General features: G+C 36.9%; 3 protein-coding genes across 6 annotated transcripts; 2 read left to right on the top strand and 1 right to left on the bottom strand.

Moving 5' to 3' along the window:
* Nucleotides 1–6,002: 6,002 nt before the first annotated feature.
* LOC149788024 (alpha-L-fucosidase-like) lies at nt 6,003–35,347 on the bottom strand. Its single transcript, XM_089974296.1, has 8 exons — nt 34,956–35,347; nt 29,595–29,701; nt 24,493–24,623; nt 23,605–23,738; nt 22,537–22,634; nt 18,733–18,865; nt 12,359–12,529; nt 6,003–9,644 (listed from the first exon to the last, which is right to left on the bottom strand). Exons 1-8 carry the CDS (start codon nt 35,300–35,302, stop codon nt 9,389–9,391), a joined length of 1,377 nt encoding a protein of 458 aa, XP_089830422.1. The 5' UTR covers nt 35,303–35,347; the 3' UTR covers nt 6,003–9,388.
* A 9,664-nt stretch (nt 35,348–45,011) lies between these two features.
* Nucleotides 45,012–178,011, top strand: LOC149788025 (protein SSUH2 homolog). Of its 4 annotated transcripts, none has more exons than XM_089974298.1 (13): nt 45,012–45,140; nt 109,001–109,233; nt 121,185–121,355; nt 123,469–123,538; nt 127,854–127,983; nt 128,379–128,439; nt 136,373–136,497; nt 142,550–142,612; nt 144,418–144,521; nt 146,802–146,894; nt 149,562–149,664; nt 158,612–158,716; nt 167,538–175,971. In XM_089974298.1, the coding sequence occupies exons 1-13, from the start codon at nt 45,130–45,132 to the stop codon at nt 167,682–167,684; spliced, it is 1,416 nt and encodes a 471-aa protein (XP_089830424.1). In that variant the 5' UTR covers nt 45,012–45,129; the 3' UTR covers nt 167,685–175,971. The 4 variants fall into 4 exon arrangements, with proteins under 4 accessions (XP_089830424.1, XP_089830426.1, XP_089830423.1 ...); XM_089974300.1 differs by lacking the exons at nt 45,012–45,140; nt 167,538–175,971 and adding exons at nt 103,654–103,746; nt 177,100–178,011; XM_089974297.1 differs by lacking the exon at nt 45,012–45,140 and adding an exon at nt 103,654–103,746.
* Nucleotides 178,012–252,248: 74,237 nt separating this feature from the next.
* On the top strand, nt 252,249–259,859 carry LOC149788026 (brevican core protein-like). Its single transcript, XM_089974302.1, has 4 exons — nt 252,249–252,461; nt 254,303–254,387; nt 255,794–256,057; nt 257,917–259,859. The coding sequence occupies exons 1-4, from the start codon at nt 252,342–252,344 to the stop codon at nt 258,321–258,323; spliced, it is 876 nt and encodes a 291-aa protein (XP_089830428.1). The 5' UTR covers nt 252,249–252,341; the 3' UTR covers nt 258,324–259,859.
* Nucleotides 259,860–288,358: the final 28,499 nt, after the last annotated feature.

The following is a 288,358-nucleotide window of genomic DNA, read 5'->3' on the forward strand; positions in this document are numbered from 1 at the left end:
CAAATGTACAGACATTTATGACCATAATAATGTTGACGATTCTTTATTACAAAGTGTCGATGAAATTAATAAGAAATCCTCATTGAATGTTTAAAAATAAATAAAAAAACATCAATATATCTGTGTAAGTTGTTATAAATTTAGACTGTTTTGAGACACTGCATTGTAACTTAAATCCTAAAAAGAGAAAGTTTAATGATTATTTAAACATAGGATGCAAACTGAACGGATTTAAAATAAGCAGAATCTTGAAAATAATTTTAGTTTTGCATAATCATTTTCTAAGCTGCCTTTTTATCAAGTACAGGTCTTTGCATGTAAACTATTCAATAACACTGCACTATATAGTAATTAATTTTTTTTTTAAAGTTACACAAATACTAGTTCCACACACCCATTTGAATTAGAAAAATACCAGTTATACCATATACCTATTTTGAGTTAGAAAAATACCAGTACCACATACCCATTTAAATTACATAAGTACCAAAAAGGTAACTTTAGTAAAAATGCAGCAAAGAACAACCTACCAGTAATTATTGAGCCAAACAACAAACCGCTTCATGTATTCTTTGTCAGTCCTCATCATTAATGTTTGTATATTGTGTTTCTCCATTTCTTAAGAATTGTTCATCCATAATATTTTCAAATATTGAAGCTCTGTATTGCTTGTTGGATAATCTACTTTCATTCTGTGAATAGGTTTCATTTTGCTATCAATAGTTTACGTATAGAAGTATTATGTAAATTCTTTGTAAATACATGAAGAACCCAAATAAATATTTAAAACATGTAAAAGAGTGTGTCTGTCTTTATTTTCAGGCAGTGTACCAATTGTTGACAAATATTGCACCAATGTTCAATCTAATATAAGGACAAAGTATGTTAAAACTTTCATTGGCAGTGAGAGTAATTCTTTTTGGCATGTTCTCTTACCCCTATTTAGGGTCAACTGCACGCAGAAAATTATGGCTTTGGTTAATAATTTTTCATTGCCTTATGTTTCCTAAACTCTTTGATGGATATTCTTCATACTTAAGATACATTAATATGAAGCTAAGGCAATTCTTTCAGTGCCATGTATGTTCACTCCTTTGACATTAAGGTCAAGGTTACAGTGAAAACTTGTGCAAAGCTTTTTAGCAAAGTTTTTTCATTTGCTTTACATTTCATAAATCCCTTGATGGGATGAAAGCATTATAAAGACAGCTCATTTGGTAACTTACATGCTTGACTCTTTGACCTTGGGTTCAAGGTCACAGTTTAAAAAATGATGGTTTAGTCATGAATTTGTATTTGTGCTACATTAATACATTGATGGATTTGTTTTTCATATCTCAGATGAATTATTATGAAGCTAAAATTATTAGTGACATGCAAACTTGACCATGGGATCAATGTCACAGAAAATTTTGGTTAAGATTGTTTCATTTGCTTATATTTCATTACCCCCTTGTTTTTTCAGTATTTGTTGGTTGTGGAAAGTATATAATTGTTTCCTTAAAAAGATCATTGCTCATTGGATCTTCAAATTTGGGTTTTTAGTTGCCATGAAATCTATGTAAAATCATACCAAGTGAAAAATAGTAAATGCACATGAGTCCAAAGTAGCATGAACTATATAAATGATACACCATGAACTATCCCTCAGTGTATAAAGATGAAACAAGAGGCTCAAGTGGGTCTAATATTCGTGACATGGCACATTCACATGTAGAGATGACACTTATCAAATTCATCTAAGAGTTTGATGATATAAACTTGTATACAAAGTTGGATAAAACTGTGGTCAGAAATACGGCATGCTGAATAGTAAAAAACGACCAGATGACAAAATGGATCATTAATATGGTCGGATGTCACTCGTAATGAAACATTTCAGAGAGCTTGATGATATAAGCTTATATAATAAGTTGGGCAGATGTCACTCGTAATTAAACATTTCTGAGAGCATTATGATATAAGCTTACGTGCCAAGTTTAACACAAATCTTGATGGAAATAGTTTCTCGAGTGGTAATAAACTCAATCAGGCGCACAATATCTCTTTAATATGCATTCATCAAACTAGTCTGAGGTCTTTAAGCTTATATAACAAGTGTTTGGTCAGAAAAATATGGCCTTCCTGCATAGTAACAAGCTCAATCAGATGCAAGATCACATCTTTGATATAGTCATGCCCGTCACCCATTGATGATCTCGTCCAAGATTCTGAAAATATAAACCTATATTATACCAAGTTTGATCAAATTCTGTTAAAAGTGCAACTTTCAAAGTGGTGATGAGCTCAGTAGTCATTTCAATGACTCATCATAAGGTGCATTGATGATTTACATCATTAAACTCATCTAAAATCTTGATGACCAGAGTTCCTATGCCATGTTTGATGGATGCTGTGCCATATTATAAGCTCACTTAGTTTTCTGTCAGGTGAGGAACTAGAACCATGACAAAACAATTTGGCAGAAGGATAATTTAAAGATAGGATCTAAAAACTGGGTGGTTTCACTTGCATAAGATAAAAGCCAAGCCTAGCTATTGAAACAATGAGGTATGTAATTGATCAGTTAGGTACCTATTCAAAAGTCTGTTTACCTTCACATGCAGTGAGATAAAGACTTTCACAAGTTAGACTTTCAATAAGAGATGAAGACAACAAGGCCTGTATGCTGGTGTTTCTTTGATGCTGGGGATAAATTGTACACAACAAAGTAATTAGAGGAAGAAAAACAAGACTCAGTGATCTACTTTCCCCTAAGACAGGTGCACAATAATACAAAGAACATGCTGAGCAATTTCTATCTTAACCCCATGTTTGCAGCTCAAGACCTGCATGAAAAGAAAATAACTTTTACCCTGATTTAAACTGTAAATTAAAAGAGTCCCACAAGAGGGGTGATGCTCTATTGGGTGCTAAGAATTTTCAGGATTTCAAGATCAGACCATTTCTTTTTAACTGTTGAGTGTTGAAAATATCTCTGATATTCTTCAGCTTTGACAAAATTTTAAAATTTACTGCTTTGATGGACATTTTGGATGTCTGATTGGCACCATTTTCATTTAGGTCCAACCAGATAAAATCAGAAGTCTTTTAGTGAAAATTCGTGTCAATATGACATTCCATTTAGGGGAGTAATGACAGCAAGATTTTCAAGATAGCCTTATTGGCACCATTTTCCTTCAGGACCAACTAGGTACCATACAAACTTTGTCTTTGTAAAACCTATGTGGATGTAATCATCCATTTGGAAGAGCTAAATTCACATTATTTTCAAGATGGCCATATAAAGGTCAATTTGCATCATTTTCATGCGTTCACCGGTTATTATGTACTTTTGAGAGAGTGGCGTATGTAGGGTGAAGCTGTTTGCATTTAAAACATGCACAATGGAGAGAATGGTGGCATACCTCTATGCTACATTAATGTAATGTGGATGATATTTCTTTGGATATTGTACTTTTGGAAATTGTACATCATTTAAGTACACTGCTAACTAAAATGACTGTTCCATTGTGCTAAAAAATCAGCCTGAATTAGTCTAAAGTACACTATCCATAGCAGCTTTTAAAATAGGGAAAATGAATTTTGCCAGACTAGACAATACCAGCTTCTGCAAGTGCAATGAATGAATTACCAAATATATAAAATGTAAATATACAATTTACCTCTTAAGTTCAGGAAGTGAAAATGACCAAGTGGAGCTGGCATGTTTTTGAAAGGTGTACATCTGGAGTAAGGCCAAGCTATATACTCTATAACCCATATTACACCCATCAATCATACACCAAAATAAAGGAAATTAAACATTCTTTGAATTATACCTAAGATATACAAGGTCTTTTTTAAATAGCCAGTATAACCAGTGAGGAAAGCTGGGGAAATTCTTTTTCTTTAAAATCCTAACACTATGCAAAATGCGAAACTGTAGAGGCCACCTTATGAACAAGACACCATAAAAATCCAGTGTCAATGTGACTTTCCATTTAATTAGAGTATTGGCCATAATGGATGTCAGATCATTACCATTATAATTTAGGACCAACAAAACGTTATAAGAACTCCAAGTTCATAAGAGGAGTAATAACAAAATTTTGAAGATGCCTGCCATGATGTCCATATTGAATATCAGATGCGCACCATATCCATTCATACCCAACTTGACATGATAAGAAGTCTTCTGATTAAATGTTGATATGACAATCCATCACGTGGAGGTGAAAGTGGCACAAGTTTCATTTAGGATCAACCAGACATCATTAGTAGTCATCTGGTGGAAACCCCATGTCAATATGACTTTGTTCAGGAGAAGTGATAACAAGATGTTTAAGATGACTACTGTTGCAACCATACTGGACATCAAATTAGTTGTTTTCAATTAGGATCAACTAGACATCATAAGAAGTTTTTCAATGAAAACCCCATGTTGAGGAGGAAGTAGCAATAACAAGTTTTTCAAGAAGTCCACTCTATTGCCAATACTAACTGTCTAAGCAGCATCATTTTCATTAGAACTAGACAACGTAAATAGTCTTTCAGTGAAAATTCCATTTTGATAAGACCATCCATTTAGGAGTAGCAATAACATAATGTTCACAATGGCTGCCATGGTGTCTATAATGGATGTCAGATCAGCACTATTTTCATTTAGAACCAACTAGACATCATATTAAGTCTTTTAGAGAAAATTCCATATTGATATCACCATCCATTCAAGAACAGTGATAACATTTTCAAAATGGCTGCTATGGTGTCGATACTGGATGTTGGATCAGCACAGTTTTCAATTAGGACTAGCTAGTTATGAAGTCTTTTAGTGAAACCCCATGTTGATATGATCATTCATTCAATAGGAGTATCATTAACACAATTTTCAATTAGGACTAGCTAGTTATGAAGTCTTTTAGTGAAACCCCATGTTGATACGATCATTCATTCAATAGGAGTATCAATAACACAGTTTTCAAGAATCCTGTGACAGCAATACTATGTCCAGGTGGCACCATTTTCACTAGACCATGGGATGAATCTGTGTGTAAAATTTAATCATAATCCTCTAAACAGTTGGGGTTAGTGATAACAAACTTGTGCGGATGGACAAATGACAGATGCAAAGCCATCCCAGAAGTTCTTCTGGTCTATGACTAATAGAACTAATAAATTAGTCTGGGAAAACATTAGGTCACAGTTGTAAAAACCTGTACCCTGTGTGTGCTAGAATGATGTAAACATCATGACCAAGTTCAATAAAGAAAGCAAACCAGTAAAACTAAATTCCCACATGGGGGGGGATGTGTAATCAACCAAGTCATTAATGTGATAAAACTAGGTCACTGGCCAACTGTCACTTGGTTAGGTTTAATACGATGTATTGAACACTATGACCAAGTTTCATGAACCCTGGAGATTTTCTTGGAGGACAAACCTTTTACACTGGGCCTACACATAAAAATAACAATAGAAGTATGAGAAAGGTAGGATACTCTGTTAAACCTACATTCCCCCAAGGAGGTTCTTAATTATGCATGGAACATACTGATTACATTCCATATGGAAAACATGCCTACAGCTGAAAATTGGCATTAAGATAAACTTCTACACTGTTTCACCTGGAAACAATATTAATTTACAATATGAAAAGTTGGAAACTGTGACTTATATTACCCCACAATGGTTTAGAATCATACAAAAGACACCTTGAACAAGTTTCAAGAACATACAATACCTACAGTTGGAGATCATCCTGGAAAACAAGACTGGTATGCTTGGGTTAACTTTTAATTACAGAGTAATTTTTTAAAAGAGTAGGTCAGTGACCTTACTTCTGCAGAGTGGTTCAAACAGATGTAATGGAATACCCTAAGTAACACTGAAGTAAGTTGGCACCAGTGGCAGCAAAGATAAAAAACATTTTATAATATAAACCTGACTTTAAACAATATTTTGGCACTGCATAAGCTCTCCAGTGCTTTGAACAGGTGAGGTAAAAAGAATGGAGAAAAAGACACGATAAAGAATTTTTTATTACATAATTTTAGTTAGTTATACAAAGTTAAATAATAGTGTTTAATTTATGATTCTGACATCTTCACCAAATAAACTCTCATCATCATTAAAAATTCTAATGATATAAACAAATTACAAAATTTACACCTAAAATTATTATTAATTACCAAGAGCACTTGATTGGAATGTTTCAATAATTTAGTGATGTACATGGCTTGAGTATACCTGATGCACAAGGCTGTGTATACATGTATCACAGATTAATTCAGTTTTTTGCATTATTTAATATACATTTAATTGGAACAGTTCACTATTGCACACAAACCTATTTATTGGATTTAAAATGTGCATGCATGTTAAGGCTTAAATGGCACATCAGCACATTTTGGCTATAAAGTATGGAGTAAGTTTAGGTACAAGTATACAAAACAAAGATAAGCCTTAAACACAGTCCAAGATTCTAAATAAACTGCACTCTTGCAAAAAGTCCAAGACCTCAACTGTAGCATCATCATCGGATACATCCCATGGCAAAAAAGGTTGCCAACCTTAGTAACCTCTTTTGACGCACAGATGGATGCATTGGTATTATCCTACATCTCCAAGCCTATAGGAGATGGACTAAGAACTATCACCCTTTATGATTGACACTGCTTGAAACAAAAGGTTTTCCACTTAATGATTTGAATTTTTTTCTTTAGGGGATGAATAGAGTACAAATGTTTGTACAGAATCATAACAGAATATTAGAAATCAAATGAAATTGTACTTTCTATAGGATTTAACAATTTGCTCTTTTTAAAAAAAGCCTTGTCTGCACATAATTCAAAGCTATCTCGAAATAAAACATACTGGAGAAGCAATAACGAGCATCTAAAAATCAAAACATTAAGAAATCACTAAGCTAATTCAAACGGAGAACAAAGGGAGAAGATAGTGATCTTCTTCACTAATCACAAGACAATATTAAATGTTCTTGCATTTACCAGGTATTTCAACAATGTAGTTATTTAACTTTTCCAGGTATTTCACCAATGTAGTTATTTAACTTTATCAGGTATTTCACCAATGTAGTTATTTAACTTTACCAGGTATTTCACCAATGTAGTTATTTAACTTTACCAGGTATTTCACCAATGTAGTTATTTAACTACATATTTATTATTGCTATTAAATCATTAAATCAATATAATTGCTGCTATTGTAAATAGCAAAAAAGGCAATTTCTTTTTTCTCCATGACCATAACATAATAGTAGGGGGCCCTGGTTGACCGAGTGGTCTAAAGCGCTTTCTGTTACGGATCACTGCTGTCTCCTCTGTCTGCATGGGTTTGAGTCCTGGGATCGGCCAATGTGGGTATGTAAGAAAGCTTGCCAGTAGCTTCTCGAGGGTTGGTAGTTCTTTCCAGATTCTTCCTCCACCATCGATACTAGCTGCTATACTAGCCTATCTTGTGCTGAAAATGGCATTAAACCCTAAAACAGTAGTAGTATGGACTGACACGCAAAAACGACAGAAACTGTCATGGCTATATAAATCAAAATGGTTGAGTATTTGAAAAATATCCAACACTTCTGTGTGCAAAAACAGTTATAGGATTGATATATTACCTGTAAATTTCCCCAAAATGTTACATACTGCAACTTTTACATTCAGAGTAACAAAATCCAAGAAATAATGCATGATGCAAACAATGCTTACAAGAACAACTGGTAATCCAACAGGAGATCTTGCTTTTCAAGATAAAAAGCAGTGATCACAGGTCTTCAAAACATTTTTTTTATACTGAACTCTTGATAACTGGGTCCTTACATATGAAATGTTCGTTATATTTGTGTAGGGACACATTACAGTAAGTGAAGAAAGTATGTAACAATAATTAAGAAAACAAATCGGTAAATCACCCAAATGAGTCTGAACAAGGCTATAAATGAACATTCAACTGTATTTACTGTGTTGCTCTTTCCCTCTCAAGGATAATCATTGACTCACAGAAATTTTTAACTTAGTATATGATGCCTCGGTCATTTATTTCCCTGTTACCATTTCACAAACACAAACAAACATCCCAAGGTAGATTACCATACACGAAAGATGAACTCTATTACTATTTGTACGATAACATCTCCGATCTGGCATTGTACATTATGATTAGCATTACAAAGGACAGTGATTTCATGAGAATCAGTTTTACTGAGATAAAATACAAACTGTAATCTCGAAAAATAAAAGTTATATTTTCCCATCTACTTAAGATTCTTAAGTAGGTAAAGTCAATCTTTTTTTTAACAGACCATTAAAATTTTAAAAACATTTGCCTACTGGTGATCAATTTAAAAAGAAAAATTTAACAATCTGATAAAAAAATCTTGTTGGGGCTTTATGTGCTCACACATTCTTAGAAAGAAAGAAAAAAATTATAAAGCTTTTTTCTCTATGTTTAACAATCAAACCTCTTTTACCTGTAAAGTTCTGTTTCATTAAAAATCTTTATACTTACCCAACAGTTCAATAAAGCAGATTTACCTTGAGATGTTATAAAGTACATTCATGTACACAGGCATGCAAACACATCTGAGCAATGTGCAAATGCACTAGACTAAAAGTTATGACACAAAACAGAAAGGAAGAATGCAACTGTTCTCAACAATCTTTTATGGAGTTCATGTCTGCTTTTTTTAATATCCTGATTAAAAGGCATAAAATAATCTACCCAGCTTCAAATAGCTAAAACAATTGGTAGCAGATTATTGCTTCATATTAATGAGTGTAAATTTTAGTTATTTTGTATCAAAATGAGGATACAACATGACAGCGTGACCGTCAGCTTAACTTGCAACTTTTAAATAGAAATGAAATATGTCATATTTCAACATATAACTGTACTAGTTAATTAAAGTATTGAGTATACTGTATACCTAAAGCTTCAACCAGTCAACGTACAGTATAATAATAAGAAAAAGAAGTATTTGGTAGAAAGTTGATTAAATTCTTATTTACAAAAACATTTTTCCAATATCTTCTCATCTTTCTAAAAGGTCAAATAGCTTATTTTATCAAAAACCAGATATGATTGTAATATGCATAACATTCTGTTGCCTCAAGATCAAAGGAGAAACATTATTAACTGATATTTAATATTATTTTTAGTTCTTATTCATGCCACAATTCTGACCCCATGTTTTTCAAACAACACAATTTACACACATCCAACAAATACTACAAAAAGCTATTATACTATTTGATCAAATCAGTATGCATAAAATCTTACAACGATAAAATGTTAGGGTTTTACATTTTTTTTAAAATTGCAAACATAGGGACAAATTTATCCATGATTATTTTGCATAGAACTGGGCTCTCCAAGCCAATATTAAACAATTTTAATTGGCCAGGCCTTCTAACTGAAAGACCCATGCGTATTTGCTGGGGTTAATGTTTGGGTTGATTGGGTTCAGATAGATGATCATCCCGGCAGTTCCTGTTGATATGTAGCTGAACTTCCCAGGAAATCCAAGCATCGTAACAACAGTGGATACAGTTGTCATGGGAGCTCCAAGCTGCACCAGATCTCCTGTAGGCCAATTCAGTAAAATGGCATAGACTAAAGTTCCTGAATCTCCCTCTTTCATTGTGTACCTGTAATTATTTGAAGAAAAAAAGTCTCAATACTGCTCTTCTGCTCTCTTTTACGACTACGATTCTTAAGTATTAAAAAAGACGCCCATTATAAAATAGTCTACCAGGTGACTCTTGAGTGATATTATTCTTAATTTCAGCTTGATAAAATGTATTATTTATAGAAAACTAGATATCATGTAATAGGAAATTCAATGTTCCAATGCAGGCCCAAAAAATGTCTAAGTTTAAGGTCTTCCTAAAGACAGCAAAATCTGCAATATTTATGTAAACAAATTTTTTTATCAATGTTATGCAGATATCCATATAAACAATCCCATAAAATGTTGCACAGGTCAACACCTTTTGAATAACTGCTAAAAAAAAAGGTTTCATTAAAAGTTCCAAAAAGTGACAAAGACTTAAAAAAAATATAACCTGATTTGTATATGTAAAACATCACCACTAAACATCCTAAAAGTGCAAGTCCAAAATCTTGAAAAACATTGAAAATATTTGAAAAGTTGTTGTAATGACATAAAAATTTAATCATGTGATGAAAATAAGCATGCAAACATGCATACTAATTTCATTTGTCTAACATGGATTTTGACAATGCTAACAATATTTCATTAAAAAAATCCAAAAAAAAAGGAAAAAAAGAAAGCTAAAAACTGATTACTGCTGTAATGTTTTTGGTAGACAAATCTGCATACCAAAACAAAAGATTTTAGGTCCAACAATGTAAAAAATTGGCAAAATTTAAAAATTGTTATAATGGCATACAATTTAATCAGGTCATACATACAATCATTTGTCTACCTCAACTGGTCTTTGCTTAATCATGCTACCAAGATTTTCATCAAAAAAGGTTAAGATTCATAGAATTTATAATAATAAAAAAAACTATTGTATTGGCCCGAAAAACTAATCAGGTTATCAAGATACAAATACTAGAATATATGCAAAAATTTCATGAGTCAAGTCTAAGTGATCATGTGGTGTTTGCTTAACTGTGTAAACAAGATCTTCATTTAGAAGAAGCCTGAATCTTTAGTCTTCTGTTGCTTTCCATACAATAGAGCATTGAAGATAAATGAATGAAAATGGGTCTACTGTATATACTTATTGAACATATTGCCTGAAGGAATGTGGAGGCAGTCCTTCCTGTCTGCTGTTGGGTCTAGTCATCCCTAGTTCCAGATTAGTTTTATGTTTTTTGTAATTCATCATAGGGAATGGTTCTTGTTGATTCATTTGTTCAACTGATTCATGTATCTTGTAGGTGAAAAGTCTGAACACTTTAACCAACATGACCACAATATAAACTTTATTCAATTTTAAATAATATAAATTATCCAGTCTGACCTAGAACTCTCTAGTAGCATCATGCAACAGAAAGATAGATAACTTTATTGGATGCATCAATTAACATACTTTTCATCTGGTACGGATAAACATTGCTGTTTAAATTGTAGTCTAAGCATTTTTATTTTAATTTCAACCATATATACATGCTTATAATTCAGTCCAATTGCAAATAACACATACCCCGAACTGCCCTTGCTTAATGCAATTGGACCCATCTTATAAGTGAGTATATATGTTATTTGGGGTTCAATCTTGAATCCCTTCAAATGATAATGCATATCAAGTTTCATCCCTAAATTTCAAATGGCTAAAACATTACATAATAGAAAGAAAAGGATGACAAAAAAACACAAATATATTGACCTGCTTTTAACCAGTGACATGATGAAAAAAGTTCATCGAATGATCTCAAATAGTTTAATAAGTTTGAACAATCTACCAGAAATTCAGTCTCTAAGCAAGCTCAGTCAATCAAATACAAGATTACCTTATAAATAAATGCCGATCTTCCTTGCAATCAAACTCTTCTGATGTCTTCATGATAGAAGACCATTTAATATGTTTAATCAAAATTGAATCAGAAATAACACTAGTACGTTAACAAGTGCTGCCAATCAGATGTAAAATCAGACCAAAAATAGTAAAAAGAATGCTACAAAAAGTCCAGCCAATCTGATGCATGACCACATCATTATTATGCATGGATCTTGCTCATTTTCCAACATGTCAGATCTTGATGACGTAAGCCTATATTCCAAGTTTGATCAAAATCAGACCAGACGTCTGGTATCCAGACTGGTAACAAACTCGACCAATCAGATGTAAGATCACCTGAATAACATGCACAAATCTCACCCATTGCAGTCAACTGAAGTCATCTGAAATCCTAATGATAAAAACCTGCATTCCAAGTTTGATCAAAATCAGATTAGTGACATGCATTTGTTGACATATGGAAGCAGGGCCTTTAATGATGTGAATACCATATGTACTCACTTATGAGTCCATCTGCAAACTGTACAGACCCAGATCTACGCTGCACAAAATGTGCCAGCAGATCTAGGTCTGTGCAGTTTGTTAGGAGTAATCAGTAGAAAAACAAAGACCAAAAAGATCTGCAGGTGCATTAAGCTTTGGCAGATCAGGATCTTTGATGTCTGCAGTCTGACTTGACTTATAAGCAAGTATATATGGTACCCCAACCACATGTTCAAAAACATATTTACTCAGCGGACCTAATTTTTGTAAAGACAGATTTTGCAAGAAAATCAAAGACAGATTTTCATCATTCAACAGATTATTATTTATGCAAGCCTGAAAATTAATATTCTCAAGGCCTCATTCAAACAAGAGCTATGGCCTACCAGACATCAGGGTTGAGGGTGTCATTCTGGTACTTCCACGGTCTGGTACCATAAATTCCATCTCCATTGACGGCCATCCAGTCTCCCATTGCTTTCAATCTCTCCTGGTAAATTGGATCAATAGTTCCATCGTGACGAGGTCCAACATTCATCAACATGTTACCTCCACAACTGACAAAAAATGAAGCAACTTAAAAGTCTTACCAAGTTTAATATTGTAAAGTTAGCCTAAAATTGTAAAAATTGAAAAATTTGTCTGTGACAATTAATCTAGCGATTTAATGTTGATTTGCTGCAAACTGCCCAGTTTTGCCAGGGATATAAAACAGTTGTTGACAATGAAATACCAAGGGTCCTTTGTTTCTATCTGAAATGCAAGCCATGGTTCATCTATATTTAGGTTAAACAAATGTTCAGCCTCCTACTGTGGGGCCCTGAGTGGCCGAGTGGTCTAATGCGCTCACAGTTACGGATCACTGCCATCTCACATCTGTCTACATGGGTTCGAGTCTTGGAATTGGCCAATGTGGGTATGTGAGAAAGCTTGCAAGTAGCTTCTCGTGGGTCAGCGGTTCTTTCCAGGTTTCTTCCTCCACCATTTATACTTGGCCGCCACGTATAGTCTATCTTGTGCTGAAAAAATGGTGTTAAACCCTACAACAACAATCAGCCTCCTACTGACCTATCGATAAAAGTCAATCAAATTCTCCTTCTTGGTGATCCCAGCGAACTGCTTACCAAGCAGACTGCCAGTCATCTGACACAATCACTTCTATTTTATTTTTTTTACTTCTTGTTGATTTTATTCTTACATCTGAGTAGTTTGTCTACATAACATGTACAGATTCATCTAGACAGCTTTTACATTTTTGTTTTCCAGGTGCAGTTAAATATTTTAGCTGTATTCAGCTGAAGTATGCATATTTTCAGAAATGTTTCATTTGAAATAATTTGATAAGTTAATGTGGTACAGTTTTAAGAGATCATTTTGGTTTTCCAATTACTAGCTGCATGTTATTTAGGCTCATTTTTACTTGTAACAGAGTTCTGCTAGTGCATTTTAATTCACCTATTGTTGAGGGAATACAAACTACATGGTGACTGTGCAAGACCATGGAAGACAGTGTCACAGTCTAAACGGTAAAATCAAAACTGATGACTTATCATTTAGGATGGTGAATGTTTTAGACTATGGAAGACAGTGTCAGTCTAACTAGTCAAATTAAAATTGATCATTTATCAATATGGATGGTAGGTGTCTAAGACTGGAAAATAGTATCAGTCTGACTGGTCAAATCAAAATTGATGGCTTATCATTCAGTATGGTGAATGTTTTATACTATGGTGTGTGTGTGTGTGTGTGTGTGTGTGTGTGATTGGGATTTTTAATGTAGCTTTAACAATTTTTCAGTCAGATCACTATGATGTCTGTAGTTTGGCAGTTTATAGTGCTATCTAGCACTAGGGCATCATGCCGCATGACATCTTGCCCAGTCACATTATCCTGACACCAGGCCAACCAGTCCTAACACTAACCTCTTAATGCTGAACGCCAAGCGAGGGAGCTGTTAGTAGCATTTTTCTAAGTCTTTGGTATAACTCAGTGGGGGATCGAACCCACGACCTTTTGCATTCCAGGTGGACACTCTAACCACTAGGCCACTGGAGCGGTCATTTTATACTATGGAACATAGTGTCACAGTCTAACTGGTCAAATTAAAACTGACCATTTGTCAATTAGGATGGTGCATGTTTATGACTATGGAAGAATGTGTCACAGTGCAATTGGTCAAATTAAAACTGATGACTGATGAATTAGGATCATGAATGTTTAAAACTATAGAAGATAGTATAACAGTGTAACTTGGTCATATTAAAACTGATGACTTATCAACTGAGAGTGTTTATGTTACGATGCTTTATCAGGAGCTGATTCTATCTTAGTAGAACAAAATCTTACATTTCCTTCTTTGAGTCATATATACATGAAACTATAATAGTAAGGGTTCAGCTTCATTATTCATTTAACCGTTTATTAAAACAAAAACGATTGCTTTCTGAAAATATGAACATGACATCTGTTTAAACAAAGAGCAAATTTATGGTATTTATCCTATTATCATTTGCTAAGAGAGGCAACTCTAGTACAAATAATTATCAGCTCATGATCTCTTGACAGTTTCCCATGTAATGGCCTTGACATCTGAGCTAGGGACTTGGTTACTGTGTGATAAAGAGTGAGAACATGGGAAAAGTTTCATCAATACTTCTGGCCAGGTTAAAAAGTGACCAACCTGGATAAGGAAATATACCATGACTTAGATGTCACCTTGATCTAGAGCAGAGAGTATGACTTAAAATGTGGGATGCTCTCTTGTGAAGATGAATAAAAAGCAAGAGTGTCATTAAAATATATTCACAAGTTTGAAAGTTATACCCATACATGGATAGTCAGGATAGTCAGGGATCATCCTGGGCTTTGCCAATATCACATATTGCTATTTTTTTCCTTATTGGAGACATATATACCATCTAGTGATTTTTTTCCCAACAACCATTTTGGCTGTTTATATTATACATACAATCATGGATCTGGAGTGGAGATATTCAAAGGGACCATGAAAGGAAGCCACAAACTTGGATATACAATGCAATGGAATCAATCTGTTACATAAGCAAATCCTTTGTTTGTATTGACAAACCCATCTTTACAGTGCATTGTTACATCATAATCCGCTTATGTTGACATCTGGCCTGAGTACTATATGCTGTGAAACACTAAGTCATGCTACCGGACTATACCTAAAATTGACCAACATCTGAAGATGCGAACAGAAACAGCTACAAGTAATTGAATGACTGCTAATCCTTATGTTGTTTCTTTAAATGTATCAATAAAATAGTTTTGCTGAAGCTTCTGAGAAAACTGATTATTTTTTAAGTACTGACTGTTGTGTATAAATACAAAGCAAATGTAAAAAAAATCTAAATCAGAATTATATACTGTCAACAGTGCAGCTTTATCATGGGTAAGCGAAAGTTTATTGTTGCGTGTTCATCGTCTCATCCTAAGAGTAAGTTAACAAATTTAACAACATTTGGATTTAGTGCAAATTCATCAGACAACATAGTCATTGAACCTGATGTTATACCTGACAGTCCATCATCATTTACATGTAGTGATGGTAGAAATGCTTCAAGTGCAACACCACATCATGATGAACGGGTCAAAAATTCCCGAACATTTCTCGACAGCTGGAAATCTGGGCATCTGTGGCTGAGATACGATACATAGTTAAAGCAGATGTTCTGCGATATATGTATCAAGGTACAAGTCTTCAATTCATTTATAACTAGGCTGTGATATTTTGAAGGAGTGTGTCACCAAACACAAATCCAGTCAGGGTAAGTAATATATGTTAAGTTTGCTCATTGATCTTTTACTTCTGCCATCAGTCCCATGTTATGACTCCAGGGACTTAAACTACGCAATAAGAAATAGCAAAACAAACAAGTTTAGCATAATTGAAAATAATTCATTTCTCAAAATACAGGAGTGAAAGAATTAAATTAACTTACAGTATGGTGAATGAATTCCTACTTACTAAAAGTCCTTTCAATTCCAATAGTTCCAAGAAATCCAAATATGTTGCAAACGAAGACTGCCCCTTTGTGTTGAAGTTTCAAATGTACAGAAAGATTCCCAAAGAATTCAAATAGTTGTTGAATAAATTTAGTTAATACCATACAGTTATTCTAGCATGTCATGCAAAAAATAAATCTTTTCAAAAACCAAGTTGGGAGATTGAATCCGAAAACACGCAGATTGGGACCTACCATTGGGAGTTTTTTGCTGCATATTTAAGTGTCATTTTCACTAAATATTCACCAATTTTTCAGGTCGAATACACGTGAAATTATCAAAGGACATGCTGTTTCTCTCTGTGGAGAATGTTATTCCCCCTCCCCCCAATGTGCCTCCATTTCATATTCTGGTCAGCTGTGTCCAAACTGTACAATAGCTAAACGTTAGACTCAAGCCTCTTCGACATACTTCAAAGAAACCACCTGTTCTACAGCGAGTGAAAACACTAGCAATTGATTGACAAATAAACAATGCCCTTTTTTGTTATAACTAACAATGCCTAAAAAATGGGTGTGAATTTATGTTAACATTTCAAATGTGGTCTCAAGCACCCATACATGTGATAACTATTTCCCACATTTTATATCCCACCTTATTTCCTAATTGTTAACTCATATATGCATATAATACTGCTTACTAAATAACATATTTATTCCAAATGAGTGGGGGGGGCCACATATGCTCTGTGATATGTTCCTTCATTCCTTGTTTTAATTTAATGATGGTAATTAATGCTTATATATATGGTACATTGATGCCATGAAAGTTTCATTGATGAGAATGGAGATCCTAGTTTGCTTGTCAAGAAAAAAATCTACAGCATTCAGTGATCATTCTTGGGATTTAGGAAGCAATTCACTACAAGCAAAGCATGTAAATTGTGGCAAAAATAAATTTCTGAACTCCTGGTTGATGGAGATGTACTTTGTGATGCAAAGACCATGGAAGTAGTGCAAAACAGTCATGTAATGATTTATTTTGTAATATTATGGCTGTATTGCTTGTTGCCAGTAAAGTAATAACTATCCCACCTTTTTCAATTTCACTGCCCATTACATTAATAGACTTGGAAAAATATTCACTACTTGTTCTGGCAACATTTTAAAATTGGCGACAAAATATTGAGGTTAGCGAATTTTTTGGTGATAACTTTTTAAAAGCCAGGACCATCCCTGGATAGTGGTTGTTGTTGTTGTAGGGTTTAAGGCCATTTTTTAGGACAAGATAGGCTATACATGGCAGCCAGTATTAATGGCGGAGGAAGGACCTGGGGAAACCCTGGAAAAAACCACTGACCCACGAGAAGCTACTGGCAAACTTTCTCACATACCCACATTGGCTGAACCCAAGACTTGAACCCACGGAGACATAGGTGAGATGGCAGTGATCCGTAACAGTGAGTGCTTCAGACCACTCAGCCACTTGGAGCCACGACATGGATAGAGGTCATGGATTTAAACTTTCCCTTCTTGTGACCTTGACCTTGAGGCAGGTAGTGTGGCAACAATATGTGATGCACTTTCTAATCATGATACAGAACTGGTTAAATGTTCATTAAATAGCATAAGTGGTTCAAAAGTTATACTCCAAACAAGTGCTGTTCCCTTGCAGTGAACTTCACCTCAAGTCATATGGCATGGCTATGGTATGTGACACACTGTCCTTACATGATACATAACTGATTGATGGTTCATAAAATAAATAAAAGTTTCAAAGTAAGACTCTAGAAAAGGATACATTTTCTACTGGTGTGACCTTGACATTGATGTATAGGAGATGGCTATGGTATGTGACACACCATCTAGTCATGTTATATAATTGGGTAAAGTTTCATTAAAATATAATAAGTGATTAAAAAGTACTATACACAAGTATATAAGTCACATAACTGCAATTTTTCTTGCTGTAACCTTTACCTTAATGCATGGGGGATGTCTATGGAATGTGACATACCATCTAGTCATAATATATACTTTGTTTGAAATTTCATTACAATAACTTCAGTAGTTCAAAAGTTATAGTTTGGAAAAGGATACAAGTCACAGAATTACATTCTCCACTGATGGGTCATTGACCTTGAAGCAAGGAATATAACTATATCAAGGATACAAGTCACAGAATTACATTTTCCACTGATGTGTCATTGACCTTGGAGCTTTATCAAATCATGTATTATATTTCTGACCAAAGCTTCATGAATATCTCTCCAACAAAACTGTAGGTTTGACAAAAAAAAATATAATGGCCACATAGACATAAAAATGGAAATATATAATGACACATGGATGAATAGACAACACTATAACAAATCCAAATTAAAAACAAGACTATACAAAATCATATGCACTTACCTGAGAACTGGCAAATGGTCTATCTATAGCACTAAAGTGAACAATATATATGAAAACACTGTGATGTAATGAATCTTAAGAACTGTCATTGTGAGCAACTTTGAAAAACAAAATCTCTATAAAAAAATTAAATGCACCAGGTTGTTGATCACATGATTGGATTTGAAGATCTATATGGAGATTGCAATGTTTTACCACTCTACTAGCACACTGTAAGTAAAACTCAATTTGTAACATTGCATTACATCAGTTTTATACCTTTATTGATACAAAAGCTAATAGCACTGGTCCATGAATATGTACTGGTGCAAGTGCCAAAGATATATATACATGTCAAGTTCATGCTGATTTATGCATCCAATGCAATCATTACATACCTGACTGTTTTAACAAAAGTGTCTATGAGATCTTCCATGGTGAGATAGTCAACCAGTTTTGCATTGCGTCTGTATCCCCAGGAATATTTGTCTATTGTCATGGCATTCTCCCACTTGTGAGCCACCAAATGACCTTAATTCAAGAAAAGAAATTAACCAAATTTCATTCTATGTGAATAAACTTTATGTACAGCTTTCATTAACTGACTGATTACAATTTAGGAAACATATACTATTTTCTTATCATAATTTAAATGTGACAGTAAAGTGATTGTATCAATTTCTGCATGGAAAAGGTCTTTTAGGGTATTCTCATAAAAAAGCACTCTTTATGTGCCTGTTATTCTACAATACAGAATAGCTACTGCACAATAAAATCATCTGCATTCACATTTATGACCTATAAATGTATGTGAAAAGTTTGATAAAGTAAATTGTTACTTTTAAAAGTAAATAAAGCATTTCTATCAGTAAATGTAATTTTCTTGACTCCCTACAAATATTAGATTTATGTTTATAGCAAATAAAGAAGTCCCTTGTAAGGACTAGACTGAATCAGAACAAGACTTGCAACTGAAGTAAAAAAATTCTAAAGGACAAGAAACAAATGAAGATCAGCATATAAAGTTTGGTAATATCTCAAAATATGGTTACACAGTATAGAAACCCTTTTATTCACAAAACATAATGCATATAGTTGCTTATAAATTAAATCTAACTTCAGACTACATAGACCAAGATCTGCCACTGCATAATGTTCTGACAGATCTGGATAAATTCAGTTTGCTAAGTTTAATCAGTAGAATAAACAACATAGATCCTGAGAAGTTGGTGCATAATACAATGACAGATCAGCGTCCATGTTGTTTGTAGGACTAATTGGTAGAACAAAGAACACAGATCCTGATTGCTAGATCAGGTCAAGTTGTCAGCATTAAAAACATCTGGATCATTACAAAATGTGAAGTGTCAGGTCGTGATCTGGATTTTCTGCTGCTGACAACAAGAGAAGATCTATCAACCAGAATCAAATTACTCTGATAATGATATATTTCTTACATACCAATTTTCAGTTTTTAACAACAAAAAGCCCTTAATGTAATTGAAAAACAAAAGAAGCTGCTTAACATGTCAAACTTTTCAGTTTAGCGTCCACCTCAGATGTGGGTTTGTACCTCGGCTGAATCATATCAAAGACTGAAAAAAATTAGACTAACAGCTGCCTCACTATGCGCTCAGCATTAAGAGGTTAGTGTTAGGACTGGTTGAACTGGTGTCAGGATAATATGAATGGGCGGTACATGATGCCACATGTCAGAGGCATGATGCCCCAGTGCTAGACATCACTATAAACTGCCACAATGCAGACATCAGAGCAATATGACTGAAAAATTGTTGAAGCTACATTTAAAATCCAAATGACACACACACACATACAACTGAACAAGCGTGAACAACTATGCTGTACCCTTACTTGATGTGCAAAAGGAAATTAATAACATTCTCTGTAACCAAATATGTATTACCAAGTTTCAACAATTTGTCCATTCCTATTTTGTAAATAACTGGCAAATATAATGCTGTAATTCCTATGCAAAGTCCCTATCAGAGCCCTTTACACAGCTTTTAACCTGACCTCAGAGAAACTTTCAGTTCATTCACCTGCTGAAAACTTCCATGATGCAAAATTTGAGAACTGCAGAATAACTGTAAATCACAGGTATGGGTCTTCTGCATCTACATGAATAAGAGTTCATGTTATTTTTAGTTATCATAGACAAAATGACTGACTGTTGTTTCACATGCCTCATTCAAAACCTGTGATATTCATGCACCCATCAGCTGATCAGTAGGCAATGATTTAGGATGAAGTTCATACTAACAAGGGTGATTTATGGTCTATTTACAATACACCCTTCTGGCATTTCATCCGTACACACAGCTTACCTTCCACTCCAGTGGTAACTGAGATACTGATGGGGTTTGGTGCCAATCCATGTATCTTGGGGAGATCACTCTGCCCAAAAATCAACTAGGTGGAAGGACAACTTTTATCTTTTTTTAAGCTAAAAATATCATCTGGGAGGGCTAGATGTGCAAGGTAGTAATAGTTATCCTAATGTATTATGATTGGGTAACATATTTAAAGAAGAAACATAGTCCTAGTCCCATTTTAGAGGATGGTGATACAAAATTAAAACATGAGAGTATCGTTTTCCAACTTCTTGGAAAATGATGGTATAATTATGACTCTTTTTTTAGCAAAAAAATTGTAACATATGTTATATTTTTGTTTCTTGTGAGTTTAAAAGTCATGCTGGACAATAAATGCAACTGTTGATCTATGACAAATAACTAACTTCCTAAATAATCAAGGCCTTCTATGATGCTACTGTATACAAATTTCAACCAACTTATCACATTTACTTTTTTTCAATCTGTATTGCCAGTATACAGTATTAGTTACTCTCAAAGACAGCATTAACTTCCATCTGAAAAAATACTCCTATATAAAACTTTTGTAACTGACCATAGAGAAATGGATGTAATTCTTGGAATGGCACTCTCTGAAGACTACCATAACAAATCTGTCATTGATCCTATGTTTAACAATATTATAAATAGCTTAACAATATTATAATATTTACATTCAAAATCAAGAAATAAAGTCAAAAAGATACAAAACATTAAACATCAAAATTAACAGTATGTAGTGACATGTACAAGGCTCTTAACAGAATGAGGCTTGCTCTCATCCAAACTTTCAATGCACTGTAATTATAACGCACAAGTCCTGTACATACGAAGAATGATGTTCTTTCAAGTGCTGATGGACGTATGCTGGCCTGCTATTCACTTCTATTGAAATACTGACATTTATTAAAGTAATACTTGAAAGCAGCTAATTTATCTAACAGACATTTTTAATCAGTCAGAAATCTGCAACTTTTTTATGTCAACAAAACTTAACTTGTCCTCTATAAGCTTCATAGAAATTCTTACTAACCAAACAAAAACTTTCAGACAGGGACATGAGGCTATGGCATTTGGTTCGACCTGATTTAATATAATTTCAGTCTTGACATCAAGCTATGTGATTTTCTCTGCCAAGAATTAATGTAAATTTATGTGCCAATATGTGCAAATGCATTTAAGTGAAACTGCTAATTTGGAAGTACAAGTATAAAGATTAGTGTGGTAATCCATAACAATTAATGTGTGGAGTACTTGTTCATTTATTTGTTTTCATGCACATGATCAAGAGACATCAACTAACAATTCATCTAATGCCATATTGTTCAGAAAAGTAGGCATACAGTAATTTCACACTGGATTAATTCAAGAATAATGTACATGTTTATTGCCAGCAATTTGTATCAAAAGTGAAGAAAACACAGACAGAATATAATATCACTTAAATTTTTTTGCAGTTTTCAGAAAAAGAACCGCTTCATCAGATTTAACGAAAATGTTAAACACTGTATGTAGACAATTGGGCAAATCGACGATGTCCATTATGCAGCTATGTAACCGTTGCTTTATACGAAATCATGCAAAAAATATTTTCATTTGTAATGTCATGTTTTCGTAGCAATAAAACAAATTTTTGATGGCATTCTGTTTTTAAAAAAGCAAGGTATTTCCTCCAATATAAAATAACGTATCCAAGGTGAGTAAATCTTGCTGGAATAAAAATCCAATGGGTTGAAGGATCATAACAGCCTCATTTCACAGACTAAGATATGTATAGTCTGTGTTAAACATTGATCTACACATAAGGATACACTTATGTAACTAGTATACCTGGATTGAAGCGATCTCCACATGTGTAAAACCCTCCATGAGCACACCCCACATTTTTGCCCCATCTGTCATTGACGACTACAGTATCCTTGACAGGGCTGAAAATAATTAAAAAAAACAGTAAGAAAATTCATTAGTTAAATCACAGTGCAACAAGGCCTGAACAATTTTTTCAAGTTCTTTAATGAAGTTAGTAATATTCATTTTGAGACCTTGTATTGGGCAACTGTTGATGATCAGTGTAAATATCTCACTGGATATTATCCTAGTTACATGATATCATCTCATACGATATCAGTAAGTGACTTTATAACAAATAATACTCAGCCAACAACCTGTAAATATCATAGCAATAAACTGAACAAAAACAAACATCTGCTTCTTTCAACAAGATAAACAAATCCTTCAATTTATTTTCATTGCTTGTGAATGCAAGCAAATGAAAAATGTTGAATAGTTTTTAATATTTTACTTCCTTATGTTTGCAAAATTGTTGATTTCACTCATTGAATAAATTTCATATGCAATAAACACTTGAGCCAACTCTGCATGAACATACAGCTTATTCAACTGATTTCATAAATTTCATATGCAATAAACACTTGAGCCAACTCTGCATGAACATACAGCTTATTCAACTGATTTCATAAATTTCATATAAAATGATCAGCCAACTCTGCATGAACATACAGCTTATTCAACTGATTTCATAAATTTCATATAAAATGATCAGCCAACTCTGCATGAACATACAGCATATTCAACTGATTTCATAAATTTCATATAAAATGATCAGCCAACTCTGCATGAACATACAGCTTATTCAACTGATTTCATAAATTTCATATAAAATGATCAGCCAACTCTGCATGAACATACAGCTTATTCAACTGATTTCATAAATTTCATATAAAATGATCAGCCAACTCTGCATGAACATACAGCATATTCAACTGATTTCATAAATTTCATATAAAATGATCAGCCAACTCTGCATGAACATACAGCTTATTCAACTGATTTCATAAATTTCATATAAAATGACCAATACTATAACTAATCGGTTACCTATCATTGTAAAGCCAAGCCAGAAAGTCCTTGGATTTCCAATAATCATCCATGGCTTCCCAGTCTCCATCGGACCATACCACATCCGGTTTGTAATTGTTGACAATTTCATACAGTTCAGGAAGGGTTTTATCCTATAAAACAATTACATTGTTATTTACTTTTATGTCCATGTAACTATCTCTTTGTATATCCGTCTGTCTGTTTTTGTCAATCAGTGTCTATCTGTCTGTTTGAAGATCTATTTACCTATCTTAATGTCTGTACATCTATCTATATGTCTCTCTGTCTATGTATCTATCATGAAATCTACTGAACATGACCCTAAAGGGTTTGAAGATACTATCCTTTTCAAACCAAACTTCAAAAGCTAAGAGGGGAAACATGCAAGTCAACTTCATAAAATGGGTAATAAATGATTTCCTTTATGGGAGAGATATCCTTAAGTGGAGACATCTGTTTAAACACCATTCTCTCTCTTTTGTAAAGCTTAATATTTTAGCATTATAAAAGTTATTTCTGACCAAACATTTTCATGAATTAATGAAGAACTTAATTTATTACCTTACATTATTAAAGTCTTGACCATTAGAAAATATTCTCAGATTTTGTTTCCATGCACATTGTCAAAAAACTGTTCTTTCTTTCATTCTTTCTTTTAGCTTATGGATTACCTTTGTGCTTCATAGATCTTTTAATGATTGCCTATTGGTCAGTTTTTGTAATGCTTGCCTATTGGTCACTTTTTGTAATGCTTGCCTAATGGTCAGTTTGTTTATGCATCTCTTTGTTTCTTAGCAGCATGATTAATTTGAAAGAAAAACTATGTTCCATGTTAACACTAACTTTTCTACAAAATACTGTGTTTTCAGATCAAAATGTGCTTACGTTGACAAAGTCCTGTGTGGAGAAATTGTTGCTTTTGTCGTTCAGGTACAGTGGGTGGAACCACTCAAACATGGAATGGTACAGGCCAAAGTGAATATTGGTCTTGCTGCGAATAGACTGGGCAAGTTCACCTGGAAAAGCATTCAATGGAATTAACAAAGACTGTTAATGAAGGCACACTACTTTCTTAAACTAAGGTGACAGCTATCGAAAAGGCAATGTGATCATACATACTGATCTTATTTGTTAACCGAGCTGATAATTTTACACAAATTTAAGCTATTTAAATATGTTGTTGTTGTGGGGTTTAACGCCATTTTTCAGCACATGATAGGCTATGCATGGCGGCAAGTATTAATGGTGCAGGAAGAACCCGGGAAGAATCACTGACCCACGAGAAGCTACTGGCAAGCTTTCTCACATACCCACATTGGCCAAATCCTAGACTTGAACCCACACAGACAGAGGTGAGATGGCAGTGATCCATAACGGAGAGTGCTTTAGACCACTCGGATACTCGGGACCCCATTTAAATATGACAGTGAATTAATTTGATTTATTAATCTATACCATTCCATCATTGCAAATGTACATGTAAACCATAGTCCACATCAATAGCTTATCTAGTAAATTCAAGTGCAGATGGGTATTCTGACACCATGTTCAGTATGATATTTTTCCCAAAGAATGTTTTGTATACATGTATACATGTAGTTGAGAAACAAACTTATATTTGGTGGTTCAATGTCATACATTAATTTGTATGACATCTGCCATCTTTTTTAAGAGGCAGTCTTTATACTGAAGGCACTTCCAGTTTTCACTGTCAATATGTGCAAACATAGTTACCCAATAAAAAATAGTTTACTAACGAGTTTTTACAGTGGAAATATTTCTGCTTAACATGTCCACTGTTGTCTGTTACTCAAGACTTTCAGTGATTGGACAGATATTTGTAATTGAAAATGGAATATAGTGACTTGGCATGCTTGAATCACAATATTTTAGTTGTGGTAGTTAGCAATTACTGTGTCCTAAATCTCTATTAGAAATATGCAGTTTTGGCAGTTGGGTCACATGGTGTAGTGCAACGAAAAGATATAATAGGGTGTCAATCACGCCAGTGTGATTTCTTTCGACCAGCATAGGATTTGTTTCATAGCAAAATGAAAACAAAAATCAACTTCTGGGTTCCCATTCAAGCTCAAATAATAAAACTTATTTCAATACATATGTATGACTCATACATATGTATACTCATTTCATTTTACAAAAATGGTCATTAAATTCATGTGGGAATTTTATGTATTTGAAGTTTTATATTATTTTATACCTATGTGATTGGCTCATGATCACTACTGTTATTTATTGCAAGTTGCTGAGACTGTTGGTGCCAAAATAAGAGAACATGTAAATACTGTTACATTCATTAACTTACGACTCGAATAAATAATTTTTCTCCTCATTTAAGAGTTTAAGTTTTGTGACATATAAGTAGTTAATGCAACAATGCTGACTGCCACCAGTAGTAAGGCAATACATGTGTCTCACCATGCTTATGCAAGCCAGGCAATATTGAAACAATCCTGACTACCTGTCAACTTATATTCTTATAAAGTGCATTTGCACATATTATTAATGTTGGGGATAATTTATAATCTCCTTATATTGTTTACATTCCCTTCATGTTGGAAAGTTGTATCTCTGTTTCTAAAGCAAATAACAGTAACTGTGGGAACAGTTTTCAATATATAACTCTTGTATAAAAGAAATGTAATTTTATACAATATGTAAATCATTTAAAAATGATTTGTTTAAATATTCATCACCTGGGAAAAGGTTTTCAAAGCCCAGTGTGTACATGACAGGATTGTAAACTGTTATCACTTACCTTCTATTTTGAGAGAGAAATAGGTAATTGTATCCATTTTTCTCCAGTATTAAGGTAATACTCACGAAAGTTCATAATTTTATGCCACCAGTGTGATGAAACTGTTCATCATCAATGTTGAATCTTTGTATAATTAATTGTAAAATAACTGCTATTTTTTTTTGTTTAAAATGGGGCGCCATTTTTACTACTGTGTGTATTGGGCACTTGGCTTTCCACCAGGAGGCATGCAGGTTAATTTTTCTGAATTCTTCTATATTTAGTAATATTCATGAAAACTTTGCCATGAATTTCCCAAGTGTGTTCCCAAATCCTATAAATAGGGGTGAGATCTGCCGTTTTGGCAGTTGTGGATCTAATGGACTCTAGTAAAGGTCTCAAGACCAAGCAAACTGAACAAAAGTCTCTTTTCATCTCAACTGATAATTTCAAGTATTACTCACTGGAGTCTGACATTTTATCAATAAAGTACGATGAAATCTCTGACAACACTAAATCACCGTATCAGTATTATATATACACAAGTGCAAGCATGACCCCAACTCTCCGCTCGATTCCACTCTTCTCATGCATATTTTATCACATCAAAATTGCAAGAAGACTGAAAAACTACACATTTCCATTCAAAAGACAGTAATGTACCAACGCATAACTCTCTGATGACCATCGCCTGAATCCAGTCTGGCAAATTAGATGAACTATTACAATTTTGGTACAAATCCTTATATCACTAGCATGAGCAAGGTATTAAACAGTAAAACCTGTTTCTCTTCTCTTACCTTCTTCACTGTCGTCATCATTATTAATGATGGTAAGTCTCTAGTAAACAATATTGTCTTCACAATTGTTTCTTCTTTCTCATCGTCATACAAGATAAATGTATCATTCACGATCCTTTTTTCTTCTTCACTACCACCATGTTTTTCACCTCAGCATCATCAATGGCATAATTATCAGGTAAAGTACCATTTGTATCTCTCTAACGTCAGTATTACCATAAATGCTAAATTTAAGTAGTTTTTTTATTTGTCATCCACCTTTGCTCTCTCTTGCTTTCTCTCATCATCAGTAAATCATAGAAGAATCATTTTGTTCCCTCTCATTTCATCATTAACTGTAATGTATCGTATCATGTATTAATTTTCTGTCACAACTATTTTCTCTCTCTCTCACACACACACATATCACCATCATCATCAATGGTTAATCAGTGGTATAAAGCATCAGCTTTTCTCCTTTGCAACTGTTTTTTTCTCTCTCTATCATTATCATCATAATAAATAGTACATCTCTTATACAAGTAAAAAATTTTCTTCTTCACTATTATTTTCTGTTATGAAAAAACCTCAGTACAAACAACAGATGATCTTCCCAGGTGGCAACTTCTAGAAAGTCGATCAAACATTTTTAAATCTACTGGGTCCAGCATCCGTCTACGCTTAATATTTGAAGTGTGATGATGTCATCAACCGTTATTTCTACTATTCGAATTTTAACTACATAATTATTTCTATTCTGGAAATTTGTATTAAATTATCATATGATACAATCTGAAATAAACAAGCAAGTTAAACATTTTATCTCGTGAAATTACTTTCATGATGTTATTCAGCCTGTGGTAGAACGGGCTACTTCCACCTGATGGAGTCGTGTAGAAAGGATTTATAACCATAACCAATGGTGAAAATAAGGGTTAATTCGCCACATTGGATTCATGCGATGGTCTTCTGAAAGTTGTGTTGGTACATTACTGTCTTCTGAATGTAGTTTTTCAGTCTTCTTGTGATTATGAAGTGATAAAAGATGCATGAGAAAAGTTGAATTGAGCAGAGAGTTGGGTTAACTTATAGTACAAATAAAGTGATTTCGTGTTGTCAGAGATTTCATTGTACTTTATTGATAAAACGTCAGACTCCTGTGCATCAATACAATAGCAAGGTAGACTAGTCACTACCGATACATTAAATTTAGTACTCATAATGACTATAATGTTTCTCTTAAGTTGTTTCAACGTTTATTTCCTAGTTATATCAGATAAAAGTTCTCAGAGAAGGATTTAACTGATGACACTGTCACAGTGTCGTCATCAACACTGCCGTCTGCTATCCATTGGAAATTTAGTATTCTGATCAGGATTATCAAATTTCCTACTCAATTACATGTATCATTTTGAAATCACAAATTTCCATCCATTCTGTAGTGGTTGCGTCATTTAGATGTCAAAATAATACATCTGACACAATGACATACTTTCTTGCTACAAAATGACAAAGATTGTCGCATTCAACCCACACGACACACTATTAACATCTGGTTCCAGACTGTGCCTCTAACATATTTACCATCTAGACTGTAAAACAAACCCGGATCTGGATCCAAACCTTGATTAGATGCACAAAATCATTCAGTATGTCATATGAACAAATTTTGAGAACTATTAACTTATTTTTCTCTGCAAGATTAGTTTGGAAATTGGGATTATCTAAGTCAGAGATTATGTGACTTAGGACCAACTGAACATTTATGCTGATTTTCACATGCAATGTACCACTGAAACTATTGTTGTCATTTCAACATGCTTTATCAAACATCTGTTCTGCATATATGCAAATATTATATTTCACTATTTTGAGCACTAAATTTTGTGAGAAAACACATACATGTACAAGCCTGGAAGTCATAAAATAAACTGTGTTGACTATTTATATTTGACTGTTTTGTTTTCTGCCTTTATCATCTAAATAAGAACTTTTATGGTGAACACACCTTTTCTTGACACTACAAAACATAGGAGAGATCTAGTAACTGAAAAAGGCATGCGCTGTCCATCTATTCCATTTTATTTGACCTTGACACATTACAATATGACTTGGACCCAAGTACAAAGTGAATACCATAGATACAAGACAAATCCAAATGCAAACATAGACCCTGATCTGCTGTTGCATAATGCACTGGCAGATCAGGGTCTGTGTTGTATGTTCTACTGATTACTCCCAGCAAACTGCATAGAGCCAGATCTGCCAACACACTATGCAATTGCAGATCTGTGTCTAAAGTTTTCAGGTGGACTATATTCATAAATAAGCATATATGGTACATGATTCCTTGTACGAGACAAAAATTGATATTTTAAACTTTTTTCCTGGTTCAAATTTTATTAATCTAAATCACAATTCTGAACATAAAATGCCAGTGGATTGTGTCTTACCAACAATGTCCCTTTTTGGTCCTACATCCATTGAGTTCCAGTTGAAGGAGTATTTTGATGGCCAATTGGTATAGCCCTCATGATGCTTGCTGACAAACACAATGTATCTGTAAGAAAAAAGCACTTTACTCAAAATGTTTCTGTGTGATTTGGATTTTTAACGTAGCTCTAATAATTTTTCAGTTATATCACTACAATGTCTGCAGTGTGGCAGTTTATAGTGATGTCTAGCGGTGGGGCATCATGCCACAGACATGTAGCATGATGTCACTCACATTCACATTATCCTGATACCAGGCCAACCAGTCCTAACAATAACCTCTTAATGCTGAGCGCCATGCAAGGCAGCTGTTAGTACCATTTTTATAACTCTTTTATATGATTATAGGCCAGGGATCGAACCCACGACCTCCCGCATCCGAGGCAGATGCTCTAACCACTAGGCCACCGGAGTGGTACTCAAACTGATTTGGCACTTAATAATCTAGTTGTATTGCTGTGACAAAAAACACCAAACCATCAACATGATTCAGTCATGCATAAAAAAACCCATATAAACCATCATTTATTTTGTGTGCCTAACACCAGGATTTAAATGTTTGACATGTCTAACACTACAGGATTTTGAAGTCTGATGTGTCTAACATGACAGGGTTTAGAAGTGTGATGCATCTGACACAAATGGGTTCATGTTATGTGCTATTTTTTACCTCTTGAGTTCTATGTCTTATTCTTGGTGCAATAATTTTGTAAAGACTAGTGGTCAAATCTGTTACTATATGAGTGCAACAAATTTAACAAAACATATGGTAGCCCAGCAGGCTATGAAGTCAAGAACAACTTGGTAGCCCAGCTTAAATGGAGTAGCCAAGAGAAGGCATTTGAATATGAAACCGTAAGCTTCAAGGCTATCCTTTATTAAGATTATGAGTTATTAAGAATTGTTCTCTTTTTATGAAATAACTGTTACAGCAATGTTGTCAACAGATGCAACACAAGTTAAACTATCAAGCAGTCTCCCCTTGGGCTATCTGAATTTATGTTTCAAACATACTTAACTGCCTCTATTATAGCAAAAGGGGGCTATTAAACTCTGCCCCAACTCCTGATACTGCTGAGTCAGCATTCTGCTATAGCCAACACTAAAATAGTGTGAAGATCAGTGTCTGATATACTATCTGAGGGCATCCAGATAACTGAAATCCATTCAATAGGTATTCACACTGTAAGCCATATACACTCACTTATAAGAGGAATCTAACTGCAAACTGCACATACCCAGATCTGCCGATGCATAACGCGCTGGCAGATTTGGGTCTGTGCAATTTTTAAGGAGTAATCATTAGAGCAAATTGCAGAGACCCAGATCTGCAAGCACATTATGCTACAGGATGTTTGTTGTTTGACTTGACTTATAGGCAATTATATACGGTACATGTCCATCAAACACAGTAGTGGCCTAACAATTTGTATATGCCATGGGAATAACTGTCTTTACCAGTGTTGTGATATTATGACTGGATCATGCATTGTTTATTCAAAGTAAATTGCTACTGGCTGAGGCCAAGTGTTCTGTACACAAGATTTATAAATCTCAGTTCTGTCTATTTGTTCTTCTGCTAAATGATATTGTCTAACAGGCTCCTATAGCTAAGTTAAAATATAAAACAATCAAGTAGAATTTATAAGGAAACAAAAAATCAAATTCTAGTTTCCATTATTATTGTATGCAAGACAATGTATAATTTTGCTTTGAGACTTCCTCATTCTTCTTCTGTATTTCTGCTGGAATTGGTTCATTTAATTTTGAACAAAGTTTCAATCTGCCTTACTGTAAAGGCTGATCTGTCTTAGGTTTTTCGTCATGGTTTCCATATGTCTTATTGCAAGGTTCATCTATCGAGAGTTTTGGTTATGCTTTCCTGGACTGATTTTCATTTCATAATGGACAAAATCATGGTCACTGTTACCTAAAAATGGGTGAGACTTTTTACAATGTTCTACTGACTTAGAAAAAATCAAAAGTATTTTTCTCCCTTGTGGGTTCTTTTATCACCTGCTATAAACTTAAGTCATTACTGAGTTCAATGAACTTTCAAAGTCTAATTTATTTATGTTTGATTTTGCAGCTTTCTGTGATCCCTGCCTTTTCTCAGTCAATATGGGGCAGATTATGTCTCCAAGGAGTCAAATATGAAGGAACCTCTGAAAGAGATTCAGGATTACCTGCCAAACTCATGGGGTCATTATCCTTACTTTAAAGAATAATCTGAGGAGCATTGGGTTTTAAACTTGGTATAACCATTTTTGGCCTGATTCTAAATCAGTAGCAAGGTCGGACAAAGGTTGGCAGGAAAGTCAGACCATTGTGGGAGTTTGAATTTCTAAGAAACTGCCACTTTTAATTGTATTATCTTCTGGGGACAACTAAATCCATAATATAAATGGCAACTAGCATTTTTAGCCTAAGCACATTTTCTTGGTAATCTGGTAAATTACTGTGATTGCCACTAAATTTAATTTTATTGCCACATGTATAATTAAATTATTAACTTCATTTATCAATAAATGACATAAAAAATTAAAGACATAATCGACATCTGAATTTTTATATTTAGGTCACTCTGGCTGTCGACAAATAATGATTTGTCCTGTATATTTTGTAAAGTGTTCTTGTCAAATCTTTGTATCATGCACAAAGTAGGTATTACTCATGACTCCAAAATTACTGCTAATTTTAAATGTTTACAAAATCCTTTGCTCATACAAAACCCTTGGTAAAAAATGTCATTACTGTAATGATTTTTATTTAGCCATGATTCAGTTATATCCATAACATATGGTTTGCTTTGCTGTGGGATACTTCAATACAGTTGTTCTTATCCAAAACTGGGTGACAACTGACAGTAAAAATCTTGAACCTTTTCCTTTACATTGTTTAAGTGTGCATCGTAAGCTTAATATATATGGTAGATGCCAATCTCTGCAATTCCAGAATTAAGGCTGAGGGGCATACAGATGAGGCATAGGCCAGGGAATGGACAGAAAGACTGGCATTTTGTTTGATGAGGAGAGCTCTGTTAACGCTATAGCACTGCCATAAACTGTTAAATGCGCAATTATGGTTGGGAAATGTTCGTTTGATCTCTCTATCTCACCAGTCAATGGTTTTTCCAGCAGGAGTGCAATTTACTGGACCAACAATGCATACAATAAATTGTCTATTTCCAGCCAGACTCAAGGTAACTCGGGTGATCCAGATATACAGGAAACAATCCATCCTTATATCATCCTGTCAGAGTTCTACCAACTATATGAATCTATCTATATCTTGCACCTATACCATTCTACTTTCAGATGCCAAACTTAACCAGAAGACTTATGCTTATCCCTAGACATCTGATAGATTTAAGAAATGTTTATCTCACGAACTCCTCCTCCAGAGACTGGCAGCATATAGACTTTCAGATTCGGTAGTAAACACTATGGCTGATTACCTCTCAAACAGAACACTGTATCAAAATATGAAACTTCCTATATAATGGGTAAATATCTAGAAAGAGGTACTCCTGGGATCCATTCTTCTTAATATATTTTTATATCTTTTTCATAAATGATTCTAATCTATACAACTATGCCAATGACAACACACTTGCTTACTCTCACCATGGCTTTAATATTATGAAATCTGCTCTGGAAACAGGGTACACAGTTTTGATTCAGTGGTTTAGACAATGAAATGAAAAGCTATTGCACTTGGGAAAATAGCTAACAAACAGCTTAAGCCTTTTTCCTCCAGCAAGACATATTTTATGAAGACTCAGCAAAAGTACCAAAAGTCAACTGGACTTTACACTAAACAATAATCAACAAATCACTGATATCCATATTTAAAAAAAGCATCTAAATAATTAAATGTGCTCAAATTGAAAAAGAACCTCACAAATGGAAGACAACTGGCTGTGTACTATTCTTTCATCATGGCAAACTTACACTACTGTCCCCAAACCTGGCATTTGAACAGTCTCACAAATAGGAACAAACTTGAAAAATGCCATGAAAGAGCTCTGAGATTTGTCTTTAACGATTTCAATAAAATTTTGTCTAAGCTCTTGGATTTGCTAATGTTCTGAGCTCTCTGTCTAAAGGATGACCATGGCACCTGAAGTTTAAATATGGACTGTCCAACTTACTTAAATAGGTAATTAAATGGAAAAAACTTCCTCTTTTAGATACATAAACACAGTGGAGATTCCAAACCAGTCTATACATTCTGCATAGTCTTGCCCATCTCCTTGTTATATTACATTTAAAATTTTGTATAATGGAAAAATGGTATCTAAGTGTGCAATGGTCTGCCATTATGCATGCATCCTTTAACACAGCATGTACTTGTTGAGTAGAATCTATTTAATTGATTCTATGCATTGCGTTTTTACCATAAATACTCGCTTTTAAGACAAGTAAAACTGTAAACAAATATCTGAACTGCTACAGCATAATGTGCCTGCAGATCAGGGCCTACGTTGTTCTACTGATTACTCCTAACACACTGTACAGACCCAGCTCTACGAGTGCATTATGTAATGGCAGATCTGGGTCTGTGCAGTTTGCAGTTGGACTCATAAGCAAATATATACAGCAAATAGAAATTATACACTGGGAAGGATGGTATATCTTGTGTGTGTATTACACCACCATTACACATTTTAACACTGCATGAAATTTTGTTGCAGAATTTACTCATAAACATTATTTTTTCTGCATTGTATTGTTAAAAATAGAAATCATAAATTGGGATGTGTGGATTTTTCATCATCGAAATGTAATTTTTATAACTATTTTTTTAAAATATGGATGTTCCAGTTCCATTGTTTTATGTATGTCTGTATGTATATCCAATTGCTTAAGTTAACTGTTATAAGCAGCAAAGGCAAAAACAAGTTACAACTTCCTCAGTTTTTATCATAGGGGCTTGTATTATTTTACATATTGGTACCATATGATTTATGGCCAAGCTATTTGCCCTCTGTCATACACGGTAACTTGAAAAGACTATCTTCACGGTCGCCATGTTCCTCATCTGGAAGAATACTCGTCTTAGCCATATATATTCTGCAGCGTTTTGTGTACATTCGTACAGTAAATCTGAGTAAAAGAATACTTTCTTAATTCAAGATTTTTTTAAAAAAAAGCATGCACTAAATCGGCCACCAAACTAGTAGCGGTAGTGCTGGCTATGTGCTATGTTTGACTGAGTAGTCCTTCCAAAGGGACACGGCGGTCGAGCGAATACACTTCGATGATTGATCGGTAACTTAGGAGCGATACGAGACCCTGTGGGTTTTATTTTTGTATTACCTGGCACCAGAGGAATTAAACATGTTTGCCCATTCATCAGAATTGTAGAACTCGGCCGTGAACATAGGTGCAAAATCAGCATATGTGAAGTCAGGTCGATAATTGTCTTGCATAAACTGTTGCACACCTGGTAATTTCGCTCCCTGCCAGTCCCACCAAAACCATTCTGACGAAAAACTGGGCACTGAAAACACCCCCCAGTGGATAAAGATGCCTAATTTTGATTCGTCATACCAAGCCGGTAAGGGCCTTTTATCAAGGGAATCCCAGTCTGGAGTATACTGTGCCCAGGTATCGCGGACAAAAATTCCCAGAAGGAAGAAAAGTTTCAACGCTAGCGAAGCCATTGCCGGGTACTTGGTTGCCCACTCATGTGACTACTCTGTGTCACATGACTTATATTCGGAACTTTGTAGTTTTACATTGAACAGGGTTGTGTAACTGATTTTGAATAAGTGCGTCAGAAGTTACGTCCCTTCCCAAATGATATAAAGCAATAGACCTATTTCAATCCAGTGTGATCACTAAGATTTTGAGGAAATTATTTATTTTCAGTTTTAAGTTAAAGTAACATACTCAGATGATGGATTTGTGCTAATACGATTAATATTTATAGGAGTAGTATAGTGGGGCTGTTTAGGGACAATGGAAATTCCGGTCAAAAAGGTCGTGGACACATTAGGGACAAGGTTTTTCAGACCCCACTGAGCACGATTAGGGACAATGGGAATTTAACATGGAGAATACTGGAGCTGTTTAGGGACAAGGGAAAGTGATGTTATTGCATAGGGACAATAGGAATGAAACAGGTAAGGTGACGTCACGGTACTGAAGATTGGTAACAATGTAGCAAGAGGCTGGCCTCAATCAGACCAACGAACGGGGAGAAAAAACCTAAAACACTTAGCGGGACATAAACATATATAACCCATACAAAATACAACACACAGACACAGATGGATGAACAATAATCTATCGCACAAACAATTATACAACTGACTAAAAAATAATTTAGGCAAAAAAGCAATTCTTTTCGATGCATTTGAGTGGTCCTGAAAAGGGCCTTGGTGTTTTGTTAACATCATTCCGTTAACAGAGGGCATCGCACTGGTCTTCTCCTCAAACTTCTTCTGTCTTCTGGACCGTAGATGAGAACTCCCTTCGAACAGCCTTGTTTCTCCACATAAATTCTTCTTTTCCAAATGCTCGTATCGGTGATCCTGATAATTGTCCATGATGATCTGACATACATGGGTAAGTCCGTACGGAACAGCATTGACGATACGAGAGTAGATGATTCTACGTTTGTCCAAATCTTGTGAAGAGAACAGGTGAAGGGAATGCAGTGAACTGTGGTTATTTTGAGTGGAAAGCGGATCGAAACGGACTGAGTTTATTCACCAATACTTAAACGCGTTACATAATTCATTCACAGTGTGGAGTCTGTCTTCCAATCCGAAGAGAGCTGACTGTGACGTCACATTCCCTCTATAGATGCGGTAGCATCTTTGCGTTTCCTCTTAAAATGGGATCCTAATGACCCCAAAGTCCTCCCTAAGAAAAAAAGTCACTACTACTAAAAGCCAAACGAACCCCAAAGAAGAACAAGAACAAAGGTGTCATGATCAGAAAAAGAAAAGCCGACAGAAAAAGAAAAGTCCACAGGAAAGACCCAAGAAAACAGCTACTACCCACAAGAGAGGTACTTCGACCAGGACGCATTCTTATATTCGCAAATCACGACTTACATCGACGGTGACTGCGTATCCAGTAGCCTCAGGTTCTTCCACTTATCCGTTGTTGGTGATGCCTGCCAAACCCAATTTAACACCCGTTCTTCCTCATTTGATGAAACAACGGATACCCACGTCTCCAAGAATTTCTCCTTCAGCGGAGACACCCTCCTCCTCTTTACCTGTAGTATCAGCTGATCACATTGTACCAGCCCCCAAAATCAAAGTCCAAGAGAGATCGGGCATGTTACAAAGTTTACTGGATTTGTCCAAGCAAGAACTGTCCCGATTTAGTCTGTTGCGAACCCATCCACGACGCGTGATGCCTGTCATCAAGTTGATACGACGTAAAGGCAATCAGTGGCGACGCATCCAGTATAGAAAAGACCTGAGGCAAAAATGGGAATCAGTGTTTTTGTGCTTCTGAACATCCAAAGATGTCACCCCCCCAGAAGCCATCCCTCCTCTAACCCCAAAGGAAAATAAAGGAAAGGACTTCCTCCACGTTTAGTCAAACATAAGGACATGTCCGTCCTGTCCAAAGGTTATCCACCCACGCGAAATAAACTCGATCAAACAGCCTCCAAAGACGTCATCGATATCGTGTACGAATGTTGTTTGAACGTCTTGAAAGGCACGATACCTTTGTCTAAACACCAGAAAAAATGCTTAGCCAATTTTCGTCACATTCTTCGCCAAATGGAAAAAAAAACATACCCATTCGTCACAAAAAAAGATGTTGGTACAACGCGGGGGAATGTTGCCATTGTTATTAGGACCATTGCTGAAAGTAGTATTGGGAACAATGCTGGGAGGACTTATGGGAGCAATATAATAAGGGCCGAAAAGATAAAAGGGACCTCTGGAATCCCAAAATCTTAGACCTGACCACTGAAATCAAATGGAAGGACGACAACTGGCTTTAGTGCCTTACAAGCGATGGATGGAATAACATCATTGGCAAGAACAACCGACCCGGCATTTGCCTCCCAATCTTCATCTGACCGAGATGTCCCAGTTACAACACGAATATTGCAGACGTTGATGATCGCTGAGATTTGTCCGAAACAGAAAAATCGCAAAAGTACGGTCAGCTATTGCAACGACTACAATCCTTTCACCAGAAAGCTTTAGACGAAACAGCTCTGTCCACTCTGAAAGATTTTAAGAAACTGATAAAAAGCCCATCACCACCACCACCACCTCCAGAGGTCAAGACAGATGCAGCGCCACGAATGCATGAGGAAGGAGAGGTACGAGAAATCTTTCAAACACCATCAGCAGCTCCCATTCCTAGTAGGATTTCAGCGTCCTTGTTGACTCCTTCACCCACACCCCAACGAGAAGAACTGAAAGCTCGGGTTAAAAAGATGATGTTCACTCCTCCTTCGACAGAAGTGAAAAAGAAAGAAGCGAAATCAGAAGTGAAAAAAGAAAAGAAGACCAAAGCCATTCCATTATCACCTCCATTGCCACCACTACCTTCGACTTCTACTCCCGTGGCACATCGGACACGTAAAGCCGTTTCCAAACCACCATCTTGCTCCATCCAAAGTATTATCAGCGAAGAGTGGGTGACTTATTAAAAAAAATGAAAAGGTGTTAGCCAGCATTTACTACGATCCAACCCATCCTGAAGATTACGGAAAAGTCTCCGTTTACCTCAAGTGCAACAATGGTTACAAGAACATGCCACGTACACTTCAAACAAACACATTCAACAAAAATTTCCAGAAGTTGCACCCGAGTGGAGAACATCGATCATCAACGGCAAGCCGATTTAGCCGATGTCTCTCATCTGGCCACCTACAATCGTGGCCACAAATATAATTTACGTCATCGACGTCTTTTCTAAATTTGCCTGGTTCGTGCCATTGAGATCCAAATCGAGCATTGAATTAATGCAAGCCTTCCAACTGGTGTTGAAACAAAGTGGTCGTCATTCTCTTCGATGGAAAACCGACAAAGGCACCGAAATTCTGAACCAAGCTTTCCAAAAAGAATTAAAGAAACGTGATATTCATTTGTTGACCACCGAGAATCCCGAAACCAAAGCCAACATCGTGGAACGTTTTCAACGTACCCTGAAAGAACGCAAATGGACATATTTAAAGCATCGCCACACTCTCAAGTATATCGACGTCTTACAACCAATCTTACCATCGAAGCATCGGACGTGCCCCCAAAGAAGTGATTCCTGATAACGAATTGACCGTTTTTGAGCGCCTGTTTGGTACAGTGGCTGTCCCCAATAAAAGTTGAGTGTTGGCAGCAGAGACTGGGTGCGCATTGCAAAAACCAAATGCACTTTCGACAAAGGTTACTTTACCCGACTGGACTACCGAATTGTTTCGTGTCACTCGACGAGTGCGTTTTCGTCATCCTGTCGTCTGTAAATTGGAAGACATGAACGGGGAAGTGTTAAAAGGAACGTTTAACTTGCCCGAGTTACAAAGTATAACCAAAAAATAAGACGAAGTGTACGAAATTGAAAACATTCTCGAACGAAGAACCCGTAAAGTGGGAAAACGATGTGTCAAAGAAGTCAAAGTACGTTTGAAAGGAAATCCTCACAGTTTTGATTCTTGGATCGACGCTTCGCAAGTCATCGACATTAAAAATAAGTAACCGTCATACCCTTTCACACATCCCCAGCTACCGCTTCCAACGCAGTGACCACTCCTTCGCTGAGTTCTTCTCTGCAAGATTTACAAAAGCAACCCTTGTGGGCGTGGTGTGGAGAACATGTACCTAAAACGCAAATCGTCTTTTTCTGCCAAATCTTTGTGGTGTATTGTGTCATCGGTGTAGCTGTTGCCAATTTGAGTTTGCAACAAGGTAACAAACAATTGTGGACCATTTTACTAAGCAGTTGCATAGAATACGTTCTTCCCAATCCTTCCCTGAAATAATCTTCGAACGGGAACAACGAGAGCCATGTGCCCAACGCCAGTCACCACTCCAACAGCAACAAGATTTTGGGCGGAGACACATTTTTGACTTCGAATGACCCCTCAAACAGTAGCAGAACTCTGGAATTGTGAACAACAATAACCAATTTTACTTGACGTTACAGAGTGACAGTGCCATGGATGTGTTTCCAAACAATAATTTGTGTTGTTACACGGACAAATTACCTCAGGCCATCCAGTTAGATCACGAAGCTCTTTGGGAAGTCGCTTTGGTGGAAATTATTCACCCTACACAAGTCCTAAATGTCCTTGAAACTAAAAACACTTTTGAGGTCCAAGTTCTGGACGAAACAATGCAACAAGCCGTGATATCCACTAAACAACATCAAACATTCACTACAAATCTAGCAGTAGTCGGCAGTAAATCCTACATTGTACATCTATGAGTTTAAAATTAACCCCGGCTAGTATTTTAGCGGTCAACATCTGGTGGACGCGATTGCTAACAGATTCAATGCAGCATTTGACAAAGACCTGCTCAAAAGTGAAAAATTCTGTCACTATCGAGTACCATGAAGTGGCTCGTCGCCTACTGAGGAAATATGAAAGTGAGGAAAAAGTGATAGGTAGATTTTGCCCTGAATTGTATGACATTTTGGGTGGAGACCTCAATATGGTCACGGATAAGACTACCGAAAAGATGACCATACCAGCCATTGCCAAGAACCTGGAATTTGAAAAATATTTTCGTTCCCTGGTAGAAATGAACCAAGTACTGAATTTGATCTTTGTGTACTCATATGTGTTGGAGTACAACGTGGTGGAACACACCTCCGTACCGTTACTGCGTGTCATTCCTTTCAAAGTGGATTCTGCCACGAAAGCTGACGAGAAAGGTGGAAACACCTATCACATTCACCGCGAATGTGTAAATCCTCATTATTTGCCCGTCAGTAATTCGTATTTTCACACTGTCATCATTGCTATGAAAGGAGATTTGGGACAAAATACTCCATACACAAAGGGAAAGTCACGGTGAAACTCCATTTTCGAAAAAAGATTCTCTAACGACTCGTAAGTCACGTATTCAGTGTACCGAGACGTCGATTGACAGCGAGGACATGGTTTAGGAGATATGTTAAAATCGGCCTTTCGTTCGGTGGCCCCGTTGTTGAAACCGATGGTGACATAAGGATTGCACGCCTTAAAAGATGTTGCATTGACACACGGTAAAGAATTTCTCCAAAATGTCATCAGCGACAAACAAACCCCTAAAGAATAATTTATTGAGAGCAGGCATATAAATGCCCTGGACGCAGACGAGTCGGGCATTCCTGCTTCCCTGACACCACAGCAAGGACAAAGCAGAAAGAGACGACGAAGAAAACACCCCTTGAAAAGCCTTCATACTCATAAAGCTAGAAAGACTAAGAAAAGACTTAGACGTTTTTGATTATTAAACCATAGATACAAAAAAGTGATGCACCGAGAGTCTTGCGCCTGTTCCAAGTCGGAACTGGATCTGTTTGTCATGCCACCCACTATGATGACGATGCAAGGATACCAATGGGTCGAATTTCATCCCGTCTCCTCTTTGACGGATTCGACTCCCATCGAGTTTGAAATCAAAGGACAGCCCGAAGATTACATGGATCTGAACAGCAGTTACTTGCATTTGAAAGTCAGAGTGATCGAAACGACAGACAATACTAATCCAGAGGACGACGATAAAGTATCCCCATTAATAATGTCATGCATTCCTTGTTCAGCGAAGTGGATTTATACTTGAATAACAAACTAGTCATCAGCAGCATGGATACTTACCCTTACCGAGCGTACATGGAAAATCTCTCGACGTGCGGAATAGAAGCCAAGAACACCCATCTAGATGCCTGCGTGCTATAGAAACCTGACATAAATAATATAAATGGTTCAAATAAGGGATTCGTCGCCCGTCGAAGCAAAGTCATACCACAGAACCGCAGTTTAGAAATGATGGATCGTTTGCATTTGGACATATGGTTGAAAGAGAATTATTTGCTTAACGGTGTGGATGTCCGCCTGAGATTGAATCTCAGCAGTACCGCTTCCTTTGATAACTGTTGACGCTACCAAATACAAAAACATTATACAAGAAGCTCGACTCTACGTACGACGCAAGGGTTACCTAAACTGGGAAGGACATCAGTCACACTTTGAGCAGAACGACCGCCGGGTATCCAATACGACGCGTCGAAGTGAAAACTTTCACCATTTTCAGGAATCAGCCATCCATGATCGAAGAACATCTGTTCCAAGGACAGTTACCCAAACGTTTATTCCTTGGCATCGTCGAGAATGAAGCCTTCAACGGAGTCCCCAATAAAAATCCTTTAAACTTTCAACACTTCAACGTGTTCAAGATCGAAGTCAGTCTTGATAGCAGACCTTGTGTACCAGACCCTTCAAACCTAAGTTTAAAGAGAAAAATTATTTGAGATCGTACTTGTCCCTGTACAAAGCCACATGACAGTTAGGGACCACCACCAGTCACGGCATTTCGTACGAGGATTATGCAGGAGGCTACGTGTTGTGGGCTTTTGATTTCACTCGAGACCAAGGCAGCGATGAGGAACATTTCCACCCTATAAAATCCGGACAGATTCGTGTGGAACTTCAGTTTGCAGACGAGCTGAAAACGACAGTGAACGTCATCCTGTATGCCGAAATCGACAACACCATAGAAATCAACAGTTTAAGAGATGTCATTCTAGACTATTATTAGCTATGGAAGACTGTAATCCCCCTTTGAATAATGGATAATTTTGAGAAATGCAATGAGAGGATACTGTGAAAGTCGAACCCAAAGACAAAGACGAAGAGGACATAGTGATGAAGTCCAGATGGCCAGAACAAAACAACATTTAGTCTTCTGTTTTGCCAAACACCTGGCAGAAACAAATTACGGAATTGATCAAGAAAGATTGCTATGGATGTCAAAACGATCATCCCAGTCAAATTCAACACGATACATTTCTGATGCTGAGTCAAGAAGAAAAATGTGACGAGTATCTGGACGAAGCTTGGAGTCTCATTTCGGAAGAAGCCGTGTTGCATCAGTGGTATAAAGACTTGCATGATCATTCCTCTCCTCCACTGATGACTCTAAAGATCCATCACATCGAAGCTCTCTTGGCTCAGAGTGCAGAGACGAAACGAAGAAACGGTTACCTGTCAGAGATTTTCAAGCAAAACTACAGATTGATGACTTATTATTACCTGTGAAAATAAAAAACAAGAAAACAACACAAAAATGGATACATTTGAACTTTATTACCTTTTGAACCACAGTTCGTACACGACTTCTTGAAATCCTGTCGTGTGTGGTAAATATGAACTTCCTCATCGCAAACATTAGGACCATCAAGCTTATGTCATCAACACGGACGACTGTCAAAACATTGGCGGTTTTACACTTAGCAACGATAATGACACAATCACCGTCCCAGAAGCCGTTTCATTCTTCATGAACCGCCACGGAAGTCGCGGTGATAATCGTGAGCATCGCTGATTGTAGAGCTGTTACCGCTAACCTCTCACGTGAAAGCCTTTCAACAAGCCTCGTGACTATGTTTGCAACCTAGGACACCATTAGGTGCGAGAGCTAAACGTCAACTCACGGCATACAGTAGTTTCAGCCACTCTAACAATTGTTTGCTTTCACAATAAAAATTCACGTAGCTTCAACAAAAACAGCACACAAACACACACACACAATCACTGGCGCCCCCTGCCAATCATGATATCGAGAACGGAGTAATGTAGCAGCTCGCAAAACAAGTTGACATTGAAAGGAAATGCACCCCACCCCCACCCCCCACTGAAAGAGTATCTGCACGTGGTTGACGCATACTGGTTCATAAAGGGATGAAACGGGTATGCAAAGAAAGACGCATTCTTTCATTGCCATCGACGAAATAGCAAAGAACGAGTTAATTGCCTGCGGTAGGGCCGAAGCCCACTCAAAGCTCTTAAAACAACTAGCTACGGATAGGAATGACGGGTAAATTGTATGACGTCTACCAAAATCGTGGGTGTGATAGCTGCGGGGGGAAAAAAAGGCAGCTTTCTGACCCTCAGCCCATCCCCATCACGCCTTCTTCGTACGAACTATTTTTCTTAACGGACAAATGCGACGCCAAAGGGTCCTATTTTTGCGCCTGCTTTTTGAACACGTTTGAAAGAACCTTACCTATTTTTACAAGTTATCGCCCTTATTCGATATAGCCTGCATGCGTGCAATTGAAGGCTGTGAACAATCAAAATTGTTGTAACATTTTCGTTTGGATGAGCTGCGTATTTGCCAAATCCAACTAAAAGCAAACCAGCCGAAACGAAAATTGTTCAAGGTACAAAGGCATCAATAAGACAACAGCATATAGTTAGCAAATCGTCCTAAAATAACATCTCAAAATAAATGTCGACAAAGATTAGTAGTATGATAGGAAAATGTCATCTGCTGGCCCATATTTGTCGCTCCGGAAGGTAGTCCTCATTCATTTCCGTTTTCTTACAGGTGGTGTGGTGGTTGTCATCTTGACTGATCACATAGGCCTACGTGTTTGAATTTAACACTTATGATGTTCTTAGAGCGAAACCAACCTATAAAATCGAGAGTAATTCAAGCTATATACACCATCACGTGTTTCAGTTGATTAAACTTCCAAGGGTGCAACGAAATACAAGGAATTATGTAGGTAATTCAAACAAGATTGTAGTTATCTCCAGAAGGGGAAGGTCATGTAATTGCTTGTGTGTATGTATGTACCCAGTTTCGAATCTAGACCAAAGTAAATCGACTTTCATTTCACGGAACGAATGAAATATGAGTTAAATAGAGAAAATAGACACATCGACTTTTTACTTTGCTGCCTTTTGGAGGAAAGTCAGGGCCCTGTTGAAATTATGGACTACCCCACCCACCCAATACTTAACCTAATCCGGCCCTGACACAAGGACGTCGGGGGGGGGGGGGGCAGGGGGTATTTGCATTTGCTGTACCTATATACGAAAATTAACAAACTGGTCAAGTTTTCCCCACCCCCGAAAAAAGTTGATTTCTGACGTCCCTGCCCTGACACGGACATAGGTAAGATTCGTCTATAATACACTCAGTTGATATGTACAGTATATACTCGCGTGTAAGTCATGTCCGGCTGCAAGCAGCAAATGACTTGATTATGCGATTGCAGATACGAGTCAATGCAGCCGGATGCATTATGCGGGCATATACGGTATATAAACTGCTGCTGTAAAGGCATTTAAACTCTTGACAAAAAGAAAACTATTCAGGCGTTATTTTTTAAGATCAGATTATTTCTGTTTAAATCGACATTTTGCTACCGGTTTGTCACCGTTGTTCTTCGGTCCAACTGACTTTTTCGAATCATTACGCTAAAGTGAACTTCATGGTCAGTTACCGCCATTAACAAAGAAACACTGAGTTGCATTAGCGCTGACATTCCATTACATGCAAAGAGTACCACAGAAATGAGTTTCAAGTAAGTATATTGTTAATTATATTATGTATATTATGGGGCAATATACAACCTGTGTGTTACCTTGTATAAGTACTCTCTTAGTTGGGAGTTAGCAACATTAAAAGAGGTGTAACATACATGTCAGTATGTTTAAACCGGGGGGCGGGGGGAGGGGGGCGGATCATGGAACTATTCCGGAATAAATTTCAAATCCTTCGTAAGCCTATGCTGTAAATTTTCGTTGTATACTGTCCCTTGTACGGTAAACAGCGTAGACTGACGCACGGTAGGAATCGGATGACTTTTCAACCTTCCTTATTTGTTCCACCCACCCCATCTATCTACATTGATGAACTCCATGGACACTGCTGCCTGCAACCAAGTGGCAATGATTGTATGCTAGTTCTTTGTTTCATTCACTTGACGTACGGTTTCGCCTACCCCTTCCTCAAATATCACCTTAGACACGCCCCATTATACATATCACGACTGTACGACTGCTGTGTTCCAACAAATCACAAAACTACAAGTGTTGGTAGTATATTTTCTTGTACTAGGTTCATGCGAACAGCATAATTGAGTTTCCGCTCATTCGTCAAATAGAGATAGTTTCATATTTTGCTTAGTGAAATAACTATTTGCCGAATAAGAACATCTAGGCAGAGACAAAGGACTAATCCCATCCCTTCCGGAGAAAGAAGGATTAGTTTTACCATACTAGCGGATGGAATATTTTCTTGCGGCAATTCGTATTGATTATGAAGTTGACCAGACACACCCCTATTGTGAGTAATGACCTAGTTACCTCCTATCTTGTTTTATACAGCTGCAAATACTGACCTCTACACATGTATACACGATGTGTCATGCCGGGCAACCTTTTCTTTTCAATATTAAGCCCTTTAGGGTGAACCCTTAGAAAACAACAACAACAGCAACTATTACTGCTCGCGAGCGTTGTCTTTTTTCAACAAATTAAATTTAATTATTATGAAAAAGATCAGCCTCTCAATGCCTATAGTCATGTTCAGCATTCACATCGTTTTCCTTAGCGCGAGAAATAATGCTACTGTGCGAAACCACAGGGGCTCGTATCGTTGCTTACAATTTAAATGTCAGTCATACGTATAGTATTAAATAATAATATTATTGTATACTACATGTATGACTGACAGTTAAAATGTAAGCAACGATAAAATCCCCTATATCCGAAAACTCGTTTTTGCTTAGCACACCGACACGAGGTTTTCATGCTTTCTTTAAGTCTGTGTTATGGCTCTTGGTCTTAAGCTATGTAGCAAAAAGAAAGCGAAACCAACAAATTTAGTATAACAAACAACTATTTTCATTCCCTAGAATACAAAGTCAAAATTCAAAAGATACGTTATTATGAATTAGATCACACATAATCCTAAATGTCCTATCACAAATTGAAAAGTATAGAATAATCCGAACGAATTCCGATGGTCTTGAGTGTCACGATGTATCACAAGGCTTTTACCCTGAATGTCTTTAACGATTTTTCAATAATCCCAAAACAATTCAGAGTACCGTAGTAATTGCAATGAATGATTATATATATATATATATATATATATATATATATATATATATATATATATATATATATATATATATATATATATATATATATGTGTGTGTGTGTGTGTGTGTGTGTGTGTGTGTGTGTCTTGACCTAAGACACAGTAGAATGTCTTGGAATTCCCTAGAAGTGAGTAATTTATTTATGCTCGGAAAGTTCCATCAAATTGTTTCTAGAATATTCTGAACTCAAGTAGTTACGTCAACTTCTCATTTACAACTTGTAATCATAGACAAAAGTCAGCTATGTAAACATGTTTACAAATGACCATTAGCTTAAAGTACAATCTACAGTCAGGGACTAATGTTAAGCACACAATATAGATATACATAACACTGACTTTGCAACGTTTGAAATCGCTATGGCGTTTGCACTTCTCCGTTTCTAGTATTTGACTGCCATGTTGGTACCAAAATAAACTGTATTCGTAATGATCTGCCAAATCCGACCCCTCATTTGACTGTGTAAGATCTTCGCCAAACGAGAATCTGGTAAACGAAACCCTTTTCCTTTTAATCTTTTCCACAAATTTGGAAAGGTGATTTGACTATGCGATGAGATGATCAGATGTAATATTCAAGTATCATGAGGAGACGATGTTATGTTTTGCATACACATGGACAGTTGTTGTTACATTCGGGTTCAAAGGACACACAAACACCAAGTAAGGGTCCTACAACTTTATGTAAAATAAAGCTAAAATCTTAAAAATAAACTAGAAAAACCAGAGTTCATTACAGTACCAAGCCCAGCTAAAAACTGCTTGCAATATCACTCTGCTCTTGTTTTAGTAAGGGTTAGACACATGGCATTCTAATTAAATTAACATTTGTACCTTATCCAGGCTCAGATAGCCATGGGAAGATAAACAACAGCACTGAACCTGTTGACAGTCTCTGGTATCAAATATCCAGAATGCTGGGAATAATGTTCTGCTGTCACTACTAACAATTAGATTCTGCTAGAATATGATACAGGCACTTATAACAGTTGTATTGCTTGATCGAGACGCACATCTTGCACTGGCGTCTGTTTACAAAGGGATGTTGAATGATTGTAGAAAGTAAGTGCAGAAAAAATTAGTGAGAAATGTGTTTGTAGTTTCGCTTCTGTAATGTTTGACTGAATCACTTTCTGTTGGTAACATAGATCACTTGATCAGCCTTCACTGACTAATGCTTCACAATTCCGTTGTTTGTTAGTAGTGAACTGGAAATGCGTTCTCTCAACTTTCGTTAGACCTCAGATAACTTTCAAACTCCATCTCTGACCAAACAAGAAAACATTTATAGTTCTTACCTATTATACACTACGGTTATAGACACACACACACACACACACACACACACACACATATATATATATATATATATATATATATATATATATATATATATATATATATATATATATATACATATATATATAAACATTGCATAAAGCAAATTGATATACCAACAGTATTGGTATATCAAATTATGATCTGCCAGTAGTATATGGGGTCACCCTAGCGTCAAGTGGACTTGCCATGCAAAAACAGTCGATTCACTCTGGCGTCAAGGGGAATTTAACATGGGAAATTTTAACATGGATGGAACTGTAGAGCGTCAAGGGGAATTGAACATGGAAATTGAACAGGACCGGTACTTTAACGTCAATGGGACTTTAACGTTAAAATATGGGGTTTGCACTTTGTCGTAAATGGAAATTGAACATGGGAATGTCACCTGGATGTCAATGGGAATTGAACTTTGGGTGACGTCATGAGGTTTATAGGGTCAAAACATTTTATAGGGATTTTAATGTATTTGTAAGGACAAAGGGTAGATAGGGACAAACATACAAATACACATTTAAACACACAGAAAAGACGACAGAAATGTTCTAAAACAAACCTCACAGAGAGAATAATGGCTCAAAAAAGAAAAGTCTATTGTATGGGTTCAAAACATTTATTCAAGTATATACATGGGCTCTCTGGCCTGTGCTTTGGTCTAAGCACTATCCATTTAATACATAAACATTTCTACATCAAACAAACCTATTTACTAGTTATTTAGTTCTTGGCTCTAGTAAACCTGTTTACATTTAATGTTCATTTATAAGAAAAAGCTAACACTAAACAAGTAACATGCAATCAAATAGGACAAAGTTCATGTTTCTCTCTCTCTATTCGTCTCACACGTTGTTAAAAATCTGGTCAGCTAGCACTTGTGTCCCAGCGTAGATATTTCCCATCACTTAATCCGTTTCATTCATAAATCGGCTGTTATATCCATCGTGCTAGGTACACTTATCAGTAAGCAGATCAAGTGCAGTCATCGTCTTCTTCCCATGGAGGTACAATGTATACCATATGAATGGTTACTTTTCCTTCGTTGATGTCAAATTTTCCTCTCATCGACTGCACGTCTTCAATAGCCCTAAAAAGTTTGGACGAAGTTATTTCTGCAGGTGTGCTAAATCCGAGACATACAGGTGAGTTCAAACTGTCGCGATACATATATAGGCTCAAACGACCTCGATCTTTGACTTGGCAATGACATTTGAGTTCCTCTAACAGTGAGTCAAGTAGGTCCGTAATAAAACCTGCTACTTCCTCGGCTGAAATGTCAGACGCGAAGTCTCTAAATTTCACCGTGTAGGTGTAAGTTGTCGTTCTAAATTTTCTTGAGGTCGCTGTCTGAGTCATTTGGATGCTAAAATACTCCTGTAGGTCTACTGAATCCTTTCCCTTCTTGGACGCACTTTGCTGTGACGGTATGGTAGTGAAAGAGGTCAGTGATGTTTGTTCCTTCTCATTTTTCATCTGCGTAGAGTGATTCATCTTTCTCGTTGCTTGTCCTCGCAATGAAGTGTCGTTCTTGGAAGTCGTCCCTTTTTATACTGGGTGATATCAGTATGTCCATAAGGTAAAGTTTTGTGGTCTGGAAGTTTCACTAGCTGCACGTAGTTTGTCATGGCGTTAGTACATAAATAACTAAGATGTGTTACTGCATTGGTGATGTGATAGTGAGGCAAAAAATCACACCCGAGTTTCTCGTTGGACTTGAGTCTTACGCTCTATACTTGCTGTTTGAAGGGATTCATTTTTTCTCAATTGGTCTTAGTAGCGACAATGAACTGTTGGTCTTGGACGTTGTCCTTTTTTATATGCTGACCAATATTGATGTGACCGTACGGCAAAGTAAAGTGGTTGGGAAGTCGCACTCGCTTCTGGTACACGATTTGATAGACTTTTTCCAAGGGTCGACTGACGATGTGGTGAGTGGGTAAACGTACAATCTTGTTCGGCTGGTAGGTGGTCACTTTAAAGTTTGCATCCTCTCCAGACTGCAGTGCTTCTTTCAATACGCCAAAGTTGACCACACGACTGGTACGATAATTCAGAGTCAATCCTTTCACTTTACACTCTGTGTGCACTTCTCCTTGTGGGTCCCGGTATTCGTAGCCGTAATTTTTAGGACCGCCACTCGCGAAACTTAGAATCTTGTCGTCAGGATGTTCGTCTGTCCAGGCTCCTAAACGGTCTCCTTCGATGTTAGGGTGTTGCTGACCCGGTCGATCGATGTAGATGCAACTGTCCGTGTCAAAGTACAGGACGCGATCCCCTAACAGTTCTAAAGCTTCGTACAATTTTAAGCGAGCATGAGCTGTCACGTAAGCCGCAATGATGACATTTCCAAAAGGGTCGTCTTGTACAAAGTCCAGATCTTCTTCGTAATTGACCAAGATTAAATTCTCTCGAACGACGTCCACGTGTTTCATGTATTTGGTTTTGCCGTGAATCATCTGGAAGTAGCGGGAAGGTTCTGTCAAATATTCCGTCTTGGGTAAACACGGTCGTTGTGCCATTTTACCCCACAAGCAATTTAACATCACTTTGGCAAACGATCGCCTGCCTTCGTTTTTCTCGATGTGGTCTAAAGTGATGCCTTCTTGTTCCCGGTATTTCTCTTTGAATTTTATTTGGTCTTCGGGAGTGTGACACCAGGAAGGATAGCCGCTGGCTTCTTGCTTCAGTTTCAAAAAGGCATCCACGTAGTCTGCGAAAATGCCTTTCTGAGTAGGGTCACCCTTGTGGTATTGTTGTGTCTTGGGAAAGTGGCAAATTTCGTACACTTCTAACAGTTGGTATCCCATGTCCATAGCTTTGAACAATTCTACGCTGACCCAGGTTCCCGTCAAGGCCCGTTCTTCCTGGGTGTGCTGACAAGGCTGATCTTGGTTGCACGTTTCGGCACAAGTACGGCACAAGGGAAACATCAGTTTGCCTTGACAATGGTGAGGTAAGACGGGATGGTATAGGTTCGTGGGAGGCAAAACTTTGCACTTGATCAAGCCTTCGTATTGTCGAATGTTTTTCAGGTCGATGTGTTCCGTCAGCAATGGCGGGTGCCCTGTAGGAAAGTGACAATATCTGCACACGTAGGGATACAGCGAACACACATCCAAGTATTTGATTTCTTCTCCTTTCTCTTCGTCGGCTTGGTACAGCAAACAGGTGGCATTGGTCCTTCCTCCGTACAAACTATCCCTCGGGTTCAGGGGGTCCATCAGCTTGTAACTTTCCACGACACGTTTAAACTCGATTTTCAAACGGTGATCGTATTCGTGTTCCCACATTTCCACCACTTGGTATCCTTGCTGTTCTAACTTCAAGCGTCGCTGACAAGTGTCCTGGTACAGGTCTTCCATGGTCCGTTGTAAAAACTGATTTTTAGTGTCACGGTCAGGGTAACAGACGGGACATCCGTGAAATAAGCAACCGTTAAACTCATACACGATCTTGGGATTTTTTAAGTCCCAGCCATCGACCGAATACGTTCCGATGGTCCTTTCGCCTCCTCCGTTGCGGGCATGCTGAATCCATTTGCCTTCCTTGTCGCACAAGTAATGTAACCAGCGTAGGGCTTTGACCGAGTATTGACGCTTGACATAGTTGGTCGTTTGAGGACTGATGACAGCCACGGTCTTTTGAGGCATGAATCGTTGGCGGTACACTAAGGAACACGCTTTGGCAATGGTGCAAGCTTCTTTCAAAGGATCGACCCCTCCGTGTTCCATGAACAGTTCTCAAAATTTTCCACAGCAGCGTCGTAAAATGTCCACGTCGGAACGACAATACTTTAACATTTCTTCCTGAAAGTCGAAGGGGTCAGAGGCATGAGCCTGGTACCAAGCGTAGAAATCTTCTCGTTGTTCGGTACGCATGTTGTCGGGGTCGTAATAGTGAGCCTCAGGCAAATGGGGTAGAACGGCATGTTGATTGGCTTCCGTATTGAAAAAGTGTGGAAAGTACCCTTTAGCCATTTCTGTCATTCCAAACGTTTTAGGCATTCGACTCAAAGGCATGGCCAAGTAACTTATCGAATCTTTAAACTGCACTTGTCCCACTTGCATGAAAATGATTTTGGCTCCGTTCAAAGTGACTTTAGGACGTTCGGTGCCATGTTCCGTATAGTACCTCAAAAGAAACTGTCCATCGTATCCGGAGAAATTGTGAGCCATCACTGTGGCATGGCGATGACAATCTCGGTAACGTTCGATGTCCTCTTTGCTCCATGTCTTGTCGATGGGGTCTAAGACCCATTTGGCAAAATCGTCTAGCGTCTTTGGTCCTAGAAAGATTTATTCACGCCCTCCAGGATTTTTGCTGCAGTGAGGGCAATAACTGAAGATAGGTTCTTGAATGCACTTCTCGCACGCTCGATGAGCCACGCAGAAATTAGGAATGTGAATGCCAGTCTCTTGCATGCATTCGAAATCGAAAAAGATGAAATTGCCTTTCTTCTTGTGACCGTCCTCTTTCTCTGGTGGGGGTTGGTATTTTTGCACGTAACATTGGTGTTCCAAGTCCACGATGTGGTGACAAATGTGACATTTTTTCTTTCCTGAACATACGTGTGCCTTGACACTATTGGTACGTATGCCTTGTCCACACGCGGGGCACAATCTCAGCAGTTGACAAGCGCATTTCTTCTGTGAACCTTGCGTCTTCAAATGTTGTTGGTAACAGGTAGGGCTGACAAACGTGCGCAGACAAGTTGAACAAGGCACTGGTTCTTCGCTCAGACAGGGTTGAGAGGCCAAACATCCTGAGCATTTCCATCCACAATGTTTGTGTTCCTCTCGATTATTATAACCATAGTCACATTTCTCACAATAATAAACATATCCCAGGAATCCAGTTATACTGGTAATGGTATCGAAATGTTCATCGTGATGATAAAGGTGAATGTATTTTCCGTCCTTAAAATGTTGGCCTCGAAACAACAGAGGCCCGCGCATTTCTTGAGGGTGCACTTTCAAGGTGTAGCATGGAGCTAGGGCATCTTGCAATTTTTGCATCTCAGGAATGCCACAGGGTGTGTCTTTGGACAGTCCGGCTTGTTGTAACAGGAGTTCTGCTTCATTTCGTTGTTTGGCTCGGTCGGATTGTTGAATAGTTTTCCAGGTTCTTTTCCATTCTACCGTGTCGTTCTTGTTGGCATAGGTTCGTCCCACCACGATGGCACGGGCTAAACACATCTGGTCATGAGGGTTGTTAATTCGGACGAGACTTGTTTTGGTGTTGCGATGGTCGTCCACCAATAAGACCTTTTTGCGTCCTGTCCCTTGAGGAAGAGAGACGTGAGCCATTTTCAGTGTGGCTTTACCATCGGTGATGTCAAACTTGTCATTGGATTGTTGCACCTGTTGTATCTTGTCCATGACTTTGGAAGGGGTCAGTTCTGCGGGTCTGCTAAACTCGATCCAAACAGGGGATTTCAAGCTGTCGTGTTGTATGGATAGTGTCAAGCGATCGTCTTCTTTGGGTTGACATTGTCGCTTGAGTGTGGTGAGCAAAGAATCCCACATCTCGGTGATGAACCCTTCTGCTTTCTCCAACGGTACGTCGGACTTGAAATCTTTAAACTTCACCGTATAGGTGTAAGCCGTGGTTCTAAATTTTCTAGAGGAGCGCTTTTCCGTCTCTCGAATGTGATAGTACTTTTCAGGGTTGACTGGTGAACTTTGGTTTGGAGTAGACTCTCTCTGTCTGGTCGCAGACGTGGAAGGTGTTGGTTCAGGTTCGCTCATGTCTTCTATTTGAGCGAACACTTCTTTTCGTGTGTGAGGCGATACGTCACTTCGCTGCCTCTTACGTTCTTCTTCTCTCTCACTGAAATCGTGCGATCGTTTCATCTCGATTGCTGATTCAGAAATGATTTAACCAAGTTCATTCTTTCCATATATACCCTCTCTACCTCTCGTTGTGACAATGACTTGGTATATTTCACAAGGCAAGTGAAAGCCAAGCATATAGGAACCCAACGACAGCGTTGCGTCTTAAACACCTCATGCATCTTGACGACCCTTCGATTCAAACCCTACCACGAAAGAAAATAGTTGCAAGAAAAATAAAACAGACAGTTGGTGTCTTCAAGAGAGCTAGAGACGGCACTGTGTCGCTGGGACACGTACGTACGTACTCCAGAAAACTACGCTACTCGACAACGTGAGTGTGCTTGTCAAAATGTTTGAATAAGATTAAAAATGTTTGTCAGTTTCAAAACGCGAACCAGTACTGTGGCCGTTTAATATTTGATGTGGCAAGAAGAAATGGTACAATACGCAACAAAGGGTTTGTACGTTTACACTCCAATCTGTCTGTACTGCAATGGTAACAGCGCTCTTGCGTTGGCATTATTTTGCCACACTACCTTTTAAATAAAACAATGCATCACTCATCATAAACGATTTCATTGGCTATACTTATTTTCTTACCGCTTTCGCTTCGAATTGACTTCAGTACCTTTTCGCACAGCGACAAGATCGGACGTGTTTTTTTATTCTGCGTCTGGTCGCTACACTACTTGCCCTGAATTTACAACCAAACAATGTGTTACACATTGTAATTGACTTCATTGGCTAACCGATATTTTACACTTCTGTCTCTGTTGATGTGAGTGTGCTTGTCAAAATGTTTGAGTAAGATTAAAAATGTTTGTTAGTTTCAAAACGCGAACCAGTACTGTGGCCGTTTAATATTTGATGTGGCAAGAAGAAATGGTACAATACGCAACAAAGGGTTTGTATGTTTACACTCCAATCTGTCTGTACTGCAATGGTAACAGCGCTCTTGCGTTGGCATTATTTTGCCACACTACCTTAAAAAAAAACCCCAATGCATCACTCATCATAAACGATTTCATTGGCTAAACTTATTTTCTTACCGCTTTCGCTTCGAATTGACTTCAGTACCTTTTTGCACAGCGACAAGATCGGAAGTGTTTTTTTTTTTATTCTGCGGCTGGTCGCTACACTACTGTCAACAAGCCCTGAATTTACAACCAAACAATGTGTTACACATTGTAAGTGACTTCATTGGCTAACCGATATTTTACAATTCTGTCTCTATTGATGTGAGTGTGCTTGTCGAAATGTTTGAGTAAGATTAAAAATGTTTGTCAGTTTCAAAACGCGAACCAGTACTGTGGCCGTTTAATATTTGACGTGGCAAGAGAAATGGTACAATACGCAACAAAGGGTGTGTACGTTTACACTCCAATCTGTCTGCACTGCAATGGTAATAGCGCTCTTGCGTTGGCATTATTTTGCCACACTACCTTTAATAAAACCCCAATGCATCACTCATCATAAACGATTTCATTGGCTATACTTATTTTCTTACCGCTTTCGCTTCGAATTGACTTCAGTACCTTTTCGCACAGCGACAAGATCGGACGTGTATTTTTATTCTGCGGCTGGTCGCTACTCTACTTGCCCTGAATTTACAATCAAACAATGTGTTACACATTGTAAGTGACTTCATTGGTCAGTCGATATTTTCCACCGCCTTAGCTTCAAATTGGTTTCACTTGTTATTCGCACCGTGAGATGATCAGACACGTTTTTCTGTACCTGACCATTAGTCACTTCACAAACAATAAAACTAAAACACAAATGATCACGCCATGAGCGGCTCATGGAAATTATGTTAGTCATGTTACGAAATATAGCACGACTTGTTTGGATGTACTTTTCTGTGGTCACTCTTTAATTACATGCGTCTTCAGTTCACTCTTGTGATATTTTTTGTAAAGGGCGTATTTTTTCTATGGATGTGATTGTGTTATGTTCTATATGTTCTTTTATGTTTTCAGTGATTTTACTTTATATCTATATTTTAATTTAGATGTATAGACTATGTAGTCTGAAATAAAGAATTCTTATCTTATCTTATGTAATGGAATGAGTGTTTCTTTGAAACTTTCATAAGGAAAATGTGCCATAAAAACAAACGTACGTGTCGTCATATTTTTAAAGTAGGAATACATGATCTCTCTCTCTCTCTCTCTCTCATTGTAGTTTTGATTTATACCCTAATGGAATATGTTCCCGTTTGAAGATACCTCTCCAAAATTGTGATCAGTAGTCACCATAATTACGTGAACTGTTCGTCATGTCAATTGTGATCAGTAGTCACTATAATTACGTGAACTGTTCGTCGTGTCATTTTTTTCAAAAGTTTACACTCTAAAAAATTGTAGAACGATTTTTTTTCTTCCATCAGTAAATCTTTGTATGAAATAAAAGCTTGCGTTTGCACAATTCTGGTATCTTAACTTTATCCGGTTTTGGAACTGCAATATGTCACGCATTTTTTTTCTTTTAACGTTAGATTTACAGTTTTTCAAAAAAAAGACAATCACACGGCTTTTTTAAGAATGAAACAAATGACATTGCACTGTATAACCCTGCCTATGGTTAACTCTGAATTCTAAAGTCAAAACATGGGTTCAGGAAAAAATGTAACAATGTTCGTCCTATATTCTCACAGTTTACACTGGAGGAAGATAACGGACAGATAATATCAACAGCAGAATCGATATAAACTTTGAACACAGAGTCAGAGAGTACAATCCAAACTACAGTGACAAGTGCAGGGGAAACACAAAGTAGTACAATTACATCAGAGGGGGGTGGGGAAACCAGTGCCCCTCCTAAAGACTGTTCACAAACAAGTCTATAACACAAAAATCAATAATAATTTGTAAAAGAATAGAATAATTTAGAACAATAAAAAAAAAAGGAAAAAAAAGCGACACCCTGGGAAGAGACAAGAATGGAAGGAAAAAACTTACAGTTCTTGTCTATAAATACAAATGGTATAAATAGGGAAAAAATCTTTAAATTCCCTAAAGATCTAAACTATGATGTATTGTTAATACAAGAGACGCATAACGGTTTTAAAGACAATATAAAAATAATAATGGAAAGTTACCTAAATGGAATCTTATTAATTAATGATTACGAACACACAGATGTTAAAGGAGGGGTGGCAGTTTTAATCAAAAATAAAAAAGGTTTGACATGGGAAAGAATAGAAGTAGATAAGGTTTTTAACGGTAGGATGATACATATTACAATAGAGGATGTGCACATAATTAATATATACATGCCAGCAAATAGGGAACATAAAAAATTATTCTTAGAGAATTTAAATAAATATATAGAGAAATATGCAACAGGAAATATAATTATAGGGGGCGATTTTAACTGGGTGGGAGAAAATATAGATAGGGAGGGAGATCTAGCACCAAACGACATTAGGATCAAACCGGATATGGACTTTTTTTATCAAAAAATATAAATTAACAGATGTGTACCGAGTACAGAACTTATTAAGGAAAGAATATACTTATAATTATAAAATGAATAAAGGAAGACGCTTAGACAAATTTTACTGTAACAACTATGATGAAAATGTATACAAAGAAACGAATATCACAGATTTTAAAATATCCGATCATAAACTTATTAATATGACTGTAATTTTTAAAAATAGAATAAAATGGGGGCATGGAAGATGGATGATAAATAATTCAATTTTAAAAGATACAGATTTTATACAAACGGTAAAGAAAGAGATAGAAGATTTTAAGAATAGGGAATATGTTGATATAATATTAGAATGGGAAAAACTTAAAGTCAAACTAAAAAAACTAGCGATTGAACACTGTAATTTAAAAAATAGGAAACTGAAAACAGAAAGGAAAGCGATCAGATACCAACTACAAAAAACAAATGCTAAGGATATAGAGACCAATTTAAAAAACAGATTGGAAGAAATAAATAAAATAGAAAGTAGGGGTAGAGAAATTAGGGCAGGGAAATTTACGGGGATATATAAAAAAGCAGAGGGATTATATAAAAGAGAAGAGAAAAGAATGGGGGGAGATAAATTTATGGAGAAGGTCAAAATCAACACAACAACAACAACAACAATAATGGAAAAACAGGAAGTTATGGATCATATTAAAAACTATTATGCAACACTGTATACGTCTCAAAAAATATCAGAGAATGAAATTGATGATTACTTACAAGATATACCATGTGAAAAAATTAATGATAATTTTAAACAAATATGTGATGATTTTATATCACAAGAAGAAATTTTAGACAGTATAAATACAATGAATAAGGGAAAATCTCCAGGGGGAGATGGACTCTCTGCGGAATTCTATATGACATTTTGCGGAGAGCTGTTGCCCATTCTTGAATGGTTATATAACAATATATTTTTAAGAAATAATGAAATGTCGGAAACGATGAAAGAAGGGGTCATCATTTTAATATATAAAGGCAAAGGGGATAGGGAAGAACTAAAAAATTGGAGGCCCATCTCCCTCCTTAATACGGATTACAAAATATTAAGTAGAATCCTAAGCAATAGGCTAAAAAAGGGGATAGGTGGAATAATAAATGTAAACCAAACGTGTGGGCCCAAAAATAGGGACATACAAAATAACATATTAAGTATAACTGCAATTTTAGAACATGTACAAAATAAGGGACAGAAAGTTGCTATGGTACTTTTTGATCAAGAAAAAGCCTTTGATAGAATAGAGCATAACTATATACAGAAAGTCCTGGAAAAATTTGGCTTCGGAGAACCTTTCCGGAAATGGACAAAAATTTTATATAATAACATAACTTCAAGAGTTCAAAATAACGGAGCCATGACAGAACAATTTGACATTAAAAGATCGGTGCGGCAAGGATGCCCACTATCAATGCTATTATACGTGATAGCAATTGAAATGCTCAGTATCAGTGTAAAACTAAATAAAGGAATTAAAGGTATAAATGTTCCAAATATCAAAGAGGAAGTGAAAATGTTACAACATGCAGATGATTGCACTAACTTTTTAGAGGACCCGAAATCCTTTGAGAACCTTATAAAGGAATATGAAAAATTTGGAAGAGCATCGGGGTCAAAAATAAATCATGATAAAACAGAAATTTTAGAGATAGGCAACTGGCGCGGTAGGCTTTCCAGCATACCAGCCCATATGTTTAAAGATACTGTTAAAGCACTTGGTGTGTACTTTGGCAAAAATGAAGAAAAGGAAAACTGTAAAAAAATGGAATGTGAGATAAAAAGAAATATCGATATCTGGGCACTTATGCCGTTATGTTTAATGGAACGGGCACAGGTGGCCAAAACATATATGTATACAAACTTGAATTATATTATGAAGTCTACTAACATAAGTAACATAATTTTAAATAATATAGATAAACGCATAATTAAATATATATGGGATTTTAAATTACATTATGTTATAAAAGAAACATTATACAAGGCGAAAGAATCAGGGGGAATAGGGTTACCAAGCCCCATAATTTTAAAAGTTACCAATATTTTAAATAGATTTAAACGACTGAGTGACGAACCTAAATTACCATGGGAGGGGATATATATATATTGGTTTGGTTTCGTTTTGCGGAACAGGGAGGGAATATATAAAAATAACAAATTAATGAAACTTTTAGAAACACCTAGAAGATATAAGAGTATAAGAGATCTATTAATGAAATATAGGGACACAAAAGAATTTTGGGACCAGGACGAAAAACTCTCATATAAATGGATTCGGAATGACATAACCAAAAATATACAAAGTAAAGTTGAACGTGAAAATTTATATGTGAACTGGAAAAAGGCATGGGGGCACTGGTCACAATTAGGATCTTTAAAAATACAAAGCCTCGCCTTCAAATACATGCATGATGCGTGGTTGACGGGAGAGGTTGCAGCGAGACGGTACATGGTCGGAGTACCGCCTAAATGTCCGCTGTGTAAAATAGGAATGTACAATAAAAAACACGTAATGTTATATTGTAAGGAAACAGAAGTTGATAGGAAAAAAATAATTGATGAAATTAACTTAAAGAGTAAATTTAAACCACAATGTATATTATATCTTGATGGTGATTTGAGCAAAGCAACTTTATATAAAATTTCAAGTTTTATTGTTAATAATATTAAGAAATGTGGCCCAATCAAATTTTAACCTAGGGAATACCTCAAGAGGGAAAGTACAGATAATGATGCCATGGGGCTATGTCACATGGCGCTACGCGAAGTGAACAGGCCCGTGGCAGAATCTGGAAAGGAACCCCTCTTGAAAAAATAAATTTTAACTGAATTTCTATCTCTTCTATCACTAACAGCAACAAAAGATCTATGTGAATTGAAATTGGATTTTAAACTTAAATTTAAATTTAAAACTAATCTAAAATTTAAAAAAAGGAAATGTATAAAATCAGAATTTTGGTTTGCAACTCAAATCAATATTAGGGAAAAATTTTTTTTTTTTGTTTTTTTTTTTTTTTGTTTGTTTGTTTGTTTGTTTCTCTCTCTACGATTGAACCAATTTTGAGATATTTCTAATTAAAAGATAGACCTGTTCCATGGGAGAGAAGCATAATAATTAAAAAAAATGTGAACCCTTCATGGAGCTCAGCCTAATCTTATTAAGAAAGGTGATTTAACACATACATAAGAATCAGTAAGATTCAAAAAAATAAGGGGATATCACCGTTCTTCAAAATTCAAAACGTATAAAAAGAATTTCCGTTGTATATGAATACGGAATATAATAGGAAAACTTATGCACTACAAGAATTTGATCCAACAAGCTATCCCAACAAAAACACATTATAGCATACATAACCCATAGCACAAACATATAACAAACATGGGATGTAGGAGACCCTAGCAAGGTCACAGAGAAAACGAAAAAGAGGAAGTTTAACCGAGAGGAAAATCTAAATCACTCTCGGAGATACTCCTCTATAGATACACTAGGGATTGAATAAATACCCTAACTCCTAAATTCACGTTACAAAAACGATGAAATAATACATTACAACATATCTGGGGAATACAAAAACACATAAATAATTTATGTAATTAGGAAAGGGGCGGGGGGCATCTGTCTGGTGCCCCAAAAAAAAAAAAAAAAAAAATGAAGTCAATTCGAAGCGAAAGCGGTAAGAAAATAAGTATAGCCAATGAAATCGTTTATGATGAGTGATGCATTGGGGTTTTATTAAATAAAGGTAGTGTGGCAAAATAATGCCAACGCAAGAGCGCTATTACCATTGCAGTGCAGACAGATTGGAGTGTAAACGTACAAACCCTTTGTTGCGTATTGTACCATTTCTTCTTGCCACGTCAAATATTAAACGGCCACAGTACTGGTTCGCGTTTTGAAACTGACAAACATTTTTAATCTTACTCAAACATTTCGACAAGCACACTCACATCAATAGAGACAGAATTGTAAAATATCGGTTAGCCAATGAAGTCACTTACAATGTGTAATACATTGTTTGGTTGTAAACTCAGGGCTTGTTGACAGTAGTGTAGCGACCAGTCGCAGAATAAAAAAAAAACACGTCCGATCTTGTCGCTGTGCAAAAAGGTACTGAAGTCAATTCGAAGCGAAAGCGGTAAGAAAATAAGTTTAGCCAATGAAATCGTTTATGATGAGTGATGCATTGGGGGTTTTTTTTAAGGTAGTGTGGCAAAATAATGCCAACGCAAGAGCGCTGTTACCATTGCAGTACAGACAGATTGGAGTGTAAACGTACAAACCCTTTGTTGCGTATTGTACCATTTCTTCTTGCCACATCAAATATTAAACGGCCACAGTACTGGTTCGCGTTTTGAAACTAACAAACATTTTTAATCTTACTCAAACATTTTGACAAGCACACTCACATCAACAGAGACAGAAGTGTAAAATATCGGTTAGCCAATGAAGTCAATTACAATGTGTAACACATTGTTTGGTTGTAAATTCAGGGCAAGTAATGTAGCGACCAGACGCAGAATAAAAAAACACGTCCGATCTTGTCGCTGTGCGAAAAGGTACTGAAGTCAATTCGAAGCGAAAGCGGTAAGAAAATAAGTATAGCCAATGAAATCGTTTATGATGAGTGATGCATTGTTCTGTTTAAAAGGTAGTGTGGCAAAATAATGCCAACGCAAGAGCGCTGTTACCATTGCAGTACAGACAGATTGGAGTGTAAACGTACAAACCCTTTGTTGCGTATTGTACCATTTCTTCTTGCCACATCAAATATTAAACGGCCACAGTACTGGTTCGCGTTTTGAAACTGACAAACATTTTTAATCTTATTCAAACATTTTGACAAGCACACTCACGTTGTCGAGTAGCGTAGTTTTCTGGAGTACGTACGTACGTGTCCCAGCGACACAGTGCCGTCTCTAGCTCTCTTGAAGACACCAACTGTCTGTTTTATTTTTCTTGCAACTATTTTCTTTCGTGGTAGGGTTTGAATCGAAGGGTCGTCAAGATGCATGAGGTGTTTAAGACGCAACGCTGTCGTTGGGTTCCTATATGCTTGGCTTTCACTTGCCTTGTGAAATATACCAAGTCATTGTCACAACGAGAGGTAGAGAGGGTATATATGGAAAGAATGAACTTGGTTAAATCATTTCTGAATCAGCAATCGAGATGAAACGATCGCACGATTTCAGTGAGAGAGAAGAAGAACGTAAGAGGCAGCGAAGTGACGTATCGCCTCACACACGAAAAGAAGTGTTCGCTCAAATAGAAGACATGAGCGAACCTGAACCAACACCTTCCACGTCTGCGACCAGACAGAGAGAGTCTACTCCAAACCAAAGTTCACCAGTCAACCCTGAAAAGTACTATCACATTCGAGAGACGGAAAAGCGCTCCTCTAGAAAATTTAGAACCACGGCTTACACCTACACGGTAAAGTTTAAAGATTTCAAGTCCGACGTACCGTTGGAGAAAGCAGAAGGGTTCATCACCGAGATGTGGGATTCTTTGCTCACCACACTCAAGCGACAATGTCAACCCAAAGAAGACGATCGCTTGACACTATCCATACAACACGACAGCTTGAAATCCCCTGTTTGGATCGAGTTTAGTAGACCCGCAGAACTGACCCCTTCCAAAGTCATGGACAAGATACAACAGGTGCAACAATCCAATGACAAGTTTGACATCACCGATGGTAAAGCCACACTGAAAATGGCTCACGTCTCTTTTCCTCAAGGGACAGGACGCAAAAAGGTCTTATTGGTGGACGACCTTCGCAACACCAAAACAAATTAACAACCCTCATGACCAGATGTGTTTAGCCCGTGCCATCGTGGTGGGACGAACCTATGCCAACAAGAACGACACAGTAGAATGGAAAAGAACCTGGAAAACTATTCAACAATCCGACCGAGCCAAACAACGAAATGAAGCAGAACTCCTGTTACAACAAGCCGGACTGTCCAAAGACACACCCTGTGACATTCCTGAGATGCAAAAATTGCAAGATGCCCTAGCTCCACGCTACACCTTGAAAGTGCACCCTCAAGAAATGCGCGGGCCTCTGTTGTTTCGAGGCCAACATTTTAAGGACGGAAAATACATTCACCTTTATCATCACGATGAACATTTCGATACCATTACCAGTATAACTGGATTCCTGGGATATGTTTATTATTGTGAGAAATGTGACTATGGTTATAATAATCGAGAGGAACACAAACATTGTGGATGGAAATGCTCAGGATGTTTGGCCTCTCAACCCTGTCTGAGCGAAGAACCAGTGCCTTGTTCAACTTGTCTGCGCACGTTTGTCAGCCCTACCTGTTACCAACAACATTTGAAGACGCAAGGTTCACAGAAGAAATGCGCTTGTCAACTGCTGAGATTGTGCCCCGCGTGTGGACAAGGCATACGTACCAATAGTGTCAAGGCACACGTATGTTCAGGAAAGAAAAAATGTCACATTTGTCACCACATCGTGGACTTGGAACACCAATGTTACGTGCAAAAATACCAACCCCCACCAGAGAAAGAGGACGGTCACAAGAAGAAAGGCAATTTCATCTTTTTCGATTTCGAATGCATGCAAGAGACTGGCATTCACATTCCTAATTTCTGCGTGGCTCATCGAGCGTGCGAGAAGTGTATTCAAGAACCTATCTTCAGTTATTGCCCTCACTGCAGCAAAAATCCTGGAGGGCGTGAATAAATCTTTCTAGGACCAAAGACGCTAGACGATTTTGCCAAATGGGTCTTAGACCCCATCGAAAAGACATGGAGCAAAGAGGACATCGAACGTTACCGAGATTGTCATCGCCATGCCACAGTGATGGCTCACAATTTCTCCGGATACGATGGACAGTTTCTTTTGAGGTACTATACGGAACATGGCACCGAACGTCCGAAAGTCACTTTGAACGGAGCCAAAATCATTTTCATGCAAGTGGGACAAGTGCAGTTTAAAGATTCGATAAGTTACTTGGCCATGCCTTTGAGTCGAATGCCTAAAACGTTTGGAATGACAGAAATGGCTAAAGGGTACTTTCCACACTTTTTCAATACGGAAGCCAATCAACATGCCGTTCTACCCCATTTGCCTGAGGCTCACTATTACGACCCCGACAACATGCGTACCGAACAACGAGAAGATTTCTACGCTTGGTACCAGGCTCATGCCTCTGACCCCTTCGACTTTCAGGAAGAAATGTTAAAGTATTGTCGTTCCGACGTGGACATTTTACGACGTTGCTGTGGAAAATTTCGAGAACTGTTCATGGAACACGGAGGGGTCGATCCTTTGAAAGAAGCTTGCACCATTGCCAAAGCGTGTTCCTTAGTGTACCGCCAACGATTCATGCCTCAAAAGACCGTGGCTGTCATCAGTCCTCAAACGACCAACTATGTCAAGCGTCAATACTCGGTCAAAGCCCTACGCTGGTTACATTACTTGTGCGACAAGGAAGGCAAATGGATTCAGCATGCCCGCAACGGAGGAGGCGAAAGGACCATCGGAACGTATTCGGTCGATGGCTGGGACTTAAAAAACCCCAAGATCGTGTATGAGTTTAACGGTTGCTTATTTCACGGATGTCCCGTCTGTTACCCTGACCGTGACACTAAAAATCAGTTTTTACAACGGACCATGGAAGACCTGTACCAGGACACTTGTCAGCGACGCTTGAAGTTAGAACAGCAAGGATACCAAGTGGTGGAAATGTGGGAACACGAATACGATCACCGTTTGAAAATCGAGTTTAAACGTGTCGTGGAAAGTTACAAGCTGATGGACCCCCTGAACCCGAGGGATAGTTTGTACGGAGGAAGGACCAATGCCACCTGTTTGCTGTACCAAGCCGACGAAGAGAAAGGAGAAGAAATCAAATACTTGGATGTGTGTTCGCTGTATCCCTACGTGTGAAAATATTGTCACTTTCCTACAGGGCACCCGCCATTGCTGACGGAACACATCGACCTGAAAAACATTCGACAATACGAAGGCTTGATCAAGTGCAAAGTTTTGCCTCCCACGAACCTATACCATCCCGTCTTACCTCACCATTGTCAAGGCAAACTGATGTTTCCCTTGTGCCGTACTTGTGCCGAAACGTGCAACCAAGATCAGCCTTGTCAGCACACCCAGGAAGAACGGGCCTTGACGGGAACCTGGGTCAGCGTAGAATTGTTCAAAGCTATGGACATGGGATACCAACTGTTAGAAGTGTACGAAATTTGCCACTTTCCCAAGACACAACAATACCACAAGGGTGACCCTACTCAGAAAGGCATTTTCGCAGACTACGTGGATGCCTTTTTGAAACTGAAGCAAGAAGCCAGCGGCTATCCTTCCTGGTGTCACACTCCCGAAGACCAAATAAAATTCAAAGAGAAATACCGGGAACAAGAAGGCATCACTTTAGACCACATCGAGAAAAACGAAGGCAGGCGATCGTTTGCCAAAGTGATGTTAAATTGCTTGTGGGGTAAAATGGCACAACGACCGTGTTTACCCAAGACGGAATATTTGACAGAACCTTCCCGCTACTTCCAGATGATTCACGACAAAACCAAATGCATGAAACACGTGGACGTCGTTCGAGAGAATTTAATCTTGGTCAATTACGAAGACGATCTGGACTTTGTACAAGACGACCCTTTTGGAAATGTCATCATTGCGGCTTACGTGACAGCTCATGCTCGCTTAAAATTGTACGAAGCTTTAGAACTGTTAGGGGATCGCGTCCTGTACTTTGACACAGACAGTTGCATCTACATCGATCGACCGGGTCAGCAACACTCTAACATCGAAGGAGACCGTTTAGGAGCCTGGACAGACGAACATCCTGACGACAAGATTCTAAGTTTCGCGAGTGGCGGTCCAAAAAATTACGGCTACGAATACCGGGACCCACAAGGAGAAGTGCACACAGAGTGTAAAGTGAAAGGATTGACTCTGAATTATCGTACCAGTCGTGTGGTCAACTTTGGCGTATTGAAAGAAGCATTGCAGTCTGGAGAGGATGCAAACTTTAAAGTGACCACCTACCAGCCGAACAAGATTGTACGTTTACCCACTCACCACATCGTCAGTCGACCCTTGGAAAAAGTCTATCAAATCGTGTACCAGAAGCGAGTGCGACTTCCCAACCACTTTACTTTGCCGTACGGTCACATCAATATTGGTCAGCATATAAAAAAGGACAACGTCCAAGACCAACAGTTCATTGTCACTACTAAGACCAATTGAGAAAAAATGAATCCCTTCAAACAGCAAGTATAGAGCGTAAGACTCAAGTCCAACGAGAAACTCGGGTGTGATTCTTTGCCTCACTATCACATCACCAATGCAGTAACACATCTTAGTTATTTATGTACTAACGCCATGACAAACTACGTGCAGCTAGTGAAACTTCCAGACCACAAAACTTTACCTTATGGACATACTGATATCACCCAGTATAAAAAGGGACGACTTCCAAGAACGACACTTCATTGCGAGGACAAGCAACGAGAAAGATGAATCACTCTACGCAGATGAAAAATGAGAAGGAACAAACATCACTGACCTCTTTCACTACCATACCGTCACAGCAAAGTGCGTCCAAGAAGGGAAAGGATTCAGTAGACCTACAGGAGTATTTTAGCATCCAAATGACTCAGACAGCGACCTCAAGAAAATTTAGAACGACAACTTACACCTACACGGTGAAATTTAGAGACTTCGCGTCTGACATTTCAGCCGAGGAAGTAGCAGGTTTCATTACAGACCTACTTGACTCACTGTTAGAGGAACTCAAATGTCATTGCCAAGTCAAAGATCGAGGTCGTTTGAGCCTATATATGTATCGCGACAGTTTGAACTTACCTGTATGTCTCGGATTTAGCACACCTGCAGAAATAAATTCGTCCAAACTTTTTAGGGCTATTGAAGACGTGCAGTCGATGAGAGGAAAATTTGACATCAACGAAGGAAAAGTAACCATTCATATGGTATACATTGTACCTCCATGGGAAGAAGACGATGACTGCACTTGATCTGCTTACTGATAAGTGTACCTAGCACGATGGATATAACAGCCGATTTATGAATGAAACGGATTAAGTGATGGGAAATATCTACGCTGGGACACAAGTGCTAGCTGACCAGATTTTTAACAACGTGTGAGACGAATAGAGAGAGAGAGAAACATGAACTTTGTCCTATTTGATTGCATGTTACTTGTTTAGTGTTAGCTTTTTCTTATAAATGAACATTAAATGTAAACAGGTTTACTAGAGCCAAGAACTAAATAACTAGTAAATAGGTTTGTTTGATGTAGAAATGTTTATGTATTAAATGGATAGTGCTTAGACCAAAGCACAGGCCAGAGAGCCCATGTATATACCTGAATAAATGTTTTGAACCCATACAATAGACTTTTCTTTTTTGAGCCATTATTCTCTCTGTGAGGCTTGTTTTAGAACATTTCTGTCGTCTTTTCTGTGTGTTTAAATGTGTATTTGTATGTTTGTCCCTATCTACCCTTTGTCCTTACAAATACATTAAAATCCCTATAAAATGTTTTGACCCTATAAACCTCATGACGTCACCCAAAGTTCAATTCCCATTGACATCCAGGTGACATTCCCATGTTCAATTTCCATTTACGACAAAGTGCAAACCCCATATTTTAACGTTAAAGTCCCATTGACGTTAAAGTACCGGTCCTGTTCAATTTCAATGTTCAATTCCCCTTGACGCTCTACAGTTCCATCCATGTTAAAATTTCCCATGTTAAATTCCCCTTGACGCCAGAGTGAATCGACTGTTTTTGCATGGTAAGTCCACTTGACGCTAGGGTGACCCCATATACTACTTCTGGCCATTGAGCAATAATACGAATATATAAACATTCGGATAAGCATTCTTTCAACTGCAGGGCTATAAATCAATGATGAATTTTCACTCATTAATCATTTATGACGTATGAAAATAACGATAAAAAGTATTTAATCCCCGTTTTCAAAATGAATTTAATATAGTACACAATTTCATCGTAGTCCTTTCTCTTTTTTTTCCCTTTACTCTCTCTCCCATATCATGCACAAGGGGAAACGTATGCATAAATATGGAGTGAGAGAGAAAAACAATTTGGGTTGGATTGAAACTTTAAAACTAAACTTGCGCCTTGTAACCTACAAGAATATGGCTCGTCGTAACTGTATGTTTACATATTTGTTGGGATCTATCTACTGTGTTCATAATATCAGTGATACATTTGTTGTAATAGCTTGTCTACACTATAAGTTAAATTTTTCGGTTACGAGGCACACATACTGTAACGTATTTAATGCTTTATTGTTGTTGTTGTTTCTTAAACCTATTATAATGTTCTAAAAATCGATTATTATTAATTTAATATGAAAATGTCCAAACGACGCCTCTCTCTCTCTCTCTATCTGGACCATCGTTGCAAAAAACGGGCGAAAATACAAAGTAGAATAATGACTTATATTAACTATAAATATATTTAAATATTTTAGTTACATCTTGTTGGTTCGTCATTTCGCTTAGTTTATATTCCACGTTAATTTCCATGTGTCAGTACGTGCATGTAAAGCGACCAGTGTGTACGAGAAGCTAACGTGTTTGTAGGGCTCTACTTTTTTCATAAAAACAATATTTCCTGTTTAAATCTTAAGCGTGTCTTATATGGATTTAATCAATGTGAATAAAAATAGAAACTTAAAAAATAAACAATCAGCTTATCAATTTGCAAATGTGATTGTGAACAACATGGAAAGGCATAGAACTACATTTTGTAGTGGACACACACTGCCAATCTGATGTTCAATATGGCCGTCACTACAGCCATCTTTAAAATGATGTTATCGCTACTCCGTCTGAACAGTGTATTTTGATATGGGTCTATGTTTTGTGTGGTTTTTTATTTATCAGAAGACGTCTTATGATGTCTGGGTGGTCTTAAATTAACATGCTGCCACTCACATATCCGATATGATTTCCACTGCTGTCATATTGAGAATCTTGTTATCGCAGGTCTTCCTGAATGAATGTTCGTAGTATCAACATGGTTTTTTTTTTTAATGAAGGACATTATGCTGCCTAGATGGTCCTAAATGAAAATTGTGCCAATCTGACCTCAAATATGGCCACCCTAACGACCATCTCAACAATGTTATTACCGCTTCTTCTTCCAAACGACTAGCCATATCGACATTGTGCTTTCACCAGAAGATTTTTTATGACGTCTGATTGGTCCTGAATAGAGATGGTGCGCATCTGATATCAAATATGGCCACCATGGCAACCATTCTGTAATTCTCCTCCTGAAGGAATAGTCTTATCAGCATGGTTTTGTTTACCAGAAGACGTCTTATAATGTCATGTTAGTTCTAAATTAAAATGGCACTGATCTAATATGGCTACCTTAGAGGCCATCTTGAAAACCTTGTTTATACTACTCCTGTTAAATGGAAGGTAATTTTGACATGGGGTTTTATCAAAGAGTTCTGAAGATGTCTAGTTGGTCTTAAATGGTGCACTGTGTTACTGCCCTGATCGAATAATTAATAACATAAAATATGATATTTTTGGGTGGAATAACAGAGATCTGAGCATAGGTTAGACTAGAGCAACACCAGCCTCCGTTTATAAAATATAACAAGATATTCAAATACATAAACAAAATTCAATTGGACATGACATTTGAATGATACACGTTCTCTTAGAAATAAAATTGCAAACTTTATGCGCAATGCAATTAACCGTTCTAATGTACCAATAAAATAAATTTTAGCATAGTATGGAGTGAATGATCGAACTCGGCATGTCAGCACAACCTGGTTGCTTCCCGTCTTTTTCAAATCGCTGTTTGTGACAGGTCAGCGTTGCCGTATTTCTTTTATTTTCCTTCCTTCTCTCTCTCTCTCTCTCTCTCTCTCTCGCCGGGTCACCAACTGTAACTTGGCTGTAGTCTGCACTCTTCCTTCCCACTGTGTAGCACATATATGGAGCTTTTTTCCCCCGTCAGGTAAACATAATACGCAACCTAAATATTTGTCAGGTTTTTCTTCTGATGGAATCAACAATATTCCCACACTTGTTATGTCAGATATCGTCTTATCGTAATTCAACAGACAACGAGTAACGGGTTAGTTCGGAACTGATATTCAACCGTCAGTTCGCAACTGATACGCAACCCTATTTACCATAGAATTAATGTCTCTCTAGCGGCCATTCGAATTCCTAACTGGGACCATGATATAGCTAGACCTTTTAGATAAACTATTACGTCCCATGTGGGTTTGTAAACTACTAGCCGATTTATGTCTGTCCATAAAGGCCGATTTTCCTCGGTTAAACGAATTCACAGCTTAATTACACATATAAATGAATAGACTTCACGTTTTGTCTAAACTACATTGCTTTGCTAACTAGCGATTTATTGACATAAATCTAGTAAAATCAATTCTTAGCATCTGTGATGCATATTATTTAAGACAGATAAATTAGTTCTCACAATTCTTACCAGAGTAATGCATGAAATTCCTACAATACATGATTCATATTACATCTGATCGAGGTAATTCGAATAAATTTATATAAAGTCGAACAAATTAATATAACATTAGTAGTGAATAGGGATAGTATAGCGTCAATGGGACTTATCATTAAAAACACCCTTGGGAACATATAGCGTCAAGGGAAATTTAACATGGAGAAAAATCGTGGGAACATATAGCGTCAAGGGAAATTAACATGGAGAAAAATCGTGGGAACATATAGCGTCAAGGGGATTTGAACATGGGAATAGGGGACTGTATAGCGTCAAAGGAATTTAAACAGGGTGGGACTGTATAGCGTCAAGGGAAATGGAACATGGGATTTTTTTAAAAATTTTTTTTAAAAAGGGGTAGGCAATGGAAAGGCTATCTCTTTTCGAGAAATATGGCTGGCCCTGAAAAGGGCCTTTGGATTTTCTTCTTCTGCTTCTAATTTCTTCTTTTCCTCCACCAACTTCTTATTTTCTCACCTACACTCTTTTTCTTCTTTTTTTTCTCCTCCTCTTCTTTCTTCTCTTCCTCCTCTTCTTCTTTCTTCCTCTTCTCATTTTCTTCTTCTTTTTCAATTTTTTCATTCCATGCTCTCATCCTTGTCCTTTCCTCTTCATCCTCCTTCTCCTCCTTTATTTCCTTCATCACACCACTTATCATATCCTTTGCTTTTCTTAAATTATTAATTTCCATTTTTACTCTATGCGGACTATAAGAATAGTGATCTTCAACTAGTCGTACGAGCATTTGTTCTATCATTCCCAAATTGTCAAGGACGTCTTGCAATGATTGAAATTTATCCAGGTGGTTTGAAGCCATCTTCTATGAAGAATGGTTTGAACGACGAATACTGTGGGTTCTTATACTTAAAGCGCGAACGTGAAGGAAAACATCCCCCTAAAAACATAAAATGGATCTTACCTAGATCATGACCCAACAACGCGCGAACGTGAAGGAAAACATCCCCCTACTTTTTCATTTCATATAATATAACCCAAACTATACTCTCCACATACGCTAAGAAACCCATAATCTACTATTCACACAAACATACCTGAGCTCTTACAAACACCCAAACACACAAACACATACCCTCACATCTTTTAAAAAGAGTTAGTGTTTATATTCACACTACTCTACCTACACACATTGGCAAATCGATCGTTATTTCTTTTCTAGAGTATTGGGTAGCCCTGAAAAGGGCTGTTTTGTTTGGAACTTCATGGACACCTGGTTAATGGTGGCACCTTCCAGGCCTGGCACCACATACACATCTTATCCCCCAGTTACTTTTTACCTTTTGGGGGGAGAGAGCAGAGGCAGGATATGTCGTTTCAGAATCCCAATTTTCGCTCTCTGGGATTCTGAAATTTTTTCTTCTCTCCTTTTCCTCCTCCTCTTCTTTGTATCTTCTCTCCTCCTCTTTGTATCTTCTTTCCTTTTCTTCTTTATATCTTCTCTGCTCCTCTTCTTTGTTTCTTCTTTCCTCCTCTCTTATCCTTCCCTCCTCGACAATGGCTTCCGCGGCCAGTTCATTTAATATGCGCCTGGCATATTCCAGATGCACATGAAGTTCCAACAGTTTCTCCAGTCTCGTGTTCATTTTTGGTGTTGATCAATCAACAAGGGTAGCTAGACTGCCCAGCGAGTTTCAATTTATAGTGAAAGCGCGGACGTGATAGAAAACATCCCCTAATAACATAAAATTGATCTTACCTAGATCGTGACCCAAAAAAAAAACAGCAACGCGCGGACCTAAAAGAAACACTCACTCACTTTTTATGCTACCCATCACTATTTTAAAATGTTTTATAAATCACTCCAATAGACTATCCACATACGCAAAGCAATCCAATCTAACTCCAAATATACACCTCAAACAGCCAAAAAAACAAACATCATTTTAATCTACTATCCACACCAACCTACTTGATCACTTACAAACACACAAACACACAATCCTATACACAAACACCACCCTCACATTTTTTTGAAAAAGAGTTAGTGTTTATTTTCACACTACTCTACCTACACACATTGGCAAATTGATGGTTATTTCTTTTCTAGAGTATTGGGTAGCCCTGAAAAGGGCTGTTTTTTTTGTTTGCTATGGCATTCTTTTTTAGTTTCTAAGAATGCGATGTCCTCTGAGGATAGACTTTCTGGCGATAGGTCTGCTTCTTCGGAAAGAGAAGAAGAACTCTTTGGTGTCGATACGACAATCGACAAAGCCTCTGTCAGCTTCAGGTTGCTGCTGCTGCTGCTGCTGCTGTTGCTGCTGCTGTTGCTGCTGTCTCTGAAGTCTGTACTTCTCTGTCCATTCTTCTTTTTCCCTGTTCATTTCTTCTCTGAAGAGCTCTTCTATCAGGTCTTCAGTGATTTTTAACATTCTCACATTCTCTATTTCTTCTGGCTTCGGTATCAGACTGTGTCTGACCCTATGCAAATTCACGTAGGCTTCGTTGAGCTTAGCTAGTTTGGAGCACATCTTCGTAGGAGGATGAGTCGACAATGGATGGTTAGACTGGAAACAACCCCGGTTCTTAAAGTCAAAGCGCGGACGTGAAGGAAAACATCCCCCACACACACGGTTTTCGAGCCGCAACGTTTAGTGAGTGTCATGAGAGGGATAGTAAGAAATCAAAGAGCATCAATCCAACATTCTTCTAGCTAAACAAAAGACAAAGACATTTTTTCAAAACACAACATTTTTTATTCAAAAATCACTTAACACTAAACAACAACAACATTTCTAACATTTTTTAACAATAATCCAACACTATAACATTAAACAATTTTTTTTTCAAATCACAAACATTTTTTCTCAATAGACAATCTACTTTGAACAAGGCTGACAACGTTGTGAATGAAATTGTGATTTCCACTGTTGGAAATCATTAGGCCATTGATGGACACTACGTTTCCTAGCTTGAGACAAAAGATAAGCATAATGGTCACAAAACCATCGATCTACTTTCACATCGTTTCTAGCAGAAGAACGAGGATCAAAATGAGTCACTAAATGTTCTAAGGAATAGCCCAGGCTGCGATGATGCAGAAAATACACACAGTACTGTCCACACACCAAAGAATCTGTGCCTTGTAATTTCACATTATTGAATCGGGTGGTTTGAGCATTTCTTCTCATAAAGTCGATGATATCGTCTTCCAAAGGGGGCAATCCGTACGAATCGAAATATTCCACACATCCTTCTTGAGGAAAGTAGACGGCTACCCAGTGGGTTCCTGGGAGATGACTGTCGTCCGTGTTGATCACGTAAGCTTGATGGTCTTTAGGTTTGCGATGAGGGAGTTTATCTTTAGCACAGACGACAGGATTCCAAGAAGCCGTATACGAACTGTGGTTCAAAAGGTAATAAAGTTCCCAGGTATCCATTGATTTGTGTGTGTTTTTTTCTTCTTCACAGGTAATAATAAGTCGTCAATTCGATCCTGACTTTTTGCTTGAAAATGTCTGACGAATAAACGGTTATTCGTTCTGTTTCCTCACTCTGATTCAGGAGAGCTTCGATACGATGGATTTCTTGAGTGGTTAATGGTGGACAAGAATGTTCACGCAAGTCTTTATACCACTGGTGCAACACGTCTTTGTTCGAGATGAGACTCCAAGCTTCGTCCAGATACTCGTCCAATTTTTCTTCTTGACTTAACATCAGGCATTTATCGTGTTGAATTTGACTGGGATGATCGTTTTGACATCCATAGCAATTTTTCTTGATCAATTCCGTCATTTTGTCGACCAAGTGTTTGGCAAAACAGGAGACTAAATGGGCTTGTTGTTCTGGCCATCTCGACTTCATCATGATATCTTCTTCGTCTTTATCTTGAGATTCTTCTCCTTCCACGGTCTCCTCACATTCCATGTCCAAAGTTTCTCCAGTAGGTAAAGAGGGATAACAGTCTTCCATGGCTTTTAGTAATCTAGAATGACTTCTCTCAAACTGTTGATTTCTATGGTATTATCAAATTCTGCATACAGGATGACGTTCACTGTCTCTGGCAGAGGATTTGCAAACTGAAATGTCCCTCGTCGCTGCCTTGGTCTGGAGTGAAATCGAAAGCCCACAAAGCATAGCCTCCTGCGTAATCTTCGTACGTAATGCCGTGACTGGTGTTGGTTCTTAACTGACCGGTGGCTTCGTACAGGGACAAGTACGATCTCAAGTAATTCATCTTCTTGTCACTAAAGTCAGGTTCGAAAGGTCGGGTACACAAGGTCTTGCCATCGCGACTGACTTCGATTTTCTTCACGTTGAAGTGTTGAAAGTTGAAAGGATTTTTTTTGAAGGCTCCGTTGAAGGCTTCATTCTCGACCATACCAAGGATTAAACGTTTGGGTAACTGTCCTTGAAACAGATGATCTTCGATCATGGAATGATGGTTAGCGGGAATGGTGAACGTTTTCACTTCCACACGTCGTATGGGATACTTGGCGGTCGTTCTGCTCAACGTTTGACTGATGTCGTTACCTACTTTGGGTAACACTTCCACGCGTCGTACGTAGAGTTTGGCCTCTTCGATTTTGCTTTTAGGAGCCTTAGAAGCCTCAGCCAACAAATGGAAAGCGGTACTGCTGCGATTCAGTCTCAAGCGGACATTGACCCCGTTCAGCAAATATTTCTCTTGCAACCACATGTCCAAATGCAAACGATCCATCAGTTCTAAACTCTTCTTGTCTAAGATTTTGATTTCTCTTTGCTCAAAGCCGTTATTGGTTCCATCTACAAGGTCGAACTTGCCCGCTTCGTCAGGTTCCCACAGCACACAGGCATTGAGATGAGTATCCTTGGCATCTATTCCGTACGTCAAGAGATTTTCCAGGTAGGCACGGTAAGGGTAAGTATCCATGCTGCTGCTGACCAGTTTGTTATTCAAGTACAAGTCCACTGAGCTGAACAAGGAATGCATGAAATTGTTGACGGGAGCTATATTCTCAGTGTCATCTATTCCACCATCATCCTTATCTAGAACTTTGACTTTTAAGTACAAATAACTGCTATTCAGATCGATGTAATCTTCGGGCTGTCCTTTGATTTCAAACTCAATGGGAGCGGAATCGGTCAATGAGGAGACGGGGTGAAATTCCACCCACTGGGATTCTTGCATCGTCATCATGGTGGGGGGCATGGCAAACAGATCCAGTTCCGTTTTGGAACAAGCGCAAGACTCTCGGTGCATCATTTTGTTCTGTTCTTTCTCAATAATCGAAAACGTCTAAGTCTCGAACGGTTCTTCTTTTCTTGGCCTTTCTCGCTTGAAGTCTGGTGAAAGGGTGTTTTCTTCGTCGTCTCTTTCTGCCTTGTCCTTGCTGAATGCCTGACTCGGTAGCGTGCAGGGCATTTATAGGTGTGTCTCGTCGGCCCAAAATGTCTTTGCCCGTTTGCAGCAAGACATTTTTGCCTGCCCTCATGAAGGCTTCTTTAGGGTTTTGTTTGTCGATGATGACATTTTGGAGAAATTCTTTGCCTTGCGTCAGTGCCGCATCTTTCAAGGCGTGCAATCCGCGTGTCACCATCGGTTTCAACACTTGGGCCACCGAACGAAAGGCCGATTTTAACATGTCTTCTAAACCGTGTCCTCGCTGTCGAGCAACCCCTCGGTACACTGGATACATGACTTACTTACGAGTCGTGAGAGAACCGTTTTCGAAAATGGAGTTTCACCGTGACTTTTCCTTTGGTGAATGGAATATTTTGTCCCAAATCTCCTTTTATAGTAATGTTGACCGTGTCCAAATACGACTTGCTGACAGGCAAATAGTGAGGATGGACAAATTCGCGGTGGACGTGGTAAGTGTTTCCACCTTCCTCGTCAGCGTTCGCGGCAGAATCCACTTTGAAAGGAATGACACGCAGTAACGGTACGGAGGTGTGTCCCACCACGTTGTACTCCACCACATCGGAATACACGAACATCAAATTCAGTCCTTGATTCAGTTCTACTGGGGTACGAAATAACTTGCTAAAAGACTCGTTGTCGTAAACGATGGGTAATTCGTTGTTATTGAGTATGATCGTTCTCATGTTCATGTCTCCGCCCAACATGTCATACAATTCAGGACAAAATAAAATGGACATGATTTTACTCCGCTCAAATTTCATCGAGAAGCGACGAGCTACTTTGTGGTACTCCATGGTGACACTTTTGGTGTTGATATGCTCCAAAGCTTTCCCAAACACGCCATTAAACTTGGCAGCTATGGTGTTGACCAAATGTTGACCACTGAAATAATAGCCTGGGAGAATGGACAAGTGGTAGGTCCACCTTTGAGTTTTCTCATTATAGGTTTTATTGTCATATATGGCTCTTTTATTCAATTCCTGTTGCAATTGCTCGTCATGAACTTCCACATGAAAAAAATTTTTATTGGGAAGGACATTGAGGACTGGGGTCGGGTGAATCATTTCTACTAAAGCCACTTCCCAATGGGCTTCGTGATCTAAGGGGATGGCCTGAGGTAATTTGGCCGTGTAACAGCACAACGTGTTGTTGGGAAACACCTCCATGGAACTGTCACTGGGTAAGGTTAAGTAAAATTGGTTTTGGTGACTCATAATTCCAGAGTTCTGTGGCTGTCCGAGGGGATATTACTGGACGTCAGAGGCGTGTCTCCGCCCAAAATGGGGTTCTGGTTGTGGTTGTTGTTGGAGTGGTGACTGACACTGGCACTGGACACAAGGTTCCCGTTGGAAGAGAATTTCAGGGAGGGATTGGGAAGCAGGTAACCGATGCAACTGCTCAATAAAATGGTCCACAATTGTTTGTCTCCTTGTTGCAAACTCAAATTGGCAATGGCTGCCCCGATGACACAATACACCACGAAGATTTGGCAGAAAAAGACGATTTGCGTTTTAGGCACACGTTCTCCACACCACACCCACAAGGGTTGTTTTTGTAAATCTTGCACAGAAGAACTAGGTGAAGAAGGAGTGGTCGACGTAGCTGCGTCTGATGTGTGAAAGGGCATGATGGTCACTTCTTCTTTTTATAGTCGATGACTTGCGAAGCGTCGATCCAAGAATCGAAACTGGGTGGATATCCTTTCCAACGTACTTTGACTTCTTTGACACGTCGTTTGCCCACTTTACGGGTTCTGCGTTCGAGAATGCTTTCGATGTCGTACACGTCGTCTTCTTTTTTGGTGACACGTTGTAACTCGGGCAAATAAAACGTTCCTTTGAGTACTTCTCCGTTCATGTCTTCCAATTTATAGACGGTAGGATGACGGCCATGCACTCGTCCAGTAACGCGAAACAGTTCGGTCGTCCAGTTAGGTAAGTAACCTTTGTCGAAAGTGCGTTTGGTTTTGCCAATGCGCACCCAATCTCCTACGGCCAACTCTCCACTTTTCTTGGGGACAGCCCTCGTCGGGGACGTACCGAACAGGCGCTCAAACACCAGCACTTCGTTGTCGGGAGTCACGTCTTGCGGGGCACGTCCGATGCTTCGATGGTAAGATTGGTTGTACGCTTGCACCAGGTGCGGTAAGATGTCGATGTACTTCAGAGTGTGGTGATGCGTAAAATATTTCCACATGCGTTCTTTCAAAGTGCGTTGAAAATGTTCCACGATGCTGGCTTTGGTTTCGGGATTCTCGGTGGTAAAAAAATGAATGTCACGTTTCTTTAATTCTTTTTGGAAAGCTTGGTTCAGAAATTCGGTGCCTTTGTCCGTTTGCCATCGAAGAGGGTGACGACCGCTTTGTTTCAACACCCGTTGCAGGGCTCGCACTAACTCGCTGCTCGATTTGGAAGTCAAGGGCACGACCCAGGCAAATTTGGAAAAGACGTCGATGACACAAAACAAATATTTGTAGCCACGATTGTAGCTGGCCAAATGAGAGACATCGGCTAAATCGGCTTGCCATTGATGATCGATGCCTTCCACTCGGGTGCGACTTCTGGCAAACTTGCGTCGAATGGGTTTGTGTAAAGTGTAGGTAGCTTGTTCTTGTAACCATCGTTGCACTTGAGGTAAACGGAGACTTTTCAGTCGAGTTTTGGCAGCACGATACAATTTTTGAACTCCTGCGTAACCTGCAGGATGCGAGGGATCGTAGTAAATGCTGGCTAAGACTTTTTCCATTTTTTTGTGTTGGTTGGTGTGTTAATAAGGCACCCACTCTTGGAAGAGGCTACTCTTTTTCTCTTGGGGTATTTTCTTGGATTGCAAGGCTTTGCGTGTGCGGCCAGCAATAGGTGTCGAAGAGGAGAAGGATGTTTGAGCGGGGGATATCGGTTCTTGTTTCACTTCTGCCTTCACTTCTGTCTTCACTTTCTTTTTCTCTTGTGATGAAGAAGGGGTGGCCATCATCTTTTTAATCCATCCAATTCTGGAGGTAGGTGGTGTTGTTAACTTGCGTACTTTTTCTGGTGGAGTTTGAAACCCTTCTTCTTCTTCTTCTTTTCCTTTTTCTGTCTTGACCACTGGTACCGGTACTGGTACTGGTGATGGTGTTGGACTTTTCATCAAGGTCTTAAAATCTTTCAAAGTGGGTAGAGCTGTTTCGTCTAAAGCTTTCTGGTGAAAGAGTTGCAGTCGTTGCAAGAGTTGACCGTACTTTTGCGATTTTTCTGTTTCGGACAAATCTTGGCGATTCATCAAGGACTGCAATTCGTGTTGTAACTGGGACATCTCGCTCAAATTGGGATTGGGAGGTAAATGCGGGGTGCGTTGTTCTTGCCACCGATGGTATTCCATCCATCGTTTGTAAGGCACTAAAGCTAGTTTTCGTCCTTCCATGGGGTTGTCAGGGGTCGATTCTGAGATCTTGGGAATTCCGAAGGCCTTTTTATCTTGCTCCCACCAGTCCTCCCAACATGGTTCCCAAGACTCCTTTCAGTATGGGGCCTAACAAGAGAGGTAAAATGCCTCCACGTTGGACCAACATCTTCTTTTTTTGACGAATGGGAATTTTCTTTTGAACCATTTTCCGAAGAACGTGACGATGTTTGCCTAAGCATTGTTTTTGATGTTTGGACAAAGGGATCGTGCCTTTCAAAACGTTCAAACAACATTCGCACACGGTATCGATGACCTCTTTGGAGGCCGTTTGAATGAGTTTTTTTCGTAGGGGTGGAGAAGCTTTGGACAGGACAGATAACAGGTCCCCATGTTTGGCTAAACGTGGTGGGAGTCCTTTCCTTTTCTTTCCTTGGGGTTTTCTGGAGGGTGACATCTTTGAGTCTTTAGGAGCACCTAAAAACACTGATACCCTACTCGGTCACAGGCCTTTTTTATACTGGAACACGTCGCCACTGATTGTCTTTACGGCGTATTAGTTTGAGGACAGGCATGACACGTCGTGCAGGGGTACGTAACGGACTAAATCGAGCCAGTTCTTGCTTGGACAAATCCAGTAAACTTTGCAACATGCCCGATCTTTCATGGACTTTGATTTTGGGAGAAGGTACTTTGTGAGCAGCAGCCACTGCCGCTAAATTGGAAGGTCCTGCCACTGGGGAAGTTCTTTTGGGGGTCATCAACGGAGAAGTTCTTGGTGTGATCAACGTCTCCAAGTTCTCTTCAGTTCCTGGTGACATCAACGGAGAAGTGGACAAACGTGAGGCTGCCGGAGACGCAGTCACCGCTGTGGCAGGTCGTGGTTTGCGAGTGTAAGGTTGCGTCCTGGCCGAAGTGCCTCTCTTGCGACTAGTTTTCTTCTGTGGACTTTTCTTTTTCTGGGGACTTTTTCTCTGTTTCTTTTTCTGGGGGCTTTTTTTCTTTTTCCGGGGTGGTGTTTGGTAAGAGGAGGGTCCTGCCACTGGAGAAGTTATTCTTCTTGGGGACCTGGTCTTTTTCTTTTTCTTCTTGGGGCTTCGTTGGACTTTTGTCTTGGGGATAACTTTGGGGGCATTAGGATCCCATCTTAAGAGTGAGCGAATGATGACCCCTCCTAGAGTACCGCTCCCTCCAGGTTTCAAAATGATTTGTTTTTTGGTTTGAGTGTCGATGCGGGGATCGGCCAGTTGGACCAAAACGACTTTGTTTCGATCGAAAAAGCGTTGGGTTTAATGAGGAATCTGAATGATTCCTTGGAGTATTTTACGTGCCGTCACCGTGAACCATCGTAAGACTTCTTTGAGACTAGCTTCTAAGACACGAGCTCGTGTTTGTGGATTTTTTTCTCGACTGATGCCATACAAGGCACGAATCAATTTGACGGGAAGATGCGACTGAAGGGACGTCATGTTCACACTGTGTGAGACAGACGAAAAAGGGTCTGAGGTTTTTATAGATTTTTTTCATGGGGAGTGAAATGAAGTCGAGGACGGAGACGTGTACAGGACAGGTCCTCCGTCTTGGCACCAGTGGTGAAACAAGTGGGTACGAAATCGCAAATCCTCGGGAGTCGTAGGTTTCAAATCGACGAGTAAATAGGCGTGTGGCGTTTGAGTGGCATCGTCGTACGCCTGAGTCAGCGAAGGCGTTCCTAACTGTTTGGCTAAGACTTGCACTTGCGATTTATCTCGAGGGCTTTTAAACAAGACTACGTAATGCGCATTGAGACTGATGGTACGATGGGCTTTACTTTGTTGAAACAAATTTTGGGTGATGTAAACGACACTGGCATTACGGTGATGCCCTTTGCGCGTGAACCACAATTTAATTTCTTCTTCGTCTTCTCCTAACATGTCGTCGAAAATGACCAAATGGGTTAGACGGGAGTCAGAGACGATGCCATCGTCTTCTTTAGGAATGCCTTCCACAAACACGATGGAATCGCCTTGACTTTCTCGCAAGAGGCTGTACGCCGATTGCCACTCTTTGTAACACCACACGATCCGTTGAGGGGACCGATCGATCAAATGATGTTTATGTTCGATCAAACGTTTGACGAATTCGGTTTTGCCTGAACCGCTAGGTCCAGCAATGAGCATGTTAAAGGGATGGCGAAGATACAAAGCCTCCCAACTGGCACGATCTAAGTGTTCGTCGATGACTTTGACAGTAGAGGAAGAGGGAGCAGAGACAATAGAGGTAGCCATGGTGTCAGAAATGTCACTTGTGACACGAAAACAAACAAGACAAGAGTTTATATACTTTTTCAGAACACGTTTATTGAATGTTTTTTATCAAACATGAATACGAAAGACAAAAATACATAAAAGCCAAAGGCTTAAGTACAAGGATAAAAGGCACATGATAACGATGAACGTGGAATAAACACAAGTGTCTGTACAACAATCACATGTTTTGGGTAATGTTCTAACCAGTTCTATAGTAGGGGGTAAGGTCACACAAGTGTCCTCCCGAAAGGGTCTTTCAGGTCTGTCCACGACAGTCCTGTCCTGGGTGACGGGTTCTTCTGGCACCGTCACTACACGGGTTGAAAAGTAACTTTTTTCCTTGAACAACTCTCGTGCATACTGGGCCACTTCTTGGGTCCAAGCCTCAAAACCCCATTCTTTCCAGGCACGGACATCTGTCCAATGGGGATGTAAGTCACAAGCTACACACACATCGTCATACACGTCTTGGGTAGCTAAAAGTTGACGAATCTTTTTTTCCTGTTGAGGTCGAGAAGTATCCAGATGAAAACGCAAGGCTTTGAGCAAAAGGAGTTTTTCGTGACCATTTAAGGCCATTAAGGTGGTAAGTACTGATCGTAAAGAGTCCACAAAGAATCGGCTGGTAAACGAAATCCCAGAAAACAAGTCACTAAGACACACACCACTTGTCGTTCCAAATTGAATGGATACAGTTCTTGTAATAATCGATGGTAATGATCCACGGTTTGAATATGGTCATTGAGTTCCTTCCACGGAATCTGTTGGATGACATGTGACATAAACCGTGGCATGGCAGCCTGTTTTTATATTCTCTTTTTTTCGGATGCAATACACGTACTTTCTAGCCAGAGATCTTCGTTCTCCAGTAGGGAATCTAAATCTTGCATACTGTAACCGAAAAGTCAGAGTTCGTTTAGAAGTTTCCTCTTCCGCTAAGTAGATTCCACGTAACAAATGTTGGTAATCCTTTAACTTGTCTTCCTCAATGCGTTGCACTAGGTGAATCTCGAAGTAACCATAATCATGAACATGTCGATCATTAGCGACCTCAAAGTTTTGAACAATGTCTGACCATTGAAAGAATTTCTGACGAATCAGTTCTCTTATACCATTCAGGTACCAGTGGTTAAAGATCTGGTGACGTATCGGATGCAATTGTTCTTTACGTTTGACTTGTATTTTGACCAGCTCTCGGTAAATGCGTTCTCTCAACTCCACAGGCAAAGCACGAATGTTCTCTTGTAAAGTATCCATGAATAGGTCATACTAAATTCTCTTTGGTCTGACACAAGAAATGTACTGTTTGCACAAACATGGTTTTAATTCATTGTCGAATCTAAATCGTTTCACCACTAATCTACACATTACAATTCGTTCAGAAGTTTCCTCTTTCACCAAGCTGACATTGTGTTCAAGATGTTGGTAATTCGTTAACTCTTCCTCTGGAATTCGATGCAGTACGTTTACAATGTAGTAGATAGAATCGTCCATATCAAACCATTCCTTTTTATAACCAGGAGGTCGTTGATCAATGTCTGTCCAATGGAACACTTTCAACTCAATCAGTCCCTGTATAGCCTGAAGGTACCAGTGGTTCAAACACCGGTGACGTAACGGATGCAATTGTTCTTTACGTTTCACTTGTATTTTGACCAGTTCTCGATAAATGCGTTCTCTCAACTCCACAGGCAAAGCACGAATGTTCTCTTGTAAAGTATCCATGAACAGATTATTATGGTAAGAAGTTACTTCAATGTCTCGGTCCCACTAAGGGTAAGTAATGACAATTCGGTGACCATCGAGCATGTTCTACGTAGGCCGAACCTTGCGGTTCCCAGTGGTGAAGTGACACACCGCAACTGAAGCACTTGACTTTATCTCCTTCGCCCAAGTAGAAAAATCCGGCTCTGGCTATTTTTCCGGGGGTCGGTCCTCCCAGATATTTAGGCCATTTTCCTTTGAACGATTGAAGACGATTTTCAAAGTCGCAGTATTCCGACAAACGCACAGGAAACGAATATTCGTTTTTCACAGGTTCGTTTCGATGAGGGTTGGGTGACAGGAACAGGAGTTTGCTCAGGGCTGGATGACATCCGTAGGGGGTTAGACGTGAAGGTGAACATTCCCCTTTAAACCCGGTAAAATGTCTAAGAGGACGAGCGGCATCGCTTTCGCATCCCTCAGGTTTGACACGCACAGCATCACTTTCCATGACAGGGGTAGTGAGAACAAAGTTCCCATGATGCTTTACGGCATCGCTCAGGTCACAACGTACAGCATCGTACCCATCGCAAGGCTCACAATCGCACTCGTCTGCAAACTCCGTTACGCAATTACAATGGTAACCACATGGACAATCGCAGTTTCCTTCCGGACATTTTCCGTCGCAATGCATGGGTCTTATCCATCCAATATTAGTCACACTAGAGGAAGATACAACTTTTTTACAATCCCCAAACTGGAACGATGTCTTTTTCAAAGTATTCATCTTGTTCGCTCGGTCTTGGTAGTCACAATGAACTATCGATCTTAACCATAGCCCCCCTTTTTATACTAGTCGCAATGCAGTCTCCAGATTGTACATCTTTCCTTTTTTACGTTTTTTATGTCTTGTTTCGGAAGGTACCGTCTCTAAGGTACCGTCAACATTGTACCGTAGTGTAATGGGTGGAAAGGCCATAGAAAGGTAAGGGCAGTGCGGAGACCATCGAGTATGTTCCAGAATAGCTGAATCTTTATAGATACATAGATCCATTCGTAACTTCAGTCCACAAGCGAAACACTGTACCTCGTATCCCAATCCTGACTCAGGTCCCAAGTAGACAAATCCTGTTCTAGCTAAAACATGCGAAGAAGGTAATCCTTCCCTATCCGTAGGCCATTTCTGAAACGTGTCCAATCGACGGGCACAATCACAATAGTCAGGTAAGAAGACTGAAAAATGGTAGGGTTTGAACTTGGAGTTCTCATCGGGTTTCTCACTCGATTCTTGCTGTGGCGAAGTCATCTTTCTGGTGAGTGGCTATCCTCTTGCAACCAATGTTTTATACCAACGTGTCCATACGGTAAGGTGAAATGATTGGGAAGTCGAACTCGCTTCTGGTACACGATTTGATAAACTTTTTCCAAAGGTCGACTGACGATGTGGTGAGTGGGTAAACGTACAATCTTGTTCGGTTGGTAAGTGGTCACTTTAAAGTTTCCATCCTCTCCCGATTGCAAGGCTTCTTTCAATACCCCAAAGTTGACCACTCGACTGGTACGATAATTCAGAGTCAGTCCTTTCACTTTGCACGTCGTGTGCACTTCTCCTTGTTTGTCCCGGTATTCGTAGCCGTAATTTTTGGGACCGCCACTGACGAAACTTAGAATCTTGTCGTCGGGATGCTCGTCTGTCCAGGCTCCTAAACGGTCTCCTTCGATGTTAGGGTGATGTTGAATCGGGTGATGGATGTAAATGCAACTGTCCGTGTCAAAGTACAGGACGCGTTCTTCTAACAGTTCTAAAGCTTCGTACAATTTTAAGCGAGCATGGGCTGTCACGTAAGCCGCAATGATGACATTTCCAAAAGGGTCGTCTTGTACAAAGTCCAGATCTTCTTCGTAATTGACCAAGATCAAATTCTCTCGGACGACGTCCACGTGTTTCATGTATTTGGTTTTGTCGTGAATCATCTGGAAGTAGCGGGAAGGTTCTGTCAAATATTCCGTCTTGGGTAAACACGGTCGTTGTGCCATTTTACCCCACAAGCAATTTAACATCACTTTGGCAAACGATCGCCTGCCTTCGTTTTTCTCGATGTGGTCTAAAGAGATGCCTTCTAGTTCGTAGTATTTCTCTTTGAATTGTATTTGGTCTTCGGGAGTGTGACACCAGGAAGGATAGCCGCTGGCTTCTTGCTTCAGTTTCAAAAAGGCATCCACGTAGTCTGCGAAAATGCCTTTCTGCGTGGGGTCACCCTTGCGGTACTGTTGTGTCTTGGGAAAGTGGCAAATTTCGTACACTTCTAACAGTTGGTATCCCATGTCCAGAGCTTTGAACAATTCCACGCTGACCCAGGTTCCCGTCAAGGCCCGTTCTTCTTGGGTGTGCTGACAAGGTTGGTCTTGGTTGCACGTTTCGGCACAAGTACGGCACAAGGGAAACATCAGTTTGCCTTGACAATGGTGAGGTAAGACGGGATGGTATAGGTTCGTGGGAGGCAAAACTTTACACTTGATCAAGCCTTCGTATTGTCGAATGTTGACCAGGTCGATGTGTTCCGTCAGCAATTGCGGGTGCCCTACAGGAAAGCGACAATATTTGCACACGTAGGGATACAGCGAACACACATCCAAGTATTTGATTTCTTCTCCTTTCTCTTCGTCGGCTTGGTACAGCAAACAGGTGGCATTGGTCCTTCCTCCGTACAAACTATCCCTCGGGTTCAGCGGGTCCATGAACTGGTAACTTTCCACGAGGCGTTTAAACTCGGGATCGGTTTTCATACGGTGATCGTACTCGTGTTCCCACATTTCCACCACTTGGTATCCTTGCTGTTCTAACTTTAGGCGTCGCTGACAAGTGTCCTGGTACAAGTCTTCCATGGTTCGTTGTAAAAACTGATTTTTAGTGCCACGGTCAGGGTAACAGACGGGACATCCGTGAAATAAGCAACCGTTAAACTCGTACAAGATCTTGGGGTTTTCTAAGTCCCAGCCATCGACCGAATACGTTCCGATGGTCTTTTCGCCCCCTCCGTTGCGGGCATGCTGAATCCACTTGTCTTCCTTGTCGCACAAGTAATGTAACCAGCGTAGGGCTTTGACCGAGTATTGACGTTTGACATAGTGGGTCGTTTGAGGGCTGATGACAGCCACGGTGTTTTCAGGCATGAATCGTTGTCGATACACTAAGGAACACGCTTTGGCAATGGTGCAAGCTTCTTTCAAAGGATCGACCCCTCCGTGTTCCATGAACAGTTCTCGAAATTTTCCACAGCAACGCCGTAAAATGTCCACGTCGGAACGACAATACTTTAGCATTTCTTCCTGAAAGTCGAAAGGGTCCGAGGCGTGAGCCTGGTACCAAGCGTAGAAAGCTTCTCGTTGTTCGGTACGCATGTTGTCGGGGTCGTAATAGTGAGCCTCAGGCAAATGGGGTAGAACGGCGTGTTGATTGGCTTCCGTATTGAAAAAGTGTGGAAAGTACCCTTTAGCCATTTCTGTCATTCCAAACGTTTTAGGCATTCGACTCAAAGGCATGGCCAAATAGCTCATCGAATCTTTAAACTGCACTTGTCCCACTTGCATGAAAATGATTTTGGCTCCGTTCAAAGTCACTTTAGGACGCTCGGTGCCTTGTTCCGTATAGTACCTCAAAAGAAACTGTCCATCGTATCCGGAGAAATTGTGAGCCATCACCGTGGCATGACGATGACAATCTCCGTAACGTTCGATGTCCTCTTGGCTCCACGTCTTGTCGATGGGGTCTAAGACCCATTGGGCAAAATCGGCTAACGTGTTCGGTCCCCGAAAGATTTTTTCACGCCCTCCGGGAATCTTGCTGCAGTGAGGGCAATGACTGAAAATAGGTTCTTGAATGCACTTCTCGCACGCTCGATGAGCCACGCAAAAATTAGGAATGTGAATGCCGGTTTCTTGCATGCATTCGAAATCGAAAAAGATGAAATTGCCTTTCTTCTTGTGACCATCCTCTTTCTCTGGTGGGGGTTGGTATTTTTGCACGTAACATTGGTGTTCCAAGTCCACGATGTGGTGACAAATGTGACATTTTTTCTTTCCTCGACATACGTGTGCCTTGGCAGCATTGGTACATATGACTTGTTCACACGTAGGGCACAATCTCAGGAGTTGACAAGCACATTTCTTCTGTGAACCTTGCGTTTTCAGATGTTGTTGGTAACAGGTAGGGCTGACAAACGTGCGCAGACAAGTTGAACAAGGCACTGGTTCTTCGCTCAGACAGGGTGAAGAGGCCAAACATCCTGAGCATTTCAATCCACAATGCTTGTGTTGCTCTCGATTATTATAACCATGGTCACATTTCTCACAGTAATAACCGTATCCCAGGAATCCAGTTATACTGGTAATCGTATCGAAATGGTCATCGTGATGATAAACATGAATGTATTTTCCGTCCTTAAAATCTTGCCCTCGAAACAACAGAGGCCCGCGCACTTCTTGAGGGTGCACTTTCAAGGTGTATCGTGGAGCTAGGGCATCTTGCAATTTTTGCATCTCAGGAATGCCACAGGGTGTGTCTTTGGACAGGCCAGCTTGTTGCAACAGGAGTTCTGCTTCATTTCGTTGTTTGGCTCGGTCCGATTGTTGAATAGTTTTCCAGGTTCTTTTCCATTCTACCGTGTCGTTCTTGTTGGCATAGGTTCGTCCCACCACGATGGCACGGGCTAAACACATCTGGTCATGAGGATTGTGAATTTGTACAAGGCTACGCTTAATGCTGCGAAGGTCGTTCACCAATAACATATTTTTGCGTCCGGTCCCTTGAGGAGGAGAGACGTGGGTCATGTCCAATGTGGCTTTTCCATCGGTGATGTCAAACTGGTCATTAGATTGTTGCACATGTTGAATCTTGTCCATGACTTTGGAAGCGGTCAATTCTGCAGGGGTGCTAAACTCGATCCAAACAGGGGATTTCAAACCGTCGTGTTGTATGGAAAGTCTCAAGCGATCGTCTTCTTTGGGTTGACATTGTTGCTTGAGTGCAGTGAGCAAAGAATCCCACACCTCAGTGATGAACACTTCTGCTTTCTCTAACGGCACTTCAGCCTTGAAATCTTTAAACTTCACTGTGTATTTGTAAGCCGTGGTTCTAAATTTTCTAGAGGAGCACTTTTCCGTCTCTCGAATGGAATAGTACTTTTCAGGGTTGACTAAGGGTGGTGAACTTGGTTTAGAGGTTTCAAATTCTGGTTCACTCATGTCCTCTTCAAAATCACTGGCATGAATTTGTGCCAAGATTTCACCCCTGGTACGAGGCGATAGATCACGTTTCTGCCTCTTACTTTCTTCTTCTTCTTTCTTCTCAAATGAATGGGATCGTTTCATCTTGAAAGCAAAAAGTCAAATGACTCAAGTTCAAACATGAGCTACTTTATAGTCATAGCAGACCAGCGTATATAAAAGGGTGTGTGTCTTATCCTTTCACTATTCATTTCACTCTCAAGCCGAGCACAACGATGGAAGAGACTAACCAGATGGAACGTTTCGTCAGAGCTTTGCGAGGGGTCATTAGAAAATTCTCTTCAGACCAGCCTACGGACTACTCTCCTTCCTTTCGAGATAAAAGTCAAGATACTTGCTATATCTGTCAGAAGAAAGGGCATTGGTCTTCAGAGTGTCCAGACCGTCAAAAAAGAACAAAAACAGGGACTAAAAAAGACAAAAGTCAAGATACCTGTTATTATTGTAAAGAAAAAGGACATTGGTCTCCAGATTGCCCAAAAAAGAAACAAGAGGAGTCAGAAGAAAAGAAGGATTCTTCAGAAGAAGAGAGGGATTCTTCGGAAGAAGAGAGGGATTCTTCAGAGGAAGAAGAGGAAGAAAAAAGACAATTCTATTTACAAGAGGCAAAGAAACAGGAGAAGAAGAAAAGAAGAAGGGAAGAAAATGAGGAAAAGACGGTGAAGAAATTTAAAAAACAGAGAGAGTAAACAAGGAGAAAGAAGAAGTCAATGAACTTTCTATTAAAGTGTTGTGTTGTGAATTGTGAATTGGATTGTAAAAATGGAGAAAAGAATAAATGAATGATATAAGGTAAGTGTCTTTGAGTTGTGATTTCAAAATAAGAAGCTCCACTCACGCACTCATACACAGACACGTACTATAAGGGTAAAATGGGTGGGTTTTTTTTTTTTTTTTTTTTTTGAGTTATTGGCAAATTGAAATTGTATTTCTTTTCGAGAAATGTGGGTGGCCCTGAAAAGGGCCTTTTTCTTCATGGTGAAGGGGTGAGTTTAAGCAATCAACTTTAACTGCCTTATGCCTTTGCCACGGCCAAGGCCTACTTCTGGACTGCGTAATGTTGATGATGATAATGATTGGGTTGAAATCACTAAGGGTGGTACGGTAGGCTTAGTCACAGGGTTGACGTGTTTAGCTCGGGAAGGTCGTATTCTCTTTGGTCGTGATAAAGAAGTCTGATACATTTGTTTCAGACTCCTTAACTCCGCTAAAATGTCCAACAGTACCGTGACCGTTTGATTTTCACCCTCTTGTTTCTTTGCTGCTACTTCTTCTTGCTGTTGTTGCTGTTGTTTTTTTCTTACCTCTTCTTCTTGTTGCTGTTGCTGTAGGAGAAAAGCCTGTTCCGCTTCCTTTTGTCGTTGTATAAATTTCTCCAATTCTTCTTTCTGTCTCTGTCTAAAATTCTCCACTTGCAGTAATGAAGAAGGTAACGAAGGTTCCGGAACAAATTCTTGCGAGGAGAGAAAATCCACAAAATCCCAATTCACCTCTTCTGAAAGTAAGTCCGAGTTCCCTTGGGCAGTCTCCCCTGTTGGTGCAGCCCAATGGATCGTTTTCTGAGTTTCCGTCATGTTGAATCACTGTCGCATAGATTGACTGCACACAAGCGCTAGCGAATCTATATAGACCACGTGACGTCACAGACTGCTCTCTTCGGATTGGATGCGGGCTGACTGAATTTTGTAACGCGTGTTCGGATTGGTGAATGAACTCAATCCGTTTCAATCCTACCTGTACCTATAAATAAGCGCAGTTCAGTGCATTGATTCACCTGTTCTCGTCGCTTCAAGATGTGGACCACAGTTGAGTCATCCACCCTTGTGTCTTCCATGATGTTTCGGACAGACTTGCTCATGTATGTCCGATCCAAGTGGACCGTTGTCCACAGGACAAACACCAGCCTGTGGATACGTAGGATCTACGTTGAAAGACAAGGATGCCTGAAAAGAGTGCTGGTTTACGGACCAACAGTGAGACGCAGCCTAAGGACAAGAAGAAGACCAATACGGTGCCCTTTATGTTAATGAATACATTAACATAAACCCAAAGGCCCTTTTCAGGGCCAGCCATATTTCTCGAAAAGAGATAGCCTTTCCATTGCCTACCCCTTTTTAAAAAAAATTTTAAAAAAAATCCCATGTTCCATTTCCCTTGACGCTATACAGTCCCACCCTGTTTAAATTCCTTTGACGCTATACAGTCCCCTATTCCCATGTTCAAATCCCCTTGACGCTATATGTTCCCACGATTTTTCTCCATGTTAATTTCCCTTGACGCTATATGTTCCCACGATTTTTCTCCATGTTAAATTTCCCTTGACGCTATATGTTCCCAAGGGTGTTTTTAATGATAAGTCCCATTGACGCTATACTATCCCTATTCACTACTAACATTCGAGACAAATGCATGCAAACCATAAGCTTCCAAACTCACGGAAAACTTGATGTATGAATTTAAAACGAACAAATATGTCCACCACAGCAACTAACTTGAAAATCTTGTTATTGCTGAAGAATATCAGAAATAGTTTCAGCACTCAGTAGTGAAAATAAAGAAATGGTGTTGTCTTGAATTTCTGGACATGCTTTTTACCTAGTATGGTGTCAGCCCCTTCAAGGGGCTCTTGTTCTTTTAATTTGAGTTTGTGTGCACAGAAGACAGATCTTGAATTCTGAGAGTAGACTTCTTAGGTTTTTTTTAGCACTGAGTACCCATATTTCAAAGGGACTTTTTGAGATACTTTTATGTTTAGGAATAAAAAAAGAAGAAATACATGAATAGATAATCTAGCATACATTATATGAGAGAGAGAGAGAGAGAGAGAGAGAGAGACACTGCAGCTAAATAACCGCAGATTGGGGAGGGGGCTTGGCATCGTTCAGCAGGCCTAACTATACATCAAATGCATGAGTAGTTGGACAAGTCTCGGAGAATTTATTCCAATGCTATTGAATGTTATGAAAACTGTCTTCTTACTTATTTGGTGGCACGCCAGCATCAATCATCCAATAGTAAACGGCCCCGATGCCAGAACGCTTTGTGTCAGAGATAGTCAAATTCTGTTAATTAGTTTCTTTTTAAGTTAAAATTGTGCAGTTTTTTTTTTCTAGTCGTATTGGTGGATCGGCATCATTTATATCACTTTGAAAGCCCACTATGTTAAGATGATATCAGTCCACTTTGGATAACTGCTGTCGATCTGCTTTTGGAAAAAAAAAGTCGTAAAAATGTTGTTGTTATTTTTCTTCTCTTGTTAGCAACGGCTGACATATTTGACAGAGGATCGGCATCAGTTTATGTACAAGCATGGAAAGCCAGATTGCTTCGTATCGTCAGGTACTATCTAGCGGTTTTGGAGAAGTCGTTTAAATGTTTTACTAATTTTAGTAGCGCCAGCATATTCGATCGCACACCAGCATCATTTGTACACACTTAAAAAGCCTTGATTGATGCCGCAATAATTTTTAAGATTTTTTTTAAGATTGGTCAAATTATATTTAACGGTATTGGAGAAGTAGTCATTTCAGTGTTTTTTTTCTCTATTTTTATATTGGTGGCCAGATTGCTGATCATGATCATTTGTTTTGAATTTACAAGGTCTTTTCCGCGGTGTTAGAGAAGTTGTTTACATTTTTCTATTTTGTTTTAAAAATAACTATAGCCGTATTTAATCGCGGATCAACATCAGCTGTACAGATTTGAAAAACTTCTTACCAAGAAGCTTTCTGTAAAATATCGTCACATTATACTGAGTAATTAGAAGTCGTTAAAAAATTTTTGTTGTTTTTTTTTTTTTTTTTTTTTTTTTTTGTTTACTTTTAGTAACGGCGGTGATATTTGATCGCGGATCGGTATAATTTCTGTAAACCTGAACGAGTTCGAATTCTACCCGGCAGTTTTGGAAAAGTCGCACAAAGCGTTTTTCTATTTTAATAACAAATGTCGGAAATCATGGATGATGAAGGTTTAAAATGTAAGTGTGGTAGGCCGACAACGTATATTTTTGAGGAACATTGCAAAACAAAAGTGCACTAATAATATGTGAAGAAAAAAACAAGGAAGACTTGTTTTCATTTCCACGCCTTGAGGAAATGACTGAAATAACGTTTAATTTACAGCTGTCTATTGGATGATGTGATTTTCACTGAGAGCGATACCCTTGAACTTAAAGTTGTAGACAATAGAGAAAATCGATATTTTTTCCATTTTTTTTTTTGTTGACCTTATATTAATGACTTTACTAAATGTCGCAAAGAACTCACTTGTTTATACCAAGGCCAAGCTATGTTGTCCAATCATATGTCCGACTGTTACCAATTTCGTTTCTACACAATAACTCAACTTCTTCACAATCTACAGCTACCCAGCTGTGTGGACGGCTTGTACAGGGTGAAAATGTTAAAAGTCAAGGTCACTGTTATTGAAAGAAGACAAATGGTTTTCGCACAATACAATGTGTTCGACATCATAGACCATAACTCAGTTTTGCTATTGTCTTTGATTTGGATAAGAAAAGAACCTTTAGATTACAAGGTAAAAGGTCAAGATCACTGTGACTGAAAGAATGCAAACGGTTTCCTCATAAAACATACAGGCCCACATCACAAAACTTTGTGGATGGATTGCAATTGGGGTAAGGTATGACTATCGATTTCAGGATTAAAAGGTCAAAAATCAAAGTCATTTTAGCTGAAAGAAGATAAATGGTTTCTGGCAACAAATTTAAGTTCTCATCCATGTACCTTCATTAAAGTACATGGATGGAATTCACGTTTTATATGAAGGAATCATTTGATTTTCTTGACCAAAAGGTCAAAAGTCAAGGTCAATTTAGAAAGAGTTGTTGGGGTGGGGAAGAGGGTATGATAACTTAAGTACCTTGCCTAAAGTATTAGGAGGTCTTTTCGGGTTTGATTGAAGCCTACTGATTTGGGGGTCAAAGGGCGGGATCATTGTTTTTCAAAGAAAAATGGGTTTTGCGAGATAATCTTTTGTTTTTAAAGTACGTTTCTTGACCAGACTTTGTGGATAATTCACACTTAAGGTAATGAAGAAACCTATATATTTATATTGATTTCAATAACTGGAGGAGGAAGTACCAGGGAAAACCCCGGAAAGAACCACCCACCCAGGGGAAGCTACTGGCAAGCTTTCTCGCGTAGCCGCATTGGCCAAGTCCCCACGCAGATAGAGGTGAGATGGCCGTGATCCGTAGATGTACAGCATGTAAAGACAGACACGTGAACAAAGGATATGAAAATATTGCAGACTTTTAATTCTGAGAATCATTTTAATGTTTGGAACTAAATATTTTGGCATTATTATTAATACCAATAATGTGTTATTGTCTTCATCATAAAATACTGCTTTTGGCCAAAACAGTCCTTCGGATCTTTTTTAGGAACAACTGTCGGGGTTGTTTATAACTGAATACAATCCATTTTATTTACAAAAAGTATGTGCAGAAAAAAGAACTAGTTTAGTTCACCGAGTTTCATACAAAATACACTTATCCATGCCACTAAATGGATTATTAATAGATGTCAGTGGTATTTCATTTCCACTACATATATACTCAATATCAAAAGTATGCAATTTTATTTAAACTTATGAGTTATTCTTTCACACACTCTTTGCTGAATGTTGTGGTAAACGTTATTGAAAGAAATAAAGAAATGGGCCATCACTATTACCATAATTTTTAGCATTTCTTAGCAATCACTGCACCGCCCACCTGTTCTAACTCGTTCATTACCAGTAGCCCTAAACTTTCATTTCAGTATGTATGTGTGTGTGTGTGTGTGTGTGTGTGTGTGTGTGTGTGTGTGTATTGTTACATATATATGATTTAATTCATATTTATTTTATTTTAATTGTTTGTCAGTTTTAATTTTTTTATTTTATTAATTGCTGTTATAATGTAAATTTATTCACTGGAGATGATATTTATCCAGAAAATCGGTTGCCCTGAATCGTTCTTTTTGTAAACACCAGGTGTTGATCTAAATCCTGACCTTGTTTCAGAATTTATAGCAACCTTCGTAAACAAGTTCTATTTTATTTTAAAATGATTGGTTTTCGTCAGGGTCATTTTTGGTGTACGTGACATAAACACGATCACGTGATCCCCCTTTCGATTTCGCAATTCCGGTTTTTCCATTACAGCGCATTTGTTAGTTTTAATAGAGACCCGTAGAGAGAGATTTCTCGATTTTTGGCCTTTTACACTGATGTCAAGTTTTGATGTAGCCAGATTTTGAGTTATAATTTTCTTTAGATCAGTTAGATTTCAAAAGGATTAATTTTTGTTTTCCTCTGGAAATATTTTGAGGAGTGCTCACACAGAAATTTTGGAAAGACATTGCTTACAAATTTAATTTGGATTTCCAATACCGGAGTATCATTATTTGTATTTCTACAATGAACTGTAAAAAACAGCACAGTACAGACTACGTCATCGTCATCCATCTTGAATTTTCCATCAGGATTCGAACTTGAAATTATTAGAACATTTATTACTAGGACTTTTGCAATTTAATTCGTGGATTATTCTTAGATTATTTTTGGATTTGATTCTTGAAATCGTAAGTTCTTTTCTTTTTTCGTTTTTACAGAATTTATCCAGGGAAAAAAATTATTTGTTAAATTTTAAAAAAGCTTGTCGTTTTCACTCTTTCTGTGTTACTGTTTATTCGAGCCTAAACACGTAACAGTATGTATGTATGTATGTATGTATGTATGCAGGCATGCATGCATATATATATATATATATATATATATATATATATATATATATATATATATATATATACACATACATACATACATACATACACGCATGCACACATACAGAGTAGCAGTTAATTTGAAAATCTTGTTATCGCATTATGAGATTTTGTGAGTACTCGTCAGTTAAAAAGGTAGAATGGTCTTATCCTTCATTCCTGTAAATTCTTTTCGCCCAGTTGAGAGTTTTTTTCTTCGAGGGACACTTTTTAAATTCCTTGAGATCGATTACATGATCTTGTCTATATCACCATACAAAGGTGGCCTTCCAAAGCCACATCCGAATGCGGGGCATTACTCTTGCGATCTGATCTGTGTTGACAAGTTGACGCTTTTGTTGATTGTCTTGTGGCGACTGAAAATTACGAACTTGATCTGCCCGATGTTAAAATGTTTAACAATGTGTCCAAATGCTAAGTAAAGATTATTTATTTTAACAAATGGGGTTGGTTTCGATGCGTGATAGGCACAAAAAGATCATAAACAATGAATTGCACGTGTACATGTTAAAAACTTCATGCCTTATGTGTTTGAACCCAACCCCTGGTAAAAAAAAGTTTTAAGGGCTTCATCAAGGGAGATATCATTTATCTCTTAGAAATTCACGTGAAAAGTCTTCTTGAAATAACGAATATATGATACTTCGCCAGAAGATGACGAATATCGACTTTTCGACGTTATGCATGCATATATTATGTACGTGCACTTCTTTAAGAGAGCCTTTGGACCTGCCATGATTACATTTTAGAGCTTGATGGAGGGACTTTTTTGTCCGTCCCAACCTAAACAGCTTCAGCGAGTGGAAACCAAAGACGGCAACTGAAATCTTGTTTAAACCTTATGTAAACCCAGATGAATTGTTATAACCTAAATTAGTTCAAGGCAATTTTAACAAGTAAAATCTTTCAAGATCTAGTCAAAAGATTACATTTACGGGAATTTCCTAGGAAGGGTTTAAAGATTTGTAACATACACATATTGGACTTCTTTAATTTAACAGCTGATGAACACCAACAGAGACCAGAGAGAGAGAGAGAGAGAGAGAGAGAGAGTTTGTCTGACTAATCAAAATCAGGCCCAACCTTAGAGTTTGCGAGGCCCAAGGCGCCACGGCGGCAGCGAGGTCCAGTCTTTCGGGTTAATATAGTATGTTCAGTTCTTTGGCAATTGCAGCGCGGGGCGTGCAGCCGCCTTGCTGTAAGACTGGTCCTGATCACAACTGTATCAACCACATATGTGGTGAATTAGTGTATATGCATGGTGGATATGCCACTATAAATTCAGCGACCAGCTACCCTTTTGAGGAGACTTCCAAATAGTCAGTCAGCCCTTTTGAGGAGACTTCCAAAGATTGAAGACTTGCTAGATAGCTTTAGCTTGCATTTATTATTTCATCATTCTGTGTTTAAGAATTTACTTAACTGAAACACAGGGTGTTCTCCGTCACCAGGTCTTCCTTAAAAGCCCAATATGAACAATTCACTTGCAAATTTGTTTGTGCGAAAATGTTCCTTTTACAAAAATAGTCGATTGCCAGTTCTGTTGGAAGCACTAGCACTCTCCATCTTTTGTGTAAAGCATCCTACGTCGACGCGAATCTTCAAAGCCTGTCTTTGTGATGCGATACTCTTGGCCAGCCACTGCGAGTAGTACTGAGTCTATGTTCCATAACCTCAAAGACGTGACAAAATAAAAGCATGAAACGAGTCCATCAGAATGCCACCGTATGCCATGTGATTATCAGTAAGATCTAACGAAAACGCATCGGTACCTGTCCCAGATTTTAGTACCAAACTTGAAATCTGAGATCTTCCTTTGGGTTGTCTGCTTACGAAACAAACTTTTCAGTCTGAATTGGCAGGAACCTGCCCAAGTGAGACTAGTGGAGGAACAGCTATCTCAAGGTTAATGAAAACCTTAGCTCGAGCTGTACGGCTGTGACGGTACTAGGGCAGTCTTAGATTGGCTTTTTATTGTATGTGGGCTACCAGTAATGCCAGAAAAAAAAGCGGATTGCCTTGAAATAAAAAGACTATGGTTTGAAGTGAGCGTTTCCTCAAATATCTCAAGAAATAATGTTTTGGCCTGTATTAACAAATACATCATATCGGGAGGGAGGGATAATTTAATAAATAAAACTACATTTTATTGTATCAACAAAATCTGTTTACAATAAAATTATATTTGAATTCGTTGAACTTTGCAAACGCGTTTTGTCATGAATTAATGTTTATGGGTAATTTATATCCATTTATTTACCTAGCAATAGACCTCTGATAACGTAAGATTATAACGTTCCTCTTGAAACCTCTTGAGGATTTAGTGTCAACTGTTTGCTCTGTTCATTTTAAAGAATGAATATAGAGTTAGGAGATGGGCTAGATTAAACTGTTTTTGTCTCTTACATTTGTTTTCAAAGTACCATTACGGATTCCATAACCTTTTTAAATCATGTACAAGTATTAAAATTGAGATTGTATGACTGTATTTCAATCCCCATGTATGCTGAATGTTTTGTTACAAAAATAACTGTTCCTCACCAAAGCTATCTGAAATATATTCAAAAATCTCTGTTTGTAAAAGGAATATTGAATTGTTTAGTTAAACTTGGGACTGACCAATCTCCGTGCAAGGAACACACAACTAAATTAGCTTCAACGCGGTTGACACCGTCGTATACTTGGACTGTATACAACATACACTAATTATATGGCGTCCGTCAAGGTCGAGGAAAATTGCAGCTCAAAATACTACACCAATATGGACTAAGATCACAATTATTTTTCCTATATGGTCTCTACATTTGTTACTTAGTACTGAACTTTCCACTGTGTCCAATCCTAATAAATCATATATTAATCTACAATACCTTCGTAGATGAACTCACGGTTAAGTTCTTGTCATAGGTTATCAGACAATTTTTTGAGAGGCTGGACTGTAAACAAAGCACCGTACAAAGGGTGACATATTTTACTTCCAGATCAGTAAAAATGCCTCAGTACTTGCTGTCGACTGTCGCCGAAATACACATAGATAACCACGCCATAATGCTCAAATTCTAAAGAATAAACAATTACTTTTGAATCAATACCAAGAATGCCCAAATCTAACTCATGTATCAACACAAAAAATGAGAGATGGAACAAAATGCTGTAAAAATAGACCTGGACTGCATTCGGATACTGAACTAATACTATTCATAGTACCCCTACTTCGTGGACGGGGTATCAACGGAGCAACCGGGTATGATTCACATCCGGCGCTTTTTCATCCTTCTGTAAAATATTTTGATCATGTTCTTCACACATACTGAAAGAAATGAAATATGTATCCTATTTAATACCATAATTGCTGCATATCATTGTAGAAATACGTCTAAAGTATCGTCTACCTTCTTTATGATTGTTTTCTTTTTAACTGTCCGCCATATTAGTTCAACTGATAACTACTTCCGTTTTCAGCCTCGTTTTTTGTGTGCCATAAAAGGACATTGCTGCCTTCTTTGAAAACGCAAACAGATCGTATCAATATGGTATGCATTGAATAAGGTATCAAAGAATATCCAAATACGTCATAGCAAGCCTTATTTGTAAAACGAATTACTACGAGAATCTGGTGTTATCTCTCTTGGCGGGCAGGACATGGTTTATGTAAACGTTCCGATTTTAATAACTTTATCATTAGTCAAACTTACTGAAAAACAAAACTTTACTTAGGTAGTAGATTTTAACTACAATCATCTTTTTGTTTTTGAGTTTTATTTGCTCCATGTTGCGGCTACGACGTAATCTGATCTGCACTGTCCAACGTAATGGGCAGTGGAAATCTAATTTTAATTTTTGTTGTTGTTTTAGTGGGGTTTAACGCCATTTTTCAGCACACGATAGGCTATGCATGGCGGTAAGTATTAATGATGGAGGAAGAACCCGGGAAAACCCCGGGAAGAATCACCGACCCACGAGAAGCTACTGGCAAGCTTTCTCACATACCCACGTTAGCCGAATCCTAGACTCGAACCTACACAGACAGAGGTGAGATGGCAGTGATCCGTAACGGAGAGCGCTTTAGACCACTCGGCCACTCGGGGCCCCTGAAATCTAATTTTAATCAGATTGAGCTACGACATGGTAGCTAATACTGAACCAGAAGTAATAATTGTGACCCGAGTCCATACGATGAAGAGCGACGTATAGATCCGTCCCTTAATTTCTCATATCCGGACAGAACATAGCAGAGGCGTTAACTTAGCGGCGATAGTGCAGAGTGCTGTCGCCATAGGGGTCGTCCATTAATTATGTCAACAAAATGGGGGGGGGAGGGGGTTTGAAGAAGTTTGACAATTATTGACATGGGGGAGGGGGGAGTTCAAGATAAATTGACGCCAACAATATTATTTTTTTTACAATAAATTTAATAAATCAAAAAATAGGAAATTAGTCGGTGCGTTGGTATGGAACACACTCGCTCGCCCGTCAACAGCCCACCAGTTTAATCCTAAACCGGTCGAGCTCTTGCCAAGGAAGTCATGGTCTTGCATTATCATATTTTGTTTTTACTCAATGTAGATTGTAGAATGTAGACAGATTTTTAAGGGAAGCTGTTACTAAATTCAAAGACTGCACTGAGCCATAGACATCTAAATAGTATAGCTATCCATGGACTTCTATTAAATAGCATCTATGTTATATATATATATATATATATATATATATATATATATATATATATATATATATATATATATATATATATATATATATATATATATAGATGCTATATATATTGAAGTCCATGCGCTATCCATCCAAGGATGGATAACTGAGCCTAGGAAACTTGAGAGCTTGACTATTATATAGTCATCTTTAACATAATACATAAAATAAATTATGTAGCCTATACAAGCATACAACTTCTTCAACCAGATGTAGTAACCTTAATGCCTTACAAATATTGTACACTTTGATAACAGACTCTTGTTCATTTCAGGTAAATGCCCCCCCCCCCCATTTGCATGTGCTGTAAAATTACTGTAGGGGGGTCACTGAAAGTTCGACAGTTGTTGACAATGGGGGAGGGGGTGGTAAAAAAATTGCCTAAAAATTGTTGACATAATTAATGGACGTCCCCATAGATTCAAAGTATGATCAGCAGAATTGACTCAAAAGTTTCCAATGGGTACACAAATGTTGACGTCATCAGAAAGTCATCTGCCTTTTATGTCTAGTCGAGAAAGAAACATTGGATCTAATTCGACGCTCTTATGGACTATATTCGGGACTGCTTTTGTTCGCATGGCACACTGTATTGGCGGAACAATGTCGGCCCTTTCTGTCGCAAAATATTCTGATGCGAATCACCAAACTTACGTGTATTCCTAGAATTAGAGATTATTTCTCAATTTAATAGAAATGGCCGCAGTACCGGATTAAGGACTTCCACTACCCTAAGCACTGAGAATAGTATGGTGCCCCAATCCCCCCCCCCAACAAAATGTCGAACTTATAAACAAAAACAATATTAAAAGCTAAACAGGTGGGAAAATACCCGTGTTGCCATCATTCCAAATCAAAATACCTGTAGATGCAGATCGAAATGGTCATATATAATTCATTCAATTTTCTCTTCAACAATTTTAGTTTGTTTTTTTTTCTGGTGCACCTGTTGGGCTGGTGCCGTAAGCACGTGCTTAGCATGCTTAATGGGTTATCTGGGATTGAATGGCCGAGCGATTCTCCAATTGGGTTGACTATGTCAGAATTGAGCATACGGCTTAACGTATCGATATACTGATAGCGTCACAATGAAGAACGAAAATTTGTTTATTTGTATATTTTTAAACGGTTTACAAAGACACTGTAAAAATTGTAGTACTGCAAAATTTCCCAATCCTCTCCACAGGAGCTCGTATCGTTGCTTATTATATACTAAATTTTGTCTCCTTCAACTTTAAATTGTTAAAATCGTGCATTTTTCCATACCACAAAGTCATATTGCACAACACGTGTATCTAAAAATAGTATCGTGTGTTGGAAACTGCTTTGCAAACAATGTACGGTCATGTGACAGGAGCTTTAGCTTTTGGATTATGAGAGTTATTATTCGATGAACTACACAAGCTGTTTTCGTCCATTTGAAAGTAGAGATGATGCAGTGAACGATGGGAACGAGTTTCCTGAGTCACAAATAAAACTTTCAAACAAGCAAACGAACGAACGTGATATTCGAAATGTCCACAACAAACATGAGATGCAGTATTTTAAAAAAAACCTTATAACAATTTAAACAATTAGTTGGGTGATGTGTACGTAACCTTTCGCAAATAGAATGGTTCAGACCATGACCAGTGCCCTCTAGGGTCTACACAAATAGCACAGAAAAGCATTTTAAGGCCAAGGGCTATCGCATATCTATCAGAGAAGTATCATTTTACAAGTCATCAAAACACTAATTCGAGAAAGAAAATACAACTGAAGGTTTTAGTAGAAAACTAAGCACTTCAGAGCCAATAAGACAATATGACGAAGAAGTCTTATTTCCATTGGCTAAATGACCTGTTAATCATCAGATGGTTTGCAATTTTCCCAGTTTAACTTTTTTTTAAAAATACAATGTTAGGCTAGCGAAAGAAGCCATACAGATCATGTACATAACTGAGGTCCCATCCAACAAAGAGCATACATTTGACAGGGCATAAACATAGTCTTCTTTAGTGTTATTAACTATGGCAATAAATTTACTTGCATTTTTGCATCTTGAATTTCTTCAACGAGTGTATTTACTTACTTAGTTTTGCAAATCCGAATTACACGAACCATGTCATGGGTTCCAACACTTAATACACACAGCAAAACTGTACTGTAATATCGACTACATTTCCAGCAAAAATCACGTTCTCCTTGCTGCACTCAAAACGAAATGAATGCGATGCGTCTTTTTTTTTTTAAAATTAAAAATAAAAGAATTTATATCTTTCCCAAATTATGATTCAAACAATCAATTACAGAACATAAACATAGTTACAGCTGATGCCAGTACCCCTCCCCACTTCTCAAATCACATGTACATCGTATGGAATTGACCCGGCTAATAAGTGCAGTCCACCAAAAGCAGAATTGAGTTGGATCGACAGAAAAAGAAAATCCATCCAATCCAGACCAGTTAGAAAAGTTGTTTCAATTCGCATTCATTCATAATACGACTGAGAACTTTAATTTTAAGTAAACCAAAAGAAATACTTTTTTAAACTAATGATGAGCGCGCGACAAAGTTCAAAGGTCGCTGGACGGTACTATGTTGCGCATTCATATTGTTCGTCAATCTACGGTTGTGTATTTATTTTGGAATAAAGCATCAATTCAGTTACTTCGTTTCTTGTAATGTGTCCTTTTTATTATTAAGCCTAGGTGGACAAACAAAATGAGTATATAATAAAAAGGTTACTGTATTTGTATGGGAAAATATGAACTCGTTTTTTTTCTCGGACTAATACTGCAGTCTCAAGGGCGTACAGTATTATAATTATAAAAAACTCGTTCATATTTTCCCATGCAAAATGCAGTAGCCTATAATTACAATTTACCTGTCATAAATGTACTGTATACTACTACTACTACTACTACTACTAATTTTAATTATTATATATTACTTGTATCACTGATAGTTAAATTGTAAGCAATGATACGAGCCTGTCCCCCCCCCCCCCCCGACTTTTGTTACAGTATTTATTGTAGTGTTAGTTTTGTTTTGACAGCCTTTATGTTTTTCCTCGTCTTCAGATTTACACAAAAACTGCGCTACAGGCGTTGATGAATTTCACTATTATCTTGATATCGTAAATGTATATAGGAAGATAATTCAGTCCATCGCTGCAAGGCAAACCTTTAATCCGGAAGTGGGTTATCGGCACTTATGAAGTACCCAATCGTATGATAGTTTCACTTTGTACATAACTGTCACTCTGTACTGACTCAAATGGACGAAAAGAAGCCATTAAACAGAAGGTAAATATTCTTGTTTCTTTAAAGTAAGGCGTGTAGGTTATCCAACAGTTGTGCTTGTTTGATAACATAATTGGGGTGGTGTGTTTCAGAAAACTGTGCTTCCGGGTATGTTGTTAAGCTAGCTTACGATGTTCGAATGATTGCCTCCCCTCTTTATCTCTAGCTCGCTCGATTTCTGTACGGTATTTGATAATCACGTTTAATGTACTTGTGGGTGTGATATCATTAAAGACGGATGTGTCTTCGTGTGTGTAGGTGTGTGTGTCAGAGAAAACAGAAAGAGAACAACTTTTCATCATTATGTAATAAAATGGACAGGTTTATATGTAATAGTCTGTACAGAATAAAACCATTGTGTTGAATAAACGTGGCCTATTGTGCTTGAACACTATCGGAGAGACTTTAAAATACTTTAATAGTATTTCTAACTGCATTAGCTGTTATATCTACATTTAACACACGGTGCTAGACCGAAATATGACCTCTCTGCATACTTTTTTAAAATAAATTACGTTGGTAGAGCAATTGCATAGAGCAATATTTGTGTCCGCCCATTTGCCCTTCTGTTAGTAATAAACCTTGTTGGCCCAACTGGTTCCACGGTGTTTTTATAGATTGCCATGACACTTGGTAAATATTACGGTCATCACTAAAATATTCACATATGGACAAAATGCTCTTCGTCCAATTTAGAACTGATTGGCGTAGTTTATTGTCCGTCGTCGATCCGTCGGTTAGCACGTTTGTTATCGCTACTCCACCTAAACTGTTTGAAGAATCGCTATGAATCTACACACACGCGCGCGCGCGCGTCAAGGTCTTGCTCGTACTAAATTAAAACGGTGCTGCTTGGACATCGAGTAAGGGGGTTTCACCAAAATACTTATGCTGTCTAGTTGGTTTTAAATAAAAATGATGCCGATCTGACATTCCATTAGGCAGATAAATCAGCCCCCTCCATATGATGATAATGACTTGAACGTTTAGGGTGTGATATAACCTGTTCATTAAAGATGCAGATATTTGGAGGCACACATCGGTGTGCATTTTATATACTTTCAGATATTTGTCGAGAGTTTTGAGATGCCGTCGGTTGAAGGGTTCTTTTGTCGATAAGTTTATGATATATCCGGATCAAATCCTAACTTTGATGGCTTGTAAATCCACGTTGAATAGCACAACCCCATGTCCTGTGGCCATTTTGAATTTCGCGCTAGATATGGTTGTTACCAGAAACCGGTAAATGTCTACACTGCACACAGATTTGTTTGGGGAAAGGGCTGCAAGCAGGAAAAATGAACAGGTGACAGACCCACAAATCAGCCATCATTATCAACACAGATTTGGTGGTTTGATTTATCGGACTAGCATTCCATATGATAGACACTGCAGCCGTCCTAAAAATATTGCTTAGTTATAACGACATAGATTTTTAACCAGATATCTACTTATGATGTCTATCTGGTCAGAAATGAAAATGCTAATGATCTGACATCCAATATGACCCCCATGGTAGGCATCTTAAAAAGGTCGTATTATAACTAGTCCTTTAGAAATGGAAATTCATACTGATGTGGTTTTCACCAGAAGACTTAGTAAGCTGTCTTGTTGGTTCTAAATGAAACTAATCCAGATCTGATATCCAGAATGGCTTCCATTCGGGCGATCTTGAAAATCTTGTTATTGCCACTCCTGCATGAATGGCCAAATCGACATATGTAGTCCGAGAATGTCGTAGATGATCTCGACACTCGGGATTTGAAGGTCAGTTAAGCACAAGTCCCTTCGACGAACTCTTGTTGTTTGAGTTGTTGACATTTATGTCTCGCTGATGAATGCAGTGTATCCGCCCGGCAGATTAACCTATTAACACAACCAGTGATCGATTTGTTCTTTTATTACCTCACCGGGTCATGTACCAGAAACAGTTATGGGATGGTCTTTGTCTATTAGCACGTTTGTTAGCACTACTCCTCTTAAACTACTTGGACGATTACAATGAAACTTTACAAACACATTTATCCAGTGGTCTAGTTGATCTTAAATGAAAACGGAGATGCTCTTACATCCAGTATGGCCACCACAGCGGCCATCTTGAAAATTTTGTTATTGTTACTGGTTGGATGTGGATTTATCAACATGGGGTTTATGATGTCTAGTTGCTACTAAAAATGGCGCATATCTGACTTCCAATATGGCCGCAATGGCAACACTATTGAGAATCTTATTGCAAATCATATTGAACAGAAAGCCATACTTACGTAGTTTTCTTCACCAAAAGACTTTTTATGATGTTCGTTTGAATGCAAATGCTGTCGATCTGACATCAAGTATGGCTGCCACACAGCAGCCATCTTGGAAATCTAGTTACCGTTTTTTTATATCCTGAATGGATGGTTGCGTCAGCATGAGGTTTTCACTAAAATACTTGTGATGTCTAGTCAGTGCTAAATAAAAATTGTGCCAATTTTTTGCCTTGTATGCAGCCACCTTGAACATCTTTTTATCGCTGCTGCTCATCGCGCCTCCCTCCCCATGCTCCCCCCCCCCCCGGCTCACAGGTGCAGTTTTTACAGAGAGAGAGAGAGAGAGAGAGAGAGAGAGAGATGTGGGGGTAGGGAAGTTGAAGAATTTTGTGAAGGCTGTATTTCTAACAAAGTATCAACAAATTTATTTCTCTTAAATGCAATGCATATTATTATTTTTGTAAATTATTATTATTTCTGATTATAGACCAGAAGCTCTTAAGAGATGGTCTATTGTCCGTTAACCGTCTGTCCGTTATTACAAATTTGTTATGGCTACTTCTCCTAAAATATGAGGAGGATTGCCATGAAACTTTACACACACACACACACACTCCATGGTCCATTTGGTTATAAACGAATGTGGTGGCAATCTAATGTTCAATCTTATGTTACGTGTTTAGTCTCGAATAAACAGTAACACAAGAAAGAGTGAAAACAACAAGCTTTGAAAAAATATAATAATGTATTTCCCTGGAAATTTCTGTAAACGGTTTTAAGAGTCAAATCCAAAAATAATCCACGAATAACATTTTTGAAGTCCTAATAACAAAATGTTCTAATGATTTCAAGTTCGAGTCCCGGCGGAGAATCCAAGATGGAAGACGATGACGTATGCTGTAATCTGTAGTGCTGAAGTCTACAGTTCCTTGTAGAAACAAGAAATATCACTCCGGTTTTGGAAATCAGAATACATTTTTATAAAAGCTGTCTTTGTTAAGGAATTTCACATAAGCACGCGTATTTTCCAGAAAAAAAAGAATTAATCTTTTTGAATCCAAGTAATTTGAAATAACTCCAAAAAGCACAACATACAACTTCCAGTGTAAGAGCCCAACTACTGAGAATATCTCTCCAAAACAAAGGTTATATCGTATTCTGAAATGCAAAAGGGGGTCACGTGATCATGTAAAAGAACCTCGTCGAGATTATTTACTTGTTAAAGATCATGTACACACATTGTGGCCCTGACGAAAACCAATCATTTTACTCTAAGAAATAAAATTTTGAAAAGAAATTGTTTATATCTTAACTCGATAGTTCTATCATGACTTCGACAAAAACCAATCATTTTAAAATAAAAAATAGAACTTATTTGCGTGTTTTTTTTACTAATTTTGATTCAAGGCCAGGATCTAGGTCCACACCTGGTGTTTACTAAAACGAACAGTCAAGGTCAAACTATTTTCTGAAAAAAATATCATCTCTAATGAATAAATTTACATTACAATGAAAAATTTTAAAAGATTAAAACAGAAACAAACAATTAAATTGAAATTAATATATATTAAATCAGGTATAATTAAATCAAATGCACACAACATCAAGATGACCGCAATGGCAGACATCATGACAATCTTGTTATCGCTACTTTTCTCGAATTGATTGGCCTATCAATATGCGGTTGTCACTAAAGGACTTCCTATGGTGTCTAGTTAGTTCTAGGTAAAAAAAAATGGTGCCGATCTGAGATCTGATATGGCGGCCCTGGCAGCTGTCTCGAAAATATTGTTTTCGCTATTTCACCTACACGGATGATCATATCAGCATATGGGTTTCACTAAAAGGCTTCTTATGATATCTAATTGGTCCTAAATAAAAATGGTGCTGAGCTTACATCCAGTATGTTTGCCATTTTTAAAATCGTGTTATCGCTATGGATGGTCATATCAACATGGGGTTTTCAATGAAGGACTTCTAATGATATCTAGTTAGTCCTGAACGAAAATGGTACCCGAGCTAACTTCTCATATGGCCACTTTTTTGGCCATCTTGAAAATCGTTTTATTCCTACTCGTACATGGCTTGTCATAAACTACAATCATACTGATCTCACCTCCAATATGGTCACCGTTGTGGCCATCTTGAAAATCCTTTTTTATTTTTGCTACTCCTCCTACATGGACGGTACTATGAAAATGGGATTTTCACTGAAAGACTTCTCATGATTTCCAACTGGTCCTTAACATAAATAGTAAACATTTCTGACATCAGTATGGCTGTCATGGCAGCCATCTTAAAAATCGTATTACAACTCGACCTGAACAGAAAGTCATATTAACGTGGGGTTTGGACCAGAAGACTTTCTATGATGTCCAGATGGTCTTGTATGAAAACAATGCCAATCTGACATACAACATGGCTGCCACACAACGTTCATCTTCAAAATCTTATTATCGCCATTCTCCCTGAATGGTTAATTAGAGCAACACGAGGCTTTCGCTAAAAGACTTCTTATGATGTCCAGTTGGTTTTAAATGAAACTAGAACTGATCTGACAACCAATATGGCCACCACAGCATCCATCTTGAAAATCTATTGTTTTATTCCTGAATGGAACTTCATCTTAAAAATATCAGTATCTCTCCTTCTCCAGACTGGATGGCTGTATCAACATAGATTTTTCACTAATATACTTCTTATGTTACCACATGAACATGGCGCCAGTCGTACGTCTAATATGCTGCCACAATTGTGTTAAAAATCTTTTTGTCACTACTCACTTAAGGTGGATGCTCATTATGACTTGATGCTTTTATCTGACTTCTAATGATATCTGCTTTGTCCAAAATGAAAATGGTGAATATGACTTCTAATATGTGCACCACACAAACAAATTTCAAAATGTTGTTATCACTACAAAATATCAAAGATGGTTTCAACACTCGTTAGTTAAAAGGAAAAAAATTATCTAATCTTGAATTCATGTTGGTGTTATTTTTTTCCAGTCCTGGAGAAGGGTACCCAGGGGGAACAACAGCGGTAGCCTACACTGGATACCCTCAGGGTGGACAAGCAGCTGGTACCTACCCAGGAACCCAACCACCTGCTGGTGCATATCTAGGTGGACAACCAGGGTACCAAGGTGGGTATCAGGGAGGACAGACTGCAGCGGGCGGATACCCTCAAGGTGGACAACCAGCAGGGTTTTATCCAGGGGCACCTCCTCCAGCTGGACAAGGTTTGGGAACACATTGTAATAAATATACATATTTATGCTGTTTATGTTGAAAATCATAATGATGACGATGACCATAGTAGTTGTGATGATGACTATAAGACGAGCACTTTATTAGCAATATCAGTATTTACTTTCTCTACCACCACTAGTACTTACTTATGGAAATTTTAGTGCTAAATGAATGTGTTGCATTGGCAATTTAGTAACCTATTTTTTTAAAGTAGCTCATTCACCTTTGTGCAAAATTTAAATAGCTTAACATAAGTTGTGGAAGTCATTTTCTCAGCATAGGACTTCCAGAGTGCAGTAAATCATCCCTGGCACTTCCTCGTCTGTTTATTTTGGTATCTTCTGAGTTTACCCTCCGATTCCATCTTAAATTATTACAGTATATTTATTATTTTGCTTGATCATTGCATCCTTAATTAATCTCTTATGACTCAATGGTCTTAAACTGAGGAACAGAAAAAGATCTCTAGGACCTTCCAAGATCAAAAGGCCACATAAACACGTTTACCCATATTTTCTTAAAGTGCATCCCACAATCATGGTGGGGGCCCCAAGTGGCCGAGTGGTCTAAAGCGCTCTCCGTTACGGATCACTGCCATCTCACCTCTGTCTGCGTGGGTTCTTCTCGGATTCGGCTAATGTGGGTATGTGAGAAAGCTTGCCAGTAGCTTCTCGTGGGTCGGTGGTTCTTTCCGGAGTTTTCCCGGGTTCTTCCTCCACCATTAATACTGGCCGCCATGTATAGCCTATCTTGTGCTGAAAAATGGCGTCAAACCCTACAACAACAACAATCATGGTGCTATATGTTATTTACAACAACAACCCTTACTATCTACAAGCATGAATAAAAAGTTAAACACACAATATATGTGCTGAACAAATTTAACTGCAAACACTAATAGTGGAATTGAAAAACCCCATTTCAGCAACAGCACTATATAACAAAAGCACTTTGGATGTCATTTGCTAATTTACTGAATATAATACCATTGTGGAACAATAACAATAATGCTAACTTGAAATAACTTTGCGATCATTGGTTACATTGAAGTCTTATTATATTTAATGTGCTTTTCTCAAAAAACAATTCAACAATAACAATAGCTAACATATAACAGCAAAACATATTATACAGTTGTTATAATCATCAATAATTCTTTAAATATTATGTGATGATAGCACGATTTGAATGAGAAATCAGTCATTACAAGGGATGCATTACTGTTTGATAGTGTCAATACTGGCCCAATTTATGAAAATAAGGTATGTGTGATCCATTGTTTTTCTTATAATATTTCACATGGTCCAAATCAGCCTGGCATTTGGGCCAAATCAGCCTGCCATTTGGGTCAAATCAGCCTGTAATTTGGGTCAAATCAGTGACAAGTAAACATCTTGCAGTAAAAATTGTATAAGGTGAAACATTTATTTAATCCAAAACAGTGAGAAGGGGAAGGAAACAGTAAAATCCTTTCTTAAGAAAGTAAGTTTTCTATAAATAAAGGGCAAAGTATTAAAAAGTTCAAAACCTCAGTTGGGAGATAATCACAGATGCCTAGCCTGGCAAACACCCAGGTTTCCTCCATTATAAAGGAGGTCATTTCAAACACATTTTACATCCCTGAGCTGGCAGGGTGGGGGTGGGAGTGTTTCAATGGGAACCAAGTGTACTTTCAAAGGACATAAGAGGCACCTTACCAGGGCTGGCCTGTGTGAAAATAGAACCAGCAACCCTTCAATTATGACAGAAAAAATTGGTTAACTTTCAGAGAGAAATAAGTTATGTAGATTTTAAGTTATTCCCTTGAATAGTTTTGCAGACAATTCTGATAAAACAACAGTTGGGTTTTTAACTCAACTGGTCATAGACCAGATGAGCTTCTGGGATGAACTGCTGTCCACTGTTGTCCTTCTGTTATCAGAAGTGTTTATCACTGCACCCCCTACACTACTTGGAGGGTTGCCATGAAATTTTTTACACACACATTCTTTTCAAGATTTGATTGAAAACCATATAGGTAATGTATACACATCTACTCAAAATAAAATGTAATTTTTGTAAAATTTAATACCAAAATAGTTTAACTAATCATGAATATTGAATGTTCTGCACCTTTAATGCCATCAAAAAGCTTCCAGACAAAAATTATTGAACGCTGTTGACTTTTAGAATGGTACCTATGTACTAAACTTGGTCAAGAGAATATCAGGTCTATCGTAACAAACGACAGGGAGGTACTATTTGTTTTCAATGAGTGCTGCTTTCGTTGTGACATCACAGCACATAGCGTTCAATCTGATTTATGCTGCATCACACCTTTTGGTTCACCTCATCCAAAAATGTCCATAAGATTTAGCATTGATTTTGGCATATTGTAAATAATGTTCTTCTAAAGGAGTATGGAAATATGAGGATCCAAATAAAGTGAATATTTTTTCTTTAAAAATGGACCTATAGGACTTTTACTTGTAGGACTTTTACCATAAATGGACCTATAGGACTTTTACCATAAATGAAGATGCTTCTAATCAGACATCTATGATTTACAGTGCTAATTCAATTAGCAACCTATGGAAACATCATCATATTAAAATTCCCTAACTGGCTGGTAATAAATGACAATGGTGTACCTGGACATCGGTATGGCCTCCATGGAGGACATCTTGAAAATAATCTTGTTATCACTACTCAGCCTGAATGGATGGTTGTATCAACATGGGTTTTTTTTTGCATAAAGACTTCTTATGATGTCTAGTTGGTCCTTAATTAAAATGGCATGGACTATCCTTACATCCGGTATGGCCACAAGAGCAGCCCTGACATCCAGTATGGCCACAAGAGCAGCCCTGACATCTGGTATGGCCACAACAGCAGCCCTGACATCCGGTATGGCCACAACAGCAGCAGTCTTTAAAATCATGTTATTACTACTCCTTCTGAATGGAATGTTTACCAACTTGTAGTTTTCATATGGGGTCTAGTTGGTATTAAACAAAACTTATTGCATCCAATATGTGAAAATCTTATTGTTATTCATTCAGAATGGAAAATTCATATCAATATTGTGTTTTTATTGTGGTATTTGCATACCCTCTTCTTTGTTTGTACCCCTGTACCACTTTAAAAAATGAAAAGCATCATAGATATAAAAAAGGCAAACACTATTTCATTCATTGATTTATAATTTATAATCTGACTTTTGCCAAGGGGTCCCTAACACTTTTGACTTATCATAGTTTCAAAGCAAATGGATATTCTCCATGTAAACAAGCTGACAGACTGCTGTCCTTTTCTGATTTCTAGAACAGTCCATTTCAGTAAAAACTGTCAACTGCATCCACTATTTGTGTCAGGTTTTAAAACTTCTAAAACACAATTGAACAAATAAAAAGAACTCCTGTATACATGCATTCAGAGAGATGTAACTCCAAAATTTATGGAATTATTGAGATTATCAAAGGTGGTGAACTACATCACATCTTTTGCTTGAAAATAGAGATTTGCCCATGCAAATATGGTGACTGTTAGAAAGAAAAAAAAACTCTGATTTGAAATGCTATTAAATTTATTTGGGACCCCCTGGTGACAGTCAGGTTAGAACTTCTATATCAATGAATGAAATGACAGTTTTGTGCATTTCTTATATCCTTTATGCCTTTTGTTTTTAAAATTGGTAGTGGGGTACAAAAAAATTGGAGGGTGTGTGAATACTATAGAAGAATTCTTAAGATGTCTAGTTGGTTTTAAATGAAAATGGAGTCTGATATCTAGTATGGCTACCATGGCAGTCATATTGAAAATCTTCCCACGCTTTCTAAATGGAAAGTCATATCAACATGGGGTTTTCACAAAATGACTAATTATGAATTTAGCTAATCCTAAATGAAACTAGTACTGATCATATGTGGCCATTATCTTGTCACTACTCCTCCTTCAAGTGATATCAACATCTTTCTTTTTTAGCCCCTCCATTTCTTATAGTGACTAGCTAGTCCAGAATGAAAATGACACTGAACTGACATCTAGTATGGCAATATTGAAAATCTTATTACTTCTCCTGAATAGATGATCATATCGACTTATGTTTTCTCCAAATATATAATATAGTTTGACCAACACAAACATACTGCTCTGCAGACATTTAAAAATATGGCTGCCACAATAAGCATAGGTGGCACTCTACAGTTTCATATTTTGCACAGGGTTAGAATTTTAAAGAAAAAGAATTTCCCCGGCTTTCCTCACTGGTTATTCTGGCTATTTAAGAAAGACCTTGTATATCTTAGGTATAATTCAAAGAACCTTTAATTCCCTTTAGTTTGGTGTATGACTGATGGGTGTAATATGGGTTATAGAGTATACAGCTTGGCCTTAATCCAGATGTACACCTTTCAAAAACGTGCTAGCTCCACTTGGTCATTTTCATTTCCTGAACTTCAAAGGTAAATTGTATCAAAAAGAGCCAATAACATTCTTTTTTACATTTTATATATTTGGTAATTCATTCATTGCACTTTCAGAAGCTGGTATTGTCTAGTCTGGCAAAATTCATTTTCCCTATTTTAATAGCTGCTATGGATAGTGTACTTTAGACTAATTCAGGCTGATTTTTTAGCACAAGGGGGCAGTCATTTTAGTTAGCAGTGTGCTTAAATCATGTGCAATTTCCAAAAGTACAATGTCCAAAGAAATATCATCCACATTACATTAATGTAGCATAGAGGTATGTCAACATTCTCTCTATTGTGCATATTTTAAATGCAAACAACTTCACCTTACATACATCACTCTCTCAAAAATACATAACTGGTGAGTGCCCCATATTGAAAATGATGTCACCAACTCTCCCGAATGGATGGTCATATTGGTATAGGATTTTCACACAAAAATGTTTCTGATCATGATTAATTTGTCCTACATGTACATAAAAAATGATGCTGAGCTAAATCCAGCATAGTATTAACCACTGCAGCAGAGTGTGAAAATCTTATTCCTGAAATATATATATATATATATATATATATATATATATATATATATATATATATATATATATATATATATATATATATTGGAGATGGTGTTAACATTCATTAGTTCAAAAGAAGAAATGATCTTTTTCTTCAATTCCTGGAAGTTTGTTTTTGGATAGTACAGCACTGGTCTCTTTAACAGACTTGTTTTTGGATATTACAGCATTGGTTTCTTCAACAGACTTGTTTTTGGATATTACAGCATCCTTCAACAAACTCTTTTTTGGATAGTACAGCATTGGTCTCTTCAACAAACTCTTGTTTTTGGATAGTACAGCATTGGTCTCTTCAACAAACTCTTGTTTTTGGATAGTACAGCATTGGTCTCTTCAACAAACTCTTGTTTTTGGATAGTACAGCATTGGTCTTTTCAGCAAACTCTTGTTTTTGGATAGTGCAGCATTGGTCTCTTCAACAAACTCGTTTTTTGGATAGTACAGCATTGGTCTCTTCAACAAACTCTTGTTTTTGGATATTACAGCATTGGTCTCTTCAACAAACTCTTTGTTTTTGGATATTACAGCATTGGTCTCTTCAACAAACTCTTGTTTTTGGATAGTACAGCATTGGTCTCCTTAACAAACTCTTGTTGATGCAAGTAATCAATCTGATATTTCTTTTCTTAAATTATGAAATGAATGTCAGGTGGATTCTAGTGATTTTATAAGTCATTTCAATTTGGAGTTCAGGTTTTCTATGTTATGATTGAACCAAAACTGTAAATCAGTCTTAATAACAAATTTGTTATTTTGATGAAAATTTTGTTATCCAAACAGCTTTATCAGTCTTTATTTAGCAGTGGAAACTGTTCTCTTTTGACCTTAAAGGGTAGAGGTGTGTGCGTGCATCATTCTGTTGTACCCTACACCCATCTAAATGTGTACATATTACTTGAAAGAAAACTAAAGCTTGTGAAATGGCAGCTCAGATATGCGTTTTTCACATAACAACTAATATTGAAGTTTAACAATCTGGAGAAAGTTTGGGCAGAGTAAAATTATTAGAAAAGTAAAGGACTTTACTTTTAAGAGGCAATAATTTTTCAAAGAACCACTCACTGGTTATCAACATTTAATATATGGGGTGGGGTTATAACTTTTATTTTTAAAGTTTAAGGTCCCTAAATAGCTTGAAAAATATCTTGCTCTGATTTGCAAAAGAAAAAATGAACAAGTCTAACAAAAAATATCATAAGGTTGAAAAAGTCCCATTGTTTTTGGAGTCAGAAGGTCTAATTTCATTGTAAATGAGAGAATACAATGGTTTCTGCAAAACAGCATTAGTTAATACATGACATACCTCAAACTTTGTGGTTACATCTAGTATTTCCATGAGATCTGTTCTTTTGCTGTTCAAAGTCCCGTGATGATGGGACATGGGAGGTAGGGACTACATAGTAGTTTGTTTAAAAATGTGTAGCTAAGTGTCTCAGATAAGGTACTGAATAAGGTATACAGTCTATTTAAATTTATATACCTATTTATTTATGTCAGTACATTAAATACCAGTATAACTAAATTGGATTAGTTGTTTCTCACTGTATTGTTTGTCATCTTATTTTAATTGAGCTAAGTAATAAGGCATGTCTTTATAGCATCATCAATTCTAGTGTCATCAAAGAGACTTGATGATAAGGACCCAGTTTTGTACATGAAATTTTTTCTCCACTAAAAAGCTAAATTTTATTGTTCCACTATGCTTACAAAATGCACCAAATTGTTTTGATGTTCAGAGTGTATCCAGACTGTGTGTGATGTCCAAAGTATGTCCTGATTGAGTGTGATGTCCAAAGTATGTCCTGATTGTGTGATGTCCAAAGTATGTCCTGATTGTGTGATGTCCAAAGTATGTCCTGACTGTGTGTGATGTCCAAAGTATGTCCTGATTGAGTGTGATGTCCAAAGTATGTCCTGATTGAGTGTGATGTCCAAAGTATGTCCTGATTGTGTGATGTCCAAAGTATGTCCTGATTGTGTGTGATGTCCAAAATATGTCCTGATTGTGTGTGATGTCCAAAGTATGTCCTGATTGTGTGTGATGTCCAAAGTATGTCCTGATTGTGTGTGATGTCCAAAGTATGTCCTGATTGTGTCTGATGTCCAAAATATGTCCTGATTGTGTGTGATGTCCAAAGTATGTCCTGATTGTGTGTGATGTCCAAAGTATGTCCTGATTGTGTGTGATGGCCAAAGTATGTCCTGATTGTGTGTTATGTCCAAAGTATGTCCTGATTGTGTGATGTCCAAAGTATGTCCTGATTGTGTTATGTCCAAAGTATGTCCTGATTGTGTGTGATGTCCAAAATATGTCCTGATTGTGTGTGATGTCCAAAGTATGTCCTGATTGTGTGTGATGTCCAAAGTATGTCATGACTGTGTGTTATGTCCAAAATATGTCCTGATTGTGTGATGTCCAAAGTATGTCCTGATTGTGTGTGATGTCCAAAGTATGTCCTGATTGTGTGTGATGTCCAAAGTATATCCTGATTGTGTGTGATGTCCAAAGTATGTCCTGATTGTGTGTGATGTCCAAAGTATGTCCTGATTGTGTGTGATGTTCAAAGTATGTCCTGATTGTGTGTGATGTCCAAAGTATGTCCTGATTGTGTGTGATGGCCAAAGTATGTCCTGATTGTGTGTGATGTCCAAAGTATGTCCTGATTATGTGTGATGGCCAAAGTATGTCCTGATTGTGTGTGATGTTCAAAGTATGTCCTGATTGTGTGTTATGTCCAAAGTATGTCCTGATAGTGTGTGTTGTCCAAAGTATGTCCTGATTGTGTGTGATGTCCAAAATATGTCCTGATTGTGTGTGATGGCCAAAGTATGTCCTGATTGTGTGTGATGTCCAAAATATGTCCTGACTGTGTGTGATGTCCAAAGTATGTCCTGATAGTGTGTTATGTCCAAAGTATGTCCTGATAGTGTGTGATGTCCAAAGTATGTCCTGATTGTGTGTGATGTCCAAAATATGTCCTGACTGTGTGTGATGTCCAAAATATGTCCTGATTGTGATGTCCAGGGTTTGCTCCAAGATACCATCATCGTGCAGGTGTTCCTTGGGTTTAAAGTATACTTTATTAATTTAAGTGTTCTTTATCAAGATGTCTCATAGATAAAGCACGTTGTCTTGAGTAATGATGGAAAATGAAGTAATTGATCAAAACCCCAAGAATATAATGGTACCTGGACATAAACCTTGGTACATGGAGATACACCTTGATACATGGAGATACACACTGGTACATGGAGATACACACTGGTACATGGAGATACACACTGGGGCTCGTATAGTGCCTACAATTGAACTATCAATCATACACACTGGGGCTCATATAGTGCTTACAATTGAACTATCAATCATACACACTGGGGCTCATATAGTGCTTACAATTGAACTATCAATCATACACACTGGGGCTCGTATAGTGCCTACAATTGAACTATCAATCATACATACAGCATATAATAATATAATTATTTTATTCTATATGTATGACTGACATTTACATTGTAAGCAACGATACGTGCCCCTGTGGAGATACAGAGCAGGTGGCATAAACAGTCTGTCTAGGCATCAGGTTCTCGTATCGTTGCTTAAAATTGACCTGTCATGCGTGTACTATATAATTATTAGTTATTATACGATCCCCTGTGGTCTAGGCATCGGTGAATTTGTATTTTAATGGAGGAACGTGATTACTGCATTCGTTCTAGACATATGCCACCATGCTTTCAAACTTAAGACTCCGACTTATGCAAATGTAATTGGTTACCATTTCTACGTTAATACTGCTATGCCGCTACTTTGTTTATCATCCGATCAGATGATTTTAGTCAAACCACGTACATCCATTTTGAGATGTCCCCTCGTACATCAAAATGCTCGTTCCCCGTATAGGCATTTCGTACAAGATCGTCGTATACAATTGCCTGTTCAGACTATCAAAAATTACATCCATATATTCGGGTAAGGCTGTCACTGCTGATCATATCTTCTATTATTCTGCGAATTTATGTGATTTTGAAGCATGGAATTTTGGTGTCAATCATGTCAATCACCTCACCCCAGCATGGTCGTTTCGTATTGGTTGATCGATTGTTGCACCCACCAATCCATGCTTTATTTTCCAGAATATTTACACGTGCCAGTCTTGTATGTAAACAAAGTCGAAAGGACTTGTAATGATTGAGCCGTAACTATTTAAAGGACAGATTGATTGTATATATATATATATAAAACGAGAGAGGTACTAGATCAAAACATTTGAGATGGAAGTTTCATCTACGAAATTTTGATGTACAACATTTCGTTGTCTCTTACGTTTGGAACTAATATTTCGAACTTCAAATTTTTCATTATGCCGGAATGCAGTGGTGTCGTGGGTCTTGAAGTTTACGATCGGCAAAGAAGTAAATAGAAACACTGACCTTCAGAATATGATATATATTCATTTTTTGTTCTTTGATGTATATTAAAATGCATTTGATTTCGAGTTTAAATCAGACGACTGATGGAAACGCTCGATAAACAGACGGAGATGTACTGTAGTTGTCCAGGTTAAGCAAGGGGGGTTACTCTGATATCGCGGTAATACCGAAAAAATATTGTTACGATGGCATCTACTTGTCCTAATGTTGGGAACTTGCTGTATATTTTATATAACGTGTAAATCAACTTGAAGAATGGATGCTACTTCCACGGCTTTCATTCTTCTCCATGTACCATCGAAAAGAAACTTATCAGAGAGAATTGAAGATTATTTGGAACCACCAGTGACGGGGAGTCAAGTGTAGCACTGGGATTGTTGCTGAGACTGGACCACCAATATGACCATGACAGTAGATGTCGACCTCAGACTGTTTAAACATCTCCAGTGTTCTAATGAAAAATAATAAATTGTGTACAAGATAGTTGTAAAGTCAACACCTGTCAATTGCAAATGCTGTCAGAGCACAACAACCATACATACTTCACACTTTGACTTTTATTTGCTACCTGGTAGATTTGATCTCTAGTTTCTTGACAAATACTATAATCGTGTAATCCAACTCATGTGATATAACATCATTGGACATTATTAGATGACAAACTGGTTAACCAATTTGTTTTGTAACTTACAGTGTATGTTTAAAATAATGTAATGGTCAGCAATCCATAGATTTTCTAACTGGTGATGCAGAACTATTTACTTATGATCATGTAGCATATATATGATAAGTAGGTGACAGAAATAATACTGAAAACTTTTAATACCTTGATATTGTAGAAACCATAATATCATGGGAAGCTACTATACGTAAGCAAACAAACATTTTACCTGTGAATTTCTGTGGACTGAAAAATGATACCACTTATTTCAAAGTTACAAATTTGCTCACATTATGCTGTTTACAAACAAGCTGAACTTGTAGGAAATAGGAATTTATTAAACTAACTTTTCTGGGTAGTGGAGGAACACTCATTATGTTTGTAAATACATTTATATTTCTGAGTTGAAAACTAAATATGTAAATTGGTCATGAGACTTTTTCTCTTTATAAACCATAATGAGAATTAAGTGAGAATGTATTGAGTAAATTATTCCTGAATTTGTATCTTCTTTTGTTTATTGCTTTTTATCACAATTGCTTACCGGTATGTCAGTCAGACCCCTCGTAGTGTCAAGATCTGAGAAATCTGAAATCCTGACTAATTTTAAAGACCAGCAAGATTACAATATCATCTTCCCTCTATGTTCTCCACTTTCCTCCACTGCAAGGTTCATGCACACCAATATCACAGCCATCAAGAATAAAGTGTTCCCTCTTTATAATGCTGATAATGGGAATCATAAAAGTGACCATTATAAATGGAGAAGCCTTATACTTCAACAAGGCTATCGCCAGATATTGTGTTAAAACACAGAATAGAAATAGAGTATTTAATGAGCCAAGTACAGTAAAGTGAAATAAATTAAGCAGCAATAAGAGATACAATTTTTTCCAAATTAATGTCATCCATGAGAATACAGGAACATCAATATACATAGTTGCTTTATAGTGAGGGATCAGTTTAATGTGTTCCATGAGAAAACCAGTTTTATAGGAGGAATAGCACTATAATGAGGAATTGTATAGCTTGTTGTTGTTGTTGTGGGGTTTAACGCCATTTTGCAGCACATGATAGGCTATACATGGCGGCCAGTATTAATGGTGGAGGAAGAACAAGAGAAAACCCCGGAAAGAACCACGGACCCATGAGAAGCTACTGGCAAGCTTTCTCACATACCCACATTGGCTGAATCTTAGACTCGAACCGCCGCAGACAGAGGTGAGATGGCAGTGATCCGTAACAAAGAGCGCTTTAGACCACTCAGCCACTCGGGGCCCCGATTGTATAGCTAGGGACCAATTTAATATGATCATTGACTGTCAGGGTTTTAAGAGGTGCAGCAGTATGGAGGGGCTTCCTAGCAAGGGACTGGTTTAATGTGATCATTGTTTTAAGAGGGGCAGCAATATACCAAGGGGTTTAATAGTGAGGAGCCACCTAATAATGATACACTGCACTGTTATAATATTAAATGTAATTAACGTGTATTTGAAAATTTCTGGATTCTGTTTTATTTTCACAGCTTTCATGACCAGGTATTTAGAAGGTGACAAAATATTAGCCTCACAGAATAAGTCCAACAAAATAAACACTTTTGTTGATAGCTATTATTAAATCATGGACAAAAGTTGTGAAAATTGGGAATCATGAAAATCTGACAGTGCAAAATTTCTCAATTTATATGGTACAAAATAATTTTATGTTTACGGTTGTGTGTCTTGGACAGTCTCATGGGATGTACAGGGGAAGCATGAGGTACCTCCATGATTTAGCTATTTGTTCCAGTCATCTCCAAACTATTTTGTTTCTTGTAGGGTATCAACATGGAGGGGTAGCCGAAGGTGATGTCCAGGTGCAATGGAAGGGTGAGATACCTACAGAAGATGTGATTGACAATCCCAATGTTCCAATGCAGGTGCCCACTGCCCCACCCCTTGAGAAGATGGACCAAGTTACAGGCTACACTAACGTGGGCTTCAATGATCGTAAGTTAATTTATGGTTTTGGTCTATAATTTTCATATATTATAGCCAGTGACCTTGTCACATGGTTGACCTATTATTGAAATAATTATTAGGAATTGTACTACAGTAATGTTATGAATACATGCATGCATAATAAGAAACAGACAAAGCCTCTTTGAGAATTGAACATAGTAGCTTCAGTCATGTATGTTCAGATTTAGATTTATGGTGTGTACAAATTTACTGTTTGTACTGACTGTGTGTACAGTCTTATTGTATTTACTTACTGTATGTACAGGCTTATTGTTTGTACAGACTTGTATGTACAAACTTATTGCAAGTACATGTAGTGACTGGGCATGTTTCCATGCATTGGAGAAATACACCAAGTTTACATCAATATTTAATGATGTCATGGGACTGTTTCTTTATGGGTACTATGCATTCATTGCCCGTATCAAGGAAGTCTTTTTGCATTTAGTCAAACAGTAATTCTTTTGCTGGATGTATAATAATCATAATAATAATATGGACTTAGTCAACTACCTAATCTTTAGAAGCTTTAAGTGCTATACAACAGCAAGATTGCAAAAACAAATACCATGAAATTACAAAATAAAAACATGTTGACAATAATTAACTTAATGAAGTAAACATTGTCTTCAAATCTGTTCTTGTAGTTGAAAAATGGGTGAGTTTTAATAGCACTCCTGAATGTGATCACAATGTCCTTGTGCATTAGATCAGTGGTCAGTTCCTTCCACATAGCTGGTCCCTGGTATGCAAAAGAACATTGTCCACATGACTTTTTTCAGCAGTGGGAACAGTGAGAATATGAGTGTTGGAAGAGGAGCATAATTTTCTAAATATGGTGTTCACATGGGTGAGGTTGGATAGGTATATTGCACTGGATCCAGTCATCAAAATGTAACATAGTGGACAGAGTTTTGTTTTATTCTGAATTGAATGGGTAGCCAGTTAAGGTTACACAGCAGTGAGGAGGTGTGTACAGTTTTTGGTACTCTAAGGATAATCCAAGCAGCTGTTTGAAGTGTCTGTAGTACATGTAGATACTGAGATGAATGAGATAGAAGTGAATTACAATAGCATAGTCTTGAAAACTCTAAGGAACACACAAGTGTTTTATTGGCATCAACTGAAAGAAAAATGTGAGTGAAGTAGATGCATCTCAGCTCCAGATGTGCATTCTTGCATATGTTTATGACATGTTCATGTAATGAGAGAGTACTGTTGAGAATGACACCTGTGTTTTGTACTGACTGTGAATTTAATGTTTGTATTGCTGATACTTGTATAAAACATATTGTACATCCTGAATTAGTATTAGATAACTATCAGTTGACTTTATGGGTCAACTTTTCTATTCACTACTGAACTACTTCTAAGTAGTAAATGATATAAAACCGGAAATAGAAAAATGGAAATGATATTCTTTTCGTTGCAGAAGATATGCATTGCCATAAGAGTTGACATTGCAAGATGTGCAAAGAACCACTTTAGCTGCACTTAATAAACCAGTGTTTTGTCAGTGAATTCCATTGCAAAATATCCAGTCAATTTGGCAGTTTGAATATGTCCCATTTAATAAATAAAATGTAAGAACAAGCTTCAATGTTACTTTGATCGGTCTATGTCTTTCTGAAGTTTCTTTGTACTTAACTAAGACCAAAGTTTGGATGTTTATCTGTGTAAATTAAAACTTGTTCCTACATTGTTCTGACTGTTTCACCCTGTGACAGATATTTCATGAGAATTTCAAAGTCAGAGGAAATTCAGTCTTGTAAAAATGACAGCCATTACCAATTTTGAACAAATTATAGTTTATCAAAATAATATATCTCCATTATGTGACTGTACTTGAAGTATCTTCAGAATGACATGGATTGATCAAATTAACCTGGCTGTTTGGATATCATTGGATATCAGACATTACTTCACATTTCAAAGAACCTGTCACTTGACAAATATCCAGTAATTTCAGGCAAAATCTATGAAAGAAAACAACCTCATTATCATTGGCATGCTGCATTCTAGAAAAACTCTTGTTAAATGAAACATTTAAAATCCCAAGATTTAATCTTTCTACTAATAATCCCATTTTATGCCATTTCAGAAATGCTGCAACCCCCATCCTATGAAGATGCTATGAGAGGAGAGCAGCCAGTTAGAAGCGCTGTTACAAGGTAAAGTTGTATGCCATTGTAAAACGATGAATAATACCACTGACTCCTTTTAATATGAGTAGTTGTCCTTGCTATAAAACCATTCACTGTACCAATGCCCTGCTTTTAATGTGAGTTGTTGTCCCTCACTGTAAAACTATTCATTATACCACTGCCTCTCTTTTAATGTGAGTAGTTATCCATCACTGTAAAACCATTCATTATACCACTGACCCTTTTTCAATGTAATTGTCCCTCACTGTAAAACCATTCATTATATCACTGCCCCCTTTCTATTGTGGGTAGTTGTCCCTTACTGTAAAACCATTCATTATATCACTATATCCTTTTAATTTAAACTGTTCTTCTTCACTGTAACACTATTCATTATATCACCACACCCTTTAATGTGAGTAGTTCTCCCTCACTGTAAAATCATTGATTGTAATGCTTTCCTCTGAATTTGAGTAGGTGTTCCTCATTGTAAAGCCATTCATTTTACCACTGCCCATCTTTTTTTGTTATATATTAAATAATGGGATGTTAAATGTGTCCCAAAGAAATTTATATCACCATAGTGGTGATATAAGTGGTATCACTACTGCCACAGTATCACCTTTGGGACTGCTTTCCTTTTTGGTTTGGGAAATAGATTTGCCATTGAATATGATATATTTTCATAATTCATTCACTTTTCTTTTCTCTCTTTCTCTCTTCGTTTTTTTCTGTATGAATTTGATGCAGACATGTAAAGTTAGCAGTCGTGATACAAGATATACCATTATTGTTGACCGTTCTGGATTTTAATACTCTTTCAGTATTGTATTTGCAATACTGTTCTGTTATTATCAAAAGTATTAAATATCACATAACAATATCAGAAATTCCAAAATCCAGAATCCTTGATTTGACAATATCCAGGACAGTACTTGAAAAAGAATCATACTGGAAGCACTGTTATCATCTGGTATTACTAAAATATCAGAACTATCAAACATACTACATGTCTCTCAGTTGGCTATCTGTAATCCCGTTCAAGTAGATAATTGATTGCTTTAAGACAAATTTAGTTGTGCCAGTTTGACCATGGTGGTGTCTGTCTTTTGTCTTTCTGATTGGTTACACCGCCATAACAAAAAAAGGCATGGCACTGGAAACTTGGAAACTTTCATTTGGTCTTGATTGGCCTTTGGCTTTGATGGATCTTCCAGTTTGATGGAACTATGGTAATTTCTTAAAGCTCAGGCACAGTTACTGGAGAGATGCTTAGCCGACATGAGAGGAGTTATGAACTCAGACATTTCTTGACCATATCTGTACAATTTTGTTTTTCTGGAAATGGCCGATGGATCTCAAAACTTGTCATATTTTGCCTTAGGTGCACACAAGTGATATACTTTCTACAGGTCTGTTAATTCTGAGATTACAAGTCCATACTAAATCTTTTAGAACTTCCAAAGCAACAACAACCTCAGTATGATTTTGGCAAAACTTGTAAAATTTTTAATTTTTAAATCTTTAATATTAGTGTGGCAAGTGAATCTTTGTCTTTTGGACCTTATATTTCAACTGTGGCATCAGATGACAGTTTAGTTAGACTACTGTCTTGTAAAGTAAATTACACTCTGTAACAAGCCAGTTAGACTACTGTCTTGTAAAGTAAATTACACTCTGTAACAAGCCAGTTAGACTACTGCCTTGTAAAGTAAATTACACTCTGTAACAAACCAGTTAGACTACTATCTTGTAAAGTAAATCACACTCTGTAACAAACCACAGTTAGACTACTGTCTTGTAAAGTAAATTACACTCTGTAACAAACACAGTTAGACTTCTGTCTTGTAAAGTAAATTACACTCTGTAACAAACCACAGTTAGACTACTGTCTTGTAAAGTAAATTGCACTCTGTAACAAACCAGTTAGACTACTGTCTTGTAAAGTAAATTACACTCTGGAACAAGCCAGTTAGACTACTGTCTTGTAAAGTAAATTACACTATGTAACAAACCACAGTGGGGGCCCCTAGTGGCCGAGTGGTCTAAAGCGCTTTCTGTTATGGATCACTGCCATCTCACTTCTGTCTGCATGGGTTCAAGTCTAGAATTCGGCCAGTGTGGGTATGTGAGAAAGATTGCCAGTAGCTTCTCGTGGGTCGGTGGTTCTTTCCTGGGTTTTCCCGGGTTCTTCCTCCACCATTAATACTGGCCACCATGTATAGCCTATTGTGTGCTGAAAAATGGCATTAAACCCTACAACAACAACAACAACAAACCACAGTTAGACTACTGTCTTGTAAAGTAAATTATACCCTGTAACAAACAACAATTAAACAGATATAACCCAACTTCACTGTAAAGCTTTACTCTGCAGAACAAGAAAAGCAAATATATTAAATTGATGAATTTTTTGTCATCTCTTTAAGGTATCACTAATTGAAGGATAAATCAAGCCAATCAGATGTTGTTGCATGCAGTTGTAGTTACACCTCTCCCTCGATAATTCACGCACAACGGGGGTCCACAAACATAGATCGCATTGTAAGTGAGGTGCGAGATACCCAGGGACCGCCTGGGGGGGGTCCACGGAAGCGGCGTTAGGGAACTGGGCTGTTTAATGACTGAATCCTCATTTTACAATCACATCGATAATAATTTTTAATAATGCGCTTTTTCTAATGAAGTTGTTATTCTGTTTAAATAACATTTATTTTCAAATGTCCAACATATGAAAGATTGTTCCAAATGGTTCAACAACCATCACATGTACACGAAAAATCTGTATTACATCATTGCTTTGTGTTTTCTTGATGAGTCAGGTTCCCATAGTGGTGTGTAATAGTAAACTGCCAAATCAGGAGTCCACAGAGCAGGGAACTAGACTAACTGTTGATACACCACCAAACAAGATTCTTTTTTTACAAAAACATGCAGCGTTTATTTCGTGAGACAATCATCTATGTTGAAACTCAATTTTTGTATTGTTCAATTAGTACCATATTGATGTCGTGATTTCATTGGAAGTAATAATGAAACTTCTTATCATCCTTGAGGATGTCTGTAAGTGCCAGTTCAAGAATTCTCTGAGACTCGCTTGCCCAGAATGGTCTGTATCTGTGAAATCAAGCTCTTTATTTTACGAAGTATTCATTTTGCTTGGCTGCCTTGTTATTTTTGATCACAGTTATGTAAGAGTCGGTTAATTTAAGGTAGTTGGTCACATACACAATAATATTTATAAGTGTTTGATTGATCAAATGAAGTGAGTTCACCTGACATACGACCTGGGCTGCTAGATATTAAATTTGTAGGATTTACTTACCTTTTAACTTTTCTTTTATTCCATCTCCTTTATTTGATTCAAAAGACATAATTAACTTGATATTGCAAAGGAGGCCAGCTTTTAATTCAGCGCAACAATGCTAGAAATATTTCTGCAAGTTAGTTATCAAAACACGGTCGGCACTTAATTAGGTTCTCAGAGAACCGCTCATGGACATAGCTGTTACGGTAGATTGAAGCATTTTGCGTTTAATTACAAGGGGACACATTGCATTTATGACGATTACACTTAAAAGGAACTAAAAGATTGAACTAGAAGACAAATATCAGTTGATGCAAAAGTTATTTAATTTGTATTTATTAAAGTCATGACCCAACTCGGCGTAAGTGACATTTTCATTGATCAAAATTTCCTTAGATATCGTTAATTGCGGTGTACTGGGAATGTCGTTTGGAAAGAAAATGTAAACAATTGTTTGACCTATTTTTAAATTTAATATTTCATAGTGTTAATTAAAATTTCCAGGTCCTATCTACCGTTTTTGATGATATAACAAGTGATACATCAAAGTTTCTGTTACCAATTTTGATCGCAATTTTCTTCAAGTGCAACAAATAGGGATCAATTTTTGTGGTATTTTCTGGTTTTTAAAAATGGGATCCATGCCTGACCCCACGTTATTAGCGGGTTCATGAGTTGTCATGGCACAAGTTATCAAGGGAGTGGTGTACTTAGAAAACCATGAATATATTTCTCTGAATGAATTTGGCATTTGCATAGGGGACAAAGCATTCATGTGATTTGTTTGTTCCAGTAAGTTCACTTGCATTCAAAATATCAGTCTGTGCATTCAGATGAAACTGTTTATAGAAAATGCAGGATATCCTATGTTATTTGTTGGATATTTTATTTCCAAATTAGTGCCTAACATGAATATGATAGTTTTTGTGTATCTGAACTTTTAAATATGGCACTTTATTACATAAAAAATGTACAAAAATTGAAAAAAAATATGTAAGGAACTTGATTAGTGTAGTGATATCTTATATTTTGTAGTCTACCTACCATGACAGAGGAGGACTGTAGGGCAGCTTTACTTCAGCATGTGTCAGAAAACTGTTGCTATGGCAAAGGGGCAGCACAACAAATGAAAATTTCAGATATACAACATTCAAGTGCTTTCCATGTGAGTGCAATTTTTTTAATATTTTCTATTCATGAAACATAATGCAAAATACACAAATCTAATACAGTATGCAAAATGCAGTCATCCCACTGTAATAGATTCTTTTAAGGTACACAGTATTCTGCATCAAGGTACAGCAGTTTTACATCTTGTCCCCATTACCAAATGTCACCCATTTGATAAGGTAAACTTTTCATCATAGATGTGGTGGCCTTGCAAAAGCGGAACTACTTTAACATAAGATAATAATAATGATAATTATATACAAAAAATTTACAAAAAAATGATGTTCATAAAATATCTGCTTTGTGTTCTTTTATTTATTTAAAGCTTACAGATAAAAAATTTTTTTAGTTTTGATTGAATATTTTGAAATTGTGTCAATTTTATTTCAGTACACACTGGAAACTTTTGGTGAAGGCCGAGCTTCAAGTTGGGCTTATGAGCCCTATCATGGTATGTTCTTTTTGCACAGATGCCCTATTTACAACTTTTCATGGTTTTATTATAATTATACTTGAGCTCAGAATTTGTTTAGTTTTATAAATATTCCTTTCGCTCAGTTTTAAGAAAACAACCTACTAATGCTTTAAACCTTTATCGAAAAGCATCCTGCATATAAGAATACCATGTAATAAATTTCATATAGCACATTGGTATATAAAACCCGATAGTATCAATATCAATGCCATTAAAATACACAAAGTAGATGCAGTTATGACATGAGCGAATTTTCAATACTGGAAGGTTATAATTAGATCTGAAATTAATGAAACCTGTACTGCATTAAAAATATATTGCACAGAATCAAGAATAAATTATAGCTGTTATTTAAGTCATTCCATGTAGCATTAACTGGTGCAGAGTGCAGGTCCTCTATAATATCTCACAAACTACTTGCAGCTTTTGAACAATTAAGTGAGATCCACTCTACATGTATTTTGTTGGAACAAGAAATGAAACTCTGAAATCCTTGGCATGTATGTGACCTAGTCTGAATTTTCTCTGATCTGTCCACGTTGTTTTAGATATTTTTGGACAATAGTGTTGAGGTGGGTAGTCAGAGAACATTCTCTGTCAAAAACGAGGAAGTCACCAAAATCAAGTGGTAGTCACTTTACACAGGGTATTGCCAAAACCAAGTGATAGTCACTTTACACAGGGTATTGCAAAATGTTTAGAAATCTTCCTTTGTCTTTTCATTCATAGCAGCCAAGTAAAACATATTTCATCTCATTCATAAAGTCAACACATGAGCCAAAGTTTGGTGTGTACTAACTGAACCTTGTCCTTAGCTTTTTCTGACATTGCTTGGTAACATGATACAAAATCTTGCTGCCTTCATTTTCCTTGACATAAGAGGTCATTTAAACATGTGGTGAAAAGAGCATATAAAAGGATAAGGCAGATAATAATTCATTAGCTTTTAAATTCATAACTCATTTATAGAGTCTGCCAAAGGCGCTGTTTGCCTTGGCCAGTCCGTTGTCTATTTCTTTGTCGATCTTGGCATCAGAGGAGATCACACAGCCCAGGTAGGAGAACTGGTGGACTACGTTCAGCTCTGTCTAGTCAATGAAGATGCTTGGTGGTCGGTACTCTTCCTTGGGAGCAGGCAGATGAAGTACCTCAGTTTTCTTTAGGTTGACCTCAAGCCCAAAGAGCTGGCAAGCTTCTGCAAAGCAGGATGTTACACGCATTAAGGCAGCTTCAGTTTGGGCAGCAAGGGTGGCGTCATCTGCAAAGAGAAGTTCTCTAATCAGTTTTTCCAAGGTCTTGGTGTGGGCATTACATCGCCTTAAGTTGAAGAGGTTGCCATCTGTCCGAAATCGGATATAGATGCCATCTTCGTCATCAAGGTCTTCTGTTGCTTTTTGGAGCATCGTGCTGAAGAAGATTGAGAACTGTGTGGGGGCTAAAACACAGCCCTGTTTCAAGCCATTTGCAATGGGGAAGGTCTGTGACAGGTCATTATTGTTTCTGACCTGACCAAGCTGGTCTTCATGTAGTTGGATGACTATGGTAAGGAATTTAGGAGGACAACCAAGCTTTTCAAGGATTTTCAACAGTCCACTTCTGCTCACCATATCAAATGCCTTTGTCAGGTCCAGAAATGTGATGTACAGTCCTTTGTTTTGTTCTCGACATTTTTTTCTGGATCTGTCTCAGGACAAACACCATGTCAGTTGTTCCCCTATTGGCTCTGAAGCCACATTGACTCTCTGGAGCATGTTCTTCTGCAATGGTGGGCACAAGTCTGTTTAGCAACACTCTAGCAAGGATTTTGCCTGCAGTGGAGAGTAGAGTTATCCCATGGTAGTTTGAGCTGTCAGACTTTTACCCCATGTTTTTGTACAAGATGATTATGATTGTATCTCGGTGGTCTTGTGGAAGTTTCCCTTGCTACCAGCAGCAAACGAAGAACTCGTGAAGTTTGGTGTGCAATGCTAGGCCTCCTCACTTCCATATCTCTGGTGGGATACCATCTTTTCCTGCAGCCTTTCCTGTCTTCATCTATTATATGGCTTTTACAGTATCTTGCAGTGTGGGTGCCTCATGAAGTTCCAACTTAGCTGCCACCTTGACTGTACGGCTAGTGCTGAAGAGGGTGTGGAAGTGCTCTGACCAGCAGTTGAGAATAGATTCCCTGACAGTTAGTAGCTCTTGGCCATCTTATCTCCGTAGGGGGCTCTATTTGGAAGGAAGGACCATACATTGATTTCAGCGCTTCATAGAACCCCTTGTAGTCACCAGTGTCAGCATACAGCTGGGTTCTTTCTGCAAGCTTTGTCCACCATTCATTTTGTATGTCTTGGAGACTGCAATGGAGGGAGCTGCAGATAACGCAGAAGGCTGCTTTTTTCTGTGGACAGGATGGTTGTGCGAGATGGGCTTGGTACACTGATCTCTTTTTGGATTTCTTGGTTGTTTTCATCAAACCAGTCTTTGTTTTTCTTAGTGGTGAATCCAAGGATTTCTTCTGAGGTTTGCAGAATGGCAGCCTTGATGTGATTCCACATCTCTTCCGGTGGTAGATCTGGCAGAAAATTAAGTTATTCAAGTCTAGACTGCAGACTCTCTTTAAAATCTGCCTTGATGTCTTCAGGCAACAGGTTTTTGATCTGGAGCTTCCTTTTCGGGGTACCTCCTTGTTGACTGGGCCAGGGCTTGAAGTGGAAGTCGAGCTTGCATCAGACAAGATGCTGGTCTGTGTGGCACTCTGCAATGGGCATCACTCTGCTATGAAGGACATTTTTTAAGTCCCTCTGGCGTACTATAATGTCATCAATTAGGTGTCAGTGTTTTGATCTAGGATGCATTCAGGTAATTTTCAGGCTGTCTTTCTGCTGAAATACAGTGTTTGTGATGGTGAGCTGTACTTCTGCGCAAAATTCAAGAAGCAGGCACCCATTGTCATTGCAGCCACCAATGTCAAGTTTCCCAAGGACGGCTTTCCAGGCTTCCGAGTCTCGGCCCACTCTGGCATTGAAATCTCCAAGGATGATTATTTTTTCACTCTCTGGTATGCTCTTGATAAGTCTGTGCAGGTCAGCGTAGAATGTATCCTTTTCAGAAGCATCTGCTTGAGGTGTTGGTGCATATACACTGAAGAATGTGGCATGTTGTTGATTCTGTAATTGGAGACACGTGAACATGATGCAGTAGTTGTGACCAGTGGGAAGGTTTGTTAACTTGGTGCTGATTGAAAGTCGTTTTTCTGTTTTTGGTTTTCCTGACCAGTACAGGGTGTATCCAGCACCAAGTTCTCACATACATCCCTCCTCTGAAAGGCGGACTTCGCTAAGTGCAGCAATGTCAACAGCAAGGCGAGAGAGTTCATGTGCAATTAAGGCAGAGCATCATTCTGGTCTGTTGCTGTCAGTTGAGTCTAGCATTGTTCTGATGTTTCAGGTGGGGTATGCTTTGTTTTTTCTGTTAAGTTTTGACCGCGTTGGAAGATTCCCATTGGCTGCGGCAGGCCAACTGGAAAGGGGGGGGGAGGAGATGAGCTTTGGTTAGGCCACCTTTTCTAGGCCCCTCTCCATGCGGAGCAAACAGTGCTGTCCCTAGAAAAGGCTGCTTGGTCACTCAGGCTGCTGCCAGGTGATGGTGTTGTCTCCGGATCAACACCAGATGGCCAAAGGCCTGAGTCGCCTGCATGCAGGATTGGGACTGCGGCTTCCAGTGACATCTTTCACCTGCTGTTTTTGCCCCTTTCCCATTGCTGCAGGGCTTGGTAGAGTTGAACATAAACAGCAGACAGTAGACAGTTCCTTCATGCCTGCACAATGGAGCTTTTAGGTGGAATGCAGTCTGCACAAACTGGCCCCACCCTTTAAACCTGGGGTTCATCTGCCATGGCCCAGCAAGCCAGGACAGTGACAGCAAGGTCTGCAGGCCATAGGTTTTATATCAGAGTTTTCATCTCCTAGGCAGATGGCCAACCATGACTGAAGAGATCTGCCTTCCCTGCTATTTCAAACCATAGCTGGTTGGCCACAGCTGCAATCAACTAATACATATGGTGCGTCCTGGTCCCGAACACTTGGCCATTGATCTGTAGAGACCTTCCACCCTAGCCATTGACTTCCTTGTAGAAGTTTGTATGCCTAGTGATGCAGTGTTAACATGGCAGAGTATAATCTGTTCCTAAATGCATGTACTGTCTAATCAGCTCATATATTGGCTTATTCAAGTTACAGTTATATTTTAATTGTAATGTCAGAGAAAATATAAACTCTACTTTGCATTTTCAGGCAAGTAGGGTTTGATAAATATTTGCCTGATTTTAATTGGTCCTGTGCAAAAGTGACTACTTGATTCTGCTATCATGTGGTTTCAACAAATTTCATGTGCTTGATAGGGGATTGACTGACCTCCCACCTCCAACATAACTGCCTGAATATCAAAAATGGTATGAGAATTTTGATAAGACAGGGGTAAAAGATAATTGTTTGACATTCTGTCTGCTATAAAAGACAGGGCTAGTAGAAAAACTTTTTACATTCTGCCTCCTGTAAAGATTGACATCATGCCTGATATAAAAGTTTATAGATAAACCTGCTGTAATTTAGACAAGGTTTGAGATAAGCTTATGACATGCTGCCAGCTGTAAAGACAGGGCGAGCAGAGAAGCTTTTTACATTCTTCCTGCTGTAAAGACAGGACTTGTAGATAATCTTATGACATACTGCCTGTTATAAAAGATGGCTAATAGATAAGCTTTTGACATTATGCATGTTGGAAAGACAGGGCTAGTAGATAAGATTTTGACATGCTGCCTGCTCCAAAAGACATTTAATAGATAAGATTTTGACATAAAGAAGGAGCTATTAGATAAGCTAATGACATTCTGCCTGTAAAGACAGGGCTATCCGATGAGTTTTTGACATTCTGCCTGTTGTAGAGACAGGGCTAACCTAGCAGATGATTTTTTGACATTCGGCCTGTAAAGACAGGGCTAGCTGATGAGTTTTTGACATTCTGTCTGCTGTAAAGACAGGCCTAGCCTAGCAGATGAGTTTTTGACATTCTGCCTGTTGTAAAGACAGGGCTAGCCTAGCACATGAGTTTTTGACATTCTGCCTGCTGTAAAGACTGGGCTAGCAGATGAGTTTTTGACATTCTGCCTGTTGTAAAGACAGGGCTAGCCTAGCAGATGAGTTTTTGACATTCTGCCTGCTGTAAAGACAGGGCTAGCCTAGCACATGAATTTTTGACATTCTGCCTGCTGTAAAGACTGGGCTAGCAGATGAGTTTTTGACATTCTGCCTGTTGTAAAGACAGGGCTAGCCTAGCAGATGAGTTTTTGATATTCTGCCTGTTGTAAAGACAGAACTAGCCTAGCAGATGAGTTTTTGACATTCTGCCTGTTGTAAAGACAGAGCTAGCCTAGCAGATTAGTTTTTGACATTCTGCCTGCTGTAAAGATGGTGCTTATAGATAAACTTATTACCTGCAATAAAGACAGGGCTAGTAATAGATACATTTATGATACTGACTGATGTAAAATGACATGGTTAGTTGATAGGTTTTTGACATTCTGCCAGCTTTAAAGGACAGGGCTAGTAGGTAAGCTTATGATGTGCTGCATGCCTGTAAAGACAGAGCTAGTAGGTAAGATTATGATGTGCTGCCTGCCAGTAAAGACAGGGCTGGTGGATAATCTTTTGACATTCTGCCTGCAGTAAAGACGGGGCTAATAATAGATACATTTATAATACTGACTGCAGTAAAATGACATAGTTAGTTGATAGGTTTTTGACATTCTGCCAGCTGTAAAAATCGGGACTAGTATATAAGCTTATGACATGCTGCCTGCTGTAAAAGATGGTTGATAGATAATATTTTTAAAATTCTGCCAGCTGTAAAGACTAGCTGTTAGATATGCTTGCTGTAAATAATTTTTAGGTCATATTGTCATTCATTCTGCTATAAACAGTTATCTGGTCTCATTTTCAAACTAGATGATACTAGTTTATTTCTTTTAACCAAAATCACAATGTCATTAATAAGCAGTTGTCATGTTTTAAAGTTTTCTTGCACAGAAGTAGAATAAATGCTCATACACTTAAACTACTCAAGTCCACAACCTCAGTCAATCGAAGTCATATTGAAATTGAAATAGCTTTCTGATTCCAAATTTCCTTTCTTTTAGTAAAATTGATTTATTAAGCCATAAATCGCCCTAAACCCAAACTATAGTTTTTCCTGAGTGCTTCAGGTCTTGATAGGTTTCACTGTACACTTATTACTCACTATAAAGCCCCTCATTATAGCACTGTCCATCATATAGCACAGGTATGGGTTTTAATATAGTCTTTAATATTAAACCTGCCCAGTATAAGGCGACCTCACTTATAACACTGTAGACTTTTATTCTCCCCTTGGTGGGGTTAATGTGAAATATCAGTGCACATAGAGCAATCTGCATTACTTTTTCATATGTATCTGGACTTCTTCAGATTATATATTACTGTTATTTTTCTTTTTCTAAATTTTCTTTTCATTATAAGAGATGAATGGATTGACTAATGGAGTTGGTCAATTGATTGATTAATCTGACCCCATGCAGTAATCTCCCAATTTATGTTTATTCAGCTTACCTGTGGCTTGCATTTACATGAATTAATATTTACACCCAAACAGAAAAATACACCCCAAAATGTGCATCATTTATGTATATACACAAAGGCATAACATGGGTTCCCAAGCATGAACCACCTTTTTTTTAAAAATGTGTTCAAATGGAATAAAGGCTCAGCTCCACATTGATGGATGGATTCGAGTCGCGAATACAATATATGTGTAAATCAGGAGTTTATTGTATTCGTAAAAAAGCTCCTCAAGCTGAATGCACTTTCAAACCTAAATTTGGATAACATACAATAATAAACTAAATGAAACACATAAGGTTTCAAAGAAGCAATATATTTAGATACAGAAGACTATTAAATATGTATAGTTTATTTTGTAACAATTTAACAAATCAAAGTCCTTCAGTAAAGGTAATTTTGAGTGGGCACTTAAGTTGAGTAGTTTTGTGATTATGGTGCCTAAACAGATAAATTCATATGTACGAGAGATACATGTACATTATAAATCTGTCACAAAATGTAAACCAAAAAACAAACTTGCAATGATGTATGTAAATCTTAAATACCAATTAAAAAAATAAATGAAATCAACACAAATACAATGAAACTTGCTGAATTGATCACTTTGTAACCTGATTCTTCTGTTCTGACTAGTCACATGTTTTGGTCCGTATAATGCAGTTCTCATGCTCATCAATCCATTTTATGTTCGCCATTAAATTGAAATGTTTTGATCTCAACACTGTTTTAGGGAATTTTCATTCTACATTTCAGTTCCTTGACTGGTTATCTGTAAATATAGTTTTAAATGAGTAATACAGCTGTACCTCAATACAGTCTAGTTTTAGTATTCCAATGCAGATTGTTCCCATTAAAAGTTCTTTAATAGATTTATTCAGCTGGATCAAATTTTGAATGATCTGCAGTTAATCATTTTCACCAGACCTCAATTTTACCAACATAAGCCTAGACTTAAGATATTTGATTGGTCAATTTTAAATCAGGCATACATTTTAGCCAATCAGACCTGTTTCACCAAAATAAGTCTTAACTTAGGTCTCGATGTAAGACATTGTCTAAATGTGATGGCAGTGTTAGAAATTTGATTAATTAGGCAATACTGAGTTGTGATTTACAGTGTTTAAGATATATCTAATTTACTTATTTGTAACATGCAACCAAACTACGGCTGCAAAAAGCCAAGACCAGTGCACCAGAAGATCAACAGCAGATCTTTGTTGTTGATTGTGAATTGTACATGTAATAGCAAATTTGATACTCAATTTTACCAGGCCAGCCGATAGATGGACCAGAGAATGGTCCTGCCCCCGGTCCTTGGGATATCCAGATGAATTCACCTGCCATGTTTTCTAATGCGAAGCAGTCCTTGGAGGTTCCACACACTGCTTCTTTGAAGGTAATGCAAATAATATTTTGACTTAGAGGAATTTTAATTCTGGCATATCTGATGGCATGTTAATTTACTGTTACTAAGAATGGCTTGTGTTTTTTATAATGGCAATGTTCTGTGTTTGTTCTATATGCTGTTTGACCTTGAATAGCTAGTGAGGCTTATGTGAAGCAGGGCTCTCAGTTAGCTTAGTCTGTTAGTCTGAGACCAGTCAATATCCTTTTGGACTCGTAGTTTTTATAATTTTAATAGTCCGATGGCTAGTAAGTTTTTGGTTGCCACCAATTTTTTTTTTTATGCTGTCATGCATAATTGTTGAAAACCAGTATGATCAGATATTTGCATAAATCTCTTAGGTTCAATTAGAGAACAAATAAGAATGTCACGAATCATATTTCAGAATGAGGCTGTATAAATATTTACTGGTTTTCTTTGATTTATAAGGTAACATTGTATGTCAAAGACGGTTAGTCTGAGTTTCATATGACCTTTCCTACCTCATTCTAGATATTTTGACATTTATTCTGGGGTGTGAGATCAGAGCACATTGTCCATTGAAAAGTTGGAATTTGCCAAAACCATGTAGTGTTGGCATAAAGTAACCATTTACTACCAGGCCTGGCAAACTTAAATGACCTTACATTAAGTCCTACTGACATGTAAAGATGATTTATTTTTTCAGAAATTGTGAGTATGACATTGTGCACAAGACACCGTGGTTTTGGCTAATACCAGTTTTTGACAGGCATTGAGGTCTGACCTCATACCCCGTTATAAATGTCAGAATATCTAATATGGGGTAAGAAAGGTTAGAGGAAAATCCGACTAATAGACTGTAAATCAGACTTATGAACTCGTCAAACTGTCATTGTAGTACCATGGTCATCCAACTATGAATTTATAGTACCATGGTCATCCAACTACTAATTTGTAGTACCACGGTCATCCAACTACCAATTTGTAGTGCCATGGTCATCCAACTACCAGTTTGTAGTACCACGGTCATCCAACTACCAATTTGTAGTACCACGGTCATCCAACTACCAATTTGTAGTACCAGGGTCATCCAACTACCAATTTGTTGTACCAGGGTCATCCAACTACCAATTTGTAGTACCATGGTCAACTACCAATTATGAATTACTGTTCTGTCTTAAAAGGAATAGCATCATGGAGACTTTGTTTAAAGATTCACCTCTGTTGTGATACCCAGTACAGTAACTAAACTGCTATAAAGATACCTCCTCACACTGCTTTCACTATATTACAATGGGTATTGCCTTAAATTGTCTATCCGTGGAATTATAATACATAATGACCAGTGTGAATGAGGTAATCAGCTTTTTGTTGTATCAAGTTTTTTGTTCTTCTGCATGACAGGGTTTTAATAAGTGTTGACTGAGTTATCTGAATTTATGGTTAATTTCTGGAGAATCAGCAGCTGCTTTTTTGGTGAAGTTGTAGTGAATATTTTTATGTAACCTTGGTGGTTATCTAAAGAATGACCTGTACTTCTGAAAAATGAATGATTGTGATTTTTAATAAATAAATGTGTTTGTTAAAAAGCATTGATTTTCTTAAAGCAGAAAGGAAATAATAAATAGTTTTCATTTTACAAATTTAAATAAAAAAGAAAAGGAAAGAATTGATCTCTCGCTAAGTTTGTGCTGAAGGGAAATTTCTGCAAATGGTTACATTTTGATTTTCCAATTGTACGAAGCCCAGTCGTAGCAGCAGTTTAAATTTGAATCATTTGTATGCATTTAAATGGCTGGCTGCCAATTCCAAACTCGGTGGCTAGACAAAAAAACATACAAAGTTTGGATTATGAGATCTTTCTCAGAGAGCTTTGCAAAATGCCAATTGTGCCAGAAGGAAATTGATTTGTATACAATGGGAGAAAGTGCTCTATGGTCAAATGCAGCTGGAAAAAAAAACACCAAACTTTCTTAATGGTGGCTAACATGGCAAAACGAGAAGCCTTCACCATGAAATCATTTTTGATGAAAGAAGTATGTGAACACAGAGATTGAAGTTTTAAATTAGTAACTGTATATAGTCTTAATTATGAAATTAACTCGATCCAGTTTTATATTTTGATTGAGTGGAAATAGGACAGACAATAAGTGTAATGAACACGATGAATCTCAAAAAATATAGACTACAGCTAAGCTGAGAGAAATATTAATATATCTAATATAAAATAGTTTAAAATATCCATACGCTGTTTTTAAATAAGTGATAGTACAAAAAAACTACAAATATCTTTGTTGTTACTTTTTTATTCTATGGGGGTGGGTGAAGAACAAAGGCTGGTACTGAAAAAGACATTGAGTCAATGACAGCTGCTGCTGATGACTATGCATTAAAAGCAGAGACCTACAGGAAATTTCCTTTATCGTGACATCAAATGGTTTGAGGAAAAGTGTTAAGTACAAAATTGCTGAACTTGAAAATCAGCTTGATGTCAAGCTACAAGATCTGAAAAATTTACTGTCAAATATTTTTGACTTTGTAAATAGTTTAGTGAGGACAGAGTAAAATGAACATAGTTCAGTGACTGTACATTATTCTAATGCCCAGATGTAGGATGTAAAGTATTAATGGGAATGATATCAATGATCATAATCTTGAGTTCATGTTTTTTTAAAAGAAATAAATTTGCAAGAAATGTTCCCCGTATGAAGGAATAGTAAGTATTAGCTTGTTTTTAGATACAGTTTCATTTATGTATCCTTTAAAATTAATGTAAGAATGCACCTTGAAAAACATGATTTTGAACATTGAAAAACCTCGAAAAAAACGTGAAAATTTTGAAAGAAATACGCTACTAATCCTGTAGATAATTTCCCAAGCTGCTAGTCCTGCAAGGGGATTTTTAAAAAATTCTAAGCCAGTGAATGGACGAAACTCATATTCTTACCCTAAATGAATCAATTGTACCTTGAGGGGTTACCTCCCTTCACTCTAGTGCTTTAAACAATGCAGATTCATTCAGTACCAAAATTACATTAGTAACTGATAAAATGATTTCTTTCAGGATATTTTATGAATTTTGATATGTTAAGAGAAAAAAAGAAAGGACTGTTCAAACATTTACATCTCATAGCTTAGTAAAATTTGGGGTATTGTTGAGTCAACATTTGTAGGAAATATGACATAGCAGACATTTTTCTGGTGCCAGTGTCATGACCATTAACATCAATGCTTTGCTCATGGACTCGGCATGCAGGCCACGTCTTTCTTTTTTGCCTGCAATAAATCAAAAGAGGGGTGTTATCTCCATGTCATCCAAGCTATGTTCATCATCAAAACTTTTTTAAGATATTTTTACCTGAACTCCCAAAGTCAACAGTATTCTTAAAACTCTGATCATTATTATGAATAAAACTTGAAACTTTTATTAAAATTTCCATTTTCTTAATACGTCAGGAGAATAGCTAAATTGTCTTCTGTAAGTTGTATTTATTAAAGCAAACATTTTAGCTAGATGAGGTAGTTTGCATGCAGTAGCAACCCCAAATGTCATCCAGCCTTATGCATTTAGATAGTTGTGAAATAGATGCATCCTTTTCACCTTAGAATGCACCCAAAAATTATAGTACTTTGGAAAGATTGTCCACTATTCCACAACTTCTGTTTGTGGATCTTAAGATTCTTTATAATATACTCTCCATAAGATGAATTATTGTATGAAGTTGTTTGTTACCAGTTTCATTTCCACTCAATAACTTGAGATGTCCACCATCTATAGTTACCAAACTTTATGGAAGGCTTGCACTTGGAGTAAGATGGAACTAGTCTCATGGTCAAAAGCTCAAAGGTCAAGGTCAGTGTGTCAGAGAGAAGAAAACTTGTTTCTGCACAATAACTCAAAGTTTTCCACCATCTGCATTTAGCAGATTTGTGGATAGCTTGCACCTGAGGAAAATGGAAGAACTTGATCGATTTCAGGGTGAAAGCTGAAAGGTCATTGTGACTGAAAGAAGAAAAATTGTTTTGGATAATTTCAACATCACAGACTTGGTCCATACTTTATGCAAAGCTTATACTTGAAAGTAAGGAAGAATCCTATCAGTTTGGTGTACAGAAGCTACACGGTCAAGTTCACTTTGATGGAAAGAAGAAATATGGTTTCCAAACAGTATCTAAAGTTTACCATGATCTACATTTATAAAACTTTATGGATTGCTGTATTTGGTATAAGGAAGAACTATATCAATTTCAGGGTCAAAAGCTCCAAGGTTATGTCATTATGACTGCACATAATCATTTGAGTTATCCATCATCTACAGTTATCAAACCTTTCAAATGACTTGCATTCATTGGGTTTAAAAGGTCAGAGGTAAAGGTCATTGTGATTGAAATTTAAAAAAATGGTTTCTGCACAATGACTTCAGTTCTCCAGCATCTGCAGTTACCAAACTTTGTGGATGGCTTGTATTTGATGGAATAAGGAAGAAGCCTGTTGACTTTAGGGACTTAAAGTCAGTGACCAAGGTCACTGCAACTGAAAGGAGAAAAATGGTTTCCACACAGTAACACAAGTTCTGTCCCAAAGACATGGTTCAGACTTTATGGATGGCTTATGCTTTAGTTAAGGAAGAAGCATTTCAGTTTTGTGGTCTAAAAGTCAAAGGTCAAAGTGACTGTGGCTTTAAAAAAAAATATTATTTTCAGAAAAAATTCAGTTATTTTCATAGAGGACTATTAAACATCAAGTGGGCATGTAACGCACCATTGTCAGTACTCTTGTTTGCAAATTTTTTAATGGCTGTACCCATATTGTACAGTGTTTTATCTAGCCATGCAAATTTGCAGACCTCAGTGTTATGTTTTTCTGAGTAACACAAAACAAAGGTTTGGTCTAACCACTTTAATGTCTAGGTCACAACACTCCCAAACAGAGAAAACATGCGCACACAAGTTTTTTACATTAATGTTTTGATAAGACATAGGGTTACAGCTGAGTGTGGAGCCTTGAGCTGACCTTTTGTAACCTGTAACTATCAGATTATATTTAGAAACAGGATGTTAGAACTGCATATTACCACACTCAAGAAAGAGTTGGAAAATAAACATGTTCGCTCATTTGTATGCCTTGCGATGTTCTAAGATACTGTCAGCATTCGACTGAGAATGGCATCAAAGGCAAAAAGAATTAAAATAGATCTGAAACAAATTAAATTATCTTTCGGACCGCGTTTACAACTGACCACTGATAACAGTAATGTTATTGAAGCAGTTGAGCCATCATTGTCCAGGGATGAAGTAAGCTTACTCGTAAGATAAAACATAATTTTGTGCAGCAGTGGTTTAAAACATATAGCTGGCTACGTTTTCAAAAAGAAGTCAAGTCGATTCTCGGTTCAGAACAGGATCTTAACCACCTTTAGGAATAGGCTTGGGATTGAGAAACTGAGAAATGTGATGCTTATCATGATTGATGGGGAAGACAGAAGTATCTTCAGTTTTGAGGAAGCTTTGAAGAAATAGAAGAATCTATGAACATAAAAACATGAAATGATGTGTTAAATTGTGAACAGTTTACTGAGTCCGAGTTATGTTCACAAGACTTCCTCATTGAAAACACAGCATGATGTATGGGATAAGCTCTTCTCTGCCTGCTAGTCAGATTAATACATTCTAGTCACTACTACATAGTGTTATGTTTTCTTGTATATAAACATCTAGAAAACATGCCTTGGCTTTAGTTATGTTATATAACTAATATTTTTGTTGTCTAGTTAAACAATATAATTATTTTTAAAAACTACTGAAGACTAATAATTGACCTGAATAAGACTCATGGGTTTGGATTTTGACTCATTGTGTTTTGCCCTGATGAGCCAAATGACTTACATGAAGCTATTTGTAGAAAAAACATTGATTGTATGAAATATTTCAACATTACCTGATTGTACATGATTATTTAAAAGCATTCTCAGGCCACATATTTAAGTGCTCCAACTTACCACACCACCTATTTGTTCTTGTTTTGTTTTTCTGTAATTTTCTTTCAGTGTAGGTAGCTTCTGATATTTATCTTTTCTTTCAGCCATGCCATGCCTGTTTAGCCATGGGGAAAATTCGGTGTCATCGTTGTTTTGGCAGAGGAAGGGTGAGTTAAGGATTTCTAAGCTTTTCTCATAGCAGATGATCATGGTAATAACATGATTATATTTGATATTCAGTCCAATTCTTGTAAAGTGTGCTTTTATTTTACCAGCTTACATTAATGAACACTCCTGCTGAAATGGTACATTTGTTTTTCTTACACTAGTTTCTGTTTGTGACCTTGAACATCTTGTTATTGCTTCTCCTCCTGAGCAGAGTCATATTCACCAGAAGTCTTTTTATGGTCCTAAATGAATATAGTATTGATGTGATGTGCAGTATGGTCACCATGGCAGCCATCTTGAAAATAGTGTTATTGTTTCTCCTTCTGAATGGAAAGTCATTTTGACATGGGGTTTTCACTAAAAGACTTATTAGAATGTCTGGCTAGGCCTAAAGGATAATGGTGCTGCCCACATACCTAGTATAGCCACTATAGTGGACATCTTAAACATCTTGTTATCACTACTCCACCTGAAAGAAAACCAGATTTTCACCAGAAGACATCTAATGGTACTTAGATGGCCTTCAATAGAAATTGTGCTGCTCTGATAATATTCAATATGGCCACCACTGCAGCCATCTTGAAATTCTTGTATACTATTAGGACATTTTAGTCAACAGATACCAGTGTAACATGATCACAGGTAATTAAACAGACAAATATAATTTGCAATATGTTTATACAAATTTTATTGTAGATAGATGGCATGATCAGACTTAAGGGGGAGCAGGTTGTTAATTTTTTCTGAATCATTATCATAATAAGTGTTAAACATACTGTACAAATTGATACCTAAGTAATTAATCTTTTTTTTTACTGTAGCAATTACATTTTCAATTCCCAGTTAAAAGTCTTGCTATTTGGTTTCATTTGCTTTATATTTACCCTTTAACTTACGCAGTGGGCACAGCTGGTTTGTTTGTTATTACAGGTCTGTCTCCCTACACCTACATCTGTTCTGAACATAAAACTACTTACTAGAGCATGCATTTAAAATTGGTTTCAAAGTTCTAAATTTCAAAACCTCTCACAAACTTAATTAATTTTCTTGATTGCTGACATAAGAGGAATTTACTTTCTTTTAATCTTGTTAATGTTTTTTCCCCAATCTCTCTGCAAAGAGAGTTGCAGTGAAAGCAGTCATATTGGACACATCCATCTCCTGTAGGACATCTGTCTATATAGGACAATCTTTGTGATTGCTTTTAAGTTCATTTTTATATTTACCTCTGTGAAAGACACCTGTCCACAATGACAACAATTTGGGATCATTCAAACATACTTTGACAGGAAACAGGTTTGATAGGACAAATAAATGAATATGGTTGGGCTTTTATTGAAGTGTAAAATTTATGTAATTGCTCATAAATGTAATATAAAGTCTGAGCGCCAAGGACTTTGTAAGCTTTAGGTAAAATGCTTAACCATGATAATTTCATCCTTTTAATTACAATTTTCATCCTTTCTGTTATCAAATCAATGTACTTTGTCAACCAAACTTTTTGGTTTTGTTAGCACACAGTTTTCATTCATGAGTATTTTCCTTGGTGCTAGAACACCTAGCCACATCTTTACTAGCCAGTGCTAATTGAGCCACTTTTATCATTGCAAGTATAATACATTTTTCAAATTATTTTTCATGAACAAAATAAAATGAAATTTTGTATGCATACATTTTAAAATGAGGTTTTAGTCAGGATTTGACAAAAATATCAGATTTATTTTCAAAATTGAATTGGAACAATGTGTTTATTTATAACAATGAATGAAAATATGTTCACATACCAGCAGTTTTATATTTACAGGTTCGTTGCGATTCTTGTCATGGAAGAGGGTACCGTGAAGTTTTCCGCCATGGTGAGCATGAACATGAGAGATGCACTTGGTGTCATGGAGATGGAAGGAAAAGGTGAATAACAAACTTGTTCCTGTGGTTACTGTAAAATGCTTCAGAGCTTGTTACCCTTCTGGATGTTTTGTTTCTAATCTGACTTTGATCAAACATGAAATATAGGCTTAGATCATCTAGATTTTGAATGGGTTCAATAAGGAGTGATACCAGCACATATTAATGATGCTATCATACCTCTGATTGGTTCAGCTTGTGACCAATCTGAAGGTCATATTTCTGATCTGATTTTGATCAACATGGAATATGTGTTTATATCATCATGGTCTTGGATAGTTTTGATAATGAGCAAGATCTTTATTAATGAGGTGATCTTGTATTTGATTGGCCGAGCTCATTACAATTCCAGAAGCCATAATTCTGATCCAGTTTGGATACAGTTTGGAATAATGGCTTATATCATCAGTATCTTGAACATTATTGAAAATGAACCTGATCTGCGCATATTGTGATTATGTATTTGATTGGTTGAGCTTGTTGCCACTCTTGAAGCCATATTTTTTATCAGTTTTACACTAAACTTCAAATGCAGGCTATATTAATGTGATAAATTTTGTCTCACTGACTGAGCTAGTTATCTTTCTACAAGTAGATTTAGAGACTTTTTCTCGTCCAGTATTTATAAAACTTGGTTAATGGGTTTATGTCATCCAGATCTAGGATGATTTTGATTATGAGCAAGAGACTTCTTTTTAATTATCTTTAGAACAAATTTTTATGGGGATATTGTAAAAAAAAGTCCAGCTGTCATGATATCCATTTTGTAAGATAAATTACAGGTTTTTACACTCCTACATAAGCCTGCCTAGTGAAATGGTAAACTGTTAAGTGATGTAAGACAGTTGAGCAATATCAGGCCAGTTGGGGCCTCTTGAAATCTGATGTAGTTCAGCTTGTCTTTTCACCAAGGGTGGATCATTTTACTGTTGAATGCATTCCTCCTTCTTTGGTTAATGAAGTACTAGTCGCTTCTCTAAGAGATTGTATTAGTATTGTAGAATGCTATTGTAAGCTTCATAGCAAAATGGTACTTATCATTTATCTGCATTGTAATTGGTTGATTTAGATAAAGAGGTGATTTATAGTTTGATACAACTAAAATGAAATAGATTAATCCTGGAATAGAATAGGAAACTTTATATAGTTTTCTAGAAAGGGTTTAGAAACAAACTGAAAGATAGTGACGGTATTCCCAATTCATAAGGCAGATGTATCCTGTCTAAACAGTACTTATTTTAGGATGTACAGTTGTGGAATTTATGCTGATTTCTAAATAATTTTTCCAAAAAAAAACTAATTGCATGAAATTCATTCATATTTTCTGCAAGCCCTACCTTTATTTATTTGTTAAGTCCCTCCTTGATTTATGATATGGAGGAAGAATCTACCCTGAAAATTTTCTGTGTTAGAATTGACCATGTTTGATGTCCAGCCAGTTGAAAAGATATCCCGCAATTTCAGATTTTTATGTTTTCATTGACCTGAACACCATAAAATGGTCCCATCCATTTTTCCAGAATTAAAGGTTTGTTCATCAGTCCAAAGAAGAATATCATATACTTGCCATGAAAGATTAGATATTTGTGTTTTGTGAATGAAGGATAAATAATATACTGCATGGTACATCATTCCTTTTATAGTTAACTAGGTCTGATACAACTGTATCTCAATCCCACCCACTCATGATTATCCCAATATTAAATTACTGGACTATATTATTCTTCTGTCCTTCAGTGCACAATCAAAACTTATCTCTTAGATCTTTACCTTCTTCTGTCATTCCATGGCTATTTACAAATACAACATGGCTATTACATATGGCTATTACAAATACAACATGGCTATTACAAATACAACAGACTGTGTACTAATATGTTGGCATTAGGATAGTTTAAATGATAATACATGTACTACCGAACACTTTTGGATTTCCAGCTTTGGTCAGATTGTGGATATAATCATTGCAATCAAAGCATCAATGTATATACATGCATTCGTAATCCCACTAGCTGGCTTCACTGCCAGAATTAAAACCTAAAATATACCCAAAAAAGTGGGTGTTCGTGTTTTGTGTACACAGAGACAAAAACATTTAGATTTGTGTCATCATGGGGGGGGGTGGGGGGAAGGAGCATGGAAAGGGTAGAGAAATCAATGGCAGTGCTGAAAATTTTGGAAGGTCTGAAACATTTTACATAGTGACAGATACTTGAGATCCATAAAATATATAAGTATTTTAATGACAGTTATTGATATGCTTTACCTTTAAATTCATTACAGGTGCATGACATGCAGTGGCTGGGGAATGATCACCTGTGTTACCTGTCAAGGACACTGCAATTTGAAATGCTTCATCAAATTAACTATCACCTGGTGAGTGATCTATGTGACATATAGTGAATATTTTTAACAGATGGTTAAGAGGTTCTCCTTCCGTTGTATGTCTGTTTTTAGCTCACACGGCCATAAGGCCAAGTACACTTAAGGTATAGTCCTTCTTTTGTTATGCATAGTTGTGATGTATGTCAAGTTTCTGTTTTCAATTGATATTTACAATTTCTTAACTGATCAACAGAATTTAACCTTATCCAGATATGAAGGTCTTTCAAGTTTGTTTAAATGACACCAATATGGGGATAACATAGGTTTCAAAGTAGTGACACCAGGGGGATAAAGATAGACAAAAAAAATCTGGTTCAGGAAAAGATAAATTTCTAAGTTATGATCCAGGGGCTGGTCCACCAGTTGAGAGAGTCCTAGAGGTTAATGCTGATTGCATAATTGATTTTCTTTTGGTGCCAAGAAAGTGTATATCATATATTATGAATTTTTTTGGGGGGGACAACTACGAATAATTTCTTTTCTGTCCGAAAACATACACAAATATTTCATTCATTGTCTGAAAACAAACAAAAAGAAATCTATGCCCATATAAGCAAACCCATACATATGATACCATGCAATCAGTTAAGTCATACAGCAAATATAATCACACTTCAAATATAAATTAATGAATGAAAACATACTACTTGCCAAGTATTATCTCTATTTTTTCCATTTCACAAGATAATACAAGTATATTAAATAAGATAACTTTAGATATTACGCAGCAGATTTTGCTGTGGTTTAATTTCCAATATATATGATCTATAAAAGAAGATAAACAGCACCAACATTAATAAACAAAGATTTAACTCAGTGTCTCAAGCTTTTTTTTCCACTCCACAGTTTCAGAAATGTATGAATCTTCATTGTAAAGTTTAAATATCAGTTGCTCAGGTGAGTTATGTTAGGTCCATTTGCAACAAGCTTTGTTACTTACTCTTAACATTATTTATTGTTTTATCTACCCAGGACCAACCACCTTGTAGATCATATTGTTTTATCACCCCAGGACCAACCACCTAGTTGATCATATTGTTTTATCACCCCAGGACCAACCACCTAGTAGATCATATTGTTTTATCACCCCAGGACCAACCACCTAGTTGATCATATTGTTTTATCTCCCCAGGACCAACCACCTAGTAGATCATATTGTTTTATCACCCCAGGACCAACCACCTAGTTGATCATATTGTTTTATCTCCCCAGGACTAACCACCTAGTTGATCATAGTTTTATCTCCCCAGGACCAACCACCTAGTTGATCATATTGTTTTATCTCCCTGCGACTAACCACCTTGATGATCATATTGTTTTATCTCCCCAGGATGAACCACCTAGTTGATCATATTATTTTATCTCCCCAGGACCAACCACCTAGTTGATTCTATTGTTTTATCTCCCCAGGACCAACCACCTAGTAGATCATATTGTTTTATCTCCCCAGGACCAACCACCTAGTTGATCATATTGTTTTATCTCCCCAGGACTAACTACCTTGTTGGTCATATTGTTTTATCTCCCAAGGACCAGCCACCTAGTTGATCACATGTTTTTATCTCCCCAGGACCAACCACCTAGTTGATCATATTGTTTTATCTCCCCAGGACCAATCACCTAGTTGATCGTATTGTTTTATCTCCCTATGACTAACCACCTAGTTGATCATATTGTTTTATCTCCCAAGGACCAGCCACCTAGTTGATCACATTTTTTTATCTCCCCAGGACCAACCACCTAGTTGATCATATTGTTTTATATTCCTGGGAACATCCAACTAGTTGGTCATATTGTTTTATCTCCCCAGGTCGAACCACCTAGTTGATCATATTTTTTTTATCTCCTCAGGACCAACCACCTAGTTGATCATATTGTTTTTATCTCCCCAGGACCAACCACCTTGTTGATCATATTATTTTATCTCCCAAGGACCAGCCACCTAGTTGATCACATTTTATCTCCCCAGGACTAACCACCTAGTTGATCATATTGTTTTATATTCCTGGGACCAACCAACTAGTTGATCATATTGTTTTATCTCCCCAGGACCAACCACTTAGTAGATCTTATTGTTTTATCTCCTCAGGACCAATCACCTAGCTGATCATATTGTTCTATCTCCTCAGGACCAACCACCTAGTTGATCATATTGTTTTGTCTATTCAGGACCAACTGCCTATTTGATCGTATTGTTTTATCTCCCCAGGTCCAACCACCTAGTTGATCATATTGTTTTGTCTCCTCAGGACCAACTGCCTATTTGATCGTATTGTTTTATCTCTTCAGGACCAACTGCCTATTTGATCATATTGTTTTATATCCCTGGGACCAACCACCGAGTTGATCATATTGTTTTATCTCCCCAGGACCAACCACATGGATGATCATATTTTCTCTATCTCCTCAGGACCAACCACCTAGTTCATATTGTTTTATCTATCACATTGTTTCATATCCCTAGGACAAGCACATAGTTGATCATATTATATTATCTTCTCAAGTCCAACCACCTTGTTGATCATATTGTTTTATCTTCCCAGGACCAATCGCCTTTTTGATCATATTCTATTTCCAGGACCAACCACCTTGTTGGTCATATTGTTTTTCTCCCCAGGACCAACCACCCAGTTAATCATATTTTTTTAATCTCCTCAGGACCAACCACCTAGTTGATCATATTGTGGAGAGGACGTCCATGCCAGATCACTTGATCCGCAACGTGTCTGGGCAGCTAGCCTTTGAAGAACAAAACCTTAGGGCAAGTCAAATATATTTCTGTAGTGAAGCCATTATAATGCAGACAAACTTATGTTTAGCCTTGAACCAACATTTTCCATAAAGTTCTAAATATACGAGATTATCCTCCATAATTATATATTGTATGCCCCACAATGAATGAGGTTTGGGTATCACATGTTGTGTACCCATCCATCTATCTGTCCATTTCATGTCCAGTTAAGATTTACATCCACACTAGTTTTTCTGGCGTTGTGATATAGGCATCCACTTTTAGTTCTTCGATTTCTTGGCAACTTGTTGACTTGTTAAAGAATATTACGTTGCTGTGCTCTATATTAATTTGTTTCTGGCTGCAGCCAATTGACTACTCCAGTCATTTATTCATTAATATTATTCTTTCTGAATTTTCTATACCAGAAGAGCTTATGGGATAGTCTGATGTCCAGCCATCCATTGGTACTCTTGTTCAAACTTCCAGAAGATTTTTATTGGATTTTTCTTAGTATAGAAAATGATCTTTCTGGATCTCCACTGCTGTAAGGGAGTGTCAAAACAATGATAAAACTTCAAAGGAAACAGTGTTGCTGATCATGAATTTGCCAATGTTCTTTGAATAAAGACAGCTTAAATAGTCTGACTCAAGGCAATAATTTGTCAGAACTTTTGTTCAGCAACATCCATCTCTTTGTCTTGATTTGTTTAACTTAAAATGAATTGGCTTGTACCATCACTTAGTATATTTTCCCTATGCAAATCAGTCTGATAGGCTCTTCCACAGCAGTGCTGAAGCATTTAACACTTTGCTGTCATCAGCCATTAAGTAATCTGTGAAATAGTACTCAAGGACTTAACACTCTGCTATTGTAAGCCACTTAGTAAACTGTGAAATAGTACTCAAGGATTTAACACTGCTATTGTCATCCACTTAGTAATCTGTGAAATAGTACTCAAGGATTTAACACTTTGCCATTGTCAGCCACTTAGTAATCTGTGAATTAGTATTCAAGGACATTCTGCTATTGTCATCCACTTAGTACTCTGTGAAATAGTGCTCAAGGATTTAACACTTTGCTATTGTCAGCCACTTAGTAATCTGTGAAATAGTACTCAAGGACTTTACACCCTGGTATTGTCAGGCATTAAGTAATCTGTGAAATGGTCATTCTTTGTCTCTGACTGTCTTACCATTCTAATTACCTCCATGACAATCAACTATATATACTGCCCAGAGGATAGTTGTACATAAACACTAAGCAGGTCTATTTACTGTTTATACAGGTGACATGCTACAGGTTGCAAGCATATATGATTGTGTTATAGACAAGTCTCTTTCTGTCTCGGATGATTTGAACTCAGGGTCTTGGGAGTAAACTATTTTGTTGTTTGCACAATATGTTCTGTTATGAAAGATATAAGATGATCATATCAGAATGGGATGTTGGTCCTAAATGAAATGGGGATGATTTTACCTTCAATTATCAGAATGGGATGTTGGTCCTAAATGAAATGGGGATGATTTTACCTTCAGTGCAGCTGCCTTGGTGGCAGTCTTAAAAATCAGTTGCTACTTTTTCTTAGCAGCATGGGTTTTAGTTGATCTTCACTGAAAATGGTGTTTTTCAGACTTCCAATATAGCCACCCTGTTAACCATCTAGAAAATCTTAAATTTTTTCCTGAATAGATAATCATCTACAAATGATGTTTTCACTAAAAGGCTTCAGATGATATCTAGTCCAAACTGAAAAAGTTGCTGTCTCAGATCAGATATCCAGCATAATGCCAATGTCATTCATTTTAACAATTTTGATATCACTACTGTTTTGATGGTATGATTGTATTAACATAGGGTTTTCATTAATGTGCTTTCCATATGATGTAGTTTGTCCAAAATGAAAATTATACCAATGTGGCCTCCTAGAATATCAACAAAAATCCGTATCCTTCTGAACATTTGACTAATTTAAAATATTTTAAAAAATTAAAAAAACTCACTTTCTTGTAGTTATTTCAAATAATGTTGACTTAACTTCCAAAATATGTTCTTTCATGTTGCCCTCTGGTAAACAGGTGGTTGTATTAAAATGGCGTTTTTACAAAAGCACTAAGGTGGCGCTCTACAGTTTTGTATTTTGCATAGGGTTAGAATGTTAAAAAAAAGAATTTCCCTGGCATTCCTCACTGGTTATACTGGCTATTTTTTTAAAAAAAAAGACCTTGTATATTTTGGGTATAATTCAAAGAACTTTTAATTCCCTTTATTTTGGTGTATGATTGATGGATAGTTTACTTTAGACTAATTCAGGCTGATTTTTTAGCACAAGGGAGCAGTCATTTTAGTTAGCAGTGTGTTTAGATCATGTACAATTTCCAAAAGTACAATATCCAGAGAAATATCATCCACATTACATTAATGTAGCATAGAGGTATGCCAACATTCTCTCCATTGTGCATGTTTCAAATGCAAGCAACTTCACCTTACATACGTCACTCTCTCAAGAGTACATAATAACTACTCACACAAACATATCTCATGCCAAATTATTGAAGCAGGAGCAAAATGAGCATAATTAGCTTATTTTCATGCTTAACATCAATATGAATGTACCATTTTATTCAGAACATCATACATAATGATATGAAAATAAAAACAATAATTGCATACATATTTATATTTGCTTTAAGGTGGCGCTCTACAGTTTTATATTTTGCATAGGGTTAGAATTGTAAAGAAAAAGAATTTCCCGGGCTTTCCTCACTCGTTAAACTGGCTATTTAAAAAAGACCTTGTATATCTTAGGTATAATTCAAAGAACCTTTAATTCCCTTTAGTTTGGTGTATGATTGATGGGTGTAATATGGGTTATAGAGTATACAGCTTGACCTTACTCCAGATGTACACCTTTCAAAAACATGCTAGCTCCATTTGGTCATTTTCACTTCCTGAACTTCAGAGGTAAATTGTATAAAAAGAGCTGATAACTTTTTTTACATTTTATATATTTGGTAATTCATTCTTTGCACTTTCAGAAGCTGGTATAGTCTAATCTGGCAAAATTCGTTTTCCCTATTTTAATAGCTGCTATGAATAGTGTACTTTAGACTAATTCAGGCTGATTTTTTAGCACAAAGGAGCAGTCATTTTACTTAGCAGTGTGTTTAGATCATGTACAATTTCCAAAAGTACAATATCCAAAGAAATATCATCCACATTACTTTAATGTAGCATAGAGGTATGCCAACATTCTCTCCATTGTGCATGCTTTAAATACAAAAAACTTCACCTTACATACGTCTCTCAAAAATACATAACTGGTGAGCACCCCCTAATGCAATATGTAACTGTTAGAGTTGGGTCCAGGGTCAGTCCAGAGGGTGAAAATACTAGGGCAGAGAGTGAGTCTTCATGCTCCAGTGAGGGAGGTGCAGTGCACTCTTCAGGTCCACAGCCCATTGGTGGTAGAGAGGAAGTTATGTACCTTCTCCCTTGAGGGAGAAGCGTCATCTTATCTGAGCCTGTAGCGCAGTGATGGGAACATGTTGACCAGTGAGCTGGGCCTGCAAACATGCATGATCTAGAGAAGGGGATATGATCAGCATCCCCCTCCCCCTATAATCCCTCTTAACCCCTAATTTAAGGTGAATTGTCATCCCCATTTATGCCATCATTGACACCCAGGTCTTAACTTCATAACAATGTTAATGTTCTTGGTCACAGTCTGTTATAACCTGATTATGTTGAGACAGAGAGAGGGACCAGTCTTCTTCCTCCGGATGTTCAAGCAAGGTTAAGAAGTACTTTTGTCTGCTGCATCTGTCACTAGGGGCAGTCCTCTCAAGAGTTACAGGAGACCCCTAAACCCAGGTCTTCCCTTCAAAGACAGAAAAGGGGGTTGCAAAGTATTATCTCCAAGGGATTTGCATTCATAACCTTCAGTCTCAGCAGACAAGAAAATTCTTTCCAGTTTGGAGAGATTCTCAGGACCAGATCTCCATTTGCTTTCCCTCGTGGCTATGTTCAGGAAGCTTTTTCTTAGGTTTTGTAATGGCCAGAAGTTTGTTCATCAGTATAAGGATTCATCAGTATCTTGTTTCTGTACAGTGCGACAACTAATCTATGCAGCTAGCTACAGGGTACACTCACCTGCCTGGCCCCTTAAGCCTTTATGCTGACATGCTGGGGCATCAAAAGTGGGCATTTCCATGGGGACCAGGGCATACCTTCTAATTAAGATGCTGGAGGCATTGGAACTTAAGGCTTGGTTGCAGTGTACCATAGCCTTGTTTGCCGATCTTTTCTCAGCAGCATGCTTACATCTTTTAAACGAGTAATCTTTGTCTCCAGCCATGTTACTGTGCTTGCTTAAGGCAGTTCCAAATACTTCTAGACATGCTTTATCCATGTCCATGGCTCTGTTGGTGGAGCTGCTTTTTTCCCAGCTGGGATGTTGCAATGGACTTTTCTAAGGTCTTACTGGAGCACATTAAGAACCTTGTGAGGCAGAAACCTTTCTCAGAGGCCTGATTCCCTCTATGGCATCTCAAGGCCTGAAGAACCAACAACACTGGTTCCTCTCAGCTGTTCATTGCCCTTTCAAAACCAGCCAGGTAACCTGTTCATCCTGATTTAACCCCTAAGGCCTTCAGCAAAGTTCTTTAAATGGATTCAGACCTAGTCTAGGGAGCAACCCCATTTTATTAATCCTCACACTAGCATCTCATTGGCTAGATGGCATTGCCAGTAAGGTCCAGAAAGGAAGTTTACAGGCCTCCAATACCTGAGGAGGAGGGCTAGCCCCTATGGACTCACTCCATCTCCTGCAGTACATCCCCCTCCAGTAATACATGTGGGTTCTTAAATCCAGGAATTACACTCATATCAATATAATGTTATTGAAATTTTGGTGAAACAGCAAAAAATAGAACAACTAGTTGGTCTAAATATTCCTTCAAAATGGTGTTAATTTCCAATTTGCATGGCAACTTTATAATATTGTCTCATTGTTCACCCATCAATGTCAGATAGTTATCAGTACTAGGATAGGACATAAGATGAGGTTAGTTAACATCATCGTCTTCACTTTCACCATCAGTTACATTGTTCTTATTGGGTCCCCGGGTGGCCGAATGGTCTAAAGCACTCTCAGTTATGGATCACTGCCATCTCAACTCTGTCTGCGTGGGTTCGAGTCTCAGATTCGGCCAATGTGGGTATGTGAGAAAGCTTGCCAGTAGCTTCTCATGGGTCAGTGGTTCTTTCCGGGGTTTTCCTGGGTTCTTCCTCCACCATTAATGCTGGCCACCATGTATAGCCTATCGTGTGCTGAAAAATGCCATTAAACCCTACGACAAGAACATTGTTCTTATTAGTATTATGTGATTATGATTATGATTTCTTATGAACAGTAAACTGAATACTTGCATGAATATTTTATCCAAGCATGCAAAGACAAGTTTTGATGATCCAATCTCACAGGCTGGTGTTAGGATAACTCTTGTGATCATCCTTGTCAACAATACAAACTAAAACTTGTCAGCATTTTGTTGACCCCTTGATCATTTGACACGTCACTGAGAGTGGAAGATTTTTCATTGCAGCACATGTTTTGAACTTTTTTATTCCCGTGAAGACCCAAAACTTGGGTGTCTTTAAGAGTGGTTTCTATGCATTTGCATGAGAAAATTTTCATGAAATTTTCTAGTCGGGGAGCATTTTCTTTGCTAAACCTAAAAAATAATCTGCTACCAGAAATGGAGATAATATTTGGCTATGAATCTGGCAAATGGTGTTAGCACATGTAACTTTATGATGCAAATTCCACAAACATTGAGTTCAGTGATGGTCTATTTGTAGTTAAATTTAATATGATTTTATGAAAGGGCTTTCTGCATGAGATGTAATGTCATTCTTGACACAGTAACAACTTTTAAAATTGACTTTACAGGAATGGCAGGAAGTATATTCATGTCCCTTGATTCCAACCACTGAAATTCCTGTTTCCATCCATTATTGAATTTCTTTTATATATTATTTACTTAGATTTTGGCACTTTTCATTTGCAGATGCTTAGATATCTCAACAAACTTTAAAGACTGAAATAAAACTGACCATTTTTTATGGCCAGTTAATTTTTTGAGTAATCCAACGACAATCAGTTAACATCTTTAATCCTTTCAGAATTACTTCTGATCACATATAGTATAATCCATTTTGAAAATCATCCAACACTAAAAGCAAACTGACCCTGCCGATAGAATTAAAGTTATGATTATTATTTATGTTGCTCAGTTTCTTTAGTAATCCAATGATAATCCTTTAACATCTTTAATCCTTACTGAATTATTTAATTTATACTATAATGCAATGGTTATTGTCCGTTGAATTTGTAATACAAGTGTCATATTTGCCCTGCATAAGCCAGTTTACAGTCATGTGATCATAGACAGTCTTCACCATAAACATGCTACCTTGGAAGCAGGGTGTGAACAAAAACTTTTCATAATAATTTTGCATCTGCAAGATATTAGAGTGAGTGATGAGAGGAATGGGAGACACCCCTCATCTTGAGAGGAATTCCTCAGCTATAGTGTGATCCTTCATATGACATGGATATATAGGGCTTTATAAATCCGCTTGCCCAACAACTGGGGCAAGCTTAAATTCAGCTAGGGCAAGATCCAGTTTGCAGGGTACATGCTCTTGGACCAGGGCACAAAAAAAAGAAAGTGGGAGGAAGTGGTCATGTTCAGTTTGTAATTCTTCATGTCCCGCAATTTTTTCTACTCTGTGATCTTACCACAGTACATATATCAGCACCTTTATTTAACATTTTTATGTTCTGCATGTCTTTTTATATAACTGTCCACATTTACTTTCATCTGTCAGTCCTTTATTTCACATAATATATTGTCAAATTATGTCATTTCCACTTTGTAGTCGTTGTATAGGTTAGTCTCACATTTTCTTGCACGGACATGATGTTGTGAATATTTAATATATTTTTGATGTAAATTTTGACTGGTGGGGAATAAATATTTATACTTTAACGTGTTAGTTACATTTTAATAGCAGTACTTGTACGTATACAGAATTTGTCCACTTACATGTCATAACCCAGTCACAGGCATTATGTGAGTTCCGCCGAGTGGTCTAAAGCGCTCTTTGTTACGGATCACTGCCATCTCACCTCTGTCTGCGGCAGTTCGAGTCTAAGATTCAGCCAATGTGGGCATGTGAGAAAGCCTGCCAGTAGCTTCTCGAGGGTCGGTGGTTCTTTCCGGGGTTTTCCGGGTTCTTCCTCCACCATTAATACTGGCCGCCATGTATAGCCTATCGTGCTGAAAAATGGCGTTAAACCCCACAACAACAACAACAACAACAACAAGTTCCACTATGGATTGAGCATGCTGACTATAAAAAATTAGTTTGTGAAATGATGCATGTTGCCAGTTTCTAGGTGATAATTATTAATAATATGTCTTGACATTTCTTTAACAGGGGTGTGTGCAAATAAAAGGTGCTGATCATCTCTAATGATTAACAACCTGGATTTCTTTAAAAGTGTGATCAGTGTACTGAAATCAAATACTTCCAAACAGTGTTTGTATCATCTCATGTTATGTGATAATTTACAGGAATATTTCTGATATAATATGTCACAAGTTTCATGGTGACTAGGTGATAATTGTTAAATAAATAGATAAAATAAGCCTTCTCAAATCCTTCAGTCGCGAGTATAAATAAAATCATTAAAAAAGTTTAGATTTATATGAGTCACAAAAAATGAAAACTTGACAAAGTTTCCACAAACAAAATCAATGAACCCATATCAAAGAAAATAGTTGTTTCATTTCTCAGGTCAGGGTCTCTTATCTAAATGTCTTTATTTATCTCTTAAAAATTTAGCTATTTCTAAAACTTATTATCTGATTGTCCAGTTATTTGTTCATATATATGTTAGTGTGTGTGTGTAATTGCTATTATGGTTTTAAGGTGTGAAAAAAAGATGAAAGAAATGTTCTTTTTTAGTAAAATAAAAATAAGATGAATTCCTTAAAACATTCCCAGTTTTTTTTTGTAACTTAACATTTTGACTGTAATAGTGATATTATGTTGTTGTTTTGAATCATACTCTTAGCTTTCTGGTCAGTTTGAATCATACTCTTAGCTTTCTGGTCAGTTTGTGCTAGGCAAGCAGACATGTATACAATTTGTAAAGCCCTCATGGTCATGACCCACCGCAGATCCATATTTAGAAAGAATATTTTGACATTAATCTGCCTCACTGTAAGGAAACTTTACATATGACTCAGTCCACTTTTATGGCTCCCCATCCCATCCCATTCTTTTTTGTGAGGAATAAAAGGTAAAACACTGCATAATGTATGGTGACCTCATGTATAACATGGTCCTCTTTTATGGCTTTCCATCCCATGCCATTCTTTTTTGTGAGGAATAAAAGGTAAAGCACTGCATAACTGTATGGTGACCTCATGTATAACATGGTCCTCTTTTATGGCTTCCCATCCCATCCCATTCTTTTTTGTGAGGAAAAAATATAAAGCACTGCATTGACTGTAAGGTGACCTCATGTATAACATGGTCCACTTTTATGGCTTCACATAACAGCCTTACATTGAGGGACAGTTACAGCACTGCCTCAATATAAGGTGAACTACAGTTCATTTTTATGGTTTCCCATTAAAACTATGCAGTGAGGAATAATTGTACAGTACTGCCTCCCAATAAGCTGACCTACAGTCCACTTACTTTGATTCATATAACAGCCGTATTGTGAGCTATAAATGTACCTACTTAAAATTGTCAATGGTTATGTTAATACCCCACCCACCCCTGAGATATTTAGTTAATGATATTTCTTTGGATTGGTTTGCCTAAAAAATGTGAGAAATAAAAGAGGAATAGGTACCAGTAGGTAGTTCTCAATTTGTTCTCATTGTTTTTCAGGTGTGGCCTGTGAACCATTTCCCAGACTCTGAGATTAACAGTGCTTCACAGCGACTTGTTTCACAACAGGCTATAGCATATCCAAATGAAAAAATACTGATGCAGGTTAGTGTTTTAAAAACTAGTTGGCATGGTGGGGTATATTGTATTCAAGATGCCACATCAGCATACATATTATGTCATGGCAACTACAAACAGCATGGACCCATATCTGCTGATGCATGGTGTATTAGTATATTAGAATCTGTGTTTGTTTGACCTTCTTATCATCTCGAGCATCAGTATTGGTCCAAACCTGGTTGTGCATTTCTGGAGCAGCCAGTTCATGTTATGCCATTCTCAGCTGGATGTGTGTTATATGGAAGTAAACAGAACAGCTCATATGATTTTGATTTCTCTACCAATTACCATGGGGCAGTTAATCCATTCCATGCATGCTTCTTATTAAAATGTCCCTCAATGTGGTGAAATAAATCTCTCATTTATTTATTTATTGATATGAAAGCTGTGAAATTGTCTTAGCTACCATACTGTAGGTCATTGTCAAGTTGAACATTTTAATTGGTTCATGTTTCTTACACAAAGAAATAGTTACATTTAAATCGGGTGTAAATGTCACTCAGTGTGGTGAAATAAATCTCTCATTTATTTATTTATTGATATGAAAGCTGTGAAATTGTCTTAGCTACCATACTGTAGGTCATTGTCAAGTTGAACATTTTAATTGGTTCATGTTTCTTACACAAAGAAATAGTTACATTTAAATCGGGTGTAAATGTCACTCAGTGTGGTGAAATAAATCTCTCATTTATTTATTTATTGATATGAAAGCTGTGAAATTGTCTTAGCTACCATACTGTAGGTCATTGTCAAGTTGAACATTTTAATTGGTTCATGTTTCTTACACAAAGAAATATTTACATGTAAATCTGGTGTATTTTTTCTGACTTAGCAAAAGCAATAAAAAAGAAAAAAAACCTTCATTATCCAGTATTTAAGAATCTTTTATTTAGCTTTAACCAAAATGTTAGTGAAAAAGTATTCCATCATCCGTATTCATCTTTAGCAATCCTGCATGAGATCTTGTCATCTCTTATTCTCAGTTTTGTAAATTGATTGTTTTTTTCTTCAAAATATCAGTGTAAAAAGATAAGAACATATTTTTTTAACAATGGAGCTTTCACTTCTTTGATGCACCTTCTTGTAACAGACATGCTTATATCATAAAAATAATTTTTCACTAAGAGTATGGATGATGCCTTTTTTTATTATATACCAATTTTTTTTATCCAATACCTTATATTATTTATGCATTTTTGGGAGAACTGTTTTGATATGTATCAGGAAAATATGAGTAGAGATTTTCATGTCTTCAGCAGTCACACGTTCATTCTTACATTGCTGCTCTCACTCTAATGGAATTTGATAATTTGGTATGCTTTATTTTTAGACATTAACCTCATGATGGCATCAGTAGCTTTTTCTGCTCACCATGTGGTGGGTCATTTTGCACAGTCATCAGTCAGCCATGTTTGTTTGTGCAGAGTAACACAAGCTGTCTTCCATCTACAATTACCAAACCTTGTGAATGGTTTGTACTTTGGGCATGGAACAGTCTTGTTAATTTTGGGATGAAAAAGCCCAAAGGATCAAGGACATTTTGACTGACATAAAACAAATTGTTTCTGCACAATGGGTAAGTTTTCCACTGTTACCAAACTTTGTGGGTGGATTGCTGTGGAGTATGGAAGAACCCTATTGATTTGGAGCCAGAAGGTCAAATCTCAAGGTCACTTACTGAAAGAAGAAAAGTGGTTTCTGCACACTGAGTTCTTCATAATCTACTGTTAAATAAACTTTATTGATGACTTTCAAATGTATGTCTTAGTGGATAACCCTGCTCAGTTTCTTGCAATTTCTAAGTAGGATACTCATTACACTGAATATATATAGTGTCTGCTCTATTTCATCTTGCAGATTTAGACCATGGGTGAAACCACTCAGCATGTGTAATTTTCTCTGGTTGTCATTCCTGCAGCACACAGGAGACATGTCTGTTATGGACAGACGTCAGTCATTGCTTGAAGAACAAAAACATTACAGCAAGATGGAGAAGAGTAACAAGCATCCATTACAGTCTTGCCTATCCAAATTATGGACTGGATACATGGATCAATATCCCGTACCACATCCCAACCGCAAGAACTGGACTACATCATGCCAGCCAAGATGGCCATGTTCCTTCATGACTGGACTTGGTCATATAACCGATGAACCATATAACCATGAAACCAGTTATACATGGATTAGTCTAACTTGCGTTATGCTGCTGGGCACTTACTGCATAAAATGCCCAGTCTGTACAGGCGCTCTTATGGGTCAGTCTTACCACATAATGCTGCTAGGCATTTCCTGTGGAAGATGTACAGTTTATATAGACACCCTCATCGATCAGTGTTACCCACAATAGTACCTTAAAACACTTCCGACATACAATGTCCATCCTGGGGCCTCCATTTTCAAGGGATGTCTCTTCACTCACTCGCTTTCAAGACCCTGCTACCCAAGAGACTCTACTTAGTGACATGTTAGAAGTAACAGGATCTGGCTCGTAAGTGCAGTAAGTACAGTTGGCCACCATCATCAACATTCTTCTCCAACTACTTTGCAGGTGCCACAGGAGATGTCAACCTTACTACCTCAGTCTTCTATAGATGACGAAATGGGCATTCAGGTGCCCTAGTCATTGTTAGGTCTTAATGGAATAAGCTCTGTCTTTATATATTCCTCCAGTATGAATCTAAATGGAAGCAGGTGCATATTCATAAGAGGGTCAGCTTCATAACATACTAAGCCATAATAACAACTATGAACTTACAACAGGTTGAAGACATTAATTGCTATCTAACCCAACCTTATAGACCTATCTTGGCCCAAGGTTTACTTACAGTTCCATCGTCTATTCTCTTTAATGATCAGTTTGACGGAATTTGCAACAAACCTATCACCATTTCTCTCACTCAATCTCATGGATGTCCCAAGAGTGCATGCCACTAGGAAACAGCCCTATAACTCCTGATTTAAATGGAAGGGTCGGAGGGAGGTCCATCATTTCCAACAGCATTTCCACAAAACAATCCCTATCTCTATGACATACACACAGGCTTCACCTCCTATCCTTATCTCAGATCCCAGTGGAAAGAATGCTCCAATTTTTCATAGCTGATTGTAGAAGATTTACCATGATGAAATGGGGATCCAAAAGTAGTTTCTGGGGACTCAGTATCATGTTCATAGTATGTACTAAGCCTTTGACCACAGCTGTAAGTTGCAGCTACAATGCAGCTCTTGCCAGTATGTACTAAGCCTTTGACCACAGCTGTAAGTTGCAGCTACAATGCAGCTCTTGCCAGTATGTACTAAGCCTTTGACCACAGCTGTAAGTTGCAGCTACAATGCAGCTCTTGCCAGTTGATCCTCATCCTAAGTGCAATCGGTCAGCTCTGTTATGCTCTTGGGTTTGCAATGGACTACATCAGTTGGTTCTAATGCTGTCAATTGTAAGGACTGCACAATCAGTGTGGACATGCAAGAGACATGATTTCATGCCCCATGCAAACAGCTTTCAGAAGTTCTATGAATTACCTACAACAGGATACAAACAAAAGACTAGTCATATTTTGGAGCAATATCTCTCATCAACAGAAACATCTTTGATATCGTTCACATTCAAGATTAGGTCTGCTAGGTCTGGACTCTATGTTCAAGTACAAAGAATGTGTTTCAAGGAGAAAGAAAACTGAATTTATGCAATTGTATGTTCTATGCCTCTTTGGAGAAATCCATTTGCTAGAGTATTCAATTGCTGGCCAAGTTTTTCTCATTAATGCAGCTGATGTCTTAGTCCATGGTCACTCTGTTGAACTCTCATAACAATAGTTATGTGGGCCAAGTAGAGACTGAACCTTGACAATTGGACCAGCTCTTTCATTTGGCAATCATTTATGGTTGCATCAGGAAGGTACTATGGACTCGCATTGGTGATACCTCTGCAAACACGTCCTCAGCAATCACAATAATATGGATGTGAACAAAGAAAGCTGGGCACTCTCAGGATCGTTCTCTATATGTCCACATCATTGAAAAGGATGCGGTTTTTGAAAGCTTGTCATTGGTGCTTAGTTAACCTACACAGGAATAGAGTTTACATTCTGCCCAGTAACTTCACAGTGGTGATTGATCTTAAAGAGCAAAGCAGAACAAGTACTCTGATTGTTATATTCTTGTTTGGGATTTCCTAAAGTAGTGTCCTCACTGACAATACAGCTTTTAATCAACATGTTCTAGGCTGGCTGAGGTATTGGCAGACTCACTTCTCTGCAAAAAAGAACTTGTACAAATGGAACAGCATTTTCAATCCTCAGATTCATACCATGCTCGATTGGATCTACTTATGATGGACATTAGTGACAAAGTTCCACCTTTGTCACACCAGTCCTGGCAAAGTCCCACCTTTGTCACACCAGTCCTGGGCCCAAAGGACTGTCTAATTACTGTTTCCTGTACATTGGAATGGCCAAATGTATGCACATCTAAAGACCTCAATTGTGAACATGATGCAGGAACCAAAAGTATCTAAGTGTCTCTTACTAAAAGAAAGGAATACAGGACCAACCGGGTCAGCATAGGTAGGCAGTGGAATGTGATATCATCATAGTAGTTTATTCCAATGGAGACATCCATACCAAAATAGCTCATTTTCTAGGCTCTTTGATGAGGAACAGTTAGCACGCATGATGGTTAAACTTACCTTTCCATGGTCACTAGCACACTGTGCTATCATAGAAGAAAAGATATAGCACAAATCAAAGACATGTCTAATCTTCCATTCATTTGGAGTTCACCAGGCCAATGGCACTGGACCCTTGCCCAAGTGGACTTTTCATGGGGATTAACATGGCTGAACAAGACACCAACTGAGCTGCTCTCAAGAGCTTAATTAGTTCGCCTATCGTACAAGTCCTGCCTCCTTGCTACTTTGGCATTCGGCAGGCAAAATTGGCAATGCATTTCTTGGTGGATCCATCTATTTACAGTTCTATCATGATTGATCAGTATCACTCATGAAGCCCACCACACTTGTAATTGCATCATTGACTCACCTTTTATACAAGACCTGCTTCCTCATTTGCATTAGTGATGACAGGCAAAGTCAGTGAAACACATCCCAAAACAGTGGACCCAAATTACATGCGGTTATGACAAGACATGTCAGTTTCACTTGTGACTGTACCCTTTTTCATTGCCATGAAAAGGCTTCTGTTAATGGGTAACCCAGCTTTTGTAATGAAATCACCGTCTACTCTTGACACTTCATCTCCAGACCACCTACAAAATCCAGTACAAGTTTTGAAGATGTATCTTAAAATCATAGAGCTGTTGCACTGAGGGAGATCACACTTATTTCTACCTCTCAAATAGGAACAGAAAGGTATATCAGCACAGACCCTATCATCCTAGATTAAGTGGGCTATTTGCTGTGCATATAAAAAAATTAACTCCAGTTGAATGGATTTGTTTTGCATTTAAGCTCACAAGGTTGGTGCATAGTCTTTAACTGGAAGTATTCTCTAACTTACAATATCCAGGCCATGGGATGGAGGTCAGAGTCAACATTCAGTTTTTATCTAAGAGATCATTCATCCCAAAGGGTTGAACGCAATCTGATAGGACCTTTTTGCCATAGAGCAACAGGTTACCATTCATAAGATGTGGCTTCATGACTTCTGCTGGATTTGCAGGAGAGAAAATTTTCTCTTTTTGAAGCTGCTCCCCGACAGATGGAGTGTTCTCCAGTTGGATTATCTAGAAGCTGTCTCACATACATTAGGGGACTGGAGATGGCATCTCTGGGGTAAGGGGATGTATGTCCCTCCACCTCTTACCATTCTCCCGAGGTATTATGTTTGGGTAACGTGTTCAAAGAAAAAACTAAAAATTTTTCTAGTAGAATGTTTCTTCATGAATACTTACCTAATCGTAATACCAATACACCCTCCCATCCTCCCTGCAGTTACAACCATATAGAGAGCATCCCTTCCACATCAGTAGTAACTGAGATATTCATGGTATTTGGCACCAATCCCTGTACCATGGGGAGATTACTCTACCTGACAGCAGCTTTGGTGGGCAGATAACTTTTAGCTTTTTATCTAGAAGTTTATTACCTTTTTTGTCTGGATTTGTGAGACAGTATTAGTTCTCCTAATGTATTATGATTGGGTAAGTATTTGCAAAGTAACATTTTACTAGAAAAATTTAGTTTCGTGTTTGCACTTGTCTCCTCTACCATCTGCTGTTTCCAAACGTTATAAATAGTTTGCACTTGGGTAAAGTAAAAATGTATCAATTTCAGAGTCAAAAGTTCAAAGATCAAGATCACTGACTTGAAGAATTAAAATGGTTCCTTCATAATAACATTATTTATGCATAACAGAAAAGGACTTAACTTTGTGGATTCCTTGCACTTTAGATAAGAAAGAAGCCTGTTGATCTTGGGGTCAAAAGGTCATAGATCACCATGATTTAAAGAAGAAAAAATTTCTTCACACAAAATCTTTACTTATTCATAACAGACTTGGTCTAAACTTGGAATGGCTTGCACTTGGGGATAAGGAAGAAGCCTATCCATTTTGAGGTCAAAAGGTCAAAGATAAAGGTCACTGGATGAAAAACGAAAAAAAAATTAAGCACAAATATTTTTGTTCTTGACCATGTACCTTCACCATAGTGTGTCAAATGGCTTACACTTTGGGTAAGAAAGAAGTCAGTTGATTTTGGGGTCAAAAGGTCAGTGGTCACAATCATTGTGACTGAAAGAAGATAAATGATATTTGCATTATATCTTTAGCTCAGTAGAAAATTCCATGATCAAAGTTTGTTGGGATCTTGTACTCTGCATAAAGAAGGGACCTTTTTGATTTGGGGAAATTATAGTTCAAAAGTCAGGGTTACTGCAACTTGAAGAAAAATGGATTGTGCAAAGTTATGTTTGTTCTAGATTAAGTTCCTTGACCAAACTTTGTGGATGTCTTGCAGTTAGGGTAAGAAAAAATAAATGTGAAGATTTTGGTGTCAGATGGTCAGAAGTCGTAGTAAATCTAATGAGAAAATAATGGCTTCTGAACTGTTAAGTTTTTATGAAGATACATTGAAACCTAATGGTCAACAATCTCCATAGTCAACCATGCATTGATAGTGCACACCTAAAAGACTATTAAGCATGGACCAGGAATAACATGTACTGTTCACAGTTCTCTTGTTGAATATGAGTGCCCCCCCCCCCCCAATAATGTCAAAGAAATGGAGTGGTTATTCTTTGTATATATTTGAAGTATTTGCCCTTTTATAGATGATTACTGCTTTACTACAGTTGGACATGCATTGTAATAATCACTTCATTATGGCTCATTGACATGACTGTGAGGATGCATGGTGCATGACATGATTCATGTGCCACAGGATGGCAAGTTTACAGTATATTAACATAGAGAGGATCTCCATAATCCAGAGTCTGCTCACTGTGGTGCATGACATGATTCATGTGCCACAGGATGGCAAGTTTACAGTATATTAACATAGAGGGGATCTCCATAATCCACAGTCTGCTCACTGTGGTGCATGACATGATTCATGTGCCACAGGATGGCAAGTTTACAGTATATTAACATAGAGGGGATCTCCATAATCCACAGTCTGCTCACTGTGGTGCATGACATCATTCATGTGCCACAGGATGGCAAGTTTACAGTATATTAACACAGAGGGGATCTCCATAATCCACAGTCTGCTCACTGTGGTGCATGACATCATTCATGTGCCACAGGATAGCAAGTTTACAGTATATTAACATAGAGGGGATCTCCATAATCCACAGTCTGCTCACTGTGGTGCATGATATGATTCATGTGCCACAGGATGGCAAGTTTACAGTATATTAACAAGGAGGGGATCTCCATAATCCTCTGTCTGCTCACAGTTCTTACTAATGTGCATGGAAAAAAAAGAAACATTACTGTTAGAAGGTTTTCGTGAAAAAGTGATTTATTTGCTTCTGTTAATCTATGATGCTAAAAGGAACAATAGTATAGTGTTGTTAGTATGCTTTTTAACAATTTATCAGAAATGCATTGAGAACAGAGATCCTGAATACAGCTATAAAATAAGTTTTGATTATTTATAAAAATAATTTTATTACATCAGTAAAGTTTAAAAGATCATACAAGTTCATTGTGACTGTTGAGAGAGCTTAAAATACAAAGCAGATAAAGTGCCTGAAAACTTCCAATCAACCATGGACATTTCCAATCAACCATGGACATTGATCCTTCCAGGTTAGAGTGTGTTGTTGGTTTGTCCAAAAATATTCTGTTTTTACATTTAATATTGCTACCAGACATGTTTGATATTGAACACAATCTACGCTGAGATTATATAGGTTGATGTGTTTGAATACAGTGGTATCCAGATATCTCTGAAATATTATTTAATTATTGCTTGAAATATAACTTTTAAGTTTTATCTATTTCAGTATATAAAGAAATGTTTTCAGTGTTCCAGTTAATCTGCAAGCACTTCAATAATAGCTGATTTATTTTAAAAAGTGTAAAATTATGAATGATTATTTATTTCTGCATGAAATGAAGTCCTCATTTCAAGTCATTATTTTAAACCAATCATGAAAGATAAACAAAATTTAGTATCTTGATACTAGTTGAATTCTATTTACCCAGTAGAAGCACACCTCAACCATCGGTTGTGCACTTGTGTGATGATATTATAATGTTAATTATATTGAATAATACTGTTGATGCATTGTAAAGGGAGATAAATCAGATAAAAAACTTACTTCTTCGTAATTTTTCAGCGACACAGAGTTAGAATTGTTCCAGTGGCACAAGTTCTATACAAGTGGAAAGATTACAACTCCTCTTTCTTTGTATATGGGTTTGAACACAAAGTGCATGCTCCAGACTACCCCCAACAGTGCTGCTGTGGATGTTCCATTGTGTAAACAACTGAACACGTCTGGAACAGTATGGATTATATTGAATGCATAGCTGTTAATATGTCAGTATTTTTCAGGAGGTCTTTCTGTTGCTTTTTCTTCAAAACCAAATTTTCAAAATCTTTAGACAGAAAATGAAGTTTTCATCATTTTAGATATGGAAGACAAGTATTTGTTCAATATAAATATTTTGTATTGAGTTTAATGATGTGCCGTATGCATTAAACTGCTTGTTATGAGTGACAGATTGTAATATTCATGCGTCTCTGAAAGCTCATGTCAGTTGATGATAAGGACTTACACCATTACTCAGTGATGCTGCTGTGCTATGCTACAGTGGGATATATTAATTTTTATAACACAGTGACAATCCTAGATATATAATATATATGACTGAATGACATTGCTAGACACAGAATTTTGTATGACTTGGTGATGATGCTAGGTGATGTTGCAAAGTTTTGAATCACAACCTGACAGAATGTTTGTCTCAGTGACATTATTAGACAAAAATGTTGCTAGACATCTAATTTGAATGACTAGCATTGCAAGACATAGACTTGACAATGTTGCTCAATGTTATATCACATTGTGACATATGTTTTATATCTCAGTGGCATTGTTAAGCATATGTTTTATATGTCTCAGTGGCATTGTTAGGCATACATTTTTTATGTCTCAGTGGCACTGTTAGACATGATTTTTATGTCTAAGTGGCATTGTTAGGAGTAAAATTTGTTTGTTTCAGTGGTATTGCTAGGCATACAATATGTAGCAGTCATTGTAGAATGAACACAAATAAGATGCAAATTTAACGCAAAATGATCACAAGTTAAATGATGAATGCGTTTTGAAGAAATGGGGAGTTCAGAGGCAAAATGAATGATAAATGAAAATGGAACAGAAAATATGAATGCATTTCATGAATGGATGGATTTTAAAGTCAGTTATTTTCAGACTAACAGTCAATATCCATGATTGCATGTGCTTCTGTATGATAATTTGAAATTAGATTTTATACACTGGCAGTTTTTCACTCACTACTAATTATGACATTTTGTTGAATACCTAAACACATTCCAGGTGCTAGTAAAATGATGTATTGATATAACTGGTGGTTGTATCAATATAATATTTTTTTAGTGGAACAAAATATTAAAAAATTGCTGATAGATGCTCTGCTTCCATATTTACATTTATTGCTGTTGCAATTATATCGTACACTGTTAAAATCTTATTATTATTATTATTATTATTAATAATTTAGAATGTATTGTCATGCCAAGATGGGATTTCACTCCAAGTCGTAATATGATCTCTGGTTGAACATAATTGAAACTGGTACCGATGTGAGATCCAGTAGAGTCACCTCGCCATGGTGAAAATCCTGTTATCCATACCTATTATGAATAGAAACTCATATTGGCAGGGGGTTTTCATCAGAAGATTTCTTATGCTATCTAGTTGATGCTAACTTTGCTCCATTATGGCTGCCATGGTAGCCATCTTGAAATCTTATTGCTACTGCTTCCTGATGGATTGTCGTATGAACATGAGGTTTCACCAAAGTAATTCTTATGTTGCCTGGCTGGTTCTAAATGAAATCAGTGTTAATCAAACATCATAATGGTCAACACTCGTGTGTAAGTTCATTCAACTCTCCCTTAGCCCTCACTGTTCTAACATTCCATGTACCGCTGATGATGTTGTCTCTCTCTCACAGATCTTGGTAGTGGGGTATCAATAGCATACTTGTGACCACCATCCTGGTGTGCAGCAGAAGACATGGTCATTCTTGACCCAGGCTGTGACTGATCTGGTATGGAAGAATTGTTAGTTGTCTTCATATGGTGTGTCAAGGGCAAGATACAGCCTGGCAGAGACTATCCCTCTCCCAACTGGATGACCACAGCCGAAGTCCACCAATATATTGTGGCATGCCCTCGTCCTAAGAATGTGGTCATTGAGCTTATCTTGAACCTTTCTGCCTTGACTATTGACTTTGTTGAGAAAGATGTAAACCCACTGATGTTACCATTGCACAATTTTACCCATAGTTGGGAGACTCGTAAGGGCTGGAGTATTGTATTCTATCCCATGTGGACCCAAAGGACCTATAACACTGCTCAGTAGGATTAAATGATCATGGTTGGGTATTTGTCAGTGTGTAAATTTTACCTAATCACTCATAAAGTAAATAAGATCCAAAGGACTGTATGTTAACTTTGTGAGTGAATAGGTACAATTTTACATGTCAATAAATACCCAACCATGATCATTTAATCCCTATAATTTCAATTTACTTTCTTTCTGTCATCATATCAGCAGATTTCATCAACAGAACATTCTTTTAGATATTTCAAAGATTTCATTCATAAGCCTCATAACTGCAAAAAAATATATGGTCTGATCTTCCCTAACCAAGAGTTGTCAATTCTTTTTGTAGTTATATAGGGTAGAGTTTCACAGTGGGTCATTCCAGTGATATATTGTTGTGATCATTATTTTAGTATATTAAACTATGTTGGTGCTGTTTAAACCAGGCTTTTCCATTTTTCTTACATTATGCTTGCATATGGCATGTGTTGTTACTGCATTCATTGTTCTTGCTTTCTACAGATTTCAGTCTTTCAAAAGCAAAATCGTGTCCACGTTTAGTGAGATCCCTTGTTTGACATATGACTCCAACCTTGAATAACAGCTAGTGGAGCATTGTTGAAGCAAAATTCAATAATTTCTCAAGATTGGCTTGTAAACCTGCCATATGCTTTCTTTGGCAAAAGTTGTGAGTGTCTAAATGCAGGAATGACTGTGCAATTTCATTGTTTTAACTTTTTGGGGGCGATTTCAATCATGGGGTTCAACATTTTGGTTGGAAATCACAAAGATTATTGGGTGTGGCTTATTATTATTATTATGGTATAAAATGTATAGATAAAGTTTCACATAAAATTACATGGGAACTTGGAACCAAAAATAGTCCACAGAATTTGCTCATGTTTAAAAAATCCTTGATCAGTGTCATATGACAGTTTTCATCCAATCAGATTGCAGAAAATTTGATTCATTCATAACAGCTGGAATTATATATATACAGGCATGGTCATGAATCTCATTATACAGGTTGAATTCTGTTTTCCATGTAATATACCCCAGTATAACACAGTTTTGCATATAACATGGTCCCTGACATATAACACTGGGCATGGGCATGGATATCTACATAATATGCCCTAGGATAAGGTGGTCTCACATATAAACGTGATACACTTTACACCTTCCCTGAGAAATGTTAGGTGAGAGACCACTATATTGGTATGCAAAAATGATTGTATGGGTCTTTACGCATTTTAAAATATGGGATAGAAATGAGTGGCATTTATTATAGAAATGCCCACATTTGGTTTGCAAGTCTTGAATTTTGTATATTTTAATGGCTTGGCAATTATTAGATTCACATTTTTATTATAAGAAATTATTATTATTTTTTTATATATTTTTTTTAATACAAATATTTTTATGCATTATCAGTTATTTTTTTTACATTTTTTATTTTGGTATGAGATACTTACAGTTTCTGACTGAACGATTTGGAATTGGCTGGTGAAATTTGTCAGCTAGTTGGCCTCTAGTGTCCTTAGAATCATATTGCATCACTTACAAAATGGTAATCAACACATTCTAATTACAAATAAATACCATGTTTATGCTGAAGAAGACTTTGATAGATTCAGATTAATTCACAGCATAATCTCATTTTGGTTATGATACTGCCTGTTTATACCTAAAGTCACCATCTTTGCTTGTGACCAGTCTGGTTTACAGCCTATATATGACCATTCTAATGCATGATCTGTATGGTCAACCTCATCTAATGGTATGAATCTGGAAATGAGTGGCCGAGTGGTCTAAAGCGCTCTCCGTTACAGATCACTGCCATCTCACCTCTGCCTTCGTGGTTTTCGAGTCTTGGATTCAGCCAATGTGGGTGTGTGAGAAAGCTTGCCAGTAGCTTCTCGAGGGTCAGTGGTTCTTTCCCGGGATTTCCCGGGTTCTTCCTCCACTATTAATACTGGCCGCCATGTATAGCCAATCATGTGCTGAAAAATGGCATTAAACCCTACAACAACAACAACAACCAAATCTTCTGTATACATGTGTGCCTATGTACCAAAACCTTGTGTATAATTAATTGTGTGGGAGGTTGTGGGTTTGATCCCCAGCCGAGTTATACTAAAGACTTACAAAAATGGTACTGATAGCTGCTTCGCTTGGCGCTCAGCATCAAGAGGTTAGTGTTAGGACTGGTCGGCCTGGTGTCAGGATAATGTGACTGGGTGGGATAACATGCTACATGTCTGCGGCATGATGCCTCAGAGCTAGACATCACTATAAACTGCCACATTGCAGACATCGTAGCAATATGAAAATTTATTAAAGCTATGTTAAAAAATCCAAATCACATCACATCACATATGTATGTACTAAAACCTTGTGTATAACTAATTGTGCCCAAATCTTCTGTATACATGTATACTTATGCACTAAAACCTTATGTATAATTAATTGCGCCTAAATCTTCTGTATACATATATACGTATTTACTAAAACCTTGTGTATAATTAATTGCACCTAAATCTTCTGTATACATAATATACGTATTTACTAAAACCTTGTGTATAATTATTTGTGCCCAAATCTTCTGTATATATGTATATACTAAAACTTGTGTATAACTAATTGTGCCCAAATCTTCTGAATACATGTATACCTATGTACCAAAACCTTGTGTATAATTAATTGTGCCTAAATCTTCTGTATACATGTATACGTATATACTAAAACCTTTTGTATAATTAATTGTGCCTAAATCTTCTGTATACATGTATACGTATGTACTAAAACCTTTTGTATAATTAGTTGTGCCTAAATCTTCTGTATACATGTATACGTATGTACTAAAACCTTTTGTATAATTAATTATGCCTAAATCTTCTGTATACATGTAAACGTATGTACTAAAACCTTGTGTATCATTAATTGTGCCCAAATCTTCTGTATACATGTATACGTGTATACTAAAACCTTTTGTATAATTAATTGTGCCGAAATCTTCTGTATACATGTATACATATGTACTAAAACCTTTTGTATAATTAATTGTGCCTAAATCTGCTGTATACATGTATACGTATGTACTAAAACCTTTTGTATAATTAATTGTGCCTAAATCTTCTGTATACATGTATACGTATGTACTAAAACCTTTTGTATAATTAGTTGTGCCTAAATCTTCTGTATGCATGTATATGTATGTACTAAAACCTTGTGTATCATTAATTGTGCCCAAATCTTCTGTATACATGTATACGTATGTACTAAAACCTTTTGTATAATTAATTGTGCCCAAATCTTCTGTATACATGTATACGTATGTCCTAAAACCTTTTGTATAATTAATTGTGCCTAAATCTTCTGTATACATGTATACGTATGTACTAAAACCTTGTGTATCATTAATTGTGCCCAAATCTTCTGTATACATGTATATGCCAAAGCTGCTTTACTTCAGGTCATCACTCAACTCACCTGAACATTTGTGTAAGCCTTCTGGTTACATGATGTTCTGGTGTTAGAGAATGGAATCCAGAATAAATCCCAGTAATATATTGTACAATGGTCCCTCTTACTTTTTGTAATAGACATTTAAAAATCGGATTTAATCACATAATAATTCTAAGTCTACTAAAACTGATATATTTCTTAGGTTTGGCATACTAATGTATACAGTACAGTATACATACTAATGTATACAGTACAGTATATATTTGGTCAGTGATTTAGTAACTTCAGTAAATCATTCAGAGTGTGGCAGTACTTTTATTTAAAGTTTATTATGTGATTAATGTTAAGTTTTCCAGTTTTTGTAAATAAATTCTTATTAGTCTCAATAATAACAATTGTTAACGTTAATGTCATGCTTGTCGTAATTATGATGATTACTATTTTGTTATTATTATTTTTTTAAAATTATTATTGTTATGTGCAATGTTTATAGCTAATACCAGGTATATTTTTGTTTGACTATGTTCCTCATGTTAGCAGTGGTTGTCACACAAAGTTTGCATTTGAGTAAACTTACAAGTTGTTTAATTGTTTTGGTTTGCTGTTTCTTTTCCATTCTTTTTTTTCGGAGGGGGATGGGAGGGTTGCAGATTATTTCAATTTCAACATCACTTTGATATTTTTCTCAAACTGGGTCACTTTAACTATGTTCCTCATGTTATCAGTAGAACAAACAACATAGACTTTTTCTGACAATGCATTAGATCAGGGTCTGTGTTGTTTGCAGTTGGATTCAACTTACATATGGTGTATAAAAATTACAAATATACATGTATCTCACATTCTCAATGCAGCATTTTAGGTACTAAGGTCTGTATTTTTTAAAAAATTAACACTAAACACTATTCATTTATCCGTATCAGACATAGTTCTGTATTCAGCATGAAGTGGTATAGGCATTTGTTGATATACATTGCCAATTAAAGGGTACATATAATATTGATTTTTTTCTGAAGGTTGATTACTTAAATTATTCCTTGTTATGAATCATCAATATCATCATTCACATAATTATTGTACACTCTAATATTAGTTTGCAGAAAAATGAAATGAATTATGGTAATTAATTTCCTCTGTGAAATATTGTTGTAGTTATGTTTTCATTGAAGAAAACCAAGTTATTTTATTATCTGGTGGCCAACTAGGTGACCAGATGTTGTTATGTTACAGTCCAGACCCATCTTATTGTAGTCAAGACCCATCTTAATGTAGTCAAGACCCATGTTTGGGCTGCCTGAATTCAATATATTGTAGTCCAGACCCATCTTTGGGCTGCCTGAATTCAATATATTGTAGTCCAGACCCATCTTTGGGCTGCCTGAATTCAATATATTGTAGTCCAGACCCATCTTTGGGCTGCCTGAATTCAATATATTGTAGTCCAGACCCATCTTTGGGCTACTTGAATTCAATATAATGTAGTCCAGACCCATCTTTGGCTGCCTGAATTCAATATATTGTAGTCCAGACCCATCTTATTGTAGTCAAGACCCATCTTTGGGCTACTTGAATTCAGTATATTGTAGTCCAGACCCATCATTAGGCTACTTGAATTCAATATATTGTAGTCCAGACCCATCTTTGGGCTGCCTGAATTCAATATATTGTAGTCCAGACCCATCTTTGGGCTGCCTGAATTCAATATATTGTAGTCCAGACCCATCTTTGGGCTACTTGAATTCAATATATTGTAGTCCAGACCCATCTTTGGCTGCCTGAATTCAATATATTGTAGTCCAGACCCATCTTATTGTAGTCAAGACCCATCTTAGTGTAGTCAAGACCCATCTTTGGGCTACTTGAATTCAGTATATTATAGTCCAGACCCATCATTAGGCTACTTGAATTCAACATATTGTAGTCCAGACCCATCTTTGGGCTGCCTGAATTCAATATATTGTAGTCCAGACCCATCTTTGGGCTACTTGAATTCAATATATTGTAGCCCAGACCCATCTTATTGTAGTCCAGACCCATCTTTGGGCTGCCTGAATTCAATATATTGTAGTCCAAACCCATCTTTGGGCTACTTGAATTCAATATATTGTAGTCCAGACCCATCTTATTGTAGTCCAGACCCATCTTTAGGCTACTTGAATTCAATATATTGTAGTCCAGACCCATCATTAGGCTACTTGAATGCAATATATTATAGTCCAGACCCACCAGTAAGCTACATGAATTCAATATATTGTAGTCCCGACTCATCTTTAGGCTATATGGATTCAATATATTGTAGCCCAGGCCCATCATTGGGCTACCCAAAATCAATATATTGTTGTCAGAAACATCATTAGGCTACCTGAATTCAGTATATTACAATCCAGACCTATCAGTAGGCTACCTGAATTCAATATATTATAATCCAGACCCATCGTTCTGATAGCCATGGGGTCTGGGTTCAACATTTGTCAGATCCCTTACATGTATTTCAAATTCTGTTGAGTTGATTACTATCAGTGTTTTTAATGTGTTGTGATTCTCTTGGTAAAATTTTCAATGCAAAATACTTCTTCACCACTAAGTGTACATAACATGGGAGATGCATTTGTCTGTAAAAATAATACATATGTACAGTTCTACTACAAAACATTTAGACAAAAATGTTTATATCACAACTTTTTATGTATTGCCAATTTTTGCATAGTTTAATAAAGACAAAATGAAATTAAGACTTTTTAAGTTATTTCCTTGATGTATCTCTCTCCCCTTTTCTGTCTCTCTAATGAGCATTTTTTTAGGTTTGCAATTCTTTAAAGAAAAAAGTCATTTTCAAGTTAGAAACTAAATTTATTTTAGCTTAGTTTCATAACTTGTTCTTACAGCTTATATCAAGTGATCTTGACAACCAACTCTGTTGTCAGAGTAATGTGGTTTGTTTATAGCGGTGGAGAGAGACAGTAGAATTTGAAGATTACATTATTAGAAAATTGAACATGCATTCACATCATTCATAGGCTACGTATGTATACAAATGAGATACAGGTCAAAATGTCTGGCATCTGGTGGCATGATGTTTTTCCAGTTGTGAGAATTAAAAGGTGTATGTAACAACATTTGTCCTTTACGGACACAGATGGGCATTCAGATTTTGAATAAATACACAATTCAATGATCTGGACTAAACATTACACCACTAAAGACTCTGACCTCTGCAGGTAAGAACAACATAATGTATTGTATGGTAGTCGAACATTTCATTTAGGATCTCAATGCATTCAATTTATGTTTTAAGGACATGATGGAAAGCAATTTAATTTTCTCATGCAACATACTGTATTCCATTGTTCTTTATTCTTTTATTCTTTAATATTAATTATGAATTATATCTATGAATTGTTTGAATTTACTATTAATTATAAGTATCATATTTTTAGTTCCGATTATTGTTACAATGGCCTGTTACCAACTTATGATGATGATACTGAATAGTAATTGATTTAGTAATGAAATACCTTAGAAGACACAAAATATTCATAATTCAGTATTTAAAACCCAACATTTAATAAATTGGCCATATGACAAGATAATTTAGGTATTAATTAGAAATACTTAAGTCCCACTATATCTTTAGTGCCCATCTTTACTTTGTTTGATATTTAATTACTTACATCAAGCTCTAAAAGAAAGAATTCTAGTATCGTATATAGTTAGTAAGCTTTGAATACATTTATGATTCATGTGTAATTTCAATGTGTAAATCTAATAATTTTATGTGTAATTCTATGTCTTGTGTAAAAATTTAAACTTGATAATAAAGCATTACGCTGCTACAGACTCTGACCTCATCTTGCAGTTTGAATGCAGTACCTCTCTGCTCCCCAGTAACAACATCCTCATCACCAGTGTGATGCCTCTGCAGATGGAGGCCAGAATGACATACATTTCTCTCTTTCGATCTGAGAGTGACCATCACTAAATCCAATCCAACAAGCAATAAGAACAACTTACAAAACAACAAGAACATTCATAACAACAATTTACATAAAAAGTGGCTGAATTACATAAAATAATGAATTACTTAACCTCGGTGGCAGCTACTTTTCAGCAAAGACTAACAGTATCATGGAATGGGCATCCATCATCATAAATAATGAATTACTTAACCTCGGTGGCAGCTACTTTTCAGCAAAGACTAACAGTATCATGGAATGGGCATCCATCATCATAAATAATGAATTACTTAACCTCGGTGGCAGCTACTTTTCAGCAAAGACTAACAGTATCATGGAATGGGCATCCATCATCATAAATAATGTTCTTAACCATCCTATTGAACAGTTACTGGCACGGTTTCCTTGGCAACTGTAACAATCAACATACACTGTGGGGCTACAAAGATATATCAACGAGAGAAGAAACAAAACATGCGACTGTTTTAAAGCACTATCTCTGCCTTTTTATCTGTATCCTGCCACAGCAGACGGCTCCTCTTTAAATCTGACCATCTACAAATCATCTAGTTTACATCTCTTGGGAAGTTGGTGAGGACCTCTAGTAGTGACTACCTTTTAATACAGAGACTGCATTTGCACAAGTCAGACTGGTAAATGTTTCAATTTGATAGTTGCTTCCTGCAAATGCTGGGCCATTTGTTGCTGCTCCTTCAATTATCACCTCCATTTATTTTTAACAAATCTGAATATTTGTGCCAGTTTCTGGTTGACATCCAGTAATAATGCATTCTACATTGCATTTTGATCCAATTAATAAAATATTGCTTGCTTCAAGATAGCATGTATACGTTTCTTTTACCCTGTTGTTGTTGTTGTTGTTGGGTTTAGCGCCATTTTTCAGCACATGATAGGCTATGTATGGCGGCCAGTATAAATGGTGGAGGAAGAACCCGGGAAAACCCAGGGAAGAACCACCGACCCACGAGAAGCTACTGGCAAGCTTTCTCACATATCCACATTGGCCGAATCCTAGACTCGAACCCACGCAGACAGAGGTGAGATGGCAGTGATCCGTAACGGAGAGCGCTTTATCTTTTACCCTGTAAAGATAAAGCTCAGATTTTTTGTAGCATCCAATGTGTTTGCCCCCAAAAATGGTTGCCTGAAATTCAATGTAAACGTCAATATACAAGCATTCCGATCTTAAAAGGCCAATGCTTTTGTTGAAAAAAGTTCCATCTAAACCCGTTGTCTTTTATTTCAGTGATACACTGCTTTATAATTTTGTATTATGTGTAACTTGCATTCAGCAAAAACTGAAATCAGATTTTTTTATTTGAAAAATGAACTTGAATGACATATATTCAGCAAACCATGATGCAGCACAGTTAAATCCATACCTTTCAACCTAACAGTACATGATACAAATATAGTATAATGAATAAATTCATCATCTACTTCATATGAAAAAGTGACATTTCTTTTACATGCTTTGATTCATATTATATCAGGATTAATGTTATAAATGGCAGACGTAATGCCTATTGATATTTAACATTGATGTCTGAATATTGATTTAACCTGAAGGTGATGGTGACGATGATTTAGATGTCCATCGTTTAATTTCATGTGTGTGTTTTGTTATCTGATCCATAACAAGAAAGTAAATGTTTTCATTGGTCAGATGCAAGAGAATACAAGATAAGCAAAAAGAGGGTAAAGGTAAACGAATACTATAAAAACATTAAATGCTATAACACAGCAAAATGAGCACTCACTTAAACTGCCAACTTTAATATTGATGAATCTTCAGAAAAAAGCATATTTAGTCTGTTTGGTCTCTTCTTTTGTCTTTGCTTTATGTTTTACTCAGTGATATAGATATGTAATAGATAGGTAATAAAAATTCTTTCAATTTTTCTTATTAGTGTATAATAGACAGAACTACAGTAATAAGAACAGTTATTAGAACTGTTCTCAAAGGCACATATGCATCGATTACAAAACATCCAATGCACATTTATTTTAGCAATGTTAAGTTTTTGTTTTCTTTGCTCTTCTGATTTCTTGACATTAAAATGTGAATCTTATCAAAATAGCACAGATGATGATAGAGGTAATCCTTGCTTGAATGATACAAGTCCAGTGAAATATCTAAAACGATTTGATATCATATAATCTTCTTTTATCTCCATTTACTCGAATGATCAGATGTCAAAAATTTACAAATTAAAATTGTTGCTGCTTGGATGGCTTTATCTGATAATGACTTTATATATTCACTGATCATGCATTGACAAAAATGTCATTTTATTTTGCTTTTCGACAATTTGTTATGTTAGTTAGTTAGCTTTTTACCAGTTATCTCTTTGTATGTCCATTTGCTATAATTATGTTTTATTCTTGTTTGTATTCTTTATATTCATTTATATGTTTTGATATTTTTCTCTTATATGAAATCTTTAAAAAAAAAATTGATCTTCCATTTGAATTTTGTTAATAGGGCAGAATACAGAGTCATTTTTAGCTAAACATTTGAAAATCCTGTTTACAATGGAGAGGATTACGAGAAACAGTTCAAATTCAGATAGTTGCAAGAATCTGACTAATAATAATTTATCTAATTTGAAACTCCTCATCAAACTGGCATATAGAAACTCCTCATCAAACTGGCATATAGAAACTCCTCATCAAACTGGCATATATAAACTCCTCATCCAACTGGCATATAGAAACTCCTCATCAAACTGGCATATAGAAACTCCTCATCAAACTGGCACATATACAGATTGATACAATCTTCTAGCAATGTTTCAAACACACGAAAAACAATATCAGTTGATCATAAATGATTATAAACTTAAAGAAAAAGATTCTATTACAAAGACGACTAAAAAACGATGGATATTTCTAAAAAGGCAACTAAATAAAGAGAAAAAACCAACAAAAAACCGTAAGCATCTAACTCATTACCAATCATATATATATATATATATATATATATATATATATATATATATATATATATATATATATATATATATATAACATCCACTATTTACAACAACTATTTGAACATACTGTCATATTAAGGCAAAAAGTAAATGTAAATAGTAAAAACAAATACTCGGCAAATAAGAGAATAAGAGAATCTCAAACAAATCCTATTGAAGAACTTCCACACGCAGAACATTAGGCCTAAAGAAGAAAGATTTTAAAAGCTATATAGAAGACTTAGAACGGACAATGCATAGCTTTATTTATAAATGAGGTGTTGAAATATGTGTGAAAATGATATAGACATACACATTATATCAACGAATAAATAAATGCAAATAAAAATGTTTGAATTAACTGCTGAAAATTTTTTATAGTAAAAAAAAGTTTAGATAGTTAGACAATAAAAAAGATATAAACTTTAGTTAAAAGCTGCCAACATAACTTGAAATGACATTAAAGGCGTATCAGCGTTCAAAGAACACTGGTTACTTCGTTACGGTAATGGCAATATGTAGCTTCCGATCTGTGTTCTGCAGATAGGTTGATCAATGATACCAATGTAAACTGGTAAAATAATTAAATCTACTATTATCACATAGATTATTCGAGACCGACAAAAAAAAAATATTGATATAGTTCTCAATTCAATTTTGATCTAGAATTTTATTTACCCTTTATAAATAACAATGATAACATGAACCTGAAAACAATCCGAATTACAATAACTGCTCTTTAGACTTGAAATGGGACTACAGAAGTTTCACTTGCTCAAAAAATACCCAGTGTGTAAGCATTACACCCATACTTACCTGTGTTACATAGGTTGTCCCATACATGATAGGTAAACCGGGTTTTAAAATATAGACTAAAATCTTGCAAATTTAAGGCAAACAGTTTGTAGTACATATAGGCCTACTGCTTAGTTCTAACAAGATGGAAGATCTCATGATGCGTTATTTCTTTCCCTTAACTTCAAGTTTGGCATACCCTCGCTCATTCACTAAGCGATAAGTCGCAATTAGCACGTTCAGTTTGCCCCACACTAACTCACTAAGTAATACACTGGTAATGACGAATCCAGTTTGTCCCACACTATCTAACTTACTATGTATTACTTCCGTACTGGTACATCTAGTTTTTCCCACCCCATCCGTACTGGGAAGCCTTGTATGTCCCAAACTTGCATACTCAATAAGTAATAGAACGGTATTTTCAAGCTTTGTTTGCCCCACCATATCTGAATCGCGAAGCAATACATCCGCAGTTTCAAGCCTAATTTGTCTCACCCTAGCTTAATCACAAAGCATTGTCTGTATTTGCAAGCATTGTTTGTCGCACCATAAATCACTCAGGAAGTAATACATTTCCGCTTTCGGTGATTTTCGCCTCTTGTCATCTGCAGTGCGCCAGACAATACAACTAAAAAAGATCGTCATTCAGTTTTTAAACAGATGAATACAAAATTAATTTTTGACCTCAAAAGGGATACAACTATTATAATAAAAAACATTATCGATAAAGCCAGTTGTCCCCCTTGTACATCAGTCTTGTGGAATTTAAACGAGCACTAACGGGATATAACAATAATAAAAACACCACTGATATGGTGTCTGCTGTATGAATACCTTTGGACAGGGTAATGTCCCTTTCTGATCCCAACAAGTTTCTAGCACATCTGGATATTTTCGTTGATTTTAGAATGTCGCACTCACTCGAACATTACTCCTTTCAAACGAATTTATCATGTTACTGGGATTTGACAATGAAAGTTTGGTTATCAATAAGGGAACTTTGAGACCATTTTGGTGAAAAGAAAAAAAGCTCAATCATCGGATAAAGGGAATCAATACGGCGGTGTATAATCGACAGTTAGAGAAATAAAAGAAATCTCCATCTTTTGGATAAAACGAAATAATTGTTGAAATCATTACATACCCATTTTAATGCCAGGTAAGCTTATTATCCATTTGAATGCTTAGTAAGCGTATGTAATATATATTTTAATGCATAATAAGCGTATGTAATATATATTTTAATGTATGTAATATCCATTTGAATGCATAATAAGCGTATGTAATATATATTTTAATGCATAATAAGCATAATAAGCGTATGTAATATATATTTTAATGCATAATAAGCGTATGTAATATATATTTGAATGCTTAGTAAGCGTATGTAATATATATTTGAATGCATAATAAGCGTATGTAATATATATTTGAATGCTTAGTAAGCGTATGCAATATATATTTGAATGCATAATAAGCGTATGAAATATATATTTGAATGCTTGGTAAGCGTATGTAATATATATTTGAATGCTTAGTAAGCTTATGTAATATATATTTTAATGCTTGGTAAGCGTATGTAATATATATTTGAATGCTTAGTAAGCGTATGTAATATATGTTTTAATGCATGGTAACAATATATAGTTCTTCTTAATGCCCGGTAAGCGTACGTAGCTATAGGGTGGGGTCTCAACAGGTGTGAAGTCCATGCGAAGGTTATCTCAATAGTTTTCAAGTTATGGCCTTGGAGCTCCGTCGCTAGATGGCGGGGCTTGACCCAATGACCAATACATTGCTTCATATTATCCCTAACCTGATGCAAAGGTCTGTACCATGCCTAGTAGAAAGTTACATGAAAGCAGGGGACATAACCAGACTCAACACCAGCAACTAATTACGCCTGCTCCTTGAAGTATTTGCCCCTGTGATCGTGACATTTAAGCTCTGGGGATATTATTTAATCCCCGATGAAGCAGGAGACAAATATGTGTTGACGAACCAGTGATACAAACAAGAGATATTACCCTTTCTAACAAAATTACCATGAAGGTGATGCCGGTAATACAGACAGACATACATGTGACTGTCTCCTTTTCTCGACAAAACAACCTAATTTTTTCTTACCTTTGTAAGAATGGAACCTTTGTAATACCACAATTCAAGTACAGGACATTACTTCCGATAAACTAGAACCGTGCTTACAATAACACGTAATTTTTCCCCAGGTACTGCCATAATGCTGATAATACCATGCAGTTAACAGTGTACAAGCTGTAATTAAGCTGTGCTGCGATACCAACTGTACACAACAAGTTTTGAAGGAAAATTGTTTCGACGGCCTAGCAAAATTTGATACGTTATTCTGAAACTCTAATTGCAGTAATACTCATGATACCATGCAGTTAACAGTGTTGACACTCGACATGGTGTAAGCTATAAGGAGTGCCGTGACTGTACATGGTACCAACTGCGAAGAACAAGTACATCGTGATGAAGTAAAAGCTTTCAGACGGCCTTGCGAAAATTGGTCCGTTACTCTAAATCTAGCTACAACGATAATTGCATTGAAAGTAACAGCATTTTTGAAGAAGAAAAAAAATTGCACAATTTAAGTCTTTTTATAAACTTTCCTTTTGCACATTACAAATTTTTTGTTTCATCATGCGTCAACAGACTGAGATATCTTGAATGCTGGGGGGTGGGGGTGGGGTCGTTAAAGCTAGCTGTTTAAATGTATAAAAAAAATCTATTAACTCTAAAATCTATTCAATTGGTGGCAGTAATTGAATTTGTTTTTGTAATCATCTACGTTTGACAATCATAAGACGTTTAAAATGTTATAAATAAACACTGAATAACTTTTGTGCAATCATTCCTAAATGAATTAGACAGACATACAAATGGACAACATAGAAACCCCATTTCCACTTCTAACTGTTTCAGTAGCGGCCTAATTCAATCAATTAGTAGAGTGTGATAATTAGTGACCTTTTATGGTGTAGAGTAGCAACACGTATATAAAGATACACTGCTTAAGAATAGTATTGCTGTTGTAGGATTTAATATTATTGTTTCAGCACAAGATATATACATGGCGGTTAGTATAACTGGTGGAGGAAGTACACTGGAAAACTCTGGGGAAGAACCACCGACCCACGAGAAACTACTGGCAGACTTTCTCACGTACCCACATTAGCCTAGCCTGAGACTCGAACCCACACAGTGATCCGGAACGGTGACCGCTTTAGACCACTCGGGGCCCCTAAGAATATTTTCAAATATTATTATAAACTTTTCTTCAAAACTACGGTTAATTTTATCAAAGAGAAGGTAAATAAGAACTGTAAACATTTGTTTTCTATTGCGAATCACTAATGATACTCCCAAAGGCATTCCAATGCTCGTTGCATGATTGTGCGACGCTTAGAGCAGTGGTTCCCATCCATTTTTGGCCGTGACCGTAAGATATTTTTATTTCTTAGCCCCACGACTCCCTTTCCTTGCGACACTCAGCGACTTTCCAGAACGTCCTCGCGACCATGATTTAGATCGGTAACCAGGGTTGGGAACAACTGGATCAGAGACTATATGGCCCGTTAAGAGCAATTGTATGCAATATATGCTATAGTGACTAATATTTTAAAATATAAAAGTAAAAGTAGAAAATGTAACAAAAGGAGAGGAAAATAATGTGGCAGAAATTAAATTCAATCAGTAAAAATGAACATGTTCAGCTTTTGCTGTTACGTTTGTGGAGATGATAAATATCAATACGAAATGCTTAGATCGTTTCGATCTAGCAATTATGTTTCAAGAAGCTGTTTCAACATGCTTTATCAGACAGAAAGCAATACCTGTTAGAATATCTCCTTCTGCTGGATTCCTAAAGACAGTCTTAACCGAAGCACAATAGCGCATCCTGTGCAATTATAACGCATGTCTAAGATGCTGAGCATCACGACTTCCTGAAAATGTGCTTCAATATTAACACAAAAATAAAATTACTAATAGGTCACACTGACCTGTTTTACTGTAATGTTTGTAATATTCATCAAGATGCATCAGATGCTTAAGATTTAAAAAGTTTGAATAAATCCCGGAAATGAGCTTAAAGAGTCAGAATTAACCACATTCTTTTTATGAAAATATGTCTCAGTGGCCTATATTTTTACGAATTCAGTACTCACAAAACACACTATTAATCCAACTTCCGTTATTCTGTGCAGCGAAAGGAAAAGGAAAGAATTAGCTAATATTATGGAACATAGGTTCACCAACTCTCCGTTGCTCACTTGGCTATTGGATGAATGCAGCCATGAAGCCTTTTAACCAGATGGCATGTGCAGATATCTGAACTGAAGAGTTGGAAAAAGTGTTGCTGTTTGGTGGGGATTAACACCATTTCTCACCATAGGCTATGTATGGCAGCCAGTATAAGTGGTGGAGGGAAAAAAATGATAAGAACGACCGAACAACGGGAAGATACTGACAGGCTTTCTCACATATACAGATTGGCCAAACCCAAGACTCGAACCAGCAGGGACAGTGAAAATATATCATCGATCGGTAAAGGCTTTAGACCACTTGACCATCCGAGTTCCGTGTTCATGTAAGAACTCGACAGGAATAATATAATCTAATTTTGTTGGAGCCTCCAACGTGCACGAATTCTTACATACATGTCTCCCACGTGCATCAGTTCTTACATACATGTCTCCCACGTGCATCAGTTCTTACATACATGTCTCCCACGTGCACGAATTCTTACATACATGACTCCCATATGCATGAATTAGTGAATATGTGTCTTGAGTGAAAAATATGTTCTGGTCTTGCAAAAATGTTTGGAGTAAATGAAACAATCGTTGTTGATTATAACAATAAATATGCATTTGTTTCGATTATAAACGGAGTAAAAACAAGCGAAGCAAGATCGGCGAATTTTATAATCCCCTTATACATATTATTACTGTATAAAATATTTCAGTACATGAAATTAATGTAAGAAAAAGAAAATCAGGAGACCAAAAGAAATAAACAGCAAAATCTTTTCTCATTTTTGAAGACGGTGGCTACTTCGATCTAAAAAGCGAACTTAAATTGAACTTAAAGGATGCTTATCTACACTGACCTTATAACCATTATCATTTATGAGCAGATGTGAAAATTTAACCTGATACCAGGACTCTCTATCTACATTTGGCGACCTTGACATGCCTGGAAATTAGACAAAGACCACTGACCATCTTGTGCTTGTCTTTGAACTAAAACTAAATGTTCTTTGTAATAATTTTGATCAGTGTTTATACTTTTCATTTCCATAGAATTTCTCACGTTAATATTGCAGATTTCCTGAATGTTATATTTTATTTTTAAAATATATATAATGGAACTAAACTTTCTTTTTCTAATGTTTTGTTCCCTTGACGCTATCGTAACGTGTACTGAAAATGTTGCTTTTGTTTTAATTTAAATACCCTGCGTAATACTTCTATTGTACAAGTCATACAGGTCTTATGCGCATTTACTAATATTAATTTAAAAATTAATTTTATTTTTAAAATATAATCGTAATACAAAATGTATCCAGTCGTGATTTTTAAGTGATCTAGACATTGATTGTCATAACAAAATTTCCAGATTAAAAATATCGATTGATATGGACTTTTACAATGGCAGTTCAGTGTTACATTGGGTCAAGAAAGTCGATATTGGATTAGACTATTACTAGTGTAAGGTGAATCAAGGTACGATTGCGTGAACATGAAGTCGCGCGCATCTTCTTCTCCTGTATGGAAGTTCAATTATGAATGAAATAGAAGAGTAATAAGTGATTTTAAGTATTAGTTTGTACATGTAACATTTCTTCAAAATGACAATTTAGCATGACGCAAATTTAACTAAAATAAATCTGAATTGATAGAAGTATTTCTGGTCTTTTACGTGTATGAAAGCACATATTTGTTTGGGAAAAATAGGTATTGTGTTCAAATTGAAATAAATGACATGACATACCATACAGAAGATATATACAAAATTTTATAATTGCCTCCAATTTATTGGACTTGTGTGCTGATTGTTTTCTTCCTGCCCGTGTTTTTCCACGTTTTGTTCATAAATGACGACATTGTCGCGTCTCTGTTTATATTTGTAGTACGTCTTCCCAACTACAGGCGCGTTCATCATAACGCTCGATAAATCCGATTTAAACGAGATCACCCCGCTTTCTTGATTGTGCCGAAAAATGTCGAAGTATGTAATCACTGAATTTGCCGTTAATCATTTTTCGATAAATTTATACAATAATCTTCAATAGAATTTGATGGACAAGGCGCGAAATAAAGTGAATAAATGTCATTTAAAGGTATGTATAATCAAATTATCTAAAATTACACGTGTTGCTGCAAAAAGTGACTTAGCGTGCATTAGCTACGAGACTTGCAGTTTAATCAATGTTCTACGTTTTATTTCCATATACCTTGTATGGTTACATTTTACGTCTCACCAATACTATAGTCAGCATCTGATCTCATAAATGTATTATTTCATTTCAAAATAAATCCTACAGAAAAATTTGGGTGCTAATCTTTATTTTTTTTATATCTCTTGTCATAATTTTGCAAACTTACTGTTATTTGTAATGCTGGTGTTGACATTTAAGTTACCCAAAGTGGTCTTGAAATATTCTTAGTTGTGTGCACTGTCAGGTTTTAGCTGCCTTACCGTTTCAAATGCATTAATAATTCATAGTTTCCCTTTTGCTAGTATATAGTTTCGGAATATATTTTTATTACTAGATTATTTTAAACTAATACTAGTTTCATCTCTCTATATTATCATGTGTGTATCATTTTTGTACTTTTGTCACTGTCCTACTGTCTGCATTTAGAAAAATGTATATATTTCTTAGATTCAACATACTTACAGACTGAAAGAAGTTCTAGTTATTGCCTGCCAGTATCATATTGCAAGTGAATTCGGTTATTGTTTATATATATATATATATATATATATATATATATATATATATATATATATATATATATATATATATATATATAAACAAAAAAATCATGCAATCTTGGTTATAACTTGTGCTTGAAATTTATCAAGACCTGTTTTTAAACGTGCACGTATGATAGTTCCGTGTTACCTCTGCAATACTTTTAGATGAAAAGTTTGGTAATGAGGGGACAACTTTAATAATATAAACATTTTGTATGTATTTTATTATTACTTGTATGAAAACCTGCCACTTCATATAACTGTAAATAAAACAAGAATCTGACTTAAATATTCATAATAGATTGTTAGAATAAAACACAAGTCTGTTAACATACTGAAGTCACTATTATTTGTAACCTGGTATTTGAATTTATTGCCTCGAAATGTATTTCTTTTGGGGGTGGAGGCATTGCATTTATAAATACTTAGATGGGTCTTTAATAAAACTTGTTGTGCATTGATTACTACAAGCTCCAATCTTAAATTGATCTGATGATATATCGTGTGATAAGACCATTCACCTGAAATGTATGGTTGTGTATCCAGTACTTGGCCTTCTGCACTGACTCGTCATTCGCAAAACCCTTGACCTTTCTTGTCTCCTCGATCAGCATTAGTACTTTTGGGTGACATAATAATATATATATCATTCAATATATCCTTGACCATCAAGTTAGCCGTATGACCTGCCGGAGTATTTATCAAGATATATGGTTCGTGACCTTCAAAAGTCTCATGACCTCTCGATGTCAAGGACCTGTTAGTCACCATTTCCTTTGTTTTAGTAAATGTACTTATGTATCAGTCCAGCCAGAGGCACATATTTAAAGCCCCGCAGCGAGGATGACTTTCAGATCGTCTTTTCTAGACGTTCACAGCTTTGCACCCCAGTAATAGTTACTCGTGGTATTGAAGATGAACCGCATAACTTGGTTTGGTGTCTTGGCTGCCTTCATGGTCGCAACATCTGAAGCAATCGCTCAGAAGAAAAATTCACCGGTAAATTTCTTTCAGTCTTTATTCTTTATATCTTTCTTTTGTTTCACCATGCGGTATTTGTTCTTTCTTTATTCATTGTTCTATTTACATACTTTCGTCTCTTTAATCTGTTGTGACTTTATCACTGTTCTGTTTACTGTTTATGAATCTAATTACTGAACTTTCTTCACCATCTGTCCGTCTCATATATAACCATCTTATTCATCATCGGGTTCTGACACTTTCATTCTCTTTCGGCAAAGTTATGGACCCTCTGAGACAATTAATGATTTAATAGTTAATCATTTACTTAATTGCAAATCTCCGTATGGATTAGTTTAAACGCCCCTAAATGGGGCCCGCTGTAAAACGCAAATATCTTAAAGTAAAATACCGGAGGGATCTCAAACACCACAACCAAATTTCATGAATGACCTCTTACTTTCTTACTTTTGTATATTGGATGATATGACAAATAGAAATGACAGTTCAGTATTATCAATATGCGCGCGTTAAAAAGGTGCCAAAGATACCCAGTCGAATTCTAAAATACCCGGTTTTCTATGCAGTTTAATGAGATACTATTTGAACCAGTTGAAAACAGAAAGATTAGTTGGCTCCCAAATACAGAGAGTTTCAGTAGAATGTCTCTTTATAGTTTCTACTCTTTAAAAACAGTTGTCGAACTCTCCTTAATTTAGCAGAAGTCTGCTTTTTCCTAGTATCGTCTTCAGAAGAAAAGTCATGTTATAAGGTTGTTGACAAGGAGGGTGAGAGATATTTGGGGAATATAACTCTATACTGAATAGACAAAGAATGCACTGACTAGATACGGAAAAATGCAAGTTCAGTTCTGACCGCTCTTAGATAATATAATTTAAAGAAAAGTTTGACTGAAGTTGGGTAACATTATTTATTTATTTGAGCTGTATTATAATCCAACACGAAACTTTTCATTAGTTTTTAAAAATTGTTGTTATATTATAATAGCAAAGCATAAAGACACATTACAATAAAAACTTATATTTGATTTTCGTGTATTTACATGGAATCTTTTAAATATTTATATTTTAAGTGTTTGTAAGCAACACTCATTCTTTAAATTATATCCCAAATATGGTGCATGCATTTAAAGCTTAGATGCAACGTACGAGCGTGTAACACACTATGACTACTGCGTGGTTTTTAAAGCTTGGCCGAGTACCACACCGTAAGAGCGTATAACACAATATGACTACTGCGTGGATTTTTAAAGGTTGGCCGAGTACCACACCGTAAGAGCGTGTAACACACTATGACTACTGCGTGGTTTTTAAAGCTTGGCAGAGTACCACACCCTCACCACTAACAAACTAACGAAAAAGAAATAAAAGCATAAAGAATAGTAACAATGTGTATTTAAATCTCTCTACAAATGCAAAGAGAAATATAAAAGATGAGAATATATAGACCAGAAACAAAAACGAGAGTTGCTCTTTAGCAAAACAGTTTCTTTATTAACGCAATATAATGTCATCGACAATGTGGTAATCATTTATTTTTAAATGTTTTCCTAATCATCAACTGTGAGCACTTATTTTTTGGCACAGAGACACATATAGATACGTAAGGGGTGAATTCACTGCAGCTTGACAAAATCAGGTGTTGTTCGGCCCAGCTTTAAGCAGATACAGTCAAAAGGCTTTTTGCGACACTTAACAATATATTATTATATTACTAATAGTATTTCTCCTTTGTATTTTTATTATTATATTATTAATATTATTTCTGCTTTCTATTTATAATTATTACTTTGGACATAGAGTTCTGCAAAGGATTATTGTTATCCCTCCATGTGTTTGTTAAAAATGATACGGTATACATTGTCAAAGAATCTTGCTTGGAACGTCAACAATGCATGTTTCATAAGTACTGACAGGGAGACAAATGTATTCAACCCCAACAACCTATGTCACGGAAGTTATGCATTGCATGAAACTGAGCGACCATATTTGATTAAGTGTCGCATGGAGGTAGGTTTATTTAATGCATCACTTCTGATGACGTAGATTGTAGGGAGTGATACTAGAACTATGGGACCTATACAAAAAGAGGAGATATTTACAATTTACAAAATTTCAAAATTTTTTTACTTTTAGGGTTTCGAGCGGGAAACAGACCTATATTCGATTTTATCGTCAGCTGAGACAACTCTTGCTCATTCTGGCCGACAATTTGCTTCGCATAAAGGTTTGATATAGTTAGAAAACATTTAATCGAACAAGCAGATCTGGTACAACTTTCATCAAAATAAGTCTAAAAGTTAGACTTTGATTGGACAAATTTGTCAGACTCATATTTTAGCGAATCAAAATGCTGCATTCTAGCCAACGTTTTGTGCTTGCTTGTAAATCCAGAAGCTATAATTATCTTGGGAAAATATATGTCCAGTCTGTTCTTAGTTTTAAAAACATACATTAAGTTTGGGCTATGTCTAAAGAGTAATTACCGAATTAAATCCCTATTCCTGCTATAATTCACAATGAAATAAATGCAAGATTTGATTAATGTCTTTCCAAATGCAAAGTATATAGGTAATCAAATTAAAAAAGTATAGGAGATAGGACCAATATATAATACACTGCTTGAAGATATATCTTCGTGGTTTTATGCAGACATTGATTTATTATGCACGTTACAGAAGACGCAAAATCTAATCAAGAAATCAACTTAAAATTAGCTGTATTATCTTCTTCCAAACAACTACGTCTCTATACATCGATGGTCTTAGGAAACAGAAATAATTTGTGGAATACTTCGTACGTCTTTCATATAAATCATATAATGTCTACTATTTCCTACTATGTGACTTATCATGTATTATTATATTTGTTGATCGGACTAAATCCCCATAACTATACCTCGATACACTGAGACATCTGGGATGTTTTCTCCAGTAATTTTTAGTCACTGGCATATTTATTACAGTATGTCCTGGAAACGATTAAAACGCAGAAATTTCACCTCATGGGCCCCCAACTGGGATTCCATTCCAAAGACTCATTGCCTACTAGTTCACACACACACACACACACACACACACACACACACACACACACACTTCCTGGATCTGACCGTCTTTTACTAGATCCTACCTTGAACTTTTTGTACAGTACGCTAAGATGATTGGTGTTGCCGCACAAATTGACCAAAACTAAAATACGATTGTGCATGCATTTCAGTAATCTATTACTCAACAAATTACAACATGGACTTCAATGCTGCCACGGCATTTTGTCAATCCAGAGGGACATATATCGCCACTTTTGAAGACCTGGAGGCTGCTTATCACCATGGATATGAGAGATGCGGCTGTGGATGGGCGGCCAATGGAATCTCATATATTGTAATGCAAGAGGCAAACAAGAACTGTCACTCTTCCATCGGAATATCCCAATGCACATGGGAGTCTAATCGTGGTGTTTTCTGCAGACACCCGACACCCGGTATGACAATATTGTTCATCTTTCGGTTTTTAATAAAATTTCAATTAAAAGATTGTAAAATTATTTCAACAGTCGTTTTATCTTTTTGCACATCCTGCTTTACGGACTGTTATACTTTTCTGATACGTTTCACCAGTAACTGGGAAATCCTGTTGCATGAAATATTGCAAGGTTATAACACATTTTTGGATAGCTGTTAAACCATTACAAACGATACGATCAATATTCATGATGGAAAGAAAACTTTAAAACTAAACACTGTTTAAAAATAAGTTGGAAATAGGTGGATACGTGCTTGAGTTAAAGACAGCAAACATATAAGTTATTCTATTTCGTCCTTATACTTAATGACAAACACATATATTATATCGCATTATACGGTATTTAGGAACGAGAAGTGAATCTTTATTTAAATCTTTAATATAGTTCAACTGCTGTCGATCATTTAAGATGATTCATCAATTACATTCTTATTTTCCCAATCGTCTGCAAAAATTCAAAACAAGTCACATATAAAATATAACGATATTTTGAAATTCATACTCTGGACCAGCAAAGACCGGTAGATGGATTAGCACTAATCTCTTTCCTTTTCGTTTTTATTTTTGCGTAAATTTATGTTATAACACTTGTTAAATGTCGGATTAAAACATAAAAAAGTTTGTTATTTGATTCAACAGTTCGAGCATTTATATTTTATCTGCCTTTGGGTTAATGACCATAAAAATGAACACAAGCGAACGGCTTATGTTTGATCAATCAGTCCATGCATGCAGTGTTATTGTCCGACAATTCTATCGGAACAGGAGTGGATCTAACATAGTCTGGCCATTTCGTGTTGCTGATTTTCGTATTCGCTTTAAACTGATTTTTGTTGAGCTAATACAATTTAGGATGATGTCAACATTTTATTTTAATTCTTTCTTCACTTTGTTCTTTACAGTCTTCTTGTCCAAAGACCCCAGGGGCGACTACAATATGACTCTGGCTGAGGCAAGGCAACACTGCCATGGAAAGGGCTCTAGTCTGGCTACGTATGAAGATCTTGTGCATGCATACCAACTGGGATATGCGATCTGCAGCTGTGGGTGGGCTGACAATGGGTTAGCTTATACGGTCACACAGACACCAAGCCATACATGCATGACTAGCGTTGGGGTGGTCAAGTGCCAGTCGCCGATGATTTGGAATGCCTTTTGCAGAGTTAGTGTATATTTTTTTTTCTATTTTCAGGATGCGATAACAATACAAGGTCAATTAGTGAATGCTCTTGAATAATCTCAACATACAAAATGTGACAGAGATGAAAAAATATACTTTTTTAGTTAAATTACATCAAGCTCAAACCTGACAACCTTTGAAAATTCTTGGTAATTTATTTTACAAAATTGTGTGTGTGTGAGTGTGTGATTTGGATTTTTAACGTAACTTTAACAATTTTTCAGTCATATCGCTACGACGTCTGCAGTGTGACAGTTAATAAGGTTCCTGTAATATTATTTCTCCTTTATATTTATTTAAATTTCTCGTTTTACTGACATTATCCTGACACCAGGCCGACCAGTCTTAACACTAACCTCTTGATGCTGGTCGCCAAGCGGGGCAGCTGTTAGTATAATTTTTGTAAGTCTTTTGGTATGACTCGGCCGGGAATCGAACCCACGACCTCCCGCATCCGAGGCGGACGCTCTAACCACTAGGCCTCAGGAGTTATTTACAATATTGTAATATCATGGATTCTTAAAGCATAAAAAGAACATACATCTTCAACTTCATTTCTTTATTATTGGTCATTTAGATGTTTTCTATTATAATGTGTAAAATTGTATAGTAAGGAACGATAATTTTTCATTTATGATACTCAGTCATCAAATTATGTCCCCAAGAATGTACTTGAATATTATGACTTACATGCAATATAAGGGTATATAACACCTTTACCTATGAATTGTCTTCTCACCTGGTAGTGGGATAGTGGGAGGGGGGACGCCCATTAAAGAAAAGTCTCAATATAGGTCTGTAAAATGCAATTTTGCTATGGTATTAAAAAACAGAAATAACATTTTATGTTAAAGCCGAGGAAAGCATGGGTTGCAATACAGATATGGAGTTTATCGGAAAGATTCTAGATCTCACGCATTATTAGGTGAATAATTTTTCTATGCTGAAACAAATTGTAAATGTTTTCCTGGTTTTATCGTCAAATAAACTCTGACGACTTATATTTATCAGAAGCCACCTAAATATCAAGGAGCTGAATTCACTGCAGACAAAATTCTATGGCGTACTTATTCCTAATAAAATCATGTGTTAGTCAAATTGAAATATGTACATATTGAAGGTTATTCCTAACTCAAGACAAATGTTCCTATAATATCATTTCTGCTTTATATTTATTTCAATTTCTAGTCGTATTCAAACATACCTCTGTGAAGCATATGTCTTCATAAAGATTCACTGCACACAAACTTCTTTTGCGTAAGAATCCTTAACAAATTGCGATGTGATTCGGTTTCGATTGAAACTGATACAGACTGAATTCTTCCTAACTCACAACAAAGGTTCCTGTAATATTATTTCTCCTTTATATTTATTTAAATTTCTAGTTCTACTGACATAGATTTATATAAAGCACTATAATCTTCAAATGTGTATTTAAAATGGAAAACTGGGTTAAAGAAAGTGAATTAAACCATCAATAAATAGTGCATCCCCCTCAAGCAAAGCCAGAGTAACACATAATATGAGACACAAGAATGGAATCGATTGAACTTTATCAAGTTTGACTATTGTTTGCTTTTAGAACTCCAAGTATGAAACAGAACCCTATCCGCTTTCATCTTCAGCTGAAGTATCGTTTCCTTTTTCTGGTCGACAATTTGCCACTGCTTCGCATAAAGGTATGTTTTAGTTATAAAGCATTTCATGGAGAGGGGTGGGGTAATTTTGCTATTGATTCATTCTAAGCTTAAATAATCCTGCTTCTGTGATATGTTTCTGCATGTCCATACTTTTGAGGTGGAATAAAGTCTGTAAATGAGTGTCGAAGAAAACAGTAATCTTAGGTAGCTAAAAACCTCCACTGTCTGGAACATTAAACATTAATCAGCTGTATGGAACATTAAATAGTAGCTGTAAAATGCCCCCTTTGCAGAGTCATAATTTTGTTTCAAGAATTCTCTTCAAATCTGATGGAGAAATATATGTCATGTCTGGATTTCACCAACAGAACTCAAATTTGGATTAAAGGTAAAATATTAATGCCAAATTTAATCCATTCTATATAAATCGTTTTACAATGTCAGAAATGGAAGAATTAACGGTTAGATGTTTAGAGGTGTTCTGGTGAATGAAAGAGAAGAATAAAGTTATACCACGAGGAAAAATGTAAATATCTTCCTTCAGGAAAGGAATTTATTTTGTACATGAATCAGTTGTATTAGGTATTTTAAAACTTGCATAGAGAGAACCATTAAATAATGAACATCTGGATTTTATGTAACCTGTTTCATGCAAACCTTAATTATGCACGTGCACCTGATAAAATTCAAAAAGCCAATTAGAAGTAGCTTCACTAATCACATTAGAGAAAAATTAAATATTTTGCATTACTTCTATGATACATTGATAGTCTATATGTGTCAAGAAAGATTCGTAAAAGCTTAATAACGTTTCGTATAAAATTTTGTACAATTTAGAAATTTCTAACATCTGATGCATCTTGCATTATTATTGTTGTTATTGTTTACACGGTTCTATGGTCATACACTAAGTAACAGAAAGAAGCAAAACCAACAAGTTCTATAAAAAATAATTCAATACCAAAGTTATACAATCAAGATTCTAAGAGGAGCTTACACGTTTTATGAATTAAATCCAAAATATCCATAGAAACATTCTACACAGGTCCAAAATAATTTATTGTTCCTTGAATGCACTGGTCTGCCAACAGTCCTGATCATAATGGTATTTACCCAGAACTCTATTGCATAAACTCACGATAGTTCCATAATAATATTTTAGTCCAATGAGAACATTGTAGTTACAATGACTAATCCAAGCAGTTGTGTCCTCTCCAATTATATCCAAAATGCAGCATAAACACACCTGCAGACTCAAAAAACACACAAAAAACCCACAAAACACATTAACACAAAAAAACCCCATATGAAATAAGAATCCGAAACAGGAATAAATTAAATGCTTAATTCTTTTCTTTATATACACGCACTTTTGACCTACTCACTACTTGACATTTCACAATACCCCAAGGAACCCACCTGACCGACCCATCCAATAGGAATAACTTAATTGTTCTAAGAACCCACCTGACCGACCCATCCAATAAGAATAACTTAATTGTTCTAAGAACCCACCTGACCGACCCATCCAATAGGAATAACTTAATTCTTCTAAAAACTCACCTTACCGATCACTCCAATAGGAAATACACACAAATACACACATCGTTAAACCTATCGATACATCCTATGTAACGAACGTGCCAAAAGTGAACGACAAAATTGATTATATATATACATATATATATATATATATATATATATATATATATATATATATATATATATATATATATATATAGAGAGAGAGAGAGAGAGAGAGAGAGAGAGAGAGAGAGAGCGAGAGAGAGAGAGAAATGTATATGACTCATCCCCCACCATAAAAGACCCATTGTGTATTTATTTCAGTAATCTATTACCCAACAACTTACAACATGGACTTTAATGAGGCCATGGCGTATTGTAAATCCAGAGGGGCATACATCGCCACTTTTGAAGACCTGCTGGCAGCTTATCACCATGGATACGAGAGATTTAATTGTGGATGGGCGGCCAATGGTATCTCATATCTTGTAAAACAACAAGCTATAGATGGTTATACTTCCAGTGGAGTTGTCAAGTGCTCATTGGAGTCAAATCAGGGTGTGTACTGTAGACACCCAACACCTGGTATATACTCATCGACTCATCATTAGGCTACCTGAATTCAATATAGTATAGGCCAGGCCCAAGATTCTGATAGTCAAGGGCTCCGGGTTCAAGACTTGCAGACCATTTTCTTTACATTTACTTTATATATCAGATTTCTGTTGAGTTCATTACTGCCTATCACGTTTTGTTTCAATGTTTTGTGAATGCCATGGTAAAGTTTTCGTTTCCTAATTGCCTTTATGTTACTAAGTGTACATAACTTGAGAGATGATTTGTCTGTCTGTAGTGTAATAGATACGAACATTTTTAATACAAGACATTTAGATAAAAGATCTATCACAAAATTATATGTATCATGATTCTTTTTGCAAGATTCAATAAATGAAAAACAAATTGAAATAAGACTTTTTAATATGCTTCCTTGAAGGTATGTCTCTGTGTCTCTAATAAGCAGTTGTTAAAGTTTCCAATAGCCTAAAAGTTGTTTTTAAGTTTTAAAAAATCATACTTTCACTTCATTGTCACTATTAGGTTTTACATATTATATCAAGTGATATTGAAAACTTCGTTGGAGTAATTAGGTCTATTGTAACGGAGGCTGGAGCACGAATATGAGATTCTAAGAATATAACATTTGAAAAATACTGATTTTATTGACCAAATTGCATAATAGTGTAATGGAATGATCTTGAAGTACATTCGAATGCCCCGGTCATTATGCCTATCTTTTACATGATGTTATGACATGATGAGGTTTTATTACACGTTACACATATGAAAATTATCATATTTATTAACATAAATATGACAGCAGTCCTGTGATAAAATAGATCTTTTAGTTTTTAAAAGGTTTGATGAAGTTATTATTACAGAGCAAGTCCACATTTTTCTAATTTGTTTTATCTCTGATTTTATTATTAATATTTTCACTTATGTATATATCTGAATCATATGGTATAACTGATTCCAATTTAGAGTCATCAGATTTCTGGTGAAACAATTAGTGTTGTTCGACTGGAAGGCTCTAAGGCAAAGTAAGCGTATTGTATAATCATGCGTACGTTATACACGTAGTGTCGGACTGTTAAGAATTTGCCTTTTACCACTCTCAAGTCGATATTTCTGATTTGATTTAAATCAGACCTGGCATGTGGGTTTATATCATGAAAATCAAATTAAAGTTAATAACGCGAGAGATGACTTTATAGTAACCAGACGATCTTGTATAAGATTGGTTAGTTTTGTTGGCATTCTGGAGGCCACATTCACGATCTGATTTTAATCAAACATGGCATATATACTTATATAATCAATATTTTGAATGAGTTCAGTAATGAGCTAGATACACATATAATAATGAGGTGATCCTACATCAGACTGGTAGGGCTTGTTACCATTCTGGAAACTAAAGTTTTCATTATATTTTGATCAAATTTGGAATATGTTCTTATATCATCAAGCTCTTAGTAGAATGATCACCTGTTAAGTTCAGTAATCAGGTGGGTGATATTCAGCCAACTTGGGCCTCTTGATTATGGGAGTGCCCCATTGTCCATCACTCTCAGTATATATCCTACATATGCTTCACTTTGTTGCCAGGGTAACATAAAAAATATGGAATGCAGAATATTCTGAGTGTCAATAGACACCTCTAAAAGTTTCTTCACACGTGAACCAAGATCTGTGGTTGAAAATTATGCTCCAGAAAACAAAATATTTATAGAGAAAGACAACAAATATATAGTGATAGCTATATCCCCTAGCTTACATACCGGGGGAAAATAAATAAATATTGGTGATAAAACAAATTGGGAGAACCAGAAATTTGTTAATGGAATACCAGTGCCCACCATTGACAGAAATTACATAATGCAAGATTTAAACAAGGTGTGATGGACAGGTAGATACCTGTAGCACAATATGCCTTACCATTCACCACAGTTACGGTTTAGCATCAATACATCGTTGTATGTTCAGTGTAAATAATATCATGATAGGAGTTTTGCCCAAAAAACAGCATGAAGCTGCTTTTATGAAATTCTTTTCTTGAAATTAAGCCAAATAGACAAGAGACACAGATTGATTCATTATGAAAATGTTTGTCCATTTGAAAATGTTTATCCGTATCTATCAATCAAGTTTACTTGGCCACACCAAGAAACCAAGTTTACAGTCATGACAAATCCCAAAACTATGAAAGCAGTCAATCAAAGCGAGAGTGAAGCAGAAAATACAGTAATCAATGTAACAGTTTGACACAGAGGAAACCTAAATATAGCAAAAATGTGCTTGGATTAAAAAGGTGCTTGGATTAAACTCGGAAAGATCATAAAATCTCAAAACTGAGCAAAGATCAAATTATATAGTCTATAGGACATTCAGGGAGACCTACAAAGTTATTTAGTAAATTTGAAGTCAAGGATGCTTAAAAAACAGTCTGGACGGCAACTATATTGCATTCCATCAAGTATACAGTATACAATGATTTTCAGAAATAGCACCCAGGGAAGGGCTTTGTGTTTGCAATGTGTGCATCTCTTTATGTTAAAAATGATATTTGGACATGAAAAATACAGATATAAATTGGGAGTTGAGGTGCATAAACTTCTATTACTGTGAAATGTCACTGACTTGTCGGGTCAAGTAAATAATATTCTTGTGCTTTGCATTACTATAGCTATCCAAAAATATGGACCTTTTTCTACGTCACTTGCGTATTTTATATTTTTATGAATTTTTATATAAGGTAGGTGGATGCGGCATTATGTTTGCTTAAAAAACTGACCCTTGCTCCATCAGGTCAGTGGCTACAACATCCTGATAAGCTGCTATTACGTTTTTTGAAAAATGACGGTCAGCTTGTTGTCAAGCTGACTGTAAGCGTGCATCATCACGGAAGATGTTAAATTTCCAAGATGGCTACCCCAGCTCTTAACTTCAATATTGGGATATATTATTTCACATTATTTCAATGAACGAATCAATATGTAACAACAATAAAGATAGAAAGAAATTTTTCTTTCTTCATATTTACCATAGCTTTGTAAACATACCCAGACATTCATGTTTATGAAACGGATAAAGCATTAAGACAATATCAGAATATCTATGAGGAAACAAAACGTTTCTACACTAAAGCTGTCTTGTTCCAGTCTTAAGTCGAAATGCAACTATAGCGGACGCTTGTATCATTTATATTTGATGGTTTAAGGTCTTTCTTCTTTCGTTATATTTTCACAAAGACACTTAATATCAAACACTTCACGTGGCGTCAATTTAAGAAGAAAAAAAACCCGCTTACTTAACAAAATGGAAGATGTTTGCCAACTTTCTCCATTTTCTGCATATGCCACGTTATTTGTGGTTGTACAAGTGTATCGATGATCGTATCTGCTTGAGTAAACAGGATGCACCCATTAGAATCAAACGTATTTCAAAAGACCAGTCTTTATCACTCAGCTTGAAAACGTTTAATATTATGGAAGTCAGTCAGAAAATTACGCTTATTCATATTTTCTCAAGAGAGTACTGAAAAGCAGCCAGGAAGATTATGCGTCGGATATTATATATCGCATTTGATTGCGTAGAACAATTAAGAACGCACTTTGATTTACCGTCATTTCTTTCCGTGATGTTCAAGAACAAAGCGAATGTCTTAATGTGTCGGTAACATAGTCTATGTTTACCCTTTTTTCAGTTTGGTGAGATTTCTAAACTGATAAACATAGTAATAACTTTCCTTGTCTCGGTGCAAACCCCAACATAGATTCTGTTAGTAAACTGCTTAGACATAGATTAGCCGTCGAAATTTTGGTTTGTGCAGCTTGCAGTTGCATTCAACTTAAAAGCGAGCAAAATCGTTTTTCCAAAAATACAGTATTCAAACCTAGGAAAACAGGCTCCAAATTAATGCAAGGAATCAGTAGGTTACTTCGTCTTAGACTTCACAGAACAACATGTTCGAAAACAATTTTCCCCTGAACAATATTTATGTCGGATATCTGATGGTTAGTCTATGTATGTATGTATGTATGTATGTATGTATGATTGAAATTGAAAACTACCTGCGACCCACAACAGGTAAATCATCTTCATTCTGTAAACATCGCGTATATGTTTGCCTTTTTATCTCGAATTACATCAGAATTCTTATTAGCAGACACCACTGACACGCGCAGTCCTCATGAAATCACAACCAACATGTTGCTACAACAATATAATACGTATGTTATATATTTCTTGACTGCCCAAGACCATCATGAAATTCATTAAATATCTATTTTCAACATGAGGTTTATTGCTCATCCAAGCAAAACATGTATAGATGTTTATATATGAAAGAGCGGTAAAATGATATATTTCCTGTGACTTTTGTCGACATAAAATGCTTATAAAATGGCCTGTTATTTTAGGAAAGCTACGAAATATACAACTTTCAAGATGTTCTTTTATTCAACTTCTGCATGACATATTAGTGAGCTTCCCTGGGCCAAGTTCTTCTTCCAGCTATCGACGTCAAGACTCACTGTGTTAGAGGCTTCCTGATTTACATAGTCATGACCACGGTCCCATCCCTAATGAACTGCCATGCCTTAATACCCCAGTTCCCCCACAGGTGGATCGTTTGTGTTCACAATGAGATTTAAAATAAGTACTTCAAACACCTGGTTGTAACTGTGAAAGATGGATGTTTGCACTAAATAATGTTCCTTTAGAAAAACATAATAAAAATGTTGCGTGGAAAAATTAAAGATAGTAATTTTAGTATAAAAAAAATATTATTAAAAAAGATGTCATCTATGACCAATGGACACACCACTATTTTTTATATATTGAAACTAACTTATATTATGACATATACCGGCACCGTTACATTACAGTTATCAAACATAACAAGTTACAGAGACAACGCCATTCTAAAAATCGTCTTGTACAAAGTTTGTAAACAGAATACAGCAACATGTGTTTATCAGACACAATGTTTTTGATGACTCATAATTGTAGATTCATATAATTATTAATGAAATGAATGTGGTTTAATTTCCAACCTTTATTCTTCATGGTTTAGTGACATATTTTAATTTTCACCATTTATTCTTTTAGATAAGACAAATGATACGGCTGTTTGCGTATTTTACAAAAAATGTTATTACTTTAAAGATGTAAAGAAACAATGTGTTCTCATGCGGATCTTGTACTTAATTAAAATGCATGCCATTCATTTTTTATCCTTCCACATAGTAAATTCAACACGTTGAAACGTTCATTATCTATCCCACAAATACTATGCCATTATTTATGCATTGGCACAGTAAGGAAATTATGTTTACGTTTGTTTCAGTAGTGTCAATATTACAGAAAAATGTATTTAAAAAATATAGAATGTCTCGTTATATCGCTATTGCCGTATTCAGCTCATCCTTTGTGTGCACTCATACGGATCTTAGTATGGTTCCTTCGGCCTGTTTTATTTTTGAATATGCAATCTACCATGTGTACACGTGTGATATAGGTGCACCCGAAGACAAACAACGTGGATCCAGTTATGCCGTCAAACAAAGCGTCACCAGATCAGGACAAGATTCTTCAACAAAACATAAATATAGTGTTAACCTTCATTCTAGACTCATGACATCTGATTAGCCGATATTTAACTCTGACTTAAAATTGACGAATCCAATGTCTTTTGTCTGATTTAATTTGGAGACTTATGTTTGTGAAAGTAGGCCCTGGGTCTCTTTTGTTTGCTTATAAATATAAATTTAGCGAACAGCATAGACCCCTGACCTTCCAGTGTATTATACAGCGATACAATCTGAATCTACAATGCTTGCAATTGAGTGTCATAGTGGCAGATACGGCAGAAAAGAGTAGGTTTCAAGCCGATAATTTCTTTGCATGTAACAATTACTCTTCATTTCGTCTTTGCCTCGTTTTTGTCTGCGTCCAAATCAGAATGCATTTCGCAAAGTCATGACACTGATTGCTTGTTTTTCAAATGTAGAGAAAGCGGATGAACCTGTTTTTGCTTGAACTTTTTTAAGCATGTAATCAAGGTCATATTGTCGGTGCATGAAAGCCAGCGTCCATAACATAAGCAGAAATTTTAATGCAATATATCTTAATGTCACGCGGTACGTAGCATTTTTCAAAGTAAGATAATAAAGTCGATGTCAGTGCTGCTGAGGTAGTATTTCCTATTCAACACCAATATTTATTTTAGATTGAAATGTTTTCCTACGCTAGAAAAGGTTATTAATGATGATGATGAAAATAACAACATGAACAATATTTCAACAATAATACTATAACTTCACTCTTACTAGTCAATACAATGAATGCCACTATTATCATCATCGAAACTTGTTCTGATTTCAATGGGCTGTACAGGTATGATAATGAAATTTGTGCAGACATATCAGACATATCCGTACGCAACACTTCAATGTATATTTAAACTCTTACCGGTAGATTATTCTCAATAAATTATGTTTAAAATATGGAAAAATCTGAAAAAATACCTTGGACTTCCTACAATAATTCTCCAATATGAACCAGAGCGCTGCTCTCACAAGTATCGTTATAGCGCAGTGTAATATTTACACACTAACACACTCCTTATAAGGTAGGACACAAATATTGAATAGCGCATTAGGACTCGAGGGTGTAAATTTATCAAACTCGCCATTAATGGGATCAATTGCTAAGACTGGAACTAAAGTGAATTCACAACGAAACAGTGAAAATGGCGGCGCGAGCACAAAATGATGTGTATGCATCACAGATAATTTCAGAAAGTTACATAGCATAGAATAATTTTAAATTTAGAAAAAGCAGATATACAGATTACATATAATGGTGAAAACAAAGAAGCAACAACAGCCTTGAAATCAAGAAGGTTGAAAAAATACAGCATGAAGTCATAGGTTACGTAATTGACGCGATTAAAATGGCAGTTTTTTATGCAACGAACACTTCTGTGCACCTGTATATCTCGTTTATTTGACATGGTCAATTTATAATGAATCAACACAAATAAAACAGTGTTAGAATTTATGGAAATTAAAGTTTGATTTAGAACACCACATGGGGACTCATTACACAAAGCAATTGAACACAAGTTCACCTTACGAATGTCCAGTTTTGACTTTAAATCCGCAATCAACCATTTATTTGAATTGGACTGAAGAAACGTTAAAAATTGTTGAAACAACTGTTCCTTTTGTAATTGGGTGTCCTGGTGGTTTGTTGAATGATCCTAAAGATAATTGATCGGTCAAAGCAAGGGATTGTTTTGATGATTTTTTTTCAGTTTCAACGACTGACAGAAAACTGTATTTAAGACATCTTTCCTATGATGTAGACTGCACGTAGGTTACATGTGTATCATTGGATTCTGAGAACGAATTAAACTAGACCAAAGAAAAGGAATTATACGTTATTGAAAACATTGTTAAATAAACAGTCTACCTACGCACTATATATGCAAACAAAGGAAGAAGAGTATATGTTATTTATGTTGCATTTTTAGGAAATTCAAAAGAAGGTTGTAATATTAATGGGTCAATGATCAGTATACAGACATGAATCATGTTGAGGCATACAAAGAGGAAAACTTATCAAAACGATGGATAAACATATATGGTTACTTGATACCTAACACGTTTCGAACACCCGAATCTAAAACGCATGATAAAACAGAATTTTAATATGCAAGACAATTTTTTTAAAGGACTGTCTTCTTAAATTCACGTAGAAAATAGTTACAAGCAGACAAGTAATTTTAGGATATTCAGTTGATAGCAAATTGGAACACTTGAAGGGATATATATGGAACAAGAGTTATCTCGATAAATTGGACGACATGCATAAATTTGAAAAGATTTCGATGTACAAAATAATGAATGATAAAAGGTACGTACTCGTGAAATGGAAAAGATCTAAGATCTAAGGATTCGTTAAACAGGTGTGAAGCAACCGAAACGATTATACCATTAAGCTCTCCACCCGAGACGATGTACCAAAGACACACCTCTCCGAGTATGACAAGTTTAAGTTTTGGTCAGGACCCGATAAATCAAATAGATATTGAATAAAACATGATAAATTTGAAAGTCATCATCACTGACATGATCAGGTTTTGCACGATTTTGCCATCTATAATAGATGCAAATAGACGGAAACCTAAAATGTTGCCACCTACAAGTAGAGACCAATAGACGGTCACCTAAAATGTTGTCATCTTCAGCACAGGCCAATAGACGTAAATAAAAAAGATTGCCATCTATAATAGAGGCAAATAGACGAAAACATAAAATGTTTCCATCTACAGTTGAGGCCAATAGACGGAAACTTAAACTTTTCAGCGTCGTATCTAATTTAATATGATGTTCTAATGCATTTTTAATTATGTAAAGTTTTTAGTGCGAGATCCTATGATTTTTATCATTTGAATATATTTTCTTTACGGTATTTGCTGTAGTGTACTCTGTTCTCCTTTTTCCATCTTCTCTTTCTGAAATGTTTAGTTTATTCTTACATTTTTATTGTCGGAAAGGTTTGCAATACGCGACGTTCTTGTAAAAAGAAAAATAAATTCATTTGTATTTAGCTTCTTTACAGATATGACATGTTTTGAAATCAGTCTCTTTCATTTGTGCAAATAAAAGTTAAATTGCTTTCACCAGTTAAAATAACATTAAAATATGATTTGTGATTCAATTTTATTACGACTTGGATTTATATTAAGTTAAAGATCTCAGTTTTCTTATGAAAAGATGAAAGATAAAGAAAACATAAATAAATATACAAGGTAAATACGCCCTGAAATATTTACTTCACACAAAACATATATGTAATTCATTGCAAGCTGGAAAAAGACCAGACTGGTAATGAAGAACAGGCATCAATATATCAAAACCTTCTTTCATTTTCCATGCATATACATTTTGCTATAGTAGTTAGGGGAAAAAGTGTGGGTTGTGGTAAGATTATGCACGTTAAATGCCTTGATTGTTTAGTAATATTTAAATGCAGTTAAGCCTTCGAATGATTCTCATTAATGATGTTTCCAACTTTTTTTTATAGGCAGGTGGTCTTTATAAAAAGGGTGCCTTAACTGGGCCATCCAACAGATGAATGATGGCAGATAAGCAAGAATTACCAATGGAAAGTTGAAATATAAGTTAAAATTCTGAGTAACTAAAATAGACCATGTTTTTAGAAAATATGATCGTTATTATATGACACTTCATGTGTCGAGCATTGTGCATCGGCGGTTCTATGTCCAAAAAATAAGAAAGATTCTTCAAAACTGCATGGCCAGTTTATTTTTATGAGACTTTGAAGAAATGTCCCTCAAGAGATAAACTACTGAAACTGCGGTTTTTGGACACTTTCTACCAAAGTTGTGGTTTTGATAGTTCACGTAGTGAATGCTTTGCTTCGATTGCAACCAGGTGGAAAAATGTATTTTCCAGTAGTTCATAAAGCTGATAGGTCAGGTTGATCAATCTTTGTCGGACTATTTGTTGGAATATATTTTACTATGTGTGTGTGTGTGTGTGTGTGTGTGTGTGTTATGTAGCGGCCATGTGGACTCCAGAGCGGCTATTGGAAAATAATTTTATTATTGCCTTGTACAAAATAACGCGGCCAGTCTTGACTACATTTTGTAAGAATGTTTCTTAGAACACTACTTAGAACACTACCAAGAAAAATGCTTTCGGTGTCTTCAGTGGTAATGTTTTCGTTGCTGCAGAAGCCTGGTGAAAAATGGAACATGTGATCTTTCTTATATCTCAAACACTTCATGCCGAAAAGGAAGAAAGAATAAGAAAAACCTGCTAAAACAAAGTTCACGTGTAAATTGCCTAACTGCGCATGACTGAGTCATGCTTTGATTGTTTTCATCATTTTGACATTGGTTCTAAACGATACACAGAGAAATGTCAATAAATAAAAGTGCGTTTGCATTACAGAAAAAGGCACTAAATTGTAACTGCTGATTTTATATTATAAATATTGTATCAATGTTAATGACTACATACACATAAACCACTGTACGCATGTACCCTTGGAAGCATACTACTACTACTACCACCACTACCACTACTACTACTACTACTACTACTACTAATAATAATAATAATAATAATTATAATAGAATTTTGAGTGGCCCTGATAGACTCTCTTTCGAGAAGCTAAATTTTGCGAATGTCTACACATGGAAATCTCTTTGTTCAAACAATTTTTGCAAAATTTATCTTTAAAAAGGCGTCGTCTATTACTTGGTGATACATGGCCCTTCTTGTCTGTTATATTAAGTATTTAAATTCTTTCCATCCACGGACCGTGATAGTTCTACCGATGTGCGTTGATGATATTTGTACACAATTATATGTCTTAAAATAGGTGAGCATCAAACCATAGAGCGATCAAACAGACAAAATGGCACAGAAAGCGAAGTTACAATTCAGTCACCAGAAAGTTAAATATTTTCTACGGTCGCAAATTTTTATGTGCAAATTATCCCGTGGAATAAAAGTCAGTTTTAAAAAGATAGAAAATAAAGGAAAATATACAAATAGTTGTGAAATACAGGGTCATGCACTACAACAAACATGAAAGAGACTTCTTTCTTACGAAAAATTGAATGATGGGATTGAACTCGATATCCCCCACAACTTGGAAAACGTTCCCGACTTAGTTTTTTCATTTCTTCGTGTGAGCAAGGGTTACGTCTATTGAGGAGCTTGATTTGGTAAGTGCCGTAATGAATGGAGGAGGGGGAGTGAGGCGTACGGATCATAACTGAGAAATATAATAAATAGATTTTCGTACCAGATAAAAAGAGATTTTACTCTTTAGTAATCCAAACTGCACAGACAAAAATAAACTGGTTATGTTGTAAATATTTCTCGTAACAAAACGTACCCTGAAATGGCGGTTTATACATCAGTCGTTAAAACTGGACATATTATAATGCATACCTACTAACTCTACTGTCCCTTTTATGCTTTGTAATTTAACAGTACAAATCGATAGGATAAAGGATTAACCAGGCTTCCCGGACGATTTCGAATGACATAAATCTTCTAATATTCACATGTTATTTCCAATTTACATTTAAAATTATTAAATGGAAATTATTAAACATAAAATCAGGAAAATATAAATTTATATGTGATGCGGTTCACGGAAAGTGTGTGTGTGTGTGTGTGTGTGTGTGTGGTTCTATTCAAACTGCAAGCATCTTGACTTCAGTTCTTTCGGAATCAGGCTTATGTCTCCTCAGCAACTTTGACCTAAAATAGTTCTTTAATAGTCAAAAGAAACCCCAGTCATTCATGTCAAAAGAAGCCCCAGTCAGTCATGTCAAAAGAACCCATAGTCAGTTATGTCAAAAGAAGCCCCAGTCAGTCATGCCAGAAGAAGCCCCAATCATTCATGTCTTCATCATCACGATCCCTTCATCGAGCCCCAATCATTCATGTTTCTTCATCACAATCCCTTCATCGAGCCTGATATATGAAACCTTATTTTCACACAAGGTTTCCTTAATAGTGCAGCGGTAACGCGCTCGCTTCGCATCTATGCCGTTCCGGACTCTCTCTTACGATCCAGTAAATGAAAATGTAGAATTTTGAGTGTGCGGTGTTTTAGATACGTAGTGAATCAAAATGAAAAATCTGACCGTGGCATGTTTTAGACATCCTCAAATTTATTTAATGTTTCCCAACTAAAAACTACATAAAATAAATGGTGGTTGGTCTTATGTATTCCCGGAATGCGGTGGTATTTCATTTATTAAATATTGATAAGGTTGTCTGGGCTGGAATAACTATCTAATCACGTCTTTTGGGACACTTTCACTGGATTTCATGAACAACATGACAAGCCTTATATTGCATGTATCAAGGCTTGGGGCAAGCCTCAGATTGCATGTATCAATCCTTGGGACAAGCCTCAGATTGCATGTATCAAGGCTTGGGACAAGCCTCAGATTGCATGTATCAAGCCTTGGGACAATCCTTAGATTGCATGTATCAAGCCTTGGGACAAGCCTCAGATTGCATGTATCAAGCCTTGGGACAAGCCTTAGATTGCATGTATCAAGCCTTGGGACAAGCCTCAGATTGCATGTATCAAGAATTGGGACAAGCCTTAGATTGCATGTATCAAGCCTTGGGACAAGCCTTAGATTGCATGTATCAAGCCTTGGGACAAGCCTCAGATTGCATGTATCAAGCCTTGGGACAATCCTTAGATTGATTGTATCAAGAATTGGGATAAGCCTTAGATTTTGCGTTCGTATTTGTCTACAGTTCATCGAAGATTATAAAGCTGATTCCTTTTCAGTAGGAAGAGAAAAGCTACATCCCAAGCGTACAGCTTTTGATGGACAGTGCGTATTGTTGACATTCTGGAAAAGGGTGGGCAAAATACCACTAGCATAATTTGCATTAGGGTGTGGTTTTAAATATCACATACCCGCTCGCGCTCTTGAGGAACTTACCCATGCATGTTCCAGGGACATGGGTGTTGAATTCCAAGCAATTCAGCCATCAAAAGGGATTCTGATTGCAAGGGGATAGACCATTTAATATTCGGAAGGTGGAGGATTTTATTTACAACCGTTATAACAAAATTTTTCTTCCACCTGACGATGCTTAATTTTGTCAACTAAAATAATGGACATATGTCGTTTTTTTTTTCCCACAGTTCAAACAAAAATGATTTTGTTTTCAAGCTACGACATACACTGGTTCTCTTTACCACATGTCAAACAAAAATAATTTTGTTTTCTCGCTATTTGGGAACCTAAAAGTGTTCCAAAAGTATCCCAGCATCACCTCCCGCCCAAAAAAATTAAATGGTCGGCCTTCTCTCTCTCTCTCTCTCTCTCTCTCTGATAGCTACGAATACCTGGATGCGCTACACTTTGTGTTCAGTTCAAAGCAGTACAGTGGCTTGCGTCATTCATGGCTCTTTTATACCTGACTATTCAAAATAGAATGAAAAGAAGACGAGAGGCGGATGTGAGACAAATTAAATTATCGTGAAAATAACCTTTTTAACAATTAAACTACTATTTCACTTGAAAGTCATTAATGCCATTCAATGGCATAACAGTTAGTAAAGATATGTATACTATAAAGTGAACTCGATAATCTCTTATAACAAGTACTTTCAAATGACAGTTGAAGCATACCCGAAATATGCTGAAAACTGAACAAGACAGAAATGTTACGGAGGTGAATTTGTGAATTTGTGGAAGAAGGTAACTGTTGTCACTGTGATATACCTTGTTAAGAATAAAGCTATTGTCTTAAAACAGAGTACAAGACGGCTGCAGACCAATATATACAACAAGCCAGCAACACAGACAAACAAATAAGCAAACAAGTTATATTTATGGACATTAATAAGCAAAGGATATACAAGGACATTTCCGCCTTGTATTGACACCAACTAGACGCCGACCAAGATAAATGCTTGGATTTATCATTCTATTTATCTGATTAAAACGATAACCAAAGTGAGGTAAAAAGTGTGATGTGATTTGGATGTGATTGGGATTTTTAACGTAGCTTTAAAAAAACTTCAGTCATATCGCTACGATGTCTGCAATGTGGCAGATTATAGTTATGTCTAGCACTGAGGCATCATGCCGCAGACATGTAGCATGATGTCTCACCCAGTCACATTATCCTGACACCAGGCCGAATAGTCCTAACATTAACCTCTTATTGCTGAGCGCCAAGTGAGGCAGCTGTTAGTACCATTTTTGTAAGTCTTTGGTATGACTCGGCTGGGGATCGAACCCACGACCTCCCGCATCCGAGGCGGACGCTCTAACCACTTGGCCACCGGATCGGTCAACGAAAAACGAAAAAAAAGGTAAGCCCGTAATTGTCTGACGGCGTCGATGACATGATGGTGAAGGTAAATCCATATAAACTGAAAGTAAACCCAGATGAAGGTAAAGCCAGACATTCGCTTTTTGCTCGATGGCATTGTTTATGATAGTTTACATAATCCCACACTATTCAATAGTCTCTTGAGGTAACATATTTTCTGACTATCGTGAATTTTATTGATTTTTATTTTCAACGCATGGACGATTAAACTTTGATGTTTTGAAATATAGTCCATTAAAACAGGTAATTGCATGCCGTCGTCGCAGTTCTTTCGTTTATGCTCCTTTAAATAATTGGACAGAATCAGCTGTATGACTTACCTGACTGAAGGCAGCTGTCAACAATACATCAACTATACGTGGCATTTTCAGAACATAGCAAAAGCTGGGACACTTTGTTGTTTGTTTTTGGTGTGTGTGTGTGTGTGTGTGTGTGGGTCGTGTGTTTTTTGTGTGTTATTAAACTGATGCCATATGTAAAGTTAGACATTTAAGTGTGAAATAAAACCTAAAGAAGAACGAATTTATGCCACATAATATAAATGATACAAACTTCGGCTACAGCTGCATTGTACTTACACTTTGTAAAAGGAATCACGCTTCAAAAAACGTTGTTCACGTGAATTTTACCGAGCGACTGCATGACCTTAAAAGGCAATTAAAGATGGACCGGCTCTCTCGATTTTAACGAAATTTAAGATGCACCCGCGCTCTGGCTACTTACGGGAATTTAACATTGAGCGGCACTGTGGTCTCTAGTGGGAATGTTAATGTTAACTTGTAGAGTGTTACAGACCGTTTCAATATCTACAGATTCTGGCCTCATATGTAAAATCTAGTGCTAACATTTTTGTAGATCCCATCCCCCCTACAATCCAATACACCACTTTTTTATATGCTATTCAATAGCCCACTTTTGAGTACTCTCCAATAGCCACTGTTTGACATACTTTTCAAGAAACCACGTTTTGATATACTATCCAGTATAGCACTTTTTGATATAGCGTAAAGCACCTGATGTTTTTGTGCCATTCAGCACCCACATTTGGTATAGTATCCATCCCCAACACCATCACCACTTTTAAGTACCAAAACTCGACGCTTTACTGCATGCACCTTAATTGACATGTCTGGACGGGGATGGGAGGAAAATTCAGGCTGGAGTACCCGTGCGTCAGCGGAAACTTTCGGAGATGCTATATTTGTGCTAACGATACAATTCAGCCAATTTATCTAATTTCATATTGTAATTAGGATCAGGTTAAGCAGTTATAAAGTTTCCAACTCAGTTTCATTCCCCGAAATAACAATAGCTAAAACCAGGACTGAGTGACACATAAAATTGTCTTAGATACAATTCGATTACTCTTTTCGATCGGTAGAAGATGGTTCTGTATTGTTTGAGATTTTATCGAAAGGTGTTTTCAAGCCAAAGTGAAAACCCTTATGTATAAGAACCAATTTTCTTTAGTAGTCCTTAAAAGGGGTGAGGTCTAGTTGGTTTCATGTGTTCGTGTGTGTGTGTGTGTGTGTGTGTGTGTGTGTGAAGCTTTCGACTTGGTGTTGTTAGTTTCAGTTAGGTCAGCTACTACCAGGTTATTCAATGGAGGTCAAGCTGTAATTAGTTGTGAAGACAGGTTCTCTCTCTCTCTCTCTCAGCCTATTCGTAATCCGTGTGACTTGAGGTATAGGGCAACCTCTAAACGTCTCAGCAAGCGCTCTGATGTTTACTACCGATTTCTGGAAATTTCCGGAGGTAAACCCGTCTAGTTGTTCATCACATCGTCCCATATTTTTAGCTGCTAGCATTATCTGGAAGTCTTCAATTGGTTGACGAGTTGCTTCGCTACCCTACATCAGATCACCCAGTCCCACTTCGTTTGTCTGGTCGTGCATGTAGGCATGTGTGATTCCTTCATTGGTACCACTGTTCCTAGAACTGTTGTTTTTGGTGGTGGATGAGCTGTTGGCCGGGATACATCGTTGGGGGGCATGGTATATGTCGAGTATTCGCTGGTCGCTCCCACGGTGGTACCTGCGTTTTCACTCCGTTTCCTCACATTCTTCGAGGACCGATTCTATCATTTCTCTTGTTGTTATTGGATTCCTCCTATATAAGCAAAGTGGTTATACTTGCTCCGCCTTGATGCATTGTTAAGGCCTAAGCCATTAAATGCATTCAGTACGTGGTTGTCGATTATCGATTCAGTTTCAAGTTGTTTTCATGCTACGTGTTGATTGTTGCTCTCTTAGCTAAGGACTCTGCAAGACTTTCCCCCTAGCATGAATTAAAGTCGCTTATTGGCAATGCGCTTTACGCCACTATTTAATGACTACACGGCAGACTTGTTAATTTCATGTCAAGTCGTAAGCAAACGAGTGCTGCCACCTTACACTTTAATACATACACTGTATGTTTCTTAATTACTCGACACGAGTGAGACAAGAACAACCTCCCGACAACACCCAGTCCAGCGTGCAATCACGGGTCTTTGTGTGCATCGCATGTTTCTGGCTAACATTTCTGAGCGAGACCAAAAAGTCCGGTTGGAGAACCCGAAGATGAGCTGGAACATTTCTGAAACGCTATAAATGTACTATAAGTCATATTATGTCCAGTTGTAAATGAGGGGCTATTCCCTACAAACAATCGTGTGTAAGACACGTATTGAAATTAGAATCATGCTGATTCATGAAAACTTTGTTTTCCCAGCGTTATTTTTTTAACTGTATTACATACAGTTTCCGAAATAACAGTAACAAATCTGAGTGATCAATTCAATGTTTGTCGTCTTAATTAGATAATATTCAAGTTCTCTAAAATAATGTACGACGAATTATTGCATTCAAAGCTAGCTATTCAATTTCTTTTCCGGTGCTAGCAATCAAGTGTCGCCACCCGACACTTTACTGCACGCAAAGCGTGCTACTTATTTGGTCAATTTGAAAACCCTTTGGTACATTAGGCAATTTAGTAACTAGCCCTTAAAGGGGCTGAGGTCCAACCTATGACGGCAAAAACAAGAACGGCCTCTGTTTGTGTACATAATATACTTCAGTGTCCAAAAACGTGCAATTTACATCCAAACAGGGCTGAAGTAAGTCTTGATTATTTTGTTGTTTTAGGCATATAATAATGTAGATTAAATTTCAAAAAGGGGTCAAAAGGATCGAATTAGTAGATTTAAAAGGTGTAATCGAAATTCGTTTTCCAGGTCCAAATGAAAACCCTATGCATTGTGATGAATTCTTTGTAGCCCTTAAAAGGGCCATTTACTTACCCTGTGGACCTGTGTAAATATTATTACTTGTAGCATGCATATTCATGTAGCTCATCAGTGGAACAGACGTTCTTTTACTATCAATATATTTTTCGACATCTTTTATGAAGTAATTGGCCTCTAATGGGTCGCTCTATAGGTTATCAAGTCCCATTTCCTGCGAGTGATCCAACGCAAATTAAATATTTTCATGGAATACATTGTAATTACCCTCTCACACCGCAGATAGAGGTATAACTATTGCCAGTGGTGGGGCATACTTGCACACAGTGACACTTCTTGCATACTAACCGGCTATGAACCGGCTTCTCCAGGGCAGCCTTTCCCTTCTGCATAGCACCTTGATATTTTCATCTCGATTTTGGTTGTTACTCATTGCATCGGTTGCTGCTATGCTGTATATTCCTTGTGATGTTTCGGACGGGGTGTTCGCCAACGGATTCTGCGTAAACTGCACTCTCTGTTGCTGCACTCTCCTTCGTCCCGAGTAGGTGGTAGTGGGCCTCTTCGTGGTCTTATCTCTCTTGGAGTTCCTTTTTCCCAAATCATCGGAAGAGTCGTCCTCTTCGACTGAGGCCTCATACTCCAATCTGATGCAATTGTTAGGCCTGAACCTTTTAATGCGTTTAAAGCATGAGAGGGGATTATGTGCTATCGCAAGCATCATGTTTCTTCTATGCTAGTTCCTGGGCTTGCTGCAAAATTTTCTTTCGCTGCAGATTGGTCGTTGGTTCGTTCATTCTTAGATTTACGTTGTGTGCAAACATAAGGTAATGTACGACGGATTATTTCCTTCAAAGTTAGCTATTCAATTTCTTTTCCAGTGCTAGAAATCAAGTGTCGCCACCCGATACTTTACTGCATGCAAAGCGTGCTACTTATTTGGTCGTAAGGTGGGAATGGAGGCACACACTCATCGCTGTCTGTATTGCATGCAACTCGATATGCATGCCTGAATGCGGTAAAGGAGAAGTAGAAGGCTAGCTGGAGTCCTCTAGCAAAGCAAGAACTATATGAAACACCAAGAGAATACTGTTAAATACCACGTAATTTGCGATTCTATTTTCTAACGGTGGACCTGTGGATCATATTGGTTTTAGATCAGGGTTTTCCAGAAAAAAGATTAAAACCTTAGTATACGATGCAATATTGATCAGTAGCCCTGAAAAGGGCTTTTGTCAGACCTCTAATAGCAGAACCAGGAATGACCTATAGAGTTCAGACGGCATAAACTTCTTCCCTGTTCGCCCTTTTTTGATATTAGGGGCAATTAGGTCCGCCATCACTCTGTCCTCCTATTCTGTCCGTAACTGGACCGGTTGGGCCGGCATGATGAATGTTCGGACCATCATCTTTACAATGGTTATCACTAGGGGAACAGGGAACTGGCAATACTTCTCCCCTAGTGAGCTTATGTCTCCCACTTTAAGGGGATAATTTGACTTCTCCCTTTTGATCAGCGGGCCCCTTGTCGTCTGTATTTTGGGAGTTCGTTGGTCTTCTATGAGCCGCTGGTCTAACAGTCGGGTTTCCACGAGTGGTCCCATTTCTCATTCCCCATTCCTCGGCCTGGAAACAAACATATTCAGAAAGATTAGATCTCTGCATGGCGGGGCGATCGACTGTTGTTGTTTTTCTTCTCGTGGCAGAAGTAGCTCCTTGGCTTTATTCCCAGGCTTTGTAGGTTACGTAGTAACTGTAGCAGTGGTACTGGTTGCTCCTGTTGCTGGTACAGCTGTTGATACTGAAACTACTGCTGCTCTGGGTGGTTTCTGTCTTTTCATTTCTCTTTCCGGTTGCTGAGTGGGAAAATATTGGGGTTATTAATTTTAATCCATCCAAAAGAAAGCGCGACTTTTTCACCAACATGGAGCTGGAATATATACCAGTCCTGGAATGTTGGGGAGAAAAAAGATTACATCACATCGATATTGGAATTATTTTAGTAGTTCTTAGAGCAACTACATTGAATGTATTATTGTTTTTATTTCACTATTGGAACTGGGCAACTAAAGAACCTTATATATGTATTTTCAAAATTTACTCAGAATAAAATTTAGTTAACGTATATTCCACCAATTTCGGAATATGCATCTGAAACACTGCCTTCTTGTACTAACTTTGACTATGAAACATTTGAAACGTTACAACTTTAAGCAGTCACGATAGTTTCTGGACTGCCAAAATTTGCTAGCACTGAAGCATTTTATTTTGAAACTGGATAACTAACTCTCGCAGAAAGGGGAATGGTAAAACATCTCTACCGTTTGTATAACATTTTCAGAAGCACACTCTGGATTATATAGAAGATTTACTACCACCTTGATCACGAGACACGGTGCCTTATAATAAAAGAAATTCGAACAGTATCATTCACTCTGTTTAAAACAAATCGTATATTCCAACACGTATCGACCCATCGAACGGTCTGCCACAATCCACAAGAAATTATTCATCTATACTAACATAGAAAGCTCTAAGTTATCTTGCAGTTGGTAATAAGCAAGGTTCTATGTAATTAAGCAGTTTTACTCACAAATGCAGTTTGCTAAATTGCGATTTGTTTTGGTGTATCGCCACTGCTTTCTGTGGATTTCTAAGAAGAAAAAAAACAATCATAATTTTCTCTTTGAATTAAGACTGTTTAAAAATACAATAACTGAGCTTCATCATTCATTTTGCTACAAATGCAGAAATGTATTAACACAAAAGATATTATTACATTCTGTTCCATTATGACAACAGTTAAAACTGTTAAGTACAGGACCACATCAAACACCATCCCTCTGCTCTTTTCCTCATTTCGTTCGTCTCGTTTCAGTATATGTATGTCTTGACGTTTTTTTCTTCTTCCAGAACTATGGCCTATATGTTTGTGAATTAATTGTTTAAATTTATAACGGAGAGGAATTTATAAATTAAAAAAAAATTGCTTCCAATACTTCTACCATGTATCCTTCAATACTTGTTACAATGAACAATTTGTACCTGGTATAAATATGATAATTTGAAGTACTTTAATTAGTGTTATTAGTTAATCTATGTTAATTTTGCCATAAACAAAGTACGTAAAGGAAATCATAAAATTATATTTGTGTGTCACAATATTACGTGTATTCGGTCAGGATCGAGAATGATGAATTAAATTGATTCCGAATAAATTAAATTAAAGATGTCAGTTTCTTCGTTCATAAATAATATTTGCCTTTTCTTTCCCATAACATATACATTAGCTTCTTATTTCCAGGTCGTGCCGAGTAAGCAGTGTCGGACTACCCATTAGGCACACTAAACACGTTCTTAGGGCACCATCTTATCATATCATGGCACCAGAAAAAATTCAAATTCATTTTTGATGATAAAACTGAATGACTTGAATACGTCAATTTCGATTTGCATTGCACGAGTACATTGATTTGGAATGATGGCAACACTGGTATTTTCCGACCCTGTTAGCTTTTGTTTTCTTTTTTTGTTTTCTTCACATGTTGTAGGCAGGAGGTGGGCACCGTAATATTTTCAGTGCTTAGAGCTCTAGAATACCTTAATCAAGTACTGCGAGCAGATGCTCTACAGTGAGGCGAACTAGGGTTAATGTTGACAACAGAGCAACATAATTCCAGTCCAAGTTGCCAGGCAGTTTGTGCATATCCGTACAAAAAGCCTCTACATGATATGGACTATTTTCTGCTTATGTATTGCGTTCATCCAATCAAATGCCGTATTCTAAATTACGCATTTTCTTTACGATATTACGCTTCAATATTGTAGAAAGTTTAGGGTGGGGGCGCCCTTAGAATTATTTCTTGGGGGACGTGTAGTAGTCAGCTATTAAGTTTTACGGATACATGCCAAATCATGTTTAGAGGTGAAATCCGGTGGTGGTGGAGGAGCACGTGCGGGTGCTCATGGTTTAGAGAGTACTTAGAGTAGTTTTTATGATAAAATGTATAGACACTTGCATGAGCAAATGTGTTGGAAATAAAACAAGTAAACATGAATCACACCAGGCTGCTCCAGTGACAGATATTGGATGCAAGTAGTACCCCGCCAACGAAGGAAGTGACACCAAAACGGTAGCATATAAATAAACATTTTGCATTATCTATTGTTTGTCCATTATCGAAGTATTCTAACGCATAACTGAGATCGATAAATATGGTTTGAGGAGTACGCTATCTTCGCCATCATAGGTGTATATGAGTGAAAGTTATCTGTCCAACACGGACCCGCAGTGGAAAATTGGTTATATATCAGTCCAATCAAGCTGTGTGCTCCCCTTGTCTTGATCGTGTAGGAAATGTGTTCAAATTTGAACAACTTAATTTTGATTGGATGCGGTGGCTTGCCGCCGCATCTAATAAAATTCATAGACCCGAAGCACATAAATATCTGCTCGATACGCCAAGGTGTAGATAGCATTAACATATTGAAACCCTGGCTGGTGAAGACAACACTCAGTTGTACATAAGGAAGGCCGATATTTATAATGAACAGTGAAACTTCATAAAAATATGAAATTAATTAAATTTAGTTCGTGGAACTTGATATGCGATTAAAGTACATTTATGTAACCATTGACGAGATGCCATCAAGAATATCCAGTGTCGCAGCCAAGAGCAAACGGTTTTAAATTGAAAAATTGTCAAAGCAAATTGGTGTTATATATATATATATATATATATATATATATATATATATATATATATATATATATATATATATTGACTTGTAAAGCCATGATATATGCTTCGTTTTGGCAAAAGAGGTGAGTGTTGAAATGTAGGAATGACTACGCAATTACATTGTTTTAACCTACAATAGGCGATTTTAATCAGAGGGTTACACCTTTTGGTTGGAAATCACTAAGGTGGGTGGGTATATACTGTTGTTGTTATTATGGTGTAAGAAATTGGTAAAGATAAAGCTTCACATACAGTTACCTGGAAACTTGGAACCAGAATTTACCGGTGTTAAAACAATTCTTGATCACTATTGACTGAACTTATTGATTGAACTTACATGACCTGTATCTATTCCACACACTATGTTACTCACACCCATTACACTCTACGGGCAGAGAAACTTTTAAAATAATATTTTAATAAACATTGTTTAATTTGTTATTTTAACTCTTGTCAAACACATAATTATTTACTAAATCCATGGAAAAATTAAGGATAGATGATACTGAATGGAGTCCGAAATCAGAAGTGTGTCAGAATTTGAGCACAAAGTTGATTACCCCTTTATATTACAAGCATGCAAAGCATACATCATTCATGATTGAATGCAGAAATTAATAAAGAAAACTTCAGCAGCAGGAAGGGAGGGGGCCAAACAAACAAAAAGTGCAGCCGACTTTGTAGGTAGAGGTGGGTGGCCCCCATTTAATGTTCCGTTTCAGAATCTGAGGCTAATTTTTTTTATATTTTCGCCAAGTGGCACTGACTCATTAATCTCTCCAAATGCCAGTCCGAGGCCTGTATTAGAGACCGACCCCAACAAAAATACGTGGCAGACTCTGGGGTGTGGGACCTCATCAAAGCCCCATTTTGCAAAACGGAGGCTAAAAAATAGCAATTTTGCCAAGCGATGTTGACTCATTAAACTATCCAAAAGTCAATCCAAAGCTTGTAGGTAAGCATGGTTACTGTCCATGAAAGGGGGACCTCCCCTCTCCCCATTCAAGGCCCCATTGTGAGAATGTTTATTTTACATGCGGTAATGCTAATTTATTAATCTGAGGCTAGAAAAGAGGAATGACTGCGACCAGGTTGATTGACGTTGAATATCTGTTGAATCTTGGGTAATTGTTTTGTTGTTTGTTTGTTTTTTGTTGTTGCCTGAACACACACTGGCTAATCGCTAAGTGCGAAATGAAATTTTAGAGATTCAGAGGGCTGTCGAGGCTGATTTTCAATTTTATTAATTTATTAATCAACAGCACACACCACCACCCTGGTGCTATTAAATGAACACACATATTTTGGGTTCAGAAGGGGCCCAGGTATATGCACCTGTGTTAAGTTGTATGAGTTTACAATTACCCATTCAACAATATTTCGTCTTTTTTCGATGTATCTGAGGCAGCCCCCAACTTATAGATAATTGTCTTTTAAAACGTCGACACTAAGTCAGTCACGGTCTTGGGAAACGCGAACGTCAGGTAAGTTTCCACAGGTCGATCGAAAGATTGTACGTACAATTTAACCACTCGACCACTGTCTTCATTAAGAATATACGGCTAAAATAATTTACATGAACTATATCATGGGTGTTGTTTTGACAGTGAATCACAGGTACGTTCGCACTTATGAACAAACAGATAAAAAAATTAGTGTACTCGCATTTAACAGAGAATTTTATTAAGTATAAGAGTATTTCAGTTTCACAACATGTATTGATTTAACCTGAGTGATCAATTTATCATAGTATTTTTGGCACGTCGTCGGGGGCAATGTCTAAATTGCGTGTCGAATTAGAAGCCTGGCCATTTGCTGCGGTAAACAAAAATATGTTATTGATAGATTAAAATATTTTATATCAACTGACTCGTATGTGGGCCTGAAAGCAGAGATTTTTATTGTGTGATATATGTTAATTTTATTTTCTGGTTAAACAATTTTGATGTAGCTGATTTAGAAATGCCTTCTGATGTAAAGCTCTAAGATTAATATCGAAATATTTTCCTGCAGAATATAGTGATTTAAATTCTTTTATTTCATCTGTATCTAATTTTTTATTGATATAATTGGCGTCTGTGTATATTTGTGTTCTCCGGTTTTCTCTCGCTTGCTATTTTCGCTCTGCGTTATCGCCTGTAAATTTTCAAGTGTTGTCCTGTTTGTTAGAGTTCACGTGATAAATAAAAAACCATCATCTATCATGAAGCACTCGTTAATAAATATGTGTGCAAGATAAATTTAACTTTTTTTTTCCTCCAGTAATTCTAATACCGGTCCTGAGGTAACCCATGGTAGTGACATTGCCGATGGAATTTTTAAGACGACAATGTCTTACAACTCCGGCTCTGCTGGCTTCGTAATTAACGTATATTGGGTTCTTCCTGAATTCGTCAAGTTCAATCTCTTTCTCAGCTTTCTTCATTATATTATTCTACTCTCTCTAATACTACATTATTATTTTTAATATATATCTCGATGTAATCTCGTGTGTCCTTTATTTTCACAAGCGACACATAATTGTGTTTTTCCTTTCACCCCCACTCCACATATTAGACACGGTTTCGGGCCGGTACTGCCAGGTCTGATATTTATCAAATGATCACTACTATAATCTGCACGACAATTTTTTTCCACAAGGAATTACTTTAGCCACCTACAGGTATCTTTTGCCGCTGGCAAAATTATAGTATATAATTTTTTTTTCTAATTAAAGGAAAGACTTATTGTATTAAAGAAAGTATATGATATATCACAACGATGACTAATTCTACTGTTGCAAAGCAGCTGATGGAGCATTGTTTTAGTCTAACCGGATAAAACCAGTTTTCCCAATGTCGAAAATGCACAAAACAATTTACGACAAGAAATAAATGAATTATTAACCGTGAGTGACATTGAGAGATTATCGTCGATCTAACCAAAAAAGGACAGAGACAAGATTTTTTAATGAGAACGAAAACGATTATCGGAGATTGAACCACAACACACCGCTAGATTTGAATTTGACATATTAATAAAGGACAAAATACAGCCACCCATTGAGTTGCAATTACAAGAATTTATCAAACTGGCCAAAAATGTGCTTGCGCAAGATGGCGCGTCTCATATTTTTTCAACAGTCCGGATAGACGGCGATGGTATTTTCGCCGAGTCCACCATGAAACGAGCAGCGACTATTATTAATAATCTTGTGGCTGCATATATCTTGAGCTGGGATGCATCAGCTCCATTCGCAAATATCTTTCAGGTGATGCCACTAAAACACTTGTGTGTTCATTAGTACTTTCAAAACTGGACTATTGTAACTCAATTATGTCTGGTTCATCTCAATATCTACTCCAGAAACTTCAAAAAGTTCAAAACACAGCTGCTCGGATCATACTTAGAATACCACGATCAGAGCACATCTCCCCGCTGCTCTGTACCCTACACTGGCTATCCATTCGATCAAGAATCAAACACAACATTTGTTCTCTGTGCTACGTTTCACTGACGGACTCCAGTCCAACATACCTATCCGACCTCACCAATGTGTACACAACAGCAAGATACTTACGCTCCTCTTCTGACAATCGTATACTCATTATTCCCACTATGAAAACAAAGTCATATGGACAGCGTTCTTTTGCATCCCAGGGCCCAGCAACGTGGAATGAATTTCCCACTGAACTTAGACACAAAGACACAGTGATCCCACTCAAGAGTGCTCTTCTAACTCACTTATGTCGACTGCAAGAACAAACTTAAAGAACTAATAATGTTTCCTACCTTAAACATTTTCAGCATTTTTTTAATGTTTTCTAATTTCACGGTGTTTGTTTTTGTAATCATATCATTATATATGTTTCTTATGTTATAGGTGTTGTCTAATGTTGGAAAGCACTTACAGCTTCTAAAGATTAGGCACTATACAAAGTCCTCATTATTATTATTATTATTATTATTATTATTGTGGATGACAGCAAGTTGAAATTTTGAACAATATTTATCGTCGAACATGTCAGCGAAGATGCCCCTAGCTGGAGTATCCGTCATAAGCTCGACCCTGTTAAGGGATCACGGCGACATAACAGCGTCGCCAGGGTGGACAAAAATTCTAAACCGGGCACGTTTACATGAATAGAAAAACCATAATACAACAATGCGTATCTAGTGTCCGCAATTGTTTAGCACTATACCGTTTAAACAATCCTGATATTAATGCTCTTGCGCCGATGAAAACAGGCACGTTAAATTGTGTCAGAGAACATTTTATTAACATAAGACGTGGAAACGACTAAACGAACCACAAGTAAAAAAATAGAAGAGTGGTAACATTCTCTTACACTGGACAACAAATTTTTACAAAAGTCATGTTACTGAAATAAAATTAGTCAATTCTTATCAATTTTTATGTGCTGAACACGAATATGACAGTCAAATTGCAAAATTGGCTCTAGTTTTTTTGTAATCTGCAAGAAATTAATGTTTACATAACGAAATGCATTCCAATAGTAAAAGGTCAACTGTAATAGCCTACCTATAAAAAATCAAGTCATTGACTACATCTTAGATTTCTTCGCCTGTCTCTTGTACAGCTGTTCGGGAGCATCTCTGAGGAGTGTCCAGCAGTAGTCAGCCAGCATTGTAGTGGACCATTTTCCCTGGTATCTTTGTTCCATTGTTGCGATATCTTGATGAAAACGTTCGCCGTGTTCATCACTAACAATACCACAGTTGCTAGGAAAGAAATCCAAATGGGAATGAAGGAAGTGAATCTTTAGAGACATATTGCAGCCAAGTTTCTTATACTTCATCAACATGTCTTCTACTAGTTCCTTATAGTTTTCTGCCCTAACATTTCCAAGGAAGTTTGTAGAAACTAGGCGAAAAGCATTCCATGCTTGTTTCGCGTCACCTTCCAGCAAGTTGTTGAACCGGTCATCTTTGAAAAGCTCTCGAATCTGAGGACCCACAAAAACTCCCTCTTTAATCTTTGCTTCGCTGAGTCGAGGGAATTTTTCATGCAGGTATCGGAATGCTGGCAAAGTCCGGTCAATGGCTTTCACGAAGTTCTTCATCAAACCTAGTTTGATGTGAAGGGGTGGTAGCAAGATTTTCTGAGCCTCAACCAGAGCTGGGTGTTGGATATTCTTCTCTCCAATGGCTACATTCTGCCTGTGAGTCCATTCCTTCCTCATGTAGTGCATTTCCCTTGCTCGGCTATCCCACTCGCATAAGAAACACATGTATTTTGTATATCCTTGCTGCAGTCCCATTAAAAGGGCAACTACCTTCAAATCACCACAGAGGTGCCAGCTGTACTTGTTATACTCAATGGAATTCAGTAGCTGCCTTAAGTTATCGTATGTCTCTTTCATGTGGACAGCATACGCTACTGGAATAGATGGAAGAATGTTTCCATTGTGCAAAAGCACAGCCTTGAGACTCAGTTTCGAAGAGTCCACAAATAGTCTCCATTCTTGTGGGTCATGAGTGATTTTTAAAGCATTCATGAGGCCCTCAATATCGGAACAGAATATCAGATTACTTTCCTTTCTGAAGAAAGGCTCCAATTGCTGGTGGCGCTTTCGATATGCAGTAATTGTGACATCTTCTTCTAGAAGATTCCATTGTTGGAGTCTTGATCCTAGCAATTCTGCCTTGTTCTTTGATAAGTCCAAATCACGAATCAGGTCATTTAGTTCTTCCTGTGTTATTCTGTGTGGGGTTGATGATGCACCACAGTGAAAATCTGGATCACTGCATGCTGATGGACCAGGAGAAGAACAGGTCGACTCACCTTTGTCTTCGTCAGATGAATCAAGAGAATATTCTGCTGGAGGTTCTGGAATAGGAAGTCCCTCACCATGTGGAACTGGTCTCAATGCAGACGGAATGTTTGGGTAGACTATTCTCGACTTCTTTCGCTTCGTTATTCCGCCGGAAAGAGGAGGAACCAAGCAGAAGTAACAGTCATTTAGGTGGTTGCTTGGCTGTCTCCACACCATTGGGACTGCAAACGGCATTGATGACCTTTTGCAATTCAACCACTGTGAAAGCTGTGTTGTACATGTAGCACAGCATATATGCGGAGCCCAAGGCTTGTCTTGGTCACCAACCTTGCATCCGAAGTAAAGATGATATGCCTTCTTCACTTGAGAATTGATACTTTTCTTCTGGTTGGCAAATGTCACTTCCCCACAAATATAGCAAAAATTGTCCACGGTATTAACACACTTTCGAGGCATTACTGTTCTTTATTGTACGTAAATGGATAAAATAATAAGTTTTATGTAACAGTAGCTTGAACTGTCTCGCACAACGTCTAAAATATTTTAAATGCTGAACCTATCTGATTGGGCTTTATATAGTACACTGCTTACGTCAGCTTCAGCAGCCGCCTGGCATTAGTATAATAGGCCTACACATGTATAGTACACTGCTGACGTCAACTTACTTCAGCAGCCGCATGGCATTAGTATTGCATTGCATCAGAAAATGATGCAATCAACTGTGGATGATGTGAGCATGATGGTATTATGCAATGTTACATCATTATTCCGGATGTTGCTGCAGTCCTACTGGAGAAATTTACACAGTGAAACATAGAAAATGAGGTATATGAATATCTTCAAAACGAGAGCCAATACAAATTTTTCACGGTTATATTCGTGTTCGGCACGCCAAAATACTACAGATTAGGGCCTTTTCAAGTCAGTAATGATTTCACTGTTGACCAGTGTTATCAACGGAGCTAAGCAGCAGAGAGGGCGATCAGACCACTTAAGGGAGTGGTCACCCTTGTGTTTGAACCAAAAAAAAAAACAGTGACCCTTCATAGAGGTTAATACCACATCTACGATTATTGTTTGTCCCAAACAGAATTGTAGACGAGCCCTCTCTGCTGCTATTCATGTTGCAAAAGAAATTTTTACCACCATATCAAGTTTGATGAATATTTCTCAACGCGTTCTTCTCATCTGAATCATGGGAATCTTCATCTGAATCATGGGAATCTTCATCTGAATCATTGGAATCTTTTGTTTTGTTCTTCAAGTAATATTCAAGTTCTGATGGTGGTTTTTCTATTTTTGGATTTATGTTCTTTCTGTGTTTATAATATATCATCAAACTTCTGTATCGATCTCCACCGCAATTTTTGCAAATCTGGTATAATCCTCTAACGCCGTTGTTACATCCAACACAACTTCGTGGACCAGCATGAGGATTTTTCTTTATAAGATAATTATGTTTTTTACAATATTCTCCACGACATTTTTTATCACATTTGTTAGTGGTTCCTTGACGCAGCCATGCACAATTGTTCATTATATGAATGATATCTTTTTAATTAAATTTATTAATTTATCCAAATATTTTATCAAGACCCACACGATATCTTGTTCTTGGATCGTGTAAATTTATTGTTATAAATCCGTGCGGAGTAGCTTGCGCTCGTGAAAAGAAATTTTTGAATTTAATTATATCCATGTCACCACCACACCAAGTTTGATGAATATTTCTAAGTGTGTGTGTGTCCACGCCATTAAACACAACTAAAATGTTGCAGTTGTCTCTAATCACCTTCGGAATTTGTGTGTATCGTTGAGTAACATAGATAACATCTGTATTTTTATGTCTACCTCGGGAAAATATTCTGGCTGGATTTGATTGTTTATCTAGCATCACATCGTCGTATACAACTAAATTATTAATAAATCCGTCTAAAACATCTACGGATGGTGCTTCATCAATATCGGTTATAAACTCTATAACATCATTACCTTCATCCAGTAATCGCGCGTTTTCATTGAAATCTTTAAGTACATCATAACATCATTGATCATCAGCGGATGGTGCTACTAAATACAATTTATCCCATTTCAACCATCTCATTATCAGATTAAGTAATAACTGCGTCTTACCCGATCCAGATGGTCCTATGATAATCATTCTGATGGAATTTGGTAACGCAGGGTGGTGTTTAACTGGCTCTCGTTTTCTTGTTGCTGAGAAATCAATCATATCCATATATATTATGTCATGAATTTATATTGCTTACGCTGTAGAGTTAAAACTCCAACTATTGATTTAACTACGGTTACAAAAAAAAATAAAAAAATAGCGTATGGTGGAAAATGTTCTGTATCGGTAGAAAGAAATTTTCGTTTTTACCTAATAAGCGCGGTGGTGATATTGCTAATTTGATGTCAAAGTTTCCAGGTGCTCCATGGGCTAAATACAGCGGAGAAAAACATCTACCGGGATATAATTATTGCGGTCCTGGTACCAGACTTGATATCAGGCTCGATAATCAAGATCAACCAAAACCAGGCGAGGAACCAATAAACGCTATTGATCGAGCTTGTCACGCTCATGATGTAGCTTATAAAAGTAAAAATCTACAAGATAGACATATTGCAGATGTGAAATTAATTCACGCGTTAAATTCCATAAAAAATAAAAATATTAGAGAATCATTAGCTAATTGGTTAGTAAGATCCTCGATGAAAGGTAAATTAGCGCTTGGGGCTGGTAATTAATAATGGAATCGATTTATTATTCACCAAGAGGATACTGGAGAGGCAAAGCAGCAATTGGTAAACTTGCTGATGCAGCAGCGGTTAAACATTCTACTGCTAAAACGTGGTTATCCAAACAAGCAATATGGCAAATTTATCTACCACCACCGAAACGAATTCAGTACGCGTATTTCGATGTCAGTGTTCCTAATGAAGTTCATCAAGCTGATATTCTGTTTTTACCGCATGATACTGTGCGTAGAAAAACATACAAATACGCGTTAACCGTAGTTGATGTTGCAAGTAGATATAAAGAATCAGAGCCGCTATCAGTGAAAACATCATCTGAAGTAGCCGATGCGTTTGAACGAATTTATCAACGAGGACCATTACGATGGCCACAGCTACTACAGGTTGATCCTGGTAAGGAATTTCTTGGTCCAGTATCATCGTTGATGAAACAACATAATACCAAAATACGACGAGGGCATACTGCAGTTCAACGTGATCAGGCAATTGTTGAGCGATTTAATCGAACACTCGCTGAGCGGTTATTTGGATATCAATACGCGAGGGAATTTATTCAGGATAAAAGATCTCGCGAGTGGGTTGCAAGATTACCAAGCGTGATAGCTGCATTAAATAATGAGATTACACGAACAACCAACATGAAACCTATTAATGCAATTACGAAAAAAAATATACCAACACAACGAAAAGATGTTGAAAAACAAAAAATATTGGGTGATGTTACAGTCAGATATTTATATGAGCCTGGTGACCTTGAAGGTGGTAGCGCGAGAGCGACTGATCCTATTTGGAGTGTTACCACAAACAAAATATCCACCGTGACAAGATCCTCAGGTAGACCTGCAATCTACAGATTAGATTCGGCTGCTCCTCAACGTGGATTTACACGTGAACAACTACAAACAATCCCCGCGGATACACAACTACCACCGCGATCACTTAACTAGTGCTGGCGCCTCTACGTCGATTACACTCAAGACAGGTCAACATGGTATTTTCTCGTGTATGACCGCGACTATTATCTTTTCTATCTACGGTAAATTGTCTTGAATCATTACTCGAATACCTCCACAGCATTATACAATTGCAACTTGCGCAATGATTATTCTGCTGATGTTTTAACTCAATAATAAATTCAACATCAAGATCAAAGTCACGTTTATTTTTTTTATCAGATTGTTTGTATCCGATTAATTTTTTTCTTACTATATCATCATCGATGATGTTAAATTTATCAACGATTTCAGGAATTATAATTCTACGTAATTGAGATATTTTTCTGACCCTCGATACCGCTAAATAAACTAAATTTGACCACTCGATGCAATCGTCTACAATCCACACTCGTGTATCAGAAATAGTTAATCCCTGAGACGAGTGGATCGTCATGGCGTATCCCAACACCCATGGAGATTTGTCAGCGCGTAATGCATCTTCGACCACACTGATATCAACGGCGACAATATCATTTAATACGAGATTCTGTTTTTCAGTCTGTCCTGGAATATCAACATTAATATTCTGTTTTCGTGTATCTGATGGTCTATAACACAACGGTATGGGTAATTCTGAGTATGTTTCTTTATGTAGTTGAAATAACTGCTGTTGTAAATCGTCTCTGATTATTTTTCTGCTTGCTACGATCAAATCGGTGGGTCTCCATAAATTTAAAAAATCACTCATTGAGGTCTCTGAGATCACTCCACGTATTATTTCACACTGAATTTTGTTTGATTGTAATCTGATTAATTTTTTAAACTCCTTTAAATTTGCATCGAGAGCTCTATGATCATCATCTATTTCTTCGTAATAATCAACGAAATTTTTTAACCAATCATGTGGAGATGGTCCAACAAAAGGCGGCGGTTGACCATGATCGCCACACATTATTATAGCGGTATTTTTCGTCAACAACCAATCAAGAAACGTTTTTAATGTATCCAATGACACCGTACATATCTCGTCCCAAATAATTATTTTAGGTATATATTTTTCTCCCATTCGTTCAGGAGTCCATGTATCCCCGCGCCACCGAAAGAAACTATGATACGTACACGATTGTACTTGCCGCTGTTTCATCTCGCGTGCAAGTCTATGTGTGGGTGTCAGCACGATCATATCTGAATTTCTAAAAACATTAATTGCTCGAGTCGTTTTGCCGCATCCACCAGGTCCATTGAGATATACTGTCTTATATCTAGTTATTGGATCACTCAATGATGGCGCTTTCGACATTTCTGATATTTTATTACCCTTACGATAAAAATCTCTCATTGGAACATCTGCTGATTCTGTATAATTGTGTAATAATTCTTTTTTTATTCTCCACGAACCCCATCGTTCATCATTACTTGTAAATTTCATAACAGATTCTAAATATTTACTTGAAATATAAAACGAATCTGTTGCGACTCTGACTGCGGTCTCAGGAAATCTATTAATCATCGATAATAAATTTATGGAAACATAAGCCAACATGGAAGATCTTAGATGAGTATACTGTGGGGAGACGTCATTTATGTAACTAACGATCGTACCCAATTTTGTTCCGTCGGATAAATAAACATTTTCTCGATTTACAAATATATTTCTCGCTGTTGTATCAGCGATTATAAAATCGTACTCGGCATCATCTAGAATTAATCGTGCATGATGTCTTTTATGATCATATGCACCACCTTGAGTAAATTTACCTATAATTTTTCTACCGAGATCTTTTGCGGTTTTGAGTTTATTCTCGAGAATTTTAGGAATATCATCTTCGGAAACATCAGGATATTTTTCCTTAAACTCGCTAATAACTTCAGAATCTGACATGGGCAACCAAACTTTCGTCTGTGCATGATATGATATAATCGCCTCACTGACCACCAAAGATGTCAGTATCGCACAATCTAGCATATATCGTAATAAAACTATAGGTGCCCAACGTTTTTCACAAAAATGTCTACCAAACCAAACATAACAAATCTTGTGAAGATTTTCGTTAAACTCGAATGATTCAATACAGGCGAATCCAGTCAGATCAAAATCAGGTAATGGTCCATTAATTGCCACTCGCGTCATCTCGTTTGTAGGGTGACCAAATCTTTCAAAGTACACAGAACAATCTCCGTATGCCAGAAAACTTCCTGGATAACATGCAACCATATCAACCGAATTAACATCGTTGTAATTATATTTGGTATTCCATAATCCGCCATGTCCGTATTCGACGCAACTTGCGCGTACGTCCTCGAGTAAATCAAATCGTGTTGGTTTCCATGAATTTTTTTCTCTAGCAAAATGAGCCGCAACAGATGGAACGGTAAAACAATTAGTTAGTAATTTGTCAGTATTTTCCGCGTGCTTGCACTCTAAAAACTTCTCCGCGAGATTTTTCATCTCGTCATGGAGGGATTCTGTTCGATATATTTCACCATTTGGTCTGACAAACTGATCAAATTCACCTTCCTCATTACTTTTAAATAACCATACCGATACAGGATCGTTTTTACTTATTTCGTTAATAAATTCAAACATACTCATATCTGAGTGGTAAAATCTAACAGTTCGATCACGTGGAAATATTGTTACTGCGCTAGTCCATGCATGCGCGTCATGATCAATAATATTTATTGGAGCTCCTTTCGATTTATATTTCGATTCGTACAGTACCTCTCCCGTTATTGTCGCTACGGTTATTGGAAATTTTAATAGTTTTCCTAACTCAGCAACATCTTTTATTGTAGCACCGGTATCCTTAACTGAATCAGCCCACGAGTTTATTTTTTCACGCCTTAAATCAGTTAATCCATTTCCACGCATCGCGTTTGTAAAGTGTTCTATTACTCGTTCGGCTACACAATTTAACCTTGAAAATTTCATTGGTGCCAGTTTATCAACGTTGGTTTTTTTTATTTATCTCATAGATTCCATAAATAACCGCTGTTACAGGATACGCTCGCTCATAATACGGTTTGTCAATACCCGTCAGTAGACCCGGTCTGGAATTTTTACTTAATATGACAGTTTTATTATTGCCAAGGACAGGATCATATTTGTCACGGATAATCCAACTACCTGTTTCTGTTAATACAATAAATTTTACTCTGAAGAAATATTTTTGATTGCCCTCGTATTCAGCGATGTAGTTAATGATAGTTGCCGCTCGCTTGTCATCATTGTGGCGTCCGTGACAGTATTGCGTATAATCTTGAACGTTGACCATGTATGAGATGCACCATCCGTGTAAAATTCTTTCTTGGCGTCGTGAATTTTCCAGATCAGACTTTTATCTTTCGGATCAACGAAATCTCGCACTGGCAAGTCTGGAGATAATCTGTCGAGGTTGAATTTATATTTAACAGGCCTAGTTTGGGATAATCTCTCAAACTCATTCATATAATTAAAACAAATATTTAAATAAAGAAAATTATATATATACAATGTCTCAATGCAAATGGTTGATGATCGGCTCAGTAAATCGATGCAACAAATCCTGCAGAAAGGAATTTTGTTGGATGCACTCACAAAGCATACGACGAGGAAGTCTAGAACCAATACCATGTCTGCGGTGTGGTATTGGAGTGCGAGGAAAAACAGGATTATGTGGAAAGTGCGGTGGAAAACGGTTCAGGGAACTTAAAAGATATTATGACAAAAAAATAATAACGGTGAAAACGCTATAAAATCCGTGGAGGATTATATATCAAGATTTCAGACAAACAATGATTTAAACAAATAATATTATTATAATGGAGCAAAATATATTTGTCCCACATCCTGTCATAACAAACTATGAATCAAATATTAATGGTATCATCAGAAATTGTAGGTTAAAAAAACCAGTTGGTTATATTAATAATCATGGTTATCTAATGTTCACATACGAAGGGGGAAAGAAACATTATCTGTGTCATAGATTCACGTATGACTGTCATAATGGGATGATCAATGACGGTCTTGTTATTGATCATATTGATGGGAATCCTCAAAACAATAATTTATCCAACCTTTGTGTTGTCACGCAAAGCGTGAACTCTGCATGTCGTAATACAGAAGATGTAAAACAATCGGAAAGAGGGCAGTAAATTCCACAAACACAGAAACTGGTGAAAAAATAATATTTCGTTCGATGCATTCAGCTGCGAAATATTTTGATATTAACCCGCATTCAGTACAGAAAGTAGCAGAAAATATATATAAAACCGCTTTCTCGAAAAAATATAAGCAGAAAATTATCTTCCGATATCAATAATTATCATTACCACCTCGAATTAATTTTTTTAATTTATGTCACAGAATTTCCCCCATACACTACTTATTTTTGACTCATGAAAGGGAGGTAATTTTATGATTCTCGTATATGGTCATAATTATCTACGGTTTCTAACTTACAAAAATATGCAGTTCGTGTATTTTTCTGTTCTATTCGTGAAACATTTAGAATAGCACAGCACATAGACAGCATATACATTACATCTAAACTACAGAAAACCGACATTTATATTCCAGCTTACTGAGTGTAGAATCCAGCGTCTAGTATGTATCGATCGTGGCGGGTTAATTTTAGATCTACAGTACAGGGATCCTGCATGTATTTACTCGATTACAGAAATACGTGTATATAGTGTTTGGAATTAAAAATCAATTGCATTTTCCTTGTTCAGAGCAAAATATATTTGTATACGTATGTGTATACGTATGTGTGATTATGTATTTGTGTGCGTATGTGTGGTTACTTTTTTTATCTAGTAATATTAACAACTAAATACTCCCTTGACCATATGTTCATAGATACAGATTTACGAGTGGGAAATCTCGTAATATATATTTCTCCATAGAACAGATATAGAGAGGACTGAAAATTTCGTATAGTCATAGGAAGGATGAAAACATGTAACAGTTATATTATAGGAAGGATGAAAACATCTAACAGTTATATTATAGGAAGGATGAAAACATCTAACAGTTAGATGATCTATCATAGATGGCGTGGTATAGTAAATAGGAAATTCCTTAATCCAGCTTTTATAAATCTAACTTGTTTGGTGAAAACGTATTTCTTGAATTCAGAATTGTATTTTGAGCAAGTATATTTGAAATTGGTTCCTTAGCTATATATTAACTTCCGAAACATATGTTTGTAACTGGATTCGATAGCTCAATCAGTATGGTATTGGACTGTGACGCTCGCGGTCCAGGATCGAATCCACATGGCTGACAATTTGTCGGTGGTGCGCATAATTGCGATTTTTTTATTAATGGGGGAACCGCAAAACCCCCCGCTCAGCAAAATTCAACCACAATATTGACCGGTGGTTGATACATATTTTCGTATCACCCACGGGATTAATTATTGTGGGTGGGATTTTGCTGAGCGTATATGTTTGTACTGTCCTTCATTCATTGAATGTTATGTGTATATCCTCTAAACTTGGTAGATTGCGGTGGCAAGCTACGAGTTTAATGAGGATTGTGCCGTCCTCCCTCTTGGGCCTTCTAGACCGTTGTTTGGCGGGTTAGGGGCTCTCGTAGAGGGAATATTTCGTGTGCCTGATGAACTTGGTAGATTGCGGTGGCAAGCTACGAGTTCTTGGTTGTGCTGTCCTTGAAACATCCCGACGAACTCGATAGGGGTTCTATAGGGATACATTTTTTTATTTTAAAGATTTATATATTACATAATGAACCATGAAAATATCAATGACATTATTTCTGCTATTAAAAAATTGAAAAAAGATGGAATTAATATATCCGATGAACTAAATCCTGAAAAAATAGTTTCTGATTTTAAGATTTTACAAGAACGTAAAAACCAGGGAACACACACACTATCATCTGAATACAAGCTCATGAAACGGATTCAGGCGGCAATGTTTCAGTCGCTAGCTACCGTAGAAGATAATCAGGTGAAGGAATTCGTTCCTCTCTCTGCTGCAGTAGAAAGAATTAGATCGCTGTTATCCCACGAGTACGAGGAAAAGAAAACGATTAGTACTCGTATAAGACAATTAAGAAAAATTATGTTAGAGAGTAACCCCGTTACTGGTGAAACGATCCAAAGTAATAATTCTGGTGAAAATGAAAATGAAAGTTTGGGTAACTGGGGTACCTGTCAACGCTGACCACGTGTAGATCTTTGATGGGCTAGAATTATGTAAAATGATCAAATTTTCAGAAAAAAAAAAAAAAACATATTTCAGAATAATTTTTTTGCAAGGCTGATTAATTTGTACCAATCACCATATCAGTAATAAAAAAAATATTTTATTTATTTTGAAATTTTTTTTTTAAGTTGATCGAATTTAATACAGTAGTGAGTCTGATCTCTGTTACAAATGTTCATCTAACTGTTAAGAAATCCTCGTGTCCGTGTTTTCAAGTGCATAAAAACACTCACGTGCTGGTACATTACATAATATTTAAGATTTCACATACAGATTTATCACAAGTTCTTCTCCACGTATGTCAATTAAGCGATTAAGGTGGTCTGTGAGTTTAAAATTTATTCGTGTTAACATATTATTGTGACACCGCAGATACACAGGATTAGTTGGTTCCTGCACGATTAAATCGCCAGGGGGAACTTGTGGTGTAAATGTGTATAAAATATATCCTTGTTGAGCCTGATTTGATCTTCCGAGATCTATTTGATAGCTGCCATCGACTACGTCACAAACTAGATTGACCACGATTGTCGATGTTTATATTAACGATTTCCGGAGATACGTGTCTCCCGCCGCCATGTGGATCATTATCATATCTAAGAACGGTTGCTGGTGGTGCTAGTTTTTTCCACGCATCGAGTATTTTAGGAAAATATTCATCAATGACATCATTGACAGATTTTCTTAATTTATCTGGATTATAATCAGGGAACTTAAACGTTGCAATGTCAGCTTCGGGTATTTTGTACTTGGTTGCGAAAAATCTTCTATGATCGCCCGATGATTCAAAAACCAGGTTTATGATCCTATTATGAAAATATTCAATAGTATCAGCTATGTTATTTAAAATTTCTACTCGTTTAATAATTTCTTCACGCGTAGATGTCAAATCGGACAAATATTCATGAAAAAGAATACGTAAATTAACTAGCTGTTCTTCGTGATCTGAATTTATGATATGAATGACATTATTGATATTTATATCATAAAATGAATTACCACCATCAACGTTGTGTAAGAGCCAGTAGTACTCACCAGTTCGCTCGACACGAAATTGATCCCGTTTATCCCATACACGTTTTTCTATGTTCCACCAGAAACTTGTATAATTCATTTTAATATTATGATGAAAACTTTTCGATGATGTAAAATCATCCCGAGTTGGTTCTGGTAGTCCTTCATACACCGGGGGAATTTCAGGCCAGCCTAGTACGGATCTGAATGAAGATTGATAAATATCAACGACGTAATCGGGAGAATGTATTTCAATCGTCGAGGACAGGGTCGGTTCATAAACATTAATTGATATTTTTGCTTCTTTTCCGGTTATTGATTTTATTCTACACTGAAATTCCTCATTGATTTGTTCGATCTCATAACTGCCAGTTGGTATTCCAACAACAACCCAGTCAGGTGTTCCATCGGGTTTATTTTTACTAGCAAATACAAGCGAATTATTTGCTGGTATACCATGAAATGATTTTGATCTGACATTTGGCCAGCTGTAATATACCCGTAATTGCGCTAGTGCTATTTCTTTTACTGGAATTGCAGTAGGAAAATTAACACTAAATTCAGGATTAGACGAACTTACCGAGATCATCGTTATCTTTGGCGGAGTTGTGTTGGTCACGATCTGCTGGAGTAATTCTGTCATTATTAATACTTGTATCTTTAATACCGATACCCTCGTCGTATATTTTAGTCATCATTGAAAACTCGAAATCAGATATAATTCCATCACTAAGACTCGCTGATAACAACGAGGATAATTTCGAGTACGCTACCGTCGCTGTGTGTAATTTTATTATGTAATCGGATAATTTTTCGTTCGTGCAAGTACATATTTTTTTGCGATGATATTAAGCACACCTGCAATAGTTGTTGCTGATGAAATACAAATAGTTACAGCTACTGGTGCCATCATTGTCACCGCTGATAATATGACACCGGTTCCAGCAACAACAGCGGATACTGAATAAACAATTACATCAACGATAACTAATCGTCGTCGATATTTTTGTACTTTTACTGTATATTGTTCGACTCGATCTTTTAGCGCCGCCTGCCACTCACGCGCTTGATTGTACCTGTATTGTGCACCGTCCATATATATTTTTATGCAGTAACCAATTGAGGTGTTTCAGCTACAAATTCCAAACACCACCAGTAAGATGTTGCGGTTAATTTCTCATCAGCTGCTTCCAGAATAAATATTTCTTCCGTTCCGCTATTTAATATAACAGATACAACCCCGGAAAACCTATCCGTTGAATGACGCCATGGAAACGTTGTAAATATTTCAAATTTTGCAGCACTAAACACAGACAGCCTGTACACGCCAGTGACTGTTGCGGTATATTTGATAGTTTTATTTTGCTGTGACCATGTTGCAAAACCCGATGATACCGTGTATACGATGTTTGTGATATGTCCGGGAGTTATTCCAGCTGAAATTTTAATCAAATTGGTTTTGTTGACGATCTCAGGAATTTCCGCTACGATGTTTTGCTGTGTTTGTTTGATCGTGTCTAGGTTAGTTTTGATATCAACGAGTTTTATATTAATGGTGTGCGGAGTGCCGAAGAATTCTTCTGCGGTTTTTTGAAAATTTCTTCGAACTCTTGCAAAAGCGCCCACGTGAACATCATACTCGGCCCGCAGCGTGGATAGTTTTCCATCCACGTTGTCGACGTATTTTTTTGTTGCTGCGTCTTCGTCAGATGTTGGATCTCTTAAAACTACTATTTTATTTCCGTTCATGCTGAGTTCACCCGTCATTATGTCGCTGGTGTTTTTCACGCGATTAGCAACGCTTCTTGCAATTTCATTTCTAATTGTTGCTAATGATACACTTGAATCTCTGATTCTACCATCGTCAGTAAACACGGGAATATTATCCCTAACTGCACCAAGTACTCGTCGAACTATATCATTCCATCTGATATTGCTCGTTTTTAGTCTACCATATCGATCTTGAAAAATAACAACTTCATCTGGGTCAACTCCAACCAGGTTCATGATATCAGCGAGGTCATCTTTAGTCGCATACTTCGACAGATCAACGTCGCATTTTTTTTTCTTACTGATAGAAGAAGATCTTCCGTAAATATCAACCATTATAATAAGACCTGTTGTTTAAAACGCTTTACGCGCAACGAATCGGTTGCTTGTGTAATCATGCACAACTTTATGTGGTGGTTTGGATGATTTTGATATAGCGTCGAGTACATTAATTACTTCACGACCACATATTGGCGGATCTGTCATTGTTTGTGTTGGTAGCGTTGAATACCAAACTTTATAACCAGAGGTTCTTGCGTGAAGTGGTGCAACATACTTGATAAATTCAACGGGTGGAGCTAACCCGTACGAATGAAAATAAACGATTCCACGTGGATCAACCGCGTATGATACCCAATGAGTACCGGGTCCTGAATTCGAGTCTAGATTAATAATACCTGTTTCGAGTTTGTTTGGTTGTTTCGGTAATTGATCTCGCATAAAACACCTCTAAAGGCTTTTATTTTTAATTTTTTAGCAGCATCAAGTAAATCAAAATTTGATGCTGGAACGTCTAACGTGGAAGCCTTAGACCTCTTCCCCAACGAGATCCTGGCAATCTTAAGCCGCGTCCCTTTTTTTGTATCCATTTCCAGTTGCTTTCCTTAGAACCATTCCAGCAGCTGTTCCAACAGCACCTAACGCGGCTGCTTTTGCTACGGCTGGAGGAGCAGCAGCTATTAACGCTGGAATAGCCGCAAGAAGTGGAAATATACCACCTATTTTAACTATGTCTTTGATGGCGCTCGGGGAAAGATGAAATTGAACTCCAGTTTTTGATTCCAGGGCTTTATTGAAATGTTTAATCTGATTATTTGTCAACGATAATTTGTTTGGACCACCACTAATCTGATCTCGTTTTAGTGATATTTTAGTTCCGCATTTGTTGGCGGTTTTTGATTGAAGCTTTTTTACCTGACCAGGAGTCAGAGTAACATTAACATGACTATACGACATTTTTATATAAATAATATTTTTCTGAATAATTAAAGATTTTCCACTGGTGCATCAACGACTCTCATTCGACCACTACCGCCTTCAAGTAACATGGCTTTATCGCTAAGTATGACCGCGATTGCTCTGTAGAAGCCGCGAACAAGTGGTGGACCAGCTATATCAAGAGGAGGTCTAGTAACACGAGCTCGAAAGTGTATATCAACGACAGATTGCTTGGATAAATCAAGATGCTCCAGCGAAAAATAATAAATCGGATATAAACCTGTAAAATCTAATTGTGATATTTGCAAACCAGTATCTACATTTTGATCACGTCCCATAAATGACATTAAACGATGATATGCACACGCTACATGATTTTGATCAAAATTTAACAATATATTCTCAGCCGGTTCTTGATGTCCATTTATCCGCAAGGAAACTTCATTAACTCCAAGGTTATCAAATATCATATGTGAATGTCTTTGATTATTCATCCGAGCATTATCTTGCAGCGCAAAAATAATATGTCGTGGTGAAGAAACACCCTGTTGTGATGCTATATGTCATGTAAATAAACCATTGACATTGCTTTGAGCAGCATCTGTGGTTACTGTTAACCATGATATCAATGATTTACCGCCTTGATCCATAAAAGATAGTAATTTTTGTTCTTCAGTAATTGATGGTGTTATTACTGGCATCCACAATGAAAGTTTTGTTATATTTACTTTACCAGCATCAGCATCAGCAGCAATACCAGCACCTCGCCAGATTGCATCATTATCATCACTTTTTCTTGCGAGCACAATTGTGTGTTTAGCTCCAAAGATTACCTTTCTAACATTTCTGCAAAATCCAAAGATGTGAGATAATGGAATTGCACATGAGAAATTTCTTCTATCTCCCGACAACGCTGCTCGGCGTGTTGCAAATCCTAGGTTGAAAGTCGGGGCAATACCCTTTATGATTTCAAAATCACCCCCTGGTCTAGTTTCACGATCGGGGTTGGCAGCTTCTGCCTGATTAGCAACAGAAGTATTCTGTGGTGTGAGTAACTTGATATACTGATTATGGTTGGCGTTGTCGGTGGTATCCTTAGCAAACATCATTGTTGGACCGGCCGATCTTATAAAGTCGTCAGAATATCTCGCTAGACCAATTATTGTTGTAGCAACATCAACATCCTTCTGAATTGATTCAATATTTTTTTCCATCAATCATGTATGTGGCGCTATCAAACAGTGCCATAATTCCGTTGTTGACAAAACCAACTCGTACATTGGCATCATATAGCGTATCATCTCCCTTTACAAGTTCACCTTCTACTTCAAAAAACGCCTCAGCGGGCAAAAAATATCTACTTGTATCATGAACCTGTAATTCGATTCTCCGCCGCTGATCTGGTTGTTTTGCGTCATAGGAATAAAATTGATAATCACGTAAAGATTCATCTTTGAGGACCGGTGTATCCATGTCAAATGCTGGGTCGGATATGCGTTTAAACATTTTATTGTAATTATCATTTTTCCAAATGATGATCATCGTCAACGAAGACCGATTCCTGCTATTAAATTTGCTGTTATATTTTTTTCTGCTTCTTCAGATAATTCCGCTAGTTTCTGATTTGCAGCCTGATTTATTATTTTACCGACATTTGCTGGCATAACCTCAGTACTTGCCAGTTTCACCGGTTGTTGTTTTCGTCGCAATAATCGTGCTAGTCTTTCTTTGATCGCCGAGAACGCCTTACCAGCAACATTGACAATTGCACCAGGAGCTTTTTCACGAACAGCCTCAATAGCCTTCATACCTAATTGTTTTGCAATCGGTATTGCTTTTGGAGCAATCCTTCTAAATAGACCCTGAATAACATCACCAAGTCCATCTCCGTAAATAACCCTATGGATTGGTAATCGTGAGTTTACCGCTCTGACCTGTACAGGTTTGCGATGATTATTATGTATGATCATCTTATTTTTATTTACCATTTATCTAACAACTAGTCATCAGCAAGTTCATCGATAAGTTCTCGGAAAACGCCAATATCCATGATACCACCTTGAAATAATCGCCGACAAATATCAGATGCTTCATTAATTAATTCTGGTGAATTATTTCCGGCACGTTTTCCTCCTATAAGAACTTCTAACCGTGACACATCATTGACGATATTATCAGGACAAACAAAATTATTTTCTCCTGACACTGCAGTCAGAAAACCACTTCCTACAACGCCCGGAGGATCATCATCATCCCTTTCTGCCAACATCTGTTCTCTTTTTTCTGTTGTTTTCTTAAATAGTCTTAAGGGTGATTTTTTTTTCTTTTTTAAGTATCTTCTCAGACTTCTCAGGTTCCAACATCAACCCTTGCTGCGGTGAAGGTTCTTCCTGCTGCGGTGGAGGAAGTTGATATGAAGATTCCTGCTGGGAGAGTTGTTCTTGTTCTTCCAGTTTCTCTCTATAAAGTCTTTTTACTTCTCTATCAAGACTTTTGTATTCTGGACCTCTAGCTTGTTTTTTGTTGTAATATACGCGATATATCCATTTAATGAAATTATCATCATTTGTTTTTTCATGACGGGGTTTTAAAATACTAGATTTATCAAATATATTATTTAATATCATCTCAGGTAATTTTTCTCTTTCAGTATTTCTAATATCATCAACAACCCCTTCGTTAAATCTTGCAATTAATTCTAAGTTTTCTCCTGCTGGTTTGGGTTTAGATACATGTTTTGTTTGCACGTCGGCGACTTCAGTACGAAGTTTTCCAATTTCTTCAAGTATTTCCTCACCAACAGGTGGAGGCTGAGCCGCACTATATTAGTTGGAAGATCTCGTAAAATCTCCCCTGTCTGTCTAGTTCTTCTTGCTATCTCCTCAGTCTGCGCTGCAGTTTGTTTTGATACCGGAAGAAGATCCTCTTTGATGACAGTTGTAACTTTCTTAGTAGCTGCAGTGACGGGCTTAAACAGTTTTTTAGTTTCTTCTTCATACTCAACTTGTGCTACTTGCTGCGCTTGCAGATTTTTTCTGAATGAGTCTCTGACAGGAAGAAATTTTTTAATTGCTTCTAATCGTTCTCGAGCTATTCTTGCAGTATGAGATTCCGAATGTACCATTTTATTATAACATAATGATTTAATTAATATCAGCAGAAGAGGTGTAAATTTAATTAAAAAGATATCATTCAACTGTGCGTGGCTGCGTCAAGGAACCACTAACAAATGCGCCGTGGAGAATATTGCAAAGTACATAATTATCTTATAAAGAAAAATCCTCATGCTGGTCCACGAAGTTGTGTTGGATGTAACAACGGCGTTAGAGGATTATATCAGATTTGCAAAAATTGCGGTGGAGATCGATACAGAAGTTTGATGATATATTATAAACACAGAAAGAATATAAATCCAAAACCACCATCAGAACTTGAACATTACTTGAAACATAGAACAAAACAAAAGATTCCCATGATTCAGATGAAGATTCCCATGATTCAGATGAAGATTCCCATGATTCAGATGAGAAGAACGCGTTGAGAAATATTCATCAAACTTGATATGGTGGTAAAAATTTCTTTTGCAACATGAATAGCAGCAGAGAGGGCCCGTCTACAATTCTGTTTGGGACAAACAATAATCGTAGATGTGGTATTAACCTCTATGAAGGGTCACTGTTTTTTTTTTTTGTTCAAACACAAGGGTGACCACTCCCTTAAGTGGTCTGATCGCCCTCTCTGCTGCTAGCTAAAATAAATGACGTAGCAGTGTCGGAAAAAATACTGAAGTTTCCAATCATGGTACAAACAATTACAAACAAGATTTTGCATAATTTCAGCAAATACCGTAGTATAGGCGCCCAAAAGTGATAGCTGATCATAACAGTGACGCCTGGACTGAATTAGTAACAAAGTTTCCGTTTGAAACAACAATGCGATTTTATGACGGCGATATTTTTGAGGAGATTTATAATATTAGTGCACGTGACTCTTTATCTGTCATGGGTCGTTATCTGATAGTAAACGCCGCTGATCAAAATTGATCATGGATCCAGTAGAACTTGATTTTGTAACCGCATATATAGCATAGAGAGGAGTATTGAGGTCGTAGAAACTTGCAATCGAAAAAAATCGAATAAGTATTGACACGATAGTCAGCTATTACAATGGTGATTCACCGCAGTTTACTCATTTGAGATCTTCGATGCTCGCGTATTCGTCAATAAACCTGTTATCGATGATTAACCAATTTACAGCGGATGCTGTTAGAGTCGCCACGGATTCATTTTATATAAGTCGATCGAAAATGGATCTTTTGAAACCATTTATCGACACACCACCACTTCGTACAGACGCTACTCTTCACGACAGCGTCGAAGATGCTATCAGCAGTAGATGCGCTATCTCCGCTGACGATGCTGGTCTGTCTCAGGGAGAGTCGCTAGGGTCACTGGAGAATAAAGCGCGAACAAATACGTACTTATTCTGAATAGGCCGATGTTAAACCAGTCGGCGCTTATACCGAAATGATTAATTATCAGAACCATCATCGTCTTCGTGCATGAACGATCCAACCATGAGACATAGCATGGTTTATATTAATGGTTCAGGTTGTTCTGGTAAAACAACACGTGGATAGAATTAATTAAAAACTCCGACACGATTGTGTTAACGCCAACTCACCGATGAAACAGCGTGGTGTAAAATCGTGCGTGTACCACAGTTTCTTTAGATGGCGTGTTGATGCGTGGATACCCGAGAGTATAGGACAAACGTATATACTGAGAATACTCGTTAGGGACGAAATATGTACTGTGTCCTAAGACACAATGAATACGTTTATTGATTACCTAATGACGTAAAACACAGCCATTATCGTGTGCGATGATCAGGGACAGCCTCCGCCGTTTACAGGAGAATACCTGCACGACTGACTAAAGAATTACGTTGGCCACTATTGTATGACCATCGATTGCGCGATAAAACATTACGAGAGTTGAAATCGCTAATCAGATTACAGCCGGACAAGATTCAGTGTGAAATAATGCGTACCGTAATTCCAGAGACACCAATATTTGATTTCTGGAGGTCATGACGACCTCATGATCTGATAGTTGTATGACGAAAAAAAAATGTCATGATTCACTTCAATGTAAATTATTTGAGTTTCACCGAGGAAAGTTTCCAACACTACCAGTTCCACAGTGTTCTCGCCCTGTAGATGCCCATCGGCAAAATATCCTAGTAAATATTCCAGAAACGGATACACAACAGGGACTGGTTTTCAATAATATCGTCGAGGTTCCAGTAAACGCTGTACATCAGGCGCTGTCGGCAGAGAAGACGGGGCCATCGTGCTGGACTCAAGGTTATTCAATCACAGTTGATTCGTTACAGAGGCTAACAATGTCAGATACCAATATTTGGTTTGTCGACGATAGCATCGAATGGTCAAATTTAGTATATTTGGCTGTATCGAGAGTTACAAAAATACCTCAACTGCTTTGCATTGTCTATGACACGGCGTCGGAGGGCTTGGTCGGAGCAACGATAGCCTCTAGCACGCAAAAGAAAAATTTATGTGGCTAAGGCACACAAAAAATCAGCGCCAGTTTGATCTTGATGTTCAATTTATCATGACGCTGAAACAACGACAAAATAATCACTGCGCCTGCCGTAACAAAATAATGATGGGGCAATATTTTCCAAATGATGTACGACAATTTACCGTAGACAGAATCAATAGTAGTCTTGGTCACACACGTGAAAATGTCACACTGACATGTCTCGAATGTAATAGACGTCGATGTGCTTAGCTCCTCCCACAATGTCCATCCTGGACAAGGTTAGCGTTTTTGCTGCCATTTACCAAACCGTGTGGTAACTGGGTATTTTCAGGAATTACCTGTAAATGTTCACGGACAAATCCACGTTGAAGAGCTATTGAATCTAATCGATAGATTGTTGTCTGCACAGTAGATCATACCACGCTGGAAATTTTATGTGTGGTTACACTCCAGATGAGATCAGTTGCTCTTGCTCCACCACCTTCAAGTGCAGTAGGTTGATATAAATACCTGACTTTTACAACACTGGTTGCCGCAGTTCATCTGATGATTTTCGTTGTGGTATGTGTTTTTCGCAACAACCTCGATGGGCGCATGTTAATTTCATGTTAATTTCATGTGCGACTTCATAAATAGATGAACGGGCACTGACACAATCAAATGACCCGGTGACACTTCTGGAGAAAAACTGTAAAGAAAAATTCCTGCTGAGCCTGCCTTTGGGATGCTTGCACAGACATGGTATAAGAGACTTGATTTTCAGAAACGTCGACGTGATATTGACAGTGCTCTGCGATACATGACGACCACTTTCGGATTTTGTTAATTTTTTCAATTTCGCATATATCTTTGGAAAATATTCATCAAATATGTCACTGAGAACTTCATCCATTTTAGCGTAATCCAACACGGGTAATTTGAATGTAAGCAGCTGATCTTCTGTGATCTTAAAATGATGAAGAATTGCGGCTTCGTATTTTACGCCGTTTATACCCATCATATCACTCTTATGAATTACTGTGTCTATTATGGATGTATGAACGAGTTTTGCATCAGATTTTTCCCGGTTCAGATGCCGAACTAACACAACGATTTTATGTTTAAAATGATCATGTGGGTACTCAAATATGTATCTCTCAATCAGATCCCCTAGATTTCTTTGTTCAGATCTATATTCACCGCTGATAAATCGATTAATATCCAGGAAGTCTTAAATCCCCCAGAAAAATATAATCATAGAACCATGCCACGTATTTTTCACCATCTGTGATTTTCTCTATTTTCCGGTAGGGAGAGTCAACGTTAATACACCATTGCAAGCTATTTCTATAATCACATCGAATTCTTATGAATACTTGTTTGTATGAAAAATAATCCGACCGTCGTCGTCGTGGTGGTCCAACATAAACTGACGCTTTCAATTGTTGTACTCAAAGTTGACTCGTGTACTTTGATAGCGATCTTTGATTCTTTCCTCTTAATGATTTAATTCTCATCATTTCTTTGTTCGATTTGATATGATTATGTTGGTACACTGACAACTTCTCAGACGGGGACCGTTTCAGAGATGTGGTTTTGAGAGAATACCAGCGAACTGTTGGTATCGAATTCACCAAATGATTTTTCTCTGATATATGGCCAACTATGATAAAGTCGTCCTTGTGCGATCTCAAGTGATCGACCATGGGCGGCTGTTATCAGAGTTGGAAAACCAAATTCCGGCTGCGTTGACATCGCTGATATCATTGCGGGAGTCGGCAGTGTTGTGTTAGAGATAATCTATTCCAGTTGTGTGTTTTTGTCTGCGGTCATTATTATATATAATGCGGATTCTAAATGTGGCGTTGGCAACTTCGGCAACGATATGTTTGCGTTGCTGTCATACCGATAATAAATATCCCTGATCGCAGCAAATTGCAAAAGTTCTGCTATTGCACCATTGTTTAACACCGCTGACATTATCGATGCTATATTTATACACGCATTATATTTATACCCGCATAAATAGCCAGTTATGTTCTTTCTGTGTGTTCATATAATTTTTTACCGGTACATGTAGTAATTTTATCGCGATAATATTGAGGATACCAGCAACATCCACAACAACACCGATACCGATTCCATCCACGGGCAGTCTCACATGCGTGTCCTGTGGCCTTCTTCAACGCCATGCCGGCAGCTGATACAACGGCACCGAGTTTAGCTGCTTTTGCAACAGCTGAAGCTTCAACTGCAATTAGCGCTTGCACCGGTCTTTGTTGTGTCGCTAATCGCATTCGCAAAAAGATCAAGTCGCACGCCATTGTTTGATTTCTTGGCGTCATTGCTGTGTTTGAGCTGACGTTCAGTAAGCGATAATTTATTTTGGCCCTCCAGCGCCGCTGATTTCAGATATATTTTGCCCAAGAGTTCTTCTTTGATGCCGATTGCAGCTTTTTAATCTGACCGGGTGTCAGAGTAACATTGACGTGATATGACATTATAATATTATGAATAATCTAATTACATGTTTGGAAAATATTTACATGTTTTCAACGGGCGCATCAGCGACTCTCATTTATCCACCAACACCTTGAACCAACATTGTTTTGTTAGAGTATAACAGCGATTGCTATGTAACCAACAGCTGGTAATAGTGCTACACGAGCTCGGAAGTGCATGTCGACGACGGATTTTCTGAACAAATCTAGGTGCTCCAGCGAAAAGTAGTAGATCGGATATAACGTGGTAAAGTCCCGCTGAGATATCAACATTCTGATCTTGCCCCATGAATGTCATCAGCCGATGATACAAACGTGCAACATGATTGTTCTCAAAATTCAACAGCACTTCTTGGGATGGTTCATTGATATCCATTTATTCTCAGAGAAACGTCACTTACCCCGAGCTTGTCAAACACTATTGGGGTTCGTGTTTCTGAACCTACTCAGTTGTGATAGGGGACACTTTACGGACAATGGGAATTGCATGAACAAATCCCCCTGGGCAAGTAAACAGACAATGGGAGTTTAACATGGAATATTGGGCCTGTATACCGACAAGGCAAAGTTGGGCCTGTATAGGGACAATAGGAAAGGAACAGATTTGTGACGTTACGGTACTGGACATTCGCAACAATATTGCAAGTGGCTGACCTCAATCGGGCGAAACAGTGACAGCGGGGACAACAAGCTATAACGCTTGGCGGAGCCGGACATATCACTTGATATAACGCTTGATTGGGCGGGAACCCATTCTCTTCATACAAAAAACACAAACATTGCCTGGCGGGGTGAGACATATAACTTCCTTATAGACATAGACAAATAAACTAATAAACAAACATAGCTTGATAAACATCAATATATCACACAAAAATATCGACTGAAAAGCTTTTTCGGCAAGAAAGTAAACAAAAATATTTTCAAGACACATGAGTGGCCCTGAAAAGGACCTTTGGGTTTCTCGTTAACACCATTCAGTTAACATAGAGGGCATCGCACGGATCCTCCTCGCTTCCTCAAACTTCATCTGACCTCTGTGCGGTAGATTAAGACACTCGTCAGACAGCCTTGTCTCTCCACATAGATTCTTAGTTTCCAAAGGACTGTATCAGTCATCTGGGTGATAGCCCATGATGATTTGAATGCATGGGACAGTCCGGATGGAACAGCATTGACGATAGGAGGGTAGACGATTCTATGTTAGTCTACGTCTTGCGACGAGAACAGTTGAGGGTAATGAAGTGAACCGCGTTAATTTATAATGGAAGAGCGGATTGGAACGGATTAACTTCTGTTTCCCAATCCCAATACGCGTTACAAAATCCAGTCACAGTGCGGAGTCTGTCTTCTAATCCAAAGAGAGCTGCCTGTGACGTCACATTCCCTAAATAGGTTCTCTAGCGTATGTGCGCACTGAATCAATGCGACAGAGTTAGAACATGACGGAAACTAAGAATATGATGAACTGGGGTGCACCGACCATGGCTATGAGAAGTGATGGCATAGTAGCAGCTACCAAAGCAAACACGTTCCTCCTTTCAGAGGAGACCGATTTTAAATGGGATTTAGTGGATTTTCTCTCTTCTTCACAAGAATGTGTTCCTTCGGCACCTTCTCCTTCCGTATCACACGTTGAGTATTTTAAACAGAGACAAAAAGAAGAATTGGAGAAATTTTTGCAACAGCAGGAAAAAAGCAGGACAAGCTTTTCTCCTTCAACAGAAACAACGAGAAGAAGACGAGGCAAGAAGACAACAACAGGAAGAAGAAGAAGCAGAAAAGAAACAAGGTCTAGGAGACAAAGGGGACAGAGAAATTTAAACGGTGACGCTACTCTTAGACATTTTGCAGAGTTAAGGAGCCTGAAACAAATGTATCAGACTTATTTAATACGACCCAAGAGAAAACGGTCTTCCCGTGCCAAATAGTCCAACCCCGTCCACACACCTACTACGCCTGAGATATCCATCCTAGCGAATTCTACCAAATCATCGACACGAGAAAGTCCAGAAGTAAGTCTTGGGCGGCGGCAAAGGCTTAAGGCAGTAAAAGCTTATTACTTCCCGTTCCTGAGTTTGCTGTTTTAAAACAAAAACACCCAACGATCCTTTTCAGGGCCACCAACCTCTTTCGAAAAGATATAGTATTCATTTTACAAAATCTATTAAAACTCAAAATCTCTTTATTTTTACAACACATCACTTTAAAAATTTAATTTTTCGTCTTTTATGTCTTTTCACTCTCTCCTTTTTTGAAATTCTCCACTGTCACACGTTTTGTCTCCTCTTCTTCCTCACTTTCTTCTCGCCATCTTTTCTTCTCTTTCTTAACGTGTTTGGGTTTTTCCTTTTTGGAGGGTACCTCTTCTTCTTCCTGTTCAGAACCTCCTGCCTGATCCTGTTGTTTCTTATGTAAGTCTAAAGACCAATGTCTTTTCTCTTAACAATGATAACAGGTATCTTAACTTTTATCTGTTTTGACACTTGTCTTGCTTTGAAGTTGTGGACATTCAGAAGACCGATGATGCGCTTTCTTCTGGCAGATATAGCATGTATCTTGACTTTTATCTCGAAAGGAGGGGAGTAATATGTCGGCGTCTCTGAAGAAACCTTCGTATAACATCTCGCAAAGCTATAGTCAGAAATTCGATCTGTGTTGGCTCTTCCATCTTTCTGGTAGGATTGAGAGTGAAATGAATACTTGGAGGGAAGACAATGACCCTTTATATAGGTAAGACACTGACCTTACATTAATATATGGGAGACCAAAGCGCTTAAAATGTAGTAATTTGACTTCTTGGACTTAAGTTGAAACGATCCCATCATTTCGTGGAGAACGGATAAGAAAGTACGAGGCAGAAACGTGACATATCGCCTCGCACAGTAGGTGAAGTTTTGGCTCAAATTCATGTCAGCGGTTTTGAAGATGACATGATTGAACCAGAATCCTGGATCAGAGAGTCTACACCAATCAAAAGTCCGCCACCAGTGAACTCCGAAAAGTACTACCATTTTCGAGAGACGGATAAACGCTCTTCTAGAAAATTTAGACCAACAGCCTACACGTATATATTGAAGTTTAAAGATTTCAAGTCCAACATACCGCTGAAGAATGCAAAAGATTTCATCACCGATGTGTGGAATTCTTTGTTAACCGCTCTGAAACGACAATGTGAAGCCAAAGAAGACGATCACTTGAGTCTTTCCAGTTATCTCGACAGTCTGAAGTCCCTCTTTGGATGAGTTTAGCAGGCATCAGAACTGACACCTTCCAAAGTCATTGGCAAGATTCAACACGTACAGCAATCCAACGACAAGTTTCACACCACCGATGGAAAAGCAACAGTGTACATAGCTCACGTTTCTCTTCCCCAAGGGATCGGACCCAAAAAGGTGTTATTGGTAGATGACCTTCGCAGAACCAAAAATAGCCTCGTCCGAATTAACAACCCTCAAGACAGAATGTGTTTAGTCGGGGCCATCGTGGTGGGACGAACGTATGCCGACAAGAACGAAACGGCAAAATGGAAAAGTGCCTGGGAGAACATTCGACAATCGAACCGATCCAAACAACAAAGAGAAGCAGAACGCTCGTTACAACAAGCGGGCTTAGCCAAAGACACACCCTGTAGCATTTCTGAAATGCAAAGATTGCAAGACGTCTTGGCTCACGCTATACCTTGAAAGTACACTTTCAAGCCAAAGTAGATCGATGGTTTTGTCTTTAGCTAGGAAACGTAGTGTACATCAATGGCCAAATGATTTTCATCCGTGGAAGTTTAACTTGACTTCACAACGTTGACAACTCTGCAGCTTGATTTATTATTTTACTGACACTTGCCGGTTTCGCTTCGGTGCTGGGTAGTTTTATTCCTGTGGTCGGACCGCTGTCTTTGATCCCCTAGAATGCTTCACCAGCGGCATCACCAACAGTGCCATTACCCTTATCACGAACAACTTCGATGGCTTTCATTGCTAATTGTTTGCAATCGAGATGGCTTTTGAGGCTATCCTTCTGAACAAAACATGAATAACATCGTCGGGTCCATCTCTGTAGATCGCGCTATAAATCGGTAATCGTGAATTTATCACCCTGACATTTTCAGGTCTACGTCGGGCATTGTGTATAATCATGTTATTTTGTTATCGCCGATCGAATTGATCAATCACTGTAGTCAGCAAAAAAAAAATTTGGTGGGGGGGGAGGGGTGTCGGTCTCTCATACAGGCCTCGGATTGGCCTTTGGATAGATTAATGAGTCAACGTCTCATGGTGAAACAATAATTTAGCCTCAGATTCTGAAACGTAAATGGGGGCGACACACACACACATACATGGGTCGGTCCCCCCCCCCCCCTGCTGCTACTTCTCACAGATAAACCCACAATTATAAAAATCTCAAGTTTAAAGATGTTAACCCTCAAAATTTTACGGATAATGTAATGATGTTAAAACCACAATAACAATGTTCAGTCTATCAAAATACACAAGAAATGTGTGAACAAAGATATAAAAAACCCACTTCATTTTCTATATTAAAACAGGCATAAATTAGAAAAATGTAACAACGTGAAGCATTCTATGTAGGAGACAAATCTATCACAGTCACTATCATAAAATCTTGCTTAAAAAAAACAGCAACTCCCGCAACCGTATAATCCTCTATATTTTGGGCTGTCATATGGCGAAAATGTATTCATTCCTAAGTATATTAAATCTGCGACAAGATTAGAAAGGATACGTTCTGTTAACTCTCTCTCTCTCTCTCTCTCTCTCTCTGAAAACGATAATGATAATATGCAATGCATGAATTATGATAATACTTTCAGTTTCACCGAAGACTATGAGCTTTTCTGTCTAAAGACTGTAACAAAAATTCGATTAACTTAGTCAATGGTTTAAGTTATGAAAGTTGTTGAGTATTCATTCACTTTCATGTAAATTATCGCGGATGAGTGTTTTCACCTTGCCTAAGGACAGACGATGTCGTGCATGGTGTTTTTAGATAATTGGAAAGATAATTTATTTTCTTGTCATTTGATTCCCGTTTTCGATATTTAAAAAAAAAATGTGCTTTGTATGTCAAATGCTTTTGATAAAATCCAGATCTGGCAGGTTTTATCCGCATCCATGCGGCGATGTTTCGTAAAGAAATGTTTGTGCACCAGTTAACGCAGTGTATATTATTAGCCCGATCGGCGACACCTATTTAAAGTCTGCGCCAGGCCGACTTTCCCAACCGTCTGCTTTTCTGTACGCTCGGAGTATCTCTTCTCGTTAAGTGTCTATACTGGTACTAACGATGAACTGTATTACGTGGTTTTGTGTCTTGACTGCCTTCTTGGTGGCAGAAACAGAAGCAATCGCCCAGAAAAGAAGTGCACAGGAAGAACCGATATTAGCTGCATTGCTCAATCTTATGGTAATTTTCGTTCTTTCTTGTTTCCTTCCTTTGTTCTTTCCTTGAACCATCAGGAAGTTATTATTTCTTAATTCTTCATTTTTTGTTTTACTTTCTGTAATTCCTTCATTTCTGTTTTGTTTGTTTTATTTCCTATTTACGATCCTACCAAATTACATAGTTACCCATCAATAAATCAATAAATCTGCATTGCTTTGTTATATTCATACATTCGCTATATGTTTCGTACAATCGATGTCATTTTGTATCGATTTTATTATTAACGGTTATTCGTTTTTGTACGTACAATTCCAGCTAACACTTTTCAATAACGGTTTCAACACATTAAAACTATATGAGAGTCGATATATAATCCTTGTTATAGTCTCTGTAAAAATTATTACGCTCATAAATCTGACCACTTTTACATAAAATTGTTCCAAAATATTCGAAAGATCTCCAATCCCAAAAAGCCGTTCCTCAGAAACGAACCCTTATTTTTGGTACATTGTATCATACAAGAAATATAAATGACAGGCAAATTATATCAGGGCGTATGTTTCAAAATGTAATTAAGTGTCAAAGTCGAGTTCTTAACTAACAGGCATTAACCTTTTTTGTATGAGATTGTATTTCTTAATATGTGAAAACAGAATAATCGCTTGGTACCTGACTACGGCGAGTTACGTTCCATGCATTTATCAGTAGAATATCTCCTTATTGGTGTCACGCTGTCCAAAATTAGCACGAGCCTATTTTCACTCACTTTTGCGCATATCGTTCTCGCAAATAAAAGGGAGATTATAACATTGTTGACAAGGCGGGGAAGGGAGGGGCTATTCTGGAACCATAGCTCGTTTGTGCTGACTAGTTTTGGGATGCAGTGAACAGACAGGAAATAAAAACACGAGATCTACATATTGCCATTGCTGACTAATCTCACAATCTTCATAAAACTCTCCGTGAGGGTGATGACAAATATTATTTTTTAAAACTGCATTAGGATCAAACATGATAAAGTTTGGATATTATTATTCAAATAACATAAATATGTAATTTCATTGTTTAGTTAGACACATCAACATTTTCAGTTTTCACATTTTTACAAAAAGAGATTGCGGGGAAGAAGAAACGTTTTTCTTTCGACAACAGTCCTCCCCAAGATCGTTTATGAACTTAATGGCTTATGTGTAATGTAAGTGGATGTGACACAAATGACTTAATCAAATGTTTTTCCTCAATATTTGGCAAAACAAACTGAGCCTATTAAAGAACAGTTTCAATGTGTCTTTCAGAGTCTCTCCGCACAATGTCAAGTGTTTTCAGTGGTATGAACTGTCTGAAAGAAACATATTAGGTTACTTTCCAGGAATGGCTTGTGTGGGAAGATTCGAGATCTCACTCAGAATAAAGTGTATTTTTTATGTTGGTGCAAGGAAATTGCCCAGAAGAAACTGTGCTCATTTGTTTCAAACTAATTTCCTGACTTTATACAGGCTTATATCAACATTGCTGAAATTGTTTGTTTGTTATGGCCACATGAACAGTAAGTAAGGAGGTAAATTCAGTGCAGCCATACTTCTTGGGCGTATGAAGGCATGACAAAATTAGGTGTTTGGCCCCGTATTAACCAGCTGCAAATTAACTCCACTTCGTGAACCTTGTTGAAGTTTAGCATTGTGTGTTTTTATATTTATTTCAATTCCTTTATATAGTATATATTGTAGAAAAAGCTGGATTGAGACCTCAATATTGCACGCCTAACAAAAAAGGCAGAGACAAATGTACTGGGAAAAATAGGAGTAAGAACGATTTCAATTGTACAAGATTTTACTTCTATTCCCTTTTATGTCTCCACGCAGGAAAGAGAACAATATCCGATTTCATCTTCAGCTGATGCATCTCTTGTTGCTACTGGTCGACAATTGGCCACCGCTTCGCAGCGAGGTTTGTTTTAGATAGAAGTGTTTGGTTGAGGAAGAGAGGAGGTAATTTTGATATTGTTTTAGAGGGGTCTTCTTTCTCTTGCCGACCTCTCTAGAGCTTGAAAAAAGAAACACTTTACTCTGAACTGCCCCATAAGTGCGTCCATACGTCCCGTACTTTAAGCTGAAAAACTCTGCCCTTAGACATCAAAAGAAAATTATTCAGATCTCAGTCATATATCAACATCTCTCTTTGCCAGCTCCCCACCCCCACCCACACAAAAAACAAAGCAAACGCATAAAACAAGGCCAAATGAAATGTTAAAAAGTCGTTTTATAAAGCTCCCCTTTGGGAAGCAAGAATTTTGTTTTATGCATTCAGGTCGGGTCGCCAAGACATACGTGAAAATGGAAATGGAACTAAATTTAATGGTTTTTCATTTCACCAGTGTAAAGGTATCGTCATAAAAAGCATACCTATCTCAAATTTCAGCATCTTAAAATGTTACATTTTGGTCTAGACTTACGGTATCCGACTGGTCAAACTTAAGTCAGATTTGTATGTCATCAAATCAGATCGCTGATTTGTAGACTTTTAGATTAGTAGTTAAAACAACTGTATAATACTGCTGGTGAAATACTGGTCAGATTTTACCTATTAAAGTTACATTTGAATTAAAGTCTGAAAATAGTAATCAAATTCAGTCTATTTTCCTCCTATATGAATCTTATATTATAATGTCAAAAAATTAAGAATTAAAAGTTGAAAGTTTTAGAATGTCCTTGTATATACAGAAAATATTGATATTCATATAGAATTGAAGGTATCCCAAAGAGGCAAGATTTGAATGTATAATTTTCTTGAAGAAAATGAATTATTTGTTCAAATAGCAACAACTAGATTAGGTATTCAAAGTCACAGAAATAGGACCAACATACAATACCATCTCTGGAGGACACATGTTTCTCGTTTTTATGCTAACATCGAGTATGCATGTTACAGTTGATGTAGATCCATTAAAGAGAACTAATTAAAATCGCCTACAAAACACCATTGGAGACAAATGAAATATTTTGTTGCTGTTCTGATCGACTGATTGTTGTCATTGGACAAGAATTGTGAATACTTGACAAGTTTTTAGAATAAAATTATATATTATCTATCAGTCACTATCGTATATTATTATTATTATTATTATTATTATTATCATCATCATCATCATAATTATCATCATCATCACATCATCATCATCATCACTGTTGTTGCTGATGTTGATCTGATTCAATCCCTGAACCATTCCACCCCACTGCACACCCCAACCCTTTTTCATTGGACTCTTCCTTGAAAGTTTATATAATTACGTCATGTACCATGATATCTCCTCACAGACTGACCAGAATAAATATACTGTTGTGCATATATTTTAGTTATCTATTACTCGACCAATTACAACCTGGACTTCAATGCGGCCAAGGCATACTGTGAGTCTAGAGGGACATCAATCGCCACTTTTGAAGACTTGGAGGCGGCTTATCAGGATGGATACCAGAAATGTGGATGTGGATGGGCGGCCAATGGGGTTTCATATCTTGTAATGCAAGAGGCCAAAGATGGCTGTCTCTCTTCAATCGGCGTCGTCAAATGCTCTTGGCAGTCAAAATGGGATGTATTCTGTAAATACCCGGTACCAGGTAGGACTAAAATTTTCATATGCAAGCATTCGGTAACATTTCGATTTAAACACTATTTATGATGAAGCGTGTATGAGAGAATAACAACAGTAAGGAAGAAAGTAAGAATCTGAGCATAACGAATAATGCTGGAAAACGATTTGTTGATGCAGGCCACATAAGTGACAATTGTATTGAAATTAATAATATATTCATATGATCTAACATGCATAAGGTTATTTACAAAATTACTTTAACATAGTATATGATAAACTACTTAGTTTAAATTCAGACCCGAATGTAAATTTTTAACCATCAAACCAAAAACAATCCATTTGGGAGCTGAGACCGCCATAAGGTACATGTAACCGAAAGAACCATAATAATTTTTTAAAAATGTTTTCAAATATATACAATTAACAAAGGATACAGAGACATGAAAGAAATGTGACACTTGAATAATTTGTGTAGTACAGTTGTGAACAACATCAAGGATTGTTACTGCTGAGAAATTCATATGAAGCTGCGACAAGTTAAGTTCATATGATATATCATGCCCATGGTTATTTACAAAATAACTACAACATAGGAAGCTATACACCAAAGTGGTTGGTGGGGTTGGGGTGGAAGCTATAAAAAATTATGCTCACTAAATATACAACCTGTATCTCCAAGAATTCTTTTGAAAGTGACACAAAGAATGCTGCCCCATATATTCGTACACCTTAAAACTATATTATATTGGCTGAACGAGTCACGTGACCCCATTCCTGTGTTTGGATGGTCCAGATGTTCTATATTGCTTTGTTTCTAGTGCCCAGCAAGATCCATTCACCCCTCATCACAAATATCCTTGCGCTAGCGCAAATAGTTATTATTCAAGAAATTCTTTCATCTGTACCTTGAGCTTGTTTTCCGGGTCTGACATAACTTTCTTGGACGTTTCTTCAGTAATTGGCAAATCCTGTTATCTGAAATATTGCACGATTAAAAATAATTTCGGATAATGGCTAAACTTAATCGTTACAAAGGATCAGTGCTCGTGTTGGACAGAAGACTTCAAAACAAAATACTGTTTTTGAATAAGTTGTAAATACTAAGATACCTGCTCGAGTCATAGTTAACAAACGTATAAGTTGATTTCAATACGTCTGTGTGCTTAATAACATACAAGAACAACCTGCATCTAAATATTTTCCATACAGTATTTAGGAACGAGAAGTAAAACTTATTTTAAAATTTGATATAGTTTAACAGCTGACCAGTATTTACAATTTTGAATAGTCTGCCAGAATTTCAGTTTAATATTGTAACATAAAATACTCAGGTTCGCCAAGGTTTTATCCAGGGTACATATTTGTAGCTAAATCATTCGTAACATTTCATCCACAAATTTATTTATTTTTATTTTACGGCCCCTGGGTGGCCGAGTGGTCTAAAGCGCGCGCCTTTACCTATCACTGTCATCTCACCTCTGCCCGCGTGGGTTCGTCCAGTGTGGGTATGTGAGAAAGCTTGCCGGTAGCTTCCCGTATGTCGGTGAGTATTAATTTGGGGGGGGGGGGGGCCGGGCTCTTCCTTCACAAGTTATATTGGCCGCCATGTATAGCCAATTGTGTTCTGAAAATCAACTTTTTACTGTATCTGCCTGTTTCGTTAATGACCATAAAAAATGAGATTGTCAACGGAAACAAACCAATATGTGCATGCAGTGTTGTTGTTCAACAGTTCCATCCTAGCTGCAACGTGGTTTGAGGAAATTATGTTCATTTTATGTTGTTTTACTTTAAATTTAATTAACCAAATATTTTAAACAATTACATTTTCTTAACTTTCACTTTTTCAGTTATTTTTCTCTTCACTTTAACTGTTTTTCACAGTCTTCCTATCCAAAGACCAAAGCGGCGACTACAAAATGACTTTAGTTCAGGCAAGAAAGAATTGCGAAGACAAGGGAACCAGTCTAGCCACCTTTGAGGATCTAAAGACCGCATACAGCCTGGGATACGAGGTCTGCAGCTGTGGGTGGGCCGACAATGGGTTAGCTTACGTCGTCATGCAGAAACCAACTGAGGGATGCATGACGAGCATTGGGGTCATCAAATGCAGTTGGCAGAACACCTGGAATGCTTTTTGCAAAGTTAGTGGTTTTTTTTACATCACTGCGTGGGTAAAAGTAATTGCTAGTATCAGTTTACCGCATAAAAGGCATCGCATAACTAAGACATATCACAGAATCGGCAGGCTACAAACAACGGATACGGCGTTAGTCCAGTTCTTCGTTTGAAATACACTCTCTGACAGTCTGATTAAAATCAGATATTCGCTGTCCTAACTTAAGATCTGACGTCGACTGCTTAAGGGTCATGTTCTGGTGACCTTTGAATTAGCCAGTGGAAATGCAGCTTTCAAAAACCTGAGAGGGAATCAGATCGTCCGGTACACATTCATGCACTTCATTCAAACTGCTCAGTCTCCAAACCCGAAGATATAAGACTTCATCTGATTGGTTAATAACATTAGCGATTATGGTAATAACATAATTTACAAGAACATGACCCCTAAGCGGTCACTGTTAGATCTTCATGTATAAAGGTAAAGATCTGATGTCAGTCAGATCGCACTCTCTGTATGCCAATGAATTGAGAAGAATTGCCAGCCGGTTTTAATATATTGCGAGTTAATCAGGCATGGATTGTTCAAGCCCTTTCGGAGATGGCAATAGGCAATTGGTACATTTTGAACGCTTTTTCTTGGCGTACAGTAAGTTGTATACACACAAACGATGCATTATTATAATACAATTTTCATTGAGATCTCTATCTTAAGGTCGTATTATCTCCGTTGATAGTTTCAATCATTTAATATTTTGAAAAAGAACAAAGAATGTCTGACTTGATAAGATCTCGTTCAAACTCAACTTAGTCCAGTATGCAATGCCGTAATTTGAAGATATATCAATATATTTTACACTGTGACGTAACACTTAGTAACGTCGTCGTTAAGTAATACAGTGTCCTAATATTATATGATAAATAAAATACTCGTTAAATAATAACAAATAATTTCATGGAATGTAATCGTATTCAACCCGTTTTAAATTTCACATGAAATAAATACTTTCGTAAGATCGTCTCTCTATCAAATATTTTGCAATTTTCAGGTGAGTCGTAGTGAACATACAAGAGCATGTATGACACAATTCAAAAGCAGACCTATATCCAGAGAAGAAAACATTTCTGAAACCAATATATTATATAAGCAACGAAAAGGAGGAAATAAAAAAAATAAAAAAACAAAAAAAAAACAACTTGAACACTCGCATGCAGCTTGTTGAAAGGCTACGGAACTTTTGAGACAGGATTGATTTTAGAAACTCATTATTTGTGCCTTGTCATCCTATTAATGGATAATGGGGGACTTGTCTCTGTTTCACAATCAGTTTGTATGGAGATTTTTATAAGCTATATCAGGAAATCGGCTTTCTTAATCAGTCTTATCGAGATTTGTTTTATAAACTAGAACAGGAATTAGTCGTTCTTTCGACTTGTTACAATACAGATGAAAGTATTTAATACTTATTTTTAAATTAGGTCAATTCCCTGAAATGTCGTCATAGAAAATATTAAATTTTCAACATGCTGAATCGTTTTTCCTCGACATTTAATTCACCTCCAACCTTATTAATGTCATATTAGAGGATCGACTGTCTGATTCTTCCACAAACTTGTATATTATTTGTAGACTATGTATTCCAAAAGTATATCGCTTACAATGTAGAAATTATGTCATCAAATAAATAATTTCACTCCTGCAAAATAAACTTGTGTTTATTCGAACGCTGAGTGTTGACACCTGTCAGAGAAATTTAGTTTCAACATTGATCGTTCTCCGCCATATTGGACTCGATAAAAATGATCAGATGCTTAAGTGAATGATATATAAATAGTACATCTGCAAATGAAAGGCTGTTTTGTACCGATGCAATACGAGTAAAGTACCTTGCCCTCAGTCACGCCAGGACAGTTGACTAGGGCATATCTTAGCAAGATTCGAGCCGTAACTGACTAATTATGAATCTGCCATGCTCAAGATAGAGTCGCTAGCCGCCCCCCCCCCCCGCCAGTAAGATTGGTTGCAGTAAAAACTGCTGTTACCCTTTCTCGTTTTTTCATTATTTAAAAATATTATATTTCGGACATTACAAATTATATACAAAGTACCTAATCCGAAAATTGGACTTGAAATAAGTACGTATGATAATCTGTCTCCAAACAAAATAAGACCTAGCATCGAGAATCTACCAGATTAACATGCAATCTACAACATCACATTAATTTAAAGTGTGAAGTTGTTGTTGCTGTATGGTTTAACGCCATTTTTCAGCACACGATAGGCGGCCAGTATTAAAGGTGGAGGATGAACCCGGGAAAATCCCGAAAAGAACCACCGACCCGCGAGAAACTACTGACAAGCATTCTCACATACACAAATTAGCCGAATCCGAGACTCGAACCCATGCAGACAGAAATGAGATGGCAGTGATCTGTAACGGAGAGCGCTTTAGACCACTCGGCCACTCGGCGCCCCCGAAGTGTGAAGTGTTTGTACAATTTAAAATATATACAACTTTTACTATTCGTGTAGTAACATCTATTACTAATACAGGATTACATATCACTGTATCTATCAAGTAAGATAAGAGTAGATAAATGATTTGCAAACAAGCACAAGATGCAGGGACCTCATGGGCAACGTTCCCTCCAAGCAAATGGTATATGTGCGCGCTATGCGCGCTGTATTGTGCAAGCATTACGGTGACTTGAGTATCAATGTTGGATTGAATATTTGGTAATTTTGATCAGCTGCGCAGAGAACAATTCAGCTGCACGCGGATGCCTGAGGAACTGCGCGGCGGAGCGCGCGCGCAGCTTAGAGGAAACGTTGGTCATGGGGCGAGGGCAGGGGTGAGGGCATTTGTCCCAACCCCGTATTTGCATGTGCTGTAAAATGTAAAATTGTTGTTGCCTATGTACGAAAAGTAACAAGCCAGTCAAGTTTAGCCCCCACCCCATCAAGTTTTGCTCCACCTCCGCCCCGAAAAAGTTTAAATGACGTCCCTAAGAAGATGCCCAAGGACAATGTATCAACATAACGTTATTGGGATGATTAATTTTGCATGGAAGTAGAATACTTCGTATGCATTGGTGTAGGAACGGAAAATTCCATCGAGGGTCAAAATTTTGCTTGAGACGCGGCGTTGAAGCAAAATTCTGATCCGCAGCTCATAATTTCATCTCTAAACCGTATGCATAACAAAGGGTTATTTTCTCGCTTTCCTGAAGGAAAAATGAAGGTAGAAGTCGAAATCTGATGTAGCTTTCAAATAGCAAATCACCCATTGAAAGTATACCATCTCAACAGTATTAAGGAAGGGTTTGCAATGAAAAAAAAAATCAATGTAATTTTAACTCTCATTTAAATAAGTATCATCGTTCAAATAACAGTGAATGAGATTTTTCTAAGGTAATGGCAATAAACAGCGTCCGAACGGAATACTTTAGACAGGTTGCGCAATCATTCCAAAGTAATCAGGTAAAATAATTAAGTCCACTATTATCCCTAAAATTATTCGACACACAAAGAACACAAATAAGGATCAAGTCTTCGAATCAACTTTAATCAAGAATCGATTTACCCTTCATAAATAATAATGAGAATAATGCTTTGAAAAATAACGACTTTTTCAACTTTAAATTGACTTTTCGAAGTTTTACATGCTCAAACAATAACCAGTGTATCAACATTAAACCCATACTTACCTGTCTTACATGTGTTGTGCCACACATGATAGAAAAACCTGGTCATAAAATATCGACTAAAATCTTGAAAATTCAAGGCAAAATGTTTGAAGTACGCATTCTGCTTTGTTCTACCAAGATGGTGTTGGTGTTATGTGGTTTAACGCCATTTTTTAGCACACGATAGGCTATACATGGCGGTCAGTATTAATGGTGGAGGAAGAACCCGGGAAAACCCCAGAAAGAACAACCGACCCACGAGAAGCTACTGGCAAGCTTTCTCACATACCCACATTGGCCGAATCTGAGACTCGAACCCACGCAGACAGAGGTGAGATGGCAATGATCCGTAACGGAGAGCGCTTCTACCAAGACGGATGATCTCATGAATGTTTGTATCGTTGGTTGATGAATATTTATAAAGCTACTGAATGATGAATCCTTTATTCAGAATCAGGAGATAATGATCTTCAAAGATGTCCCCGTATTCTACTTTTTTAGATTACCATATATGAAAGTACGCAACCCGACTGAATAGATATAGAATATTGTAATAAATTTGGAGTATGTGCATTTGGTTATTGCGTGCCGTTTTAAGGAATTCTTAAATTTGTGTGATTGCTTGTTTGATTATTGGAACTCGGTTCAATGGCAATATTCCTTAGCCCGAAATTATTAGTCAATTACTAGGAGCAAACGTCACGGAGTGAAGTGTTAGTGAGTTTCCATGATGGCTTGGTTCACTTTTAGTGATATCGGGTCAAAATCACAAGAGAGTGTCCCTGTCGTACCATAGTTCGTATTAAAATCTAGTGGTGTACATTGGTGGTGTGACTGCAGTGGCAGTATTTACGGTAGGAAACCGGTAAATTACACAATGGAATCAAGAAGAAGGGACTTAGCAGATGCCGTTTATGTCGACATGGTGGCATATGTGATGCAGTTGTACTGACGAAATGTGCCTGGAAACCATGGATTGACTAGCCTAAGGAGACGTACTTAAAATAGTGTTAGGGGATAGTTGCATAGCTTCTACGGTGTAAACTGCTGGCGGTACGGAAACCTGATGAAGATAAATCATCCAGATGTGCGGCTGATATATATTTGGCAAGTTGTGAGATCTGTGGTCTTGTACTGATTAGAGTAAAATTTATGTATTGAATGGACACGTCGGCCTTTCTAATTTACAACTGAAGTTGTATAGAAGTCTTTGGAAATTTGGGGTAAACTTGTGACTTCTAGTAGAATCGCGACAGGGTTTAACACCTCAAGGTCAAGCAAATACCCCTGGCTTGTAACAATATAACGTTCGCACTGTATTCTTAAATGCGAATGTAAAATTTGTCCATTTCTTTTCCCTATGTAAATATTTTGGGAATTAATGCCATATCCATATTAAGGAATCGCCTAGATGACTGAATAGAATAATTGCTTCTTATTTAAATCTGCATCTGATCAAAGGCGCCCGCATAATTATTTTCGGGGGAGAGAGAGGGCAAACATATAGTGGTAAGCTACATTTTACGGATATGGGCAAAAACATGCACTTTCCCCCACCCCCCTCACCTCAATGTGCTTGCTTTTATGTATCGGATTCCAATTCTTAACTCTCACTGGAAGGTGGGATAAGCTGTATTAATGCGCTGAGAAATTTGTCTTTTCATATGTATGTGCTATTACGAAAGTGACGCCCAGAAATGTTCCCCGCTCGTTAAGTATTATAATAATTCTGAGGGTACTGAGGACGTATTCCACGATGCATTTAGAAGAGTCTTTGCTTCTTTAGCGTAACTTTAAATTGGGCAAACCCTAGCTCACTTATTTAGCAATAAGTCGTATTGATAAGCGTAGTTTGTCCCTCACTTATCTAGCAATAAATCCTATTGACAAGCGTAGTATGTACCTCACTTTTTTGTTTCAGCAACAAGTCCTATTGACAAGCATAGTTTGTCCCTCGCTTGCTCACTCGCTACTTATACAACGGTTTCTGTAAAAGAAGTTTGTCTCATCCTGTCTGACTCACTAAGCGATACATTTGTATTGGCAAACATAATTCGTCCAGTCCTAGCTCAATCACAAAGTAATACATCCATATTGGCAAGCCTTGGTTGTCTCACCCTATCTCAATAACAAAGTAATAAATCTATATATGGCTAGCCTTGTTTGTCTTAACCTAACTAAATCAGAAAGTAACAAATCTATGTTGGCAAGCCTTGTTTGTCTCACCCTAGAGCACTATTAGCTCCTGCGATAATTCTTACAACCTCTACAATGAGTTTTATTCTTTTTGCATTTCCTCAGACTCGTATAATGCATATTTAATCCATGTATGTATGTATGTATGTATGTATGTATGTATGTATGTATGTATGTAATCCTGAGCGATTTAATATAAAATAAAATTTTCGCAGTATTTTCATACGAAATGAAGAATTAGAAATAATTTAACGATGTGATTATATCAAGTACCGTGTGAAAATAATTGTGGTTGTGACTGCATTGAAAACTAAGTTCAAATACCAGGGATTAGCTTGGATACAGAGTGGGACGAAATTATTTACTCTGTTTTCTAAATTTCAACATTGACAAAATTAGAAAAGCCTATTTTTGTATTGTATCAAGATCGTGATTCACAACTTCAGCAAAGATTTTTTTAATATACTTAACAAATATATACTAAGATTAATATATATATATAAAATAACTGACTTACTGAAATAAGTCAAGGAGCAAAAATTGTGTTTTTTTATATAAAAAGTCATTCAATTTTTAATAAGATCAATACAAAATATAAAATTAATTATTGACCTTGTAAGGGATACAATTATTATAGAAACTAATATTATCGATAAAGCCAATTGTCCCCTTTGTACACTATTCTTATTGAAATTAAACGAGCACCAAATTTCTAGCAGACCTGGATAATTTTGTTTTAGGGTGTCGCACTCTGTAAAGCACTAAATGGGGGAGTGGGGTGTACGGGGCGGTCACTAGAGGTCTTGGGACGCCGAAACCCCATTGGGCCATTGGGCCTTCATCGTCACTCCTGGCGCCGTTTACCCGTAGTACGCCACTGATCACACCATCTCGAATATCACTCTTGCCAAACGAATCGAGCATGGTAATTGACTTCCAGAAATCTATGATACTAATCAAACAATTGCAGTTTATGGAGATTTTTTATTTGTTTTTGTTTTTTTTGTTTTTGTTTTCCATTTGGGGTTTTTCTTGTTTGTTTGTAAGCTACTAAAGCCATCTTTTGAGTTTTCACGGACATTTCGTATCTTTCGCCTTGTAGTACAGGACATTCATCACAGCACATTACATCACAATTTATAATACCATTTAATAAATGTAATAATGTGGATGTGGTGGAGGTCTCTCCAGGTTCAATTAAATAAGTCCTGTGCTCCTGGAAAGTCACATTGTACCCCGGGACCATTGTTATTTGTTTGTCTAAATTCCTATTTTAATGCCCGTTAAGGGTACATAGCCATTTTAATTCCCTGAAAGCGTTGTTGTTGTTGTTGTAGGGTTTAACGCCATTTTTCAGCACGCGATAGGCTATACATGGCGGCCAGTATTAATGGTGGAGGAAGAAACCGGGAAATTCCCGGAAAGAACCACCGACCCTCGAGAAGCTACTGGCAAGCTTTCTCACATACCCACATTGGCCGAATCCGAGACTCGAACCCACGCAGACAGAGGTGAGATGGCAGTGATCCGTAACGCTTTAGACCACTCGGCCACACCGAAAGCGTAATATATGGTTTAATGCCAGGTGAGAGTATATAACTTTTATAATTCCCGGAAAGCGTATACAGCTCTTTTTAATGCCCCTTCAAACGTATATAGCTATTTGAACGGCCGGTAAGCATACATATATAAAGGGTGGGGATCTCAAAACGTCTGAAGTCCATGCCAAAGGTTTCTCAATAGTTTTTAATTTATGGCAGTGGAGCTCAGTCCCTGGATGGTGAGACTAGACCCAGGGGACTACTAAATTGCTTTAGATTCTCTCCCTAACCTGTAGCAAACGTCTGTGCCACGTCTGGTAGAAATTTACATGGAAGCGGGAGATAACTTTAACTACTTAAACCTGGTCCTTAAGGTCTCATTGGATAGTTTCATATTTTGACACCTCCCTACTTTTTAAGGTAAAAGGCATGAACCTAATTATAAGTCGAGCATTTATAAATTCACACGGAAGCTAAATATGTAATGTGGTTTAGATTTACTTTGAGTTAGGCTTGAAAATGGGTTGGCTTGTTTGGTGACTACCTGTCACAGTTAGACTAGCACTGGAGATCAAATGAGTAACTTGGGCTGCAAATGAACAGCCGACTTGGCTTACGTATTTACGTATGTCTGCTACAGAGGTAAATATCTAAAAATCGAGGTGGTTTAGGGGTGATGATAAGTGTGCTAATTTGTTATAGTATTAGTGAACGTTATTCATGCATAAGGCACATACTGATTCTTTTAGCTGCCTTGTCAAAGGAAAATATTCAAAATAGCTCTTTGTTGTTAAAAAGGGGTTTGTGGCAGTGTTAGTTCAGGATAAAGGCCACCATTTGTATAAGGAATTAACCTGATTGCCGCAGTTACAATCTCACATGCATGCTTTCAACCAAAATCATTAATTTGTTTTTATTTGTATCTTCAATGTAAAATTATTCTCATTTTTCTGCAATATGTGACTGTCGGATGAAAATTCGCCAAATAAGCTGTCCAGTGAGACCTTAAAGCTTGTTTCGGTGACCATGATCTATTTTAACTTTCGACCTCTAGGGATATCCTTCAATCCTCATTGAAGCAGTAGACAGGGTGCAATGACGAGCCAATGAAGAAAACAGGAGATATTGCCCTTTCTAACAAAATTACATTGAAGCTGACGCCTGAGGTACGTATTTACATACAGTGTGTCTCTCCTTTTCTCGACCTTCGTCACAAGGGGAGACAAATATGCTTATTCTTTTATTACCTTTCCAAGCATGGAACCTGCGTAATATCACCAAGCAGGTACACGACCTCGATCAGAGCACACATCCTCGCTGCTCTGTACCCTACACTGGCTATCCATTCGATCCAGAATCAAACACAAAATTTGTTCTCTGTGCTACGTTTCACTGACGGACTCTAGTCCAACATACCTATCCGACCTCACCCATGTGTACACACCAGCAAAATACTTACGCTCCTCTTCTGACAATCGTATACTCCTAATTCCCGCTATGAAAACAAAGTCATATGGACAGCGTTCTTTTGCATACCACGTGTCACAGAATTAGGCAAAGAAATAACTTGGTTTTGTCTTAACAACAATTAGACTATTTCTCGTTGTACATGCGTACAACGTTATATAGGGTGAATGTGTTTTTCCAGGTAAGCGACTGTATAACATGTAGCTAGCCACAGATTACTTGTGTCAGGTATCATGACTAACATGATATGCACGGGTATTCTACCCCGACTTGTACTCACTCTCCTCTGGATTTAAGTAAGACGAATCACGAAAAACCACACTGGTCGTTTTTGGATCACGTCAAGGAGTATACACTCTCCTTTATTCTCCAGCCATAGGGGTAAGTGTTAAATTTACATTCTTTTTATTTGATAGGCGAAGCTTATTTGGTTTGTACTGTGTTATCGCGTAATAATGTGTTTATTACAACGCAGATTTTAAAAGTATTATCATATATCTAGAAATTATACAGAAACTATTATGTCCCATTTGGTTTTATTATAGCTGTTTGTGTCTGTGTTGGCAGCTGTGTCTGTGTTGGCAGCTGTGTCTGTGTTGGCAGCTGTTTCTGTGTTGGAAGCTGTTTCTGACTGTGTTTGAAGATGATTCTGACTGTGTTCGTAGCTGACTGTTATGGTAGCTGACCGTGCTGGTAGCCGTGATTGTCTATGAAATGTGATTGTGAATATGACTAGAGCGGTCCGAAGCTGTACGAAGCCGTCTAAAGTTTCTTGAAGCCATCTGGAGCTTCCAGAACAACGCTGTCTGTTGTGATAAGATTATCGTGAATCTTAGTTGTAATAAGATTATCGTGAATCTTAGTCGTGATAAGATTATCGTGAATCTTAGTCGTGATAAGATTATCGTGAAAATTAGTCGTGATAAGATTATCGTGAAAATTAGTCGTGATAAGATTATTGTGAATCTTAGTTGTGTCAAAGATTATTGTGAATCTTGTGTCAAAGATTATTGTGAACCTTAAGGCGTGTCAAAGAGTATTGTGAACCTTAAGGTGGGTCAAAGAGTGTTTTTGAACCTTAAGGTGGGTCAAAGAGTGTTTTTGAACCTTAAGGTGGGTCAAAGAGTGTTTTTGAACCTTAAGGTGTGTCAGAGAGTGTTTTTTGAACCTTAAGGTGTGTCAAAGAGTGTTTTTGAATCTTGTGTCAAAGAGTGTTTTTGAATCTTGTGTCAAAGAGTGTTTTTGAATCTTGTGTCAAAGAGTGTTTTTGAATCTTGTGTCAAGAGTGTTTTTGAATCTTGTGTCAAGAGTGTTTTTGAATCTTGTGTCAAGAGTGTTTTTGAATCTTGTGTCAAGAGTGTTTTTGAATCTTGTGTCAAGAGTGTTTTTGAATCTTGTGTCAAGAGTGTTTTTGAATCTTGTGTCAAGAGTGTTTTTGAATCTTGTGTCAAGAGTGTTTTTGAATCTTGTGTCAAGAGTGTTTTTGAATCTTGTGTCAAGAGTGTTTTTGAATCTTAATATAATTTTATTAGAGATTTTGTGAATATCTTGTTGAACAAAATACTGTTAGAGGGGTATGTGCAGTCCATGAGGGTTCTTGGATCTGCACTTCATTTTATTTAATATTTGTTTTGTTTATTTTCAATTGTATTTTTACATATATTTATCATTAATTCATTCATAAATTTCCATCTTTCCCACATTGTGTTTGGCTTGTTCATTTAGTCCAAAAACCTACTCGGTTACAATTCTGCGACACCAGGGCTCAGCAACGTGAAATTGCCCACTGAACTTAGACACAAAGACACAGTGATCACATTCAAGAGTGTTCTCAAAACTCACTTATTTCGACTGCAAGAACAAACTTAAAGACCTAATAATGTTTCCTACCTTAAATATTCTCAGCATGTTTTTTTTTTGTTTTCTGATTTCATGGTGTTTGTGTTTGTAATCATATCATTATATGTTTTTTATCTTACAGGTGTTGTCTAATGTTATAAATGCTTAGAGCTTCTAAAGATTAGGCGCTATACAAAATCCTCATTATTATTATTATATTATTATTATTAGTTCCTATAAACTAGAAACTGTCCTTACAATAACACGTAATTTTGCGTTTGGTACTGCCGTAATACATTACCATGCAGTTGAGTGTTGCGACTGGACATGTGCAAGGCGTAAGATGTGTTGCGACTTGACATGGTACCGACCATGCAAAACAAATACAGTGTACATAAATTTGAATGAAGAATATTTAGACGGCCCAGCAAAAATTGATACGTTACTCTAAATCTAACGCGAACGATAAAAAATACAAATTAGCAGCATTTGTTCTTAAATAGTTCAATCTAATAGTCTTTTTTATAAATGAACATTTTAAAGTATGCCAAACTAGCATGTTGTACATTGCAAAGTTGTTTCATCACGCTTGAACAGAGGTAAATGGGGTTTTGGAAGCAGTGACGGGGAGGGGGCGGGAGCGTAAAAGGTAGCAGCTTACATGTAAATATTTAATTTAAAATATATTCAATTTGTAGCTGTAATAGTTTGCTTTTGCTAAACATCTACGTGTGATACTCATAAGGCGTTTAATAAATAGTCTTTTTAAGAAATAACATTTTAAAGTACGCCACACTTGTATGTTGTACATTACAAAATGTTTTATTCTTCTTGTTTGATCAGTCTGAGATATATTAGGTACGGGGGGGGGGGTTTCGTCGTAACAACTAGTGGCTTAAATGTAAAAATCTATTAAATCTAAAATATATTCAATGGGTGCCAGTAAATGAGTTTCTTTTTGTAATCATTTACGTTTGACAAAATCATAAGACGTTTAAAATGTTATGACTAAACACTGGATAGTTTCTGTGCAATTACACCAAAATGAATCGGACAAAGACGTATACAGTAGTCAGTATAACAATGATATGTCAACAGTTCTTTGTTCATCCACAAACAATAATATTCCGATGTTTAAATTCCGAATACAAATTTCAATAAATGTCTTTGTCCAAGAATTCTGTATGAGCACTAAAATATATTTCCAGGGTCTTGTGTTACGTGTTTAGGCTCGAATAAACAGTAACAAAAGAAAGAGTGAAAACAACAAGCTTTGAAAAATTTAACAAATTTATTTCCCTAGAAAAATACTGTAAAAATAAAAAAAAGGACTTACGGTTTTAACAATCAAATCCAAAAATACTCCAAGAATAATCCACGAATCAAATTTCAGAAGTCCTAATAATGAAGTGTTTTAATGAATTCAATTTCGAGTCAGACGAGAATTCCAAGATGGAAGGTGATTACGTATGCTGTATCGTTTGTGGTGTTGTAAGGTCTACAGTTCTGTTAGTCACAAACAATAATCCAGTGTTTGAATTTCCCAATAAAATTTAATGAAATGTCTTTGTTCAAGAATTCTGTATGAGCACTCATATATTTCCAGGAAAAAGAATTATCCTTTAGAATCCAAATAATTCGAGAAAAAAATTAAATTATAACTCCAACTGACACAACATACCCTTTTCAGTGTAAAGTAAAATCCCCGACTGAGACAAATCTCTATAAACAATGATTATACAGTAAATCGAAACGCAAAACAAATTCCCGGATGAAGGTCAACTTTCCAGAACCTACGAGAAGTATTTACGTATAAAAGCACGTAGTAGCAACATAACCTTGACAAAAAACCATTTTGGTCAAAGAATAGGATGAAAATAAAAAGTTGTTTACTTCTCTCACTGATTTCTAAACCAAGGTCGGGAACTAGGTCAGCTTTAGATGTTTACAACTGAAGAGTCATGGTCAAACTATTTTTTTAAAAAAAACACGAGTTCCTAGTAAACGAAGCTGCATTTTGACATGTAATGAAATAAAAGATTTCAAAACTTACAAACAATTAAATTAAATCAAATATAAATTAAATGAAATATACGTAACAAGGGAAAAGAATTCATCTCTTAGAATTCAAATTTGAAGAAAAATTAAAATGTAACTCCAACTGGTCACAACAGAAAAAACACCTTTCAATGTCAAAGGTAAAATACCCAACTGGCTGGTTCATGACAAGAAATCGATTATACAGTCTAAGTAAGACTCAACACAGATACCCGCATGAGAGTCACTTGATCACTTTCTAGAAACAGATCGAAGTTTTAAATGCGCAAAATCACGTATTCCCAGTCAGCTTCGATTTCAATCTTAACAATCCCACATTATGAATGAATAATAAAAAGCTGTTTACTTGATTCCCAATCAAGGTCAGGAACTAGATTATAATAAAGTTACAAAGTTCTATTTCCAGGTGTTTATGACAAACAGTCAGGTCAAACTAATTTCTGGAAAATATCAAATTCCAGTAAACAAAATTATATTACTTTAACATGTAATGAAATAATAAAAAATAAAACTAAAAAACAAACAATTAAATTATATCAAATATAAATTAAATCAAATATACATAACAAAATGGACAACATCAAAACAGCACCAATGTTGAAGAGCCATTGCTTAAGAATATTGTTATTATTATACATATTTCTTCACAACGAATCTTATAAATGTATCAAAGCATAATCAAGGGGAACTAACTGTAAAATGAATAGTAAACCTTTATTTTCTACTGTGAATCACCAATGATTCTCCCATTGCTTTATCTTCCTATTTGTAGTGAGTTCATGACCCGTTAAGTGCAAAGTAACAACCTTGTTTGCAGTACAAGTCACGGAAACTAATACTTTTTGTTTATAAAAGTAAATGTAGAAAATGTGATAAAAGTAGAGGAAAATAAATGGGTAGAAATTATATCCAATCAGAAAAAGAAACATGTTCGTCTTTATTTTAACGCATTCGAGATAATGAATGTCAGTATGAAACGCTTAGATGATTTCGGAACCGCTTTGATGATTCGGATCAAGCATTTGTTTCATGTAGGTGTTCTAACGTGCACTATCATGCAGAAAATGAATGCATATTAAAATATCCCTGTCTGTTGACAGTTGGATTCCTAAAAACAGTTTGAAAATAGTGCATCCTGTGCAATTGTAATGCATGCCTATGATACTGAGTATCACGATTTAACTGAAAATGTTTCAATAAAAAGGTAAAAATAAAATTAAATATAGGTCACACTGACCTGTTTTATTGTAATATTTATAATATTCATCAAGATGCCTCAGATCCTTAAGATTTAAAAAGTTTCAAGGAATCCAGGAAATGAGCTTAAGGAGTCAGATTTAAATCAAACTTGATATGAATGTAAGTCACAATCGCCTGTTATCTGCGAATTAATTACTCACAAATAGGCACTCTTGATCACACTTCACTTAGTCTGGGTCGCATAAAGAAGGAAACAAGCAAATAGGATGAAGCCCAGACTACTTAAACCGCCATCGCTCACCTGGTTATTCTATGTATGCAGCCTGTAACTGCATGGCATATGCATATATCTGAACAAAAGAGTTGCTAAAAGCGTGTTCATGGTAGAATTCAACATGAAAAATATATTCTGATTTCATCAGAGTATTCCATATAAATTAATTAATGCATATATGTATTGAATGTGTAATATGATCAGATATTACGAAAATATTGGAGGTAAACAACAAAAGCATTTTTATAAAACAATTAACGTGCATTTGTTTTGATTAAAAACAGAGTAAAGCAAGCGAAGCAAAATCGGCAAATTTATAATCCAGTTGTATATATTATCATTATATAAAGTGTCCCTGAACATAAGTTGTAACACGTGATCCTGTCATAGACCTTAAACTTACAACCTTGATCCCTACCTGACCGCCGGTGCAAATGTACTTTTACCTCGACAAGGTCAACTAATGAGAACTCAATATCGATGGACAGGCTATAGAAAGGATATATATATATATATAGATAGATAGATAAGATAGAGAGAGATAGATAGATATAGACCTGAAGGAGAGAAAGAAAACATATTTTCAAAGTCAGTGCTTTATGAACTTGCCGATAATACTAATATCCGCCAATAGTGAGGAGAACGCAGTCACAATATTACTACAATTTCAGATTAAGTTTAGTCATATTCAAAACAATAAATAAGTAAAGAAGATCGATAATAAATGTCCAGAAAGTTTATATATGAAGACAGAGAGACAGAGACACACAGACAGACAGAAGGGTTTGATCTACTACACGAGTATTCACTTTACAACACACTGTAATATGCTACTGCTTTCACATTGCTCCTGTGCCAATGAAAAATAAAATTGTAGCCACCCCGAATCCTTGCGTACCGACAGAACGGTTTTTACTCAAAACTAGCATGGAATCACAATTAATAGAAACTCCTAAACATATCAGTTAGGCTCCAGACCTACCCATTCAAAGTTCCAGTCATGATAATAAACCAGTGTCTATGGCGACGTTTTTTTTTCTCTACTGAATACACGCCCTACCAAAGCGAGGTAACCTGCCATGATAAATAGACAGGAAAAAGTTAAACAAATGTTGTCTGTCCAGTACATTCGCTATTTCGCTATTTAATGCAATTTAATTTTTTTTTAAGTTTACTAGCATGCATGAAGTTCTTTATTACATATTTAATAGCTTAGCCCAGGGTTAGCTAAAATACTGCCCGTGGGGTCGGATCAGGCCTGCAACATGGTTTTATTCATTAATTTATATCATGGGGCGTGGCCTTAGAAATCAGTAATCTGGCCCGCGCCCTGGAAGAAGTTGCCCATGCCTGGTTAAATCTGACTGGTCTCCTGATATTTTATATTTTGAATTTTAATTTCATGTACTGGCACAAATTGCTGTCCTCATTGTTGATGTCCATTTTTGTCCCTGGTCTGGCCTGTTGCTGTTGTTGTTTCTGCTTTTGCAGATGTATTGGGTTTTTAACAGTTTCAAGAAATTTATAAATTCGTCACTTTTCCTTTAATAATAGGGAAAAAAAATCTTATTTGTGTTCTAAACGTTATCAACTGAGCAAAACTTGTACAGCATTAAACTAGGTTGTATAGAGTATTAAAAAATAAACTTCACTTAAATGCAAAAAATACCTATTAATAATGCTATGGTTACCACAGTAGTACATTTTTACATTACGTAAGCAAATGTGATTGATTAAATGATAATATAATTATTATGGGTCTGTCTCTAGTCCTTAGTAGAAGTTACTTAATAATGGTAGAAAATCGAATACGTTTACATATCTGACGGGGGGGGGGGGGTATAGATCTATTTTAAAAAATTTCAGTAACCAACCCGTTAATAAAACAAAGAAAAGGAAGAGACGAGTATGTTTCATCTGTCCTCTACGGAGTCCTTTATTCTATATTTGCCCAGTACCCGAATATTGTAGCACTAATTCTCTACTTTAACTACAAAATGTTATCTGGTTCGCCTTTCGGCAATTTTTTAAAACCATTAGAAACTTAATGTATGCATAACAGAAGCAACAGCAACAAAGCAATAAGTAAGACAAAGACAAAATGGACATAAGCAACGAGGACTGAAGAGATACCAGTCTGAGCCAGGCAGTGAAAATAATGTAGGAAATAGACAGAATATCAGGAAACCTAAAGAATTAAGCTGCATAATCTGTCTCTGTCTCCCCCCCCCCCCTTCTCTCTCTCTCTCATTTGGGGGAGGCTACTGTCATAGATTTATTGTATTGATTTAAACCAGTGAACTTAAACTGAACTTAAAGGATTGTTATCTAGGACTGACCTTATAACACCATAACCACCTACTAACATATGCCAAAATTTTACCTGATACCAAGGCACTCTATCTACATTTTACCTTGTAAGACCCTTTCCTTGACACAGCTTACGTTTATATCTATTAATATGGTTGGCGACCTTGAAATGCCTGGGAATACCAGGGACTTGAATAAAGTTATACCACGAGGTAAAATGTAAATATCTTCCTTCAGGAAAGGAATTTATTTTGTACATGAATCAGTTATATTAGGTATTTTAAAACTTGCATAGAGAGAACCATTAAATAATGGACATCTGGATTTTATGTAACGTGTTTCATGCAAACCTCAATTATACACGTGCAACTGATGCAAATCAGGAAGCCAATTAGAAGTAGCTTCACTAATCACATTAGAGAAAAATTAAATATTTTACATTAATTCTATGATACATTGATAGTCTCCATGTGATAAGAACGATTCGGGAATACTTAAAACACTTTTCATATAAAATTATATGCAATCTACAAATCACTAACATCTGATGCATCTGCATTATTATTATTATTATTATTATTATTATTATTTATATGGCTCTATGGTTATACACTAAGTTACAGAAAGAAGCAAAACCAGCAAGTTCTGTAAAACGTAACAAATAATTCAATTATCAAAGTTATAAAATGAAGATTTAAGAGAAGCTTACAGTATTATGAATTAAATCCCAAATAACCATAAAAGCATTCTACACAGTTCCAAAAGAATTGAATGTTCCAAATGAATTACAGGATCTCGAATGTACTGGTCTGCACCCAATCCTGATGTATCACAAAGGCATTTACCCAGACTTCCTTTGCACAAACTCACTATTGCTCCAGAATAATATTTTCGAGTCCAATTAGCACTTTGCAGTTACAATGACTAATAGAAGTAGATGTCTCCTCTCAAATTATATCTCAACACAACATAAACACATCTGCAGGCTGATATTAACACAACAACATTTGAAATAATATTCTGAAATAGGAATAAATTAATTGTTCTCTTTATATACATGCTTACGGCCCTAAAAGGCAATTTTGACCTACTCACTACTTGACATTTCACAATACCCCAAGGAACCCACCTGTCCGACCCATCAAATGGGAGTAACTTAATTGTTCTAAGAACCCACCTGACCGATCAATCCAATAGGAAATACACACAAATACACACATCATTAAACCTATCGATACATCCTATGCAACGAACGTGCCAAAAGTGAACGACAAAATTGATTTAATCATCTACAGTAAGGTACAGACTATATATATATATATATATATATATATATATATATATATATATATATATATATATATATATATATATATATATATAGAGAGAGAGAGAGAGAGAGAGAGAGAGAGAGAGAGAGAGAGAGAGATATATATATATATATATATATAGAGAGAGAGAGAGAGAGAGAGAGAGAGGGAGAGATGTATATGACTCATCCCCCACCATAAAAGACCCATTGTGTATGTATTTGAGTGATCTATTACCCAACAACTTACAAAATGGACTTTAATGAGGCTATGACGTATTGTGAATCCAGAGGGACATACATCGCCACTTTTGAAGACCTGCTGGCAACTTATCACCATGGATACGAGAGATTTAATTGTGGATGGGCGGCCAATGATATCTCATATCTTGTAAAACAACAAGCTAAAGATGGTTATACTTCCAGTGGAGTTGTCAAGTGCTCATTGGAGTCAAATCAGGGTGTGTACTGTAGACGCCTGACACCTGGTATATACTCATCGACCCATCATTAGGCTACCTGAATTCAATATAGTATAGGCCAGGCCCAAGATTCTGATAGCCAAGGGCTCTCTGTTCAAGACTTGCAGACCATTTTCTTTACATTTACTTTATATATCAGATTTCTGTTGAGTTCATTACTGCCTATTAAGTTTTGTTTCAATGTTTTGTGAATGTCTTAGTAAAGTTTTCGTTTCATAATTGCTTTTATGTTACTAAGTGTAACTTGAGAGATGATTTGTTTGCAATGTAATAAATACATGCATTTCTATTACAAGACATTTATATAAAAGAAATATCACAAATTTGTAATCACGATTATTTTTGCATGTTTAAATAAATGGAAAACAAATTTAAATAAGTCTTTTAATCTGTTTCCTTGAAGGTATGTCTCTCTGTCTCTAATGAGCATTTGTTACATTTCCAATACCTGTAAAAAGCTGTTTTAAAGTTAAGAAACTTAATTTATTTTGCTTCAGTTTTACAGTTTGTTCTTATTTATTATACCAAACGTTAAATCAAACAAATTTAAGATTGTAAGGATAGCACATTTGAAAGATACTGATTTTATTTGACCAAACTGCAGAATAGCGTAGTGCAATGTTCTTTAAAAACATTTGAATGCCTCGGTCATTATGCCTATCCTTTACATGATCTTATACATGATACATGATGAGGTGTTATTACACGTTACACATACAAATTGTCATACTGTTTTGTAACATAAATGTGACAGCAGTCCTGTGATACAATAGATGTATTCTTCTTGGTTTTAAAAGGTTTGAGGAAGTTAAGATTACAGAACAATTCCACATTTTTCTAATTTGTTTTATCTCTGATTTTATTTATAATATTTTAACTTATGTATATATCTGAATAATATGGTATAACTGATACCGATTTAAAGTCATAAGATTTCTGGTGAAACAATTATTGTTGTTCAGCTGGAAGGCTGGAAGGCAAAGTGAGCGTATCGTATAATCATGCGTCAATCATGCATGGTGTGTCCGTCTGTTAACAATTTTGTAGAATCGACTAAATACCAAAATCTATTTATTCCAGATAAAATGGAAAAGTTGTTGTAATGCGCATTCATTCAAAATATGACTCCAAATTTCAATTTTAAGTAGACCAAAAAGCCATTTTCTTTCGAAAGTTGTCTTGCGCGCGACTAAGTTCATATTTATCTGAGCGGAGTTATGTACGCATTAATAATGTTGTTGTTGTGTAATGATGAATCAGCTCTTGTGTATTTAGTTTTGAATATGGCATACATTCAGTTACTTTGTTTCGTGTAGTGTATTTTTGTTTACATATTTAAGCCTCAGTTAGAATAAGAAAATGAGCATATAATAAAAAGATTACTGCATTTGTATGGGAAAATATAAACTCGTTTTGTCGGATGGATATACTGAACTCGCAAGGGCGTGCAGTATTTCCATTCGAAAAACTCGTTCATATTTTCATATACAAATGCAGTAACCTATAATTATAACACAATAAAAAGAAAAATCATTTTAACTGCAAACTTTATTATTGAGGAGACCTAAAAAGTCGCTGAGTCTCTTTTGTCCTTTCTTTTGTTTTACTCAATCGCACTGTTATGTAATAAAAGACACAAGTAAAAAAAACAACAGTTCTTTCACTTTTTCTTTTTACTACAGAATAGACACCACAATAATAAGAACTAATTTTAAAAATGTATTCAAATGTACAAATGCATCGATTATACAGCATATAGTGTACATTTTTATTTTAGCATATTTATTGTTTGTCTTGTGTTTTCTTTCTCCTCTTTTCTTGTCATGAAAGTTACGTGTGGATGATATAGAATTTGTACTAGATACTGATAGAGGTAATATTATTGAATCATACAAATCCAGTGAAATATACAATACTATAGTATATCATACAATATTCTTTTAGCCCCATAATTTATTCATAACATTTCTTTTAGAAATTTACTAATTAAAGTTGTTACTGCTTGGATGACGGAATCTGCTAATGACTTTGATATTGTATCTGATCATACATTGAGAAGAATTTCATAACTCTACTTTATTTGTTTCTTTCCATGTTTTTAACTTTTATTTATCTTTTTACCAGTAAAAGGCTATACTTATTTTTCAATTCTTGCTTGCAATCTTGATATTTTGAAGAAAAAAGTTCTGATACTTTTTTATACTTATTTGTTGTACGGTGGGATATATTCTGCGGGAAATATTGGAAGAATGTTAAAACGCATGAAAAATGTCTCAAATAAAATGAATTAAAAACATTTACTTTGTGCCACCCACTTACTATCGCACGAAGGTAAAACGATCTACTTTCATCTATATCACTTACCATCAGGCGACGTAGCATAATGGTTTCATGTGTATCTATGAACCAGAGTTATTTTGTTTCTACATTACGCATAACGTTTTGCACGCTGTTATAAAATTGCTACATGATCAGAATCCTAACTTTTATAGCCCTTTGAATTGACAGGATATGAAAACAAAACTAAATATTGTTTTGTAAACTAGAGTACAGAGACTGATGAATGTGAAATTAATAACAAAGTAAATAGAAATTATACATTCATTGGAAGATCAAGTATATGATGCAGTTTTATTAGCCAAAGTCATGCATTTCAAAATATTGAATAATTTTTATCCAGCGACCAGAAGACTGGTTCACTTGCTGTAAAAATATTTAGTAATCGGATACCTATGCTGAACACCTATTGTTTGCGTCTTTGTGTATTAACAACCTAAGACACCAAATATATACTAAACTAATTTGGGCGAAATTCTAAGCACACTAATTAATAATAAAGCAAATTTCCATGTTGGATGCAAAACCTGATCACAAGATATGGTTTTACAAAATATTTAAAGATTAAAGACATAAATATCCCTGATAATTCAAAAGCTGCTAGAGTGGACTGGCATTATTAGAAATTTCATATGATGATCAATGTTTTTAAGAACAAATTTTCATTAACTTGAAAGTCAGTAAAGCTAGGAAATTGTCAAAACAGTTGATGCTTTGGTAAAAATAAAAGCGACCAAACCATATCGCTTACAACATCTTTTTTAGTGATACACATTTGAAACTGGGATAGTTTTATTAGTGAAATGTTCTGGACTAAATTGTTGCTTGTGCACTACTGTAATTAGAACGTCGAAGTCGGAAATATCCGATAAATAAATAATAAATGTACTTTTTATGGTAGAAACATTGAATAAGTTTATCAACGCGTGATTAATATACAGAACATGTATCATTGCATGTACATACACATATTTCAAGTAACTGATTCGATACATTTTTTATCAGAAAGGTGTCATAGTCCACAAAATGTTCCAATAACTAACTTATTACCTGTCGATGTAAAAGTATAAAATGCGAAAGACAACACTACTCCTTTGTATGAAGGATTGATTCACAGATCAAGATTATGATACATTCACTGACAGATCAAGACTGTGATGCATTTATTGGCAGATCAAGACTATGTTACATTAACTGGCAGATCAAGACTGTGATGCATTTATTGGCATATTAAGATTATGGTACATTCACTGGCAGATCAAGACTGTGATGCATTTATTGGCAGATTAAGACTGTGATACATTGATATCACCACTATGATATCTTTTTGGCGGATCAAGAGTATGATGCATGTAACGGCAGATCAAGACTATAATACATTTATTGGCAAATTAAGACTATGATACATTTATTGGCAGATCAAGACTATGATACATTTATTAGTGCGTTAATTGGCAAATCAAGAGTATGATACATTTATTGGCACATCAAGACTATGATACATTCACTGGCAGATCAAGACTGTGATGCATTTATTGGCAGATCAAGACTATGGTACATTGACTGGCAGATCAAGACTGTGATGCATTTATTGGCAGATTAAGACTATAATACATTCATATCAAGAGTATGATATCTTTTTTGGCGGATCAAGAGTATGATGCATGTATTGGCAGATCAAGACTATAATACATTCATTGGCAAATTAAGACTATGATACATTTATTGGCAGATCAAGACTATGATACATTTACTGGCAGATCAAGCCTATGATACATTTATTAGTGCGTTAATTGGCAAATCAAGAATATGATGCATTGTTTGGTAAATCAAGACTGTGATATATTCATTGGCAGATCAAGACTGTGATGCATTTATTGGCAGATTAAGATTATGGTACATTTACTGGCAGATCAAGATGCATTTATTGGCAGATTAAGACTGTAATACATTCATATCAAGAGTATGATATCTTTTTGGCGGATCAAGAGTATGATGCACGTATTGGCAGATCAAACTATAATAGATTCATTGGCAAATTAAGACTATGGTACATTTATTGGCAGATCAAGACTATGATACATTTATTGGCAAATCAAGACTGTGATATATTCACTGGCAGATCAAGACTATGATGCATTTATTGGCAGATTAAGACTTAATACATTCATATCAAGAGTATGATATCTTTTTGGCGGATCAAGAGTATGATGCATGTAATAGCAGATCAAGACTATAATACATTTATTGGCAAATTAAGACTATGATACATTTATTGGCAGATCAAGACTATGATACATTTACTGGCAGAACAAGACTATGATACATTTATTAGTGTATTAATTGGCAAATCATGCATATGATGCATTGTTTGGCAAATCAAGACTGTAATATATTCATTGGCAAATCAAGACTATGATACATTTAGTGGCAAATCAAGATTATGTGGCGTTGATTAGCTAATCAAGACTATGATACATTTATTGGCATATAAAAACTGATGCATTATGATCAAGACTATGATACATTCATATCAATATCATGATGCAATTATAGGAAGATCAAATTATGATCCATTCACTGGCAGATAAAGACTGTGATACACTTATTGGCAGATAAAAACTAGGATACCTTTATTTAAATTTGTAAGTGCAGATCTGATTTTCAGTCCTACATGGCACGTTGGAAGCGATTATGATGTCATTAATCGTATCGTTTTGATAATCTGCACAACCCCATAACATTCCCTTTGTTCAGATTAGTTATGGGACATACCAGGATTCTGGAAGTCCTAGTTGTCACTTAGGAGGATTGGGATAGTTTTGTAAAATGGATCCTCTTCAATATCTTATCTTAAGGCTATTATGCGACTTTTATAGCTATTACTGTTTAATAATCAAAGATATGTATATATTTGTAAACTGTGTGTTTCGCGTTTGTGTTGACTTAAGGCATGTTTACCTCCCATAGTTACTTCGCAGTATTTAGACAGTGAAATACCAATAGTCGGCCAGGAAGAAGAGTTAGACTCCATAGAAGTACGCGTGTGGGTTCAAGGCTAGTAGGATACTTCATTTTCTGAAATAGCACCCAGGGAAGGGCTTTGCGTTTGCAATGTGTGCATCTCTTTGTGTTAAAAATGATATTTGGACATGAAAAATACAGATATAAATGTGGAGTTGAGGTGCATAAACTTCTATTACTGCGAACTGCCACTGACTTGTCGGGTCAAGTGAATAATATTCTTGTGCTTTGCATTACTATAGCTATCCAAAACTATGAACCTTTCTGACATCACTTGCGTATTTTATTTTTTTATGAATTTTTATATCAGGTAGTTGATTGCGGAATTATCTTTTCTTTAAAAAAACTGTCCCTTGCACCATCAGGCCAGTGGCTACAAGATCCTGATCTAATGATAATCTGCTATTATGTTTATTGAAAAATGCCGGTCAGCTTGTTATCAAGCTGACTGTAAGCATTCGTCATCACGGAAGATGTTAAATTTCCAAGATGGCTACCCTAGCTCATTAACTTCAATACATGGGGTATAGTATTTCACATTATTTCAAGGAACGAGTCAATATGTAGCAAAAATAAAGATATATGAAAAAACATTTTCATATTTACCATAGCTTTGTAAATATACCCACACATTCATGTTTATGAAACGGAGAAAGCATTAAGATAATAACAGAATATATATGACGAAACAAAACCTTTCTACACTAAAGCTGTCTTGTTCAAGTCTTAAGTCGAAATGCAACTATAGCGGACGCTTGCAGCATTTATATTATATAGTGTAAGGTCTTTCTTCTTTTGCTATATTTTTACAAAGACACTTAATATCAATTTAACAAGAAGAAAAACGCTTACTGAACAAAACGGAAAATGTTTGCCAACTTTCTCCTCTTTCTGCACATGCCATTTGTATTTGTGGTTGTTCAAGCCCATAGATGGCATGATCTTATCTGCTGTGAGTAAACAGGATGTACGCATTTAAATCAAACGTATTTCAAAAGGTCAGTCTTTATCACTCTCAGCTTGAAAATATGTATTAGTATTGAAGTCAGAAAATTAAGCTTATCCATATTGCCTCAAGAGACTACTGAATAGCAGTCAGACAGATGATGCCTGGGATATTCTATATCGCATTTGATTGCGTAGAACACATTAAGAACGCTCTTTGATTTACCGTCATTTCTTTCTAAGATGTTCAAGAACAAAGCGAATGTCTTATTGTGTCGGCAGAATAGTCTAGGTTGAAACTTTTTCAGTTTGGTGAGATTTCTAAACTGATGAACATAGTAATAACTGTTGAAGTACTTCTTGCTGAGTCAAGTGTCTTGTTTGTGTCAGCCAGAGTCACTATAGAAAACAATACTCTTTGATAAGAGAATAACCAGTTCACCTTACAATAGCTATCTTTACATGTTATGGACATCTACAGACGATCCCAATCATATCATACGGTTTTGAATTTCTATCTTCAGCCGCGTAGTAAAAGATATACTATATTACAAAAGGACGGTCAGGTGGAATGACACAGGTAGAGCCGGATGTTACAATATCATTTATCCATTCCTTTTCTAAAGCGCGGTGTAAGCACTATCACCATTGTTGTCATTATTTTAATCATCACCATCTTATATCATCATCATCATCATCATCATCATCATCACTCAAGATATAACGAATCTACATATTCATCTAGTTCATGCGTGTCTCAACATTGATGTGTATGAGTGGCAAATAATTTCATTTACCTAATAATTAAATAGATCCAGAAATAATGTTATTAAGCACAGTGAAGTGTGTGATGGCTTTTTGTAGAGGACTAGATACGTCACCAACGTTTGATTGACAGCATATGTATAATGGAACCAGTGAAAGTAAAACTATGTCATGACAATTACTTTGATCATGGTGACCAGCATGGACTCTGCCATGAAAATTGGAGTTTGACAATTTGTAAAAATAAAATGTTGGTTTTTATATCTGCTGTTTCGCTTTAAGTTTGCCTCACAAATTCTCGAACATCAGACTTCTTCACAATTATGTACCGTATGCACTCTCTTATAGGTAGAGTCTCTGCCGTCGCATAATGCAGATCAGGGTCTATGTTGTTTGTTCGATTGTTAAGTCATTTTCTTACCCATGCGACAGAGAAATCTAGCAGTTTTATTAAACATAATTTTCTTATCTAAGTCGGATTGTCTCATTCCAGCCGTCTCATAGTGTCCAAAAGAATAAATCATCACTGTCTTTTGCTGTGCCGGACGTTTTTTTTATCAAATCCAGCAGTAACAACAAAAGACATATGACAAAAAGAAATTCACTCATAAAACAATTGAAGGTCTCTCCTACTTTGATAACACATCATACAAAACATTTTCACACACACACACACACACACACACAGACACAGTCTAGCTATTTGGAAAAGCTCAGACACACGGTAATACACATCACTGACAACAAAAATCCAAACTCTCTCCAGAGCTACTGCAAAGCATGCAAAAACCAGAAATGTGTTATGTCAAACTGGTTTCTTTTGATTTTGTCATGCACCCACAATCCGCCCCAGTTGAAACTTGCCATATTTTCTTTACAGAAAATATAACTTTCTAAGAAATTCATGAATTTGCAATCTCCACAATCAGCCCCAGTTTAATCAAACATAATAATGGAATTGCAAATGAAAACTCCGACACTTACCAACCAGAGTGGTTAACTTATCAGTCAACACGCTATTCCACAAGATTTCCATTGTACTATTGATAGCAACAATTGCCATATTTTCCAGAACATAAAATATAACTTTCCAAGAAAGACATGAATTAGCAATCTCCTCTGTCACTACATGGAACTGTACGCAGTAGGCCTATTTACTGCACAGTAATGTTCCCTAGCCTACGATATCACGAGTTCCAAATTTGAAAGTTAAACGTTAATCGTATAAAATATACTAATTACGTATTGTTAGTTTCAGATGATAAACATTGATTACCTGTGATAGTACAGTAATAAGACGATATGTTTTATGTTTCTATTTTCTCATGCGTATAACTTGTACTTAGGGTCGACCGGTCATCCCATTGTCCTCATTAACATATGCGTATTAATGGGCGGTATTTATATAAACAGTAGCACGTTGTGCAATACTTCCAACAAATAACAATTATAACTTTTTTCTTGATTTTTTTTTCTTTCCTTAGAGCGGCATATATAGTTAGATTCTTCTTTGAGAAGCAATAATAAAACCCCATTAATGCTACAACCGTTGAATCTGCTAGCTATACCGCAAAAAAATGCAACGTTATTTTAATTCAGTTGGCGAAAATTGCTTGAAAAGAATATTGTATGTCGGTGTTTGCACCACGACAAGGAAATCCCAGTCATGAGGGGAAACAATACAACCCCTTGACTGGGATTTCCTTGTCTCGGTGCAATATCATATTAGTAAACTGCATAGACTTAGATCTTCCATCGCCATTTCGGTTTGTGCAGCTTGCAATTGCATTCAACTTACAAGCGATCAAAATCGGTCTTCCAGAAATAAAATATTCAAACCGAGGAAAACACAGTCTCCAAATTAATGCAAGGAATCCGCAGTTTACTGCGTCTTAGACTTCACAGAACAATATGTTCAAAAACGATTTTCCCCTGAACAATACGTATCTCGGACATCTATAGGTTAGTCTATGTATGTATGTATGTATGTATGTATGTATGTATGTATGTATGTATGTATGTGTGTGTGTGTGTGTTTTGGATTTTTAACGCAGCTTTAACAATTTTTCAGTCATATCGCTACGACGTCTGCAGTGTGGCACTTAAGAGTGATGTCTAGCACTCGGGCATCATGCCGCAGACGATTAGCATGATGCCCCACCCAGTCACATTATTCTGATACCAGGCCGACAAGTCCTGACTTCTTAATGCTGAGCGCCAAGCGAGGCAGCTGCTAGTGCCATTTTTCTAAGCATTTGGTATGACTCGGTCGGGTTCGAACCCCGTGTATGTATGTATGTACGATATAAAGATGACAAAAACACGATTTTAGACAGAGAATCACAAACACACTTTCAACATCCACAGCCATCCTTTTTACAAACCAAGCAGAGAAAGAGAAATACCTTGCAGAGAATATTGCCCAGTGACTACTTGCGTTCACTATAATTTTTCCTTATTATATATTCCTTATTATGTATTGAAATATATCAGTTTGATAAAACTTATATCGTCACAATGTCGATATCACGTTTGGAACTACGTTCGTATTCCCATTTACGAAGTATATATGCTCATATGTATGATATTTCCATATCTATCTTTCAGTAAATCCATTTACGTTTACATTTTCATGTCTAATATCTTGCTGTTGTTAATGATGTCAAGATGAATCATGGATTTAGAAACAGCATCGCAAATTTTATCAATGGTTGTCCACATTTAATCACAGGTTGATCTCAAATAACGTTACGCAAACGTTATCCATGGAATAAGTATAATTGCTACGTATAATTTATAGTTCGTTCAGTTCTTAAATGTGTATGTTTATCTGGCTTCATACGCGTAAATTCAGTGTGTGCTTTCCTTTGCAAAATATTGATGGATTATTGCGATTTGGATCCGCCTTTTGAATACACGCGTTTACAAGTCTATGGTTCTAACTTGTTCTTTTTCAATCTTTTTATGAAAGTTTCTAATGGCTACGACCACACATAATTAATAAAAATTATATTTCAAAATGAATTCTTGTCAAGAACTAAGACACGAACTGGTAGCTAACGAGAACTGGTAGAATATGAGTACATGTGTATAAGATATCAAGTGAATCTAAGCGTAACATTTTTTGACGGCCTTTGAAAAAGATCATCTTTCCCTCAATCCAACAGTTGCGCTGTCGTTTGCGCTCTGTAACTCTCATATATCGTGACTAGAATTTGTGTTAAATATCGCATGTCTTCAATGTGACAGGTAAGTGTCTTCCTTTCTTCATTATATTTCTATGTCAGCTTTATAACTCTAGCAGTGCAAGAAAAAGGTATTAACCTTGGTCTACTGGCCTATAACGATAACAACAAGTGTCAAGTAGTATTTGTGCAGTCCCATCTTCTTAGATAACGTAATATATCCGTTTTGTTGGAACTTTTACATCACACATTCACATCCGTTCTAATATATCTAAGACGAACAAAATAAATGCATGATACTATGGTATACTAATACAACTCCACTAGAAGATAAATCGGTTATCGGACCTGTCTTTCGTATCAAGATCGCAGACAGTTAATTTCTTTTCTCTTTTCCATCACAGTTTTGTCCACTCTATAACGGTAAATCATGAATGGAAGAACTTGGTTTAGGTGTGTATCATAAATAGAACGACAGTTTCGTACCACATCATCGACCCATCCTCAATGTCAAGGTGACGAATAAAGATTTGACGTTTACTTTTTTTCTTCTTTTTTCTTCCTCCATGACTTTAAAACCGTTGGACATTGTTGGATAAAGCTTGGACGACTTGTGTATCAACACTTGACGCTTTGTCATTCTTCATGATCAAGGTCACATATTTTTAATAGTTTTTATTTCAACTTACGTATAATTTGCAAGCTGCTTTTCTGTACAGTAAGAAATTTCGGTACAACTATGCTACTCAATACGACACATAAATCACATACCAAAGTCAAGGTCATGTCTTCATTGTCACATTACTCTCGTGCCTGATGAAGCCGGATACCTACCACTTCAGTCTAATAATTTGACAGCTTTGCGACAAAAGTTTTCAAAGTTTATATTTGTAATTTTGCAAAATGTAAATCCATTAACATGTTAGAGAAATTGATAACATCTTTTCGTAAGTTAAAATTAATGGAGAATCGATCTTTTAGAGACAGCTTCATGCGACAGCTGCACAATTTTTTATTAAAATTCCTCCACGGCTTACGCGGACTGAAATTGCACGTACGGTCGCTGATGATCAAGACCGTCGTCGTATCGGAACCACTATTGTCACTGAGGCTGCCGCCTATGTTCGCAAGTGCTGTGTTTAAGTTGCAAAAAAGTGTTGGTGATTTAGAAAATTTCCATGTAATCACCAAACACGTATACAAACCCAACAACGATAAAGTTTCTCTGGAACAATGCGCCCGTCGAACCTAACAAGACTACAGCTACGCGGACATCTCCTGGTTTCAAATGAACATTGTTCTTGCTGTATATTTGATTATGTCATTTAACGCCATCCACCAAACAACGATGTGTTACAAAGGATAAACCCGTGGTCTCATGGTGGTGTCTGTACAATCTTGAACCTTGACAACAGCTTGGAGGCTTTGTCGCGGATAACTCATTTGCGTTTACGGCAGAGGGAGGTCGAGAAGGTACCTGCAATATTACTGGACTTTTCACTGGCGCGTATGACATGAAGTCAAACAATGAAGAGATCATACAAAGAATTTCTTTGGTGACCGGCAAAGACTCTAAAATATTCATACGC

The sequence above is a fragment of the Sinohyriopsis cumingii genome, chromosome 11 (assembly GCF_028554795.1).
Source record: "Sinohyriopsis cumingii isolate HCF-2022 chromosome 11, ASM2855479v2, whole genome shotgun sequence".
Taxonomy (NCBI): domain Eukaryota; kingdom Metazoa; phylum Mollusca; class Bivalvia; order Unionida; family Unionidae; genus Sinohyriopsis; species Sinohyriopsis cumingii.

What these genes read in the sequence shown, in the direction of transcription:
- LOC149788024 (XM_089974296.1), bottom strand. Translation starts at nt 35,302, where the DNA reads ATGGCTTCGCTAGCGTTGAAACTTTTCTTCCTTCTGGGAATTTTTGTC. An exon ending in GCTTGGCTTTACAATGATAG is followed by an intron (nt 22,635 to 23,604) that starts GTAACCGATTAG and finishes AATTATTTTCAG; the next exon opens with CCCTGTCAAGGATACTGTAG. An exon ending in ACCCTCAACCCTGATGTCTG is followed by an intron (nt 9,645 to 12,358) that starts GTAGGCCATAGC and finishes AAATAATTACAG; the next exon opens with GTACACAATGAAAGAGGGAG.
- LOC149788025 (XM_089974297.1), top strand. Translation starts at nt 103,718, where the DNA reads ATGGACGAAAAGAAGCCATTAAACAGAAG. An exon ending in GTTAGAAGCGCTGTTACAAG is followed by an intron (nt 123,539 to 127,853) that starts GTAAAGTTGTAT and finishes TATATTTTGTAG; the next exon opens with TCTACCTACCATGACAGAGG. An exon ending in GGCTTATGAGCCCTATCATG is followed by an intron (nt 128,440 to 136,372) that starts GTATGTTCTTTT and finishes CAATTTTACCAG; the next exon opens with GCCAGCCGATAGATGGACCA.
- LOC149788026 (XM_089974302.1), top strand. Translation starts at nt 252,342, where the DNA reads ATGAACTGTATTACGTGGTTTTGTGTCTTGACTGCCTTCTTGGTGGCA. An exon ending in CTGCATTGCTCAATCTTATG is followed by an intron (nt 252,462 to 254,302) that starts GTAATTTTCGTT and finishes GTCTCCACGCAG; the next exon opens with GAAAGAGAACAATATCCGAT. An exon ending in GGCCACCGCTTCGCAGCGAG is followed by an intron (nt 254,388 to 255,793) that starts GTTTGTTTTAGA and finishes CATATATTTTAG; the next exon opens with TTATCTATTACTCGACCAAT.